The sequence below is a fragment of the Chiloscyllium plagiosum genome, chromosome 16 (genome assembly GCF_004010195.1).
Source record: "Chiloscyllium plagiosum isolate BGI_BamShark_2017 chromosome 16, ASM401019v2, whole genome shotgun sequence".
NCBI classification, from domain to species: Eukaryota; Metazoa; Chordata; class Chondrichthyes; order Orectolobiformes; family Hemiscylliidae; genus Chiloscyllium; species Chiloscyllium plagiosum.
The window spans coordinates 7,971,442-8,232,285 of record NC_057725.1 but is presented as its reverse complement, the minus strand read 5'-3'; the positions used below and the strand labels follow the sequence as shown (position 1 = coordinate 8,232,285).

Sequence of the window (260,844 nt, the reverse complement as noted above, 5' to 3'; positions counted from 1 at the left end):
GAGTGGGTGGGTGTGGTGAGAGAGTGTTAAGGCATGGGAAGGGGTTGAGGAGAAGGAGGAATGTGGATGGGGAGGGAGGGATGTGGGGTTAGAGGTGTGGTTTCCGGTTGAGTTGTGGGGAGATTGGGGAGGGTTGTGGTTTGGGTTGGAGGGTGAGATGAACGGTCAGAGGGGGTACCCAGGAGTGTAGTATGGCAGAGCTGTCACTGGGCCCCAGGTTTTGCACTGAGTGTTGTCTGAACACAAACAATGTTAATAACAAAACACGCATTCCCAAAAGCATTCCTCAGGAAAACACATTCAGTATGGAATAATCATGCTAATATTACCATTGCTGCAGCAATTTTTGGGGTACCCAGGAGTGTAGTATGGCAGAGCTGTCACTGGGCCCCAGGTTTTGCACTGAGTGTTGCACAAACAATGTTAATAACAAAACACGCATTCCCAAAAGCATTCCTCAGGAAAACACATTCAGTATGGAATAATCATGCTAATATTACCATTGCTGCAGCAATTTTTGTTTTACTGTTTATTTTATGTTTATTTTAATTTTATTTATCTATTTATTTAACTTTGTGCCTGTTGGTTTGGTTTGGATTTTTAAAAATTTTAGATTATATTTAACTCAATATTGACCTCGACACACTGCAAACTTCCTGATCCTGTTCTGCAGGTTTATTCCAACGGCTTTGTGCTGATGTTTGTTAGCTTTCAGGTTCGAAACTGCCTCATGTGTTGCTCTTTTGGAATGGCTTCAAATAATTTGAATCATTTTGACAATATGGAAACATAGTTGTTTTTCCCTCACTGCAGCAAATGTATATGTTTTTGGTGACTTCTGTTTGAACATATCAAACATGGCAACGTTATTGTAAAATGCATGTTGCAGCAGTGATTTTTTTTTTAAAAAGCAAGTCAGTCGTCGCATCAGTGGTTCAGGTTGGTGGCCTTTAGTCAGAATTGTTCTGATAATGTGAACTCTCTTTCACTTCAGGCATTCTCTTACCTGCTGTATATTTCCAGCATTTTCTGTTTTTTTAAATTTCAGATTAGGCAATTAGTACCTTTTGTCCTTAATGGTCAGTGCAGTGAGTATAGGAGTTGGGGTGTAATGTTGCAGCTGAACAGGTCATTGATTAGGACACTTTTTGAATACTGCACTCACTTCCAGTCTCCCTGCTGTAGAAAAGATGTTGTTAAGCTTGAAAGGGTTTAGAAAAGATTTACAATGTTGTTGTCGGGTTTGGAGGATTTGAGCTATAGGGAGAAGGTTAATAGCCTGGGGCTATTTTCCCGGAATATCAGAAATGGAGTGGTGACTTTACAGAGGTTTGTAAAATCATGAAAGGCGTGGATAGAGTGAATAGCCAAGGTCTTTTTCCCAGGGTAGGGGAGTCAAGAAGAGGGCATAGGTTTAAGGTAAGAGAGAAAGATTTCAAAGTACCTCAGGGCAACTTTCTTACACAGAAGATGTATAGAATGAGCTGCCAGAGGATATTGGTGGTGGCTGGTATAATTTAAAAGGCATCTGGATGAGTACATGAATGGGAAGGGTTTAGAGGGATATGGACCAAATGCTGGCAAATAGGAATAATTCAGGATATCTGGTTGGCATTCTGTGCTGTACAACTCTGACTCTATGATTCTATTTGCAAAATGCAGTGTATTCTTTGTGTCATTTTTATGGTTTGTAACAAATGATGCAGTAATTTGATGAGTTAGTTTCATGCCATTTAGGTGAATGTTTTTTAAATAGCAAAAAAACGACCAAGAGTTGAGTATACTATTGTTTTATGCCAATGTAAGGTCAATCGTTTTTTTTCTATAGGTCTCAACAATTCAGTCCTGTTACTTGGCTGCTCAAATTTGTTTTGTGATTTAGCGCTCAGTGAAATCATAATTGTCATTCTATCCTTTTACTTACTCCTTGAATCCTACATAGAGAATCTTGAAAGGAAAGTGAGAAAGAAGTTTGGAGTACGTTAGCAGAGCAGTGTTACAAGGGTTAACTACCCATTCACAAGTCATACGTATCGTTCTGCTAATTGTGTTGTGTTCTTTGTAGAATGCCTAATCATAATTCATCTAAGCTGCTTAAACTGCCATTTTAAGTGCAGCGCGCAACTTGCAACTCCTGCAGAACAGCCAAAGTAGACAATAGACAATAGGTGCAGGAGTAGGCCATTCAGCCCTTCGAGCCTGCACCGCCATTCAGTATGATCATGGCTGATCATATATACTGTAGTATATACAGTAGTATATACTGTACTCCTGGCATTCCGTTTTGGGAGATTTGAATGAATTGTCAAAGCAATGTTAACATATCATGTGATCTAAGATTTAATTGCAGTAACTAATTCACTTTTGGAGCAGTGATATTAGGTATTAAACTTACATGATGTAATATGTTTGCCCTGAGTTCAGGCTAGAATAGGAAAAGTAACTAACTGAATATAATTCTCCATGTATATCTTCAAGCTATTTGTCACATCACATGACCATGCCTTGTCTAACTAAATTGTTTGGTGCCAGGGCACTTAGTTAACAAATGCATGCTGTGAACTGTCATACTGTATGATGTAACCTGAACTTTGTTACTAGTATACATGTCAGTAATTTATACATGTGCACTACATTTCCATAATGTGAGCTTCTGTTTTATGAACAACGAATCATGGGGACTTTGGGGAGCTAAATGGTGAACATAGTTGAAATCTCCCAATGTTATTTTGTCCGAGGGAAAGGCGATACAATATATCCACAATGTGAGGATCTTAATGCCATCCTCCCCTGTTATTATTGGCTCTGGTATGGGCAATAATCTGGAACAGATAAAATAAATGAAAGCACAAATAAATAAAAGCAATTATCCAAATAGCATCAAAAACAGGAATTGCTGGGAAAGCTCAGCAGGAGTTGCAGCATCTATGCAGAGAAATGAGAGTTAAAGTTTATGGTCTGGTAACCCTGCCTCAGAACAAAGGCTTCAGTCTTCCCTAATTTTAATTGGTGGATGTTTCTGTTCATACATATCAAATAAGCAGTGAGATCATTTAGCAACAGTTGGGGGTTGAGAGAGGTGCTGGTGAGTTGGAACTGGCTGTTGTCAGCATACATTCAAAACCTAGCATGTACCCAATGAGCAGTGTGCAGATGAAAAGTTGGAGGGGGAATAGTGGGGCTGGGAAGGGACCCAAAGTAATGATGCAATTGCAGGAAGAGAAGCCATTGCATGTGTGGCTATAATGATAAATGAGAATGGACCAGCTTAGAACAATCCCACCAGCGGACAACAGAGAATGGAGTGGGCAACTGGTTCAGAAGCTGCAAACAAGTCAAAGAGGGGAAAGGTTGTCTTTGTTGCAGTTCCTTTGGATGCAACTTGTAGCTTCGATAAGAGCTATGGCAGGAACAGAATGCTGAGTGGAAGGATTTAAACATGGAGTTTAAGAAAGATGGAAGTGGATTGGAGAGGAGAGGCTATGGTATGTTCAGGGACTTTGGAGAGAAAGGGTGATTAGAGATAGAAGCAGTAATTTACAAGAGTTCAAAATGCGTGGATCTAATCTATTTGAACCAAAGGTGGGTATTTAAAATATATTGCATTTATAAACAAATAAAAACTAGTTGGGATTGGAATGGAGCTATCGAAGGGGTGGACAGGATAAAATCACAATGAAATGGCTGAAATCTTAAATAATTGCTTCGAAATGCCGAGGAGACAGATCAGCTTGACATTGAGATGTCAGAAATGGTATAACTGTGCTTAAAATAAACAGATGTAGGAAATAAATTAATTAAAGTGGCTAAGATTCATGGTGCAGGTGTGTTACTTGTGCACATTTTAAAAGTATTAGTGAAAGGATAGCAGACCCATTATTACATGTAGCCTGATATTTATTTCAGAGAAAAGTTTCTGGCAGAGAACTACCAGCTAACATTACACCTATATTTAAGAAGGGGTAGAAAATAGACCTGTCAGGTTAGCATCATTACAAAAAAAGTGTTCCTAGTTGAGGGTATGATCGAAATTAATTTGTACAATGGAAAATTGAATAGTCAATGTGGATTTCAAAGGAGAGTCTCGCTTCACCAATCTCATTGAACTCTCTGCAGAGATAAACAGTAGATAAAACTAACATTCATATTTTATATTGACGATTTAGACTTTGGAATTAAAAATACATTTCTAAATTTATAGGTTAAACTAGGACAGATATGTAATGCTAGGAGAGTTAGAAGGCATTTGTTATGGACAAAAATGTGTACGAAATTGTAGATTTCAGTAAAATTTAATCTGACTCAACTGATTGCAAGAGGCTACAAACAATGGGTGCAGCTGTGAGAACGTTGACTGGTGACTAAATGAATGTTTTAAAAAGCGTGGGGTGTTTTGTCATTTTCACCCTTGAATTTTAAAAATTAATTGTTCGTTTATGCAGAAAAGCAAACCAGTAGATTGTGAATATACAGTAGGAACATAGGACTTAGGAGCAGGAGTAGACCATCCTGCATTTTTTGGTCCTGCTCCACCATTAACAACATAAAGATTGGTCTCATTATAGTCTCAACTCCGCTTTCCTATCTGCACCCCTCAACCCTTGACTTCCTTGATCAAAAAGTTATCTCATTCTGCCTTCACTAAATTCAGTGACCCAGCCTCCACTGATTTCTGGGGAAAAGAATTCTAAACTTTAAGGTCCCTCTGAGAGAAAAAGATTAGGAGCAAATTACTGCAGATGCTGGAATCTGTTCTGAAAACTAAAAATGCTGGAGATCAGAGCAGGTCAGACAGCGTTTGTCATGAGGAGTCATCTAGACTCTAAACATTAGCTTGCTTTCTCTCTATGGATGCTGCCTTTTCAAGAGAAAAAAAATCTCCACATTTCAGTCTTCATTCTTAAACTGCACCCTAGTTCCCGTCTTCTCCCAAATGACCAAACTTGCTCTTGGCATTCACCTTATCTCGAGGAGAAAGTGAGGACTGCAGATGCTGGAGATCAGAGCTGAAAATGTGTTGCTGGAAAAGCGCAGCAGGTCAGGCAGCATCCAAGGAACAGGAGAATCGACGTTTCGGGCATTAGCCTCCTAATGTTCCTCTCCTGTTCCTTGGATGCTGCCTGACCTGCTGCGCTTTTCCAGCAACACATTTTCAGCGCATTCACCTTATCTCGTCCTGTTAGGATCTGAGACAATAACGAAGTGATAATATCATTGCAAAACCCGAAAGAACTATGGATGTTGTAAATTGGAAACAAAAACAGAAGTTGCTGAGAAAGCTCAGCAGGTTTGACAGCATCTGTGCAGAGAAAGTAGAGTTAACATTTTGGGTCTGGTGATCCTTCCTCAGAAGTCCACAACTTCTGAGCTTTTCCAGCAGCTTCTGTTTTTGTTTCTGATAATGTCATCGTACTGGTAATCCAGAATACTCTGGGAAAGTGGGTTCAAATCCCATCACGACTACTGGTGGTATTTGAATTTGTTAGTAAATCTGGAATTGAAAGTTCCTGAGCCACAAATTCAGTTACCCCCAGAGGGTTGTAGAATTGCCAAGCTTGAATAAAGATTTTCTATATCAACTTGGTTCCATTATTGAAATCTTTAGGAAAACATGAATAAACCAAGATTAGTTTTTCAGTGAGATTTGAAATCAAATCAGTGCAATCAGAATGATGAAAAACAACTTCACAATGTTGAACATTTTTTGACTACAAGATGCTGAATTTTGAATTCCTTTTTATCAATGTGTAGGAAACCAGAAGACGACAATTAGCAGAAGCTGCTGAGAAGAGGCAGAAGGAGGTAAGAATGTTAATTAATACCCGAAAGAAGGGTCACTTTCTTACCACAGATACTGACGGGCTGCTGAGTTTCTCCAGGAATTTCTGTTTTTGTTTAGGATTTCCAGAGGCCGTGGTTCTTTGGTTTCTTTGTTCTTTTTAATTAATGTTTTGTTTTCTTGAAATCGAAAGAAGGGTCACTTTCTTACCACAGATACTGACGGGCTGCTGAGTTTCTCCAGGAATTTCTGTTTTTGTTTAGGATTTCCAGAGGCCATGGTTCTTTGGTTTCTTCTTTGTTCTTTTTAATTAATGTTTTGTTTTCTTGAAATCTGTCAGTGGTTTGGAGCACAGGAAGGGCAGCAGTAATTGTAGATGTGGGGGAATATGTCTGAGTTAATTGGTAAATTTGTATTTGTGACAACCCAAAAATCAACTTTTCCTGACTTGTTTCATTGTATTCTGCATCTTCCAGGTTTAATCATCTGAAAAACATTGTTAAACTTATTTTTAAAACGCGTATCCAAAACTTTTTGAAAGTTTTTTCAACATAGACCACTATTTCTGAGCTACGCTTTCCAAATTACCGAGTTTTGATTATTGCCATAACATTCACATGATTTTTAGAGTTTTGTTTCAATGTCCAGTTTAAGTTCTGTTGTAACAATAACGAAACAAAGTAAAATCATTCACAGTCATGTGCTTGATCACTTATCTCTGGAATTTATTCACTAAACCCAGCTCTACATACTTCCCTCTTAAAGCCCAGCTTTCTGAAGTTATTATTTCACTTTTCTGATACGAGTTTGGCTTCGTGCCCATTTGTGTCCAGTTATGTCTCTGTGAAGAGCTTTTAGGATGCTTTCCATGTTCAAGGCACTATATCGTTGCACATTGGTGCAATATTTCAATATGGCCCAATCCTTAGAGTCTTACAGAATGGAAACAGACTCTTCAGTCCATGCTGAACATAATCCTGAACTCAGTTAAAAACTGCAGATGCTGTAAATCAGAAACAAAAACAGAAATTGCTGGAAAAACTCAGCAGGTCTTGCAGCATCCGCGGAGAGAAATCCACAGCTCCATTCCTAGGGAGTGTCACTCAACTGGAAATGTTAACTCTGATTTTTCTCCACAGATGCTGCCTGACCTGAATTTTTCTCACAATTTGTTTCTGATCCCAAACTGAACTAGTCCCACCTGCCTGCTCCTGACTGATATCCCTCCAAATGTTGCCTATTTATTTTTAAAAGATATTTGAGTAAGAACATTGTAATTGTATCCATATCCATCACTTCCTCAGAAAGATCATTCCACATGTGAACCACCCACCATGTAAAAGAAGTTGATCCCCATGTTCTTTTTAAATATTTCTCCTCACACCTTAAAAATGTGGTCCCAGTCTTGAAATCCCCCACGCTAGGGAAAAGACAACTAACATTAACCCCATCTATACCCCTCATGATTTTATAAACTTCTATCAGGTCGCTTTTCAACCCCCTGTGCTCCAGCGGAAAAAGTCTCAGCCTATCCAGCCTTTCTTTATAACTCAAACTTTCCATACTCAGCAGCATCCTGGTAAATCTCTTCTCAGCCCTCTCCAGCTTAATAATATCCCACCTATAATTGGGCAACCAGAACTGGATGCAGTACTCTGTAAGTGGCCTGTACAACCTCAGCATGACGTCCCAACTCCTACACTCAAAGGACTGAGGCACAAAGGCAACGTGCTAAACACCATTTTAACCACCCTGACGAAATGTGACGTAAACTTCAAACTATTTACCTGAATCCCTAAGTCCCTCTGTTCTACAACACTTTGCAAACAACTCTGTGCCTTCTTCCAAACAGTAATGAAGTTGACAACGTGTTGGTGGTTTTGATTTTTATGAAGACTTGATTACACAGTGAGGTTCTTCATTGCTCAACAAGTTTCTCAAGACATTTTGAAAGAAAACAAATGTTTGATGACCAAATCAACCAATATGGGTTTATCTTCTGCAAAAGTGACATTTTCTTTGGAGATTTGTTTTGCAATTGAGTAGCATCTTCAATGGTGTATTTGAAATTTGAAACATTTCTCCCATTTTTCCTGTTAAGAATGTGCACCGAGGCATTAAGAATCCTGAATCGGTGGAGCGAAAGAAGCAAAAGCAGGAGGCATTGGAAAAGCAGCAGATGAATTCTACACCTGCAGGAGGCGGTGGTGGCCTCAGGGTGAGAGAATATTAATGCTATGTAAGGTGAAGTATACCTCACTCACACTGAGTTGTAATTCACCAGTTAGTCATTAGGTAACTGATGAGGGTGAATATGTTTTAATTCTTACAATGGAAGCAAGCCTGGTTTAAAAGGTAATTTTGTTTTAAATCTGTACTACCCAAAGGCTAGCCTATTAAGCCAAATTTTGCTGTCTCAACAGCAGGAAGTTTCATAACATTCATTGTTTTTTTCATTCATTTGGAAATAGAGAGTTTGAATATTGCCAAAATAAAACACTTTGCCAAAGATTTTCATCTTGCACAATTTAGGGCACTTCACAAGAAATAGCAATGTAAAAAGGAAGCAGCATTTTTACTGTTTTTGAGGGGAATGCTCATTGGTTGAGAAGTGGATTTAGATGAGTGGAGGAATTATGAATGCACCAGACGATAACTGATAGTCAACTGCCAAGCTTTGTTAAAATTTTAAGCCAGGCATGTTGACTGGTCAGGACATTTCTCTGGGAAATGGACTAGAGAATGGCTGTCACTTATTTGATTACATTGCAGCAGACAGCATGTATATAAATATTCTTTCTGCAAAGCCTCCTCCAGTCAAGAGACAACTTGCCAACTGATCAGCATTCCACTGTCATAAATTGTCCTGTTGAGTGCAAGACAAAAGGCTTTGGAAAAATATTTCTTCAGCAATGCCTATTGTTATTTGTGTAAAGAATAAGCAACTTTATGTTGTACCATTAAATGCCAGTATTTGAAAGTCAGTGTCAGGTCATGTTATTCATGAAAACAACATCTTGTTCTCTGCCTCAGCATTAAATGGTGTGAAGTTTTTTATTCGCACTTGATGTAAACTAAATTCACTACAGAAGGTTGTCATTTCATGTCTAAATACCTGTTTAACACTGTGAGAAGTGTTAATTACTAGCAATCCAGCTCTAGAAACTGAAAATTACCTAGATAAATGTGCAGTCTCATTCCTTCATGTTTTAATTTTGAAAAACATTGCATTGAAAAGTATTACAAGAAAACTTAATCTTTGTCTCTCTCCCTTTTTCTCTCAATCCAGTCCTTCCTGCTATCTCTGTCTCTGCACTTGTTAACATTAGAGTCACCCATTCTAATTTGCTCTTTTCACTGTCTTTCCTTTACTTATTGGACCAATTGGCTGCCATGTATCCCTTGTCAGCTCCACACTTGCCACAATTTGGCAAAGCAAGGAAATTGGAAACTTAAACATGTCTAATTAATACCAGACACCATTAGATGCCTTGTTTCTGTAAAATCTAGGCCTGTAATTGTATGACAGATGCTTAATTTGAGTGAATGAGACACACATTTTACGTATTAATTTTTTTGAAAAGTTAATTACATGTTACATTCTTCTAAAAGTAATTAGAATAATCATCTGAATGTATCCATTTCTGCTGACTGAAATTGAAGCAAGAAGTAGGGATGCAAAATTGACTGCATAATCTGTGAATAATTATTAAACATGGAGTAGGGGAAAAGGAACAGTCTGGTCTGGATCTAAATGAGGAAAGGCCTCAAATGAAAGGGGCTTTTCCAAAGGAAGAAAATACACTCAAATATCTTACATCCTTACAGAATTCTTCCTGCCCTCTTTCGCAGACCTTAGGGAATTTATTTATCTTTACAGACCAAGATTGGAATTCTCACAATCTCCTTTTAAGTACTGAAATACTGTGAGGAATAATATTGTATGAATTCAGGAACATTTGTATGCCTTTGTTTCAGAAGGTTAACTAATTGTTGAAACTGTATTCTTGGCAGTGAAAGCAGAGTTTTTGTGCAGACGTTAGTGACTAAGAACACGGAATGGAGAGTACCTGAGGCAGTGTTTACTGGTGGAAGAAGAATGGGGAACCAAAAGAATGCAGTGGAAGATAACCACTTTGCACTCATTTAATTGTTTTTGTGAAATGACTGCAAATACCTTCAATTAGAACAGTTCTTCAAAAGTGTTAAGAATCTGCCTTTGAAACATCAACAGCAGATAATTCAACTAACGTCATTAACTTGTTTTACTCAAATTTCACTTTGCTGTAAACATGTCAGTGTGTGTACAGGTCTTCATGTGGGGTAGGGAAGTATTTTGGGTGAACTGAAGTCTGTGGAGATTGGAGAATAGAAAGATGCTCAGGAAATGTTTGAGTCTAGTGATCATATCATGAATGAGGGCTAGATGGAATGTTGTGACTGGAGCGAAGGGTATCCTCACCAGCAAGAATGTGGTTTTATAATTTTAACTTTGGATTGAATATAGCATTGGGAGTTGCAAATGGCTTGGTTCACCTGAACTAGTTATTGGAATAATCAAATGGCAGAGCAGACTTGATGGCTTAATTCTGTTCTGATAAGGTCTTCTGGGACGAAGACGGATATTGGTGGTGAGTTTATGGAATACGTGACAGTGGCTGGAAACTCAGTGTCTTCAGTGTTCCGGTGTCTACATGGAAGAAAACTGAATGTAAGCCCCACTGGCAACACTGGGGCAGTACCACACTTATATGCTGGGTATCATCAGCTCAGTGTGTAAGTTGACCCCATGTCTTTTTATGATTTTCTGAAAGGACACTTCACGGACCGGCTGAGAGACATCAATTATATCTCCACAATTCTTGATTCTTCTGCTTCTCAATGTTATTTATCCACTTAAAATTTCAGTTGACTTAGTCAGTTCTTCATCAGGAAATTTATTTCACAAGTTCATTATCTGTGGCAGTATTTTCTAACCAGTTTGTTCAGAGAAGCAATTACTCCCCTCTGGAGCAGGTGAGACTTGAACTGGGGTTGCCTGGCCTGGAGGTAGGGACACTATCACTGTGCCACAGTTGTATAACTGCAGAACAAAACAGGAGTAATCCAATTGAACTGAATAGTCGAGGGGTGGTTTCAGAGGAAGATATTATGATTAATTCTAATGAAGGCTGCGTAGAGTAGGAGCAATACTGAATACAACATCTAACAGACATGGAGAATACTGTTAGAGCAGTTTCAGTAATGTGGGGATTCAAACACTGGAGAGATTTAAGCATGGAATCAAAGGAAAGATGGAGGGCATTAAGAAGTTTGGAGAGGAAAGGCTGTTTAGACTTTTGAGTATTATGTGAGGCATAGACTCCAGACAAGTTATGGCACAACAGATATTGCAAGTAAAATATTCAAATGTCATCTTCATTGAATTAAACAAAAGAAGATGACAATTGATTGAACTACTTGAGATATGGTATTTAGCATACGTGTGACCCTCTGAAGGCAGAAGAGAGTCATGTGAAGTGTTGTTCATAATATGAAAGTGCAGATTGTATAAAAGCTATCCACTAATCGAGATCACTCCAGCTAGAGTTAAGTAGAATATTATTCTATAATGAGCACTTCCTTGTTCTTGTTTTGAATTCCCAGCTTCCACGTGTTGATCTTTTACTGTAAAAATGCCAAGTCCATTAGGATTGCTCAACTGAAAAACATCACATTATATCGCCAAAGTTCTTAATTCTTCTGCTTCTCAATGTAATTTACCCACTTAAGATTTCATTTAACCTTAGTCAGTTCTTCATCCGGAAATTTATTTCACGCATTCATTATCTGTGGCAATAGTTTCTCACCAGTTTGTTCAGAGAAGTAATTACTCCCCTACGGAGCAGGTGGGACTTGAACTGGGGTGTCCTGGCTTGGAGGTGGGGACACTGCCACTGTGCTGCAAAAACCTTCAAACATTTATGGATGCTGTCTAATTTCTATTACAGCTTGAGGTTTCTGAATTTTTTTGTGCTTTAAATTTTGGATACTTATATGATCCTGTACTGACTATCAGAAGCTAAATTGCTGGTTTATTTCAACCATAACTGTCTGTTTGGGGGGAAAAAAAGCTGAAAATGCTTTAGAAGTTTCGCAAGTTTGTCAGCACTTGTGCTTAGAGAAAGAGTTAGTGTTTGAAGTTAGAAGATGACTCTTCAGAACTGAAGGGAACTGGAAAATTATGGTTTTATGGTGTTGGCAAAACAGGAGGAAGAGTGAGTGGAACAAATGGTGAGGGTGATCAGAACAAAATATGAAAGACATGCTAATGATAGCGAAGGAATTAATTGGGTACAAAGTAGGTGTAAATGATAGGTGTGAAAATGAATATTTTGGCATTTTTCTCCTATTTACAAGTATCATTGTATACCCATTATATATGTAGAAATGAAGCAGATGTTTCTGTTTATTCCCATTCTTTCTAAAATTGTTGAGCAGGGTTTTATCTGTTTCACCCCACTCCAGATTTAACAACTATAGTGAACAAAATTTCCTTCTGTTGTGCAGTTATGAGTGTCCACTTCTGGGTGCTACATTATGGGAAGGATGTGAACAGGAGGTTGAGAGGAGACCGGGTACATCAAAATTGAGTGGGTGAGATAGAATTGAGCAGGAGATACTGTTTCCGCTATAAAGGGAATAAGGGGTGGGCATAGATTTCAAGTGATTTGCAGAATAAGCAAGGATGATGTGAGGATTTTTTTTCACATAGCAAGTAGTTAGGGTCTGGAATGCTCTGCCTGGAAGTATGGTGACGGTAGGTTCAGTTGCGGCATTCAAGAGGGCATTGACCGATTATTTGGGTAAAATAATGTGCAAGTGTAAAGAGGAAAATGCTGGAAATTGGCCCTAGGGCCAGTGATGCTGATTTGAAGAGCTGGTGCAGGCACAATGGGCTAAGTAGCCTCATTCTTTGTCGTAACAATTCTGTGATTCAGAGTTTCCCTGACTTGAAATAATCCCAATGATTTTTCCATCATTATTGCTAAACTGAGGAGATTGGTAACAGGAAAGTACACTCTGAACTTGTTGTTTCCTGTGATTTAAAGAATTTCAGAAATTTCATTTTCCACAAGCCTAATTTGTGATGATTTCCTCCTACCTCCTTTCTTGAATAGAAGATAAAACAAGCTTTCTAAATAAATAATCCTGGTTTCTCAACAGGTTTTAAGCAAATGACCTTATGGTTGTGTCTAAGCTTTCTGCTTCCAATGTAAATCTTCCCTGTTACTTAATCAGCTTTCTTCTTTTTTGCCCACCTTATCTATCTTTGCTTTAGATAGTGTAGTGTTGACTACAGAAAGTAAGGAATTAAATTTAACTGTTTCTCATATTTTTAAAATATACTTGTAATAGTTTGTATTTTAGCACATAAAAATGTAATGAGATCTGAATTGGAACACAGACTCGGATATGGTGTTAAGCAGCCACAATGTTATCTGTTTTGCTGAATTCAGTAAATTGTGTGTTTTATTTTTGTTCCAGTGGCAAGTTGGTTAAAGGAGCTGAAGAACCGATGGAAGATCTTCACTATTGCCAATATAGCGTTGACCTTGCTGGCCCTTGTTACTGAGAGGTTAATGTTCTCTGCGTGGCTTTCGGTGTTTGATTAGAAAGACCCAGAATTGTGCCATCCTTCGCATTGAATGTTCTGTACAAAGGCTTTCTGTATTCCAACAGAAGTGTACAATGTTTCTTCCAGTAATTTAAAGAGCTGTCCATCAATGTTTAAAACATTAAACAAATCCAGTCACTTTTAAGCAACAGTGGAAACTACTCATGGCTTGGATGTTGCTGTCCCAAGGGATCCTTTGTTTTGCTTTTATTTTAGCTGGAGATTGTATTACTAAATGTTTACTTTCTATAAATTATCATTATTTATAAAGCAGTGTAACTACCTTTTGTGGATTTTTGTAGATAATTCAGCTGCAGCTTTACTAGGCAAGGTTTTCTATATTTTATAACCACTTGATTTTCTAAACCTTTGTGCCTTGGAGATAGTGTGGGGAAATGTGTGAAAATATGCTTTCTTTTAATGCTATAGCTTATGTTTATTAAAATATTTAGCATCCTTTTTGGGACTTGTTTTAGTTTATTGAATTAACTTTTAGTTGCTGAAATTTGACTCAACTGGACCAGATTGCTAGATTCAATTACCTCTAAATTCATGGAGGAAAAAATACATTTTTAGGATGAATGAAATTCTTTGTCATATTGATTGCATGTTCCTAACTGACTATAATTTGCTAGTTATATACAACTATTTCATATTCCTTGATTTAGTAAAACAAATCCTGTGTCTTTGTCATCAAGTAATTTAATTATAGGTCTTTAGTGTTTGTCATTAACTCACATGGCCCCTGTTGATAGAATATAGATGGTTCTTACTGCGTTCCTTTTATATTGTAAAAATCAAATAGCTTACAATCTATTCCAAGGTAACTTAAATTTATTGCCAACTTTGTCCTATTAGGTACTTAACTGATGCTGAGGCATACGCCTGTATGAAACAGACTACCTTTTTTTTGTTAAGACCTCAATAGAATATTGCCAGGATATTTTCTTGTATTCTTTGTTATGGATTATGATGCAGTCCATGCATAATACTTATTGTTGGGTCACAGTACCAATGGAAAGTGTACTTTCTAGCAAACTATACTTTTCCTTGCCCAACATTGAATTGATTTTCTTCTCATCCCAGCTAAAAGAGAACTAGAAAACAAAGCTGAACATAAACTTTGTAACTTGCTGTTTTTACCACCTGCATGAAGTGTACATTTTAACTTTAGATGTCCTGATGCTTCTCTGAATGCTTGGCATTAACAAAATATCCATAATTAATGCTTAATATTTTGTTAAAATGTTAGTTGGTAAACCTGTGTCTTTACAATTTTGTCTTTCAGTGAAGCTTTCTCTAATATTCCCATGCATAACTTTTAGATATGGTCCAGAAGCTTTCACTTGTATTTTGCAAATGCAAGAGTGGTGCAAGAGACAAATCAAAGCCCAGTGATCCCAAAGCACCTCAGGCTATGATAGAAAAGCCGCATTTTAAAATAACTTGACCTGTTGTAGCATAGCTGTTGAACTTTATATGAAGTGTTCTCAGAGAAGTCATACGATCACAATAAATAAGTTTATTGTCTTATTGGGGCACCTGTACTGATGGTCCTTTAAGAAAATGTGATAGCACACAGCTTTTTGTAGTGACTTTTTTTCACCCATGGCATATGGGATCCCACTGTTCAGGCTCCAGGTGGTTGAGAGCGCCTCACTTCAAGTAAGGATGTGAAAGCCTTGAAGATGTTGCAGTTAGGGTTTATTAGAATGGTACGAGATACATGGGGGGACTTTTTGTGGAGAGACTAGAGAAATTAGGATCCTTCTCCTTAACACCGAGAAGGCTGAGAGTAAATTAGCTTACATGCTATAATTCAGGCAAGGTGTTTGATCAAGTAAATAGGGGAAAGCTGTTTCTATGGTAGAATGATGAGCAATTGGAGGCCAACGTGGTGAATGTTGAAGGGACCAGAGCTGATCTGAGGCACAACAGCATCACACAGCAAGCTATGATCTGGAATGGACTGTGTTAAAGGGGAATGAATGCAAGTTTTAGATTTCAGAAGAAAATTTGATGAATACTTAGAAGAGAAAATCTTTCAGTGCTATGTGGTAGACTTAGGATTTAAGCTAATTTGTTTGGTCTTTGTGGTAGGCCTAGTGGTATTATTGGTAGGCTCCAGACACCCAGAAAATGTTTGGGTGTTAAATCCCTCCATAGCAGACAGTGAAATTTATATTCAATAATAATCTGGAAATGTTAAAAATAATCACACAACACTAGGTTATAGTCCAACAGGTTCAATTGGAAGCACTAGCTTTTGGAGTGTTGCTCCTTCATCAGACAACCACCTGATGAAGGAGCGTCGCTTCGAAAGCTAGTGCTTCCAATTGAACCTGTTGGACTATAACCTGGTGTTGTGATTTTTAACTTTGTACATCCCAGTCCAATACCGGCATCTCCAAATCAATCTGGAAATGAGAATCTAATGATGCCCACAAGCCATTGCAGATGGTCAGAAATGAAAAATCTGGTTCACTAATGTCTTTTAGGAAAGAACATCTGCCATCCTTACCTGGTCTGGCTGCAGACGCGCAGTAATGTGGTTAACTCTTAGCTAATCTCTTGGCTGACATACACTTGATGGGCTGAACAGCCTTCTGAAGTACCACAGCTTGATTCTGTTAGTCAGGCATCAGAGTAAATCCATTCAATACCATCACCACTATAATGCCCATTGGTTCTCCCAAATGTACCCTTTACTGTCCTTTACATCTAATCCCTTGGAAATTAAGTTTAACTTGGATTGTAATCTTTTTAACAAAAAGTACCAATATGTTAGCACATTGAAAAATGTCCAACTTTCTTAAGTTTGTGATATTGGGTAATGTAACACATTAATGGCTATCTTGATGATTACAACTCAAATTTTAACACCCATAAACTAATTTTGCCATGATATTTTAATGTATTGTTAAACGATGGCATTGTTCAAGAATTATAACAACAAGACCCCACTGAACACTTGCTTATGTGTCTCTTGTAGACTCCGAGCTTTTTGGAGACAAGGCCAATTTGTGTACTGACGTGAAATATATGATGTAGAAAACTGTCAATGTTGAAAGTTATCAATCTATACCTTTGTAGTTCTGCTCTTGTTAAAGAATTAAACTTTTTACAAGTTATCCCTGAGCTGATACTAATGTTTACTGTTGAAGTCTGCAGACTTCCCTCACGATATGAGAGAGAAAGCAGGGTGTCTCCATTCTCTTGGGTTTTGTGGTGAAATCAGTGTCCTAGGCCCGCTTCAGAAGTCAAATGCTTGATTTCTGACTTTTTCATCAGTCAAGTGGCTACATGAATCTCAAATGTTATCACCACAAGTCATCATCCCCTTCCTGGGCACATGTAGAATTAAAGACATGTACTGCTAATCAAACTGCTCAATAACTTCCATTGCTTTCTAATAAATATACATATGTAATTTGTTTTAATTGTTATTTCATTCACACATTAACAATACAATGGACATGTTTAACCATCTATTTTCAATATCTGCAGTTTGTATTTTGCTGTTAAGCAGAAAGGTCTGCTGAAATTCTGGAGATAACTCTTTACAAGCTGAAACACTCTACATCAGTATCATCAATGTAATCCAAAACAAAAATACTTTCTTACTCAAATAACCCCATTCTGTTAGGCTATGAGAACTAAACAGGTAATGTGTGGATGCAGGGAAACCTTAAATTCCCAGCAGAAAATGTTCGAATCACCTTAAAGTTGCCTTTAGAGCAAAGGAAGAAAATTCCAGTAGTTGGATTATCCTTGTCCTACACGGTAATCCTGAAATAGGATTTGGGAGACTGGGGAGAGAGGTGGTACAGAATGTGACAGATAAACAGGACAGGCTGCAGAGCTTCAGGTGTTTGAAAGTAAAAGGACATACTCAAAGTGAAATTCTTCCCCTTTGTAAGTAATGCTGTTTTTTTGTAGAATAAGCAAGTATTATGATTATGTATGGGCAATAATGGTTTTTGAAGCCCAGTACTTACATTATAATGTGCCATCTTCGAACCCCTACTGTGTAGCAAGAGGCTATTCAGCCCTCCAAGTCTACACCAACAGGTTCAAGAACAGCTTGTTCCCCGCTGTTACTAAACTTCTGAATGGACCTCTCAAATTTCAAATCTAATGTTGATCTTGTTTGTCATGCACCTTCCGTGACAGTCGTAAATTTGTATTCCTCATACTGTTCAATTATCCTATGTTCTTTGTATGTTGTTATCTGCCTGTACAGAATGCAAAACAAGATTTTTTACTACTTAGGTGCATGTGACAACAACAAATCAAGACCTTCATCCAAGGCTGAATTCAAACGTGGTCCCTGGTCCTGTGAGGCAGCAGTGCTAACTACTGAACCATCGTGTTTCCATAATTGCTTAAAGAATATTCATTTAATCGCAATTAACATGATGAATTTTGATAAACCATATCAGCTAAGTTGATAGTTGAATTAAATTCAAGATGCTGGTGAAGGTGCAGTTTAATAAATTTGCCTCAGGATGGCAGTATTTGCATTTTGATCTTCATTTTCAGAGCTAGTAATTCACTCGGCTGTTCGTGTACAAACTACGTATGAAACAGTTCGAAGAGAACATTTTATTAGAATTTTAAGATGAAGCATTTTAACAATGTGCTGAGGATAAGTTGTGTCCAGTCATATTGTGTACAGTTGGAGCGTCTAACCTCTGCATTACATGTTACATCACTTGAATTGCAAAATTATAATCCATGTTCAGTCATCATGATTTAAGACACTTAACTGGGAAGCTGAGCAGTGGTTCTCATTTCGAATGTCCTCCACCCACTATTCCAATTATAAGGCTTATGAAAACTGCTAGCATCCCAAGTTCCTTCATTTTGTCCATAACACTAACGCATCTAATAAAGCTCCTAAAATGCCATTGATGAATATTGACAGTCTATGGTAAGCCAGTGATTTGCATGTTCTTTTTAGCGAATGATTGGTGAATAGTGAAGGCAACTCTCATGACGGCCTAGTTTCTTGCTGAATAAAAATGAGGGAACTGGCATACAGATGGAGCACTGTCCATTTATTTTCACTTGATAACTATCTTGTTTTGATATTTGGTATTACACTGGAATTAGCAGGAAAACACTAACTGCAAGATTTTCTTCAAAGTGTTGCCTGTAAAATTGAGGAAAGTCCTCAGGAGCACACAGAATATGTTATCAGGTATTTAGAATTATTTCATGAAAGATAACTCTCTTAAAGACGTAAGGGGTACTCCTCCTGTCCTGAAAGTTAACATGCATGATCATTCAAGATACTTCAGATCAAATCTTACAAAATATAATGCGTTGCTATTGTAAGTTATGAGAACCATAGAAAATGGAAGCACATAAATGAGAGTGGGACTGAATGCTTTCTCTGAGCTATTGATTCGAGCCGCAGTCTCCTAATTACAATATTTTTATATTTCTCTGGTAGCAAGCTGTCTTCCTAAAAAATTATGGATTGTTCAAAGAAGTATTTGTGTTATAGCATAAGCAATCCCAAATAGTCTCCGATCTTTTTTGTCTAACCTCTCCCCCCCCCCCCCCATTCTATTTTTCACCTTAACTTTTTGCTCCTTCATATCTTGTTGACCAGTGAAAATAATCGCTATTTAATCTGTTAACACATTTTGCTTTTATAATCTTCTATAATAGAGTGCCCAAAGTTGTGCACAATTTTCCAAAGAGACATTTCAACAATGTCTTTGGCATTTCCATTTTTATGTCTTCAAATAGAATCTTCATGTTAATTATTTCAGTCAATATTGCAAAAAATTGGAAGATAGGTCTACAGATGCTGGAGATGTCAGAGTCGATAAACTGTGGCTCTGAAAAAAAAGCAGAGTAGGTCAGGCTATATCTGAGGAGCAGGAGAGTCAACGTTTTGGACTTAACCTTTCACGAAGTAAACTTTTTTGCTCAGATGCTGCCTGACCTGCTGTGCTTTTCCAACACTACACTTTATCGATTCAGTCTATATTGCAGACTATTGTAGAATACCAGCAATGACAGTGAGAGTAAATTATCTATTACTCTCTCCCCTTTTTTAAAGAAGGGAGTCAGGTTCTCCATTCTCAAGTCCTCTGGTTCTCCAGTTAGTAAGCTAATGCTTACTTCTAATGCTGGATAATCCTTTCATTATTGAAAAGAGGGCCACATTATGAAATTGTTATAATGCAGTGGTTATAAATATCCAATTCTATCCAACACCAGTAATGTTCATACTTCAGCTCAGAACGACAATATGTTTCCTTGTCACTTGACACGTAAGCCTCTTTGGCATAATAACTAACTATGATTGTCATGGTGTAGTGCATTGCTATTACTTAACTTACTGTTTACATTTCACAGTAATTAAAAACTATTTAGGTAGGTTTGTCTTAAACTGTTACAGATAACTCTTGGCAACTTGTATAAACAGTATTACATTGCAGTCAGCAAAGTTTAAAATTATACACAATATTTGAAATTTGGATTTATAGAAAATAAAGTGGCACAGCTCTGTACAATTTATTGCAAAGCAGAATACTCTGGCTCTTTCAAACAAAGGATGACAGGTGGGGAATTGCAAAAGAACATTATTTACAGTGGATATGTACAGCAAAAAATCGAAGCTTTAAAACAAATCTTCTGAGGGTTACAAGAACCTGCAATAGAAATCGAGATTATCAAGATTTGGATGAGTAAAATAGACCAGAAGGTCATGGTTAGATTCGAACACGTTATAAATTGTTTCCATTCGATTAATCCACAACTAGGATTGTAATGAAGGTATTTACTTTTAAAATCTTTTAAACCAGGGGTGACTATTGTGATGCAGGGAGTGTGATTTACATATATTTTAATATTTATTCTTGAATGCGGACCTTTGAATTTTGAACAAGTGGCGTATGAATTTTCTACACGTCATAGGGGTTTAATAATAATTTTTGAAGTATTTCTGCAGCCATGATCTCTATTAAAGCAATTTGAGAGTGAGAGCCTCCAAAATTGATGGATTCTTGTTTACATTGGGAAAGTTTATGAGTGAATAAAGTACATAGGACAGTACATTAGACTTTTTGATAGGAAATTCTGAACTTTCTTTTTAAGCTTGGGGAAGCACCCATAAACAGTGGGAGAAAAGAAAAGTTTATGTTCCAATTTTAGTTTGGGATAGTTCTGCAAAAGACTTTGTTAAAGGTGGATGTATAAAGCAGTTAGTTCTGAGAAAAAAAAAGTTAGTTTTGATACTTTTGTTAAAAGAAAGTTACCTGAGCATAAGGAATTTAGTAAATTTTTTCAGACAAGAAGTGTTTGGAAAAAACCCTGAAACTATGATTTTAACCTGAGAAAGTTTTCAGTGTATGATAGCTCCAGGAAGAAGCGACAGAGCTTCTTAAAATTGAGAATTGAAGCCACAGTTAAACTAAATTTTATGGAGGTGATGGAAGGCAAATCCTTCTGGTGTGAGTTCCATAAATGAGTGTTTTTGCGATTAATGGGATTATATTTTTATGTGTTTTAAAATATTTAAACTTGTATTCTGAGTAAATAATTTGGTTTATTCTATTTTATCTCCATTTCATTTATGTAAACTTCTGTTTTATTGCGAAAACCAGATCATCATATTGTGTGCTTATGTTTTAGTGTTAAAGTATGTTATTGAAACCAAAAAGAAAACATGATCTATCAAGCAAGATTTCCATTTGGGCTTTGACATATCCAGTAATAACATTGGCTTAGAACTTAACATTATATTTTGTATTAAAAAAATAACATTGGGTAGTTAAACACCTTCAGTATATTGTGTTAACACTGGATGCCTTTCTGCTTTTTCAAATGCATTTGCAGCAGGAGGGAATAGTATATAATATAATTGACTGAATTGTACCCACCACCAGATTCCCTGGCTAAAATGTCAAAGGAAACAGGAATTAAACTGGTAACACGGGGGTCGATGCTAATTAGAAGGTAGAAGCTCTGCAGCACTTTGGATGTATGGTGCTAGATAATGCAGGTAGGCTGAGGGTGGGGGTAGAAGCGGTCTGAGTGCGAAAGAGGCAGGCTGGATAGGAAGGTGACAAGTTAGCTACACCTGTATTTAATATCCACTCCTCGCTGCCTCCCTCCCAGCAGATTTTAAGTGTTAAAGTTTTAATTATTGTTAAATTGCTGAATGTGAAATTGCTTTGGAAACACTGCAACCCTTTTGTGTTGCACATGAACTATTCAAATAGGTTTGCAAAGCTGACTGGCCTATTCTGTTCTTACATACTCCAGCTCAACATCCATTATTAATCCAATTGTTATTGTGAACTACATTTCATAAGAAATTCTTCTCAACCCAAATCTCCTGTATTCATTCAATCTGGATCATTTAATCTGGAATATATTTCTGTCGATGCTGTCAAGATGTAAGCATTGAAGGTATACTACCAAACATTTTAGTGAGCAAAAGATATTTTATGTCTGTCAAATAGCCAGGGATCTGTTATGTACCAAGAACTCCCAGGCCCAGAATGAATTGAATTTAGTTCAAAACTGCATTTCTGTTGTAGTCTTGAGCAGAAAGAATTCACCAGCTTTGTGACTTTGAGGTTCCAGTTTGGGCCAGTTAGAGCCAGTTTTATGTAATGTTGCTGGATTACTGAGATCTGCTATGTGGATGTCTTAATTTGGCATTTTAAAAAAATTACCAGGCAGTACGTTTGTATCAAAAAACTGGTATAAAGGAAGACCAGAGTGAATCTGGCTTTTCTCCATTGTATGTGACTGTCTCAGTGGGAAAAACAATTGTCAAATGCATCAGAATTAATTGATAACTCATGTTCAGCGATTTTAATTTACTTTTTATCCTGTCCTTTGGTTGGACAAAGTGAAAGAAAAGAAAATTAGCATAACTCGTGTCAATAAATAAAATGGTTTTTGTTTTCTCTCTGTATGCCACCAAAATATCAATTTGACCCATGCAAAAATTCCCAAAGAGTTCTTCCTTCCCTGTTACAGCATATTTGTGTTTTAGATAATGACACAGGACAGTCATGAACTGCTGCAAAGTGCACTATAAAAGCAAAGTCCCACTTTTATTAAATTTGGTTTTAATGTAGAATGTTAAATATCTAACATGCAACTAAATTTTAAAGAAGTATGCTTATTTAAAATTTAAATATGCTTTTGTATAGTTCTTGAAACAGCGTGGTGTTTGGGATTAAGCTGTTACAATTCAGAAGTTGAACAATGTGCTCCTTAAATAATTTAGCCAGGATTAAAATAGACCAAACATCTAATTCCTCACTATTTTTCTGCTTCTTAGCTCACTGTAGTCTAGTCAATATTCTCAAATAATGTTTTAGTAGTGCAGTGTTTTGCAGTACCTACCATGTGTTTTTGACATCTTCTAGTCGTGTGTTTTTTGCATATAGTAGTGTAATTGGCAAATCACAGTTGATTACAGATACAGATTTGTAGATATTTCCTATCAAATGCAATCATTGAGTTTTTCAGAGAAAAATATCTTTCGTCTTCCACTTCCATGGCAAAGTCAGATAAATAGCCTACCCCACATATTTCTGTCATTACACTCCTAGTAAACTATTTTGTTTAGCACCAGTTGATTATTGGTAATTTTTTATAATTTTGAGTAAACATAGAAACATTGTAGAGGTAACTTGCTTCATTTTAAAGTAACTTATTTCCACTCATACCTGACCATCAATTGTTTTGTGTTCAGTATTTCTATTAACTTTTCAGCATCTCAGTAATTTAGTTTGCTTTGTTTTGGAATATGGCAACAAATGTGGTCGAGGAAGAAGCATATAAGCCTGTGAAGAAAATCAAATAATTTTAATGTAAATTGCAGTGATCTTTAAGATGTAAAAATACAAATAAACTTTTTGGTTTTATATTTGTTACATTGTTCAATGGGGGCATGAGATGGGACTGTAACCTGTGGAAAGAAAACTTCATAAATTTGAACTAATTACATTCTGCATGGCGCAACTAATTCAAGTGACCGGGAATAAAGAGATAATATGTTAGTAGCTCCTGCTCAGCCAGCAGCGTTGACTGTCTGCGTTATGTTCATGATTCTTGCTTAACTTATTCAGGAATTCTGCTTATTGCCATGGAAAATACAGATAACACTTTATGTTAATGCTCAGAAACTGTAGTGCATCAAACGGATTGCTGCTATTCCTGCACAACAGTTATCTTTTTTGCATATTAGAATCCAGATACGAGTAAGGGAAGTCTCCCTTCTACTTGAACTCAACACATTGTGAATTAGATTAAATGTGCGTGTATGCATGCAGTTGGAGTGAGAGATTTGATGCTCCCAATTATTTTTAAAAATAGCAGCACTTGGCAATGATTATAGGCACATTGTTTTTTTTTCTGATTTGGTGTAGCTGAAGGAAATAAAAGATGGAGGCTCATGAAGCAATAATTCAGCATTTGGGATTCTGTTGCTTTTCTTTCTACTGTACTCAGGCTCTATAGTCTTGGTAATTTTCTGGTAAAAAGTCTTTCTGTAGAAATGCATCTTTGGATTAACAGTTTTTTGATTTGAGAGGATTTGTTTAAATTAATTCTAGTTGGTTGTAACTGGTCTCTTCTACTTTGTTATTATCAAAGCAGAGAAGTAGAAATGATTCTGTACCATACAGAATTTTGCAATTTTACTCTTGAATTGATGGGCTGGAGAAACAAAAAATCCAATCAAAGTACTATGGCAATGTTAAAACTACTAGATAGACTGAGATTATCAAATAGTGCCAAGAAAGAAGCTATTTGACTGGGAATATCTGCTATTGAGAGGTTAGAATGCTCAAAATTTGGAGGCAGACTGAACTCAAATGGTATAATTATATGGATGGCAGAATAGAGGCAATGAAGTTTATTCTCCCTAGCAATGTGGAAACGTTCCAGTCAATATTCACTGATGATTTGCAATGTACTTGGCTCTTCCTGTTTGGTATATTGTCATTGCTTCACTTATACCACTAGTATTGTGTTTAACACAGTCACTGGATAGCATGGATATAAGAGAAGGATATGCAAAAGCTTAGCAAATTGGAGAGCATCTGTCATCATTACTGCACTGTTACCTCCTTCCAGTCAATGAATTTGCCTAAAGTGAAGTTGAAATAATTGAAGCTCTGCATCAATTTATTGTAAGCATTACTATCCTAGAAGTCTACCTTATACCATTCCCTCAGTCTGGCAATAGTCTATAGTTTTCTTTTGTCCCCCACCCTATTTGGGTTCATTAAAAAAAAACCAAAGAGATCTTAGTGATTGAATTAGATTATTGTTGATCTGCTTGAGTTTTGATATATTGGATCACTGGTTCAAAATAAAAGCACATACTGCATGTTCACTTTGTTCCCCAGTTACCACTGTTATTAGTTGTACTCTCTCGTCTGCTTCTGTAATGGGCAGCTACCACAAGGTAGCTATCAGGGCTCAGGTCTTTAATATTCTGGGACTTGTTTGGGACTGGAGAGGTCTTGCCATCCACTCTGGAAATCTGTAGCATCCGGCAGGGATCATGCTTCAGGAGGTAGCCTTCAAATGTTTCCCATCCCCCTCCGACACGAACCATGACATGTTTATTGTGCAGCATCTGCAATGCAAAATAATCGTTTAGTACAATAGAATTCTTAAAAAAAGTTAAGATGCTGTGACTAATTCCCATGTCGATGTGTAAAAAAGGGAAATAAACGTAAGGATCATGAATTAAGAATAAACAGGCAAACATTCTTGCTAATTTTGCCTGAACAATCAACAATATAGTGATTTAACATTTTATAGGCAGCTGCTATGTGTGCACACAGCCATAACCAGTGTTTATTGATCTAATTTTCAATCCCAATAGGTCATGCCAGTGTAGCTATTACAAGAGAGGTTAAAGCAGAATGAGCTGCCAATAGCAAACTGCAAATATAAGATACTTTTAATTTCTTTTGGTAATCTATTGCATTGAGATTGTTCAAACTTGTGACAAAGAAATTTCTGACAGCAAATTAGAAGCTCTTTAAATTCCACAGAATTTGGCACCCTATTATTTAATAAAATTGTAGAATTTTCATATTAGTTAATCCTGTTAAATGATCAACATTCAGTGTTTAGCTGCTTATTTTGTTTCATTGTGTCATAAGCTTTTGGGAACCTCATGGATTTCTTAAAATGTCATCCACTTTAGCTGATTCTACTAAAGAACTAAAAGGAAAGGGCTTGACTATTATCTCATGTTATTATTGAATTTGGACTTGTTAATGCAAATATGTGATGGCTAAACCTAGAAGATAGCACAACATTTTCTTTAAAAAGAAATATTAAAATATTCATGTGCAAGCTAAAATTCCTAATTGAAATATAACTTAAAATTTGGTAAAATTAGAAAATGGTCAGATCATAAGTCTATGCATTCAGAAATGTAGTTTTCAGCAGACTGCAGTGAGGGAGTGATACAAGTATTCCATAAATAATTCATCTGTAACTTGAAAAAAATCAATTGCACATACATTCCAGTTTGCAATGTTTGCCATCATTGACTGGTGAGTCCTGATCCACTTGTACTTTACAAGTTAAACATTCTCTCTTTAATATTTCCTTTTCAAGTTCACCCAATCCACTCAAATGAGAATGAAAACCACTTCAAGAATGACGCGTCAGCCTCCTAAAGTGATTTTAAATGTCTGAGTGAACCAAGTGTTATCGTAGTTGTGGGTACGTTTGCTAAGCTGGGAAGCTGATTTGCAGACCCAAAATTACAACAACCAGCACCTGAGCTACAAATCTTTATGCAAACCTTGAAACAAGTGTTAAATTTGATATTTTCAAACATTTAAGTAATAAGAACATAAAGAATAAATCAAGCCTATGTAAATTAATAGGTGTTTCATATTTTTTTAAAAAAAGAGTACATTGAAATGATATTTTCAAAGTTCAAACCCCAGAATGAATACTTGGTCATAATTTGTAGACGTGAAGCAACTGAAGAAAACCCTTCAAAATTCATGCCACTTCTTATAAACTGGGTTTAGAAAGCATTAGTGAGAAAATTGATGCATGCAGATTTTTCAAATGGTTACTGGATATTCTGTAGGAAGATTTCAGTGTCACAAGGTCACAGGCCCATCCCTCCACACAGCTGGCACTGACCACAAATTATTCTATTTGAATTAATTTTAGAATAAAGTGCTGATATCAGAATTGCAATTATGCAAAAGAATTGTCATCTTCAGGAATATGGAGGTAATGTGTATTTAACTGTCGTGACTTTAAAAACATTTCACTCATTTCCCTGAGCTGATGGACTAATCTCAGTCAGTGAAAGGGTTTCTCTTTGAAGACGGAATGTTAGTTTAGTACTGATAGAAGAATGTAAATTAATTAGGAGTAGTTTGTTTGAACAGATGATGAGTTACTTTGAGGATAAGTTGAGGGCTATCATTTATGGATTTTAAAAAGCAACTGTAAAATTGCTGTGGCTGGTGGCTCAGTGTTTAGCACTGCTGCCTCACAGCGCTAGGGACCTGGGTTCAATCTCACCCTTGGGTAACTGTGTGGAGTTTGCACGTTCTGCCCATGTCTGCATGGTTTTCCTCTGGGTGCTCCAGTTTCCTCCCACAGACCAAACATGTGCAGGTTTGATTGTCCATGCTAAATTGCAATAGTGTCCAGCTGTAAAGGTTAGGTGGCTTAATGATGGGAAATGCAGGGTTACAGGGATAGGATAGGGGAGTGGGTCTGGATGGGATGCTCTTTCAGAGGGCCGAATGGCCTGTTTCCACACTGTAGGAATTTAAAATTCAATCCCTCAAAAATAGCATAATGTCGCAAAAATGCAACTATTGTTATAAAACCCTAATTTTGAAAACAACAGGTATCTTTAAGCAGCTTCCTTCTTGTAAAACATTTCTTGTATCATGTTTAAATTTTGTACAGAACAAGAGCATGCTTGCGATCATAGAATCATATAGTGCAGATGAGGCCCTTCAGCCTCTGGAGCTAGAAAATAATAAGTTCACTTTACCAACCAATTTGTAGAATTTTTATATCTCTAATAAACTTTCTGTTGCTTTTGGTATAACCTTTTAAATACTTAACAATATTTTCTCCACAAATTGTATGCACTCTTTCTGACGCACACACTGATTATCCAGATTGGTGAATTATGCACATTAAGAGCTGATGTTCTGGGGGTATGGATTTGACAATCACACCACAGTAGGTGGGGGTGGGATAAATATCTGGAATTAGAAGTCTAATGTTGACCAAGACACTGTTGGTCATTGTCAGAACAACCCATCTTGTTTCACTCATGTCCTTTATGGGATGAAGCATACAGCCTTTAATTGCCCTCTGAAATGGCCAAGCAAGCCACTCAGTTGTAAAAATCATGGAAAAGTCTTAAAAGAAAGGAAACCAGATGGAGCACTTGGCATCTACTTAGACACTGGCAATGAAAACAGTCAATACAGTTCTCCTCATTAGATCTGGGAGCTTGTGCCAAAATGGGCCAGCTCATAAACTACAGGGACAACAGCCTGACATAGTCATGCTCACTGCAACACACACTACAACATCTCATCATCATTATCCCTGGATATGCCCTGTCCCACCTGGGAGTCTTCAAGATTGATTTTGGACACAATGCAATCTTGTGGCACCAGGTCAAGAAAGGGGCAAGGAGAGGTCCTAGTTTCAGGACCTCTCTGCAGGAGTTCCTCAGGATAGTGTCCTTGGCTCAACCATATTCAGCTACTACAACAATGATCCTTCCTCCGCCCCCCACCAACACCACCATCACCATAAAGTCAGGAGTGGTGTTGTTGGCTGATAATTGTGCAATCTTCAGCATCAGATACTGGAGTAGTGCATGTCCAAATGGAGCAAGATCTGGACAATTTCCAAGATTAGGCTGAAAAGTGGCAAGTCACTTTTGTGACATACAAATGCACTGAGGTTACCAATGACCAAAAACTGTGCTGAACTCGTCATATAAATAGTGGTTACAACAGCAGGTCAGAGGCTATAAATCTTGCAGTGAGTAACTTACTTCCTGACTCCCAAGTGAGTCGATTCTCGATAAGCCACAAACCAGGCGTGTGATGGAATGCTCCCCACTCTACTGACTGGGTGCAGCTCCAACAACCCTGGAGAAACTTGACACCATTCAGTACAAAGCAACCTGCTTGATTGACATCATACCCATAAATGTTTGTTACCCCCCACCATTGATATACACACTACTGGTCCTGAGAAATCTACATGACATACTGCAGAAATTCACAATGGCTGTTAATGCAGCATCTTCCAAATACACTACCATTGAGACGAACAAGATATATCAGGTGCAGCAACAATTGCAAGCTCCTCTCCAAGCCACCCGTTATCCTTAACTTGGCAATATATCAGCATTCCTTCACTGTTGCTGGGTCAGAAACCTGGAACTCCCATGGTTCAAGATGGCAGCTCACTACCACCTTCTCACGGGTACAGAATAACATTCAACATGGCTGGTTTATTGCATGAATTTTTTTAAAAATGACAATTCACAAGAATACCAATTTAAGGGGAACTGCATGAGAGGATATACTGCATGAGAAGGTACATGCATGAGAAAGTTTGCTATGCATGAGAGCAGAATTCTGATTGTTTAACAAGTGGGCACAGCTTGTAGAGGTATTTCCATGGAAAACATGCCAGTCAAAGATTGACAGTTTAGTGCCAGGCATTGTTTAAATTGTAAATCATACAGTTTGACTGGTCAACACAGTGTCCTGAGAAATGAACAAATGAATGGCTGTCACCTATTTTGTCGAGTTGAAAAAAGCACAGTAAATGTACTTGTGAAATGTCTCATTAAAATTACTAATTTTGGTCTTCATTTTTGGCATTATGCCCCATTTACTTTCACTTGTAAATTTTGCTGTTGAGTTACTTATTTCCACAAACAGAATCATTTATGTAAATAAGGAATAAAATAATGTCCCCAACAGTGATCCCTGTGGAGCACCACTTTCTATCTTCCTCCACTGAGTAACTACCTTAACTCCTGCTCAGTGCTTTCTATTTTTAAAGCTAAAAGGCTACCCATTCACCCGTAGTTCTCTGACTATACATGCCCTAACCTTTGTTATGAGCTAACTGTGATACCTTATCTGTGTCTTTGTTTGAGACTATCTACTCTTTGTTACCTCTTCAAAGAACTCTTATCAGATCAGTCAAGCATAATAGCCTTTCAGAATCCATGCTTTTCTGTATTAGTCTATGTCTCAGTGCTTTGCTTTCATATATTTTGACAAAGATTTCATTTTCCCAGTTATTTTTATCACAGACGTTAAGGTAGTCTGTAAGTTCCTGGGTTTTGTTCTATATCCCTTTTTGTACATAGGAACAACATTAGCTGTCCACCCGTGCACTGACATTACCTCGTTTTGTATGGAACTACTTTTGCATGTAAACCTGTACATCCGCTTTATTGTCAGTTTCCTTGACTGTTGCTGTTTACTATCTATCATTGGGGTTTTAACCCGTTCTTCAGTTTTATTAGTTTGTCCATTTTTTCCTTTTCTGTCCCAGCTGTATTTGTGAACTCTTTAATCTCATCAATTACAAAAGTTTCATTATCTTCAGCGAAAGCTGTGACAAAGAAATTATTCAATTTTAGTTTTGCAGTTACTGATTTATGATTGAAAGATACCACAGTGATGATTTCCTTGTTGGCTGCCTCTGGTGGTGGGGGGGGGGGGGGGGGGGGGGGGGGAGTTGAAATCCATAAATTTGTAATTCAGACTGTATGGCAGCTGTATTTTAATACCAGTGACATCTATCTTTTCCCCACTCACAATCTTCTTAATTAATTAATAATATATTTCATCCACTCTTCCCATATGATGATATCCAGCAATATTTAACTACAAATGCTCTGTGTAGGTTTGTTTCAGTCAATGTCTACAGATTATAGATATACATATATATCTGGATATGGATTCCTTCTACCTGTAATTGTTTACAGTTAGCTCAGTTTGCTGATCAGCAGGTTTGTGATGATCAGTGTGGGATCAATTCCTGCACTGGCTGAGGTTACCATTAAAACACTCCTTTTCAACATCTTCCCTATGCCTGAGGCATGGTGACCCACAACCTTCTTTACCAGTTGTCTCTCTGTAGTGAGAGAACAGCTCTGATTGATAAGACTATGGTGACTTTACCATTTTACTTTATCAATTTATCCAGTTGTTTTGAATATTATGTACACTGCCATAGGGATTCTTGCAAATCCCTTCAATTATTATTCCTCCCTCTGTTTTTGGTTATTTCAGATTTATTCTGGGATTTCATGGAATCTTTGGGCATTCATGTTACCCTCATTTCTTTCTGTAATTAGTATTTTATTGTTAGGTTTTGTTAGTTGTAGCATTCCCCTTCCCCCATGCACTTAGTTTAAAGTGTTATGAAGCACTTTCCCACTAGAATCTTGGTCCCAGCTTGTTTCAGGTGCAGTCTGTCCAACCAAACACACCCTTCATGTCTCAGTCAGCGGCAGGGACCAAGATTGTGAACTCCATTGAGTCCCAAGCCCCGTTCTCAGTTGGAGGCAATGCAATACATTTCCTAAATGTGAATGAACCAGCTTTCATGTCAACAATTGTATTTTATCCATGAAAATCGTAGTAACCCAAAATCGTGCTTGATAGTGGGTTTCCCGATTACTAGCTCTATCAATGTTTATTTATGAAATAAATTGCATTTAAAGTAGTCAACAAATCAAAATGTTAATGTTATCTTTTCACACGGTACTCCTCTCCCTGGTGACCATTTTTAATGTTGACCAGCCTCCAATATTATAATTCAATCAACAATTGATTGAATTATAATCAATCCAACTCCAATAATTTCTTTATTCTCTCATGGGGTGTGACAAGGTGTTCCCCATCCCTAATTATCCATGACTTGTATGGCTTGCTAGGCCAGTTAAGAATCAACTACATTCCTGGGGATCTGGAGTCACGTGCAAATCAAACCAAGTAAGGGTGGCAGATTTTAATGAAGGTCAGCAATGACGTGGTGGCTCAATGGTTAGCACTACTGCCTCACAGTGCCAGGGATCCAGGTTCCACCCTCAGGTGACTTGTGGAGTTTAAACATTCTCCCTATGTCTGCGTGGGTTTCCTCTGGGTGCTTTGGTTTCCTCCCAGTGTGCAGATTAGGTGTATTGGCTATGCTAAATTGCCCAGTCTCTAGAGATGTGTAGGTTAGGTGGATTACAGGGAATAGGTTGGGGGGGGGGGGGGAATGGATCTGGATGGGATGCTCTTCAAAGGGTTGATGAAAACTCGATGGACTGAATGGCCTGCTTCCACAGTAGGGATTCTATGATGTTGGTGAACCAGATGGTTTCTTAAGAAAAGTGGTTATAGTGAGAGACCATGAAACTATTCCACCAGCTACCATGATGGGATTTGAGACCAGAGCATTAGCCTGGGCCTCTTCATTACTAGTTCAGTGGTATTGCTGCTATAACAATCATTTCCTGCCATGCTGTGTGTATGAATAAATGCAAACTCGGATTTGCACAGACATTGTTACCCATTATGCTTTTTGTAAATGTTCTTCCATTTTATAACTTTATCTTTTTAGAATTAATTGAAAGGAAGACGAAAGTTGTTTTGTTTTCATGCAGGACTAAAATTTCAAATAAATAAAACGTCAAAAGAAACCTTAATGTATTTGAATACACAACTCATTTCAAATATGAGCATGTGTGCTCCCAATCTCGAGGGATTAACTGTCATGGAAACCAAGCATGGTCTTGTATATCATTATGAAGATTAATATTGGCACAGCCTCTGGGTAACAAATCAAAATTCATTTAGCACTGAACCATATATTTTACAAGAAACTCAACGCTGTGAAAAGTCTTAATAATCATGTATAAACCTGGATCATTTAAAAAACTCTAAGTATTATAAACTGTACAATACTGATAAAAATTCATTAGATCAGGTAAATTTATAATGTTTGTTTTTAGAGCAAAAGAATATTGTTGTGTTGTACTATTCGATGATACTCATTCTGGTGTGTTACCATAGCAATGCCTTAAAATGATGCTTGTACTTTATTCCCTACATTCCCCATAGGCTTTGCGTTCTGAGAGATGGTAGGTGAGTCATCACTTTACTTGACAGCATGTCCTCCAGCTCAGTTTCCCTGCACTATATCATTTATTGTGAGGGCATGAAGCCATTGTGAAAATAAGCTGCTTTATAATACTATTAATGATGATGACCTAGCAAACCTTAGTGCGATAATTTATCACGTGTTTCATTCTTAATGACAGAAAAAGCTACACATTTCTCATTACAGGAGGCTATTGTGTGATAAATAGTATGCCAAAAGCATGTTTCACTCATGATTCTGATTTAAGAACATTTTACATACACATATTTTTCTTCTTGCACACTTGGCTACAGCTGAAAATTTTTGGTGTGAGGTAGTTTTAATCACCAGTTGTCTTAATGTTTCATTCCTGCTGTATGGTAAAGGAATACAATTTCAGCAACCAATTGCATTGATATAGCAATTTAACATAGGAACTGTTCAAGTTATTTTACATGTAGTACAAATGTTTGTTAAACTAAGCAGAAATAAGATTTGTTCAGTTAGTTTTGAGAGTAATGCCGGAGCCTTAATTAGCCACTTGAACCACCAGTGATTGATAGCTTTATAAGAAATCATAGGAAGCCACAATCTTTGTGATAGAAAACTAAATAACCAACTGAGAACAAAGATTATATTTTTAAACCATTGATATTAGGAAGCTTGTATTAGGAGAATTGCTCAGTGTTCTTACACTCAGTAATTATTTTCACTACAATGGCCGCTAAGATATTCTGTTAATTATTTCATAGGTTTACAGTCATATCCTTGGGTGTCAGAAAGCCAGGACTAATATCTGCTTCATGCTGCTTTAAGCATTATATTGCAATAATAATCAGAACCTGCAGTTATAAGAATATAGTGTGACTAGTAAAATATATCATTTCTAACAAAGTAAATTTGAAGCTAAATTCATCAGTATATATAACAACTTCGAAAAACAAAATTTGCTGGTCACTGTTGTGCATATGGAAGCTTGATGCATAACACACACCAGCACATTTTACAGCTATCCTCATCCAGTTTTAACACTTTTGCTTTCTATTCTGTGACTCTATATCTCAAGTTTAAAAGTTATGCATTTTTTAAAACTTATCTTTTCAAATTCTCTTCCAAAAAGCCCTGTAAAAGTACCTGCACAAGATAAAGTGTAACAATTCACGAAGGTAGCTTAAAGAGAACTATAAATGGGAACACACCCACATGAAAATAAAAATGTATGCAGCAAGCTACAATATCATTACACAATGTGAAGGTTTTTTTGTGTGCTTTAGTCCATTCTAATCATTGCAGATATTTTGCATGGGTCAGGAGAGTTGAATAAACTACATATTGTGAAAATCAATTCTGCTTTGGAAAAGTACGCTCTTCAAATTGTAAACAAACCAAGAATCTACCTGCCTGCATAATAATTGCTATTCTATAACAAACATGGCCTAAATACAAGTAGGGCAATCATGAGCTTAGTGAATTTCCAGAGAAGAACAGAGTGAAAATAAGCTGCTTTATAATACTATTAAAGACAATGACCCAGCAAAACTTAGTGCGATAATTTATCACGTGTTTCATTTTTTTTTAATAGATATTTTTATTAGAAATTTTTTAACATTTTACGTGTTTCATTCTTAATGACAGAAAAGGCTACACATTTCTAATTATGCGAAGCTATTGTGTGATAAATGCAGTATGTCTAAATTATGTTCACCCCTGATTCTGACCTAAGAACATTTTACATGCCCCTCTTGCTACCACTGTAACTGAGGAGAAGGAAGTGTAATCACCCACTAATTCAGGCTGAAGAATCTTTGCCGCTGGTTTTGTAGTACCTGGAATATCAGACATACACTTGCAAAATTAAATAAATTGATGTATTATTAAAGAAGGAAGCATTGTGATCTATTGGCAATCCTGATGTTTGGATAGCTTCCAACTATCTCATCAGAAGATCACAGAATGAGGACAATCTAGCTATTTCCAACAGGAGCTGCTCCATTTTGTAATGCTAAAGATCCAATTCAAAACATTGCTAGCCAGTAGGTCAGTCTTCTGTCTTTCTCTGTATCTTGTAATGAAATCTAATGACTTGACTCAACTCATAGTAAAAAGGAATTAACAAAGACTTTCACTTATTCAGTACTTTTCATTAGATCTCAAAGCATTTAACAAGTTCTTTTGACATTTAGTCATTCTTTTTGGGTAATCCTTTTTATGTGCACAGGTGTTTTGATTTTTGTGAGATCTTAGTTTTGTATGGTTGCAAGTCTCCTTTTTCATTCTTACGTGCGATTTCACTTTTTATTTGTGGAGCTTTGAATATTTGAGTAACAAAATTAATTAATTCATAAGATATAGGATCAGAATTGGGCCATTCGGCCCATCGAGTCTGCTCCACCATGTGATCATGGCTGATATGCCCCTCACCCCAATTTTCCTGCTTTCTCCCAATATCCCTTCAACCATTACCAATAAAAAATCTGTCAAACTCCTCCTTAAATTTACTCACTATCCCAGCATCCACCACACTTAGAGGTAATGAATTCCACAGATTCAACCTCAACTCTGTTTTAAATTTGGTAATTCTTTATCCTAAGAATATGACCTCTCATTCCAGAATGCCCCACAAGAGGAAGCATCTGCTCCATGACTATTTTATCCACACCTTTTATCATCTTGAATACCTCAATTTGATCTCCCCTCATTCTTCTAAATTCCAGAGAGCATAGGACTAAATTGTTCAATCTCTCTTCATACGACAAACCCCTCATCTCTAGGATCAATCTAGTGAACCTACTCTGAACTGCCACCAGTGCCACTACATCTTTCCTCAAAAAAAGGGAACAAAAACTGTACACGATATTCCAGATGCGATCTCTCTAATACCTTGTATAATTGCAAAAACACTTCCTTACTTTTATAGTCTATCCCTTTAGCTATAAAAGCCAGCATTCCATTCCCTTTCTTTATTATCTGCTGTACCTGCATGCTCGTTTTCTGTGACTCATGAAAGGATACACCTAGATCCCTCTGCACTGGAGCACCCCTAAGTCTTTCCCCATTAAGATAATTCCCATTTTTTTGACACAAATGCAAGACCTTGTACTTATCCACACTAAACTTCATCTGCCATATTTTGGCCCACTCTCCCAACCTATTTATATCCATTTTTAAGGTTCTTATTTCCTCTTTGCAATTTACTGTCCCACCTATTTTTGTGTAGTTTGCAAATTTGGCAATTAATGTCTACTTCCAGCTACAGGTTTATCCTGTCCTATCTGCACTGATTAGAAACTCAGTTTGGATTTCTGTAAAGAGGCTTCTGACAATTAACATTCCACTCTGTGCCTTGATTTGGACTGGAACAGAATCCTGTCTTCACAGGAGTGCAGGTATATAGTTCCTTGAAAGTAGCATCACAGGTAGACAGGGTGGTGAAGAAGTCATTTGGTATCCTTGCCTTCATCAACCATTTTTAAGCTCTGATCTCCAGCATCTACAGTCCTCACTTTCTCCTACTGAGTACAGGAGTTGGGACATCATTTACAGCTGTAAAAGACATTGGTCAGGCCACATTTGGAGCACTGTGTACAATTCTGTACGCCTTGCTATAGGAAGAATGTTATTAAACTGGAAAGGGGACAAAAATGATTTACAAAGATGTTACTGAGAATGGGAGGTTTGAGTTATTAGGAGAGGCTGGATAGGCTGGGAACTTTTTCCCTGGAGAGCAGAAAGCTGAGGGTTGACCCTATACACGTTTATAAAATCATGAGCGCCATAGAGAGGGTGAATGAGACAAAAAAAAAAACCTGCTGATGCTGGATTCCAGGATAAACAAGCAGGAGGCTGAAATAACACAGCAAACCATGCAGCATCAGGAGGTGGAGAAGTCGACATTTTAGGTGTAACCCTTCTTCAGGACTAGGAATTGGTGTAAGGTAAAGGAGGTGGCAGGGGCACGGTGATGAAGTGGGGATAGGTGAAGACAGGGAGAGGGTAAGACCTACCGCATCTGCTCGGATGAGGAGACATTCCATTCCCAAGCATCCCAGGTGTCCACCTATTTCGAACAAAGTGCTTATCCCCCCCTCTGTCATCCAAACAGCCCTCCAGCGCACCGCCTCGATTCCCAGTTCCACTGCTCTAACCACCCCCCAAACACAATAAAGTCAGAGACCCCTTGTCCTCACCGTTCACCCCACCACTCTCCACATCTATCTCCACAACGCATCATCCTTAAACACTTTCGCCAACTCCAACTAGGCCCTACCACCAAGAACATCTTCCCCTTCCCACCCTTCTCTGCCTTCTGCAAGGACCATTTCCTTCGATAGTCCTTGGTTTGGGGCACTTTCCCAACCAACCTCCACGAATCCCCAAGTTTGTTCCCCTGCAACCGTAAAAGATGCAAAACCGGCCAGTACACCATCACCTCCATCTGGGGCCACAAACCATCCTTCCAGGTGAGACAGAGGTTCACCTGCCTCTCCTCCAACCTAGTTTACTGCATCAGGTGCTCCCGAGGTGGTCTTCTCTACATCATGGAGGTCAAACGTAAACTTAGGGAATGGGTCACTGAGCATCTTAGCCGGGCCCACAGGGGCCAACCAGACCTCTCAGTCATCACACATTTCAATTCCGCTTCCCACTCCCTTTCTGACATGACCATCCTTGGCCTCCTCTATTGCCACAATGAACCAAACCGCAAATTGGAGGAACAACACCTCATTTTCCGCCTGGGCAGCCTACAAACCGGAGGACTCAACATTGAGTTCTCCTATTTGAAATAACCCCCTTCCTGTCCCCCGATCCCCTTCCCAGACCCTCCCCCTCCCTTCCACTCCTCTCAACCACCTACCGGATTCATTCCTCCCATCGACCAATCAGGTGGTACTCTCTACCTGTCTTCACCTATCACCCTGCCCCCTTTCACTCCCTTTATCTGCAGCTCCCTCCACACCCATCCCTAGTCCTGAAGAAGGGTTACATTGACTTCTTCACCTCTTGATGCTGCCTGGCTTGCTGTGTTCTTCCAGCCTCCTGCTTGTCTAAATAAGGTGAATAGCCAAGGTTTATCCCCCCAGGGTAGGAGAGTCAAAACTAGAGGGCATTGGCTTAAACTGAGAGAGGAAAAATTGAAAAGGGACCTGACGGGCAACTCATTCACGCAGAGAGTGCTGTGTATATGGAATGAGCTGCCAGAGGAAGACACAGAGGCGAATACAATTACAACATTTAAAAGACATTTGAACAGCTATGTGGGTAGGAGAAGTTTAGATGAATATGGGCCAAACACAGTTTAGAAAACCTGGTCGGCATGGATGTGATGGGCCAAAAGGCCTGTTTCTATGCTGTAGGACTCTATGAGTCTAAGTGCATGGCATAATGTATCACTCAGTCACCATTTACTCCACATTTTAGCCACTTATTTTCCGTACAGGGAAGAACAGATATTGAAGATTCTGTTTGTTGTCCAACCTGGGGTTGTATTTTGAAGATTTTATTTATGGTGCTCTCAACCTTACATTCTTGATATTCATGTTGTCTAAATTTTAATTTAAAAAGAAATGTGTTCATTGCAGGCTGTGGTTTATACTAAATGAGCAGTTTATTTCAAGCTGACAGTAATGTGTTGTCACATGCAGAAGGGAAAAAGATTAAGCAATAACTCTGTTGCTGAGGTATCATACAACGTAAGACTCATTAGCCCGCTGGAGGAAAATCCATCAAAAGAACCTTACAGGTCACTGTTCTACAGGGGAGCATTCCCTTTGCTTCTGAATGGTGAAATAATTGCAGCTGGTGGCAATACTTTTTTTCAATCAAGTCAGTCAATGCAATCCTGGCAATTTTCAATAACTGCAAAGGAAAGCTGAAGGATAAGTGTCACTTTTCTTTACAAAAGAAAGGTACAAAGAGGTATTGCCTATAGCAAGCAATTTCCTTTTTCAATACATTGATAATTATTAAGCTTTCTGGAATGCAGTGAAATCCTTGGTGGTGACTCGTAGAGGTGACTTTTATTCCCAACTGAGAAACACTCAGTGAGTAGGAAAACAGTAAAAGAAAAATCTGCTTTAAATTATATGTTTAATAAAATGTTAGTTCAGTTCCAGTTAAAATGCCTTAAAACCATTCAAATAAAAAAAGTTGAGAGGAATGTTATGGTCAAAGAAAAAGCAGCCGGATTGCTCATAATTTCCAAAAGCTAGACAGAGCACAGAGCCAAGTGTAGCGGCCAATGAACTTGTACAAGCAGCTGGATCAGATGCAAAGAGCATATATCTCTTCTTGCTCTGTATTGTGGGTTAGCTTTAGCAGTTGGTTTGGAGACTGGAGAGTTGGGTAGTTTTCACCATGAATACGAAGTACAGTCAATCACCAGTTACAACAGTAAGGGGAATCCACTATAATGTGGTGTATTGCTTGGTAAATCCTATACATACGACTGTGTGAATTGTGAAGTAATATGGCCACCAAGAGCTGGTACACATTTGACTAGGAGTCTGTTTTCAGTCAATGCAGAGTCAAGTGTTTGGTACTCAGAGTATTTAGCAAGCATTGTGATTTGTTAGCTTGCACAGAATACAACTAGGGGAAAGTGAAGACTGCAGATGCTGGAGTTCAGAGTTGAATAGTTTGATGCTAGAAAAGCACAGCTGGTCAGGCAGTAGCCGAGGAACAGTAAAGGTAAGCCTCGGCTGCTGCCTGACCAGATTGCACAGAATACACACGTGCAACATTTCAAGATGTCCAGCCCTTGCCAAGTTTTTCAGCCTGGCAAATTGGTCTCGGGATATAGTAACTGAGGTTTATTTTGCTAAAGTCAGATCTAAGGGAATGTCTACTCCCCAAAACAAAACTTGGGATGTAATGGGTGTGTGCTAGTCTTTGATGTTGTTACTGGGATGAGACCAAATCAGGACAATTAGTTAGAAAGGAGAAATTTACCATACTACAAGTGCACGAGGTGCAGATGTGTTTGCATAAAGACCTGGGCAACATTAAGGCTCTGGCCAATAAGGATGAAGTAATATTTGTTGCAGAATGACCATCTCCAACAAGTAGGAATCTAATCTTTTCCCCTTAAAGATCTGTAGCATCAGCATCACTGAGTCAGCCATCCATCAACATCCTGGGAATTATCATTGACCAATAACTTGTCTGGACAAACTACAGAAATACTGTGGCAATATAGCAGATCAGAGGCTTAAAATTCTGCAGTGAGTAATTCACTTCCTCATTCTCCAAAGTCTGTCTATCATTTGCAAGGCACAAGCCAGGAAAGTGATGGATTCCTGGAACACCGTAGCTCCAAAAACACCGAGGAAGCTCAATATTATCCAAGACAAAGCAGCTTGCTTGGTCAGCCATACGTTAAAACATTGACTCCCTTCATCAGCAGTGCTTCATGGCAGCGATATGCACCTTCCACAAAATGCATTGTAGCAACTCACCAAATCTCCTTTGCTTGCACCCACCAAACCTTGGAGTGAGAAGGGCATCAGATGTATGGGAACAACACAGCCTTGAAGATTCCATCCTAGCCACACACCACCTTGATTTGGAACCATATTATTGTATCCTCTACTGTCGCTGGGTCAAACTCCCAGATTTACCTAAATTCAGTGCGGGCGCAATTGAAATTGCAGCATTCACTAGTTGCAGTAAAATACATTAGAGAATCACTCATTTTGTCAGAGTAGTGCTCACTCCTTCCTCTGCAGTTTAACTATTTCAAATGGACCAGCAATTCAAGAAGGGGTTTTAGAGATATGCAACATATGCTAGTTGACACTCAAATCCCACAAATGAATATATATTTTTTAAATTTCAAAACAGCACAGATTATGCATGGATCTGTTCCTTGGTTGAACCATCCATTTAGCCCCATTATCCTATTCATTTTATTCTTCAAGTATTTATCCCATTCCCTGTTGAAAGTTGCTATTGAATGTCACAAGGCAAGTCATTAATTCTGGAGAAAGGATTTATTTTATTCATTCGTGGAATGTGGGTGTTGTTGGCTGGGCCAGCATTTATTATTGGTGCCTAGTTGCCCTTGAGAAGGTGGTGGTGACGTGCCTTGTTGAACCATTGCAGCCTTGTTGAACCATTGCTGTGGATTAACTTCACACAGAGGGAATTCCAGGATTTTGACTCAGTGAAGGAATGGTGATATATTTCCAAGTCAGGATTGTGAGTGGCTTGGAGAGGAACTTGCAGGTGGTGGTTTTGTTCCCATGTATCTCATAGAGTCAGACAGTACGGAAACAGAGTCTTCAGTCAAACTTGTCCATGTCACACAGGTTTCCCAAACTAAATCAGCTCTAAATCCTTCCCGTTCACAGACCTGTCCAAATGTCTTTTAAGTGTTGTAGCAATATCTTCATCTACTATTTCCCCAGCAGTTCATTCCACAAACGAACCACCCTCTGTGTGAAAAAATTGCACCCCATCTTTTAAATCTTTCTCCTCTAACCTTAAAATTATGCCCTCTAATTTTGAATTCCCCTATCCTGTGGAAAAGTCCCTTGCTACTCATCTTATCTATGCTCCTCATGATTTTACAAACTTCTGTAAGATCATCTCTCAACCTCCTACACTCCAGTGAAAGAAGTCCCAAACTATCCAGCCTCTCCTAAATCAAACCCTCCAGCACTGGTAAACATCCTTGTAAATCTTTTCTGTACCCTTTCTAAATTAATAATATCCTTCCCATAGCATGGTGACCAGATCTGTACACAGTACTCCAAAAGTAGCCTCACCAATGTCTTGTATAACCTCAACATGTTCCACTCCTATACCCAGTGGTCTGAACAATGAAGGTAAGCATGCTAAATGCTTTTTTTTTAACTACCCTGCCTACCTGTGATACAAGTTTCAAGAACCTATGAACCTGATCCTCTAGGTCTCTGTTCAACAACACTCCCCAGGGACCTACCATTAAGTCCTGGCCTTGTGTCTGCTTTCAGATGGAAGTGGTCATAGATTTGGAAGGTGCTATATAAGGATCTCTCATGAATTTCTTGTAGAGAGTACACACTGCTGCTACTGAGTATTGGTAGTGGAGGGAGTGGATGTTTGTGAATGTGGTGCAAATCAAACGGGCTGCTTTATCCTGTACAGTGTCAAACGTCTTCAGTCGGACAGAGGTTAAATTAGATAAATAAAAGATACCAAGAAAAACAGATAAACTGCATTAAAAGATGTGAGAATTACCCCGACAAAATGAATGCCTCTCAAGTTCAAGTCAGATGGTATCACTATAAAGTATTCATTTGAAAGTGAGCAATAAAATTGTGAAGGACAAATTAAACAACGTTTGGGCATAACCCTGGACACAGATGACAAGCAAACATTACTTTAGGAAGGTTTGGATGGGAGGGTTTGGAAGGGGGAATGTTATTCTAATTAATGACTAAAGGCAGAGTCTGACAGGAGCCTGAACGATGTTGGCTATGGTGAGAAAGCTGGGAGATTTGTGTCAAGTCACTTGAGGCCTTTTTCGATGATGGGAACAAATTGTTGCATTTGCAAACAGAGTTCCGGATAAGACACTCACCAGGGAGCAGTGAGATGTCTACTCATTGGAATTATTGTTTTCATCAGCCTTATTAGCGGAAATCTTGCCTTATTTACATTCAGCCTCCTAGTTTACCACCAGCCATGAGGAAACCAGATAAATAACAATTTCTGACATGAAAGGAAGAAGGAGTACCTATACCTGACAACTCCTGCTCACTGCTGCTCGTCTGGGCTGCTATCTTGGCCACCGACAACAAGATCTTGGGTCTCATTACCGAGCACATACTAGGCAAACCCTGTGTCCACGAACCCTGGCATCTGACACTCTTGGTCTCTCAGGACCCTCACAGCACCATTCCGATCCACTGACAGGATGTTACTGCATTTTAAAGCTGCGTTGGCATTGTAATGATGCAACAAGGACACAATGAACAATGTTCATGTTTGTCACATTAATGGAATGCTGTCCTGCAGATGATAAACTGAGGGTCTGCTGGTTGTTAAAGATCTCAGGTTGAAGTCTTTTCCTTACGTTATGGCCATCATTTCTCCTGTTGTACTTGTATCTGAAGAGTTAACATTTGATTGAGTGAAATAACCACTGCTCATTGTAATGATATGGGACTTGGTGGGCAAGTAATGTGAGATCTAGTAGAAGACGGTCCTCCGTGGAGGTCCTCGCACAGTCTTTGAAGTAATGTAGTTCCAGAGATATTTAGCTGATAAAACACCTCTCCGGAGGCCAGAAGGTGGTTAACCTCACACACATTACACCATATGTGGGGTCGCACAGTGGCTCATGGTTAGCACTGCTGCCTAACAGCACCAGGAACCTGGGTTTGACTCCAACCTTGGGGGACTGTGTGGAGTTTGCACGTTCTCCCAGTGTCTGTTCTCCAGTTTCCTCCTATAGTCCAAAGATCTGCAGATTAGGTGGATTGGCCATGGGAGATGCAGGGTAACAGGAATAGGGTAGGGGGCTCGGTCTGGGTGGAAAGCTCTTCAGGGAGTCAGTGTGGACTCAATAGATAGAATGGCTTCCTCCCAGACTATAGGGATTCTATATAAGCACCTTAAAGACCCCACATACTTTGAAGATACGGATGGCAGCACAGTACTTTATAAAGACGAACTGCTTATTTATCCCACTCCTGGCTTGATATGCACAAAATTGTAGTTGTGTAACCTAAATGAGAAAACTAGCTACATTTTAATGTAATTATTTGTATATAGAACGCTAAACTATTTCTGATAATAATATCAGAATACGATAAGTCTTCCTTTCCATCGTAAAATAACATTCAAACATGAGTGGCATTAAAAAATGCTGTGTAGGAAGCTAATATGCTAATTAGAATATGTTACTGTGAAACATTTGAATTGCGCTTCTATGAACTGAGATTCATGTGTCCATCAGTTGCAAAATCAATAATAATCTACAGGATCTACGGGTTTAATATTTGGGAGACATTTTCTGCCAGCAGCTTTAGATTTTTAGATCCAGACAATATCATTTCACGCTTTTCTTTTTTTAACAATTTGTTGCACTTTATTATGTTAATATAGGTATAATTTGTCTTTGGGCATCAGCTGGAAGCAGCTTCTTCTAGTGAACTGAAAATATATCGTTGACTGATTTGACTTCAGCTTGGCCCCTATATTAAAAGTTAATGAAAATGCAACATAAACCTCTTTTCCACATTAGTTAAGTATCTTTGTAATTATTCATGTTGCAGGCAATATTAATGCAGTTACCAGGGGACTTTTGTTACTTCACTCCTCCCTTTTGGTTTTATTCATGCTGCTTAATGTGAAACTACAGTATTCCACTATCTTGGATATAATGTTTCTCCTGATGAATTGCATTATAACTTCTAATGCCTTAGTGTTGTAAATCTTATTAATGTGGAAAAATGTCGATGCTATAAAGTTGTGCCATATCTATCGATTTGTTCTTTTTTGTTTATCTAAAAGTAAATCAACTCTCAGGCATAGTCAATATGCAAACCCTGATTTCAACACAATGCACAAATCAGCAAGGTGGGGGACAAAGACAAATCCCAGACTATTATCACGAGGAGACTAGGATAGAAGGAATGGCATTCAATCATGTTTGAAGGAAGGATCTATCTGAGAGGCCTGGCAAACAGGATGGAGACATCTGGGCAAGAAAGGCCTCTATCTCCTCTATAGAGATCACAGGAGTAACTTTGATGTGCCTCTTTGGCTATGAAGCATTTTTGTTTAGTAATGTAAAATAATTTCCTGTTCTGGCCTTGACTCTTCCTCTTGTGTCTTGATTTGTCCACTCTCAGGATACTGACTGAAATAGCAGTTAGCTCCCGATGATACAGTCTGCATTGTTAAAGAAGGCTCACAGTGATTTCCAGAGATTGTCTTGGTCTGTATTTAATTTTATTCCTTCTGCTCCTATTACCATCACCTCCCATGATTGACTATGGAAAAGGATGGTTGACGGGTTGAAATGGCTGTGGCATTCTATTGTGACGTATAATATTATTAATGGATTGGACACTCTGGAGGCAGGAAGCATGTTTCCGCTGATGGGTGAGTCCCGAACCAGAGAATACAGCTTAAAAATAAGGGGTAGGCCATTTAGGACAGAAATGAGGAGAAACTTCTTCACCCAGAGAGTGGTGGGTGTATGGAACGCTCTGCCCCAGAAGGCAGTGGAGGCGTAGTCTCTGGATTCATTTAAGAAAGAGTTGAATAGAGCTCTTAAGGATAGTGGAATCAAGGGTTATGAAGATAAGGCAGGAACAGGATACTGATTGAGGATGATCAGCCATGATCATAATGAATGGTGGCGCAGGCTAGAAGGGCAGAATGGCCTACTCCTGCACCTATTGCCTATTGTCTATTGAATGATGGTGGGCTTGAGCCTGAGAAGAGATTGAAGAGTCAAGATTAGAGTGGTGCTGGAAAAGCACAGCCGGGCAGGCAGCATTCGAGGAACAGGGAAATCGACATTTCAGGCAAAAGCCCTTCATCAGGAATAATGACACACAAAAGCACAAGGAAATATGTAAATTGGGGTCCCATGACACAATGCTACCTGAAAAATCCTAGCAGAGTCAGAAACAACTTGAATAGTCTGGTGACCCCTGGTCTGATTAAAGTGACTGAGTCACCGTTGGATTTTGTTTCGGTCATAGGTGTACTATTCAGATTTAGCTTTTGATACTGTGAGAAAGGACAAATTGATTAGGGCCGCTGATCTAGTAGAAGCTTATTGGAGAGAACAACAGGAAAAACAGAACTAGCAGCAAAGCTGTCTATGGACCCAATTGAGCAAAGGTCTCGTCCATTCCGCCTGCTTTTCTTTTTGTTTCTTCTTTTCTCTTTTTTCCTTTCCTAAGTTGTTTAGTGTCTTTTTACTTACCTTCTGGAGAGAGCGTGGTCATGGAGGCAACAGTGGCGATGAAGCATGGCAGCGCTGAGGTCCAGCGTGAGCTCAGACAGTGGTTGGAGGTGAAGCAGCTGGTGAGCCCGGGCTGGACTTTGTTCAGTGCAGGGGAGAGCAGGTCCTCATGGCGACAGCCCAGTGTGGAGTGACTACAAGCCCATAGTTAAAGAAAGGACTGTAATGTTTAACATCTGACTTGCATTTCTTCATTTTTCTACTTTATACTAAAAAGAACTGTATTGGTGAACTTTTCAACTTATTTCTTGTAGCTTTGTACCTAAGATGGCACCGAGAATGTCGATACTATACACTTTTCAACGTACTCCTGTACTTGATTACATGTGACAATAAAGCCTCAACCTCAGTCATAGAATAGAATCCCTACAGTCTGAAAACAGGCCCACACTGACCCTCCAAAGAGTAACCCACCCAGACCCAGTCCCCTACCCTATATTTACCCCTGACCAATGCACCTCTGAACACTATGGACAATTTAGCATGGCCAATTCACCTAACCTGCACATCTTTGGACTGGGGGAGGAAACCCACTCAGACATGGGGAGAATGTGCAAACTCCACACAGACAGTTGCCCAAGGCAGGAATTGAACCCAGATCCCTGGTGCTGTGAGGCAGCAGTGTTAGCCACTAAGCCACCTTGCTGCCCTAAATCTAAGGAAGGAATTGCATGTGGACAGACGAGAAGCCACCAACAGTGGGGTGTGCTTGCACACTGCTATACCCACCTCACATTGTGCGTGAACAGGTTTCTGGACCCTCTGAGTAGTGTTACTTTAGGAAGCTCCAACTGTCAAAGTCAGTTAGTCATGGACGTTTGCAGCCTCCTTGAGGAAGATATCTACTCCAGCAGCCATGCCAGAAGTGCCAATGAAAGTGGTGAATATTCTCAAATATGATGCCTCTCAATCCTTTCAGATAGTCACAGAATAAGTAACAATGATCTGACAGCCATCCACAAATACAAATATATCTTAGCGAAGAATTAAACAAAAAACAATCAAATACTGTTTCAAAGGACTCTGTTTCTTGATTAACAGGTTCTATCACACAATTGAAACAGCTAGGCATCCTGTTTGTGTAATAGGATGCTGATTTAAATTTATTTAAGAGGGTTTTATGTCAGCCAGTGTTCTCCATTTATCTTAGTTCTGGATTACCTATAGGGACAGAGTTACTAACCGTTGCCAACAATTAACAGGTTAAAGTTACAGGAGAAATGAGGGCATTGCCAAAGGGAAAAGTAAATACACAAAAAGAATGTTACAGTACTAATTGAAATCTTAACATTAAAAAATGGATGGAGTTTTGGTGTCTGAGATACAGCTAATCTCCTGCTGTCATCTTTCAAATGACTGAAAATGTGCCACAAAAATAAATGTACCGATTAGCTGTCAGGAAGTTATACTATCCTGGGATTTGATTTATTCCAAATCCTGTCAAGTCCTGTTTTTATTGTATTCAAGGAATTTATGCTTCAGGCTCTGAATTAAAAAGTTATCCTTGGTTACTAAGCAACATTGAAACAATAGGTGATAGAACAGGTCTATTGTACAGTCTCATCAAAATTTTGAGTTATATACCAAGTGATCCTTTTTAGAAATCTAACTTTGAGAATAGCAGTTCAGTTCTACCTAAAGCCTAGAAGATAATGATTGTAAATATATGCATAAGTAACTCAGGGGTTGAATTCCTGTGGTGTTTTCCTGATCATCAACTTTATTTCACATTTCCCTACCTAAGTTACAGAAGACAATGAGGAAAGTCTCTTTGGAAGTCTATCCATTGATAGTAATCAAGTTGACATATGTTGGTTTAAAATTAATATTGCAAAAAATGTGTTTATTTGGATAGAATTATTACCAACACGGTTGAATATATACATTTGGTTGGAATTTGCTCTGAGGCTAACAGCACATACTGTAGTTTATATCTGCAAAGCATACAGCAAATTAATGAGCATTCATGTGCAATTAATTGCAGAGATTAGGTAGTAGCTGTTTGGTATGCACTGTCCCTCTGTAAGTTTGATTAAAACAGCATCTTAGAAGCCCGATAGTGTGGAAACAGGCTGTTCAGCCCAACAAGTCCACACTGACCCTCTGAAGAGTAACCACCAAAGAGGGTGCAAAGTAGGTTTACCAGGATGTTGCCTGGTCTGGAGGGCTTGTCTTACAAAGAGAGGTTGACTAAGCTTGGACTTTTCTTTCTGGAGAGAAGGAGGAAGGTAGGTGACCTGACTGAGGTGTACAAGGTAATGAGAGGCATGGATACAGTCGATAGCCAGAGACTTTTCCCCAGGGCAGGATTAACTGCCACAAGGGGTCACAGTTTTAAGGTGCTAGAGGAAGGTATAGAGGAGACGTCAGAGGAAGGTTCTTTACACAGAGAGTTGTGAATGCATGGAATACATTGCCAGTGGTGGTGGTGGAAGCAGAGTCATTAGGGACATTCAAGTGACTGCTGAACATGCACATGGATAGCATTGAATTGAGGTGTGCATCGGTTAGGTTATTTTATTTTAGATTAGGATTAATCCTTGACACAACATCGTGGGCCAAAGGGCCTGTTCTGTTCTGTACTTTTCTATGAAATATAATAACCCAAATGCATGCCCATATCCTATATTTACCCCTGACTAATGCAACTAACCTACACATCCCTCAACACTATGGACAATTTAGCATGGTCAATTTACTTAACCTGCACATGTTTGGATTGTGGGAGGTAACCAGAGCACCTGGAGGAAACCCACACAGACACGGGGAGAATGTGCAAACTCCACAGTTGCCTGAGTCTGGAATCGAACCTGGGTCCTTGGCACTGTGAGGCAGCAGTCACCCGACATCTTAATATCTGGCTCCCCACTCAAATCTTATAAATGGTGTGAAGTTTTTTTATTGGCGTCACAGATCAGACAAAAGTTCAAGATTGACTTTTCCAGTCCACGTTCCCTTTAACTTAATTCTTAATTATTTCCATATGTCGCTGGTACTGAAAGCTAACTTTTACAGATGTGAAGTCCTGTTCCACAAAATTCCAAAACAAATTCAGGGTGATCTTGCCAATTGCATACAAAATTGGCTCATCAGCAGAAGTCAGAGAGTGATGCTGGAGGGTTGTTTTTCGGACTGGAGGCCTGTGACCAGTAACGTTCCAAGGGGATCAGTGCTGGGTCCACTTTTGTTTGTCATTTATTTTAATGATTTGGATGATAATAAAGAAGGAATGGTTAGTAAGTTTACAGGTGACACCAAAATTGGTGGGATAATGGACAATGAAGAAGGTGATTCAAGATTACAAAGAGATCTTGATTAATTGGGTCAATGGGTTGAAGAGTGGCAGATGGAGTTTAATTTGAATAATTGTGAGGTATTGCATTTTGGTAAAACAAATAAAGGCAAGACAATTAAAAGTGGGGCCTTGGATAGTGTTGTAAAACTGAGAGACCTAGGAGGTCAGGAACATGATTCTTTGAAGCTCGTGGTTAAGATAATGTTTAGATTGCATTCATTGTTCAGACCTTTGAGTGTAGGAGTTGGGATGTTATATTGAGGTCATACAAGACATTCCTGAGGTGTCTTCATATTACTGTGTCCAGTTCTAACCATCCTATTATAGGAGGGATATTATTAAGCTGGAGAGGTTTCAGAAGAAATTTACCAGGACATTGACAGGAATGGAGGATTTGAGTTATAAGGAGAGGTTGGATATCCGAGGACTTTTTTCACTGGAGCATAGGAGGTTGAGGGGTGACCTTATAGACATTTATAAATCATGGGGAATATGGATAAGGTGAATGGCAGGTGTCTTTTCCTTCGGGTGGGGAATTTCAAGACTGGGGACATATTTTTAAGGTGAGGAGAGAAAGATTTTAAAAAGACATGTTTTTTTTAGACAGGGAGTGGTTCGTATGTGGAATGACTTCCAGAGAAAGTGGTGGATATGGCTAAAGTTACAACATTTAAATGAAATTTCGATAAATGAGAAATGTTTAGAGGGATATGTGCCAAATGCAGGCAGGTGGAACTAGTTTGGCTTGGGATTATGGGCAGCATAGACTGGTTGGACCAAAGGGTCTGTTTCCTTGCTGTATGAGCCTATGCCACTATAATTAGAGTCATAGAGATGTACAGCACGGAAACAGACCATTCGGTCCAACTCATCCATGCCAACCAGATATCCCACCCCAATCTTCCAGCACCTGGTCCATATCCCTCCAAACCCTTCCTATTCATATACCCATCCGGATGCCTTTTAAATGCTCCAATTGTACTAGCCTCTATCACTTCCTCTGGCAGTCCATTCCACCACCACCCTCTGCGTGAAAAGGTTGCTCCTTAGGTCTCTTTTATATCTCTCTCCTCTGCCCTCTTGTTTTGGACTCCCCCAACCCAGGGGAAAGAACTTGCCTATCTACCCTATCCATGCCCCTCATGATTTTATAAACCTCTATAAGGTCACCCCTCAGCCTCCAACGCTCCAGGGAAAACAGCCCCAGCCTGTTCAGCCTCTCCCTATAGCTCAGATCATCCAATCCTGGCAACCTCCTTGTAAATCTTTTCTAAACCCTTTCAAGTTTCACAACATCCTTCCAATAGGAAGGTGAGCAGAATTGCACGCAATATTCCAAAAGTAGCCTAACAAATGTCCTGTACAGCCTCAATATGACCTCCCAATTCCAGTACTCAACACTCTGACCAAGAAAGGAAAGCATACCAAAGGCCGCCTTCACTATCACATCCATCTGAGACTTCACTTTCAAAGAGCTAACAGTTTCTTTTCATTTCTGGCAGTTTATAGCTGTTACACCAACCTTTATTTTCTTTTGCTGCCTGAGTTGACATTGAATTAACTGATTTAACTTATTTTTTTGCAGTTCATGACCTGCTCTGGTCTCTAATGACTCTTCAGTGCAATTCGTTGCGGAGCAACACAGTGCGTCGCCCTTATTCTTGCAGGTACGAGATAGCCATAAAGATCACTACACTGTGAAATGGACTATGCAGAAACCCACACAAAGATTCTGGTCAAGTGCAGGTCTATTCAACTAATGCTCATCTGGCTTATTCAGCTTTGGCCCCAGAGGTACCTACCATTTTCAGCAAATTACTACGTGCAAAAAAGTAGATTTTTCACATTCAATAATAATTGTCTTCAATTTTAAAGTAACACTGAATAAATCTGTGATATTCATGGACATGACCACATATTTAGTAACAACATGTGCAATTTAGTTCATTTCATTAATTTTAACATTAGACCATCTCAATTATTCAGATGGTTCCAAACATGCATCTAAGATGAAAATTATTAATGTTGCTATAACTCCTCTTCTTCCCCCACACTGATCACAGATTGGCCAAGTATTCCCATGCTCCAGCTGGTATTCTGGTTTGACAGGCAAGAGACTGGAAACGTAAAATTATAAAATCCATCTCCTCTTGGTCATCAAGGATACATCTACCACTGACTCATTCAGCTGCACATGTTTAGACATAAGGATCAGTCTATAAAATCTAAAAATAACTTCAAAATTCACTGAGCAAACATAATCTCACTATTTAAGAAAGGCGAGAGGGAGAAAACAGGAAATGTATAGACCTGTTGCCTAATCTGTAAGACAGAGAAAATACCTGAACCTACAACAAAGTAGCAGTAATGGGATGGTTAGATAATAGACAGATGGGACAGAGTCAACATGGATCTTTTGGAAGGGAAATCATATTTGTCAAACCTGTTGGAGCTTTTTGAGGGGTATGATTAGTAGAATATATAAGAAATGAACTGGTGGATGTGGTTTCTTCAGATTTTCAAAAGGTTTTTGATAAAGTCCCACAGACACTGTTATTAAAACAACACACATATGAGATGGGAAGGGATGAATATACTGTCATTGATTCAGAACTGATTAATATGCAGAAAACAAAGATCAAAAATAAATGGGTCATTTTCAGGTTGGCAGGCTGTGAAGTACCTCAGCTATTCATAATCTACGTCAATGATTTGAATGTGAGGTTGCATGTAATATTTTCAAGTTTGCAGATGACACAAAAATAAGTGGGAATGACGGTTGTGAGGGGAATGTAAAGACACTTTCAGGGTATTTGGAGATGGGAAGTGAATGGATAAAAAATTGAAAGATATGGAGGAGTACGAGATTCCCCACTTTGGTAGGAAAAACAGAAATATAGAGTATTCTTTAAATGATGAGAGGCTGGTAACTTTTGAACTTCAAAATGGCATGGGTATCTATGTTCATAAGAACGAGGAACAGGAGTAGGCCATTTAGCCCTTCGACCCTGCTCCGTCATTTAATAACATCATGGCTGATCTTTTTGTGGACTCAGCTCCACTTACCCACCCTCTCACTGTATCCCTTAATTCCTTTATTGCTTTTTAAAAACATCTATCTTAGCTTTAAAAACATTTTCTGAAGTAGCAGCAACTATTTCACTGGGCAGGGAATTCCATAGATTTACAACCCTCTGAGTGAAGAAGTTCCTCTCATGAATCACTGAAAGTTAATTTCCAGATACAGCAAGCAAATCTGAAGACAAATGGTATGTTTGCCTTTATTAGGAGAGGACTTGAGTATAGGAATAGAGAAAGATGTCTTATTGCACTTATACTGAGCCTTGGTGAGACCACATTTAGAGCACTGTTGGCAGTTTTGATCTCCTTATCTAAGGAAAGATATACTTGCCACAGAGCGAGTACGACAAAGGTTCCCTATGCTAATTCCAGGATTGGAGAGATTATCGTATGAAAAAGATTAAACAAGACTGGGCCTATATTATCTAGAGTTTAGAAGAAGTTGTTTCATTGCAGTACAAAACTTCTTACAGGACTTGAAAGGGTAGTTGCAGGAAAAAAGTTTCATCTCTCTTTTGAACCTGGGACGTGGTCTTAGAATAAGGGGCACACCATTTAGGTAGGATAGGAGGAATAATTTATGAAGGTAGTCAGTCTTTGGAACATAGAACATTACAGTGCATTGATGTTGCGCCAACCTGTGGAACCAATCTGAAGCTCATCTAACCTACACTATTCCATTCTTGTCCATATGCCTATCCAATGACCATTTAAATGCCCTAACATAGGCGAATCTACTACTGGTGCAGGCAGTGTGTTCCATGCCCCTACTACTCTGAGTAAAGAAACTACCTCTGACATCTGTCCTATATCTAAACCCCTCAATTTAAAGCTATGTCCCCTTGCGCTAGCCGTTGCCATCCGAGGAAAAAGGATCGCACTGTCCAACCTATCTAACCCTCTGATTACCTTATGTGTCTTAATTAAGTCACCTCTCAACCTTCTTCTTTCTAACGAAAACAGCCTCAAGTCCCTCAGCCTTTCCTCATAAGACCTTCCCTCCATACCAGACAACATCCTAGTAAATCTTCTCTGAGTCCTTTCCAAAGTTTTCACATCCTTTTTATAATGCAGTGACCAGAACTGTACACAATAATCCAAGTGCAACTGCACCAGAGTTTTGTACAGCTGCAGCATGACCTCATGTTTCCAAAACTCAATCTTTCTACCAATAAAAGCTAACAAACCATATGCCTTCTTAACAACCCTATCAACCTGGGTAGCAACTTTCAGGAATCTAGGTACATGGACACCGAGATCTCTCTGTTTATCTACACTACCAAGAATCTTACCATTATCCCAGTACTCTGCATTCCTGTTACTCCTTCCAAAAGGAGTGCTCTTTGGAATTACTTGCATCAGAGGGCTGTGCATGAACACTTGTTGAGTATGTTCAAGAATAAGATTAATAGATTTGTACATTAAAAACATCAAGGAGTATGCAAGAAAAATGTTGAAGTGGAGGATTGATTTGGAGATGCTGGTGTTGGACTGAGGTGTACAAAGTTAAAAATCACACAACACCAGGTTATAATCCAACAGGTTTATTTGGAAGCATTTGCTTACGGAGCGCTGCTCCTTCATCAGGTGGTTGTGGAGTGTAAGATTGTAATACAGAATTTATACCAAAAGCTTACAGTGTGATGTAACTGAAATTATATACAGGTATTGGATTGTTTGTTAAGTCTCTCATCTTTTAGAATGAACATGTTGATTTCAGTTCTTTCATATGTAAATCCCAGAATTTTTTTTTCAAAAGTTACATTCTCAAGTGAGCTTTACATAAAGCATTTAAGGTGTGAGGTTCCCTGTATGAGACAGTCTGTGCCATAATGTTCTGACTGATTCTAATCTATAAAACGGATTTACAGAATCTCACAACTAAGTAGAGGATTAGCTATGATCTCAGTCCCAAAGTGCTGAATGACCTACTCTTGCTGCTATTTATGCTCTTATGAGAAGTCTCTGTTTACCTTTGTGCTTGTTATTCCTTTCCTCTTTTCAAGTCATCACCAGAGTTGCATTTGATACAAAAACTATTTTTAAAAAAATCATATCACATCATATGAACAGACTCGAAAATGTGAATGTATTTATGAAGGAAATAGAACAGTCTACCCTTCAGTTGTTTCTCGATATGATACTGAAGATATATGTCAAATGTGAACTGGGGATGAATGCTGCAAATTGACCAGGTGAACTAAAATAACTTACTTTAATTAGAACAATTAAAACAATTATCAGTTCCCATCTAAAATTCTAGATTATGAATTGCACAGATGACCTTTGCTCAATATTGGATGGATCTGGAAAAGAATTGAGAGAACTCAATCTTCCCTGCTCATAATATTTATGGGCTAGATCCTCTCTACTGTTAAGTGATCAGTGTCTAAGAGTAGAGAAATTTGCAACAGAAATAACTCTAAGCTTATTCCCTTCCTAAAGTATTGTGGATGGCTCAACATCAGTTGGACTGCAGCAGTTCAACGAGTCAGCTAAGCATTGTATTCTCAAGGGCAACTAGGGATGGTCTATAAATGCTGATCCAGCCAATGATGCCCATATCCCAGGAGTGAATTTAAAAAATGTAAAAAGTTAGCAGAAACTGTCACTTCAATGGAATAGGGAGGCCACAGTTTTATGTACAGATTATTAGTTATTTTGGCTGTATTTTCCTATATGCAGTAAACTTCACTTTCATCATTGTGAGACTGACAATATTTTATTGATATGAATCAATCTGTTCAGGCATGCCAGTGACACACCTATGGGGCAAATGGGACTTGAACCTGGACCTTCTGGTCCAGGTGTAATAACACTACCAAGCAATATTGTGAATTGTTACATTTTAAACAGTTTTAAAGGATAATTGACATTTAAAACTGCTCATCAGCTGGGAAGAATTATAATTGGTGCGCTGATCAATGCTATCAGCTAATGCTTAGTACAGACATCATTTTCCTGCAGGAATGAATCCCACATCTAGAGTTAACTGAAGGGTAACTGAAATCAAAGAATAATATAGAAAGAAACCATTCACCTATTGTGAATGTGCTGATTCTTTGAGACAGATCTATCAACATTCTTTGTTATGATTTAATCACAATGAAATTGTTGATGTAAACTTGTCAAAGCATTTTCATATCAGTTTTCAGTTTGTCTTTTAGATGTTATAGCAAAGCAACATCTAATACGAAGGAATAAACTCACCTCTCACCCTCGAGTCTGTGATCTTGGAGTGACCAATCATGTCAATTGAGCATCAAAGAAAATAATAATATTCAACAAAGCAGGTACTGTTGAAACAACCTTGGAGAGTCAGAATCACAGCATACTACAGCACAGAAGGAAGCTCTTTGGTTGATCATGCCTCTGCTGATTCTTTCAAACAGCTAACCAATTAGTCCCACTTAACAGATCCCTCTCCTCCCTCCTTTTCCAAAGCTGCCCTTTCCCTATAGCTCTATTAATTCTTTAGCTTGATTAAACATGTACTGTGCTTTAAATATGGTCACATTGGACACTTTTAAAGATGAACTTGCAAGTTATCTGATCACTTCTTATGGATCTGCAAGGAAATAGACCAGGAACAGAGAGAGGATAGAGTAGGGCTTGGGATCTACACTTAATTAGGAGAGAACAGAACATGAACCTACAAGGAAACATACTGAGGACAGAGAAAGGGTGTAACCAAAGAATGAGGCTTGGGGACACATGAATAAAAGTAGAGAGATTCTGCTATTGCTGCAGCTTTAGAATGCTGCGTTTGAAACAGTGAAATTATAAGCTGATTGATATTTGAGTATTCAGAGAGAGTGTTCATAACAGCTGGATTCATTGGAGCTGATTGTAAAGTAATTTTTATTTCTGTGTTCTAGTCTCCAACTTACATTAAACAATTTGGAAGTGAAGTTAAAATATGATAGGACAGCTCAGTTGCATGGGAAGTTATGTAGGGTTCACATGGCCTAGATGATCACATGGGATGTGTGTCAAGCTGAGGTTCTGAAAGTAGAATTTAGGGAGCTAGGCTAATGGTCAACAAAGCAGGACCTCTAAGGCATTAATCTCAGGATTGCTTCCAGCACCACATGCTGGTTGGTGTAGAAATAGGTAAAATAGGCAAATGAGCATATGACTGAAAAGAAATGGATGGAGGACTTTAGATTTCTGAGGCATTTGGACCTGTTCTGGGACAGGTGAGACATTTTACAAATGGACAAATTACACATTAGCAGGATCAGGATTAATGTACTGATGGAGAGATATGGTAGTGCCAGAGGGATGGGTTAAATTAACTTGGCAGGGGACTTCAGATAGAATACAAACACTGTTGGTTATGAGAAATAGAAAAACTGAAGTAAAAGTACATGCCCACAGCATTCACACCAAGGAAGGTGAATTTCTGGTGGTATAGAAGCAAAATGTATGATTTAATTGCCTTTACACAGATTTGGATGCAGTGTGACCAGGTCTGGGAGCTATTAAAGAGGTTTGAGCAAAATAGAAACTGCTGGAAAAGCTCAGCAGGTCTGGCAGCTGGAGAGAAATCAGAGTTAATGTTTCAGGTTGAATGATCCTTCCTCAAAACTGATGTTCTTCTGAGGAACGGTCACTAGATCAGAAACGTTAACTCTAATTTCTCTCCACAGATGCTACCAGACCTGCTGAGCTTTTCTGGCAATTACTATCTTTTTTGTCTCTGATTTACAGCATCTGCAGTTTTTTTGATTTTTATAAAGGACGTTGACATTCAGGAAGGACAGGCAGAAAGGATGGGGTGCTGCTGATAATAAGGGATAGGATCAGAATAATATTGAGAGGACCTCTGACTGGAAGATCAGGAATCTGTTTGGGGAGCTAGAATATAGTAGGGATAGCAGACATTAATAAGAGTGATCTATCGGCCAAAAAACAGTAATGGTAATGCAGGGGGCATGGTTTAAATCAGGAAATTGGAGGTGCGACCAGCAAAGGGAAAGTAGTATCATGGGTGACTTCCATAGATATATAGACTGGCTCAATGTAATGACTACCAGTGCTCTGCAGGAAGAATTTCTGGAATGTATTCAAGACGGTTTTAGAGAGCAAATTATTGAAGAACCAAGAGGGTGCAGGTTATTTTTTTTAATCTAGTATTACGTAATAAGAAAGGATTAAATAATAATCATGTCAAAGTACCTTTAGATAACAGTGACCATAGCACCATAGGGCTTTCCTTTAACTTTGAAAAATATGAAGTTCAATCCGAACTTAGGACCTTCAATCTAAACAAAGGCAATTGTGAAGGTTTGAGGCGGAAGTGAATTGTGATGCAAAAATGTTTGTCAGTAGATAGTCCATTAGTAGCACTAAAAGTAGTAATAGAAACAAAAATTGCTAAAAAAAAAAAGTCAGCAAGACTGGCAGCATCTGTGGAGAAAAAGCACGGTTAACATTTCAGTTCCAGTGATCTTTCTTCAGAACTGACAGTAGAAAGGTCATTGGATCTGAAATGTTAAGTCTGATTTCCATCCACAGAAATTGCCTGACCCCCAATTTCTGTTTTCTTTTGGATTTCCAACGTCTGCAGTTCTTTGCTTTTCTTTTTGAGAAGTCATATTTGGTTTATCAAAACACATTCCTATGAGGCAGCAATGCCCAGCAGAAAAAGTGACACAACCATTGTTAACAAAATTCAGAGATGCCGGTGTTGGACTGGGGTGTACAAAGTTAAAAATCACACAACACCAGGTTATAGTCCAACAGGTTTAATTGGAAGCACACTAGCTTTCGGAGCGATGCTCCTTCATCAGGTGATTGACAATCATCTGATGAAGGAGCGTCGCTCCGAAAGCTAGTGTGCTTCCAATTAAACCTGTTGGACTATAACCTGGTGTTGTGTGATTTTTAACTTTGTTAACAAGGTACGTTATAGACAGCATTTGATAAAAGGCTTAGAATGTAGCCAAGAAGTTGCAAGCCTGAAGAATGGGAGAATTTTAGAATTCAGCCAACGATGGTGAAGAAATTGATATGGAGGGAATAAAATATGGATGCAAAATAGGAAGAAATATAAAAATGGATTGTAAAAGTTTCTACAGGTATGTAAAAACAAAGAACAGAGACAAATGTGGGTCAAGATTAGAGTGGTGCTGGAAAAGCACAGCAGGTTGGACAGCATCTGAGCAGTAGGAAAAATCAATGTTTTGGGAAAAAGCACATCATCAGGAATGATGTTCCTGATGAAGGGCTTTTGCCTGAAATATTGATTTTTTTTCCTGCTCCTCGGATGCTGCCCGACCTGCTGTGCTTTTCCAGCACCACTCTAATCTTGAATCTAACCTCCAGCATCTGCACTACCCACTGCTGCCTGAGATAAGTGTGGGTCCATTACAGGTAGAGACAGGAAAGAGAAATGGTAGAGAAGCTAATGTAGTACTTTGCATCTGTCTGCACAAAGGAAGATACAAGAATTATCCCTCTGTTTTGTTTTAAGATTCATAAGATTTGTGACCTTTAAGCGGCAACTGGATAGGTACATGGATAGGTGCTTAAGCTAGGACAAATGTTCGGCATAACATCATGGGCCGAAGGGCCTGTTCTGTGCTGTATTGTTCTATGTTCTATGTTCTATAACTCAAGTAACACTGTGGATAAAGTCATAGATTCATACAGCAGGGAAACAGACCCTTCGGTCCAACTAGTCCATGCTGACCATGTTCCCAAACTTAAATAGTCCCACTTGCCTACATTTGGCCTATATCCCTCCAAACCTTTCCTATTCATGTCCTTATTCAAGTGTCTTTTAAATGTTGTAACTGTACCTACATCCACTACTTCCTCTGGCAGTTCACTCTACACACGAATTATTCTCTGTATAAGGTTGCCCCATGTCCTTTTTAAAATCTTTTCCTCTCTCCTTAAAAATGTCCCCTAGTTTTTTACTCCCCCATCCAAGGGAAAATACCCTTGCCATTGACCTTATCTATACCCCTTATAATTTCATAAATCCTTCAACTTGCTATACTCCAATTCACACCCTCCATTCCCGTCAACATCCTGGTAAGTCTTTTCTGAACCCTCTCCAATTTAATAATATCTTTCCTATTGCAGGGTGACCAGAACTGCACACAATACTCCAGATGAGACCTCACCCTGTGGTCCTGGACAACCTCCAACAATGCCTATACTCAAAGGTCTAAGCAATGAAGGCAAGCATGCTAAATTCCTTCTTAACCACCCTGTCAGCCTGTGATGCAAATTTCAAAGTATTATGGACCTGAATCCCTGCTCTACAACACTACCGAGGGCCCTACCATTAATTGCATAAGTCCTGACTTTGTGTGTTTTACCAAAATGCAATACCTTGGATTTCTCCAAATTAAACTCCATCTGCCATTCCTCAGCCTATTGACTCAACTGATCAAGATTTCTTTGTAATCTTAGATAACCTTCTTCACTGTCCATGATACCACCATTTTTAGTGTCATCTGCAAACTTACCAACCATGTTATGAAATAAATTAGTATTCATTAAAAAGAGAATAGCATTATCTAAATTAACAGGACTGAAAGTTGACAAATCACCTGGAACGGACATTCTCCATCTGGCTACAAAGGTACATAGAACATAGAACATAGAAAAATACAGCGCAGTACAGGCCCTTTGGCCCTCGATGTTGCGCCGATCCAAGCCCACCTAACCTACACTAACCCACTATCCTCCATATGCCTATCCAATGCCCGTTTAAATGCCCATAAAGAGGGAGAGTCCACCACTGCTACTGGCAGGGCATTCCATGAACTCACAACTCGCTAAGTAAAAGGTAGTGGATGGATTGGCGATAAACTCTTAAAAATTATTATTATTTGCAATGCTGCATGTAGATGGGGAGGGTACAAATATTACACACTGCTTAAGAAAGAAGGGTGAGAGAAAAATGTTACTGCAGACCTGCTAACCTGACATCAGTAGTATGAAAAATGCCACAATCTATGATAAAGGATGTGATCATTGTATATTTAGAAAATAACCATCTGATTGGACAGTCACCAGGGATTAATGAAAGGAAAATCAAATATGATAAACCTGATTAAGTTTTCTTAGAACGTTACCAGCAGAGACAATGAGGGGTAACCAGTAGATATAGCCTATTTGGATTTTGAAAAGGATTTTGATAAGGTCCCAAAGAGAAGTTTAGTTACCAAAATTATGCCTGAAACGTCGACCCTCTTGCTCCTCGGATGCTGCCTGACCTGCTGTGTTTTTTCCAGTGCCACACTTTTCAACTCTGACTCTCCAATATTTGCAGTCCTCACTTTCTACCCGTTATGTTTGTCAAGAGACTTTGAGGTTACAAGTTTTAATGCCTCCAATTACAACTACAATATTGTTAGAAATAGATCTAAGTCCAGAACATTTTTGTGAATCAATGTGTTTAATAGTTGTACCAATTAGAACAAGTTAAGTTTTAAAATACTCCAGATAAATAGGTTCCTACAAGAATCAGAAAGATTTAGAGGCATATGGGAAAGCAGCAGGCAGATGGGACTAGTTTGGTTTGGGATTCTGTTTGGCATGGACTGGTTGGACCGAAGGGTCTGTTTCCGTGCTGTCTGATTCTCTGACTCTATAAGTTGCTTTACAAATTAGGAATATCCACAGTTATCTTTTAAACCTTTTAAACCTTCAATGGCGGCACGGTGGCACAGTGGTTAGCACTGCTGCCTCACAGCGCTAGGGACCCGGGTTGAATTCCCACCTCAGACTGTGTGGAGTTTGCACATTCTCCCTGTGTCTGCGTGGGTTTCCTCCGGGTGCTCCGGTTTCCTCCCACAGTCCACAGATGTGCAGATCAGGTGAATTGGCTATGCTAAATTGCCCGTAGTGTTAGGTGTAGGGGTATGGGTGGGTTGCGCTTCGGCGGGTCGGTGTGGACTTGTTGGGCCGAAGGGCCTGTTTCCACACTGTAGGGAATCTAATCTAATATGTGCTCGGTGGTTAGTACTGTTGCCTCACAGTACCAGGGACCCAGGTTCAATTCCCGCCTCGGGCAACTGTCTGTATGGAGTTTGCACATTCTCCCCGTGTCCATGTGGGTTTCCTCCGGTTGCTCCAGTTTCCTCCCACAGTCCAAAGATGTGCAGGTTAGGTGAACTGACCATGCTAAATTGCTCTTAGTGTTAGGTCATTAGTCAGGGGTAAATGTAGGGAACTAGGTCTGGGTGGGTTACTCTTCGGAGGGTCGGTGTGGACTTGGGCCAAAGGGCTTGTTTCCATACTATAAGGAATCTAATCTAATCTAATCTATGTGGATTGCTTGCTTTCTTAAGCAGCACAATGGCATGATATACAAAGTCCAAAAATTCCCCATAACTTTGTCCTGGGTATGTACCCACTTCCATCATCCATGCAGCAATATTGTTCAGCTGGAATACTGAATACATCAAAACATATCAGCTACGACATGGAACTGATTAAGTGTTCTTGTTTCTTTATCTGCTACATTGTCTCACATACTGTATCTGCCTGACCTGCCTGAAATAATTCGCTGAATGCAATTTCACAAGTCCCAAGTTATACTGAGTTTTGAATGTTTACGAGTGCAGGCCAGACTTTGCTCGAGATGAATCATATTGGCTTCAATTATTTTATGAAAACTGTAATTCCTAGCCTCTTTGTATCATCCTAGCTAGCTGATCCCAGAATGGGCCTAGGTTTTGTTGCCATGGTAATGATTTTACACCACTTACTCTTGACAATTGTCTTTCACAGGGAATATGACTGGTGCAAAAATTAAATGCTAGGAACATGCTATGCAACGTGTTACCATAATACACAGCTCTGACCTTAACACTGCTATGAAATTCACTGAATTAAGGCTAGGGCTCTTGAAGGTTTTCAGATACAATCACAAAGGGGGCAATTCATATCATTTTTCAACATGTTACTATTTGTCAAAGCTTTTCAGTATCATGATTGGTAACAAAGATTTAAACCCTATATATAGAATACAGAACTTAAATACAAATCTCTCCCTTTTCAGAATGATTAGATTAGATTAGATTCCCTACAGTGTGGAAACAGGCCCTTCAGCCCAACAAGTCCACACCGACCCTCTGAAGAGTAACCCACCCAGAATCATTCCCCTGCATTTACCCTGACTAATGTACTTAACCCTTTGCGCAATTTAGCATGGCCAATTCACGTGACCTACACATCGTTTGGAATGTGGGAGGAAACCGGGAGCAATTCTTTGAATTGTCAAGCAATATCAAGTTACAATATTCATTAACTATCCATTTTATTCACAATTTTTTTTTAAGTATAATATGTGTTTCAGGAATTTCCGTACTGAGATCTAACTGCCTCATCCAAATGTAACCTCTGTGTGCAATCATGTTGCTTAATGAACTAACTTCAGTAACAAGAAACAATCCTCTGTTGGTGACACTGACACATTAGAAAATAAGTAACAAAAATGCAGTTCTTTTAATGACAAAAGGGAAATTAATTAAATTTGTGACAGGGGTCATTTAGCTCAGTTGCTGGACAGTCAGTTTGTGATAGAGAGATACCAACCGCATGAGCTGAATTCCTGCACTGATTAAGGTTACCATGAAGGACTGTCCTTCACAACCTCTTTCCTTGCCTGCGGCATGGTGACCCTCAGGTTAAACCACTACCAGTACCCCTCCAATGAGACAGTAGCTCTATAGACTGGTAGGACAATGGTGACTTTAATATTAAAAGTAGAAACAGTATTCTTGAAAAATTGAGATCCCATAAAATGAATCTTCAAAGTGGAAATTGGCCAAATATTCTAAAGAGGAATTTAGGAAGAATAGAGAACTAATCAAGATACTGATCAGATTTATTTTTGAATGCCTGCAAAGCTGATAAGTGACAGGTTGTAATTTAATAGTTAATTTCTGGCATATTCTAATCATACAGATTAATGATGTGCTTCTGACAATACATATTTTTTCAGTTTTACACATTGTTCTGGAAATAGATGTGAGAATCCGGGCAGCTTCTCAAGGCGAAGGTTGACAGGGTGGAATTGAATAACTTGTATTCTGAACGATTTAAAATTAATTTAATTTAATTTAATTTAAAATTAATCAAATAAATAGAATCATTTATGTTTTTCAATCAACATAATTGGCCATTCCTTTGGTCACAAAGTTTAGTTTTGCTCCCCCCTTCTATGATTTATCATTCTCACAGTTAATGACTAATGTATCAGCACTCCAGAATTAGCTTTTATGTTGAAGATTATATCAGACGCTGCGATTCCTTAGGATAAATTGAAAGTTAATTAGGGTGCTCCCTGGACTTAAAATGTTCACTTTGTTTTCTTTCCACAGATGCTGCCAGATCTGCTGAATTTCTCCAGCAATTTCTGTTTTGCTTCAGATTTCCAGAATCTACAGTTCTTTGTGTCATTTAAATTAATCAGGATGACTGTGTTTCAATCATTATACATATGTCTGTAATGTTTATGTATATATGGGCCCATATGTACAAAATATCTAAGCACTGGGAACAAAATTATATTAAATTATATTAAATGTAGCAACCTTTAGTTTTACTTGACTAGAGAAATAGTTAGTTATTAATGCAATCAGGATTGATATCTGCTCAAATAATAATATGTGAAATCAGCTTGCAGCTGTTCTTGAGTAATCAGTCATTCCAGCTGATTGGATGAGCTCTCACATGTTTTAGTTGGGTCTTTGTGTTGACATCACTGTAACAAAGAAGGAAGTTAATTTATACAAAGGTTTACTCTTGGAATCATGCTGACTTTTCTCTGTTTGTGATCATTGATATAAACATGGAGATGAGTGAAAGAGAATAGCATTGCCAAATAGATAAATAGCAGAGGAATAAATATGGCAAAAAATATCCATTTGGATATTATGGTAAATGACTCTTGTATATTAGTATGCAGGTAAAGCAGATAGTTAAAAGGCCAATGGAATGCTCTCCTTTATTGTGAGGATTTAACATAAAATTGAGGAAGTTTTGCTTTAGTTATGTGGGACATGGGTGAGGCCACTTCTAGAATACACTGTGCAGATTTCCTTTCCTCATTTAAGGAAGGATATAAATGCATTGGTAGCAATTCAGAGAAGCTTTAATAGATTCATTCATTGAAGAGTGGGTTCTGAGGTTAGGTCTGACAGACTGGACTTGTTTCATTTGAGAGTAAGGGCTGACTTGATTGAAGTTATAAGATCTGAATAGTCGTGACAAGATGGAGATGGGAAGGATATTTCCTCAAGTGGAAATTCCAGAAGTATTGGGCACTATTTTTAAAATTAGGGATTGCCCTAATTTGATGAGAATTTATTTCTCTCTCTGGGTTACATGACTTTGGAACTGTCTGTCTCAGAGGGCAGTACAGGCGGGATGATTGAATATTTTTAAGACAGAGGTGGATAGATTTTTGTTAGGCAGGGGAATTGAGGGTTAACAGGGATATGCAGAATCCAAAACACAAAGACATCAGTCATGATCGTATTGAATAGGGGAGCAGACCTGAGGGACTGAACAGACCATTTCTGTTCATTTTGTATGCTCACCTTTTCTTCAGACTTGCAATTTTTCCGATTCTTTGATGGGATGTTAGCAATACCTATCCCTAATTGCCAATGAACTAAGTTGCTTGCTAGGTCATTTCAGATGTTAGTTAAGAGTCAACCACATTTCTGTGGGTGTGGCATCACATCCAAGTCAGACTGGGTAAGGACAGCAAATTTCTCAATGGATATAAGTGGATCAGATGAATTTTAATGGCAGTCGATGATATTTTCATGATGGTCACTATTACTGAGAGTATCTTTAAATTGCAGATTTCATTAGTTGAATTTAAATGCCACCAGCTGCGAGGGTTGAATTTGGACATTGTTCTCAGAAAGATAGCTGGGCTTCTAGATTGCCACTGTGTCACCATACCATGAAATCTTCAATGGAACATACCAACCTGAGGCCTTTGGTTTCCAACAGTGACAAGACACCACCACCCCGCCCCCCCCCCCAACACCCCCAAATGAGGCTTCTGACCCCAAACCTCATGTTGCTATTTCATATCACGAGCTGGAAGCAGCAGATCATGGTAGACAAGTAGTGGCCATTTATAGATGCATGCAAGCTATTGGTGGCAGATATTTGGAAACGTCATTGAATATGATGTAGATTAATCACATTGAACATCAACTAGGCAAGCTCCCTAGAATTCAAAACATTTGGAAAACTGAAAACACTGATTTCTATGAATAATGAACTGTAAATTTAACAGCTAGAAGACAGAGCTATTTCTTTCTCCACAATGTGTAAGTTCTATTAAACTAGGAGTCTGTCTTTATATTTTTTTTAAAAATGAACCGTCAATCTGTTTTCTAATTTACTTGTTAAAAATACAGTCAAATGTTTCTCCTAACACAGATATAGAACTCTCCTGAACAAAATACAGCTTTTAAAAAAAAATAAGTTTCTAAACTAACTAGTCTTATCTGTTCCACCAATTGTCTTTCCCATTCAACAGGAAGCTTCTGCGATTTCATCATTCCTTTTTTGGTGTGATCACCATCTAGTGTTTGAAACCTGCTATTACAGGTTTTTATTTATCTTTTTAACAAATGTCTAGCTGACTAAAACCCAGTAAAGGATCAGCAACAGTAAAAACTCAACAGAAACAGAAAAGGAAAAAAATAAAGTCAAAAGTAAAAAAAAAAATTGGAAAGAACGTATTCAGTTAAGATTTGGGTAACCACTGATATCTTTACTGAATTCCAGCTATTCAAGAAACATGGTAAGGTCCTATAGAGTGTCGCTGAACAAAGAGACCTTGGAATGCAGGTTCATAGCTCCTTGAAATTGGAGTCGCAGGTAGATAGGATAGTGAAGAAGGCATTTGGTATGCTTTCCTTTATTGGTCAGAGTATTGAGTACAGGAGTTGGCAGGTCATGTTGCGGCTATATAGGACATTGGTTAGGCCACTGTTGGAATATTGCGTGCAATTTTGGTCTCCTTCCTATCGGAAAGATGTTGTGAAACTTGAAAGAGTTCAGAAAAGATTTACAAGGATGTTGCCAGAGTTGGAGGGTTTGAGCCATCAAAGAGGCTGAACAAGCTGGGGCTGTTTTCCCTGGAGCGTCGGAGGCTGAGGGGTGACCTTATAGAGGTTTACAAAATTATGAGAGGCATGGATAAGATAAATAGACAAAGTCTTTTCCCTGGGGACAAGGTGTCTAGAACTAGAGGGCATAGGTTTAGGGTGAGAGAGGAAAGATATAAAAGGGACCTAAGGGGCAACTTTTTCATGCAGAGGGTGGTACGTGTATGGAATGAGCTGCCAGAGGAAGTGGTGGAGGCTGGTACAATTGCAACATTTAAGAGGCATTTGGATGGGTATATAAATAGGAAGGGTTTGGAGGGATATGGGCTGGGAGCTGGCAGGTGGGACTAGATTGGGTTGGGATATCTGGTCGGCATGGATGAGTTGGACCGAAGGGTCTGTTTCCATGCTGTACATCTCTATGACTCTATGACTCTATATGCAGCTATATTTTGCAGATCAAGCCCTAGAAGAGATCTCTGAAACTCTTGCTTAGCATCATCAAAAAGGATGTTCACTAAGTAAATACATCCAATCTTTTACTGAAAGATCAGCAAAGTCCAAAAGAGGTCTGGAAGGTCTAAAGTTCACTCAATGTAAGAATTAATTTCAGGACAGAATCACAGAAGTGTACGGTGTAGAGGATCCAATGTGGCCATCATTTCTGCACTGTCTCTGAGCATTTTGACTTAGTGACAATTTCCTGCCTTTTCTTCTATTACTGTACTGTAATACTGAACAATACTGAGAGGTCCACCACAAACTTTCCTCCAGCCTAAAAAATACCCATTAACTATTACTGTCTGTTTCCTATCCCTCAGCCAATTCTGTATCCTTGATGCTACTGTGATTTTATTCTGTGATGTGTAACTTTCCTCTCAAGTCTGTTTTGTGGCACTGTATCCAAGGCTTTTTTTAAAATTAGATTGACAGATTCCATACAGACAGCACCCAAAGGGTCAATTGACCAGTTTGATGGAAAATTTTGCAGTAAAGACCATGACTTTGATTTCTTGGAAGAAGAACTCAGGATCTTTGCTTTAGTAATCGCTTTGACACCAACTGAAGCCTTCAGAAAGGATCTTCAGGGTAAAGAAAAGGGCCATACCATTGATGTATTTCTTGAAGATGGATATAAGCATGAGGCCATAACAATTACACACTGTTTGTACAGTCAACGCTACTGTTACAGTCAGCTGAGTGCATGAAATCAGCAATATCTATGTCAGATGCTGTTTATCCCACCTGCCCAAGTGTCGTTCAGTGTTTCTTCACACCTGTAAACAATATGGCATCAAAAAACATTAGGCATGCAGTTGCAGGTTCCAAAGGCTAAGCCAAACCCAACAATAAAGTACAAGTGAGCATGTAGGAAATGTGCACAAATGAAGACACAACAATGAAATGCATAGATAAGCAAGCGAAAGGTAACTTTTTAAGTTAAACTGTTTTAGATGACCAAAGTTTAGACATCATTAACAGCACACCATGTTGACCACGTAAGAACATAAAACTTAGGGGCAGGAATAGGCAATTCAACCCCACAAGCATGCTTCAAAGGTCAGAAGCTTTTACACCCACTAACATCATATGTCTTGAAAAGACAGGTCAATATACATTAAAAGCAAAAATCAGCATAGAAGCTAGTGCTAACATATTGTCACTACACATCCTGAAAAACGTACCTCAGTAAGTGGCATGTCTGGTACCATCTCTCAGCAAATCACAGATCACAAAGTCTGTGCATTAAGTACAGAAACGTGGTCCATGCTTTATATCAGTTTGGGTCTGAAAAGTGAGTAGTTTGGGGATTATACATATTTCTTTTAAAAATTTATCATTTGTGATGAATCTGGAATAGTGTGACTTGATTTCCAGTATGCGACTCCAGTGAGTCATGATAAGAGCAAGATTCTTTTCTTAAGTTGAATATGAAGCATGGATGGCTACTAGCCTGTTCATTTCACAGAACGATCCTAGGATTTAGAATGCCATTTTGACAGTAGTGTTTCTGATGGTTACCACTAGGGCTATCAGTTCTCCAAGACCTATTCCAGCAGAACATGGGTAACTTTATTGAAAACGTACCTTATTTTGTTTGCAAAGCTGATGATATTGTGGTCAGGGACAAAACAAAGGTAGAGTGTGATCATAACCTTCACTTTCACCTTCACAGTCAGATTAGCATGACTGGTTAGACATCATGCAAACTCCAAAGTTAAACTCCAAAGCATTATATTGAAGTTTGAATTGTTAATCTTGTAGAAACTGTCTTTACTTGTTTATATTATGTCCAAATTGAAAACCTATGGGTCTGTACAACCATGCATTTGTTGTTAGGATTTTTTTTTATCTTTGGAGACGGGTGTTAAGTCTCACAGTTAATATGCAATGTAATTGTAAGAGATATTTTCATGATGTCATTACTATACCATAGCACATGACCTGAGCACAAACAAGGTCTCAGACATTACTTTCTCAGAAACATGACATGCTACTGCTTGTAACTGAACAGCTTAATATTAGTTCCAACACAAAAGCGCCTGTGACTGTAATACGTGCGCATATTAGGAGCTGCAGTAAATGTTGATCAAATCTTTCATTATCACATCTAAGCTTGTATTCTACAGGAGCTAAATTAAACATCGCCACAGCAGGTACAAATACCTTTCTGCAGGCAGAGCCTAGACCAAAGTAGCAGATCAAAACTCTCTACCTCGCAGCAGCATGAAAGTACTTCATGACAGATCCTGCAATGGTTCATGGACGTGGCCCAACACCATCACCTCATGGGAAATTGAGAGTGGAAATAAGTTGTAGCCTGATGAATAATCCTGAGAATTAATGTTAGAAAACAGGGTCCAAAACTGGAAAACCAGATGATTCTCCCTATTTCTATTTGTCTTAAATTTCTTTGAATGCCTCACTTGAGCCAGCAATCTGTGGCTTCTGTGTATCAAGCAGTCAACAATGTATAAGCTACTACTATTGATACAATTAAACAAACTTAGGGAGAATCAAAATGAGACTGAAGCAATTTGAGAAATTCATAAATGACAATTAGACTTTTATTCTGATCCATCCAAATGTTGGCAGCTATCTTAAGAATGACAATGAAACATTATTTGTCTGAACTGGAGTTAGTAACAAGAATAACAGTTTTAGCAAAGTTATGCTATATCAATGAGTGTTACATGCATTAACTTTTGATAGTTTTACCATTCCTTTGAGCACACCGTTGGTCTTTGCACTGCTGACTCATCATGAGTCATGTCTGTTATACCAGATGCAAAATGAATATGGAAACCAAGATTAAGATGTGTTGCTATCTTACAAAAGATGTTGAAAATACTTCAATCCCTTCTGTTATAAATTATGTACAGGGTGTTCAAGTTTGATATTGATACAAACAAGATTGGCTGAACTGTGCTGTTCCCACAGGAAAACCATCTTTTTCTGTACATGGTCGAATCGTAGTTGTTAGCAGATTATTAAATCACCAGGCTCATCTTACTAATAAAATATATGACAAATTCAGCTGTTTCTGAAGGGTCAATATTTGTAAAACTAATTGAAACAATTAAGCTACACTATATAATTCGAATTTATCAGAATAATTATGCAACCTGTCACGTTGTAAAATATGTTCAAAGCTGCAGAATATTTCAGCTGATGATGTACAAATTAGTTTTAACTAAGTTTGGATCAGTTGTGACTGGTGTTACTGAACTTCATATCCATGTCTGATTTAATACTAAAATATATTTCAAAATGTATGCTGTCATGATATTCATAGCTGGTTGCTACAGAAATATTTTGAGTAAGAACTTTAGCTAATACTATATTGCAATTCTTGTCTCTTCATTTTCAAAAAGTGGACAAAATAAATTGAAGAATTAATTGGTCTGTGGTTATTTAAAACAAAACATGTTAATAACTTGCCATTATTTGTTAATGATATTGCATCTCCCGTTTGAAACCAATAAAAGGTTTAACCTAAAACTAAATCTTTGAATAGTAGAAAATATTACAAGTCAAAAACCAGTTAATCACAGAATTGTAGAGGGAGGCCATTTGGCCCAGGGTACCTGTACCAGATCTTCAAATTAATATCATTACAGAGTACAAATCTGCTGCTTTTTCACTATACTGTGCACATTATTTCTATCTGATTTCGACCCAAATAATAATTATTTTCAATACCTATCTCATCAGCTTGTAAGTAAGCAACCAAGTCTCTTCCAGTCTTTTCTCAGTCTTGGGATTGTTTATTCTAGTATTATTTGCTTCCCAGTAGTTAGAAAGGGAGTTAATGGACTTGTTAATGGAAAAAGAAGGGAATGTTTTTACTTTCAAGAAGTTCAGCTTGGTGGGTTTTGGAAAAGGAGTATAAATCAGAGATAGCTGATAAAATGGTTTCAATCCACTTGATGAAGAAATCCATGGATTCATTGTTCTTGTTAGAGGAGAGGGTGGAGGAGATGGCGATGTTTACAGTAGATGGTTGGTAGGATAATGTCTATTTCAGACATCCACAGTTTAGATTAATCACTCTTGTTGTGCATTTATTCATCAGTTGGAAGGTAAAACTCCTTTGAATCATGACAAAATTTTAAAACCTCAACTTAAGAAGACTTACATCATTTACTATTTTATAAATCTAGTGACTTTTATAGTCACTATATGTATTGATTAATGACTTTACATATACAGTACCTTCTTTGAGTTAAATTAAAAAAGTGTGGTATTGTGGGCAACATTTAACATTGCATGATGGGAAAAAAATTGGTCGATTCTCGAGTTATAATTTAGCAAGTTAAAAGACAAAAAGTCAGAAACAACTTTCAGGACCAGGCTGAATATAAACAAATTCCATAAGTTTGATAAACCTTCAGTAATCTTTTTCATGGCTCCTTGTATATTTCGAACTGCAGATTTCAGCCCAAACAAAAGGTCCATATAATAGAAACAGAGTTATGGAATGACGCAAATAATTAATGTGTTTTTTAGATTAAGGTTTAGTGTTATAGATGACACATTTCATGATAATCTGTAATTGTTTAGCATATTTTAATGTATATAATGTGTTCCTTTTCTTTTTAAAGGCGTGAAACTTGGAAGGGAAACAGAGAACAAACTGGATCTCTCCTCTTTCCAAACTGCTGCAGTATTTACAATAAAGGCTGATTATTGTCAGTTTAATTGATTTTTGATTATTGTTAATTTTTTTTTGCTCTCACAGATCCCTGCTAATTAAATTCTGCTACACCATTTGGCACTGCGAGCGAAAACCAAATAACCTGAGTGAATTCTGTCAGGGACTGCAGAAGCGATCTGGCCACAGTCAAGAGATAAGAGACAGAGGGCGCCACAAGGTGAGCTTTTTTAACCTTAGATTAGATTACATTACAGTGTGGAAACAGGCCCTTCGGCCCAACAAGTCCACACCCACTCGCCGAAGCACAACCCACCCATACCCCTACATTTACTCCTTACCTAACAACCTTGGTTCACAACAGAACTGATTTGAGTATGGCAATAATTATTTTACATATAATCCTTGATCTCACACAAATAAGATTTGAATCCTTTAAGGCTGCCTTGAAACAAAATCAATAGACAAGAGATAAAGCGTTAGTATCAACCATACTTTATCAACTAGCCCTACGCATTGGTCTATTTTAGTACATAAATCCTCATGAAACCACAGAATAATTAGTTCATAAAACAAAGTTCATGTTACTATAATATGTTTTCCTGCATGAACAGAGATTATGCAAATTGTCAAATTAGTGTAGGAAATTTTCAGCTCTGAATGCTAGCCATTTATAAAAGAACAATTAACTCTGGCTATCATCCTTTGTAAACTGTGTAGCTTGTAATCCTATATAGCTTTCCTTCATACTGTCTGCCTTTACCTTATTAATATGCACAGGTTAAAAATAACATACAAAAATAAATCATTCAAATATTTTACCCGAATGAATAGGATCTTTTCTCCAACACGATATCGTCCTTGCGAGAGACGTTCCACCGAAAACTTATTTGGACATTTGCAAGGTGGATCTTCTGAAATTTGTTTCACCTAAAATGACACATGGAAAATATCAAAATTCACACCTTAAAGAACAGAAACACTTAATGTGGTAATAATTTCATCGAATTTAAGCTAGGTAGAGGGGGAGAGAGGAAACATAAGCATTTAAATCAAAAAAGTACAGCAACATTGTAGGGCAGCTATTTAGAGAATGCTACCCAGAGTGGGACAGGAAGTCCAGAATGTATAAGCAAATAAAAACAACGGTAAAGAATGTTTTTGATGAATTAGCAGAGAATGAATGAAAGGGAATCAGAAGACATAGTACTTTTGAATTTCCAAAATGTATTTGATAAGGTATAGCACATGAATCTATCAAATGAGATAAGAGCCCATGGTGATAGTCTGTTAGCATGTACATAGGATTGGGTAACTAACAAAAGACAGAGTGTTGGGGCAAAGGGGACAGCATTTTCAGGATGGCAACCTGTAACTCAGAATGCCATAGGGATCAGTGCTGGCGCCACAATTATTTATAATATATTAATGACTTGGATGAGGGATGTGAATGTACTATAGACAAGTTTGCACATAACACAAAAGTACCTATGTGCAGGACATTTTCCTGACACAGGATGTAGACAGGCCAACAAGGGGGCAGGCCACACTGGATTTGGTACTGGGCAATGAACCAGGCCAGGTGTTAGATTTGGAGGTAGGTGAGCACTTTGGTGATAGTGACCACAATTTGGTTACATTTACTTTAGTGATGGAAAGGGATAGGTATATAAATGCAGTGCAAGTGTTATTGCTGGGGGAAAAGCAATTATGATGCGATCAGGCAAGATTTAGGATACATAGGATGGGGAAGGAAACTGCAGGGGATAGGACAATTAAAATGTGGACCTTATTCAAGGAACAGCTACTGTGTGTCCTTGATAAGTGTGTACCTGTCAGGCAGGAAGTGGTTGAGCAAGGGAGCTGTGGGTTTACTAAGGAAGTTGAATCTCTTGTAAAGAGGAAGAAAAAGGCTTATGTTAGGATGAGACGTGAAGGCTCAGTTAGGGCATGTGAGAGTTAAGAGTTAGCCAGGAAAGACATAAAGACAGAGCTAAGAAGAGCCAGGAGGGGACATGAGAAGTCATTGGCAGGTAGGATCAAGGAAAACACTAAAGCTTTCTATAGGTACATCAGAAATAAAAGAATGATTAAAGAAAGATTAGGGCCAATCAAAGATAGTAGTGGGAAGTTGTGCGTGAAGTTTGAGGAGATAGGGGAAGCACTAAATGAATATTTTTTGTCAGTACTTACAATGGAAAAAGACAATGTTGTTGAGGAGAATACTGAGAGACAGGCTACTAGACTAGACAAGACTGAGGTTCACAATTCTGGACAGTGTGAAAATAGATAAGTCCCATGAGCTGGATGGGATTTATCCTAAGATTCTCTGGGAAGCCAGGGAGAAGATTGCAGAGCCTTTGGCTTTGATCTTTGTGTCATCGTTGTCTACAGGAATAGTGTCAGAAGACTGGAGGATAGCAAATGCTGTCCCCTTTTTCAAGAAGGGGAGTAGACACAACCTTGGTGGTTATAGACCAGTGAGCCTTACTTTGGTTGTGGGTAAAGTGTTGGAAAAGGTTATAAGAGATAGGGTTTATAATAATCGAGAAAGGGATAGTCAACACTGCTTTGTGAGGAGCAGGTCATACCTCACAAACCTTTTTGAGTTATTTGAGAAGGTGACCAAGTACTTGAGGGTAAAGTGGTTGATGTGGTTTATATGGATTTCAGTAAGATGTTTGATAAGTTTCCTCATGATAGGCTATTGCACAAAATACAGAGGCATGGGATTGAGGGTGAATTAGCAGTTTGGATCAGAAATTGGCTCGCTGAAAGAAGACAGTGTATGGTTAATGGGAAATGTTCATCCTGGAGTTCTGTTACTAGTGATATACTGCAAGGATCTGTTTTGGGGCCACTGCTGTTTGTTATTTTTGTAATTGACCTAGATGAGGGCATAGAAGGATAGGTTAGAAAATTTGCAGATGACATTAAGGTCAGTGGAGTTGTGAATAGTATTGAAGGATGCTGCAGATTACAGAGGGACATAAATAAGCTGCAGAGCTGGGATGAGAGCTGGCAAATGAAGTTTTATGCGGAAAAGTGCGAGGTGGTTCACTTTGGAAGGAACAACAGGAATAGAGAGTACTGGGCTAATGGTATGAGATGAGCACAGAGATCTTTGTGTCCATGTACATAGATCCATGAAAGTTGCCACCCAGGTTGCTATGGTTGTTAAGGCGGCATACAGTTTGATAGTTTTTATTTGTAGAGGGATTGCGTTTCAGAGCCACGAGGTCATGCTGCAGCTGTCCAAAACTCGGAGTATTGCATACAGTTCTGGTCACCGCATTATAGGAAGGATGTGGAAGCTTTGGAAAGGGCTCAGAGGAGATTTACGAGGATGCTGCCTGGTATGGAGGGAAGGTTCTATGAGGAAAGGCTGAGGGACTCAAGGCTGTTTTTGTTAGAGAGAAGAAGGTTGAGAGATGACTTAATTGAGACATATAAGATAATCAGAAGGTTATGTCGGGTGGACAGTGAGATCCTTCTTCCTCGGATGGTGATGGCTAGCACAAGGGGACATTGTTTTAAATTGAGGGCTGATAGACATAGGACAGATGTCAGAGACGGTTTCTTTACTCAGAGAGTAGTTGGGGCATGGAACACACTGCCTGCAACAGTAGTAGACTCGTCAACTTTAAGAGCATTTAAATGGTCATTGGATAAACATATGGATGAAAATGGAATAGTGTAGGATAGATAGGCTTCAGATTGGTTCCACAGTTCGGCGCAACATTGAGGTCCGAAGGGCCTGTACTGCGCTGTAATGTTCTATGTTCTATGTACCTGTAGAGGCAACCGTTGAGGATAATACTAAAAGTCTGCAGAGAGATATAGAGAGGTTAAGTGGAGTGTCAGAAACTTGGTAGATGGATTACAATATGGGAAGATGTGAAGTTATGCACTTTGGTAAAGGAGCTGAAAATTATTTAAATGGAGAAAGATTGACGAAAGCTGAAGTACAGTGGGTTTTGATTGGTCCTCCTGCGTGAATCACAAAAAGCCAGCATACAAGTTTGATGGGATAATAGTAATGGCAAATGGATGATTGGCCTTTATTTCAAAGGAATGGAGTATAAAATAGGGAGGTCCTACTAAAAGCATACAAGGCACTAATCAGATCACAGCTGGAATACTGTGAACAGTTTTGAATCACACAATCATACATTAGAGAAGAGGCCCATTGGCCCATCGAGTCTGTTCCCTTATCTAAAGAAAAGATATATTGATATTGGAGGCAGTCCAGACAAGGTTCACTGAGCTGATCGTAAGTATGGATTTTCTTATGTGATAGAGATTGATAAATTGGGCTTATTGGGGATTAAAAGAATGAGAAGAGACATTATTAAAATATATATGATTCTTTGGGGGCTTGAGATGGCAGATGCTAAGTGGTTAGTTCCCCTTGTGGGAGGGTCTAGGACCAGAGGGTCTTAATTTTAAAGAAAGAGTTCACCAATTTAAGGAAGAAATTAGGGAATTTCTTATACTATCCAGTCATTAGTTTACAGAATTATTTACCCCAGAGAGCTGTCAAGGCAGGTAAATGGAGTCAAGGGTTGATCTTCTAGGAATGAATCACTGACAAACTCAAATACTTTCTTGTTTGCTACAAATAAATATATTAACAAAATTCCTCTTGAATATTTTATTGGAAGTATCGGCTTAACTATTCTGTAATTAACATACCAATGCTCATTCCTACTGAGAATTTTGCAAACCACATTCAGTCTCTACACCTTCCCAAGTATGTAAAACGCTGATCCTTTTAAATTCGTAAAATGTGAAACAGATCTTGAATGTTGCTTTATTCAACTTCTTGAGAATTCTGAGGTAAATCATATCTGGCCCAAGGACCCTGATTCAAATTATCCATAATTAACACTTGCAAGCAAATCTTTTAAAGATATAACGGCAAGAGAGAAAAAGCAGATTTTTCCAATTTTGTTGGACAGAAATTTTATCGGAAAAAGCTCTGTTTATGCATGCAACGATAAATGTGAGTATCTGCTAGAAAGTCATTCAATGGAAATTAAAAGTAGGAATATTAGCCAGTTCTTTAAAAAAAGTACTCCAGGGATGTTCTGACCAGCTGTAAAGCTTTGACCCATTCCTGCTTGAAATCAGCTAACACAATGCAAACCATATGAAGCATTTAGCCACTGACCACCTGGGGATATTGATTCTGGCCCTTTTGCAAGGAAATACTTGCAAGTTATCTGTGATAGTCGAGTAATTTTCAAGAGGTTGTGAGCATTCTAATCCATTTTTAACGAATTTTAGCATCCAATGTTATTCTTAAAATAACATTTCTACACATGCCATTAATTTTCTGGCTTTTTCTAAACTTTATTGCACCGTGTTGACTGATCCTGAACTATGGACTAATTTTAAACATTCCAAGATCAACATGAAACTCTAGATTTTGACATCCATTTGGCTTTAAACTAAACAATACGGAAGCAAGTGAATTTTGAGTCTTTACGTCGATAAAAGAGGAAACACTGCCTTCCAAAAATCACACAGCTCAGTCATCAATTTCTGGCATTTGATTCTGTCACATAAATAATTGTAAAACAATGTTGAATTACATCATCTAATTTTCCAGTTCTAACAGTAAACGAACAAATTGAACCTAGTAATTTTGTAAGGCACAGACCAAAATCAGTCAATTAGGTGACAATTTAGCACCTAGAGCATTAGTCATCCTCCATTAACTACGTGTACTAGATTTCAAAGGCACTTAGATAATCTGTGGGCCTCTGGCTGAATTTGCTATTTTTGATTTTGCTGATTTTGGCTTTTTTAATTTTCTTACTCGTTCACAGAATGTGGATGTCTCTGGCTTGGCCATCATTTATTGTCTGTTTTTAATTGCTTGGAGAAGGATATGATGAGATGCTGTTTTGAAATGTTGCAGTCCATGTGGTGAAGTTACATACACAGGGCTTTTAGGGAGACAATTCAAAGATTGTGACCCAGTGATACTGAAGGAATGGTTACATGGTTTCAAGTCAAGATGGGGTGTGCCTTGCAGGGTAACTTGTAGGTGGTAATGTTCCCGTGCATTTGTTTCCCATATTCTTCTAGATGGTACGTCTTTGGACAGTGCTGTCTAAAGAACCTTGGTGAGTTGTTGCAGTGCATCTTATGGATGGTACTGAGTGCTGCCACTGTATGTAAATGGTGGATGGAGTGAATATTGAAGTTGTTAGGTGGGGTGTAATCAAGCAGGCTGCTTTATGAATTTAAGTGTTGTTGGATCCGCACTCATCCAGGCAAGTGGGGAATATTTCATGACACTCTTGACTTAAGCACTGTAGATGGTAAATAGGCTTCAGGTGAGTTACTAAATACAGAATTCCCAGCCTCTGACCTGTTTTTATTGCCACGGTATTTATACAGCTAGTCCAGTTCAGTTTCTAGTCACTGGTAATCCCCAGAATATTGATATTAGAGGATTCGTTGATGGTGATGCCCCTGGACATCAAGAGATGATACTTGGATTCTCTCTTGTTCGAGACTCTGGTTCATCCCAGGAATGTAAAAAATAGTGAACCTTACAGTAAGACTTGGATATTAACAGAGGAGGGGTTAGTGGAGAGGGGAGAGTTTGGAATAGGCAACCTGGAATTTCGGATTTCTTCGACCACTGTGAAATTTATTGCATCTGGTTGTGCCTTTCGGTCCTGGTAGGTTTTCTTCCAGAATTCAAGCTGATTGGTTGTCTTGTTTTCTGTATAATGGATAGCAAGCTAGAGAAAGCCACAGATCCAGGCAGATCTGTTTTACTACCCTGGGGGAGAGGATCACATGACCAGTGGGGACATTTGGAAGGTGAGAGGGGAATGGAGGGATTGAATCCTGATAGAACATACAACAATACAGCACAGAACAGGCCTTTCAGCCCACGATGTTGTGCCGACCATTAATCCTCATGTGAGGTAAACCTAATGTAAGAACCCTCAAATTTCTGTGACCAAATGCATGTCCAGCAGTCTCTTAAATATCCCCAATGACCTCGCTTCCACAACTGCTGCTGGCAACTCATTCCATGCTCTCACAACTCTCTGCGTAAAGAACCCACCTCTGACATCCCCTCTATACTTTCCGCCAAACAGTTTAAAAATATGACCCCTCGTGTTAACAATTTCTGCCCTGGGAAAAAGTCTCTGGCTATCAACTCTATCTATACCTCTCATTATCTTGTACACCGCAATTAGGTCCCCTCTCTTCCTTCTTTTTTCCAATGAAAAAAGTCCGAGCTCAGTCAACCTCTCTTCGTAAGATAAGCCCTCCATTCCAGGCAGCATCCTGGTAAACCTCCTCTGAACCCTCTCGAAAGCATCCACATCTTTCCTATAATAGGGCGACCAGAACTGGACACAGTATTCCAAGTGCGGTCTAACCAAAGTTTTACAGAGCTGCAACAAGATCTCACGGCTCTTAAACTCAATCCCTCTGTTAATGAAAGCCAAAATACCATATGCTTTCATAACAACCCTGTCCACTTGGGTGGCAATTTTAAGAGATCTATGTACCTGCACACCAAGATCCCGCTGTTCCTCCACACTGCCAAGAATCCTGTCTTTAATCTTGTACTCAGCTTTCAAGTTCGACCTTCCAAAATGCATCACTTCACACTTATCCAGGTTGAACTCCATCTGCCACCTCTCAGCCCATCTCTGCATCCTGTCAATGTCACGCTGCAGTCTACAACAGTCCTCTATACTGTCAATGACACCTCCAACCTTTGTGTCATCTGCAAACTTGCTAACCCATCCCTCAATCTCCTCATCCAAGTCATTAATAAAAATTACAAACAGTAGAGGCCCAAGAACAGACCCCTATGGAACACCATTCACCACTGACTTCCAGGCAGAATACTTTCCTGCCACTACCACTCACTGTCTTCTGTCGACCAGCCAATTCTGTATCCTGACAGCTAAATTTCCCAGTATCCCATTTCTCCTGACCTTCTGAACGGGCCTACCATGGGGAACCTTATCAAATGCCTTGCTGAAGTCCACATCCACCGCTCAACCCTCATCAACTTGTCTAGTAACATCCTCAAAGAACTCAATAAGATTTGTGAGGCATGACCTGCCCCTCACAAAGCCGTGCTGACTGCATTTAATCAAGCCATGCTTGAGGTGATATTAGTGAGGTGCTCCATCCTGTGAGTATCCAACCTCAGATTGTGAGATGGCTTCAATCCCTAAAACAAGGAGCTTTTTGAAAGGGGTTCTAATGGAGGCAATGGGATGCTTAGAGGGTATGATGGGTCCACTTCTGCTCCTCCTGGCTAACAAGTAAGCCAGAAAAGGCACCTTCACTTCAAAGGTATCCTCACCTCATTTCAGCTGTCAGGTTTTCAAAGGAGCCTCCATGGTTTATTGTAAGATCTGCATATTAGGTTAGGTCAGAGGATGACAGCCTCATCTCAATACTTATAACCCACTTCCTGGAAACAGTTCAGCTGCCAACCTTCCATTATGATATCTGGAAGTGGGCAGATTTTGAAAATCCTAACATCTTATCTGAACCCAACAGCCTATTTGGCATGGCATTACAGTAGAGCCTCCGTATCCACAGATTCAGTTTCTACTGTTTCAGTTATCCATGGTTTACCGCAGCCTGAAAATATTACATGGAGCATTCCATAAATAACTCGGGGGCTGTCGGGGAGGTAAATTTTCCATTTAAATGATAGGTTTTGCGACTATCCGCGGGTTCGGGCATCCACGGTAGGTTTTGGAGCGTATCACCTGCGGATATGGGGGGACACCCGTAGTTTCTCTTTAGCATTTACCTGTGGGACAGAATGAGGGCAAGAAATTGCAACTCAACAGACTGCATAGGTTATACGACACAGCTTAAAGCTCACACAGCTGCCAGAAGCATTGGGTTACTAGTTTAGTGAATACTTTTTTTTAAAATCATGTTACATTGTAAAGGCCATCTGAGCCTATATAATGTGACCTCTGAATTCTTATTTAAATGGACTCCATTCACATTCCCTCTTTGTTCCATCTTTGTGACAATTCACACTAAATTTACTACAATGTCCATCAAAGAAGCCTTTGAATTACTTTAACAGCATGAACATGATGCCTGACATTTCTTCAATCATTCCTGACACTTAAAATCTTTAATGATAATTTCATCCCAAATTTGTGTACTAAACATCTATATAGTAAAATCTGATACAGTAAACATTTTCTCGTGGTGAAATACTGTTTTCTCATTTTTTGTAATACCTTTGTTTAAAAACATATCCAGGTTTGCTGAGGACACTAAATTAAGTAGAAAAGCAAACTGTGCAGGGGATGTGGGGGCTCTGCGGAAAGATTTAGATAGGTTAGTGAATGGGCAAGGGTCTGGCAGGTGAAGTACAGTGTTGGTAAATGTTAAGTATCCACTTTGGAAGTGAAAATAGTAGGTCAGAGTATTATTTAAATGGTGAAAGATTGCAGCATGCTGTTATGCAAAGGGATTTAAGAGTGCTCATACATGAATCCATAAAGTTGATTTGCAGGTGCAACAGGTAACCAGGAAGGCAAATGTAATATTGGTTTTCATTTCTAGATGGATTGAACTTAAAAGCAAGAAGGTTCTGCTGCAATTGCACAAAGTGTTGGTGGGGCCGCACCTGGAATGTTGTGCGCAGTTCTGGTCTCCTTACTTGAGGAAGTTATAAATCACAACACCACGTTATAGTCCAACAGATTTATTTGAAAGTACTAGCTTTTCGAGTTACTTGATGAAGGAGCAGCGCTCTGAAAGCTAGTACTTCCAAATAAACCTGTTGGACTATAACTTGGTGTTGTGCGATTTTTAACTTTGTCCACCCCAGTCCGATAGCAGCACCTCCACATCATGGCTACTTGAGGAAGGACATACAGGCTTTGGAGGCAGTGCAGAGAAGGTTCACCAAGTTGATTCCAGAGATGAGAGTGTTACCTATGAGGAGAGGTTGAGTCACCTGGGACTGTACTCACTAGAATTTGAAAGAATGAGAGAGGACCTGATAACAACACACAAAATTATAGATAGATAAGATAGAGTCAGGAAAGGTGTTTCCATTGGTGGGTGAGGGCTAGCACTAGGGGATGTGCCCTCAAGATTAGGGGGGTAGATATAGGACAGAGATGAGGAGGAATTGCTTTTCCCAGGGAGTAGTGAGTCGGTGGAATTCTCTGCCCAAGGAAGCAGTAGAGGTAGCTTCATTAAATATATTCAAGATACAGTTGGATGTGTTTTGCATGGTAGTGGAGCTAAAGGTTATGGGGAAAATGCAGGTAGGAGGAGCTGAGATAATGGATAGATCCTAATGAACGGCAGAGCAGGCTGGATGGGTCAAATGGCCTACTCCTGCTTCTATTACTATGAAACTATGAAAACATCTAGCTAAGTATTATTTATTCAGTGAACATGAAATATAAGGCATGGATCTGGCTTGTGACAGTTAAACTCATAGCCTTTCATTAATATGCTATCCAGAGAATTCTCGTCGAACTGGCAGCTGTATGGTACCTCACTTAGATCAATGTTTTCAACTTTAGTTTGAAAACAGAAAGATGAAAAAGGATAAAAGTCAGACCAAAACCATTTTGCGAAATATTCATCCAGCAAAATTCCATGTCAGTTAAAAGTTTGAATTCATGTGTCATTCAAATGATTTTATCTTTTTGTCTGGTTCGTAGTTGAATAGAATTTTTCTATTTCATTTAAGCCAATTCAAAGGATGATAAAACTTAAATATTTTGTAAAAGGAGTATGTTGTCAAAGCTACTAGCACACTTAGAATTGTTCAGCAAGTCAATTACAGATACAGTAGATGCTTTGACTTGGGTCTTGAAAATGGGTGTTAATTAAGTACAGTCGATACTTTGCTATGAACACTTGGAGGAACATATACAAAGTCGAAGAGCCCTACAGCATGGAGACAGGCCCTTTGGCCCAAACTGGTCCATACTGACTAAAATGTCTGTCCATACTAACCCCATTTCCTTCTAATCTTTCCTATCCTTGTATTTGGACAAATGTTGTCTTTTAATGTTGTTAATGTAACTGCCTCAACCACTTCTGCTGGCAACTCATTCCATATGCGTACCACCCTCTGTGTAAAAAGGTTCCCTTTTATTCTTTCCCCTCGAACCTTAAACTGATGCCCTCTGGTCCTCAATTCTCCAACCCTACAAAAAAGACTAAGTGCAATCACCCTATCCACCTCTATAAGGAACCCACTCAGTCTCCTATGCTCTAAAGAAAGAAGTCCTAGCTTAGCCAACTCCCCCTATAACTCAGACAATTGAGTCCAGGCAACATCCTGGTAAATTTCTTCTGCACTCTTTTCAGTTTAATAACATCCTTCCTAATTGGTGAGCGGCCTCACCAATACTGTGTATAACTACAACATAACTTCCCAACTTCTATACTCGATGCCCTGACTGATGAAGGCCAGCATGCCAAAAGCCTTCTTCACTGCCCTGTCTACTTGTGACTCCACTTTCATAGAGCTGTGACCCTGAACTCCAAGATCCCTCTGTTCCACAACACTCCTTAAGGGCCCTACCATTCACCATGAAAATCCTACCTTGATTTGACTTTCCAAAATGCAAGACCTCACACTTATTTACGTTAAACTCCATTTGCCATTTCTTGGCCCACTTCCCCAGCTGACCAAGGTCTTGCTGCAATTTCTGGTAAACTTCCTCACTGTCCATGATACCACCTATTTTATTATCATCTGCAAACTTACTAATCATGTCTTGTACATTCTCATCTAAATCATTGATATAGATAACAAACAGTAATGGGCAAAGCACTGACCCCTGAGGCACTTCATTAGTCACAGGCCTCCAGTCTGATAAGCATCCTTCCACTATTACCCTTTGCTTCCAACCATCAAACCAATTTTGTAACAAATTTGCCAGTTCGCCTTGGATTCCATGCAATCTAACCTTCCACAGCAGCCTCCCATGTGGCACCTTACTGAAATCCATGTAGACTACAACTACCGCCCTGCCCTCATCAAGCTTCATGGTCCCTTCATCAAAGAACGCTAACAAATTTGTGAGGCATGATCTCCTACTCATAAAGGTATGCTGATTACCCCTAATCAAACCCTGTCTTTCCAAATGATTTACAAATTATTTGATTTGATTAGCCATTTGTCAGGACATACAGGCTATGTACCTGCATTGTGTTGGTACTGAAACTCAATAACAATGCTGCTTAGTTGTGTGACAGGCAGAGCATCTTTTGAACTGATGGAAACACCCTGTTAGTAAAAAAAAATCAATCTCATTGCCATTGCACAATAGTGTAGCTTGTTTACACCTGCTGTTCAAATGATCAAATACCTTCAGCAACATTAAACTTTTTCTCATCAATATTCAAACAATTATATTGTTTAACTCAATGTTTTCTGTAAAGGCTGCAACTATTACAATTTAATATTGTGTGTTTCCCAGAATTTACTAAAGCATTGTTGGCTGCCAATGAAAAAAGCAAAAGAAAAAGTGCTGAAGATCAGAATTCATTCATTGAGAAAGATAGGTTCATGAAGCAAAAGCGAATAAAGATGCAGCAACTCCTTTTATGTCATGTCCATATCTGTCCTTATCCCAGGACTCAGATATATAGAACCTGACACCCTACAAATGATATTTGAGATTCTTTCACAAGAAAAGATTATCACTGAGATATGTCAGAGCCTGCAGATGGCCCAAATTTTGTCGTCAGTAGCAACAAATGCAAGTCCTTTGATATGATTACAGCTGCCAAAAGACCTTCAGTGTGTCTTTGAATAGAAACTTGCTTAGAGTCGGATATCCAAACCAACGTGTCACCCTTAAAAGGGATCAAGGAATTGTGTGAACTGAGCAAGTAACAATGTGTTGCTTCAACTAATCAGGTTGAATAATCCTTACTGACGTATGCAATGTCTAAATAAGGAAGACTTATTTGTTGTGGTTCTGTTCGCCGAGCCGGGAATTTGTGTTGCAGATGTTTCGTTCCCCTGTCTAGGTGACATCCTCAGTGCTTGGGAGCCTCCTGTGAAGCGCTTCTGTGATCTTTCCTCCGGCATTTGTAGTGGTTTGAATCTGCCGCTTCCGGTTTTCAGTTCCAGCTGGAGGAAAGATCACAGAAGCGCTTCACAGGAGGCTCCCAAGCACTGAGGATGTCACCTCGACAGGGGGCGAAATGTCTGTAACACAAATTCACAGCTCGGCTAACAGAACCACAACAATGAGCACCCGAGCTACAAATCTTCTCACAAACTTTGAAGGAAGACTTACTTTAGAATATTATAATCACGAACTGAAAGTTAAATAAATATCATGAAAAAAGAGATGGAGAGAAAGAGATAAAGAGGCAGACAATAAACAATGTTTGACTTTATTCAAGAAAGGACAGCAGCAATTGGAATTTCTCATTTAAGGAATTTCTCATTCCTTGAAATCCGAAGGAATGAGGCTTCACATTTGTAAAAATCAATTCTCCATGTGAAAAGGGTTACTTAAGAATAACCATGTTGTTAAAAATTCACTTGCATTTGATTGGGGAAGCAGTAGTCTTTTCTACTATATCTGAGTAATTAATGACTGAAGATAGCAATATTTATTGCAATGTCATGTCAGGCAATGGCATGTCAAAGCATGTAGAAGAGCATGACATTCAACAGAAACTTTCAGAAAATTCAGATTTTACTGTGCATGAATGAACATTAAATACTGCTGTCTGATTTAATACTCATATCCTTAGCACAAAATGTGTAGAATATCTCAGATTGCAACAGCTGGTTCTGTAGTTGGGATGATTAGTAGGGCATTATGTTTTAATGCTGTTGGATCCTTCTGACATTCTTTCATTTTAATTGTTTCTTCAGCAAACAAAGACTCCTAAGTCTCAAAAGATCCTCAGTAATAGTCCATTTAGATAAAGTGAGCAATTTGAAGAATTCAGTATGATGGAAGGTAAAGACAGCTCAAAAATGCTCATAAACAATGTATTGTCTTCCCTATCCTTTAGTTTATATGGCTTTAGTCAGAATTACCAGACTTGTGAGACGTTCTATGGATTCGTCTGACATTCAAGAACAATTTTGACATAATGTGTTATTGTTGGAGAAGCTATCCTTATGAAACATTAAACCAAGACCCTATCTGTGTGTATTCAAATAGTTGTGGTGGCTATTAAGCATCCCATGATGAAATTCCAAGAAAAGCATGTTTCCTGAACAAATTTGTTGTTGAATATCATGAGTAGAAATATATTAATTGGATATTTGTTATATTTCTGTCACTGAGTTTTGTGTCATTTAAAACCACTGTCAAATTTGCCTATGAACTTCTAAAGAACATGCTAGTGCAGTAAGAGCTAAAGCTGAAAATGTGTTGCTGGAAAAGCGCAGCAGGTCAGGCAGCATCCAGGGAACAGGAGAATCGATGTTTCGGGCATAAGCCCTTCTTCAGGAGAAGGGCTTATGCCCGAAACGTCGATTCTCCTGTTCCCTGGATGCTGCCTGACCTGCTGCGCTTTTCCAGCAACACATTTTCAGCTCCGATCTCCAGCATCTGCAGACTTCACTTTCTCCAGTAAGAGCTAAAGCCATATCCATGAAATATTAAAGGAAGAACTGCCATTAAAATATATTAACTAGTTAACATATGTTGAGTCAAGTGAGACAGGTGGTGAAGGGCATTTGAATCCAAGCTAATTTTAAACAGCTGACAAACGTGAAAGTGCTTTTGCAGGAGGATTGAAGCAATTATAAATTCAAGATAAATGTTAACCTTGGAAAAATTCATGCAAAACAGCAGATCTAAAAATCAAAAGGGTGTGCATGTCAGGAGTAAGATGAGGAGTACCAGAACTTTGATATGTGAACTTTATTCGTCAGGCGTACCAACCACTTAATCCAACCAATTATGCACTTTACAGAGCTGTAGATCTTGTCAAGCTAATGGCAATGTATAGATGTCCAGAGGACAATGATACTTCATTGGCTTTAAAGTGTTTGCTGTAGGACCCCTAAACACTGAGCCACCATGCCACCCAAGAAATTCCCCCTTTTAAGAGATGTGTGGCTAGCATTGAAATATTTCAACGGTCACACAGATCAGATCTTGCTAGATTTGCTGAGTCCTGAAATATTAATTTTATTATTCAAGCTTTTCTTTTTAGACTTTTTAGTCAACAAAAGTCTAAAAAGAAACTTTTACTTTTTAGTCAACAAATTTCAGAAGGAAATTGCCTTCTCAGGCATTCCAAAGCTCACAGACAATGCAAATTTTACTTTATAGAGCGCATTGACCCCATCAACATTTCGAAGCCCACCACTCCGAACCCTTAGCTAAAAAGTCTTTGTAATTCTGCCATCAACTTACATCTCTAAGCAGTCAGAGAATGTTTCTAACTCAACTTATGCAATAGTTATTTTTGAGTCATTAGAAGTGATATTACTTGTTTATTAATATGTTTTTCTGTGAAGATAAATTCAGATTAGATTCCCCACAGTATGGAAATATGTCCTTTGGCCCAACAAGTCCACACCCACCCTCCGAAGAGTAACCCACCCAGACCCATTCCCCTACCTCACCCTATATTCACCCATGACTAATGCACCTAACACTATGGGCAATTTAGCATGGCTGATTCACTTGACCTGCATATCTTTGGACTGTGGGAGGAAACCGGAGCACCCGGAGGAAACCCACGCAGACACGCGGAGAATGTGCAAACTCCACACAGACAGTTGCCCAAGGTGAGAATCAAACCTGGGTCCCTGGCGCTGTGAGGCAGCAGGGCTAACCACTGAGCTACCATACCGCCGAAAGCCCCAAAAATCCAACTTTCTTGGGGAAGAGAATTTCAGTCTCCTTGGCTGCATAGAAACACAATACAAAATATTTTTCAAATTCAGAAGCATAATAATACCAAAAAGACACTGGGACCTTTTCTAAAAAAAACTTTGTAGCCATAACAAAATATCCCTTACTAATGAAATGGCCAATTGGTTATAGCTGTTAAGCTGTCAACAACTGACAGTTAAAGTGTTACAAATTTAGGTACACACTTCTTTTAAATTTCATTTAAAAAATAATCAAAGACCCAACATCCCAAAGAAGCTACTATATTCTCTGGCCTTAGGCTCCTACCAATCTTCATTGAGAGTACATTTATCAAACTTTCAGACAAAACTGAGTGGCCAATTTTCTCCCTTTCCCCTTCAGAATGTAGTGACTCCTCAGTGCAGCACAATTCTGTGGTTGTTAGCTTTCAAACATGCTTCATCCATTGTCCCTTATTTGTGAATGATCCTTGACAATGAGTGTCATCAGACCATTTAACAGGATCAGAGCAGAGCCTATCCTATTCTCATTGACATTTCAGCATGTCCACTTCGAGCAGAGATTGCTCAATAGCACTATGCAGAATAAACCCAGACTAATTTTGCTTCTAGTTGAATAGAGACACTCAGGCCAACTGTAATTATCTCTAAATTTCACTTTTACTGATAAGAGCTAACAGCACAGAAATGGGACCAAAACAGAGATTTCCAAAGTATGTACCATACAGATGCTCAGTGAATAGACTTCATGAAATGTAAGATGTAGGATCAGAAGTAGGCCATTCAGCCCATCAAGTCTGCTCCATCATTCAATGAGGAGAAAGTGAGGTCTGCAGATGCTGAAGATCAGAGCTGAAAATGTGTTGCTGGAAAAGCGCAGCAGGTCAGGCAGCATCCAGGGAACAGGAGAATCGACGTTTCGGGCATAAGCCCTTCTTCAGGAACTTCAGGAATTCAATGAGCATACTGGCTGGTCTGATAATTCTCAACTTCACTTTCCCACCTTTTCCCCATTGCCCTTGATTCTCTTACTGATCAAAAATCTGTCTATTTCAACCCTGAATGTACTTAATGACCCAGCTCAACATCCTCTATGGTAAAGAATTCCAGATTCACTACCTCTGAGAGAAGAAACCCATCTTCATCTCTGTCTCAAATGTGCAGCCCCTTGTTCTGAGATTATGATCTCTGGCCCTAGACTCTCCCACAAGGGAAAACAACCTCTTTGCATACACCATGTCAAGACTGCTAAGAATCTTGTATCTTCCAATATGGTCATGGATACTGTAATGGGTGCATCAACTCTCTGAAATTGGACTTGGACCTATGATCTATGATCTTCTAACTCTGACACAATAATGTCACTCAGCCATTGTTAAAATCTGAATATTGTCCGATGTGTGAAGCTCATTCAAATAAGAGATATGAGGATCATTCTACAACCATACAAGCGACCAGCCCCAACACCTAATTTTGTCAGTCTGTATGGAGGCACAATCATTTTAGTAAAACACTTATTTGCTGTACTCCATACTGATCAAGTCACTGTGCAGATGCATTGGCATCGCAATGTTTCCTGTTAAACATCTGTGTGCTTTTAAATTGCATGAAAATTTTCCAGAATGTTGCGCACATGTTCTCTGTGGTCACCAAATAACAGTGACAAGTTGATTAAAAGTATAGTAATGCAAGATTCCAGAATTAAGCAAAGCATGAACATATTTACCATAGCAGAATTTCAGACAGTTATGTATTTATTCCACTTATTCTCACAAAGGGTGCACAGATTAAACGGCATTGCCTGAGTCACTCCCATCTATTTTATTATGGTCAAAAAATGTGGTGCTGGAAAAGCACAGCCAGTCAGGCAGCTTCTGAGGAGCAGGAGTCAACGTTTCGGGCATAACATTCCTGATAAAGGGCTTATGTCTGAAACGTCGACTCTCCTGCTCCTCGGATGCTGCCTGACCTGATGTGCTTTTCCAGCACACACCTTTTGAATCAAACCCTGCTCTTCCACTAGCCACACCATTTAGAGTCATCCAGCATGGAAATAGACTCTTCAATTCAACTCATCCATGTTGACCAGGCATCCTAAACTGAACCAGTCCCATTTGCCTGCATCTAAGTCTTTCCTATTATTGTCTAAATGTCTTTTAAAGGTTGTAATTGTTCTAAGGAAATGGGTGACACGATGGCAGAGTGGTTAGCACTGCTGCTTTACAGCGCCAGAGACCCGGGTTCAATTCCCGCCTCAGGCGACTGACTGTGTGGAGTTTGCACATTCTCCCCGTGTCTGCGTGGGTTTCCTCCGGGTGCTCCGGTTTCCTCCCACAGTCTAAAAATGTGCAGGTCAGGTGAATTGGCCATGCTAAATTTCCCGTAGTGTTAGGTGTAGTGGGATGGTTCTGGGTGGGTTGCGCTTCGGCGGGTTGGTGTGGACTTGTTGGGTCGAAGGACCTGTTTCCACACTGTAAGTAATCTATCTAAATCTAATCTATCTAAGAAATGATGCTGGATACTCACCTCATCTATGCCCCTCATGATTTTATTCACATCTGTAAGGTCATCCTTCAGCCTCCTATGCTCCAGGGAAAAAGATCCCAGCTTATCCAGCCTCTCCTTATAACTTAAACCTTCCAGTCTCAGTAACATCCTTGTAAATCATTTTTGCACTCTTTCCAGTTTGAAAACATCCTTCCTACAGCAGGATGATCAGAATTGTATGCAATACTCCAAATGTGGCCCTACCAATCTCTTTTACAGCCATAACATGACGTCCCAACTCATATACTCAGTTCTCTGACTGATGAAAGTATGTCAAGCACATTCTTCACCAGCCTATCTACCTGAGATGCCACTTTCAAGGAACAATGTACCTGCTACTCAGGTCTCTCAGTTCGACAACACTCCCCAGGACTACTGTTAACCGTGAGAGTCCGGCCCTGATTTGTCTTATTAAAATATAACACGTCACATTTATCTAAATTCAATTCCATCTGCCTTTCCTCGGCCCACTGACCGAGTTGATCAAGTTCCCATGATATTCTTAGATATCCTTCTTCACTGTCCACTATCCCACCAATTTTGGTGTCATCCACAAACGTATGAAGCATGCCTTGTACATTCTTATCCAGATCATTTATATAAATGATGAGTAACAGTGGACTCAGAACCAATCCTTGCGGAAAAGTGCTGGTCACAGTCTGAACAACAACCCTCTACCCCCACCTTCTGTCTCCTACCATCAAGCCAATTTTGTATCCAATTGGCTAGCTCTCTCTGGATCCCAAGTGATCTAACCTTATCAACCAGTCAAGAGGGTGGTGCCAAGTTACAGGGTTGGATCTGGAATCAAGTGGGGGGAGGGGAGATCGGAATATTGGTGAAATTGACACTGATGCTGTGTGATTAGAGGGTCCCAAGGCAGAAGATGAGGTATTCTTCTTCCAGGTGTTGGGTGGCTAGAATTTAGCGGTGGAGGAGGCCCAGGAGTTGCATGTCCTTGGTGGAGTGGGAGGGGAGTAGAAGTGTTTGGCCACAGGTCAGTGGGGTTGTTTAGTGTGTGTCGCCTGGAAATGTCCTCTGAAGTGTTCTGCAAGTTGGCGTCCTGTGACCCCAGTGTAGAGAAGACCGCATCAAGAGCAAGGACACAGTAGATGAGGTATTTGGAGGTGCAGGAAAATCTCTGCTGGATGAGGATCCTTTGGAGCCTTGGACGGAGGTGAGGGGGGAGATACCAGTGCAGGTTTTACACCTCTTGCAGTGGCAGGGGAAGGTGCCGGGAGTGGAGGGTGGGTTGGTGAGGGGTGTGGAAATAACGATGGAGTCGTGGAGGGAATGGTCTCTGCGAAATGCTGAAAGGGGTGGATAGGAAAATATATCTCTGGTGGTGGGGTCTGACTGTACTTGGTGGAAATAGGGGAGAATGATGCATTGTATCCAGAGGTTGGTGTGCTCCGCAGTATCTGCTCCCTGGAGGACCAATTCCACTCCAGAATATCTCTGATGGCTCCCTCCTTCAAGGACTGCAATTTCCCCTCCCACATGGTCAATAATGCCCTCCAGCGCATCTCCTCCCCTCAAACTGCAACAAGGACAGAACGCCCGGTCCTCACTTTCCACCCCACTAACCTCCAGATACGCATCATACTCCACCATTTCCACCACCTACAATCAGACCCCACCACCAGAGATATATTTCCTTCACCACCCCTATCTGTGTTCCGGAGAGACCATTCCCTCCGCAGCTCTCTTGGTAGGTCCACGCTCCTCACCAACCAACGCTTCACCCCCAGCACCTTGCTTGCCACTGCAAGGGGTGGAACACCAGTGCCCACACCTCCCACATCATCTCCATCCAAGGCCCCAAATGATCCTTCCAAATCGGGCAGAGATTTTCCTGCAGCTCCAAACACCTTATCTACTGAGGCCATTGCTCTCAATGTGGTCTCCTCTACATTGAGGACACAGGACGCTAACGTGCGGAACATTTCAGAGAACATCTCTGGGACAAGCGTACCAATCAACCCCACCACCCACTTCAACTCCCCAGCCCCCTCTCCGCCAAGTACATGCAAGTCCTGGGCCTCGTCCACCGCCAAGTTCTAGCCACCCGGCGCCTGAGAAAGAATACCTCATCTTCCATCTTGGGACCCTCCAACCACACGGGATCAATGTTGATTTCACCAGTTCCTTGATATCCTCTTCCCCCACCTTATCCCAGATCCAACCGTCCAATACAGCACCGCCCTCTTGAACTGCCCTACCTGTCCATCTTCCTTCGCACGTATCCACTCCACTGTACATTCCGACCTATCACCATCCACCACACCTTCATCTACCTATCATATTCCCAGCTATCTTTCCTCCTCCCATTTATCTCTCAGTCCCCTTTGGCCCTCCCCCACATTCCTGATTAAGAACTTAAGCTTGAAATGTCAACTCTCCTGCTCCTCGGATGCTGCCTGACTGGCTGTGCTTTTTCAGCACCACATTTTTTGACTCTGATCTCCAGTATCTGCAGTCCTCACTTTCTCCTATTTCATTATGGTGCTGACCTCCACAAATCCAAAAAGACCAAGTTCCTCTGCAAGACCTGACTTGTTCTAACCATTTCCCCTCCTCAGTAACAGGAGAGGTTTAAGGCTGACCATAATAGGTTAAAAACTGCTAATTCTTGTTAATTCACTTTGAGACCAGTCTACTCCCAATATGTCATACATTCTACAGTGGGAGTGTTACAATATCAGTAAGCCAGTTGGCTCTGCTTTGTAGTGTAAGTCGTTTACAACCTTTAAGATATGTACAGTCACTGACCACCAGCTATTCAACCACAATGAAGGTAGTTAGTTGTTAGTTGTTCCCATAAGAATGTTCAAAGTTGAAAAAGAAAGCATGTGGATACACTAATGGGCTATTTTATTTATTTCACTTTCTTTATTTCTTCATCTAGCTGCTTTTATATTTCTGTGTTTTGGTTTATTTTTCTGTGTTTTAAGATTACACCTGAGAGTGGCAACACTATACAATACTTCTTACTGTATTTTGTAACAAGATACATGTAACAATAAATACATCAAATCAAATTTTCCACTTGATGCTTGTTGCTGAATCTATGGCGGAGACTTTACCCTAAAGGCAGTCACAGAGTACTTGGTCTTGTTTATTAAAGACATTTTCTATTCCAACTTTACTGGAATAAGATCATAAGACCATAGGACATAGGATTGGAAGTAAGGCCATTCGGCCCATTGAGTCCACTCCGCCATTCAATCATGGCTGATGGGCATTTCAACTCCACTTACCCGCATTCGCCCCGTAGCCCTTAATTCCTTGTGGCATCAAAATTTATCAATCTCTGCCTTGAAGATATTTAGCGTCCCGGCTCCACTGCACTCTGAATTCCACAGGCCCACCACTCTCTGGCTGAACAAATGTCTCCGCATTTCTGTTCTGAATTTACCCCCTCTAATTCTAAGGCTGTGTCCACGGGTCTCCTCGCCTAACGGAAACAATTTCCTAGTGTCCACCCTTTCCAAGTCATGTATTATCTTGTAAGTTTCTATTAGATCTCCCCTTAATCTTCTAAACTCCAATGAATACAATCCCAGGATCCTCAGCCGTTCCTCGTATGTTAGACCTACCATTCCAGGGATCATCCGTGTGAATCTCTGCTGGACACGCTCCAGTGCCAGTATGTCCTTCCTGAGGTGTGGGGACCAAAACCGGACACAGTACTCCAAATGGGGCCTAACCAGAGCTTTATAAAGTCTCAGTAGCACAACAGGCATTTGCTCACATTGAATTCCATCAGCCATTTCCTGGACCACTCTCCCAAACTGTCTAGATCCTTCTGCAGCCTCCCCACTTCCTCAGTACTACCTGCCTGTCCACCTAACTTCGTATCATTGGCAAACTTCGCTAGAATGCCCCCAGTCCCTTCATCCAGATCATTAATATATAACATGAGCAGCTGCGGCCCCAACACTGATGGTTTACTTTCATAAGTAGGAAATCAGAAAAAAAACCATTAAGAGAGCATGTGCCTCTGTTACACTGTGTCAACTAATCCTCACCCAAAACCATTTCACTGAGAAGGCCTCAGTCCAGTCAACAATCAATGACTTGTTTTGAAAACTCTATTAATATAGTAATAGCTGTGACAAATTCTCCCTCAACAGTTGAGAAAATCCTCAGCACACTAAAACATTCAACAATACTAAACAAGAATTCCCTGTATCCCAATGTTAATTAATCATTTAAAAAAATCCAGAACCTGGATTTGGATATGCATCTTTACTAAAAACTGATTGTTTCTTCCTTAAATCACGTCTGATATGTGTATTAGGATTTGTTGAAATCTGTCCATTGTTTTTTGAAATTCTTTACAGAAAATCAAACTTAAAAAACAGGGACAAAGACATGACCTCCTCCCATCTTTAGTGGCAGAGATTAGAACTAAATTGTTTAGCCATGATACATTTATTCTAATGCAAAAATCTACTTTGGAGTATGGCCGTTACTGACAGGAGAATCTATTGTTGGTCTGGGAAAGGTCTTTCCAATAAGAAGATCTTTTTACAACTGCCTCTCACAGAGGATTGACCATACAGGATCATTGCTGAGAACAAATGAGACCAATCAAATTAGTGTGGTTTTTGAATAAGGTACCACCCAAACTAAGTAAAGATGGTAGTTGTCTTGAAAGGATGGGAGTTAGGTTATTATAACAATACCACAGTTTCATGTCTTAGCAAATTAAAAACAGAAAAGTCTAGTAGCACCTGTGAAGGCAGAAAGAGAGTTAACGTTTCTTGACTGCAATATTCTTCTTCAGAACAAACGGGTTTCATTTTATTTAAAATTCTCAAACTGTCATACATAATAATGATGATTAAATAAATAAGGAATTGTTTGGTTAGGTCTGCAGATGACACCAAGTTAGGAGGTATATTGAGCATTCGGAATGGGGAAAGGAGTTGAAGAATGACAGAGGCAGGAGAAGGGAGGAGGAAGAACATGTGGTAAAATGCATTCAGTCTGGAAAAGTGCAATTCTTCAGATTTGTGAGATTAGAAATCAGAATATTTTGTTTAAGCTGAGAGATGAAAAGCTGTAGAGGGACAATGGAATTTGGCATCCAGGTACACACATCAATCAAAGCTAACGAGATAGTATGAAAAATATAAAAATGACTAAGAAGTCACCAAGGCTCCTTAACCAAGCACCTTCCAAGCCCACAACTTCAACCACATAAGAAAAAAGAGCAGCAAATTCATGGGAACACCACCATCTGCAAGTCTGCCACCAAAACACACACCATTCTGACTTGGAAATATATTGTTATTCCTTCACTTTTGCTGGGTCAAAATCTTGGAACTGCTGCCCTATTAGCACTGTACTGTCCTGACAGCACAAGGACTGCAGCAACTTCAAAGAAGGAAGCACATCTCCTAACCAGCAGTACCCAAATTCTGTGAACACATTAAAAAAAAGAGAGGCTGAACAGTAAGAGAGTTCGACTTCAATTGTACAGAATCTGGAGTACTGTGTACAGTTGTTTTACCAAGGATAATCATCATAGATTCACCAGAATTACTTTTTAAAATTCATTCATGGAATGTGGATGTCACTGGCCAGAGCAGTATTGATTGATCATCCCTAATTGACCAAAGTGTAGTTAAGGGTCAACCACTGTAGGTCTGGAGTCACAGACCAGGTGAGGATGGCATACTTCCTTCCCTAAAGTACAATAGTGAACCAGATGGGCTTTTAATGACAATCAACAGTAATTACATGGTTATTATTCAACAAGCTTTTAATTTCAGATTTTAATTGAAATCAAACTTACCCATCTGCTATGGTAGGATTTGAACCAAACCCTCACAACATTAGCTGACATTCTGAATAGTCATGCAGTATTATGCCACCACCTTCACTTAAACCAAGTTTTAAAGGGTTGAATTATGAGGGTGTGTTGTATAATCTTGGTTCAAAATCGCACTGTGTTTAGAAATTTGAGGATGAACTAATCCAGGTGCTTGAAATGATGAAGTTATTTAAAATTATCTGTATTATCTATTGTGGTGGGGAAATCCAGATCAAGGAAACATAATTTTAAAATTAGAGTGAGCTCACTAATAAACAATATCAAGATACTTTTCTTGCATAAAGTTGGAAAATTGGAACTCACTTCTCTAAAAGATTGAAGATGTTTCAATTGAAAGGATCCAGACTGAGCTGAATATATGTTTCCGTAAGGATGGATACGGTGGACAGAGATTTCCTACTCTTCTTAGAAACAGCAATTATGAAGGGATATAGATTTAAGATGATTGGCAAAAGGATCAAAGAGGGCACGATAAAAACTCTATTTCACCCAGAGGGTTGCGAGCACCTGGAATTTGCTGCCCAGTTGGTGGTTGAAGTAGAAACCCTCAACTCATTAAAGAGAAGCTTGAATCTGCACCTGAAGGGCTATAATCCACAAGATTACAGTTTCAGGTGCTGGTAAATGAGATTAGAATGGGCAGATAGTTTATTCAGTCAGTGCAGAAGTGATGGGATGATTGGCTTCTTTCTGCGCTGTTACTTTTCTAAGGTTCTAGTTTTTAAGTCCAAGGATCTGGTTAAAGGTAGTAAGAATATCAGCCATAATTTAATTGAATGACAGACAAGGTTCAAGCGGCTGACTATTTCCATTTCTCTATTCCGGTTCCTAGATTCCATCATGGGATTAGAACTCGTATTCACGTTCTCTGGATTACTAATTCAGTAACAGAGAACACCTCTGGGACACCTGCACCAACCAACGCAACCACCCCGTGGCCGAACACTTTAACTCCCCCTCCCACTCTGCCAAAGACATGCAGGTCCTTGGCCTCCTCCATCGCCAGACCTTGGCAACATGACGCCTGGAGGAAGAGCGCCTCATCTTCCGCCTAGGAACCCTCCAACCACAAGGGATGAATGCAGATTTCTCCAGCTTTCTCATTTCCCGTCCTCCCACCTTTTCTCAGTCCCAACCCTCAGACTCAGCACTGCTTTCTTGACCTGCAATCTTCTTTCCGACGTCTCTGCCCCCATCCCCTCTCCGGCCTATCACCCTCACCTTAACCTCCTTCCACCTATCGTATTCCCAACGCCCCTCCCCCAAGTCCCCCCTCCCTACCTTTTATCTTAGCCTGCTTAGCACACCTCCTCATTCCTGAAGAAGGGCTTATGCCCAAAACATCGATTCTCCTGTTCCTTTGATGCTGCCTGACTGCTGCGCTTTTCCAGCAACACATTTTTAAACTATCTGAGTGCTGTCCAATGTAAAGTGTACATTCCAAGAAAAAACAGTCTGAGCCAAGTGCTGCCTGAGATTCTAACAGTGATCATTTTGTTAGTGTTAATAACTTCCAGGTTTTCGAGATCCATTTTATTCCAGGCATATGTGCAGCACGCTTAATTTTATAAAATATTAGATTTACCTTTCTTTTCTGAGAATATCAGCAAGAATTCAATTATAAATAACAATCTCCAGTACTTATTGCTGATTTATCGGAACCAGACTTTGGTGTAAGTACTTACAGGTAAAACTTATTAACATTCTGAATCCACATGCCAAACTTCAAAAGATTTCAAAATTAATTTCTGGCTTCACTGAGGTCAGAACTTGATACAATTGAAGGATTTAGGTTTGAAATCTGGCGATAACATTAGCAGAATTCTGTCCAGATGACTTATGGGATCAGAGCTGAGAGTGAAGACCTAAAGACAGTTTTCACTGCAGATGCAATTTCCAAACATCTGGATTCGTGCTATTTTTATAATTGAAGGTTACTTTTACATAGAATGGAAGTTAGAGATTAATTCTTCACAGAATATACTGGGGGAAAAAAACACAGCAGTCCAGAAATTGTTTTGCAAGTCCGTTTTTTAGCTAAAGCTAGTACTAAAGGATCCAGTGCAGAGTGCTGTGAATGAGTACTCAGTGTGGGATGGAAGTGCCTTATCTGTGCTATTGGTTAAACTGTCCTGTACTCAATCATGAAGCACACATAAAGTCAGTACAAGTTCCATTTCCAACACAAATCAGTGTGTGAACTTCTTTTTCAGACCACTTACTCAAAATAATTCATGACTAACCAGCAAATAAAATGGAAGCAGAGCTTCAATGGTACACTGCAGCAGGCCAACAACAGAAAGGTGAAAGTGGGAGCAAGGTAGAGGATTAAAATGATAAGCATTAAAGTGCTCAGGAATATGCTTACAGAATGAGTGGAGGTGACCACAAAGTGGTCACCCTGTCTGCATTTGGCTTACTCAATGTACAGGAGACCATATTGTGAGGAGTGAATACAGTAGACTAGATTGAAGGAATCACAAGTATCAGTGCTTTATTTGGAAGAAATCTTTGGTTCTTTGGACTATAAGATGGAAGGGGGTTTACAGGCAGGTCCTCATTTCAAGGGAGGTCAAGTATTAAGGTAATGAAGACTTCTTCCAACTATACAAGAAATTGTGATACTATCCACAGTTTCAGTCTCCTTCCTGAAGGAGGGATGTAGTTGCATTGGAAGCAGTTCAGGGAAAGACCCATGTCAGACCCTGGGCAACAAAGGACGTTTTCTTTTACCCTTTAAATTTTATTTATTCATGGAATATGGCTTTGCTGGCTGAGCCAACATTTGTTGCCTAGCTCTAGTTGGCTTGAGAAGATGACCTGCCTGATTGAACTGGTGCTGCCCATTTATTGCAGATGGACCTATAATTCTTAAAGGAGGGCATGATGAAGGAATGATGATGTAGGGCAGCATAGTGGCTCAGTGGTTAGCACTGCTGCCTCACAGTGTCAGGGACCTGGTTCCATTCCAACCTTGGGTGACTGTCTGTGTGGGGTTTGCACATTCTCCCTGTGTCTGCATGGGTTCCCTCTGGGTATACTGGTTTCATCCCACAGTCCAAAGATGTGCAAGTTAGGTGGATTGGCCCTGCTAAATTGTCCATCACGTAAAGGGTTGTGTAGGTTGTCTGGATTAGCCATGGAAAATGCAGGGTTATAGGGTAGGGGGATCAATCTGGGTGGGATGTTTTTTGGAGGGCCGGCATGGACTTGTTGGACTGAATGGCCCTGCTTCCAGGAATATTCTATGACTGTATGATATTTCAAATCAGGATGCAGACACACTTGCGGTGGTGTGGGGTCTGGGGGTTCTGGGGTGGGGGCTTGAAGATTGTTGTATTCCTATATATCTGCACATCTTATCTTTCCAGATGGAAGTGGTCGCGGGTTTGGAAAGTGCTGTCTCAGGAGCCTTGGTGAATTTCTGTAGTACATCTTGTAGGTAGCACACACTGTTGCTAGTGTATATTGGAGTGGTGGAGGGGGTGAACATTTGTGGATGTAGTGCCAATCTAACAGACTGCTTTGTCCTGGATGGTGTTAAGCTTCTTGAGTACTGTTGAGTTGCACAGCATTATATGAGTTAGTCCAGTTCAATTTCCAGTCAATAGTAACCCCTCAGCGCTGGTTATACCATTGATGTCAAGGGACAATGGATAGATTCTTCCCTTTTGGAGACAGTCATTGCCTGAAACTTATGGCGGCTGTCACTTGTCACTTCTTAGCTCAAGCCTTGCTGCGCTTGGACATAGACTGTTTCAGTACCTGAGGAGTTGTGAAAGGTGCTGAACATTTCATAATCATCTGCACAACATCCCACTTCTAACTTTATGATATAGAATCTGTTGCATCTTATGTTTTGTGTGCATCTGTGTTTTGGATTAAGGGACTACTAATTCTTGATTAGACAGTCTTTTCCACCTCTTTCAAAAGATAATATTTTACAAAGAACAGATTACTTTTGAGTTCATTAAACATGCCTGGTAAAAGTCTATTTTCTTCTAGATCGTAGTACAAAAGGGAATCAATTGGCTATTTTGTTACTGAACAAAGAGTTATACAAATGTGGCAAGCATTGCCCCACTATTTAAAAAAGATTACAGGAAACTACATTCTGGATTAGTGGTGCTGGAAGAGCACAGCAGTTCAGGCAGCATCCAAGGAGCAGCGAAATCGACGTTTCGGGCAAAAGCCCTTCTTCTGATGAAGGGCTTTTGCCCGAAACATCGATTTCGCTGCTCCTTGGATGCTGCCTGAACTGCTGTGCTCTTCCAGTACCACTAATCCAGAATCTGGTTTCCAGCATCTGCAGTCATTGTTTTTACCTACAGGAAACTACAGACTGGTGAACCTGACATCAGTGGTGGGTAAGTTGTTGGAGAGGATTCTGAGAGACGATCTACATGCGTTCGGAAAGGCAAGGGCTGATCAGGGATAGTCAGCATGGCTTTATGTGTGGGGATGTCATGTCTCACAAAGTTGATTGAGTTTTTTGAAAAGGTGAGCAGAAAGATCGATGAAGGCAGAGTGGTAGCGTCTTCAACAAAGTTCAGTATAGTAGACTGGTTAGTAAGGTGAGATCACTTGGGATCCAGAGAGAGCTAGCCAATTGGATACAAAATTGGCTTGATGGTAGGAGACAAAGGGTGGGCGTAGAAGGTTGGTGTTCAGACTGTGACCAGCATTTTTCCGCAAAGATTGGTTCTGGGTCCACTGTTATTCATCATTTATATAAATGATCTGGATAAGAATATAGAAGGCATGGTTCGTACATTGTGGATAACACCAAAATTGGTGGGATAGTGGACAGTGAAGAAGGATATCTAAGAGTATCATGGCATCTTGATCAACTGGGTCAGTGGGCTGAGAAAAGGCAGATGGAACTGAATTTAGATAAATTTGATATGTTGCATTTTAATAAGACAAACCAGAGCAGGGCTGACGTGGTTAACAGTAGTTCTGTTGTCGAACAGAGAGACATAGTTCCTTGAAAGTGGCACCACAGGTAGACAGGATGATGAAGAAGTTGTTTGACACGCTTGCTTTCATCAGTCAGAGCATTGAGTACATGAGTTGGAATGTTACGTTACATCTGTAGAAGAGATTGGTAGAGCCACATTTGGAGTATTGCACACAATTCTAATCATCCAGCTGTAGGAAGGATATTTTCAAACTGGAAAGGGTGCAAAAAAGATTTGGAAGGACAGTACCGAGACTGGAGGGTTTAAGTTAGAAGGAGAGGCTGGATAGGCTGGGACATTTTTCCCTGGAGCGTAGGAGGCTGAAGGGTGACCTTATGGATGCGTATAAAATCAAGAGAGGCATAGATGAGGTGAATAGCCAAAATCATTTCCTCAGGGTAGGGGAGTCCAAAATGAGAAACATAGGTTTAAAGTTAAAAATCACACAACACCAGGTTATAATCCAAAAGGTTTAATTGGAAGCACACTAGTTTAAGGTGAGAGAGTAAAGATTTAAAAGAGACTTAAGGGGCAACTTTTTTACATAGAGGATGGTGCATAAATGGAACGAGTGCCAGAGGAAGTAGTATAGAAGAGTACAATTGCAACCTTTAATAGGCTTGAATAGGAAAGGTTTAGAGGGATATGGGCCAATTGCAGGCAAATGGGACTAGTTCAGTTTAGGATGCCTGGTTGACATGGACGAGTTGGATTGAAGAGTCTGTTTCAATGCTGGATGATTCTAAATGGTGTGGCTAGTAGAACAGCAGGGTTTGATTCAAAAGGTGTAGCGCTGGAAAAGCACAGCCAGTCAGGCAGCATCTGAGGAGCAGGAGAGTCGACGTTTCAGACTTAAGCCCTTCATCAGGAATGTTATGTTCAAAACGTCGACTCTCCTGCTCCTTGGATGCTGCCTGACTGGCTGTGCTTTTCCAGTGCCACACCTTTGACTAATCTCCAGCATGTGCCATCCTCACTTTCTCCCAGTCGGATTTGATGACCACTATACTCCATCTGCCATTTTTTGGACACTCACATAATCTATCTATATCTTTACAGACTCTACCTCTCCACGATAACTTAATTTCCTCCCTATTTTGGTGTCACTGGCAAAATTAGCAATCATACAGTCACTTCATTCATCTAAATCATTGATGGAGATTTTAAATATTGCAGGACGTAATGCTGATTCCTGTGGCACTCTTACTCGTGATCGTTTGGCAATCTGAGAACGAGCTATATATTCCCACTCTCTAGTTTCTGAAAGCTAACCAAACTTTTATCCATGTTAATATGTTACAACTGACTTGATGTTCTCATAACTTGTGGAACAATCTATGATGTGGCACCTTGTATAATGTTTTGGAAATCCATGTAACTATATCTACTAGTTCCCCTCTGTCCAGCATGGTTGCTACTTTATCAAATACTCAAATAGAATAGTTAATCGCAAACAAATAAATTGCTGGCAAATTTCAGTCGGTCTGGCAGTGTCTGTGGAGAGAAATCGAAGTTAATGTTTTGGGTCCAATGATCTTTCCTCAGAACTTTTTCAGTTTTTAGTTACAATACCAGTTCTTTTTACATAGTTTTACAACTTAATGCCCTTGGGTATTTTTCCAGAGAGGGGGTAAGTGGCCAGGTTCCAACTAGGCTGGGTTTGGAAGATTTATTGGGGCTCTTTGTTTATCTCTAATTGATAGTGCTTCAGGCTAAAAGCTTTCATGTCATTAAAAAAATCCAGTATAATCAAAGGGGAGTGGCCAGCTAGCTGCGTAGCTAGCCTTTTAGAGTTTTTTTTTATTCAGAACAGTTGCAGTAGGGGATGTGTGAAACAGGCTGCTGACCTCTCTGTCTCTAACCTCAAGCCTGTAACCCCTAGTTAGTTTCATTTTTATTGTTTGTGCTAAGGGATGCGTGTACTGGGGCTGTTGCAAGTATTTGTGGAACAGCATCATGAAGTCTGGTTTGGATAGGGTAAGTTATCCGTTATTCTGTTTTTGGTTCTTTTCATTCCGTAATTTTGTAAATAAATTTTGTTTGTTTAAAACTTGGCAGTTGAACCAGCTAATTTACTCCAGGAATATCCACTATACACATAGCTAAAATAAAAGGCAAAGTTACGGTCTTGTCTACCTGCTTAAAAATGTTTTGAGAGGTCTGGCCTAGTCCATAACAATAGTTAAACACAAGTTTCCTTTGATAAAGCTACACTGGGTCTGCCTGATAAATCATGATATGCTCAGTATCCTGCAACAGCTTCCTTTTTAATAGATTACAGATGTTAGGCCAATTGGCTTAGAATTTCCTTCTTTCTGTTTCCCTCCTTTCTTGAATACATGTGTTACATTTGCTGTTTTCCTAGCTGTTGGGACCACTGCAAAATCTAAGGAATTTAGTGAGTTTGTAACTGAAATGATTATAATGAGGTCAGCCAGGTGGACCTCATAGAATATGATTCCCTGATTGGGGATGTTAATCCAGTCCAATCAGGGAGCCTTGGCTGATAGATAAGAACAGGAGTGTTGGGCATCCTGTTCCCTCTGAGAGTTGGGTCTGAGGAAGCTGGATCATTATTGACACTCTCCATGTGTCAATAAAGGATGACTTGGTGACAGGATACTGGCCTCTGTGGAGTTATTTCAGTAACTAATGCATCACGATCTGCACCACCATTTCCTTTCTGACCCTAAAATGCAGGCCATTTGGTTCTGGAACTTGGCAGGTTTTAGATTCCTTAGTTTTTCTAATGTATTTGCTTTGATAATGGTGATTGTTCTATGTTTATACCTCTTTATCACATCTTTATCTTCGATTATCTTTAGGGAATTATCCATTTTCCATGATTTCAGTCATAAACACCCTTCAAAACTGCCACCATCTTTTGCTTTTTATTATCAATTCCCCAGATTCAATCTCTAGACAGCAAATTAACTTTAGTTATTTTCTTTCTATTGAAATACTTTTCGAAATTCTTTTTGTCTGTTTTGGTATTATGAGCTAACTTTGTCTCTACTTACCTCCCCTTCTTTATCTCATTGGCTATTCTTTGTTGGTTCTAAAGTATGTCGTGCCAAATTAAAGCACAGGCATACAGGTAAATGTACTGGCTTACATAGACGTTTGGCTGGATGGCAGCAAACAGAGATTGTGCATAAAAGAATCTTTATCTGTTTAGCAGGATGTGACAAGTGGAGTCCAACAGGGACTGTTCTGGGGCCTCAACTTTTTATAATTTACATCAATGACTTGGAAGCTAAATTTACAGATGACACAAAACAGGGTAGAAAGAATGTTGTGAAGAGAACATAGGAAGGTTGTAAATAGGTATAGTTAGGATGTATGAGTGGGCACAAGTCTGGAAGATAAATTACATTGTGAGAAAATATGAAACCTTTCACTTTGACTGGAAGAATAAAAATGCAGAATTCCAAAATGTAGAGGAATCTAAGTATTTGAGAGTGTAAGTCATAAGAAGTTAGTATGCCGGTACAGGATTAATAAGACTAATGGCATGCTACCCATTATTACTGGAAGAGTTGAACATAAAAAGCAATGATAACAGAAATCGCTGAAAAATTCCAGCAGGTTTGGCAGCATCTGAGGAGAGAAATCAGAGTTAACGATTCAGGTCCAGTCCTGCTGGAAAACCTGCTGAGATTTTCCAGCGATTTCTGTTTTTGTTTCAGATATCCAGCATCTGCAGTTCTTTTGGTTTCTATAAAAGCAGCAATGTTATGCTTCAGTTCTGCAAGCCACTGGTGAAACTACATTTTGAATATGGTTTTGGTCTCCTTATTTAAGGAAAGATGTAAATACTTTGGAGGCAGTGTCGAGGTGGTTTACTAGATTGATGTCTATAATTAAATGGGTTATTTTATGAGGAAAGGCTGTGCTTGTTTCTACTTGAGCTTGGAAGAGTGAGGCGTGACCAGATTGATGAATGTATGATCATGAACAGTCTGGACCAGGCGGGAATGGAAATTTCATTTCCCCTTGTGGGTGAGTCCAGAACTAGGGGACTCTGTTTTAAAATTTGTGGTTGTCTTTTTAGGACGGGGTTTCAGAGAGTTGTTTTTTCTCAGAATATTCTGGTACTGAAGACTCTGGAGATGGGTTCATTGAGTATCTTTAAGATGGAGGTAGACAGGTTCTTGTTTGACGGGGAATCAAAGATTATCAGGGATAGATGGGAAGATGGAATTCAAACACAAACAGATCAACCATAATCTGATTGAATGATGGAGCAAACTGAGGGTCCAAATGGTCTACTTCTGCTCCTACTTTTGTCCAATCCTCTGACCCACCACCAGTCTTAGTGCATATGTACAGTGTTTCTTTCAATTTAATACTATCTTTAATCTCCTTAGCCATGTATGATGTATCCCTTCGAAGGAACCTTTCTTTATCTTTTTTGCAAATTTTAAATATCTCCTTTAAAACAAAATCCAGTGCAACTTACTTTCCTCCCTTTTAAGCTAGGTTCCTAGTTCAACCTAGCAGGCTCTGTCTTTATACCCCTAGAGTTACTTTTATAGAACATAGAACAATACAGTACAAAACAGGCCCTTCGGCCCTCGATGTTGCACCGACCTGTGAACTATTCTCAGCTCGTCCCCCTACATTATCCCAAAATCATCCATGTGCTTATCTAAGGATTGTTTAAATCTCCCTAACGTGGCTGAGTTGACTACATTAGCAGGTAGGGCATTCCACGCCCTTACCACTCTCTGCGTAAAGAACCTGCCTCTGACATCTGTCTTAAATCTATCACCCCTCAATTTGTAATTATGTCCCCTCATACAAGCTGATGTCATCATCCTAGGAAAAAGACTTTCACTGTCTACCCTATCTAATCCTTTGATCATCTTGTATGTCTCTATCAAATTCCTTCTTAGCCTTCTTCTTTCCAATGAGAACAGTCCCAAGTCTCTCAGCCTTTCCTCATAAGACCTTCTCTCCAGACCAGGCAACATCCTGGTGAAAACCTAATAGGTTTAAAGAAAAAGTCATAGATTCTCACTTCTTTCTTTCAAACTGAACATGAAATTCTTTCATGCATGGTCACTGAAATCTAGAAGTTCCTTTGTCACAAGGTTATTGATTAATCTTGTCTCATCTTTGCATATGATCAACACAGAGGTTGATAGATTTTCACATATGAAAAACACCAAGGAATATGGGGATAACGCAAGAAAATAGTGTTGAAATAAAAGATCACCCACGATCTCAATGAATGATTGAGGGGTTTGAAGGCCTGAATAGCCTTCTCCTGCTATAATTTCTTATTGTTTTTGGCACATTATCTGATCACAATTGATGCTGTAGTTCTTTTAAAAAACCCTGACCCCATTTGGTGTACAATACGAGTTATGGGTACCACACCTTAGGAAAAACATATTGGCCTTGGAGGGAGTACAACATAGAGTCATAGAGATGTACAGCATGGAAACAGACCCTTAGGTCCAACCCGTCCACGCCGACCAGATATCCCAACCCAATCTAGTCCCACCTGCTAGCACCTGGCACATATCCCTCCAAACCCTTCCTATTCATATACCCATTCAAATGCCTCTTAAATGTTGCAATTGTACCAGCCTCCACTACTTCCTCTGGCAGCTCATTCCATACACGTACCATCCTCTGTGTGAAAAGGTTGCCCCATAGGTCTCTTTTATATCTTTCCCCTCTCACCCTAAACCTATGCCCTCTAGTTCTGGACACTCCCACCCCAGGGAAAAGACTTTGCCTATTTACCCTATCCATGCCCCTCAAAATTTTGTAAACCTCTATAAGGTCACTCCTCAGCCTCCGACCCTCCAGGGAAAACCGCCCCAGCCTGTTCAGCCTCTCCCTATAGCTCAAATCCTACAATCCTGGCAATGTCCTTGTAAATCTTTTCTCAACCCTTTCAAGTTTCAAAACATCTTTCTGATAGGAAGGAATCCAGAATTGCACACAATATCCCAACAGTGGCCTAACCAATGCCCTGTACAGCCGCAACATGACCTCCCAACCCCTGTACTCAATACTCTGACCAATAAAGGAAAGCATACCAAACGCCTTCTTCACTATACTATCTACCTGCGACTCCACTTTCAAGGAGCTATGAACCTGCACTCCAAGGTCTCTTTGTTCAGCAACACTCCCTAGGACCCTACCATTAAGTGTATAAGTCCTGCTAACATTTGCTTTCCCAAAATGCAGCACCTTGCATTCATCTGAATTAAACTCTATCTGCCACTTGTCAGCCCATTGGCACATCTAGTCAAGATCCTGTTGTAATCTGAGGTAACCCTCTTTGTTGTCTCCTACACTTCCAATTTTGATGTCATCTGTAAACTTACTAACTGTACATCTTATGCTTGCATCCAAATCATTTATGTAAATGACAAAAAGTAGAGGACCCAGCACTGGTCACAGGCCTTTCCAGTCTGAAAAAGAACCCTCCACCACCACCCTCTGTCTTCTACCTTTGAGCCAGTTCTGTATCCAAATGGTTAGTTCTCCCTGTATTCCGTGAGACCTAACCTTGCTAATCAGTCTCCCATGGGGAACCTTGTTGAACGCCTTACTGAAGTCCATATAGATCACATCTGCCGCTCAGCTCTCATCAACCTTCTTTGTTACTTCTTCAAAAAAATCAATCAAGTTTGTGAGACATGATTTCCCACGTACAAAGCCATGTTCAATATCCCTAATCTGTCCTTGTCTTTCCAAATACATGTACATCCTGTCCCTCAGGGTTCCCTCCAACCACTTGCCCACCATCAACGTCAGGCTCACCGGTCTGTAGTTCCCTGACTTACAAGAATGATACCTGGACTTCAGGGGTTAGGTTATGATGAGAGATTATACAAATTAGCCCTATTTTTTCTAGAATTTAGATAGATAAAGGGCTATCTCATCAAAGTCTTCAAGATATTAACAGGAAAAGACAGGGTCGATAAAGATAAACTAGTTCCCTTTTGGAGATTCTAGAAATGGGGCAGCACAGTGGCTCAGTGGTTAGCACTGCTGCCTCACGGCACTAGGGACCCAGGTTTGATTCCAGTCTTGGACAACTGTCTGTGTGGAGTTTGCACATTCTACCCATGTCTGAGTGGGTTTCCTCCGGGTTCTCCGGTTTCCTCCCACAGTCCAAAGATGTGCCAGTCAGGTAAATTGGCCATGCTAAATTGCCATAGTGTTATGTGCATTAGTCAGAGGGAAACGGGTCTGGGTGGGTTTCCACACTGTAGGGAATCTAATCGAATCTAATAGAATCTAATCTCATCAAAAAAAAATGTAGGCATAGTCTGAGAATTAGGGCCAGACCATTCAGAAGAGATGCTGGAAGGTACGGTGGCTCTGCGGTTCAAACTGCTGCCTCACAGCGCCAGGGACCCGGGTTCAATTCCTGCCTCGGGCAACTGTCTGTGTAGAGTTTGCACATTCTCCCTGTGTCTGCATGGGTTTCCTCTGGGTGTTCCGGTTTCCTCCCACAGTCCAAAGATGTACGAGTTAGTTGGATTGGCCATGCAAAATTTCCCGTAGTGTTAGGTGGATTAGTCAGGGGTAAATGTCGGGGAATGGGTCTGGGTTGCTCTTCGGAGGGTCAGTATGGACTTGTTGGGCTGAAGGGTCTGTTTCCACACTGTAGGGAATCTAATCTAATCTAAATCAAGGGTGGTAGAGGTTTGGAATTCTCTTACACAAATGACAGTTGATGCTAGGTCAGCTGTTAGTTTTAATTCTGAGGTAGATAAAGATTTTTTTAAGCAAAGGTATTATGGGATATGGGCCAAAAACAAGCATGTGGATTTAGGCCATGGATCAGCCATGATATCATTAAATGATGGTACAGGCTCAAGTGGTTGAATGGCCTACTCTTATTCCTCTGTTCTTATGGTGAACAATAGACTGCTTCCTGGCTGGCTCTGAAAATACCCTAGCACTCATTTTCCATCTCTAAATTTTCCAACCTGATTCTCCTAATCCTCATGTCTATTATCATTATAATACAGTTCTTGCCCCATTTATTTCTTACTGCATACTCTGTCCTACAAAATATCTACTGTTGGAGACCTACAAACCACTCCCACTTCGTTTTACTTTTGCTATTTGTATACTGAACCTAAACTGATTCCACATCTTGATCTTTCTAGTTAAGGTAATCTCCCAAAGCTAAACTAACGTATTCCTTAATTAGCAGAGTTACCCCTGTAATTTCTCCCAGCCTTTAGTCATTTGGATTTGTCAAATACTCTTCTACATTCAGGTTCCAGCTTTGGTCACCTTGAAATGGCTGTAATGCCTGTCAGGACGTACATATTTATCTCTTGTTACAAATGTTGTGTGCACCCAGATAAAACTTTTTAAAACAATTCTTGCAACCTTTGGCCTTATCTGTTTCATTTTTATATGTGTATGTTCAATCCCTTCCTATAATCATTATATAAATTGCTGCCTAATTCTTTCAGCTTGTTGTTCCCCTTTACTTGTTCCCTTTACTTTCCCTCACTTGTTTTGTCCTGAAACTAGATAGTTTAAGCCCTCTCTATCACCATTATAAGTATCACAGCATAATACTGGTGTAGGCCATCCCAACAGCTCCCACCTTCCCACGTTCTGATGCTAGTGTCCCATGAATTGAAATTTATTCTTCTGACATCAATTTTTGAGCAATGCATTCATCTCTCTAATCACTTTTTACCATATACCAATGTGCTTGGCTCAGGTAACAATTCAGAGATAATTGCCTTGGTGATTCTGATTTTTAAGACAGACCATGAATGCTCATACTCCTGCAGCAGGATCTCTCTCTAGTTCTACCTATGTCATTGCTATAAACTTCAGCCATGACCATTGGATCTTTCTCCTCCCACCACAAATTCCTCTCCAGCCTACAGCAGATGTTCCAAATGCAAACCACCATTTGGATTCTCGCTCAGCACCACACAGAACTATATCTATTCCCCTAACTAACTATTTCCTACACCACTCAATTGCTTTTATTTTCCAAGCTCGAATGGCTTTATGTATCGCAGTCCCCCGGTCAGTTAGCTCAGAACCCTATCCAAACAACCTGAACAAACTTCAAACCAGGATTGAAGTTCCTGCACTTCTCCCTTCCAGGTCCCCTTACTTTACTCATTTGCAGTCACCCCTTCTTCTCCCTAATCACTAGCCAAAGGAAAAGACCCTATCGTAAGAGGTGTCATTTAATCAGGATTTGTTAGTTTTCAGCACTTGCACTTTTTAATGTCAAATTTCTAGCATTTGTGCAGGTAGTCTCAGTTTCATCAGGTAAAATGCAGCTTAGCTAAGGTAAAAGAGAGCAGTAGGAGCTGGGTGGAAGTGAGGTCAGAGCACAGAGGCTGTTGGGAAGATTCATGAGTACTATTTAAGTAGGTGTGTTCTAGGCCCCAGGTCTTACACAGTAGGGCCTCCCTCCCAACCTCCTCCTTTAACCTAATTAAGAGTCCACAGACTCACCGCAAAAAAAAGGGGGTCAAGGGAAGTGTTTGGTGAGAAAAGTGCGAGACTTTGGCTCAGGAGTCTTCAGTGAAGAGACTGAGTGAGGAGATTACGCCACAGTTGAAGAGGGTGAAGATATGACTGCCAAGCTGATTCAGTGTGCTGCGTGCATAATGTGGGAGGTCAGGGACACTGATGGCTGTGGAAAGTGTGTACACATTCAGCTTCTGAAGGAGCACGTTGCAGCACTGAAGAAAGAACTAGATTACCTCAGGTTCATCCGAGAGAACGAGAATTTTCTGGACAAGATCTTCAGCGAGGTCATTACACTGAGCATACCAGAAGAGAGAAGAAGGGAGATGACGATGAGGAAGGAAGAGATTATTCAAGTACAAGAGACCCCAGGGGAAGTACCTATCGTGAACAGGTTGAATCTCTTGGAAACTGTCGAGACAGGCGACACTGCTAGTCCAAGAGGTGGACAGGTCTCCCAATAGAAAATTGTCGTGGAGGCAGAGCTGAGGAGTCAGTCATCATGCAGAGCTGTGGTAATAGGGGACTCCATAATAAGAGGGACTGAAAGGGGTTTCTGTGGCAACAGGAGGGACATTCTACAGTGGGACTTCGGAGAACTCGGAAGAAGGCTGAAAGACAGGACTTCCAAGGTGGTTATCTTCGGTTTGCTTCCAGTTCCTCGCGGAGAGGGCAGGAACAGGGGGATAATGGACTTGAATGTGTAGCTGAGGAACTGGTGCAGGAAGCAAGGATTTAAATTCTTGGATCACTGGGGTATGTTTTGCAGTACGGATAAATTATACAAGGTGGGGGACCAGCATTCTGGCAGGCAGGTTTGCCACTGCAACACAGGTGTATTGAAACTAAGTAGTGGGGGGGGGAGGGGGACAAACTGGAAATTTAAGAAGGACGTTAAAGGGCAAGTGAGAATAAGAGAAGTTAAGAAAGGCAACAGAATCAATGGAGCAGAAAACTCAAGAAGGGATCATACAGTATGGTCAAGTGAAATAGGGATTGATAGGAAGGTTGAGGGGAGTAACAAATTTAAAATATTATAAATGAATACACGAAGCATAAGTAATAAGGTGGATGAGTTTGAGGCTCAGTTGGAAATTGGCAGGTACGATGTGGGGATAACTGAGACGTGGCTTTGAGTGGACAGGGCCTGGGAAATGAATATTCAAGGCTATACGTGCTATTGAAAGGACAGACTGACGGGCACAGGGGATGGGTTAGGCCTGTTGGTGAGGAATGATATTAAGTCCCTTGCGAGGGGGACATACAATCAGGAGATGTAGAGTCAGTATGGATAGAGCTGAGAAATTCAAAGGGTAGAAAGACCCTGATGGGAGTCACCTGGATTACATTCAAATAGTAATCTGGATGTAGGGTGTAAGTTGAATAAGGAGTTGAAATTGGCCTGTTGCAAAGGTATTATACTACAGTTGTTATGGGGGATTTCAACATGCAGGTAGACTGGGAGAATCAGGGTGGTACTGGACCCCAAGAAAGGGAGTTTGTGGAGTGTCACCGAGATGGATTCTTAGAACAGCTTGTACTGGAACCTACCAGGGGGAAGGCAATTCTGGATCTGGTGTTGTGCAACGAACCAGATTTGATCAGGGACCTCGAAGTAAAGGAGTCATTTGGAGGTAGTGACCATAATATGATAAGTTTTAATCTGCAATTTGAGAGGGAGAAGGGAGAATCAGAAGTGTCAGCATTGCAGTTGAACAAAGGGAACTATGGAGCTATGAGGGAGGAGCTGGCCAAAGTTGAATGGTTCAATTCCCTAGCAGGGATGGCAGTGGAACAACAATGGCAGGTATTTCTGGGTATAATGCAGAAGGTGCAGGATTGGTTCATTCCAAAAAGGAAGAAAGATCCTAAGGGGAGGCAGGGGCGGGCATGGCTGATGACGGAAGTTAAGGACTGTATAAACATAAAAGAGGAGTATAACATAGCAAAGATGAGCAGGAAGCCGGAGGACTGGGAAACTTTTAAAGAGCAACAGAAGATAACTAAAAAGGCAATACGCTGAGAAAAAATGAGGTACGAAGGCAAACTGGCCAAAAATATGAAGGAGGATAGTAAAAGCTTTTTTAGGTATGTGAAAAGATAAAAAAGGTTAAGACTAAAATTGGGCCCTTGAAGACAGAAATGGATGAATTTATTATGGGGAACAAGAAAATGGCAGAAGAGTTGAATAGGTACTTTGGAACTGTCTTCACTGGGGAAGACACAAGCAATCTCCCAGATGTAATAGTGGCTGAAGGACCTAGGGTAATGGATGAACTGAAGGGAATTTATATCAGGCAGGAAATGATGTTGGATAGGTCTGAAGGCTGATACGTCCCCGGGATCTGATGGTCTGCATCCCAGGGTACTTAAGGGGGTGACTCAAGAAATCATGGATGCATTGCTAATCATTTTCCAATGTTCTATAGATTCGGGATCAATTCCTGTGAATTGGAGAGTGGCTAATGTTGTCCCACTTTTCAAGAAAGGAGGGAGAGAGAAAACAGGGAATTACAGACCGGTTAGCCTGACATCAGTCGTGGGAAAGATGCTGGAGTCAATTATAAAAGATTAAATTACGACTTATTTGGATTGCAGTAACAGGATAAGTCAGAGTCAGCATGGATTTATGAAGGGGAAATCGTGCTTGACTAATCTTCTGGAATTTTTTTGAGGATGTAGCTATGAAGATGGACAAGTGGATGTGGTGTACCTGGACTTTCAGAAAGCCTTTGGTAAAGTCCCACATTGGACATTAGTGAGCAAAATTAGGGCACATGTTTTAGGGGCAAAATACTGACTTGGATTGAAAATTGGCTGGCTGACAGGAAGCAAAGAGTAGTGATAAAGGGGTCCCTTTTGGAATGGCAGGTGGTGACCAGCTGTTTACAATATACATTAATAATATAGATGAAGGCATTAAAAGTTATATTAGCAATTTGCTGATGACAAAAAGCTGGGTGGCAGGATGAAATATGAGGAGAATGTTATGAGAATACAGGGTGACTTGGACAAGCTAGGTGAGTGGATAGATGCATGGCAAATGCACTTTAATGTGGGTAATTGTGTGGTTATCCACTTTGGTGGCAAGAACAGGAAGGCAGATTACTACCTAAATGGAGTCAATTTAGGTATAGGGAAAGTAGAACAAGATCTAGGCGGTCTTGTACATCAGTCAATGAAAGCAATCATGAGGGTACAGCAGAGAATGAAGAAAGCTAATAGCATGCTGGTCTTCATAACAAGAGGAATTGAGTATAGGAGCAAAGATGTCCTTTTGCAGCTGTACAGGGCCCTGGTGAGACCGCACCAGGAGTATTGTGTGCAGTTTTGGTCTCCAAATTTGAGGAAGGACATTCTAGCTATTGAAGGAGTGCAGCGTAGGTTTGTGAGGTCAATTCCTGGAATGGTGGGACTATCCTATATTGAAAGATTGGAGCGACTGGGCTTGTATACACTTGTCTTTAGAAGGATGAGAAGGGATCTTATTGAGACATATAAGATTATTAAAGGATTGGACACTCTGGAGGCAGAAAGCATGTTTTTGCTGATAGGTGAGACCAGAACCAGAAGACACAGTTTAAAAATAAGGGGTAGGCCATTGGATAGAGTTCTTAAAGATAGTGGAATCAAGGGTTACAGGGATAAGGCAGGAACAGGATATTGACTGTGGATGATTAGCCATGATCGTAAAGATTGGTGGTGCTGGCTCGAAGGGCCAAATGACCTACTCCTGCACCTGTTGTCTATTGTCTAAATCATGCTATAGAGAGATCTGGAAAGTCCAACTCTGGAAAACTGGTGTTATATCAAGCTGTAAATCAATATTTTTCTGGTTCTGGATAACACATCAGCTTTCAAAGCCAAATTGAGAGCTCACTACTGGCTGGACTTGTCACTTTTCACAGACAGAAACACAGAATTGTTCTGATACAGAAGGAGGGAAATACGCTCATTGTATGTGTACTTTTAAATGACAGGATGAGCATCCAAACGAGACAGGATGCCAATCATTGTTCGGACTAAGGTAGGAAAGGTGTTTCTACCTACTTGTTACTTTAGTTGAAATTCATGGTTTTACTTACTGCATCATCCAATAACTTTCCTGCACTCTTCTTTCCAGGCGATTTAGTTGGAGTTGGAGATGGGGGAGGTGCCGAATGGGACTCTTCCTGTTCGATTTCTTTTTCCAGTTTGACCAATCCTGATGGCTCTACTCCAAATCTGGATTTCAAAGAAAAACAGTTCAGATATCATGAATTGTTAACTGAATCAACATGCACAAATTCGCAGAAAGCCAGCTGAGTCTTGACTTGATTATGTGGAGTGGTGTAAGTTATCTGTGTTGAAGTGTACAATTTTAATTTAATTGTTTCCATTCATGTATAATGCCTGCCAAAATTAGCTTTACCTTTTGAAACACTAGTGATACTGATATGAAAGACATTACACAGGAATGGAAGCAATTATACAGAAATGTTCAGGCTGGGGAAGGAAAAACTATTTCACATATTTTAATCTTCATTGTCAGATTAGGGATGACTGCTACAAAGTTTTTTCAATGGCAAGGTTAAACTAACTCGTAAGCTCACGATGCATCCCACCCTGCACCATATGCAACAATATAGCAGTATATACATCAAACTGCAGCACAGAAAAAAATTACAAATCGTACTCCAGAGTTTGGGACTGATAATGAGATGTTTACAGCGTCAGCATTATTTGATACATCTGCTGGTATTGCATCTTATTACTAAGTTCCGAGGTGAGATTTTTATTCAGCATCCATTGTGCATTGTGCTTAATACCGCACTTAGAGAAATCTGCTTTACATTTATTAAAAAGATAAAAGAAGCAGTACACTGCTTAATGTAAGCAACATCTACATGAAATATTCGCTCCACAGCTGACAATGGATCTCCGATAGGTCCAGGGCAGGGGATGGGAGTGAATCAGACTGAAGGAAGATGATCTTAACAGAGAGATAGGAAGGAAGGGTGCTATCAGGAGTTAAAGGATTGGGGCAGTGATCAGGAAGAAGAGTCGAGCACAGAGTGCAGCTATAATCTTCAGCTTTACGGTGGGGCTGGGAGAAACACATCTGGCTCTTCATTCAGGTAAACCTTTCTTTTTAAATCAACTTACCTTTTTCATAGTGAACTTCAGCAGGCTCTTTAAGGACTGCTAGTTAAGTAGCACATAAACCATATTTTCCTGTTTGGTGTCTGTAAACTGGGCACCGTGACAATGAATTCCTCAGTGAATCTGGTTTAGCTGACTTTTAAAAATGATGGGAGAAACACCTGCTACCCCCTGTGGTAGGTCACCACAAGTTAAATATTAAGCTTACATTTTCTCAATCATAAGAAAGTCTGAAGTAGAATAAATCTAGTAATTCTTAACCAGTGTGCATGCACTGCCATTAATTGTTGTATTTGTGTACCAGACTTGAAAATAAATAATTTATTGTTAGTACAGTGTAAGGAAAACAATTTATTGCATTCCCTGTTCAACACTTCTCCACTCTGAATAAATGATTATTCAACCCATTTCTGAAATAAACTTTAACATCTGCCTGATGACTCACTCCAATTCAAACTGCAAACAAAAATGGGTATGGACCGGTGGCGCTGACTCAAACATTTCAATGCTTTTGCCAGTTCTGCAGTAGTTGAAATTTAGAATCGAATTGGGGCGGCACGAATTAGAATTTGGGCGGCACGGTGGCACAGTGGTTAGCACTGCTGCCTCACATTGAAATTTAGAATCGATATCTTTTTATCCACGAGAATGGCAGAATCAGGAAGACACAGCTCAAGGGTACTTCATACTTAGCTCTGCAATTTCTTCAGTGAATTTCTAACCTCAGAAATGCCTCTTGGTAGACTTGAGCCAGGGATTTCAGAATGAAAGACAAGAAAACAGAACAATAGATAAGACGTATTCCTTTGAAAATGGCATACCATTTTCGTGTTGCCACTTTCATTATCATTTCCAAGTGAGGAAGAACCAAAGGACATTACCTGGTGATTTATGCATCATTATAATGTATCTAGCTAGTACTTAACAGCTGTCATCATAATTCACATATTCAGTTTTAAGTAACAACCTAGTGCAGAAATTGCTGAAGAAACTCAGCAGCTCTGGCAGCAGCTGTGAAGAGAACACAGCATCAACTTTTTGATTCCAGTGGGCCTTCTTCAAAACACGACATTGTGTTCTGAAGAAGGGTGACTGGATTTGAAACCATAATGCTGTTTTCTCTTCACAGATGCTGTCAGATCTGCTGAGTTTCTCTCACAATTTGTGTATTCAGTTGTTTCTTATCACTGAACGTGTGAATTATGATGACAGCCATATTATTCAAACAGACCTCCAGAGGGAAAATCACAATAAAAAACACAAGAAATGAACATACTGGTCATACTGGACCTCCTTTTAGAGTTAAACAAGATGAGTCAAATCATTATCTGTCATTTGCAAGTCTTACTGTTTTGTTCCCTTCTTGGTTCCACATACATTACTGTATGTCCCTATCTCTTTCCAGGAAAAGATGGCACTCAACCAGAACCAGAAGGAACAAACCAGAGAGGAACAGGTATATCCAAATTTCCATGGCCACAGCTCAGGGCATAAACAGAAGAGTAAGAGAAACAACTGAAGGTGATGGCATCTTCCAACCTAAGCCTCCATCTACCATTCCAGCTCCCCCTCCCTTCACAATCTTTTCAGATGTACAGGCTGCATTAATTATGTACCTCCCTAGAACACAATCTTACCTGTGTGCCTTTTTCTTTTCCAAAACCAAGGGTGCAACTATGGCAGTGGAGGAGGCAGTAATGTTGCAGACACACTACCATCAATTAAAATCACACTCCAAGCCACCCAACTCAATACTGACTCAACATGTCTCTTAGAAGGTAACCAAGAGCAGGACTGCACATGACAAAACCCTGGGCTTGAAAGAGCTACAGTTAGATTGGGGACATGACAGAGCAGGTACCAACTCACCAAAATTGGAGGTGTAGTGGACAGCGAAGAGGGTTACCTCAGATTACAACAGGATCTGGACCAGATGGGCCAATGGGCTGAGAAGCGGCAGATGGAGTTTAATTCAGATAAATGCGAGGTGCTGCATTTTGGGAAAGCAAATCTTAGCAGGACTTATATACTTAATGGTAAAGTCCTAGGGAGTGTTGCTGAACAAAGAGACCTTGGAGTGCAGGTTCATAGCTACTTGAAAGTGGAGTCGCAGGTAAATAGGATAGTGAAGAAGGTATTAGGTATGCTTTCCTTTATTGGTCAGACTATTGAGTACAGGAGCTGGGGGGTCATATTGCACCTGTATAGGACACTGGTTAGGCCACTGTTGGAATATTGTGTTCAATTCTGGTCTCCTTCCTATCGGAAAGATGTTGTGAAACTTGAAAGGGTGCAGAAAAGATCTACAAGGATGTTGTCAGGGTTGGAGGATCTGAGCTACAGGGAGAGGCTGAACAGGCTGGGGCTGTTTTCCCTGCAGCGTCGGAGGCTGAGGGTTGACCTTATAGAGGTTTACAAAATTATGAGTGGTATGGATAGGATAAATAGACAAAGTCTTTTCCCTGGGGTCGGGGAATCCAGAATTAGAGGGCCTAGATTTAGGGTGAGAGCAGAAAGATATAAAAGACATCTAAGGGTCAATTTTTTCATGCAGAGGGTGGTACATGTATGGAATGAGCTGCCAGAGGATGTGGTGGAGGCTAGTACAATTGCAACATTTAAGAGACATTTGGATGGGTATATGAATAGGAAGGGTTGGAGGGATATGGGCCGGGTGCTGGCAGGTGGGACTAGATTGGGTTGGGATATCTGGTCGGCATTGGACTGAAGGGTCTGTTTCCATGCTGTACATCTCTATGACTTGAGGACAAAACCAGCCTGTGATTGGCCGCAATCAAAGTTTGATGAGCCAACCTATAGAAGAAGATTGAAAACAATACACAATTAAATGCTTACTGCCTAGGAGAGTCTGCCAGAAAGCTTGTGGACAGAATTAAGGATCATTTGATTCGAAAGTGTGGTGTTGGAAAGAAACAGCAGGTCAGGCAGCATCCACGGAGCAGGAGAATTGTTGTTTAGGACATAAGCCCTTCATCAGGAAAGGTCTTGATGAAGGGCTTATGCCTGAAACATTGATTCTCCTGCTCCTCAGATGCTGCCTGACCTGCTGTTTCTTCCTAGCACCACACCCTCGACTCTGATCTCCAGCATCTGCAGTCCTCACTTTCTCCTAAGGATCATTTGAATCTAGCTTCAAACTTGATACATAGCTTGGAGCATGGAAGTGGTGGGCAAGCTTGTCACTTAGGAGGGCCAGACATTGATGAAGTATTTATGGTCAATGTTGCACATCCACTGGAACATAAGCAGCAGCTGCCCAATGTCTGTGTACTGCAGTAGAAGCTAAGGTTACAAGCATGCAAACTCAAATGGTTTCTATCATGGCTGTGGATTTCAACATGCAAAGAATGTCACAGCAGGCCAGCAATTTGTCCCCAAATTATTTGAGTTCTGTGGCAACATCCCAAGAGGTGGCACTGTCTTCATGGTGCTCAAACCTTATGTCTTTCAAAACAATATCAATGATTGTTCACTCATCTCTGCTACTCTGCCAGCCTCCTTGCTGTTGCTGGCCAGCTATCTAATTTAGACTTCCACCACCCATGGTGGGATGGTGCAGTCTAGGTCCATGCTATTTAAGATCACTCTGAAAGGCTGTTTCTAATATTTGCTACTGAATTTCAGCATTTTCACAGCAGTCAGTCTCTCGGCCAGGAACAAAAGGGAATGTTCAGCATGTAATGTGACAGCATGGATTTCACAGTTTCTGTTCTTTGTTTCAAAACTATTCATTCATGGGATGTAGGTGTTATTGGCTAGGCCAGCATTTTATTGCCCACAACTATTTGTCCTATGGGCAGTTAAGAATCGATTACATAGCTGTGTGTGTGTGTGCAGTCACATGTAGACCAGACAAAGTAAGGTGAGCAGATTACCTTCCGTAAAGGGCATCATTGAGCAGGTGGATATTTACAATAATTGACAGTAGTTACATGGCGACCAATAGTCCAGCTATTAATTTTAGATTTTTCTTTAATTAAAATTTTACCATCTGCCAAGGTGGGATTTGAACTCATTTCTTTAGAAAGTTAACCTGTGGTCCCAGAACTATACTGTAGTGACATTACTGCTATACTGCCACCTTTCCTGGTTATACATTAGAGTTAGTGACTAGCCATCATTGAACAGCAGCCACCCTGACATTTGTTCTGGTGACTCAAATGTACCTGAGATGCAAGAATAGAGCATAGAATGTTACAGCGCAGTACAGGCCCTTTGTCCCTCAATGTTGTGCCGACCTGTGAAATGAATCTGATGCCCATCTAACCTACACCGTTCCATTATTATCCATATGTCTATCCAATGCTCATTTAAATGGCCTTAACATCGGCGAGTCTACCACTCTTGCAGGCAGGCCGTTCCAAGCCCCTACTACTCTCTGAGTAAAGAAACTACCCCTGATATCTGTCCTAAGTCTATCACCCATCACCATCTGAGGAAAAAGGCTCTCACTGTCCATCCTATCTAACCCTTTGATTATCTTATACGTCTCGATTAAGTCACCTCTCAACCTTTTTCTCTCCAATGAAAACAGCCTTAGTTCGCTCAGCCTTTCCTCATAAGACCTTTCTTCCATAACAGGCAACATCCTCGCATAAGAATGTAGGGAGACTGTGGAGAAGGTAGCACTGACAGGGAATACTTGCGGACACAGAGATGGGTTCAAGTATGCATACTTCAACGCAAGGAGTATCAGAAATAAGGTGGGTGAACTTAAGGTGTGGATTGGTACTTGGGACTACGATGTTGTGGCCATCATGGAAACGTGGATAGAAGAGGGACAGGAATGGTTGTTGGAGGTTCCTGGTTACAGATGTTTCAGTAAGATTAGGGAGGGTGGTAAAAAAGGAGGGGGTGTGGTGTTGCTAATTAGAAATGATATAATGGCTGCAGAAAGGCAGTTCGAGGGGGATCTGCCTTTGGAGGTAGTCCTTGATCTGATAAGGTAGTCCTTGGGCTGAAGTCAGAAATAGGAAAGGAGCAGTCACCTTGTTGGGTGTTTACTATAGGCCCCCCGGGGGTGGGTGGAAATTGGAGTTGGCAGAGGGAGGCAGTCAGACTGGGAAACAGGTGATCAGAAGGCGGAAATGAGTGGGTACGGGGATAATGGGGGTGGAAATGAGTGGGTACGGGGATAATGAGGGTGGAAATGAGTAGGTACGGGGATAATGGGGGTGGGAAATCAAACTGGGAAAGTGGGAAACAGAAGGGGAGGGAGATAGGGAGGGGTACAATAGAGCTGATCAGGGAGAGGAAAATTATTAAGCTAAGAGATTCGGAGAGAGAGTAAAACACAGCGGAGTAAGTGAGGGGAGAAAGAGAGTCACTAATCCAGATCTGGTTTCCAGCATCTGCAGTCATTGTTTTTACCTCGTTGATTTTAACCCTACTGCGAATCCTCTTGCAAGGATGCCTGCCTTGAAGAAGTTTTCCTCCTCACTCTACAAGAATCTCAGGGAGTCCCCCTCCCACTGCAACTCCCAGGCTATGCTACTTTCTCCCCAACCTCCTCTAGCTTATCTCTCCACGCTTCAGGCTCACTGCCTTTATTCCTGATGAAGGGCTTTTGCCCGAAACGTCGATTTTGCCTGTCCTCGGATGCTGCCTGAATTGCTGTGCTCTGCTAACTCAGAAGGACAATGGAACAGATTCAGGAAAACATAAATGGACCGATATCAAAGAACTAGTTTGAAGTAAAAAAGGCAGAGAAGGAAAGAAATAACAGCAATGACGTTACAAGTTCCTCTCTCCCTGTCTGTCTCCAGCTCAGGAACCAGTGTCCAATGAAAAAGCAACTTGGAAAAACAGCCATTCATTGAGATCTCAAGGACGTCTGCAAACTCTGTCACTGTTGAGGAAACAAGACAACAGCAAAACAATTGTGGTGTCAAGTTTCACTCTCATAATTCAAGAACTTTAAAATGCTATTTATTTTACCTTCCTGTCTGTAATAGACACCGTAACCCTTTTAAACATATTATCTGTGTTTTTGTGTGCGTATCACATAATGTTTTTACTATTTTGATTGGAGGGATTGTGAGTAATAGATTTCATTTTCCTTTCACCAAGAAACCTTGCATTTTCGGCTAGTTCATTTTAAACTGATTAGAACATAGAACAGTACAGCAGAGGAACAGGCTCTTTAGTCCACCATTGCTGTGCTGACCATGATGCCATTCTAAACTAATCCCATCTGCCAGGACATGGCCTATATCCCTTTATACCCCGTTTGTTCATGGGTTTGTCTAAATGGCTCCTAAACATTGCTATCATATTTGCTTCTACCATCTCTCCTGATAGTGCGTTCCAAGCATCTACCACCTTCTGTGCAAAATTTTCGCCACACATATCTCCTTTAAACTTTCACCTTTTTACCTTAAAGTTATGCCCCCTAGGATTTGACATTGCCACCCGGGGTAAAATACTCAAACTATCTACTCGATCCATGCCCATCATAATTTTTGTATACTATCAGTTCATCCATGAGCCCCAATGCTCCAGCAAAAACAATGCAAGCTTGTCTAATCTCTCCTTCTAGCTAAGTCATTCTAATCAAAGCAACACCCTGGTAACCTACTTTTGCATTATCTACAAAGTTTCCACATCTTTCCTTTAGGGTAATGACAAAAAATGCATGTAATACTCTAAATGTGGTTTACCTAAAGTCTTATGCAGCTGTGACATGTTGTGCCAACTTTCACATTCATTACCCTAACTGGTGAAGGCAGGCATGCCATATGCCTTCTTTGCCACCTTATCTACTTGTGTTGCCACTTTCAGGATGCTATGGACATTGCACGCCAAGATTCCTCAATATATCAAATGCTCCTCATGGTCCTGCATCATCCCAACTTGTTCAGATTAAACTCCATCTGCCATTTCTCTGTCCAACTTTCCAACTGATTTATATCCTGCTGGATCCTTTGATAACCTTCCTCAATATCCAGAACTTGACCAAACTTTGTGCCAACTGCAAACTTACTAATCAGGCCACCTACATCTACATCAAAATCATTTATATGTTCCAGGCAACAAAGGTCTCAGCACAGGATCCTTGGGTACACCTTGGTCACAGATCTCTGGTCAGAAAAACACCCTTGCACAACTACCCTCCATCTTCTATGAGCAAATAAATTTTGTATCCAACTTACTGTGGATCCCATGTGACTTAATCTTCAGGGCCGGCCTACCATGAAGGACCTTGTTAAATGCAATTGTCAAATGTCAAATGTCTTAGTAATTGCATTTTAATTTAAGCATGATAGCTCAAAAAGAAATAAGATAACTTGTTATGATCAAATAAAAGTGGGTTAATAGAAGGGAACTGATCATGTCTCCTCATCTGATCATAATAATACGTTATGCAGTTTTTCTCTTTGTTAAGCTGTAGAAAACAAAAAGCATACCAAACCTTCTCATGAAGTTATGTTATGATAATGGTCGCGAATAAACTGCATAGTACTGTTGTAATTACAGTTGACAATTACAGATATTATTTTAGCACTGGGATTCTATTGTTCTTTGTTCATGGATTGTGTGTGTTGCTAACATGTATAAAACATTCTGAACCAGGCTTGACAAGGAGGAACCTTCTCACGTTGTTGTGGTCTATGTGGTAGGTAAGCCCTCAGTGTTATTAGGGAGAGAGATCCAGGGTTTTGATTTTACAACAGTGAGATTTTGCAACAGTTTCAACACAAAATCATAAGTCGCTCAGAGGGGAATATGCAAAAGATGGTGTTCTCATAAACCTGCTGTGCTTTTTAATCTTGGTAGCAGAAGTTTCAAGCCTGCATCACTCCGAAAGCTAGTATGCTTCCAATTAAACCTGTTGGACTATAACCTGGTGTTGTGTGATTTTTAACTTTGTCCACCCCAGTCCAACACCGGCATCTCCAAATCATTGTAAACGGTGCACATTGTTGGCATAGTGCATACAATGTGAAGACACTTGCTGAAGAATTTTATAGTAATGGGGAAGGTAGTTAATGCAGCAAATTTGGTAAATTACAGTGAGAAATCTTGTTAGGCCATGTCGCATAACTCCCTCCAGAAAACTCAAAACAACTTAACCTTAGTCAAAAAATGTAAGGTTCAGCTCATAATCTGTAATGACAGACCCTGACCAGTGAAAAGTTTCCCCTCAATCTCAATTTGATGAAGGCTTTTTGATGATACACAGGGTCAAGAGTTGAAAGCAATCTTTCTCACTTGAGCTCATGTTTTCAGCATTTTGACCAGGGCTGCAATAAAATCAAGAACTGAGTTGTCTCGAAAGAGTCCAGATGAACTGTACAGGACTTTGGTTAGGCCACATTTGGAGTACTGTGTGCAGTTCTGGTCGCCTCACTTTAGGAAAGATGTGGAAGCTTTGGAGAGGGTGCAGAGGAGATTTACGAGGATGTTGCCTGGAATGGAGAATAGATCCTATGAGGATAGGTTGAGAGTGCGAGGCCTTTTCTCATTGGAACGGCGAAGGATGAGGGGTGACTTGATAGAGGTTTATAAGATGATCAGGGGAATAGATAGAGTAGACAGTCAGAGACTCTTTCCCCAGATACAACAGAGTGTTACAAGGGGACATAAATTTAAGGTGAAGGGTGGAAGGTATAGGGGGATGTCAGGGGTAGGTTCTTTACCCAGAGAGTGGTGGGGGCATGGAATGCGCTGCCTGTGGGAGTGGCAGAGTCAGAATCATTGATGACCTTTAAGCGGCAATTGGATCGGTACATGGATAGGTGCTTAAGCTAGGACAAATGTTTGGCACAACATCGTGGGCCGAAGGGCCTGTTCTGTGCTGTATTGTTCTATGCTCTATGTTCCTCTGAACCTTTCCAAAGCTTCCATATCCTTCCTATAATGTGGTGACCAGAACTGTACTCAACACTCCAGATGCAGCCTTACCAGTGTCTTGTACAGCTGAAGCATGACCTCGTGACTCCGAAACTCAATCCCTCTATCAATAAATACCAACACACCATATGCCTTCTTAACAACCCTATCAACCTGGGCGGAAACTTTCAGGGATTTATGCACCTGGACACTGAGCTCTCTCTGTTCATCTACACTGCCAAGAATTTTACTATTATCCCAGTAATCTCTATTCCTGTTACTTTTTCCGAAGTGAACTACCTCACACTTTTCCACATTACACTACATTTGCCACTTCTCAGCCCAGTTCTGCATCTTATCAATGTCCCTCTGTAACCCATAATAATCTTCGGCACTGTCTGCAAATCTGCCTACCTTAGTGTTATCCACAAATTTACTAACTCATTCTTCTATGCCCACCTCCAGATCATTTATAAAAATGACAAACAGCAATGACCCACTGCATATTGAAGATATTTTAGACTGGAGGATTTGCTGTCCTGGTAAGACAGCAGCTGAACATTGAGAGAGTGGAACCCTTTTCAGTTTTGGTCCATGACAAAGTTGACATGAGGTGCCCACAAAGCCATGTGCATGTAATTCATGGCACCTATCCATATGGGGAATCATGAAATCCTAGCAAAGTCACATTCTCAATCTGTCTCTGGTAACATAGAATGAAATGTACAGAGCTCTCTTTGAATAGAGAACCTTAGCATCCTCCCTGATGCAAAAGTGAATGGTGAACTGTAAGAGGATGCAACTATCTCCAGCTCCAGAAGCCAGATGCAGAGATTCATTATTACATTGTCACTGCCAATAGTCTTTACCGTGCTCTGAGGTTGCAGCTGTGGCTGAGCAGTTGGAAGGTTTTAATGGGATATCTTTATTCAGCATATATTTCGTACAAAATGTTTCTATGGAGGTTCAGTTGGAGAATTTTTCCATAAATACCCTGGGCTAACATGGCCTTCTGCTGACAGCCTTTCTCCATTGAATCTTCCTCCATCTTTTATCAGCTTCTCCTGCTATGTGTGAGTCTCTATTCATTCTCCTTGTGATTATGTACTCAATGAAGGTTAGTCACTAAGTCTAATGTATAACCAGGAAAGGTGGCAGTATAGCAGTAATGTCACTACAGTATCGTTCTAGGACCACAGGTTAGCATTCGAAAGAGATTGCCTATATCTGGGAGTACTGCATGGAAACTTAGAAATCTGCAAAGCATTTTTCAGTGCTGACCACACACTCCCTGTAGACCTTTGCAATTTAAAACAATGATAAAATTCCAGAAACTCACAGAAAATACAGCAAAACGAAGTTTACCAAAAATCTTGGTATTGCCATAAAATAGTGTTGCCAGGGGTTCCTCCTGCCAATGAGCACTTTCAGCCATGCAAAGTTAACAGAGGTCTTTGGCCAGAACACTGAACCCCAAAATGACATTGCCTGCTGCTTGAAATCATGATCTGCATGTTTCCATTAGTCATTCACTGTGCACAAAAATGTCTACATCAAAACACAGTCTGGCGCAATGTGTTTCCCATCACCAAGTCTGTATGTGAATTGTGGAAACTATTTGAAACTCTAAGGACACTCATAGCACCCACAGAACAGATAAGTCCAATTTCTGACTTTTTCCATTGGTCTGACACAATAGGTCTGAATTACCAGGTTACTCAGCTCTCTTAACAGAGCAGCTCAACATTGTGAGTAGTTTAATTTGTTTTTCATGTTCTTCTGAAATCCTATTCCCAATATCTTTTCCACAATAACTGCAAGCAGCTCATGACCCTCTTTGCCATTATGGTTAAGAAAATCTGATCAGCTATCCTTGCAGCTTCCTTTGTTTCCACTAGCCCACAAGCCAAACTTCCTCTAACCACATCCCTCCCCCAAGCCCGCACCCCCCCCTCCCCTTGCTTTTACATTGGCGTTTTGGTTTTCTGCAATGCCTCTCCTATCAAAGCTGTCTCCAAGTTCATTTTGTCTATGAGACTCACTTCCTGTTCACTTGGCCCTATTTCCACTACACTGCTGGCCAATACAAGTATCCTCTACAACACCCATTTTAGCTGATACTGTCAACAGTGTTATTTCACCACCTGAGCCAGTTGATGAAGTAAGAAATCAGACACTAAAGCTTGGAGACTCAGGGCACCTTCCAAAATGGCAGATGGGACCTGGATCCAGACGTGTTAATCCTATTTCAGACAAACCCTATTTTCATCGGGGTGAAAGAAAGAGGCATAGACCTGACTCCCCCATATTGCATACCTGAACTCAGCAGGGCCAATTGAACCCAGTGTTGAATTCAAATAGATTGAATTTGCATTGGAGAAAGGACCTCATTCCACAGTTTAAAATTAAAAATCTTTACTAATCTCTAGCCATTAATACTCGTGTGCAGGCAGATACAAGAAAATAGAAAATGATATGTACTCATAAGAAACAAAAAAAAGATCAGTAATTGCAAAGAATATACCTGTATTGATTTTCCATTCCACAACCTCTGACCTGACTAAAGCACAAAACTGTATTTAAGAACTGTTTCATTTTTAGTCAGAACTATCTGAAGCACAGGACACACAACTTTAAACTGACAAGCAGGGATTGAATACAAGCAGATGTTTGGAGTTCTTTAACTTCCGACAGTGAATATAAACTGATTATTAGATTTTCTATCAATTTATCTGTGATATGAAAGCTGCACTAACAAGAAAAGACAAAGAAAAAAGAAACAATTCTCAATGCCATTTCACATTTGGACTCAAATACAAAGTAGAATGTTGTAAATTGGAAAAAGCTGGAAATGTGTTAACATACACAGATGATAAAAGGCAGGTTTCAGAGATTCTTGTCATGGCTATTGATTCACACCATAGGTATGTACAGCAGCAGTTAGGAAATAAAAACAGAAGTTTGGCTCATTGTAAATGGTAGCTAAGGTACCCAAGTAAATAGTGATAAAACAGTAACTGATTCAAATTGTATCGATCCAAATGAATTCCATTCTGCATACATGAAACTCTAGCCACTAATTGATTGCTTTTTTTGGCTAATAGCTCATGTGGCCTATTTAGTGAAAAGTCAGCCGCACCACTGTGACTACATACACTGAATATATCCTTTTCCTGTATGTCTGGAGGGGTTGACAAGTTGTAAATCTTCTTACTCTCACTGGGCCTCTTCCTATACCTGGCTTCGCACTCACTCTCAACACAAACAGTCTGCTTCTGTGCAAGTCTCTCCTCAATCTTCCTCTTTATGATTTAATTAATCCAGCAATTTTTCATACTTCCTTGTGCAGAAAATCTCACCAAGTAATTGATGATAAAGGAAGATTTGTGATAAATATTAAATACAATATTGATCTTTCCTCACAGGTCAAGTGAAGATAAATTATGTTGTGGGACTAAAAATTGTCTAAATATACGATGTGATTAACCAGAAAGAACATAACATAAAAACACTTCATTTCTTTTTGGTTGGTTATTCTAAATTCAGTAGTTCTGAAATGCAACAGTAAACACCAAACTAGTAACGTTGTCATTAAAGATGAAATGTATGCATTACTTTGTATGGAATTGCAGCCAATTGTGGAATTCCAACACAAGGAGCATGAGAAGTTCAAAGGGAATGAATACTGTTATGGTCCCAGTTGATGGTAATAGTCAGATCCCAGAATGAAACCTGGCTTGATAGATCATAAGTTTTACTTTTCTTTTTGCTGACTCTGCATTGAACATTTTCACACGAGGTTGCCAATGTACTTGCAAAAGAACATAAGTGTCATAACAGAAAAGAAAAACACAATGTATGTTACATGAGACAAGAACAATTAGAATGGTCTCATTACAAAGAGGAAGTAATATTCCTCATTTTGTCCCCAGCAACATGCAAACCTCTATGAAGAGTCAATCGTATCTTCATGTAAAACCTTGCTCAGCTGGCATGGCTATTCTCAGTTTCATTTGATAAACATTTACACACTAAAATTTTGCTATTGTCTTTATTTAATGTACCTCTCCGTCATCTAACTGAGCTCACTTGTCCTTTAACATGGATCTTTAAGAACAAACAATAAAAAAGAAAGAACAATACTGGATAGGTACAGGTCCTTCACCCCTTCAAGCTTGCGCCGCTACATTTTGCCTTTCCATATTAAAACTGTCTTCACTTACAGGATCTGTGTCTCTCTATTCCCTTCCTATTCATGTGTTCATCCATATGTTTCTTGAGTGCTGCTATTGTGTCTGCTTCCATCATCTCCTCTGGCAGCCTGTTCCAGGCATTCATCTCCTTTTGCATGCAAAACATGCCTCGCACATCTATTTTAAATTTCACCTCTCACACCTTGAACCTATGTCCCCTAGTAATTGACCCTTCTTTCCTGGGAAAAAGCATCATACTTTCTACTCTATCCATGCTATTCACAATCTTATAAACTTCTGTCAAGTCGCCCCACAACCTCCTGTGTTCCAGTGAAAACAAACCCAGTCTATGCAACCTTTCTTTATAGGTAAAATCCCAAATAGCAGGCAACATCCTGGTAACCTTGTCTGTACCCTCCCCGAAGCATCCACATCATTCTGGTAGTGTGGTAATGAGAACTGTTGGCAATATTCCAAGTGTGGCCTAACTAAATTCTATAAAGCTACAGCACAGTTTGTCTATCCTTACACTCAAAGCCCTTTCCAATGAAATCAAGTATGCCATAGGCTTTTTAAAAATTACCTTATCTACCTGTGCTGCCACCTTCAGTGATCTGTGGACTTACACGCCAAGATCTCTCTGCATATCAATACTCCTAAGGATTCTGCTATTCACGGTATAATTTCCATCTGTATTGACCTTCCAAAATGTATCACCTCACTGTTGTCCAGATTAATCTCCATCTGCCACTTTTGTGCTCATGCCTCCAACTGATCTATATCCTGCTGTATCCTCCAACAATCTTCCTCACCATCCATAACTCCACCAATCTTTGTTTCGTCCACAAACTTACTAATTAGACCAGTTACATTTTCCTCCAAATCATTTATGTAGATAATGAACAGCAGAGGTCCCCACGGAACATGACTAGTCACAGGTCTCCTTCCACCACTACCCTCTATCTCCCAAGACTAAGTCAGTTCTGTATACATCTTGCCAGCTCACCCCCATACCATATGATTTCACCGTTTGTATCAGTCTGCCATGAGGGACCTTGTTAAAGGCTTAAATTCATGGCTTCAACAGCTTTGTTGAGGATATGTCGACAGTTTCTTTCCTGAAGCTTTCTTTACACTGACTTTCAAGCAACTCAAGACTTCTTCTCAGCCCTAACTGCTTAGAGACTGCTAATAACAACACCCTAGCTGTTACACCTCTACTCATTGAGTCATAGAGATGTACAGCATGGAAACAGACCCTTCAGTCCAACTCGTCCATGCTTACCAGATATCCTAGCCTAATCTAGTGCCATTTGCCAGCATTTGGCACATATCCCTCGAAACCCTTTCTATTCATACACCCATCCAGATGCCTGTTAAATGCTGTAATTGTATCAATCTCCACCACTTCCTCTGGTAGCTCATTCCATACATGCACCACCCTCTGTGTGAAAAAGTTACCCCTCAGGTCCCTTTTATGTTTTTCCCCTCTCATCCTGAACCTAGTTCTGGACTCCCCCATCCCAGGGAAAAGACCTTGTCTCATTACCCTATCCATACCCCTCATGATTTTATAAACCTTTATAAGGTCACCACTCAGCCTCCGATGCTACTGAAAAAACAACCCCAGCCTATTCAGCCTCTCTGTACCGCTCAAATCCTCCAACACTGGCAACATTCTTGTAAATCTTTTCCAAAAGTGGCCTAACCAATGTCCTGTACAGCCGCAACATGGCATTCTAACTCCAATACTCACAGCTGTGACCAACAAAGGAAAGCATACCAAATGCGTTCTTCATTATCCTATCTACCTGCGACTCTACTTTCAAGAAACACTCCAAGGTCTCTTTGTTCAGCAACACTCCCCAGGTCCTTATAATTAGGTGTATAAGTCCTGCTCTGATTTGCTTTTCCAAAATGTAGCATCTTATATTTATCTAAATTAAACTCCACCTGCAACTCCTCAGCCCATTGGCCCAACTGATCAAGATCCCATTGTAATCTGAGGAAATCTTCTTCGCTGACCAATACCTCTCCAATTTTGGTGTCATCTTCAAACTCACCAACTAAAACTCCTATGTTCATATCCAAATCATTTATGCAAATGACAAAAAGCAGTCAACCCAGTGCTGATCCTTGTGGTACACCAGTAGTCACAGTCCTCCAGTCTGAAAGTAACCCTCCACCACGACCCTCTGTCTTCTATCTTTGAGCAGTTCTGTATCCAAATTTCTCACTGCATAAACCTGTGTATAGCTATTCTCTCCATCCGGGCACCAAAAATCTCAAGTCAGCAAATACCTTCGTAATTATCTCCCCAGACTTCCCAGTAATTTAGCTAATATCACATGACTTATTGGAATTTTTTTAACTCGCTGATCAAAATATCTTTCTGACCATAAAAGTAACAAGTTAGACTTTTACAGTACTGCAAATTAAAATCTATTTTTCTTCCACTTTAGAATTCTAGATCCCAAATAGTAATAATGTATTGACATTATTCTTAATTGATATTGAATTATATCTTAAACATACTCACTTCCTTCTGTGACAATCTCTAGACCTTCACATGTACACCTCAGAACTCCACCACTGAAGGTTTCGGTTTTCTGATATCTTGCAACTTGTCCTTTTTAGGTAGTTTTTTTTGTTTGCAGCTGGTTACTTGAATTCACTTCCTGTAACTTCTTTGGTGCACAATTCTATCAGCAGCATTCATACTCCTTCAAATTTTAAAGCCTATTTACATGCCCCACTTATTTCATGCACCTTTTATTAGACCTGTCAATAGCTATCCCTATTTGGTTTACAGAATGCCTATGAATGAAGGAAGTTGTGTTTGTAACTCAGATGTCTGGCACCAATGCATTGAAGCACAGGGATTACAATATTCAACTAAGGCTTAATTATTGGCTAATGTGGTGCCACCATTTAAGAAAGGTAGTAAGGAAAAGCCAAAGAACTATAGACTAGTGAGCTTGATATCAGTGGTGGGCAAGTTGCTGGATGGAATTCTGAGGGATAGGATTTACATGTCTTTGGAAAGGCAAAGACAGATTAGGGATAGTCAGCATGCTTTGTGCAAGGGAAATCATGTTTCATGAACTTGATTCAATTCTTTGAAGAAGTAATGAAGAGGACTGATGAGGGGAGAGCAGTGCACTTGATCTATATGGACTTCAGTAAGGCATTCGACAAGGTCCCTCGAGGTAGACTGGTTAGCAGGTTAGATCTCATGGAATAATGGGAGAGCTCGGCATTGGGATACAGAACTGGTCAAAGGTAGAAGACAGAGGACGGTTGCTTTTCAGACTGGAGGCCGGTGACCAGTGAGGCGTCACAAGGATCGGTGCTGTGTCCAATGCTTTTCATCATTTATGTAAATGATTTGGAAGTGAACATAGTGGGTGTGGTTAGTATGTTTGTGGATGACACCAAAATTGGAGGTTTAGTGGACAGCGAAGAAGTTTACCTCATTGATCAGATGGGCAAATGTGCAGAGGAGTGGCAAACATAGTGGGTGTGGTTAGTATGTTTGTGGATGACACCAAAATTGGAGGTTTAGTGGACAGCGAAGAAGTTTACCTCAGAATACAACAGGATCTTGATCAGATGGGCAAATGTGCAGAGGAGTGGCAGATGGAGTTTAATTTAGATAAATGTGATGTGCTGCATTTGGGAAAGGCAAATCAGAGCAGGACTTATACGCTTAATTGTAAGGTCATGGGGAGGGTTGCTGAACAAAGAGACCTTGTAGTGCAGGTTCATCATTCCTTGAATGTGGAGTCACATACTGATAGGATAGTGAAGAAGGTGTTTAGTATGCTTTCCTTTCTTGGTCAGCGTATTGAGTATAGACGTTGGGAGGTCATATTGCGGCTGTACAGGACATTGGGTAGGCCACTTTTGGAATATTGTGTGCAATTCTGGTCTCCTTCCTATCGGAAGAATTGGGAAACTTGAAATGGTTCAGAAAAGGTTTACAAGGATGTTGCCAGGGTTGGAAGATTTGAGCTACAGGGAGAGGCTGAATAGGCTGGGGCTGTTTTCACAGGAGCATCAGAGGCTGAAGGTTGACTTTATAGAGTATTATTAAATCATGAGGGCACAAATAGGAGAAATAGACAAGGTCTTTTCCCTGGGGTGGGGAAGTTCAGAACTAGAGGGCATAAGTTTAGGGTGAGAGGGAAAAATTTAAAAGGGACCTAAGGGACAACGTTTGCATACAAAGAGTGGTGCATGTATGGAATGAGCTGCCAGAGGAAGTGGCGGTAGCTGGGACAATTATAACATTTAAAAAGCATCTGGATGAGTATATGATTTAGGAAGGGTTTAGAGGGATATGGGCCAAGTGCTGGCAAATGGGCCTAGATTAGGTTAGGATATATGGTAGGCATGGACAAGTTGGACAGAAGGGTCTGTTTCCATGATTTACATCTCCGTAACTCTAATTGCATCTGCCTTAAGTAAACTATTTAATTATCACTGCTAATGCAGGTGGGCAGAGCTAAGATTTTTGCCTCTGTTAAGTCCTTCTCTGCAAATAATATATCAGAAAACAAATGGATGGATTCAATGAATTCTGGGACATGGGACATGATCCAAGGGAGACATTATTAGTTTTGACAAAGATATTCATCCAAATCAGGAACTTGGAAGTTTTTAAAGGAACATTAGGGGATATAGCAAATTGACATTACTGCAGAATGTTGTATATTGTTTAATTTGAAATATTGTTGATTGCTTTAGAATGTTGTGGGCTGTCTCATCTGCTGTGGGAGGATTTGACACAGCTAGCAAAATGTGATTTGAATTTTCAGAGAATGCTGGTGGATGTGGATTGGCCTGAAGCTTCCTCAGTAATAAAATAAAAGATAAAAACTCTCTTATGAAAATATTTCTTTTTCAGTTTTGCAGATACAGAGTATCAACAAGCAGGGAAAAGACTCAAAGATCTACAGTATATTACACGAATGTTGAGTTGAGCCAAATCTATTTGAATTTCCAAAAGGTCTTTGACAAATGCCACATAGGAGGCTGCTAATTAATAAGAGCCCGTGATGTTAGGGGCAAGGCACTGGCTTGGATGGAGGATAGGCTGATTGGCAGAAGGCAGAGTGTGGGTCTTTTTCAGATGGCAGCCAGTGACTTGTGGAGTTCCGTGGGGGTCAGTGTTAAGACCACAATTATTCATGTTATACGTTAACGCCATGGATGAAGGATCTGAGAGCACTGTTGCTTAGTTTGTAGATGACATAAAGGTAAATGGAGAGACAGATGGTGTTGAGGAAACAAAGAAGCTGCAGCAGGATTTGGACGCGTGAGGAGCTAAAGGCTTCAGAAATCTAAACTCAAAGGTACTTAGGATTCCTAGTTCAGAATTTTCTCATGGTTAACATGCAGGTTCAGTTGGTAGATATGAAAGCAAATGCAATGATAGCGTTCATTTCAAGAGGGCTACAATACAAGAACAGGGATGCACTGTTAAGGCTATATACAGGCTTTGGTCAGACCGGATTTGGAAATTTGAAAGCCGTTTGAACCCTGCATCAAAGGAAGGATGTACTGGTGTTGGATGGGGTACAGAGAAAGTTCACAAGAATGGTCCTGGGGATGAAGTGTTTGCCAACGAAGAGTTTTTGAGGACTCTGTGTCTGTACTCAATGGAGTTTAGAAGGATGAGGGGGGTTGTCATAGAACATAGAACATTACAGCGCAGTACAGGCCCTTCGGCCCTCGATGTTGCGCTGACCTGTCATACCAACCTGAAGCCCACCTAACCTACACTATTCCATGTACGTCCATATGCTTGTCCAATGACAACTTAAATATACTTAAAGTTGGCGAATGCAGGCAAAGCATTCCATACCCTTACTACTCTCTGAGTAAAGAAACTACCTCTGACATCTGTCCTATATCTATCACCCCTCAAAGTCACCTCTCAACCTTCTTCTCTCTAACAAAATCAGCCTCAAGTCCCTCAGCCTTTCCTTGTAAGACCTTCCCTCCATACCAGGCAACATCCTAGTAAATCTCATCTGCACCCTTTTCAAAGCTTCCACATCCTTCTTATAATGCGGTGACCAGAACTGTACACAATTCTCCAAGTGCGGCCGCACTAGAGTTTTGTACAGCTGCAGCATAACCTCATGATTCCGGAACTCAATCCCTCTGTTAATAAAAGGTAAAACACTGTATGCCTTCTTAACAACCCTGACAATCTGGGTGGCAACTTTCAAGGATCTATGTACCTGGACACCGAGATCTCTCTGCTCATCTACACTACCAAGAATCTTACCATTAGCCCAGTACTTTGCATTCCGGTTACACCGACCAAAGTGAATCACCTCACACTTGTCCACATTAAACTCCATTTGTCACCTCTCAGCCCAGCTCTGCAGTTTATCTATGTCTCTCTGTAACCTACTACATCCTTCGTCACTATCCACAACTCCACCGACCTTAGTGTCGTCTGCAAATTTACTAACTCACCCTTCTACACCCTCATCCAGGTCATTTATAATTGTCATTGTAACTTAAAGCACACTGAGAGGCCTGGATAGAGATAACTAGTTTCCACTAGTTGAAGAGACTAGGATCCAAGAGCACAGCCTCAGAGTGAAGGGACGATCCTTTAGAACTGATCCTTCACATTGTTGCCTGAGAGTGCCTGGGACACTGGTTCGATTCCAGCTTTGGTCAACTGCCTGTGTGGAGTTTGCACAGTCTCCCTGCGTCTGTGTGGGTTTGCTCCGGTTTTCTCCCACAGTTCAAAGGTGTCAGGTTAGGTGGATTGACCATGCTGAATTGTCGTATAGTGACTGAGGGTGTGCAGGCTAGGTGGACTAGCCATGCTAAATACAGAGATAGGTTAGGGGCCTGGATGGGATACTCTGTGAAGGGTCGGTAGCCTTTTTCTGCACTGGGGATTCTATGAAATTTCTTCAGTCAGAAGATGACAAATCTGTGAAAATCATTGCTACAGAAGATTGTGGAGGCGAAGTCGTTGGGTGTATTTATGGCGGAGATAGATAGGTTCTTGATTAGTAAGAGAATCAAAGGGTACAGGAAGAAGATAGGAGAATGGGTCTGAGAAACATATCAGCCATGATCAAATTCATAGATTTGTACAGTGCAGAAAAGGCTCTTTGGCCCATCAAGTCTACACTGACATAACATCGACTTTACCACTAAAGTTGCGCTAATCCCAATTTCCTCATTTGTCCCATATCCTTGAATGTTATGATATTTGAAGTGCTCACCCAAATATTTCAGGAGTGCATTCTGGATTCCCACCACTACTGAGTGAAGACGTTTTTGTTCCTAAATCCCCTCTGAACCTCCTGCACCTTACCCTAAAACAATACCCTTTCATGTTTGACCCCTTAATCAAGGGGAACAGCTGCTCTCTATTCACCCTGTCCATGCCCCTCATAATCTTATACACCTTAACTATGTTCCCTCTCAGTCTTCTCTGCCCTAGCAAAAACAATCCAAGCCTACCTTGTCTCTCCTTATAGCTCACTTTATCCAAACCAGAGAAAATCTTAGTGAATTGCCTCTATAGCCCCTCCAGTGCTATCACATCCTTTCTATACTGAGATGATCAGAACTGCACATAATACTCAAGCTGTGGCCTGACCAATGATCTGTATAACATTACCTCCTTGCTCTTATACTCTGTGCCATGACTGATGAAAGCAAATATTCCACATGCCTTCTTTATTATCCTACTCATGTGGTGTACTGACTTCAGGGATCTGTGAATAATTACCCCAAGTTCTCTCTGTTCCTCTAAGCTACCCAGTGAATGCCATTCATTAAATACTCCCTCATTAGATTAGATTACTTACAGTGTGGAAACAGGCCCTTTGACTCAACAAGTCCACACCGACCCGCCGAAGCACAACCCACCCAGACCCATTCCCCCACATTTACCCCTTCACCTAACACTACGGGCAATTTAGCATGGCCAATTCACCTAACCTGCACATTTTTGGACCGTGGGAAGAAACCAGAGCACCCGTGGGAGGAAACCCGTGCAAACCCCACACAGAGAGTCGCCCGAGACGGGAACTGAACCCGGGTCTCTGGCGCCATGAGGCAGCAGTGCTAAACACTCATCTTGAGTCTTCTTCCAAAGTGCATCACCATGCACTTGTGAGGATTAGATACAATCTGCCATATCTATATTTTCCTGTAAACTACAACCATCTTCTTCACTATTAACCACTCTATCAATCTTGGTGTCATCTGCAAATTTGCTTAACGTTCCCCACACATTTTCAACCATATAATTTATGTACTCAACAAACAGTAAGGGTTCCAGTACTGATTCTTGAGGTACACCGCTGGACAACAGCCTCCAATCACTCAAAACTTTTCTGATCCATCTCGCCAAGTTTTCTTGAACTCCATTTGTTTTATCCTTCTCAATCAGTTTCCCATGTGGGACCTTGTCGAAAGCTTTCCTAAAATCCATTAAAACTACATCAACTGAACGTTCCTCATTTACATACTTGATCAAATTTTCAAAAATGCTAACAAATTTATTAGGCATGTTCATTTCTTTGACAAAGACATGCTGACATGCTGACTATTCCTTATTAACCCATGCCTTTCCAAGTGGGTATTAATTTGCACCTTCAGCCTTTTCTCCAATAGTTTCCCTACCACTGACTTGAGATTCATTGGTTTCTGGTTCATCTCTATTACCTTTCTTCAAAAGTGGAACCACATTAGCCATCCTCCAGTCCCTGGCACATCCCCCTAGCCAGAGAGGGATTAAAAATTTGTGTCAGAGCCCCTGTCTTACCTCCTACAGCAGCCTGGGTGCAGTGCATCTGGACCAGGGTATTCATCTGTTTTTAAGCCTGACAGATACTCCAAAATCTCCCATTTCCTTTGTCAAACTGCACAAGTTCCTCACAGTCCCCTTTCCTGAATTTCATACCTATGTTCTCCTTTTCCAGTGTGAAACCCAAAGAGAAGTATTCATTCAACACCTTTTCAATGTCCTGTGGCTTCAAACACAGGTTGCCCCCTTGGTCCCAAATGGGTCCTATTCTTTCTCATGTTAACGTGTTAGTTTTAATGTACTTATAAAACATCTTGGGATTCTCCCTAATCCTATTCACTAGTCCTTTCTCATGTCCCATTTTTACTCTTCTAGTTGCGTTATTAAGTTCCCTCTTGCACTTCCTGTATTCCTCTAGGGCAGCGGCTGAAATGTTGGAGTAGATTTGATGGGCTGACTGGCTTAATTCTGCTCTTGTATCTATGGTCTTACATCCCTTCCATTCTCATTTCTTTTCTCTCTTGCTTGAGTGACCTAAGTCCTAATCCATCAGCAATTCCTTTTCCCTTGCAAATTCCACAAATGTTTTCAGGTTTTTCTCTTGAAGTCCTAAGATTCAATTGATAAGCTTCAGGCACAAGCTTATAAGCATTCAGTATTGCCTCTTTGACAGTTTTATACACCACATATTGTTCTCATGCCAAACTGGCATAAATGGCCATAGCTGTACCTGCCAAAATACTGCAATATTAAGGACCAAACCTCTTCTGGTGATATAATTTGTCTGACTACCTTTTCAAATGATGTAAGATACCAATCAACATTAAATTTAGGCACTGTGTAGATTCTTGGTTAAATCAAACCCCTTATTGGAATTAGAATCATTACATGAGCTACTATCTCTTTCTTCCTTCTTTTTTTCAAAGATTTTCTTTTGCTAAATCATGTTCTTTAATTTCCTTATCACTTCAGAGTTCATGTTTTCTCAACTCCATTTCTCTTTTCTGTTTAAAGTTTTTAAATTATTCTTTCTATCTCAAAGTCTTTTTTTGTCATTTCTAACAGTATTCTATGAATTCCGGTTGTGACATTCCAACTTCAGGTTTCCTATCACCAGCCAATTAGAAAATCCACTGACTACTAACTCAACCCAAATTCACAAAAAATAACATTAGAAATTATCCATATAAATTCAACAGTTTGCATCACACCATAAAACAGACAGGCAGAAAGGACAGGTAGCTGTCATTTCCTGAAACCCATTTAGGAGATCCCTCCATTAAGATCAATTAAATTGATGTGATGAAAGTCAATTGATTGCATCATTTTGCAAATTGAAATAAGGAAAATACAAATACTATTGTCATAAGTACTCATGGGAAGATGGGAATGAAGGCACAGAGAAACTGGACTATAGTATGAATAAACTATGAAAAGGATAATAGGAATATTCTTTATTGGGAAGGGGACGTACTAGACCTTGTATGGGGAATGAACCTGGCTAGGTAATCAAAGTTTCACTGGGGGAGCATTTTGGGATAGTTTTAAGATAGTTATGGATGAAGTTAAGACCGGTCTTTAGGTGGAAATGCTAAATTGGGGGAAGGCTAATTACAACAGTATTAGGCAGGAAATGGAGAAATTGGATTGAATCATAGAATCTCTGCAGCATGGAAGCAGGCAATTTGGCCCAACGAATCCACACCAATCTTCTGAAGGTTATCCCACCCAGATCCAAACCCCTACACTATCTCCGTAACCCTGCATTTCCCATGGTGAATCCATCTAACCTATACATCCCTGAACACTATAGGCAATTTAGTATGGCCAGTTCACCTAACCTGCACATCTCTGGACTCGGGGAGGAAACTGGAGCACCTGGAGGAAACCCACGAAGACATGAGGAGAATGTGCAAAGTCCGCACAGACAGTCACCCAGGAGTGGAATCGAAACTGGATCCCTGAGGCTGTGAGACAGCAGTGCTAACCACTGAGCCACCATGCTACTCTAAAGTACAGAGGTCCTTTGTTCCTGAGTGGTTATGAATCACTCCGATTAATAGCCAAACGTGCTAACAGATTGCGCCACAGAAAGGGTCAGATTGGAGCAGCTGTTTCAAGGTAAATCCACATCTGACATACATGAGTCTTTTAAAAACCAGTTGATCAGAGTTTAGGACGAACATGTTCCTGTGAGAAGGAAAGATAAGGATGGCAAGATAAAGGAATCCTGGATTATAAGTTGTGAGATCCCAGAAGACTAAGAATAGCCAAAGTTGTTCCTTTGTTTAAGGAGGGATAATCGAAGAAATTATAGACTGGTGACCCTTATGGAAATTATTGTAGAAGGTTCTTAGGGATAGGGTTTACTCGCATTTGGAAAAGAATGAACTTATTAGGGATGGTCAGCATAGCTTTGGCGAGGAGGTCTTATCTCAACTTTGAGTTTTTTGAGGAAGTGATGAAGATGATTAAGGATACTATGGCCGATTTAGTCTGCACGGACTTTACTAAAGCATTTGATGAGGGGCGTCATGGTAGGTTGGTCCAGAAGATTAAGTCACATGGGAATTACAGTTAGTTAGTAAATTGGATTCAAAATTGGCTTGGTCATTGAAGACAGAGTTGTTGCAGAAGAGTGTTTTCCTGACTGGAAGTCTGTGACCGGTGGTGTTCTGCAAGAATCAGTATTGGGACCTCTGCTGTTTGTATTTTATATAAGTGATTTGGATGAAAATGTTAGTCATCTGTTTTGTAAGTTTGGAAATAACATGAAAATTGGTGGAGTAGTGTGTAGTGAAGAAGGTGGCCAAAGAATACAGCAGGAAATAGATTAGTTGAAAAGTTGGATCAAGAAATTCATCCGGACTAGCATCGCTACTTGGGGTGATAGCTCCTTGAAGGTAGTAAGACAATTGGAAAAGGTGTTAAAGAAGGTGCACAGCATGCTTGCCTTCATTGGTCAAGGCATTGAGTATAAAAGTTGGCAAATCATGTTGCAGCTGTATAAATCTTTAGTTAGGCCACATTTGGAGTATTGTGTGCAGTTCTAGTTGTCACACTATAGAAAAAATGAGGAGGTTTTGGAGAGGGTGCAGAAAAGGTTTACCCAGATCTTGCCTTGATTAGAGTGTGTTAGCTAGAAGGAGAGGTGGGACAAACCTGGATTATTTTCTGCCAGAGCATCCTGAGGGGCAACCTGATCGAGATATATAAAATTATGAGAGATAGGATAAGACAGGTTGTTGGAGTCTTCTTCTCAGAATTCAAATGCTAAATACTAGGGGATATATGTTCAAAGTGAGAGGGTGAATAAAGTTTAAAGGAGATCTGTGAGACAAGTGTTTTACACAGATGGTGTATGTGCTGGAACAAGTTGCAGGGTGAAATGGCAGAAACTGATCAGTTAATAATGTTTAAGAGGTATTTAGACAAATACATACACAGGCAGGGAATAGAGGAATGCTGCTTAAAAATGTGTTGCTGGAAAAGCGCAGCAGGTCATGCAGCATCAAAGGAGCAGGAGAATCGACGTTTTGGGCATAAGCCCTTCTTCAGGAAGGCTTATGCCCAAAACGTTGATTCTCCTGCTCCTTTGACGCTACCTGACCTGCTGTGCTTTTCCAGCAACACATTTTTAAGCTCTGATCTCCAGCATTTACAGTCCTAATAGAGGAATGCTGACCATGTTCAGGCAGATGGGGTTCATTTAGAAAGGCATCATGGTCAGTGCACACATGGTGAGCTGAATGGCCTGTTTATGTGCTGTATGCTCTATATTGTATGAGGTCCTCTGGAATAGGCAGGTGCATTTTCAACTTGAGAGTTCAAGCCCTAGTTTACCCCACCTTTTGTGGATGGTCAAGGATCTATTCTAAACCATACCCTTTGCCACAACTGAAGCTTGCCATCAAGATGGACTCAGATTCTTGTCAAGGGAGACAAAATTTAAGGTCACAAAATCAGCAGATTGTGTTGGTACAACAAATATCTCAATGCTGCATGTACTGTCAGCATAGGTATTGTTGAACATCATCACTCACACATCAGTCCATCGACACCCCTGAAAGGCAATGCATGGTTACCAAAACTCAACATGGCTTTCATTACCATTAACACCATCAATATAATTCCTGTACCAGTCACCAAGATGTATCTTCCAGTTTGTGTAGCCATTCAGACCTCGACTTTAGAAATGAGCAGATGAAACTAGCAGCACACACTGGATTGAGTAATAAATTGGCTGAAAATGATCCACGTTTATCTTTATGAAGAGAAATGTAAATTTACCTGGAAGCAATTCTTCCCAATTCCAGCAAACACAGACATACTTCTCTGGGTTGTTTATGAAGGACTGTAAACATAAGGCATGAAGAATAATTAGTGCTTTAATGCTAACTATTAAACAGCACTGCTGTGCAAAATATTTTTATAATGTTTATGCTTCAATTAATTATAGTAGTTTTCACTTTATGACTTTGTTTTAATTTGTGTTCATGCCACACATTCCTTTTAACGTTTCACTGCAGGCTGTGTTGTCCTTGGACAAGTTTTCAAACTTTAATTTGCAATTTTACAAGAAGTATTTTAAAAATCATGGATTTAATCCATTTTCTCATGTAAGTCTACTTTTTGTGAAAAAATTAATGCTACACAGCAAAGCAGAATATTTGTAAAACTAAAATACTTTAGTGTCATGCAATTAACTGCTCATTTCAAGGTCACAAACTGAGTTCAGTAAGAACTGAAGTCATGCATTTTCTTAGTTCCAGTCCTCAGTTGTTGGAGTTGTACTCATCTAGACAAAGGGAGAATACTCCATCACACTACTCTTTTTTGTCTTGTAGATGTTGGACATTTGGGACTCCTCAGGTGAATTACACACTAGAGAATACTCAGTTGTAAGTTCTTCTCCAACCACAGCATTTTTATGCCCCTCTGCTTAGATTTCTGGTTGATTGCATCGCCCAGATTTGATCAAGATGAATGCGATTAAATATTTAAGTCAGGCAGCAAGACTCTCCCTTAAATGGACATGATCATCTCCAGGCACTTACATGGCACAAAAGTATACTTGACACATATCAGTCCGAACTTCGTTGAATGTAGATCTTGTATAAGGCACTGTGTTTCAATATCTGAAGAACAGATATTGTTATCTGCAACAACCTCAATTCTGATAACCTATATTTGCCTTTGGAAAAATAATATCTTGATTTTTAAATTATCTTCCTTGTCTTTAAACATGTCCACGGTTTTGTCGTTCCTAACTCTACAATGTCCTCTTGCCCAAGAACACCCTATGCTATCTGCACTCCTCTAATTCTGGGCTCTTGATTATCCACAATTCCAACAATTCCACTATGACGGCCACACATCTCATTGCCTAGGATTTAAGCTCTGTTATTGTGCCCCTCAACCTTTGTATGATCCTACTTTGCTACTGTCCTTTAAGATCCTTTGGATCCGATTGAATATTGACTGAAAAACAATTGTGCAATTCTCATTAGATTGCTAAATGCTCCACATAAAGTGGGATGAGTAAACTTTTATGGCTGGGTTGTGGACTTGCAGCTTAGATTTTGGGCTGACTGGAGGGCTGCCCCTCACTCATTCTGAGTCCAATGAATAGGCAGTCAAGACCAGCTGATTTCAATTCCCACATAACCAGTAAATTAACATAACTCATGGCATTACATTCAAATGAGTTGTGGAGCCAAAGTATGCTATGGCCTGATTGCACCTTGTGCTGGCTCAGGTTTACACAAAATAATAGAGCAAAGGAGATACATTCAGTTCTTAATCTGCATCCTTGGTGTAGGCCAACTCTCACATGAACTACAAACTCCAGCATCCCAGTTGGAAGCTCCTGCCAGACAAGGGAAGAGTAGGGAGGGAAGTAGAAGTGCTAAATGGTTCGACTGTAACCTCCTTAAAAAGGAAGCTGATGATTGTGTGGGGAATTGTGGAAGGTCCACTAACATCCTTTAATTATCCTGGACAATGTGCACTGCCTCATGCACCTGAAACTTTGGTCACAAGGACCTGGCCTCTGAAACCACGTAGCAAGTAGCTTTTTATGGTGCAAACATAAGAGGAAAGAGGCTGGGTGTGCAACATTTCTAAGTATAGAATTTACCAAGAGCATCATGGAGTAGGCTTGCAGGGCATGGATCAAAGTGAACAATGACTGCATGCATTAAATTGTTATCTTCAAAGATGTGCTAAAATTACTGGCCACTCTCCTGGGCATCTTGAAGCACACAAGGAACCAGAGGTGAAAGATACCCCTGCTGCTGTCCAGCCAGCAAAGGTACAACATCAATGGCAACCAGCAGCAAGCTGCCCACTGACACCCAGTTTGTGTTCCACCAGGGCTACTCAACTCTTGACCTCATTACAGCCTTGTTTGAAACACAGACAAAAGAGCTGAATTCCAAAGGTGAGGTGAGAGTGACAGCCCTTGATGTCAAGGTCAAATTTGACTGAGTGGAGCATCAAGGAGCCCTAACCAAACTGGAGTCAGTGGGAATCAGTGGGAAAACTCTTTGCTGGTTGGAGTCATATTGCATATAGGAAGATGACTGTTGCAAATTAGTTATCTCAGCTCCAGAATATCTCTGCAGGACCTCCTCACAGTAGTGTCCTAGCCCAACCATCATGAGTTGCTTCATCAACGATCTTCCCTCTATCTTTAGATCAGAAGTGGGGATGTTCGCCGAAGCTTATACAATGTTAACCATCATTTGTGACTCCTCAGATATTGAAGCAATCTATTTCCAAATGTGGTAAGACCCGAACAATATCCAGGCTTGGACTGAAAAGTGGCAAGAAATGCATGCGCCACACAAGTGCTAGGCAATGACCATCTCCAATAAGAGACCATCTAAACATTACCCCTTGACAATCAGTGGCATTACCATTACTGAATTCCCCACTATCAATAACATATCAATAATTAACTCACCATATAAATACAGTCTCCAAGACCAGTTCAGAGGCTAGGAATACTATAGCAAGTAATTCACCTCCTGACTCCCCAAATTCTGTCAACTATCTACAAAGTACAAGTCAGGAGTGTGATGGAATACTCCTCACTTGCCTGATGAGTGCAGCTCTGACAACACTCAAGAAACTTGACACCATCCAGGATAAAGCAGTCTGCTTGATTGACACCACAATCCACCTGCTCCCCCCTCCCAACTTCTGATGCACAGTAGCAGCAGTATGTACTGTCTATAAGATGCACTGCAGAAATTCATCAAAGATCCTTAGACTGTAGCTTCCAACCCCAAGACCACCACCATCTGGTAGGGCAAAGGCAGCAGATACATTGAAACATCTCCATTTGCAAGTTCTCCTCCAAGCCACTCACCATCCTCACTTAGAGATAAATCAGCATTCCTTCATTGTCACTGATTCACAATCCTGAAATTCCCTCCCTAATGGCATTGTGGGTCTATCTACAATATAGGGACAGCAGTGTTTCAAGAAGGCAGCTTATCACTATCGTTTCAAGGGTAACTTGGGATGGGGTGCAAATGCTGATCCAGTTAATTACATCAATATCTCACGAGGCAATGATGAAGGCAATTCAGGATGGTCTAGGAGGCAATCCCATGTTGGTTCCTTGAACATGATGGTGGCCTTTAATTTTTATTGGTGCATCATTTCAAGGAATAACTGAAGAACAACTCTGCAGAAGTTTGCAAGCATCCGCTCATTAATGTTTCTGGGCAGTGACTGATGTTCTCTTTGCTAAAACAGACTCTTTTATTTCCTTCGCCTTGGATACAGGGAGCTAGGGTTATTAGCTTTATTGCTAGATCAGATTTTCCAAAAGTGTAGCATGGTATCAATCTCTACGATAGAGTGCCCTAACAGCAACCATCAGTATTCATCAATAGAAAAGTTTTTCATTCTATGAATGTGCAGATTATCAGAGGGCACACCACTGTATGCAGTATCCAGGATCTGTCATGGCTCTTAAATTCTGGAGCACTCACATTAGCCTGCATTTTCTTCCAAAATCCCTTGAGTATTTACATGACTGGTTGCTCAGTGACAATGGCTATGTCCTCATGAGCTGGCTAATGACTCCTATTCAGAATCCTCAAACTGATGCTGAGGAGAAGTAAAACACTGCATGCCTCTACAAAGGCCAGGTCATGGACCTTTGAAAATGAGATTCTGAAGCTTCATCCACTCAGGTGGTGCACTACTGTATAACACAGACAGAGCGTCCTTCATCTTTGCACTTTGTTGCATTCTCCACAATCTCCCTCAAATAAAGGTGGGACAGCATCACTTAGCAATGCCCACATCCCATGAATGAATGAAAAAAAAAATGTCATAGGCTAATACCTAACTTTTAACTGTGCCTTTTATCTTAACCAAGAAGAATAATTTGCATGAAAAGAAAATACCAATAAAATTTGCCAAAATATAAGCTACAGATTCAGGTGCCGTATCATCAACAGGACTTTCACAGTTTCAGACCAAGAATTGAGGTCGCAGCCATATTCTTCTGAACTGACATCAAGTAGCTACTGCCACTATTGTTCTGTGAATTGATGATATAAATTGTTGTTATCAATTCTGAAAGCTCTTGTCAGAACAAGATTAATCCAGCCTCCAGCAGAATAGATTTTCAGTTTGGGTGTCAGTGGGTTAGCACTGCTGCCTCACAGTGCTGATTTGGTTCCACCTTCGGGTGACTGTCTGTTTGGAGTTTGCACATTCTCCCTGTGCCTGTGTGGGTTTCCTCCCACAGCCCAAACATGTGTAGGTTAGATGGATTGGCTTAAATGTTCTTTAGACGGTCTGTATTGGATTCGATTGGCCCAATGGCTTGTTTCCACACTGTAGGGATTCTATGATTCTATGATTCTATTTCAGCTGAGGTGCAAAAGGACACAACAAGTTTACTTGTTTGAGCAAATTGTTGCTAAGACAGCCATAACGGAAAATTGAATTACCATCAATGTATTTAATTTAACTACCAGAAGCTTGACAAACTCTGTCACTCTCTTAATAGAAAATATTTAGAACTGCTTTGCTTTGAGTAATAAACTTAACAAAAATAAATATCATACAAAATATACTGAGTACTTTAATGTCCAACTCATTGGCTATGCTCGGCCTATAAACCCCTCTTAGGTAATGTCTGGTAGGACATGTCTGGTATTTGGATTGGTTAAAATTGATGCTAGCTCATTTACTATGCACCTTAAAACAGAATCCAAAGATTGTGAGAATTTATTCACTAAACTGGTAAGCCTGTGCCATAGACTAATGTTTTTGGGACGTGGGTTCATACCACATAGAATGTGGTGAAATTTGAATTTAATTTTAAAAACTGGAATTAAAAGCTAACTTAACGATCAAGCAAATGAGGTTGATTGTCGTTACTGGTCTGGCCACATGCAACCCCCCCCTATAGCAATGTGGTTCGCCTTTAACCCCTGAAGTGGCTTAGAGATCCCATCAATTCAAGGGACAATCACAAATGGACAATACATCTGGTGTGTGTGTGTGTGTGTTTTTCTTTGCAAATGCGACATAGCCCATATCCAAAACTAAGAAAACCTGACAGAAATAGTACTATGACTGCTTCACTCAATTCAACCTAATTTCTCTAAGCAGTTCCAAGGCTACTTATTAACAGTGCCTAATCCTATTTTGGGCAACCATATGAGAAAACACCAAACCAAATTTTAGATCGGACACTTTTCAGATGCTCCTTAAGCAAAGAATGTCAGTCTCCAATACTGGATATTGTGCACTAGGTTCTGAATAGATACAATGGTTTATTAAGCAATTGATCCAGTAGCGTTCATTGTAAAAGAAAAATGACCAAATTTTTGTTGATACAATTTTCCTCAAGTAACAGAATTACAACAAGCTCACTATATTTTGTTTTACTTTAAGAATTTATATGAATAAAGATGTGCAATATGATTTAGTATAGTTTTTATGAATAATAGTACAGAAGTTCTCGGCATAACCTAAACAAACACATTAGTGAAATACCATAATGATCTTTAATCTTCTTAAACCTGAGACTCGAGAAACGAAACAACTAGCCAGTTTTCCTGCTATCCAAAGCTACTGGTATTGCATATTTTAAAATCCTGTACATAGTAAAATCTGAAAATATATTTCGATGTTCAAGGAGTTTAGTACATCTCTATGACTATTTCTAACTGGTTTTGAATTTGAATTTTAAATAAACAAAAAGTGAGGAGTTTAATCTTTTCAGTCATTCTTTAAAGTGCTACTTCAAATAAATGCCTGAAGTTAAAACATAACTGAAAGATATTGAAAAGAATTAGGTGAGGCGGAAGCATAAGTTTACTGTTACTAAAATCTTTCTAATTAATGGTATCTTTTTAGTCAAACTGCAAGTCCTGTTAGGGTACTGTTTGTCAAATATTAGAGGCTCCGCTGACACATAGATTGTTTTCACATGCATAAATGAAAAACAAAGTGGAAATGAATGTGGTTTTTATGCACAGTAACTGGGAAAGGGCTGTGGTTGATGAAAGAAATCATTAGGTAAGGTCAGTCAAAAGACGCAAATTACAACACTGATCATACAAATCATATAATACACAGCATTCCAACACCAACTGAGGTGGAACCTTTGTCAGAATCTCTGCTTCAGCTCTTCTTTGTTTCACAATGAAGAAGGCTCCTTCCATTGGCGGTATGTCCTAAAAAAGCAATATTTGAGCCAACAGTGTCAAAGTGCAGATAGTCACCTTTGAGGCCATTTCTCTTGAGATCACTGACAGTTTCATGTTGCATTACAGTATGTCAGAAAAAAGAAGTGATAAGTATATCAAGCTGTCAGTTGGAAACAATAGTGCAAAATAGTTCCATTAATACATAGAGAAAAGCGTATCAGTTACTCGAACGATAAGCACTGCAGTCAGTTTTTGTCAAGTGAACTTTTATCTTTTTTGAGAAAAGAGGTTTCTCAGATATACAAAGGCTCATTTATTCTCCAGGCAATATAGACAATGCATTCATCAAACTAAATCGGGCTTTTCACATCGAATTCAGTGCACCAGTGCAGATCACAGAAAATATTTGACCTATCACAGTCAAATCTTCAAGATATTCTACATTGCAGTTAATCCTAATATAGCATGTCATGATGTATATATAACTGACTACGTACCTAAACCTTCCGACTCAAAAAGAAAAGTATCATCCACCCCTACTTCTCTACACCAGGCGAGGAAATTCGCAGTATTGTCACGGGCAAAGAAAGAACCCGAAGGGGCATTCGCTTTGCAAGGAATTTTCTTTGGAAGCAGATGCTGTGAATATAAAGAAAAATATTGATTCATTGAAGAAAATATCTCAGGCTAATGAAGTATGTGGCGAACTGTACAGTCATCCAATAAACATATATTAAATGTTTTACATCTGCTCTTACCTCCTATGTGTGCCACTTAAATTCTGTACTTCTGGCATACTTATTCATGTCTTAACCCAGAATTTATGATCAGTTTGTCTTCAAATACACATATTGGTCAATGAATTACTCTAATTTTCTTTCATTTTCGCAAAACATTTTATGAAAAGAATTTTAGTCAAAGATTTCAATCCTTGTTAACTCAAACCCTTACAATGCCCAAAATAAGTGTTGAAACAAAATTTGAGAAAATATGAATTTCACAAAAACATGATTATACACACATTGGAGAGTACTTTGTGTAATCTGATCTTTTCGTTAAAGCTTTCAATTGAGGGCCTCAGCCACTCTAAAAAGCTTAGATTTAGAATTGAGATTTGAGCTCACACCTGTGACTCTGTGAACTGAATTTTGATTACACAATGTAATGTTCCAGAATGTATCAACATTGGTCAGCTGCACTAAACAATATGCTTATTCAGTATCTTCAATTTTATGCTCAGAACATCATTTTCAGATGATTTTGAAAAATAAGAGAGTAAATTTAACTTGTTTATCTCAGTTGTAATTTATACTGAGTATCTTCAGAAAATGTGTCTAGTGACAAAGTGAGACAAATTACAGCAAAATTATTACATACTTAATTGTGTTTTTAACGTTGTATGAACTTCAAAAAATGTAGTAAGATAGGCATCCAATTAGCCCAATGTGTAATTCCTCTTTATCTGAAAAGTGCATTCAGTCTTGAATCTGCTTTTGCATATGAGAGATTACTTGTAGTATTGTAAAAATTACATTTAACGGCATTTCCTGATAATTTCTTCCATTAAACAATGTTTAGTTTGCAATGTAATAGAGATCTATCACATCATGATTACATTTTCCAGCACTAATCAGAGGAGAGTGTAAATACGATGTGATAAGTTGCCATAAGCAATTTCTGTCATAAGAATCATATAATCCGTACAGTGTGAAAACAGGCCATTTGGCCCAACAAGTCCGCATTTATCCTGTGAAGGATAACCCAGCCACACCCATTCTCCTATCCTATTACTCTACATTTCCCATGAGTAATGCACCTACCCTATATATCCCTGAAAACTATGGGTACTTTAGCAAGGCCAATTCACCGAACCTGCACATCTTTGGATTGTGGATGAAACCAGAGCACCCAGAGGAAACCACACAGACACTGGGAGAATCTGCAGATGCCACACAGACAGTCGCCTGAGGCTAGAATCGAACTCGGGTCCCTAGCGCTGTGAGGCAGCAGTACTAACCACTGAGCCACCATGCCATCACAAATGAGGACAAAATTACCTTTGAATATAATAATATGTAGGACCTTAAAATGGTGATTTTTGTGCAATTTGTTTCAAATTCCCAACCCACTTTATCTGAAAATATTATAATCTTATAAAACTATGTCCCAGCTTTTGAGGTTATACTGATAACAACACCATCAGAATTTGGCACCACGACCACTGTGAAACACAGAGCAACTCTGATATCTGAACATCATCATTAAACGAGGAAATGCAAAGATTATTGTCAATGATTCTCACTCCTCAGTAAGATGTATTGTTTAAGTTCTTGTTGGTGGATATCCCAAAAGTCATTTGATTTGACATGGACTTCCACATTTTACTAGTCTTCCTGTAAAATTCCTGTAAAAAAGGGCAAGTCTTGTTGAATGAGTAGGATCTGTGTTAACAGTATACTAAGTTATAATTATTACTGAAGTATTTCTTTGGTCTAGAGAAACTTATATGTGGATATCTTCATCACAAAATAAGCATTAGATGGGTTCCTTGCATTTTCTACAGCAATGCCTGTACCAATCACAGCCCACTTGACAACTATCAGCACTCTCTTCTCACACCGCATGAATGTTGTTTCCTTTAGCATTTCTTGCAATTGTCCGAATGAATGCAAGACAAAAATTTCAGCAACATTCCACAGATTATAGAAAATTAATTTTTAAAATGAGTTATTAAATTCTGATGATCATATTCAAATGCATATGTACTTATCTCTTGTTCTCTGTATGAAATGGTTAAAAAGTGAAGGATAATCAGTATTGTTTTCATTCTTGGTTTGCTATCTATGGAAATTATTTAATGTGATTTGATGACATACCATTGCAAATTACCCATTATTGATGCTGGAATTAAATTAACATTTAAATTGATATTATCATTTTAAAAAATACTGCTAGATCTTGGTGGGAAATTGTCTTCGTGGTCAGCATTGAGCATTCCCACTTCGTAACTGACCACATGATCTGGGAGCATCTGCTTCCCAATACAGGCTCACACAATCAGAGCAGTTTATTCTTAATTACGTGAAGCATGTACAGAGTAGTTTGAGTAGTACCATACACTGGCAGCAAGCTTTCTGTGAAATTTTAAGCATTAAGAAGGGTGAAGTCCTGGAGAGTTTAAGCCACGTTTTCAAATTTCCATGGATATGATGGACTTGTTGGAGAATCTCTGCTGAAATTTACCTCCCACACTTGTGGATAACATTGAATATTGTAATTCTGCTTGAGGCGACATTGCTTAATGTACACACATGTACACAAAAAGTTATCAATTTCTTTCAAAAACACTCATATGCTGAAGCAAGATGTAACCTTATTGGAATGCAGTAGTAATATAACAGAATCCTAACCTTTCACCTAGCATAATCTCACACAGTTTATCTTTTTTATGAAGTGCCAAACCTTTGTAAACTATTTGGAACAAATGATCTGCTGTTTCACATAGCAACTAAAGGATTCTTGTGGCTCGGGGGGGAGTTCACAAATTAATTCTAGCTAGTTTTAAGTGATCAATTACAATGCTGCCACATTGACTTCAGTGTTAGGAGTACAATCTTGAATGATGAAAAATGGAAACACTAAGCATGATTTATTTCTGCACAATAATAAGAGAAAAAGGGTAATAGGTCCATTTAAACCTCCAGGTATTAGCTGACCTTACCCTTTTGTGATTCGCTGCAGGCTCAGGTAAGAGTCACATGCTTAGGCTTATGAGCCATAACCAAAGGCAATAACATAAAATGTGCAATGGCAGAAGAGCCAGAACCTTGAAGGACAATGGCAGCTTGCAGACAAATGATCTTTCAGGCAAATGACTTACATTTCCTTTAAGCACTTCAAGGGGAAGGTAGAAGGAAAACATAGGAGAAACCACCCTGTGCATGTTTTCCTTCATCATAGTGCTTCTTAAAGTTGAAAAGGGGAGGTTGCTTCAGACTACTGAAGAGAAAAGCATGAAATGGAGAAATGAGCAGGTGACCTACTCTCAGGAAGATCATTGCTACTATTGCAGTCCTCCCAAAACTGAAATGTAAATTTAGTGCACCTTGTAGAAAACCATACTCAAAAGGAGTATGACTTCGAGCTAAGCCAGCAATGTTGAGCATTGAATTTACTGTTAAATTTAATTTGTAATAACTCAGGATGCCCAACTGGAAAAGAACATAGAGTCTTGAGGTCTACAGCACGAAAACAGAGCCTTCGGTCCAACATGTCCATGCCAAGCAGATATCCTAAACTAATCTAGCCCCATTTGCTAGCATTTGGTCCACTTTCTTCTAAACCTTTCCTATTCATATATCCTTCCCGATGCCTTTCAAAAGTTGTAATTGTACTAGACCTCACCACTTGCTCTGGCAGCTTATTCCATACATGCATGACCCGCTGCATGAACAAGTTGTCCCTGAGGTCCCTTTTGAATTTTTCTCTTCTCATGTTAAACCAATGCCCTCTAGTTTTGGACTCCATCAACTCGGGGAAAAGGCTTGTCTATTCACTCTGTCCATGTCCCTCATGGTTTTATAAACCTCTATAAGGTCACACCTAGGCCTCTGACGCACCCAGCCTATTCAGCCTCTCCCTATAGCTCAACCCCTCCAACCCTGGCAACATCTTTGTAAATCTTTTCTGCACCCTTTCAAGTTTCACAACATCCTTCCTATAGCAGAAAGACATCATCACTTATTGTTGAGCATGAGTCATTGCTAGTTCCAGCCAGTTCTGCATACCCATCCCTGGTTCTACTTTATTTTTATTGAACCTATTTTGCTGATCAATTTGTTCAGAGATGTAGTTACACACCTCTGGAGCAGGTGAGACTGGAACACAGGCCTCCCAGCTCAGGGGAAGAGACTCTACCACTGTACCACAAGCGAGCCATTAAGCAGTTGTGATACATCTGCATGGCCGTTGGGACTTGAACCTGGATCCACTGACCCAGAGGTAATGAGTCTGCCACTGTGTTGCAATAGAGGGCCCAGTGACGAGTTCCAGTTGGGCAGCCATTGCCTGTTACCAAGGGAACTCATACTTTATCAGCTCCACTAGGAGATTAATTAATGATTTCCACATGGGCCTTGTAGGGGTATCACAAATATATAGTTCAATTCAGTCAGAGGTTCAACATGCAGCTTAAAACAAAGGTTTACCAAAGAATTTAGATAATTTGATACCAAGATCTGGTAACCTAACACAAAATTGTCAGAGTTGGCCTTTTTTTAGTGACATGAAAATTTTCCAAAGGGAATGACAGTTGCAAAATATCTTATAACTTTCAAAGCAGAGCATTTTGCAATATCAGTGGAGATTTTACAACCTCATCCAGTCGTTAATCAGGAATGCTACACCAGGTAAAAGTGAACATCAGCATCAAAGGAAATACTCTGAAAATAGTTATTCTATAAAACATGTTGGATCATCTTTGTAGCAATAGCAAACTTTAGAAATCTCACAAAATACCACAATGCAACGACAGTAACCATAATAATCCATTATTAAGATACTATATTTTATTTTTATCCATATTATCCATTTATAGTCAATGACATGATGTCAATATTAATCAACCTGTTTCTTACCTTCTAGTCTCTCATGCAATCACAACAGACTGAAGGAAGTCATGTTGTGGAATGGATTAAAAATTAAAAATCGCAAAATGGAAAAGTAATCTGCTGTGTTGCAGTGTCGGTATCCCAGTGGAAAGGGAGTTTAATTTATTATAATAATTAAATCAGGTTGACAGAACAGCTGGGAAACCTGATTTAATTGAAAGGTAACTGGTCAGATTTCCCAGGGCTCAGGAAGCACAGTAGCAAAATGGAAATGGAAGCAGATTGATCAAGCAAAATGAGGTTATCCAGCACTGTTTGTAGGGCAGAAGGTGTCGTGCTCCTCAAGTACGTATTATGCTAATTAGTCCACTCCACATTGTTATTTGGAACCCTTCTCCAACTACAATCTGAAGCTTTTAGCCCTACATTTTTTGTAACTCTCACTACCAATTCTGCCCCATGATTTGCCAACATCCCATTTTTTCTGGCTTGCCATCTACTAACACACTTTCTACCTTTTGCAGGGTGGTCTGCCAAAATTGCCAAGGATTATCCCAAGACTCCCTGACAGGGCTCTTCTACAGTCAGCCTCCAATCAAATGCATTGAGTAGCATGAAGTTCACATATTAACATGGTTGAAAATAAGTAATCTTACCACAAGTCATTTCATACCTAACAATGTGGTTTATGTTACAATCTGCAATCAATCTTGTGCACTGAAAATTAACAATCACAAGTGTAGATATCTTACCTTCTTATTTTAGTTTTTGTAGATTTACGGATCCCTTTCCTTGACATCTTAATTGTTGAAGATTTAAAAGTAAAAATAAGGATTTTATTTTACTTCACTTTCATCTTTTTTTCTCCCTCTCTCGTCTTTTAATCCATTTCTTTCTTTGTCTTTGTTTATCTTGTTGTCAAAAGGCAGTTGGACATCTGTTTAATTTTTAGATTTTTGCTACAAAAGTTGGGAACTGGAACTTAACTAGTCAGCTCTTTAAAAGCTAGCAAAGACATAATGGACTGAACAGCCTCTGTGCTGTGTGGTTCTTACACAGTTGCATCCTCTGCTCAGTCAGGTCCGAGATGCCCTGTAGATGACACCATACTATTTGAATCTTGCACTTTCAGAAATTTGCAGGGCAAAATATCAATGACATTAAATGAGTAAGGTCAATTCTAGATAACAAAGAGTGCCATTTGTTGGACTGCTTTGGGAATCTTTGGGACTAGTTTGAAAAGATTCCATTGTTACTGACATACTGAAGAGACTGTTTCAGTAAACCTCCACCACAGACTATAACTACTCACTGCAGTATCCACTGCTGAATTTGGAAAGCTAATATTGAAAAACTAGATTAATGTATTTTCAAACCTTGACAGAACTAAAACTTGTACGCTACATATTTTAGATTTAGACTTCTTGTACAGGAGTTGATAAAATTCAGGGGAAAGATTGATTACTGGAGTTAAAGAAAGATTTTGTCATCAATTCAAAAATAAACTATAGGATCCTTTAATATTTTGAAATGTGAACGATGAGTGCAAATATGTGCCCATTTTGCACATACCGGTAGTTCTTACGTACTGTATTGATGACAATTTTGTCAAGTAAATCTTTGGAAGAACTATCTTCACCTCTACACACTGTTGTGCTGCATGGTAACATGGATCATTTTCAGTTGCCATCCTGATATTGCAGTAAATTGAATCAATTATTGTTGAAATTTGGCTAGCACCCAGGCTAAAACATCACTCCCAGTAATTCCAGTATTCCTGCCTTCCCAAATTCAGGTTATAAGCTAAAAACCAGGTTGATTATTATTTAACCAAGAAATATCCAATGCTAGGAGGAATTATTGTCTGCTCCGTCCTCACTATTCTATTTTTGAGCTGAAATATGGTCAACATAATTCTTCCATGATTGTTAATAAAGTTTTTCTCTCAGATTAATGACATTATTCATAACTACACTACTACTGGGAACCTGGGTTTGAATCCTGCCATGGTAGATGGTGGAATTTGAATTCAATGAAATTTTGGAAATAAGAGTCCAATGATGGCTATGAGACTATTGCTGATTGTTGGAAAAACCTATCCATTTCACTCATGTCCTTCAGGGAAGGAAACTGCCAAACTTACCTGTGCTGGCTTATGTGTGACTCCAGAGCTACAGGAACGTGGTTGTCTCTTAACTGCCCTCTGGGCAATTAGGGATGGGCAATAAATGCTGGTCTAGTCAGAGATGCCCTTGTTTCATGAATGAATTTAAAAAATCACTTATCTATGTCAGTTGTAACAATCTATGTCAAATGCAACACAGGAGAATAAGCATGTTATTTATAAATTGTTAGATGATCTTTCCTTGTGTTCGAGTAAAAAGAGAAAAGCTATTCGAACCTTGATATTTATGTTTAATTATTTTTAAAATCTAACTGTACTAGCAGTTAAGATTGAACTTGTTTATTAATATGCAATTTTAAGTATGTTTTATAGCATAAAAGAGAGGACTGACACTTATCCTATGCCACCCAAGCAGCATTTCCACCCAACTGCAAAGATGCATATTGATCAATACAATTGGGCTCACCAGTAAGTTTAAGTATTAACATTCCAATGTGCCGGAAATATCACACGCCAGGAAAACCAACATACAAATTACATCAGTATCCAACTTCGCACAAATATGTACCTCTTCTGGGAAAAGGCAAATCAATGCTATTATGTTTTCAATTGTCGAGAGATCAGAGTTGAATTTCACTACCCCAGGTAAGAAAACGACATCTCCAGATGGTAAATGCAAATTGAGAAAGTAATGTCTTCACCATATGGAGATTGTTGCCTGACTTAGGAGAGCCGAGTTAAAAGAAGACTGAATGAGCTGGCGGAACACTGGCTACAAAGTTCGTTGGTAGATTATCAACACATTGTGCAATGAAATAGCACTGTGAAGTAATAAGTCAATGCTTTAAGCATCGCCACAGAGTGGTGGAGCATAGATTTTGATCTTTCATTCCTCACTTAGCATGCTTCTAACTTCTACCATGTCACTGGGGAGAAAGACAAAGCAGAGAGAGGGGTATCCCTGCAGAAAGAAAGGAAAGTAAGAGGAAGAATCAACTGCTTTGGCACCTTTCATCGGAGCTAACTGAGGAGATGCAGAATTTTTAAATGGTCACAAAGCAGAAGGAGGTCATTTGGTCCATCATGTCCAATGCCTGCATCTATTGAAATCTCAAAATATATCACTGGCCATCCTCCCTGTATGAAAATGAGAAAGCAAATATAATATGGCTATCCTTTGTCTAGAGCTCCTCCAAAATGGCAATTTTTAAAAAAGCTAAAAATCATTTTCTTAAAATAAATGATGCAATAATTTTGAGTTCTTAATCTGATTTATTTTACATTTACAAACCTACTGACTGCGTTTTTCTGAATTGGCCCCAACATACTATTCTTACTAATTAACCTTCATAATTTACTACTCTTCATTACTTACTACTCTTTCTGCTGGCTTTTGTTCATTGTTTCCCTCTCCATATTCCTCTTTGTTTCCTTCTGCATTCCCACTGCTTGCTGCCTTCTTTAGATCCACTTCTTGATGTCCCTCTCTTGAGTCCTCACTTGGAAGAGCCAGGATGAACAAGGCAGGAGAAAGGAAGTACTAAGAGGGTGAGAGAAGAACTTGGGGAGCGGGAACGAGTGAGGAGTTTGTGAGATAGAAGTGGTGAGTTATATGGTGTGAAGGGGTCAGAAGATGGAAGTGGGAAGTGGTAGGGAGGTAGAGGGGTGGATGGCAGCGAAGGTTTCGACAGATGAAAGCAGGGATCAAGAAGCAATGATGGGATCAGAAACGGGAAGCAACTGAAAACGGGATTAGTGAAAGAGACAGGAACGAAATAGGCAGTTGGGATGGAGTGATGAGGATTGGGAAAGGTCAATGGCATCAGAGGGTCATGAAGGGAAGAGGTCAGAGAAAAAGAACTGAGATGATGTAAATAGCAAGAGGGAACGGGAGGGCGATGAAGGGGTGGGTAAGAGCAAGTAAAGGAGAAAGAGAAGCAACAAGTGAGATCCAGTGGGGGCTGAGGGAGGGAAGTGGCCAGGGAAGTAAGGGGCTGAGGAGCAAGCTGAGCAACAGTGCATTTAATAAAACTTGCTGAATATGCTTTATTCCAAAACAGTTCTTGATATATACAAAATCACATCACAAAGCAAAAGTGGAGACAAGTTGTTCTGTAATTTACAAATCACAGTAAAATTAAGGCATGCTATTAGAAGGCTCTTTAGAAGAGGGACACCTGTGAATGAGATGGATTATTACATTAAATCAAAATGTAAATTAAGTTTTTTCTTTGCCACTGAATAATGAATTAATCTCCTTTTCACTGCATTTGTCTTTTAATGCTATGATGCAAGTTCACAGGCAACAGGACATTTGCCAGAATTTTAAAATGGCAAATGTCAGAATCAATAATGCTCTTCATAACCATCGCAAGCATTGAAAAATGGGTCCTTTTAGTAATGTTAGGAGGGAGTAATTTGGTTGGGAGTAATTAAGTAATTTCTGTGTGTTATTACAGCTGGCATTTTTTTCAATTTGGCCAGGTAGAAATTAAAGAAGACAAGCAGTAGATTTTTGCATTATATCTCAGTATTGGAACATCTAAAAACAACTGTTAAGTTTGTCTTACTAAGAATATTTTATTAGTAGTTTATTATTTTTTAAATTCATATGTTCATTCAGATGGTAAGGGTATTAGCTAGAAATGAAACGCAGTACTGTGAAAATGTATGAGCACAGGTACATAGACTTAAAGTATTCTGCAAAGTGTTCTGTATAGGTACTTTGTGTCAGTCTTCATGGTGGAAGATACCAGCAGCATCTTAGAGCTTCAAGAGAATCGTAGGGCAGAGGTAAGTGCAGTGGGCATTACTAAAGAAAAGTTGCAGGGGAAGCTAAAAGACAGGAGGTGCATAAATCAACCAGATTGCTAAGTTAACTGATGAAACAAAGACAGATGGAGGGACAGATAGTGTTGCGGAGGTGGGAAGGGAGTTTGACCAATCGAATTGCATCCAGAACACAACACCTAACACTACTTTAAAAATAAGAAAAGGTTGAGGTCTAGGCTATCTTTTTAATATATTTTGAGGGGGTTTAGACTGGTTCATAACAAGGGGTCTGGGGACATTTACAAAATTGATCTTGGCTTGTCATGTGAAGAGCAGTTGAGGACATTGGGTCTGTACTCAACGGAGCTTGAAAGGATGTGGGGGTGGGAGGTAACATTGAAACTTACAGAATTTGGAGAAGTCTGGATAGAGTGGACATGGAAAGGATGTTTCCACTAGTAGGAGAGATTAGGACCCAAAGGTACAGTCACAGAGTGAAGGGATGATCCTTTAGATGAGGAGAATTTTCTTCAGCCAGGGGATGGTGAATCTGTGGAATTCAATGCCATAGAACACTGTAGAGGCCAAGTCATTGATTGTATTTAAGACCGAAATAGATACGTTCTTGATCAATGATTACAAGGAGAAGGCAAAAGAATGGGGTTGAAAAACCAAACAGTCATAATTGAATGGTGGAGCAGATTTGATGGACCGAATAGCTTAACTCTGCTCCTATACCTTATTCGTTTCTGGTCTAATGTTGAATTTGATTCAAATTGATTTTGATACTTCTTTGGGCTAAAAAAACTTGATTAAACCTGCCAGCCAGTGCAGCAATTGCAATGTGCGATTATTCCAGATGCAGTGAAGGTTAAGCAGAGAACACAAAATTTGCATTGCCTGGTTATTATCGTGTCAGCATGATGCAACCTAGAAGGAAACATACTACTAAAGCTGGACAATCATTGTGGTCATGGTTTGCACGAGGACCAGCACATCTGCATTTGGCAATGCTAGCTGTGTCTCTTACATGTGAGATTCATTCAGGCTACAGCAGTTCATGGACTTATTTAAGAGAGTCTTTCAGGGAAGGAAATGTAGTATTGTATAATGAGAAAGGGCTAACGATTAACTTTGCCATAAAGGAGCTTTTGGGTAACAGTGGCTACAATATGGATTTTCAGTGGGCTTTTGGTAAGGTCCCACTATCCAAAATTAGAGCACATGGGATTGGGGTTAACATATTACAATGGACTGAGAATTGACTAAATGACAGAGAACAGGCAGTAGGAATAAACTACGAGGTAAAAACAATGACTGCAGATGCTGGAAACCAGATTCTAGATCAGTGGTGCTGGAAGAGCACAGCAATTCAGGCAGCATCCGAGGACAGGCCTGTCCTACTTCCTATAGAGTAGGAATAAACTGGTCATTCTCACATTTCCAAGCTGTTACCAGTGGAGTGTTTAATAGACTGATACCTATATATTGAATTAGGCAGTAAAAGATCATTAGAGATTTGCTAGGGTTTTATGTTAATCTATAACTCAGCACAAACACCAGTTTTCATTGTTTTCCATCCTGGATCCTTTTCCCTTTTCAGAGGCCATGATTCCACTGAGGAAGAACCCTGTTCCTTTTTTTTGTTTTAACGAACCCATCACCAAATTTTCTAATCATTCAGTCAATACTGAACAAATACTGCCAATTATGGGCAATGCAACAATAACAAAAATCAAAAAGATGGGGAAATAAAGCAAATGACTAAATCAAAAAGGAGGATATAATGGACCCCAGCATCCACAGTACCATCTCCTTCTGAACGTTTCAAGGATCTTAGCGGACAATGTTTAGGTCTGGCAATCAGGAATAATGATCCCTCCATGACCTGCTGCTTGGACCTGTCGATGGTTACTTTAGACATACCAAAGCCCAAGGGGAGATTCTCTGACCTGCTTATCTGTCCCTGTACCAAGTGCGCAAACATCAGGAACATGGGGCTGAAGTACACTCAATAGAATAATGACAAATTCTCTAAGTGACTAAATGCCAATAAAACGACATTAAAGAAAGGAAACAGGAGCAGGCCATTTAAACCTTGAGTCTGCTGAGCCATTCAATAGGATCATGGCTGGTCTGACATTCTTTATTGCCCATGATCAAAATACACATGGTGCATGGACTCCACGGCACAATAAACAGTACAGGAGGCTGGCAGTTTGGGAACCATCTCAATCTACAAAAGGATGGAATTGCTGCATGTTGTGCTCTCCACTTCAAATCCTCAATAAGAACATAGCTCTCTTTTTGAAAAACCAATGACTGAATAAACAAATTTATTAATGATAAAAAACAATAATTAACAAGCACCACCCACCAATAACAACAAAAATGACAGAAATGTAGGGAAAGAGAGAGGGTTAAATCAAAACAAAATTGAAGGGGGGACATCAGAGATATCAATTAGTGTTGAGCTGTTCAAAATCTATAAAAATTATTTTGATGATGTGGTGGCTAAATGTAATATTCTCAGATATTGCATAAGTACATAAGAATGTAAATTCTGAGGAGTCTACAAGTGGATTTGGACAGGTTCAGTGAATGAAAAGGAACAATGCAGATGAAATATAATGCAAATCACTGGAAATGAGAAATACTGGTCTGACTTGTCTCGCAATCACCAGTCTGCAAGACGAAGTTCAGAAAAGAAACAGGAGAAAGGAATGCCAATGGTCTCAAGGCCAGGAAATATTTCCATCTCCCAGAAACATCTACCAAATGTGTGGTTGGAGATAAGATGCTAGAACTGGGCTCATCAGCCAAGCAAGAACCCACAGAACCTATGACCAATGAGAAGGAATTTCCTAGGTGGATAATCATACCAGTGAGTGTGTAATGACGATGACTTCAACATGGAGCTCTGTCATGTCCAGTATGTTCAGTTCCAAATATTTGTTCTTTCACCGTTTTTCCCTTGAATAGAAAAGTAGTTTTCTACTGAGAACCCCCTTCCACCTCTCTTTGTGTACATTATGCCCTCTTTGCTCCCTAGCCTCCATTTCTATGCCTTTTCAGATACTGAGGGGAACCAGTTGTATTGAATTAGGATAAGAAAGGAAATTTTGTGGGATATGGATTTGAAATTTGTACCTGTAAAACGTCAGAAATTCCAAATCCAATTCGAAATTGAAGACTATGTTAATGGTTGCTACTATTTATTCTGAATTCTCAAAAATAAGAGAACTTAAAGGGATTTTCAACTACAGTTCCCATTGGTAATTCCAGGTTTCTGGCACAGAAGCCTTCAAGCTTTTCAGAACTCATTGGAAAAGTCAAATATCATTCATTTAGAACAGATAGGTGGCACGGTGGCTCAGTGGTTAGCACTGCTGCCTCACAGTGCTAAGGACCCTGGCTCGATTCCAGCCTCGGGTAACTGCCTGTGTGGAGTTTGCACATTCTACCTGTGCCTGTGTGGGTTTCCTCCAGGTGCTCTGGTTTCCTCCTACAATCCAAAGAGGTGCAAGTTAGGTGAATTTGGTCATACTAAATTGCCCATGGTGTTGAGGGATGTGTAAGTTAAGTGCATTAGTCAGGGGTAAATGTAGAGTATTGGGTAGTGGAATGAATCTGGATGGGTTACTCTTTGGAGGGTCATTGTGGACCTGTTGGGCTGAATGGTCTGGTCTCCACACTGTAGGGATTCTAAAAAAAGACTATATGATCTTAAGAAATAGGAATTGGAGTAGCCAGTCTGCCTTTCCAGCCTCCTGTGCCATTCAACAGGACCATGGCCCATCCAACATTCTTCATGGCCATTTTCCCGCCCTTCCCCCATAACCCTTGATTCTTCTATTGATCAAGAATCTATATATTAAATACACACAGGATTCTGGCTCCACAAGTCTGTGGCCCTTAACTCCACTTCTTTCCTGACAATTAGCTAATTCTCCATTTATGCCAATATACTATCTCCAATACCATGAGTTCTTACCACTTAACCTTGCCAAATGCCTTCAAGATGTCAAAGTACAACAAATCTACTATTTCTCCTCTATTCACTCTGGTTGAGCCCTTCTTGAAAAACAAATTGAACAAAAAGATGTTGGAGTGCAGTTTCATAGTTTCTTGAAAGTGAAGTCTCAGGCAGTTAGGATCATGAAAAAGGGGTTTAGTATGTTTACCTTTATTGGTCAGAGCATTGAATATAGGAGTTAGGAGGCCATGTTGTGGCTATATAGGACATTGGATTCTGGTCTCCTTCCTATCAGGAAGATATTGTGAAACTTAAAAGGGTTCAGAAAAGATTTACAAGGATGTTGCCAGGGTTGGAGGATTTGAGCTATAGGAAGAGGTTGAATAGGCTATGGCTGTTTTCCCTGGAGCATCGGAAGCTGAGGGGTGACCTTATAGAGGTTTATAAAATCAGGAGGGGCATGGATAGGATAAATAGACAAAGTCTTTTCCCTGGGGTGGAGGAGTCCAGAACTAGAGGGCATAGGTATAGGGTGAGAGGGGAAAGATATAAAAGAGACCTAAGGGGCAACTTTTTCACGCAGAGGGTGATTCGTGTATGGAACAAGCTGCCAGAGGAAGTGGTAGAGGATAGTATAATTGCACATTTAAAAGGCATCTGGATCAGTATATGAATACAAAGGGTTTGGAGGAATATGGACCACGTGCTGGCAGGTGGGACTAGATTGGGTTGGGATATCTCCTCAGCATGGACAAGGGGACCGTTTCCATGCTGTACATCTCTATGACTCTAATAAATTAGTCAGACATGATTTCCCTTTCATGAAGCCAACCTGACTCTGCTTAATCAGATTATGATTTTTAAAATGTTCTATTAGTTCCTTAATAATTGTTGCCAATACTTTGATATTAGGCTAATCATTATGCACTTTTTGCCTCCCTCTCTTTTTGAAATCAGGTGCTAGTTTTCCAATCCTCTGGTTCTTCTCCAGAATCCAATGATTTTTGGAAAATTACAACCAATTACAATCACTATTTCTGTAGCTACTTTCTTTTAGTATCTAAGACACCAACAACCCTTCCGAACTCTTCCAACACTTAATACAGTATCTCCAATCACTCTGTGGCAGCCAAAGAAAGGAGAAAGCTCTTCATTTGAAAGTTCTTTGGTGATCATTGAAATGACACTAATGTAACAAGGGGGCCTTCATGCAGCTACAAGCGTCTAAGTGAAGTTCAATATGGCAGTTCAAAAACCACATCTGTATTAGGATCTGAGTGAGTAATCTGTCCATTCCACATGCTCGTATTACATGCATGACATATCTGTGGTGGCATGCTCACAAACATGCTGCTATGGAGGCCATCCTTGGAAATGGCTCAGCCACCATTTTACAATCTCCGGTCTTTCATTGTGCCCACAACTTTCTATTGTAGCAGTTTTCTCTGGATGAAATATGCAATTATATGCAATTGATATAAGAATGCATTTAATGAGCTATTAATTGCCAGCTTAATGGCAATACGTTTTAAAGGCATCATTTGCAGTATCTAATTGTAGTGGAAAATCAGAAAGGAACTCCTGATCTGTGGAAATGAAAGGTGAAGTATCCCTCGGGAGCTCTGAAAATGTACTCTTTAAAATTGAGAATAACCAGTTACAAACTTTAACACAGTTTCTGATACATTGGTTTGGAATTCCTGGCATTTTCTACATTTGAAGGTCTGATGTGTTGTAGATCACAAGCATATATTAAATTTTCTTTATTTTTTTATTATTTACTGATTCAAGTCCTTCACAAACAATCTGCAAATGCTGAAATACAGCAATAGTAGTTTGGCTGTGAATTACCTATTTCAATGTCATATACCTGAAACAACATAGAAATCCAGATATAAACAATCATTTAACTTGATACACAATCCCAGCTGAACATTAATTATCTATAGCACTAAAACAGCCTTTTGCTATGGGTGAAATTTAAACATCTTTTAAAAAGTCACCATCTTAATGTCTTCCAGTATTGATTGAACGATGGTAAATTTCTTACCTTGGCAGCTTTGTTTTCACTGCTGTTTTCTTTGAATTTCTCCTGTAATGTTTGTGCCAGCTGACAGAGAAGTGCTCCATTATCCAGCTTTTCCATAAAACTTTCTGCAGTGATCTCTTTCCCTTAAAGAAAGAAAAGTAAAAATTAAAACTGATGATTGTTATGTTCTGTTACTTCCCAGTAGTCTTGCAAACAGACAGGTACATAAAAGACACAACGAGTTGCTTTTGTCAAGATAATTCTCACATACATCTCACATGACTCTGCCACAATCTTACCATAGTCCATGTCATATAGTCATTGAGCAATGAAGTCATATATCATGGAAACAGACCCTTCAGTCCAAACAGTCCATGCCTACCATAATCAATTAGGCCCCTATTAGATTCTGCTTGGATTGTTCCCTTTGTCACTGGAATAATAACTATGTACTTGCTAAATCTTATTTTAAATTTAAATATCATCAATTTATATATTTTTTATTTGCATAACTGGTTTTGTGGTACTTTTTAAAAATTTGCTCTATGTTATGATGGTAATGCAACAAACTATCAAAATTCTTACGGGAAATGTATCCTTCTAAAATGAGGAACAACATCTCATCTTCAGACGAGGCACTTTACAGTCTTCCAGGCTTAATATTGAGATCAACACCTTCAAATTGTGAATTCCGCCCCCCCATCCCCCCACCCCGATCTATAGTATAAATACTGTCCATCCACACTTCAGATCCGATAAAGAGTAATCAAAACTTGAAACATAAGTTTGCTCTCTCTCCATGGATGCTGCCTGACCCGCTGTGATCTCTAGTATCTGTTGTTTTCAGTTCAAATGACTATCAAACTATCTCCCTTGCTGCAGAGGTTTCATCTTTCTGTGCAGGAGATTTTAATCTAATTTTGCAGCAGGTTGAGGCACAGAGTTAATATTATGTCGGGAACAATCAGATGTAAAAGGAATGCTATTAGGCAGAGAAGACATGGCAGGATAAGACACATGGGAGATTTAGATAGATAAATGCTATCTATTTTAATGCAAGGAGGTTGACTGGCAAGGTGGATGAACTTACAACACTGACCAGCATGTGAGAATATGATATTGTTGCATTCACTGAAACATGTTTAAGGAATGCTAGAATTGGCAACTCAATACTCCAGGGTATAGAGGATTCAGGCATGATGATTGGATATAAGAGAAGTGAAGGCACTGCATTATTAATAAAGGAAACCATTATTGCAATAATGAGGCAATATGGTCTAGAAGAGTTTTCAAATGAGGCCATCTGGGTAGAGTTTAGGAATAAAAAAGGGACAACTACATTAGTGGGATTAGACTATAGGCCTCCCAACAGTCAGTGAGGGATAGAGGAGCAGATATATAATAAAACACAGAAATGTATGAAGACATAAGTTTATAGTTGTAGCGATTTTAACTTTGCTAACATTAACTGGGATCACTTTAGTGTGAAACCAATTCAACTGGGCAATTTTTAAAATCATTCAGAAGAGTGTTTTGTGCCAGTTTACAGACAGTCCTATGAGAGATGAGGCACTCCTAGACCTAATCCTGGAGAATGATAGTGGTCAAGTGGTTAAAGTTTCAGTGGGTGAACATTTTGGGAAGAGTGACCATAACTCAGTAAGGTTGGAAATCATTATGGAAATGGATAATAATGATGCAGACGCTATGTGATCTAAATTAGGGGAAGGACAATTTCAACATCATTAAATAGGACCTGGTATAGACTGGGAGCAGCCACTTGCTGGTAAATCTACATTTGGAAAGTGGGAATCTTTTAAGAGCAGTATAGTGAGAATTCAAGGCCAGCATCTTCTAAGAATGAAGGGCAAGGGCAGCAACTCCAGGGAACACTAGATGTCAAGGAATTTAGAGAGTTTGATAAAGTAAAAGAAGGAAACATCTGTCAGGTACAGTGCATTAAAAACAGGGGGGATACTTCAAGAGTAAAAAGAGTGTAGGGGTTTGCTCAAAAAATAAATTAGGAGAGAAAACAGGGACTACAAAATAACTTTGGCAAATAAGATTATGGAAAACTGTGAGGTATTTTATCAGTTATATTAAGAGGGAAAGATTACCAGGGAAAGAGTGGGGGCCTGTATAGAGACCAAAGGGGCAATTTGGCATGGAGCCAGTGAAAACAAAAAAATGCTAGAGATCATCTAGATTTAAGATGTTAACTTGCTTTCTCTACACGATTGCTGGCTGACCCACTGTGATCTTCAGCATTTTTTGTTTTCACTACAGATTCCAGCATCTGCAGTAATTTGCTCCTACATGGAGCATGGTTGAGGTTATAAATGAATACGTCTCATCTGCATTCACAGAGTTGGGATGGTGAGGTTCTAGAACATATTAAGATTAGTAAGGAGGAGATATTAGATGCTTTAGCAGGCATGAACGTGTATAAATTCCCAGTGCCTGATCCCAGGCTGCTTTGGGAGACAAAGGTAGGAGGTTGTTGGGGCACTGATGGAGTTGCTTAATACTTTGTTGGCCACAAGTGAAGTACCAGATGACTGGAGGATAGCTCATGTGGGTCTTTTGTCAATGAAGGGCTGCAGAAAAAGGCAAGGTAATTACAGACCAGTTAGTCTGACATCAATGGTAGGGAGATTATTGAAAAACATTTCTGAAAGACAGAATTAATCAGCACTTGGAAAGGCAGGGACTAATCGGGTATAGTCAGCATGGAGTCGTTTGAGGGAGATCCTGTCTGACTAGTTTAACTGAGATTTTTGAAAATGTGACTAAATGTATTGATGAGGGTAGTGTTTGCTGTGGTTTAATGGATTTCAATAAGGCCTTTGACGAGGTCACATGGAAGGCTGGTCCAAAAGTTAAGATCCCATGGGATACATGGAAGTTGGCAAACTGATGCGAAAAGTAGCTTATAACTAGAAGGCAAAGGGGTAATTTTCAGTGTTATCTTTGTGATTGAAAGCAATGTACCACAGTGATTAGTGCTGGAAACCTTGTGGAAGACCCCAAACACCTCTCACTCAATCATTTCTCCCTCCTATCATCGTGCAGAAGATAGCGGAGCATTCATTCTCTCACGACTAGACTGTGCAACAGTTTCTTCCCTCAAGCCATCAGGCTTCTTAACACTATCTGATCAGACTTTTTACCATCTGAAATTATTTACACGACTTTGAATCGCTGCTCGAATAATGTCTATTAATTATCATTCTTTTATTACACTGTAATTTGTGTAGTTTGCACTTCTTATGCACTTTATGCTGCCATTTGTATGATCATGTAGTTTGTGCTGTCCATGTAGCACCTTCGGTCCTGGAGGAATGCTGTCTCACTTTTTACTGTACCAGTTGTATATGGTAGAAATTGGAGAGGGTGCAGAGAAGATTCACCAGGATGTTGCCTGGGATGGAATGTCTCAGTTATGAGGATAGGCTGGATAGGCTGGGCAAAGGAGGCTGTGAGGGGTATCTGAATGAGGTGTATAAAATTATTTGATGGGGTAGATCGTGAGAATCTTTTCCCGATGGCAGATGTGTCTAAGACCAGAAGGCACAGGTTTACTAAAAACCAAAAGAACTGCAGAAGCTGTAAATCAGAAACAAAAACACAAGTTGCTGGAAAGCTCAGCATGTCAGGCAGCATCCGTGAAGAGAAATCAAGGATAACTTTTTGTGTCTGATGACCCTTTCTCAGAACTGATGGTAGCTAGGAAAATGTTGGTTTATATCCAGAAAATAGTTTTTTTTTTGGGGGGGGAGCAGGGGTAACATGTAAATGATAGGTAGGCATAGAGCAGAAATAAAAAGAGAAGACAGTTGGACAGAAACATGAATTGATAGCAATTGGGCTGGAGGGTGAATAGAGTCATAGAGACGTACAGCATGGAAACAGACCCTTTTGTTCAACTTGTCAATGCCGACCAGATGTCCCAAATGAATCTAATCCCATTTGCCAGCACTTGGCCCATATCCCTCTAAACCCTTCCTATTCATGTACCGGTCTAGATGCCTTTTAAATGTTGTAATTGTACCAACCTCCACCACGTCCTCTGGCAGCTCTTTCCATATATGCACCACTCTCTGCGTGAAAGAAATGCCCCATAGGTCGTTTTAAATCTTTCCCCTCATCCTAAACTCATGCCCTCTAGTTTTGGACTCCCCCAACCCAGGGAAAAGACTTTGTCTATTTATCCTATCCTTGCCGTTCATGATTTATAAATTTCTATAATGTCACCCCTCAGCTTCCAACACTCCAGGAAAACAACCCTAGCCTATTCAGCCTCTCCCTATAGCTCAGACCTTCCAACTCTGGCAACATCCTTGTAAATGTTTTCTGATCCTTTCAAGTTTCACAACGTCCTTCCGATAGAAGGGAGATGAGAATTACATACAACAGTCTAAAACTGACCTAACCAATATCCTGTATAACCGCAACATGACCTCCCAACTCTTGTACTCAATGCTCTGACCAATAAAGGAAAGTATACTAAACGCCTTTTCATGATCCTATCTACCTGAGACTGTACTTTCAAGAAACTATGATCCTGCACTCCAAGGTCTCTTTGTTCAGCAACACTCCCCAGGATCTTACCGTTAAGTATGTAAGTCCTGTCCTGATTTGCCTTTCCAAAGTACAGCACCTCACATTTATCTAAATTAAACTCTATCTGCCATCTCTCTGTCCATTGGCCCATCTGATGAAGGGCTTATGCCCGAAACTTTGATTCTCCTGTTCCTTGGATGCTGCCTGACCTGCTGTGCTTTACCAGCAACACATTTTCAGCCCATCTGATCAAGATCCTGTTGTACTCTGAGGTAACCTTCTTTGCTGTCCACTACACCTCCAATTTTGGTGTCATCTGCAAACTTACTAAATATACCTCCTATGTTCACATCCAAATCATTTACATAAATGACGAAAAGCAGTGGACCCAACACCGATCCGTGTGGCACACCACTGGACACAGACCTCCAGTCTGAAAAGCAACCCTCCACCATTGCCCTCTATCTTCTACCTTTGAGCCAGTTCTGTATCCAAATTACTAGTTCTCCCTGTATTCAATGTGATCGAATTTTGCTAACCAGTCTACCATGAGGAACCTTGTTGAATGCCTTACTGAATATAGCTCGCGTCCACCGCTCTGCCCTCATCAATCTTCTTCCTTATTTCTTTAAAGTTTGTGAGATATGATTTCCCATGCACAAAGTCATGTTGAGTATCCTTAATCAGTCCTTGCTTTTCCAAATACATGTAAATCCTATGCCTCAGGATTGCTCCCAACAACTTGCCCACCACCGATGTCAGGCTCCCCAGTCTATACGTCTCTGGTTTTTCCTTACTACATTTCTTAAATAGTTCACCACATTAGCCAACCTTCAGTCTTCCGGAACCTCATCAGTGGCAATTGATGATGCAAATATCTCAGTAAAGGGCCCAACAATTACTTCCCTAGCTTCCCACAGAGTTCTAGGGTACACCTGATCAGGTCACAGGGATTTATCCACTTTTATGTGCTTTATGATGTCCAACAATTCCTCCTCTCTAATATGGACATGTTCAAGATATCAATATTTATTTCATCACATTCTCTATCGTCCATATCCTTCTCCATAGTGAACACTATTGCAAAATACTCATTTAGTATCTCCCCCATCTCCTGTGGTTCCACGCACAGGCTGCCTTGCTAATCTTTAGGACATCCTATTCTTTCCCTAGTTACCCTTGTGCCTTTAATGTACTTGTAGAATCATTTCGGATTCTCCTTAACCCTATTTGCCAAAGCCATCTCATGGCCCCTTTTTGCCCTCCTGACTTTCCTCTTAAGTATACTCCTACTGTCTGTATCCTCTTCTGGGGATTCACTAGATCTCTGCTGTCTATACCTGACATATGCTTCCTTCTTATTCTTGACCAAAACCTCAATTTCTCTAGTCATCCAGCATTCCTTACACCTATCAGCCTTGCCCTCCATATCCGCCACAAATTCACCTGCACCTCCACACACATCATTTACTGCATCCGCTGCACCCGATGTGGCCTCCTCTATATTGGAGAGACAGGGCGCCTACTTGCGGAACGTTTCAGAGAACACCTCTGGGACACCCGGACCAACCAACCCAACCACCCCGTGGCTCAACACTTCAACTCCCCCTCCCACTCCACCAAGGACATGCAGGTCCTTGGACTCCTCCATCTCCAGACCATAACAACACGACAGCTGGAGGAAGAGCACCTCATCTTCCACCTAGGAACCCTCTAACCACAAGGGATGAACTCAGATTTCTCTAGTTTCCTCATTTCCCCTTCCCCCACTTTGTCTCAGTCCCAACCCTCGAACTCAGCACCACCTTCCTAACTTGCAATCTTCTTCCTGATCTCTCAGCCCCCACCCCCACTCCAGCCTATCACCCTCACCTTAACCTCCTTCCACCTATCGCATTTCCAACACCCCTTCCCCAAGTCCCTCCTCCCTACCTTTTATCTTAGCCTGCTTGGCACACTCTCCTCATTCCTGAAGAAGGGCTCATGCCCGAAGTGTCGATTCTCCTGCTCCTTGGATGCGCTTTTCCAGCAACACATTTTCAGCTCTTCACCCAATCAGGAACATATTGTCTCCGGATTCTTGTTATCTCATGTTTGAAGGCTTCCCATTTTCCAGCCAACCCTTTACCTGTGATAATCCACCAGCAATCCTTTCTGTTGAATAATACTTCGTTTCATTTTCTAATGATCTTCATGATTACGCAATACATGAATGCCCTTCACATTAATTTTCAATTTTCTGTTTCAGCTCATCACAATTTCCTTACCATTCATTATCTCAGTGCAAAGGAGCATTCAATGCTTAATAAACTCAACAGGTTTGGCAGCACCTGTGAAGAAAACAGAGTCCATGTTTCGAGTTTGGTGACCCTTCTCTAGAAGGTCCATAAACACTATTTTCTCTATTATCTATATCGAGAGATATTAAGATAGATAGATAGCTATCTATATATTTTCTCTATTATCAGAGATGCTGCTAGATTTGTTGAGTTTCTCCAGCAATTCTGTTTTTGCTTCCTTCTGATCTCCAGCATTTACTGCTCTTTATTTTCATCAATATTTGAGGACTTCCTGAGGCTTGGCTTATGTACATTCTATCAGACTCTTCTCCCAAGTATTTGTTGGGGTGGTCTAGCTATCAATACAAGTCCATCTTAGCTTATTTCCCAATTTGTCTGATTCTTTCTCAGCCTTGAATGGCTGTTGCTCATGTTCATTCAGCCTTTACATCTCTTGAATTCCCTTCCCAAAATCTCTTTGCATTGCATCCTCCCTATCAGCCTACAGAAGCTTTCTGAACACTTACTTGTGCTGCTGGTTTAGCCCTGTATAGAAATTCTACTTTTACCAATACTTTTAGTTTTATTAGTGTTCCATTTCATGCTCAGACATATAAAGCATTCTGATACATTTTTCCAACATCAGGAGTTGTGTACAATTGCAAACTGTTATCCTAATTTTTCAATTACTCCGGGGAGAATGTAAAAATATATTTTGAATGCTCTGCATTCAGTTTGAAATGAGGGCATGATATTTTACAATGTCATCACAAGACACTGTAACACAAGCAGGCATTCAGCAAAGGCCTTCTACAGAATTAAAATATTCTGGGTTTTTCTCATCAGAAAGGATTAAGAATGCTTGGCTTGAACTATCCTGCAGCTTTTCAACAATGATATCAAGATAGGCAGTTATATTGAAACAATATAAAGTATACCAGAAAAAAGGCTCAGTTGCAACTTGGCATCAAATCAAATCAAAAATATGCCTAGTCCAATTATCCTTGAAAAGTCCTTCTCACTTCTATCTTGTGTAAGTGTCCATGTAAAGAAATCTGGCCATACTGAGGAATTTTAAGGTTAATGTGGTGCTAATAACAAAGTCAGCCAACTGAACATCAAAGAATACGAGTTCCCTGATTGGGGCTGTTAATGTGGTCCAATCAGAGAGACCTGGTGGATATAAAAGGATGTTTGTCAAGGGGTATTGACTCAGTGAGAGGCAATTGTCAAAGGCTATGCATTTGTAAATGAAAGGTGATGCAAATGATTGGTGATGGGATGTCAGCCTCTGAAGAATTATTTCGGTTAATGTCAGGTCTTTTTCCTGAAAGAAAGAAATCTTAAGCTCTTTAAAAGGCTTAATACTGTCTATACTGCATAGCCATGAGCCCTTGCACGAAAGGATTTGCCTATTCCTACAGCAAAAAGAAACTCCCTAACAAGATGGATCCAAATGCAAATTCACAGAGCAAATCATTTTGCCACCAGGATGGCTACTGCAGTCCAGCAATTAGTAAGATTATTTTGTGCTAATATTATTTTATACTGGCCTAAACCAGAATCAACAGAAACTTTACAAAGTTATTCTAACTCAAAAACTGTATTATAATCTCAAAAGAAAGCCAGCTTTTTTAAAAATTCATTCATGGGATATGAGGATCACTAGCTGGGCCAGCATTTATTGCCCATCCCTGGTGCTTTTGAGAAGGTGGTATTACCAACCAATATAGTGGAGGGTGCTCTCAATGTGAAGATAGGACTTCATGTCCACAGAAACTGTGCAGTGCTCACTCTCAGCAATACTGCCACGAACAAATGCCTCTATGGCAGGCAGATTGGTGGGATGAGGTCAAGTGCATTTTTCCTTCTTGTTGGTTCTCACATCATCTGTCATCTTCCCAGGTGACTAGCAATATTCTTTAGCATTCAGCTACATTGTTTAGTAATGTGCTGCTAAGCCATTCTTGGTGAGTACATTCTGCACTGTTGCCATTTTCAACATTTTCTCTCTGTGGTATTCAACATGGAGGAGTACTGGATCATTGGCTGAGAGACATTGTAACATCGAAGTCAGCAGGTTTCTTTGCCCATGTCTGAACTGATGTTAGGAGAATTCATAGAGTCTAGAGTCTATGTTGAGAATTTCTAGATTTCCCTGCAACTGTATATCGCTGAAATCACCTCTGCTGAGTCTGTGCTGCTGAATAGACAGGAATATCCAGGGATGGTGATGGTGTTATTGAGACTGTGTCAGGCTATTGCTTGGCTAACCTGTGAAACAGTTCTCCCAATTTTGGCTCTCGTCTCCAAATTTTGGCAAGGGGACTTCACAGGGTTGACAGGGCTGAGGTTACTGTCATAGTTTCTGGTGCCCAGGTCCTCACCATCTGGTTAGTGGTTGATATGACTGAATAATTTGTTAGCCCACTACAGAAGACAGTTAGAAGTCAACCACATTGTTGGGAGTCTGGAGTCACGTGTAGGTCAGATCAGTTAAGGATGTCAGCTTTCTTTCCCAATAAGGCATGAGTAGACTTTATGGTAATCAACAATGGTTTCACAGTCATCATTAGACTTTTAATTCAAGATGTTATTGAACTTGAATTCCACTATCTACCACGGTGGGCTTTGAACCTGGGCTTCCAGAACATTACCTGGGTGACTGGACCAGCAAATACCATTTCCCATCATCTCCCAGCTAATTAAGTAAAATTTGGACATCATGAACCCTCGGAGTCTGAACTCTTTAAAATCAATGATGGATAGGTTTTACATGGAAATAAAAGTTTCTTAGAAATCAAAGAAAGACAAATCTATCTGGAAATTAATACTGATATTCACCCTACTTGGTACATAATGAGGCTGAATTTAATTACAGTTAAGTTGCCACCTCTATATGTAAGAAATTAGTGATTCAACCTTAAGAAAGAAAATAAACTTTGAAAGCATCATTGGAATTTTCAATTTGCTGAAACTCAGCAGCTCTCACAGTAAAGTTACAATTATTGGTGTTCAGTGACAATAATTCTCTCCCGATCTGGGTCACTAATTCTATAAGTCTTCACCCAGGAATTAAGGTAAATGCTACTTTAATAATTGGTAGATATCTTATTTAAAACGTTTTGCTGTAACAATAATTGATTTTTAAAACAAGACAGTCTAAGAAAAATAAAAGTGTTTTTTGTAGTATTTTTTCATGTTCTTATTGACTATTTTCATTATATAGTGAATCACATGTTTAGTTCTTTAATAAACAGCTATGAAATTTACAATTTAAATTATCAAAATGGTCTTCTGGATCATTAATCCATGTACATTACTCTTTAGTCTCTTTGGTACAGGGTTAAATTACTGAGGAGTTATTCCCAGGTCCAAGATATTATAATCTGTCTGAACCTTTTTAAGAGAGCTATCTATATGTTGACAATTCTCACAGCCAACTACAAGTATTTAAGGAGTTCAGACTTTCAGTCTTATTTAGTATCTTTGAGATTCTTAATACTCTACCAATTGTTGAGGGAATCATCCTAGAAGTATATCAGATCTAGGATTGTCCCAGAAAGGGGATCCGATTATAATCCATTCATGTTATTTTATTATTTCAGATATTGAAGCATTCCTAGCCTGCATGACTTGGACAACATTCTGGCAATAATTCATAAGTGACAAGTTACACTCTTTGGACATAAGTACCAACCAAAGAAAATCTCCATCACAAGAGAATTTCATGAACTCTCCTCAATATTCCACATCACCATCAACAATATTCTAGGCATCACCAACAATGCAAATACTGTTGCTGCAAACAGTAATTTGTAATTCTGTAGCAATTATCCCATTGTTTGTCATCCCAAAGACTGCCCACCACCTACAAGTCCCAAGTTAAGAAGGTGAACGACTATGCTCTGTTTACCTGGATAAGTGCAATCCCAATAATACTCAAAACGTTCACATCATTCAAACGAAGCAACTTTCTGAACAGTATCATCTGAGTGTTTAATTTTGTACCACTGTCAAAATGTGGCAACATGGTATACCAGCTACAAGATGCACTGCAACAAGTTGCCAAGATTCCTTTGATGATGTCTTCCAAAAGCATGAGCTCTACCATGTTGAGATAAGGTCAGTAGATACATTTAGACACCACAACCTGCAGGTTCTCCTCCAAGTCACACACAATCCTGACACGGAACTAAATTGCCATTCATTCACTGAGTCAAAATACTGGAACCCCCTTCCTTAATTGTGCTATTGAGAATAATTACATCATCATCATCTTCTCAAACACAATTAGGAATGGGAAATAAATGTTGGGCTTGCCAGCAGAGTTTAGATCCTCAAAACAAGATTGAAAAATGGCTAGCCTTTCTAAACATAGCTGATGAATGAGTAGCATTATTCTTAAAGTAGTAAAAGAAAAATAACCGTAGGATTTACCCCTTAGATGATTCCATTCCTCACTTCTAATGATACGCTTTGCGGATATATATTTTGCATATACAACTGAAGTTATATTTAGTTTATTGGTGCAAAACTCAGTGCAAATCCAAATTTTGAACAGTTCAAAATATATTGCAACTAATATGTTGGAAATTCAAGTAAGTATGACACTCATATCAAAATGTCCAACCTGACCAGTGACATTTCTTTGTAACCTAATAATTGTCTTTTGGCAGGAAGTAACTTCACTTGCCTTTTGCAAAGCTATAATTTGTTTATGTTGATACAGAAATCAATAGCACTCAACACAATACTTGTTTTACCATACCAAAGGAACATATTTAGAATATTATCTCTAACTGCTTAGAAATATAAATTCATTGGAGTATCAACAACTAGTTTCAAAGACGGATTTTTGACTTTAACAGGATAATTCTTCCTCAGGAAAAATAATAGAAAACCAGATAATGCAACTTTCTGTTTTTGGGCTTTGCTGAAAATGAATACAATTGATTTCCTATAGTTGTGAAAAATTCACCTTGAGACTGCACAGCAAGAATAAAATTCTCATCCTGAATAATTGCATTCCACATTGCAGATTTTTGGATTCTCTTTCAGGATGAATGCCAGTACAAATACTGCCGAGAACTGGAGGTAATAAATTTTAACATTTTAATCTATTAAAGTGTCATTCATATTAAATGCTATTTAATGCTCCTTGTTTGTTCAACAGTTCAAGAATAATAATAGCACATTTTCTATCTTTGAAGTTATTGTTTCTATTTGTTCCATAATACTCTAAAGTCCTATTTATTTATCTGTGTTTAACTGACCAGTCTTTAGCTGGCTTGCTGCCTATCCCATCTGCAGCCAAAGAAAAATTTATAAAGTGTCAACTTTCAGCTGCCTGCATTTCATTCCTGCAAAAGGTAATATCATCCTTTACCAAAATATATATTATCATCAAATAGAACAGAAGGATAGCCAGTTTGATTAAAAAATAAACAAATGTATATCGGTTCAAGTATTGTTATCTAGAATTCTATTAAAAGCATTCTTAGCAGTGACATTACTGAAAGTGATTTATAATAACCCGTAGTATAATTGGGATAATAAAATTTCCATCTTCCTTCAGCTGATCCCCAGTTAAGAGCCTCTTCCTCCTCTTAAATGAAATCCTTTCACCCAGCTATATTCTGTTTCCTCAGATATTCAATGAATTGCGATCCATTTCCAGGTCCTGAGAACTAGTTTAACACAAGACTTAAATGTTCTCATTCAGTGGACATTGTGGAGTGGTTCTTGGATGCAAAGACAGTCTCTCTTTACACATAAAACTTTTGGTTACAAAAATGTGCCAAATATAAATACTTGTGTTTATCGTATCCAATAAATTCTCTTTAACAGCTTATTTGGAATTATACATTAAAAGGTGTTAACATGAGAGGCATGTTGAAGAATTTTATATGAGTTCTGTGATAATAGGTACTGTAATACCTATCAAATGGAACAGTTAGAGACTGCCACGTTTTACTATATTGAAATGCTGGGCAGTAGGAAATGTGGTGAGAATCCTTCAAAATGTTAAACAGAGTTGAAGTTTCTTTTAATTTGCAGGTGCTTGATATTGAAAATGTGAAAATATACAATGTACCATGTATTTTTCCCTACCTCTGGACTAGGAGGTCTGGGTTCAAGTACTACCTGCTCCAAATGTATGTCATGCATTTCCAAATAGGTTGATTAGGAAATACTGTACATGTACCTTGTGCGAGTGCAAATATCACTCTCTTTGATGAATATAACATTCAGTGAAACAAATCATGTACAAAAATGTGGACTCCAGATTCATGATCTCCGGGGAAAAATGGAAAGTTAAGATTCAATCAGTTTCTTTAAGAGTTTGGAAGAAACCTCCATTAAACCACCATTTCAGAAAGTATTCATCATGAAAAGCAAGTGTTTGGTTATACATCAGTCTATACATCAGTAAAATCATTCTTGAAATTGAATGTTTTGTGAATTTCTTCAAGAGTTTTTCTGTTAATCAAGCACGTAAACAAAATGGCTCCATACTAAGAATTATTTTAAAAACAAATGGATTCAACTTTTTGTAAAGATTGGAAGCTACACAGAATAAGAGATCAATTAACAAAGAAATATGCTAGAAGATAAAAAAATCTCAAATGTATAAGGTCTGATCAACAGAATAAGAATTGAAAGAAATATGTTTAGCTCCTCACAGATAAAAAGAGTGTAAGAGTGCTACTCTTTAATGCATCATTCAAGTTATTACGAAGAGTCACAGAAATATGTTTAATATAGGATTTAGAAATATCCTAATGATATCAAACTATGTTTTCAGGTGACAAAAAGACAAATTTCTGGAAAGTCAGCAGATCTGGCAGCATCTGTGAAGAGAAATCAGAATTAACATAATATAACTCAATAACCCTCAGTTCTGAGGAAAGGTCACTTGATTTGAAATGTTTATTACGTTATATTACGTTAATTCTAATTTCTCTCCACAGATGCTGCCAGACCTGCTGAGTTTTTCTGGCAATTTCTATTTTTGCTTCTGATTTACAGCATCTGCATTTCATTCGGTTTTTATGTTGTCAGGTGAGTTCTCTGCCCAAAGGGAGGTCCGGTTCACAGCATCACAACATCTACCAAGGGTAGGGCAAGGGGACATGTACTGAATCTACACTGGCTGCTACAAGGGTCAAACCCAATACTGTTGGCAGCCATCTGATCCATATTGGCCATCCAATCAACTGAGCCCAATCAGCGTCCAGGGAATCTGGGTTGCTGTGGTAGCATTTAGTTTTGTATGTAAGTTGAAGCCTGGATCTCTGGATAATCATGATGTAGGCTCCAATTCCTTCTCCATTACCTGGCTGATCAAGAGTCTCTCCCACTCTTATTTGGCATTACAAGTTGACACTCAATCTGGCCAGGTTATGAAGTCACTTTCAATTTCTGAAGTGGAACATTAAGAGAATTCAGAGGCAGAAATGCAACTACTGTGCCACAAAACTTCCTTCTGTCACTATGATTGCAAAAAATTATAGCATTTAAATATGATCTCAACAAATTAATTACTGAATGCTGCCATTTAGTGTGATGCTGTTATCAGCAAATCTAATCAATGACTGGAATTTATCTGTATGTTTCGTCACAAGCAGAAACAATTTATTTCAGCCTAATGAGAAGTCTTGTCCTGTTGATTAAACACTTAGCTAATTATACCCTATAATTTGAAGGTGAGATTTGAGCTAAATTCAACCTAAATTCAGAACTTGTAATTGTTAAATGGATTAAAAATTTATATAATCTAAAGTTATTTAGTTGAGATTTTAATGTTTAGAATAGAATATACAGTAACCATCACTTATGCATGACTAAAGATTAAAATATGTTTTCCAAACAGTAGAAATTGATGCAGGTAATAGATTTCTAATAAGAACAGTTAATATGTTGATTTATGCTTGCGTAAAGATATTGAATGAGTATTTGAATTAGAGATCCAGGAAAATATTAGCTAAATAGATATACAGAAATGATCAATTAACACATTGAAATTTCTTCATTGAGTTATAAGGTGCAGAATGTATCTATTATAATATTAACCCATCAAATAAACCATGTAAACATGGGAAATTCACTTGTATATGTCACATATTCAGGGTGAGCTTGCCAATTGGATACAAAGTTGTCTTAATGGGAGGAGACAGAGAGTGATGATGGAGGGTTGTTTCTTGTGCTGGAGTCCTGTGACCAGCGGTGTCCCACAGTGATCGATGTTGGGTCCACTTTTGTTTGTCACTTATATAAATAATTTCAATGAGAATACAGAAGGCATGGTTAATAAATGTGAGGATGACATCAAAATTGGTGGTATAGTGGACAGTGAAAAAGGTTATAGTTGATAAAATGTGGAGCTGGAAATGCACAGCAGGCCAAGCAACATCAGAAGAGCATGAGATGAAGGGTCCTGTCTGAAATTCGACTCTCCTGCTCTTCTGATGCTGCGTGACCTGCTGTGCTTTTTCCAGCTCCACATTTTATCAACTCTACATTCCAGCATCTGCAGTCCTTAATATCTCCAATGAAAAAGGTTATCTAAGATCACAAAGAGATCTTGATCAATTGGGCCATTGGGCTGAAGAATGGCAAACGGAATTTAATTTGTATAAATGCAAAGTAATTGCATTTTGGCAAAACAAACAAGGGTAGGACTTATACAATTAAAAGTAGAGTCTTGAGTAGTGTTATAGAACAGAGAGACCTGGGGTTCAGGTACATAATTCTTTGATGTTTGCACCACATGTAGATAAGGTGGTTAAGAGGACGTTGAATTATAGGAGTTGGAACACTATGTTGAGGTTGTACAGGATGTTGGTGAGGCCATTTCTGGAGTAGTGTGTCCAGTTCTGACCACTGTTATAGGAAGAATATTATTAAGCTGGAGAGGTTTCAGAAGAGATTTATCATGATATTGCTGGGACTGGAGGATTTGTGTTATAAGGACAGCTTGGATAGGCAGGAACGTTTTTCACTAGAGCGTAGGAAGTTGAGGGGTGACCTTATAGAGGTTTGTAAAATCATGACGGGTATATACAAGATAAATTGTTGTTGCCTTTTACCTATGGTGGAGGATTTTAAGTCTAGGGCGCATATTTTTAAGGTGAGAGAAGAAAGATTTTAAAAAGACATGAAGGGCAATTTCTTTGCAGAGAGTGGCAGATAGTGAAGAAGTTTACCTCAAAGTACAACCGGACCTTGATCAAATGGGCTAATGGGCCAAGAAGTGGCAGATGGAATGTAATTTAGATAAATGCGAGGTGCTGCATTTTGTAAAGACAAATCAGGGCAGGACTTAAGCACATAACGGTAAAGTCCTGGGGGGTGTTGATGAACAAAGAGATCTTGGAGTGCAGGTTCATAGTTCCTTGAAAGTGGAGTTGCAGTTAGATAGGATAGTGAAGAAGGTGTTTGATATGCTTGCCTTCATTGGTCAGTGCATTGAGTACAGGAGGTGGAAAGTCATTTGCAGCTGTACAGGACAATGGTTCGGCCACTTTTGGAATACTATGTAATATTCTGTCCTCCCTGCTCTCAGAAGGATGTTGTGAAACTTGAAAGGCTTCAGAAAAGATTTATAAGAATGTTGCAAAAGTTGGAGGGTTTGAGCTATAGAAAGAGGCTGAATATGCTGAGGCTGTTTTCCCTGGAGCGTCGGAGGCTGAGGGATAACCTTATAGAGGTTTATAAAATCATGAGGGGCATGGATAGGGTAAATAGCCAAGGTCTTTCTCCTGGAGTGGGGGAGTCCAAAACTAGAGGGCTTAGGTTTAAGTTATGAGGAAAAAGAATTAAAAGGGGCCAAAGGGGCAACCTTTTCACGCAGAGGATGGTGCGTGTATGGAATGAGCTGCCAGAGGAAATGATGGAGGCTGGTACAACTGCAACATTTAGAGAGCATTGGTTTAAGGTGAAAGGGGTAGGATTTAAGTGGGACCTAAGGGGCAACTTTTTCATGCAGAGGGTGCTGTGTGGATGGAATGAGCTGCCAGAGGAAATGGTGGAGGCTGGTACACTAACAACATTTAAAAGGAATCTTGATTGGTATATGAATAGGAAGGGTTTAGAGTGATGCCAGCCAAATACTGGTAAATGGGACTAGATTAATTTAGGATATCTGGTCGGCATGAAGAAATTGGACTGAAGGGTCTGTTTCCGTGCTATACAACCTTATGACTCTATGTGCGGTCTGAACAGGAGGAGGAAGTGGATGCAGGTACAGGTGAAACATTTAAAAGACATTTGGATGTACACATGAATAAGAAATGTTTGGAGGGATATGGATCAAGCTTAGGCAGGTGGGACTAGTTTAGTTTGGGATTATGGTTGGTGTGCGCTGGTTGGATCAAAGGGTATTTTTCTGTTCTGTATGACTCTATGATTCTGTAACATGATACACAAATTATCCACTTGGTATGCTTTCAAATAGCTCCATTGATTGTTGTTACTCAATAACTAAAGTTTAAATAGATACTTTGTGACTGATACTCCTGTTTTCTGCTAAGACATTCAGGCATTATATACAAGGTCAAAGTTAAATTTATAGAAAGCAGCCACATGTTCTTGGAATCACATTGAGAATTCCATAACTTCATAAGCCACTACCCATGCAGTCAACTTAACATGCCTGCTCAAATAACGCAGTTCAGTTTCAAATCTCAACTCAAAACCCATAACTTTCTGAATCGAAAACAGAAATTACAACGCAACCAGCATTCTGATGTGTTCTTTTTTGGTTTATGCATTTCACATTCGGAGGTACAGAGGTCTTTAATAACACAAAGATTTTACCACGTATTGTATTCACTTGGACTGCCTGTCACAAACAGGAAGAAAGGTAGACTTAGCCTATGGGATATATCAAATGTCCAAACGCCTAGAATACCTGAATCACTGAGCATGAGAAAGAAGAAACACTTGAGAACAATAATGGAAAAGCTGCTGGCCAGGGGGTCAGGCCTTATCTTTCCTCGATTGTAGAGCCTACAGCTGAAGACATCACAGGTCCACCTTATAAAACAAACATTTTTTTTCTAGTGCAGTTGTCTATTGGTATCACTTCAGTCCATTCGCAGCATTCTCCAACATATTACCATGAGTATGCAGGAGTCACTAACCACATCTGGAAAGCAAAGACTTCTTAGCAATGCAATGCACAGTGTAGTGTATACCGTATACATTGACACTTGCATTGGAAACTGTGGGAGCACAATTGCTATCCAACTGAAGTATATCTCACCATTGTTCAAACTGCTGCAATAGAACCCCTGTACCCTAACATGAAACAAGTCCTTATTCAGCTCACTTACAGGATGTCCCTGTCAACATTTATTATCGATCTCAAATTGTGCTTGATGTACAACTGAGTGGTTTGCTGGATAATTTCAGCTACCACATTGTAACTCAGCCAAACCAGGTAAGGACAATCCTAAAGGGTATCCACAAACCACATTGATTTAACAACAATACAGTAGATTGATGATCACTTGTTATTGTTAGTATAGAAATATTTTACTCCAAATATCAGTAGGGTTTCTGGTTGGGATTTTGATTGGTCACTTGGATCTTTTGAAGAGGCAATTGGGGAAATATTATTGTGCGGGAATCTAAAATTCATTTTCATGTTGATGAGTTAAAGTCCTCAGACACTTTCAAGTGTTGGCTTTTCTAACCTTTTTTGCATTCATTAGCATGTTATGAATAATCATTACCACCACAACTGACTGTAATTACATTTACAAATGTAAGCTCATCAAAAATGGGACAACACGTATTCACAAACCTGACTATACATATGAGGCGTCAACCCACTGAGGTAGATGTTTTTCTTCAAGCTCCAGTGACTACAAATTATTTCAATTTCTTAACTATTTCATGAACAAAGCATTTCTTTGCTCAAATGCTTACAATGTAAGCAGTCTCCATGGTAATTGGCTCATAAAAAGTATCAATCTGGTTTAATGTTGTTAAACACATGCAGTGTTATGGCTGAAGCCTGACCAGTTAATGAGCCTGTTCATGCGAGACAGCCACACTGACCAGGGAAGGTATAAGCGGCTGAGCTCAGAGGGCGACTCAACTCAAAAAGCCAGTTTTGAGTTTGTCTTTGTCCCATGCAACCCTTTAATGAAAATCTATCAGATACATTCTCCTAGTTGTGATGAAAGGCCAATGACATGATGGTAGGCAAACTCATAGATTCATTGCCTATTGAAGTATAGAAGGAGGCCATTCAGCACATCATGTCTGCACCAATCCACAAAGACTTGACTACATTAATCCAATTTTCCAGTGTTTGGCCTAAGGCCCTGGAAGCTATGTGCTTAAGTATTATGAGAATTTCTGATTTAACCACCTTTTCAGGCAATGAGTTCAAGACTCCCATCACTCATTTAGTAAAAAAGATTTCTCCTAAACTTTCCATGTAACTTTCTACCTTTTACCTTAAATGTATGCCTTTGCTTAATGATTTCCCTACTAATGGAAGAAGTGCCTTCCTATCCACTATTTAAACTCTTTACAATTTTAAAAACATTTATCAAGCTCCCTCTCAACCTTCACTGCTCCAAGGAAAACAACCCCAGTCTATTCAATCTTTCCTTGAAGTTCAGATCCTCCAGCCCTGGCAGTATCTTGGTAAATCTCCTTTGCACCCTCTTAAGGTTTTATCCGTATATAAAAAAGGTGCCATCTCAGCTCAGACAATGCATTAAAGGTATAAGGTTAGAGTCTATCTGTGTCCCAACCTGGAGGTTGCCTTTTTTTTATATATACTGATAAAACCTTAAGTTATCTCAGGGCAATGACTTGAAAGAAATTCTGGGATTTACATATTAATCAATCAAGACTTGCATCTCCATTCTCAGTGATTAAAGACTTAACAGCCATCTAGGTTTGTCTAATACATCACATCAGTTGTATGATACTTTGATCCTTTACTTATAAATTGTGTCCTATGTATCCTGTCCCACTAGCTACCTGATGAAGCAGCAGCTCTTCAAAAACTTATACTTTCAAATAAACCTGCTGGACTATAACCTGGTGTCACGTCATTTTTAACTTTGTTCACCTAAGTCCAGCACTGACACCTCCACATCATGGGTACATTCCGTGGCAGAGCAAAGCAGATCATTCACCCTCTTACAGCATGAAAGCCAGGTTTTTTTGAGCTGGGCAGTGATCTCTGCAAGCCACCTGCGTCCAGGCTGATTTAATCAGTTAGGTTGATATCTTATTGCAATTCATTGGCAAAAGAATTTCTCCTGCCTCCTGGATAGCTTTGAGAAAAATTAGTGAGACGCCACTAAATCCTGGTGCCAATGTTTGTCGGTCACTGAAATTTCAAGTTTGAATGGAGGTGATGAGCAGGAATTGAGTGATGCTCCTGACTTGCAGAGGGTAAAGTGTTAGCTACGAGAATTTTAAAACATGTCATCTGGATCTTGGAACTTAGAAGGTCCTGGGGGCTTAATATCTCCCTGCCCATAAAATTTGGCATTTTACCATTGCAGCCATATAAGCTGAGAAGAATGAAAACTCAACCCAGGCCCATGCTTGCTTCCTGCATTAGGTCTGCCTTCAAAGTTCATCTCAAGAAAAGAACATTCCAACCTCATATTTCTTCAATGTATTGGTAGACCACTGGGAGAAGATGATGACTCAGGGCTTCACTAACTTTACTGCACACATATCTTCTCCCACACACATGATGAGGGAATATCTAGAAAAAGGTGCATAACTGACGAATACATGGCTGAAACCGTCAGCTCCAAAGGTGATAACCATCTACACCCACACACAAATGGATTTGGAAATAGGCAGGACAAATCGGGCTACTGCAGCAACAGATGTTACATAACTAACACTATGTAATGAAAAAGCATAAGGTGATGTAAAGCTGTCTGAATGTCATATTGTTTGCACTGACACTCAGCAGCCAGCCACCATACTTAAAAGGTCATAGAATGTTAAAGCACATAAGGAAACCATCTGTGCCAGCTCTCTACATCCTCTTAAATAGAAATTTGAACTATTTTTGACAATAAGTGTAACAAAATATGACCCACCAAGACTCTTCCTTCTGAACAGCACACAGTAAAATTATTGATTGCCAAGTTGAACAAAGCAATTAACTTTTTGTTTTGATTACAATTGCAGGGTGACAAGCGCAATTCTTCAATTTCCCAATTTTACCAATTTTCTCAAACTTATTTTATCTGATAGGAAAGAGGTGATAAATAACTAGAGAGTAAAGTCTCTAAAAATAAAAAAAAACCTTTGCAAGATTTATCTATCCCGTAAATACAACCAAATCAAATAGAACCTCACTTGTGACGAGATCACTTTATAGATAGGATTTACACGGTCACACAGATATGAAATTATTCGGCCTTAATTTCTCAGGTTATTATCCCAACCAGGATTATGCTGATGTTGTCCGAAAGTATTCATGCAGCCAGAGTTTGCTGAGCTACAAGTAGGGTATCCCTCAGTTAGCTGCAACAAGTAGATGAAAATGTAATTTCAAATACATCCTTAGAATCCTTTACCTCCCTGGAGGAATGGCAACAAGTGTTTAAATGACTGACTTTCCTGTATGCAAATAGTGAGTAGCCTTGGCATAGTCCTGGATTTAGAAAAATAAGAGGCGATTTCTATGAAAAATATAAAATTCTTCAAGGACTTGACAGGATAGATGCTGAGAAAATGTTTCTTCTGGTTGGGAATCTCAAACACAGGTTCCAACTCAGAATAAGACATCAGCCATTTATGAGTCAGATGAGGAGGAATTTATTCATTTAAAGAGTTGCAAATCTTAGAGATTCTCTACTACCTAGAGATCTGGATGCTGATGTATTGAATATATTCAGGTCAGAAGAAGATAGATTTTTGGGTATTAGGGTATTAAAAAAGGGACGGTGCAGGAAAGTAGAGACAAAAAATCAGCCTTGATCCTGTTGATTGCTACAGCAGATTCAAAGGTCAAAGGCCTACTTCGGTTAACACACTTAGGTCAGTTGAGAACTTCTAACGGACCATCACCTCACTAGGGCAAATTGCCTCATCCTATACTCCACACTCTGCAACTGCCCAAACTCTAACTGTTATATCTTCAGCTCCTGGATGATGTGACCAACCTAGGATTTGGTTGAACGTGTTATTCTGGTGTTCAGGGTTCTGGTTTTTGTATATTCCAGTATACTGCCATTCTCTTGGCCCACTAGCCTCTATTCATGGTGTGGGGACTATTCAGAGCAAGAGGAACTCTTGGTATGGGAGTCTGTTATCCTGAGCATTTCCTTACCTTCACATCTGACTTTCAAGGGACAGTTGAAGGTTTTATTTCTCAGGATGCAACCAGGAAATTACTCCCACCCAAAAAAAGTAAAGGCCTGACACATCTGGAACTCTACCATTATCTAAGAAGGTGTAAGTCTCCCATCAGATTCACAGTGGGAGACAGAGCAAATCTGCAAGGAATTTCCTACCTTAAAAGGTAATTAGCCAATCATAGAAATCTGTAATGCAACATAAAATATAACATTAAAGAATACAATTATACATGTGGAAATGCGAAGCATCTCTGAAGAGAAGGAAAGGCAGGTTGTAATATTTGTACATATGTCTTTCCTTCAGTAGACCCTGGAATTCTGATTTTATCTGGAACCATTTTTCTCAGGACTTTCACTTATGATTTTAAAAGTTATACTGCATGTGGTCAAATCATTTTTACGGGAAATAAGGTTTAAAGTGCATAGTTCTAAGGACGAATTTTCTGAAAAATATATATGAGTGGTAAATGACATGGGAATGCCACCTCAGGAGGATCAACTGCGCTAAATCAACCAATTATTTGAAATGAGAATTTGCAAGTAATAAGCTTGTCCAGAGGCCTGCAGCCTTCATTTTAAGCACCAAAGATTTTGCTTTGGGTTTTCTTATAGGGCGTAGACCATAGATCATAGACTATAAGATATAGGAGCAGAATTAGGCCATTCAGCCCATTGAGTCTGCTCCAAAATTCGATCATGGCTGATATATTTCTCAATCCCCATTCTCCTGCCTTTTTCCTGCAACCTTTGATCCCCTTACTAATCAAGAACCTATCTATCTCTGTCTTAAATACACTCAAAGTCTTAGCCCTCATTGCTTTCTGTGATAATGAGTTTCACAGATTCGCCACCCTCTGATTGAAGAAATTCCTCCTCGTCTCAATTCTAAAGAGTTTTCCCTTCAATCTGAGGGTGTGGCCTCAGTCCTAGTCTCTCCTATTTGTGGAAACATCCTCTCCACATCCACTCTATCCAGACCTCTCAGTATTCTGTAAGTTTCAATGAGATCACTCCTCATCCTTCTAAACTCCCCTGAGTACAGATCCAGAGTCCTCAACCACTCCTAATATATAAAGCCCTTTAGCCTCAGGATCATTCTTGAAAATCTTCTCTGCACATCCTCCAATACCAGCATGTCCTTGCTTAGATTAAGCACCCAGAACTGCTCACAATATTTGAAATGCAGTTTGACCACAGCCTTATACAGCCTCAGTCGTACATTTCTGCTCTTGCATTATAGCTCTCCTGAAATGCAACAATCTGAAACCTTAAATGTAGCACTGGCGAATTGCTCAGAATTTAACTGCATAACCTCCACTATACTGGGGAAATTTGTAATTGGCTTAGGAGTCTATTTCATCAGCTGCCTTCAGGCAGGTCCTATCTGGAGCCAGTAAGTGTCCAATGTTAGGGCACTGTTGTGGATCAGACCGAACCTCCTCAAAACATTCAGAAGATTGTCTAGACCCTAACATTGTCTTCCTTTAAGGTAAATGTAAGGTGTTGCATTCCAGATGCAATTTCTTGGTCACATTACCAGATTTAAAGCAAAATACACTTTGTTCATCCACTATTGTTAAAATGCAACAAATGAAAGAAGGAATTGAAATAATGTAACTCTATTGGAATACTTAACAGAATAGTAGATACAGCAATTATTGCTAATTAACTATTCCCAAAAACACAACTTTGGCAAAAATCAAATTCAGAAAACAGGATGTCTCAAATGCAGCTGTCTCAAACTGCAGAAAGAGAACCCCCAGCTTTTGACTGTAACCAAGAAAGAGAATAAAAATGCTTCCACTTCTTCAAAACTCCAACAGCAGCTGCCAAAAGCTAAAACTGAAAATTCTGGTTCTATGAGAGCTTGATCACATCTATTCAGGCTGCTTCTATTGTTCCAACTTTAAAAAAGAACATGACCTCACAAACTGTTTACTCTAGTGGCTATGGTAGACTGCTCATTACCTCTGCCTTAAAACCTCTTTTTTTAAAAAAGGACAAAATACACCTCTTAAAGCAACAGTACCATCACAGATACCAAACAGATAGTAGGCTGGACTGGACCCTGTATTAATCAATAAGATAGAACGAATTACTAACCACTTGTGCAAATGTCCCGGGGTTACAGTGACCATAACATGAATGAATTTTACATACAGTTTAAAGAAAAGAAATGTGGGAATTAATTTAAACAACAGCAATTATGGGGGCAGTGAATTGGCATTGTAGCTTAAGGGATTGGACAATAGAGATTTAGTGGGAAACATTAAAGGGATCTTTCAGATAGCACAGAACAGAGACATATATATACTCCACCAAATATGAAAAAGTCAAAGATACTTTCAAACTTAAAGAAAAGACATTAATTGTGAAGATATGCTGCAGGTCAGAATGTTAGAGTGAATACAAAATACAACAATGAATTAAAATATAAGTAAGAGAAGAAAAATGAGAATACAAGAGAAATGTTGCCCAAAAAACCAAGAAAACAGCTAAGAGACATTTCTTCCAATATTTAAAAAAGAATTAACAAATTAAGTTTTTGGTCTTATAGAAAATAAATTGAGGGAATTAATAATAGAGGATGAAGAAATGGCAGAGGAATTGAATATATATTTTGCAATAGTATCCTTTCTAAAGGATACAATGATATCCTAGAAATAGATGTCAATCAGGAATTGAAAGCAAGGGAGGAACTCAATAAAATTACAATTTATTCAGGAGTACTGAGTAAGCTGTCAGAAATTTGCTAAGTCCCCAGGTCTTGATGGATTTCATTCGAGGATCTTAAAAGAAATAGCCAGTGAAATAGTTGATGCATTGATCTTAATTTTCTAACACACATTGGTTTTGGAGAAGGTTCCATTAGATTGAAAAATAGCTAATAAACTCCTTTGTTCAAAAAAAGGAGGGAGCCAGAAAGCAGAAAGCTACAGGCCAGTTATGTAAATGTCTGTGATAGGGTAAATGTTGGAAGATATTATTTTTAAATTGTAACAGAATGCTTGAAAAAGTTTTGGTAATTGGACAGCCAATATGGTTATGTCACAGGGAATTAATATTGAGTGAATTTATTGGAGTTATTTGAAAATGGAACTTATGCTGTAAATAAAGGAAAAATCAGTGGATGTATTGTATTTAGATTCTCAGAAGATATTGAATAAGGTGCCACATCAAAGGATACTGCAGAAAATAAATTGTCATGGCTTTAGGGGTGACATGTTGGCAAATATAGAAGGTTAGCTGACAAACAGGAAGCAGAGAATTGAAATAAATGGGTATTTTCTCGGCTGGATGGATGTCACAGTGGTGTATTACAGAGGTTGGTGATGGGACCTCAACTTTACAATTTATACAAATAATGTGGTGATGTGTCCATTGGCATGGTAGCTAAATTTGCTGATAATACAAAGATAGATAGGAGAGTCTGTGAATAGTACATAAGGAGCATGCAAATGGATACTGAAGTTTAAGCAAGTTGGCAAAGATCTGGCAAATGGAGTATAATGAGGGAATGTGAGAAATCCTTAATTTTGGGAGAAGAATAAGAAAAGATCTAGAGTGAGAGATTGCAGGGATCTGAGATGCAGTGAGATCTGAAACACTAACAGAAATTACATAAAAGAAACTGAGAAGGAGTTAACGTTTTTAGTCCGGTGATTCTTCATCAGAAATGAATCTGAAGAAGGGTCACTGGACTCAAAGCATTAATTCAAAACTTTGCTTTCTTTTCACAGATGCTGCCAGACCTGCTAAGTTTCTCCAGCAATTTATGCTTTGTTTCAGATGTCCAGTAGCAGCAGTTCTTTGTTTTATTGCAGAGACATTTGTGTGTCCTAGTGCATGAATTGCAGAGGTTTAGCTTGCAGATGCAGTGAGTACTCAGGAAATGTTAATAGAAAGGTACATTGGAGAATTGACTTCAAGAATGGGGAGGTAATACTTCAGTTAGACGGGGCATTTGTGCAATCACATGTGGAGTACTGAGTACAGTACTGGTCACTACACTTGTGGGAGGATATTAATGCATTGGAAGCAGTTCAGCGAAGGTTTACTAGACTAATGCCTGGAATTAGCAGATTGTCTAATGAGGGGAGGCAAGACAGGCTGGGCCTGTGTCCTCTGGCGTTTAGAAGAGTCAGATGCAATTTAATTTCAATACATAAAATTACATATAATTGAATTATATAAGTTATGGTGGGCGGCACGGTGGCACAGTGGTTAGCACTGCTGCCTCGCAGCGCCAGAGACCCGGGTTCAATTCCCGCCTCAGGCGACTGACTGTGTGGAGTTTGCACATTCTCCCCGTGTCTGCGTGGGTTTCCTCCGGGTGCTCCGGTTTCCTCCCACAGTCCAAAGATGTGCAGGTTAGGTGAATTGGCCATGTTAAATTGTCCGTAGTGTTAGGTAAGGGGTAAATGTAGGGGTATGGGTGGTTTGCGCTTCGGCGGGTTGGTGTGGACTTGTTGGGCCGAAGGGCCTGTTTCCACACTGTAAAGTAATCTAATCTAAAAGTAATCTAATCTAATCTTATTAAGTGACTGACTGGGTAGGGGAGGAAAAGACGTTTCCTTTTCTGGGAGGACCTAGAACTAGGGGTAATTTAAAAATAAAGGGTCACTCTTTTAAGACAGAGATGAAGAAAAAAATTCACTAAGTGTCATGAGTGTTTGGAATTCCCTTCCTCTTAAGGCTGTGGATGCAGAACCTTTACATATTTTTCAGGCAGCGGTAGGTAGGTTCTTGATAACCAAGGGATAAAAGATTATTGAGGCGAATGCAGGAATGTAAAATTGCAGTCAAAATCAGATCAGCCATGATATCATTGAATGGAAAAACAGACACAAACGGCTAAGTGGCCTACTTTTGTTCCCTATTTCTATACTTGTTTAATTCTGTACATGGCAAAACGAAAGAGAAAAGTAAAAGCATCCTTCGTCATATTCCAAAGCCAATGGTCAGTCTGTCATAGAGTCATAGAGATGTACAGCACAGAAACAGACCCTTTGGTCCAACTCAGATATCCTAACTTAATCCAGTCCCATTTGCCAGCACTTGGCCCATATTCCTCTAAACCTTTCCTATTCATACACTCATTGAGGTGCCTTTTAAAATCTGTAATTGTACCAGTCTCCACCACTTCCACTGGCAGCTCATTCCATACATGCACCACCCACTACGTGAAAACATTCCTCTTTACATCCCATTTATATCTTTTATATCTTTTCCTTCGCACCCTAAACCTATGCCCTCTAGTTCTGTATTCCACCACCCCATGGAAAAGACCTTATTAATTTAACCTATCCATGCCCCTCATGATTTTATAAACCTCTATAAGGTCACCCTTCAACCTCCGATGCTCTCGGGAGAACAGCTCCAGCCTATGCATCCCTCTGTAGCTCTCCAATCCTGGCAACATCCTTGTAAATCTTTTCTGCACCCTTTCAAGTTTCACACTATCTTTCTGAAAGGAAGGAGTCCAGAATTGCATGCAATATTCCAAAAGTGGCCTAACCAATGTCCTGTACAGTTGCAACATGATCTCCCACTCCAAGACTCAATGCTCTGACCAATAAATGAAAGCATACCAAATGTCATCTTCACTATCCTATCTACCTGTGCTCTGCTTTCAAGGAACTATGGACCTACTACAGGTGGAGATTAATTTAAGAATACTGTAACAAAAAGCCTGGAGATCCTGGGTATACTGCAGGCAGAAAGCTCACAAAGCAAGTCTTCACTGCTTTCTAATCTTCACCTGTAATGAAGGATGCTAGTGGCCAAATGCAAGGCAGAGAAAAATCTGCTTTCCAGTCTTCCCCACCAACTAAATGGTTGAACTTAGATCTTTAAAAGCACATGCATCGAACTTTAATTAATTAATTCTAGCCAATGCTGAGTCATGCTATCTGGTCGTCATAATGACTTGTGCATGGATGCTTCTTCAAGATGGAAACCATTGTCCAAAACTTCTGAAACTTGCAAGTTAACTACACTGTAAATGTTAATAAAACAAGTAGACTTGCCAATGACATTCCTCACACATAAACAAGAATTTAGAGTGCAAAACTTTACTCAGTTTTTCAAGACAAAAAGACTTGGTGATTTTACTGATAATGTGTAAGACCTATAGATATACAGGAATTGAACTCCATAAAAAATGAATGAGGCACGGGATCTGGTGTAACATAAATCTAAACTACAATATTCAATTTAATGACTCAGGCTTGCTACCAAAATAATTCTACAAAAGTAAGTTAAAAATTCTAACTAATTATGTGATATGTGTATATTTAGAATTAAAAATCAAACTATATATTGGAAATATAGAACAATGTAAAGATTCAACTACCACCAAGACTATTGTAAAAATAGAATCCATTTCTGGAACAAACTAGATGAATGACTAGGATATTTCCTCTGTAATATTTTAGTATGTTTACACTGTACTTCACATAAGCAGATATTATTCTGGGAGAGTTCTGCTCAATGGCTGGACTGTTTTTATCAAGGTTAAAATAGTTCAATCTTCAACAATTATCTGAATTAACATTAAAAGTGTAATCTTACCTAGTAAATTTGTCAACCATAGAGCCAAGTCTTCCTTCATTGGTAATAAACTAGCTTCATGCCTGCTCGCCAGCCACTGACTATATTGATGCACATCAGACAGGCTTGGCCCCGGCTCCTTTGGGCTGAATGTGCTGCACATCTTTTCTTATCCACTTGTTCTTATCTAGCAGGAAAGAAAAATAAAGTGTCCATGATGCTGTAGAAAGGACAACAGGTGATGATGTGCCATGCACAAACTTTATTTTTGTTCAGAAATATTCTACTCCTTATTTCTCAATAATTGAAATGAATGCAAAAACAAAGAAGCAAAAAAAGGCATATTGATTCCAACGTAATATAGCATAAATTACGATTAGACTCACTCATAGTAAAGAATCGAGCATCTGATTTCAGCATTAACTTGACGATCAAAAAAGGTTTACATCATTTTTAAAAAAAGAATCAAACTACTTATTTTAAGTGGATACAATATTTTTAAGTTTTAAATGCAGTATTTTAAGTTTTACCGTGTTCCCAAAAAGCAGAATTTGGCTACATATAACACTAACAATGTCGCTTGCAAAAGAAACTTCCAGTTAGACTGTTTTTCCTGTTCCAGAACAGTCTTTTTTGTACCTGAATGTGAGCTTACATCTCAAGTTCTAAGCAGCATTATCAAAAACAGTGACCTGGTTTAGTACAGTTTACAGCATGCCTAATGGCATGCAGCAGTCTGTTCCTTTTTCAACAGGATTGTAAGGCATAATCACTCCCCTCGAAACGAACAGTGGGGTTTTACATAAGCCTGCACAGTAGAGCATTCATTCCATCTTCTCAGGAAGGAGCAGTGTTACAATGTTTGGTCTCATCAGTAATTTAAGCTATCAAACTGATATTTACAAAAGCGTTGCACATGAAAGAAGCAAGCAATCATAGAGGCATCTGCAATTGCTTCAGCACTTCTTTCAATAATTCGTCTACCTTTGACATTAGAACCGTCTGTATACACAGAATAAGTCCAAGTTAAGCTTCCCCAGTGTAATTAGGTGATGATTAGCAACACAATGCACTGAAATTACTGCTTTATTATAATTGGTATGATGTTGAAATAATAATCTGACATTTTGGAGGATTCATTGGGCAAAATGAATGCAACGTTTTTTTTTAATCTCTCGCTCGACCTTTCCTCATAAGCGCAACAACGTTGCAGCACTTTCAATTTGACGTTTCACGCAAACAAAAAAAATTACAAAACAATTCAGTGTTTAAGAATTAACATCCAAATAAAATACAGTGTAAAGGATTCCCAAAGCGATATCAAAACATCGACTGTAGTTACACAGTAGGATACCTCGTACGTTTTCATTTACTTGGGGCTAAAATTATACATTCTCAATTGTTTCGAATTATAAATTCGCACTGTGATTAGCTTCATGATACGCAAAAATGCCGCCTTTTATCGTGTTTTATTACTGTAGTGTCGTGGAAGCTCATCATTGCAGGCGAAACACTGCAGCGCTCCTCACCCGGTACAAGCGGCTCTGTTCTGGATCTTTCACTCTCTTTCTCCTGCAATGCTACACTCTGCCGTTCGATCTTCTCGTGTGCACGTGTGAATCAAGCAACACTTTTCACAATCGGTCTCCTGCATGACGAATCCTTCAATTCGTTAAGTGTGCGTCTTATTTTGAAGCATCCCAGTCGGGCGGATGAGAATTGGAGCACAAGACATTTCTTATACAATCACATCGTCCTGTCAAACAAGAACGGTCATCAGTGACTAGAAGCACATATGCGCTACCAAACACACTCAAAGGTTTATCCCTGAAACGCGTATAGATTTCAACATCTGGCAAAATCAGGTTATTCGAACATTGCTTTCATATATCGCTTTTCCTTTGTTGACGGTATATATAATATTTTATTCATGTAAGTTGCATGATGCTGGGTTTTATACTAACTGACACTTAATTTGGCCGTGCATAAAACAAAGACATTAACCACGAAATCGCTGTCCTGGTTTCAATTCTTGCGCTAAATTTTATCTTACTTTATTTTGATTTTGTTTCAAAAAAAAGATCTAAAGGTCTGGTACAGAATTTTGATTTAGTTATCTTGGAACAATAGATCAAGTAATTGACAACGTGCCTGTAATTCGTGGTTATGTGTTTAACACTGGTGTCTGGGGTTACATAGCTGCCTGGCACGTCGAGTGATTCATTTGGTCGGGAAAGAGCTTTTGGTAACATTTTGAGAACCAGCAGTGGTGGCCTCAAAACATTCTTCCCTCACCAATTTGTGGTATTTGTGGGCTCATATATTGCACAAAATGGCTGCTACTTCCTGACATAAAAATAATTGACAAATTTTGAAAGCAGTTGCTTGGAATAGAGGGCTTTGAGATAAAGCACAGCTCCAGATCATTCGTTTTTTAAAAGATTTCACTGAAACTACGGTGTTTATTCATATCATAATATTTTAGAAATAAATGCTTCACTGTCATCCAATCAACATTCCATCACACTTTTTCCCATGTGACATTATATTATAGTGACCAATTTAACTGTTGAAAAGTTTCCTGAGCAGTCATAGAGTCTTAGTCACAGGGTCATAGAGTGTGGAAACAGAACCTTCGATCCAACCAGTCCATACCATCAATAATCCCAAACTAAAGTAGTCCCACCTGCATGCCCGTATCCCTCCAAACAGTTCTTGTTCATGTACTTATCCAAAAGTCTTTCAAACGTTGTAACTGTACCTGCATCCACTACTGCCTCTGGAAGTTCACAAATCACGAAGTCTTTTAGAACAGTGGGCACTATTAATGGAGTTGTGGCCATTTAAATAACACGTATCTCTACCAGGGCTGGTAGCCATCATGTTCTGAGTATTTAGAGTCATACAGCCATAGAGTCATACAGATGTAGAGCTTGGAAATAGATCCTTCGGTCCAACTCGTCCATGCTGACCATATATATTAAATTAATGTAGTCCCATTTGTCAGCATTTGGCCCATTTCCCTCTAAACCCTTCCTATTTATATACCCACCCAGATGCCTTTTAACTTGTACCAGCCTCCACCACTTTCTCTGGCAGCTCATTCCATCCTCTGCATGAAAGAGTTGCCCCTTAGGTCCCCTTTAAATCTTTCCCCTCTCACCCTAAATCTATGCCCTCCCCCACCCCAGGGAGAAGACTTTGTCTATTTACCCCATCTACGCCTTTCATGATTTTATAAATCTCTATAAGGTCACCCGTCAGCCTCCAATGCTCCAGGGAAAATAGCTCCAGCCTATTCAGCCTTTCCCTATAGCCCGAACCGTCCAACCCTGGCAACATCCTTATAAATCTTTTCTTTCAAGTTTCACAATATCCTTCCGAAAGCAGGGAAACAAGAATTGCAGGCAGTATTCCAAAAATTGCCTAACCGATATCATATAGAGCAGCAACATGACCTCCCAAATCCTATACTCAATGCACTGACCAATAAAGGAAAGCATACCAAATGCCTTCCTCACTATCTTACGAAAACGGATAGACCAGGTCTAAAAGTTGAAGTTCTAAATTGGAGAAAGGCCAATTTTGACAGTATTAGGCAAGAACTTTTGAAAGCTGATTGAAGGCAGATGTTCACCGGTAAAGGGACAGCTGGAAAATGGGAAGCCTTCAGAAATGAGATAACAAGAATCCAGAGAAAGTATATTCCTGTCAGGGTTAAAGGGAAGGCTTGTAGGTATAGGGAATGCTGGATGACTAAAGAAATTGAGGGTTTGGTTAAGAAAAAGAAGGAAGCATATGTCAGGTATAGACAGGATAGATCAAGTGAATCCTTAGAAGAGTATAAAGGGAGTAGGAGTATACTTAAGAGGGAAATTAGGAGGGCAAAAAGGGGACATGATATAGCTTTGGCAAATAGAATTAAGGAGAATCCACAGGGTTTTTTACAAATATATTAAGGACAAAAGGGTAACTAGGGAGAGAATAGGGCCCCTCAAAGATCAGCAAGGCGGCTTTTGTGTGGAGCCACAGAAAATGGGGGAGATACTAAATGAATATTTTGCATCAATATTTACTGTGCAAAAGGATATGGAAGATATAAACTGCAGGGAAATAGATGGTGACAACTTGCAAAAGGAGGAAGTGCTGGATGTCTTGAAATGGTTAAAGGTGGGCGGCACGATGGCACAGTGGTTAGCACTGCTGCCTCACAGCGCCTGAGACCCGGGTTCAATTTCCGCCTCAGGCGACTGACTGTGTGGAGTTTGCACATTCTCCCCATGTCTGCGTGGGTTTCCTCCGGGTGCTCCGGTTTCCTCCCACAATCCAAAGATGTGCAGGTTAGGTGAATTGACCATGTTAAATTGCCCGTAGAATTAGGTAATGGGTAAATATAGGGGTATGGGTGGGTTGCGCTTTGGCGGGTCGGTGTGGATTTGTTGGACCGAAGGACCTGTTTCCACACTGTAATGTAATCTAATCTAATCTAATCTAAAATCCTGAGGACCTGATCAGGTGTACCCAAGAACTCTGTGGGAAGCTAGAGAAGTGTTTGCTGGGCCTGTTGCTGAGATATTTGTATCATCGATAGTCACAGGTGAGGTGCCGGAAGACTGGAGGTTGGCAAACGTGGTGCCACTGTTTAAGATGGGCAGTAAAGACAAGTCAGGGAACTATAGACCGGTGAGCCTGACCTCAGTGGTTGGCAAGTTGTTGGAGGGAATCCTGAGGGACAGGATGTACATGTATTTTGAAAGGCAAGAACTGATTAGAGATAGTCAACATGGCTTTGTGCATGGGAAATCATGTCTCACAAACTTGATTGAGATTTTTGAAGAAGTAACAAAGAAGATTGATGAAGGCAGAGCAGTAGATGTGATCTATATGGACTTCAGTAAGGCGTTCAAGAAGATTCCCCATGGGAGACTGATTAGCAAGGTTAGATCTCACGGAATACAGGGAGAACTAGCCATTTTGATACAGAACTGGCTCAAAGGTAGAAGACGGAGGGTGGTGGTGGAGGGTTATTTTTCAGACTGGAGGCCTGTGACCAATGGAGTGCCACAAGAATCGGTGCTGGGTCCTCTACTTTTTGTCATTTACATAAATGATTTGGATGCGAGTATAAGAGGTACAGTTAATAAGTTTGCAGATGACACCAAAATTGGAGGTGTAGTGGACAGCGAAGAGGGTTACCTCAGATTACAACAGAATCTTGACCAGATGGGCTAATGGGCTGAGAAGTGGCAGATGGAGTTTAATTCAGATAAATGCGAGGTGCTGCATTTTGGGAAAGCAAATCTTAGCAGGACTTATACACTTAATGGTAAGGTCCTAGGGAGTGTTGCTGAACAAAGAGACCTTGAAGTGCAGGTTTATAGCTCCTTGAAAGTGAAGTTGCAGGTAGATAGGATAATGAAGAAGGCGTTTGGTATGCTTTCCTTTATTGGTCAGAGTACTGAGTACAGGAGTTGGGAGGTCATGTTGCGGCTGTACAGGATATTGGTTAGGACACTGTTTGAATATTGCTTGCAGTTCTGGTCTCCTTCCTATCGGAAAGATGTTGTGAAACTTGAAAGGGTCCAGAAAAGATTTACAAGGATGTTGCCAGGTTTGGAGGATTTGAGCTATAGGGAGAGGCTGAACAGGCTGGGGCTGTTTTCCCTGAACCATCGGAGGCTGAGGGGTGACCTTACAGAGGTTTACAAAATTATGAGGGGCATGGATAGGATAAATAGACAAAGTCTTTTCCCCGCGGTGGGGAAGTCCAGAATTAGAGGGCACAGGTATAGGGTGAGAGGGGAAATATATATAAGAGACCTAAGGGGCGACGTTTTCACGCAGAGGGTGGTACGTGTATGGAATGAGCTGCAGGGGATGTGGTGGAGACTGGTACAATTGTAACATTTAAGAGGCATTTGGATGGGTATATGAATAGGAAGGGTTTGGAGGGATATGGGTTGGGTGCTGGCAGGTGGGACTAGATTGGGTTGGGATATCTGGTCGGCATGGACAGGTTGGACCAAACGGTCTCTTTCCATGCTGTACATCTCTATGACTCTATACCTACAACTCAACTTTCAAGAGCAATGAACGTGCACTGCAAGGTCTCTTTGTTCAGTGACACTCTCCAGGACCTTACCATTAAGTGTATAATTCCTGCCCTGATTTGCTTTCCCAAAATGCATCACCTCACATTTATCAAAATTAAACGCCATCTGTCACTCTTCGGCCCATTGGTCCATCTGATCAAGATCCCATCCTATTCTGAGATAACCTTCTTCGCTGTCCACCAAGTAGTAACTGGTCTATTGTTGGCAGAAAAAAGAGTTCAGCTTTGCTTCAGGGCTTACATGTCTCAAACAATTAGGAAAGTGACAGAAGTAACATGGATCACAGATCTGGTAGACTATAGCCCATCAACCAGGATCACTTATTAATTTTCTTCATGGTATTAGCACCTGGTTAAAATTAGGTTTTAGAGATTTGACTGAACAACTCAGTGAATCCACAACTGGGGGTCATACTTTTAAAATTATTGGCAAAAGAACTAGTCGAGAAATTAGGAGATTGTTTTGCTTGCAATGATTGTTCAAATCTGGAATGCATACCTGCACACGAAAGAGTAGAAAAATCAGATGTCATGTGGACTTTCAAAAGGAGTTGGACATGAACTTGAAGAGATTTAAATTGTAGTGTTATGGAGCAAAATAATTATAAGTTATGGATTGTGCAATTAAATTAGACTGCACTTTGAAGAGCTGGCACATACACAATAGGCTGAATAGACTCTTTCTGTGCTGTAAGATTCTATGATTCTGTCGTTAAAAATTCACAGGATAGATTCAAATGAAGGATAAGGGATGAAGTGAATTCAGATAGTTGAAACTGTGATGATGGCGATGACATTTTGGATTTCCTTGATTGGATGGAAGGGAAGATTTTAAAATAAATCCAGCACTGGTAGTTTAGATAATGTTGGCTAGGATTTTTAGTTTACTTTGTTGTTATTTCATCACTGAGTCTTAGGTTGGAATCTGTACAAACTGCTGAAATGGAAATCCCCTTTTTTTCTCTTTTAGCTCTTAGGATCCTAAATGAAATCAATTTCAATTAGGAATAGTTTCACGAGCTGAAACTGATCAAAATGTGATCAAATGCAGGATCAAATGTAATGACATAGTGGAGGGAACTTTACTCTGTATCTAAGCTGTGGCAGACTTACAACTGACAAGGAACACTCAGTCATTGCGGTTGAAGACAAATGTTTCCGTTACACCTACACTGATGTGTTTCACCAAGAATAGCTTAACATTCAAAAATTAAACACAACTAGGACTACATTGTGGATGGATCCAAAATAATGGTGGTCGAGGCAAGTACAGTTACAAGATTTAAAAGATATTTGGGTGGGTACGTGAATAGGACAGGTTTAGAGGCATATGGGCCAAACACAGGCAAATAGGAAAATTGGTTAGCACTGTTGCCTCATGACACCAGGGACACAGGTTCAATTCAAGCCTAGGGTGACTGGCTGAATGGAGTTTGCACATTATCCCCATGTCTGCATGGGTTTCCTCCGGTTGCTCCAGTTTACTCCTATAGCCGAAAGATGTGCAGATTAAGTGGATTCACCATGTTAAAATTGCCATGTGCAGGCTAGGTGGGCTAACTATCGTAAATATGTGGTACAGGAATAGTATAGGGGGCTCGGTCGAATGCTTTTCAGAGGGAGGGTCGATGTGTACTTGATGGACCAAATGGTCTCTTTAAGCAACGCAGGCATTCTATGATTTAGTTTGGGAAACTGGTGTCACAGGAAGAGGGCAATTGCATCATTGGCAAATGAACCACCATTCTTGCCCACAGAGAGGCAGCTGACTGGGGAGGTAGTGAGTTGAGGCCCTAAGATGCCATTAATTGACTACTTAAGGGCCTCAATTATTGTGTTAAAAAGTACCTCTGAACCAGGAATACTGGGTTCAGATCCCACCCGCTCCAGAGGTGTTTAATAACATTTCTTAACAGGTGAATGTTATATATTTAAAAATAAAAATATGTAAAAATTGTCATCCGTTGAAATAACTGCAAAGACGGCAAGAAACAATGAGTAGCTCTTCTGGGAGAACTCATACCCGATGAGTTATTTATTTCCCGATGTTGCCTCCTCCAAGAATGGATAACTCCACCCTTCATTAAAGAATAATTAGCAGGCATTGTAAGTCTAATGGAGAGTCTCAAATATCCAGCAACGCGTCCCGCATGATTATCCAATAATTTTTCATCCAGCATTAACCGATGTGAACTTCATTAACCATTATGGCATTTATGGAGTTAAAACAGCCTTGCTCACAAAGGAATGTTCCACTCAATTTTGACATGGCAATTTGCAACAATTAGATGGTTTGTTTGAAGGGAAAACAAAGGGAGGGGGTTAAGCTATTTCAATTCAATGGTAGGCATTCCATTTGAGTTGTTGAAATATGTATTTGGCAGTTTCTTCTGGGCAGACAATTATTTAAATTGTCAGTGTTCAATACTGTGTCTAAGGTATTTAACAGCCTGCAGGCTATTCTTTTCTATTCAGTGAGTCTGGCTAAAGCCTGTGCAGAGAGCAAGTGCAAATGAAAAGGGGAAGAATATAATTGGAATCACAAGATGAAACCAGGATTAGGCTACTCAATTCCTGCAGCCTGCTCCACCATTCAATTAGATAATAGCTCCATTCCATTTATACATCTCTGCTTCATTTTCTTGATACCCTTGCATCGCAAATATCTATCCAGCCCAACCTTGAAAGCTCTAGGTACCGAGCATCCACAACCCTTTGGGGAAATTGGTTCTGGATTTCTACCTAGCATGTAGAAAGGTATTCCTGATTTTACTGCTGAATAACATAGCTTTAATTTTGATATGATGTGTTCTCGATTTCTCTATCAGAGGCATGAGTTTCTCTGCATCTACCCCTTTGAATTTATAAATTGAAACAAAAGGCTAAAGTTTTGACTGCGTCAATTTCAGGGAGCTTCATGAGTGTTTCCCTTTGTGAGTACTGGCAACTTTTCTGATGCAATTCTTCACTGTCCACCTTATTAAGGATGCATCCAAGCTCAATGCCACCACCCAAGCGCTGTTTTGTATTCAGCAGAAGTGGAAATATTCTCCAGTGTTAGGTCCTTGCAACGTTCTAAGGGGTATCATAATCAACTATGCAATAGTTCAAAGGCTGCAAGTGTGTTGTTCAGTTGGAAAGGAAATGGCTGAGAGACAAGCTGCACACTGCTTCACAAACAGAACCTGAAGAGCTTCAGATGGATAGGGCGGTGGAGAGAAAGGCCATCCACTTTTCCTCAACTGCTAGGGGAGACCATGGCACCAAACTATGGCAGACTGATTGGTGATGGCTGTGGGGGTCAATGTTGTGTTCATAACCCAGAGGAACGCACAGCAGGACAGGAAGAGAATTAATGATTTCCTGTAATCTGCAAGGGTATGAGCCACTATGTTTTCTTTGCTACCTCACACTCAGGATAACTCTGCTACTCTCCTCCAATCAAGGATAATGGTCTAGCATTCTCAATATTGATAATGTGGAGATGGTGTTGGACCCAGGTAGACAAAGTCATAACTCACATGACACCAGGATATAGTTCAATAGGTTTATTTAAATTCACAAACTTTCAAAGTGCTGCTGCTTCATCAGGTGAAGTCACTTCACCTGACAAAGGAGCAGTGCTCTGAAAGCTTTTGATTTAAAAAAAAACCTGTTGGATTATAACCTGGTGTGGTGTGACTTCCGATATTGCGTATCAATATTGCGTAGAGTATCTTCCATCAACGGCTCTTAACCACTTAAGTCTTCCAAACTACTGTCCCTTCTTATAATAAAACAAAGAACTGCAGATGCCAAAGATCTGAAACAGCAAACAGAAATTGCTGGAGGAATTCAGCAAGTCTGGCAGCATCTGTGGGAAAAAAAAAGCAGAGTTAATGTTTCAAGTCTGGTGACTCTTCATCAGAACTATTCGTTCATGTCTTCTGCACTTCCTACTCACTCACTTGATGTACTTTACAGTTTTTCCAGCACTTGTATCAACACTAACAGCTGTGCCAGCCACTTTCATTACACTCAATTGTTTCCTTTGTCTCATTGCAGAGAAAATGTCTCATAAAAGCACCGAAAGGTCCATGATGGGTGATGAGGTGGCTAACATTCATTTCCTCACCCCCTGAAGAGAGAATCCTTGAGCTTGCAAGCAAGGACCATGACTGCTTATATGGAAATACCAAGAAATCAAGTTGTGGCAACAAACTAAGATTCAGGAGGCTGAATTTTCCCACATTTTGGCTAAGCCTAAGAGTCAATATGAAGACATTTTAACAAAGAATAGTATAGTACAGGAACAGGCCCTTCAGCACATCAAGACTACACTATTTTCTGTGCTCTCTCCAAAGCTTCCACATTCTTCTGTTAGTGTGGTGACCAGAACTGTACACAATAGTCCTAGTGTGGTCTAATTAAAGTTCTATACAGCTGGAACATGACTGATCAATTTTTTGTACTCTATACCCTGACTGATGAAGACAAGCATGCACATGCCTTCTTGACCACCTTATATATTTGTGTTGCAAGTAACAGGGGACCTGCACACCTGGTTCCTCTGTATGCTGGTGCTATTAAGGGTGCTATTAAGGGTATGTATAAAATACCTTGGGACTTTCCTTATCCTGTTTGGCAAAGACATTTCATAGCCCCTTTTAGCCTTCCTACACTTACTCTGTACCTCCCTCTTATATTAGGTCTCCCAAAATACATCATCTTGTATTTGTCTGGATTTAGCTCCATCTGCCATTTCTCTACCAAAGTCTCCAGCTTATCTGTATCCTGCTGTATCCTTGAGCAATCCTGCTCACTATCTGCTGTTCCCCCAATCTTTGTGTCATCCATGAATTTACTAATCAGGCCACCTACATTCTCCTTCAAATCATTTTTATATAGTACAAATAACAAGATTCCCAGCACTGATCCCTATCTAACACCACTGGTCATAGATCTCTAATCTGAAAACAACCTTCCACCGCTATTTTCTGTCCTCTTTTCTAAGCCAGTCCTATATCTTACCAGCTCACCACAGATCCCACATCACTTCATCTTTTGTGTCAGTCTACCATTAGGGACCTTGTCAAAAGCCTTGCTAAAGTCCAGATAGACAGCATCTACTGTCCTACCCTCATCAATCATCTTTGTCACTTTCTCAAAAACTCAATCAAGTTTGTGACAGACAACCATTCCAACACAAAGCCATGCTGTCTAATAAGTCCATATTTTTCCAAATGTGAGTACACCTTATTCCTAAGAATATTCTCCAATAATTTCCTAATACTGACATATCACTGGCCTGTACTTTCCCACATTATCACTGTTGGCCTTCTTAAATAAAGGAATAACATATTCTCTAGACATCTGTGACTAATGAGGATACAAAGATTTTGTACCAGTCCCCAGGAATTTCCCCACCTGCCCCCTGCAGCTTTCTGGGATAGGGCCCATTAGGTCCTGGGGACTAGTTTACCTTAATGCTTTTCAAATCATCCAACACCTTTTTTATATTGCCATGCCTTAGAATATCAAAGTACCCCTCCAGAGACTCACCATCCACTATATCATTAAAGATCTCATCCACTTCCTCTGGCTCAACGCATAAATTCCCTCCTTTGTCCTTGAGTGCACCTACCCTTTCTCTAGCTACCCTCTAGTTCCTTATATATGTATAAAATACCTTGGGACTTTCCTTATCCTGTTTGGCAAAGACATTTCATAGCCCCTTTTAGCCTTCCTAATTCTTTGTTTGAGTTATTTCCTGCTATCTTTGTGTTCTTCGATGGCTCTGTCTTCAGTTTGCTAAAGCTTACGTTTGTCTCCTTTTTCTTTTTGATTAAGCTCTCAATTTCTCTTGTTATCCAAGGTTCCCGAATTTGTGTATGGTGAAGTGTTTGTAGAGGGTTTCCCACTGTGAGCACTGGTTGCTCTGCCCATGCAATTCTCCACTGCTCACCTCATTATTAAAAATCACACAACACCAGATTATAGTCCAACAGGTTTAAAGCACTAGCTTTTGGAGCGCTGCTCCTTCATCAGGTGGTTGTGGAGTAGACGATTGTAAGACACAACAAGTTTACAGTGTGATGTAACTGAAATTATATGTTGAAAAATACCTTGATTGTTTGTTAAGTCTCTCATCTGTTAGAATGATCATGTTAGTTTCACTTCTTTCATATGTAAATCGCAAAACGTTTTTTAAAAGTTACATTCTCAAGTGAACTTTAACAATTGGTGTCAGCCCAGATAATGTATTGAAGGTGTTAGCCCCGTGTGCTGCTGTCTGTGCCATAATGCTTAGACTGATTCTAATCTAAAAAATGAATTAACGGAATCTTACATGGATTCATGCAGTTTTTGAGCAAAGTACAACGTAACTCTGCAAGTACAAGTTCATCCCACAAAAGTATATGTGTGTGTGCATGTGGGTTTTTCTGTGTATGTGTGTGTGTGAGTGTGTGTGAGAGAGAGAGAGTATGTGTGTGTGTAAAGGGGTCTAAGTCTGTTAGAGGATGCATTTGTCAGTGCGGAAGTGTGCGTATAGCAGTGTGTGTGTGTCTGTGTGTGTGTATATAATGCAATGGGGTCACCTGTATTGTGACATGAACCAAAGGTCCCAGTTGAGGCCCTCCCTGTGAGTACCGAACTTAGCTATCAGCCTCTGCTCGGCCAGTTTTTGCTGCTGTCTGTCCTGAATTCTGCCTTGGAGGTTTATCATCCGAACGTCCGAGGTCGAATATCCGGACCGCTGAAGTGTTCTCCATCTGGGAGGGAACACTCCTGTCTGTTGATTGTTGTGTGGTGCCCATTCATCTGTTGCCATAGCCTCTGCTTGGTTTCCCCAATGTACCATGCTTCAGGGAATCCTTGCCTGCAACGTATGAGATAGACAATGTTGACTGAGTCGCACGAGTACCTGCCACGGACATGGTGTTGCTAAAAGCTAGTGCTTCCAATTAAACCTGTTGGACTATAACCTGGTGTTGAGTGATTTTTAACTTTGTACACCCAGTCCAAAACCGGCATCTCCAAATCATCACCTCATTATTGGCATTGTTTGTGCACAATTTTGTGCTGAGCTGTGGAAGTCTTTTCTATTGCTGGGACCTTACAGCATTCATGCCAAGGCACCACTCTTAAACACTAGCTATACACTATTTCAAATTCTGCCAGACAGATCTGAAGTTGCCACCCACATGAATGTGCTGCTGATAGTCTGGAAGAACATTAGAACATAAGAACTAGGAGCAGGAGTAGGCCATCCGACCCTTCCAGCCTGCTCCATCATTCAATAAGATCATGGCTAATCTTTTCATGGACTCAGCTCCACTTACCCGCGCTCTCACATATGCCTTAATTCCTTTATTTTTCAAAATAAAACTACCTTAGCTTTAAAAGCATTTACTGAAGTAGCGTCAACTACTCTCCTGCAACATGTAGCAACGCTGCAAAAAGATTATTGATCTTCTGCACTCTACAAAAGAAAATACCACCATCCTCTCTGTGACCTCACACTCCAACTCGCCACATCCCCCAAAGCTCATGTTCTATCGCTCTCAATAGTTTATAACATACAATCGTACGCAGCATCTTCCCTTAGTGGTTTTCACAAAACTCCAATCCCCTCAAAATACAAATCTTTCCTGCCCTGTATGCTTCCTATTCACTCATTTGTGATACTTCACCATCTTCCTAACTGAGGATAGGTCAACTCTCTGACTGACCAGAGTCATCCATCAGTTTACAGGTTTGGTTGCATGTAATGGAATCAGTTTAGCTCAATTGGCTGGATTGTTGGTTTTTAGAGCAGTGCGATGCCAACAGTGTGGGTTCAAATTCCATTACCAGTTTGAGGTTACCATGAAGCACTCTCCTTCTCAACCTCTTCCCTCACCTGAGGTCTGGTAGCCCTTAGGTTAAATCATCACCAGTTGCTTCTCTCTAATGAAAGAGCAACCCCAACGATCTGATAAGACTATGGTGACATAACACAAGTATGTCAGGTAAGCTGGTGCCACAAGCTGTAGCTGTCAAATTGACATACACAATGATTCCTGATGAAGGGCTTATGCCTGAAACATCGATTCTCCTGCTCCTCAGATGCTGCTTGACCTGCTGTTCTTATCCAGTACCACACTCTCGACTCTGACTCCAGCATCTACAATCATCGGTTTCTCCACAATGCAGTTTACCAACATTTCCAACACCTTGACTATTCAATGCTAGCAAAGTTGCTTGGCTTTCTGTCTGCATAAAAAATGACAAAGCAAAGCAACGCAAAGATACTGTGAGCCTCCAAGTAACAACAAAACAAGTGAATGCTTAAAAAGCAGCCTGACAGCATCATTCCAAAAGAATGTATTGTTGAGCTCCAAAGTACTGTATAGAAATGCAAACTTTTATTATAAGTTTGTCCAAGATATGCCTCGATGATGTGGAGAAGCTGGTGCTTTGAATATGAGGACCAAGGGTGTCGACATAGAGCACTCCCTGACATGTTGGGGAAAGCTGGCCAGGACGAAGGCCTGGAGAAGACACTGGTGACCTTTAGAAAGGTTACCACACTGAATTTCAATTTACAAGTTGGCACCATTTAGTTTCTGAAAATGTGTTGCTGGAAAAGCGCAGCAAGTCAGGCAGCATCCAAGGAACAGGAGAATCGACATTTCGGGCATAAGCCCTTCTTTAGTTTCTCACTGCTTCTTGGGAAAATTGAATATAAGTTGGGTGAGATTAGCTAATAATGAGATGTTAATGCTTACCAGTGAGATTCTCATCCAGCTGTTGAAACCTTAAAATCAGACATTTTCTTCTCAATGGACTGCACTGAGAAAGTGAGGACTGCAGTTGCTGGAGGTCAGAGTCGAGAATGTGGTGCTGGAAAAGCACAACAGGTCAGGCAGCGTCTGAGGAGCAGGAGAATCGATGTTTTGGGCATAAGTCCTTCATCAGGGCTTTTCTTCTCAATGTTAAGAATATCATTTTTATATTTTTCACAATATTCTCTCAACTTTCTCACCATGGTCCACGTTGTTCCAATGCTTTGAAAACTGTACATATTGTGATGTGTTATGCTACTCTCCCATTACCATCTCTGTGGACTCAATGTTAATTTGCTCAAGCGTCCACCCGCTATTGCACAAATCATTCCCTCTCTTGTCTTATACTGTGAATACACTTTTGTTTATTGGACTGTAGTATAAAATATGAGAAAAAAAGAAAACTGAGGAAGAAGATTCTGTGGTTTAAAAACAAGGTTACAGAATTTATTGTGCATTGTATCTAGTGTTGCCTATACAAGCATACTATAACAGCTTAAGATATAGTGGCAGAGATAGGCCACTTGGCCCATTGAATCCAATCTGCTATTCAATAAGATCATAGTTGATCTCCACTTTCAGCTCCAATTTCCTGCCTTATTCCCACAACATTTGAGTTCCTTTTTGATTAAAAAGCCGCAAATAAACTTAACCCAACCTCGAAAGCCCTCTGCAAAAAATCATTCTACAGGTTAACTATCCCCTGCAAGAAGAAACTCTTTCTCATCTCTGTTTGCAATGAGTGACTCCTTCCTTTGCAATTATTCCCTCTGGTTCTAGACTCTCACACAAGGAGAAACAACCCCTCTTCATCTACCCTGTAAAATCCCCTAATAATATTATAAATTTCAATGTGTCTCTAATAATTCTTCTAAACTTTAATAAATAGCAGAGAAGAATACTACTCGTATTGCCAACATGTGTTAGTGCTCAGGTCAGATTTTGATTGGATTTTCGATTGATCAGTGTTATGGGCTCAGGAGAGAATAACATTGTACCAACCACCTAATTGGTTCCTGGGCAGACAGAAAGTACACATGTCTCTCTCTTTCTCTCTCACCCCTCTGTTCAGAAGTAGTTATTCTCATTCAGCATTTCCCTATAAATTGCTCTCTGTAAATTTTATTGTTGAAAGGCAAAGGGGAAAACCACCTTCAGGGACATTGAAAGAGAAAATCCTCAAACAGTGAATGAAATGCTGATAATCAGCATACTCACAACCTCATGTCCAGATCAAGGACTTGAAAGGAGTCTAAAGGATCTGAAAGAAAACAATTCATCGGTGTCTGTGATCCAAACTGGTGCTAAAACTGTGCATCTTCAAGTTTTGTTTCTTTCCCTGTCCATGATATTTGTGTTTTGTCTTATTTCTTTTTGTGTCTGTTTGTATGGGTATGTAACTTTTCAGAAAGGCATAGAGTTTAAGTTATAGAATGGTAAGTTAATAATATATTTCTTTCTTGTCATTGGTCAAGAAATGTTTAATTACAATAAATAGTTATTTTCCTGTTAATGAAAAATTAGGGTGCATATTCTTTTATCCTGAATTAGACAGTAAGGTAAATTTGCATAAATCTTTGGTTTCATCAAATTTTCACATTTTTGACAATTCTGGGAATATTTGGGCTTGATTTCCAGTGCACACCCCCAATGGATCTTGTCATTATGCAGGTACCAGCAGTCGGAGCATCCTTCATGGCTTCCGCCCATAAGAGACTAGCACCTCTAGATATATAAGCTCCTTCTCTGTTTCTGAAAAAGAAGACACTGATCCCTCAGAGGATGCATGAGCAAGACCGTCTCCTGCACCCTCCACTGGCTCAGAAACTTTGAACTTTGAGGATTATAAAGACTGTGCCTTTTTTTTTGAAATGTGGAATCTGAAATGAGTAAAAGCTCTTTTAAAAAACAGTATTTGAAAGAGTCCCGGAAACTTTGAAGGACAAGTAACTTAACACCTCTGCCAGGTATCATGGAAACAACTGCTTGAACAAGCAATAATTGTAGAATTGCAGATGATTTGGAGCTGAAGATGTGTACAGATGCAGCTTTTGCTTGCAACAAAAAGTTGATTGGTCTATGGACTAGTGACAAGTTACCAATGGCAATTACCTTGTTGTCTGCCAACAACTGTGCAATTAGTTCTCAGGTAAATTGGAAAGCTTGAAGTTGGGAATGAGCTACAGAGAGAGTGAAGTGCACAGTTCTTCCCAGTTTAGGAGTGGTCTCTCAGTTGTCTGCAGTCAAAGCTCACAGTAAACTTTCCTGCAACGGTTGTAAGCTATGACTTTTAACTAATAAGTCAGAGATGTTTTATAAATATCCAAGCCACACTGTGTCTCTCACCAACCAAAGTAAGATAACTGAAGCAATGTGCTAGCTAACAGAAGAATCATAAAGATCATCTCAACCAAAGATGACTGAACTGTCTTTCCCATTTTTCTGCTCAGTCCACAACCTATTTCACTCTATCTGTTTGTCTATGCATATATGTACATGTAATAGGAGTTTATAAGGGGATCACAGTTTTAATTAGCAGAATTGTATGCCCACAGTTTGTAACTGCTTACCTGTATCTAGAATCTAATTACTTGTAATAAATAGTAATTTTTATTCAATATAGAAAACCTGGTCTGTGCTATTTATCAATCTGGGTAAATCGGGAACTTTACATACTTCTTAAAATCTTTAACTTTTGTGATGACCCTGCCAGACACTGCCCATGGAGCATACACTGAGGTATTAGGGAAGGCTGGCCAAGCTGAATGCTTAGAGAGAATGCCAAGAAGATGCAGCTGCCTGGTTTCAGACTGACTTTCAGTTTGTGAATTGGTGCCATCTAATTTCTTAGCAATAACTTGGAGAATAGCAGTCTGCATTTAAATGAGGCAAGATAAGCTAATAATTAGATTTTCTTAAAAATTCATTTATGGATTCAGGGATCACTGGCAAGGTCAGCATTTATTCCAATTCCTAATTACCCAAAGAGCAGCTAAGAGTCCATAAAATATAGGAGCAGAAGTAGGCTATTCATTGTGCTCCATCATTCAATGAGGTCATGGCTGATCTTATACTCCTCAAGTCCACTTCCCTACCTTTCCCCGCAAAATCACATTAAGACCATAAGACATAGGAGCGGAAGTAAGGCCATCCGGCCCATCGAGTCCACTCCGCCATTCAATCATGGCTGATGGGCATTTCAACTCCACTTACCCGCATTCTCCCCGTAGTCCTTAATTCCTTGTGACATCAAGAATTTATCAATTTCTGCCTTGAAGACATTTAGTGTCCCAGCCTCCACTCCACTCTGTGGCAATGAATTCCTAAGTTTCTATTAGTTCTCCCCTTAATCTTCTAAACTCCAACGAATACAATCCCAGTATCCTTAGCCGTTCCTCATATGTTGGACCTGTCATTCCAGGGATCATCCGTGTGAATTTCCGCTGGACACGCTCCAGTGCCAGTATGTCCTTCCTGAGGTGTGGGGACCAAAACTGGACACAGTACTCCAAGTGGTGCCTAACCAGAGCTTTATAAAGTCTCAGTAGAACAACGGTGTTTTTATATTCCAACCCTCTTGAGATAATTGACAACATTGCATTCGCTTTCTTAATCACGGACTCTACCTGCATGTTTACCTTTAGAGAATCCACGACTAGCACTCCCAGATCCCTCTGTACTTTGGCTTTACGAATTTTCTCACCGTTTAGAAAGTAACCCATGCTTGTATTCTTTTTCCAAAGTGCAAGACCTCGCATTTGCTCACATTGAATTCCATCCGCCATTTCCTGGACCCACTCTCCCAAACTGTCTAGATCCTTCTGGATCCTCCCCACTTCCTCAGTACTACCTGCTTGTCCACCTAACTTTGTATCATCGGCAAACTTTGCTAGAATGCCCCCAGTCCCTTCATCCAGATCATTAATATATAATGTGAATAGCTGCGGCCCCAACACTGAACCCTACGGGACACCGATTGTCACCCGCTGCCATTCCGAAAAAGAACCTTTTATCCCAACTCTCTGCCTTCTGTCAGACAGCCAATCCTCAATCCATACCAGTAGCTCACCTCGAACACCATGGGCCCTCACCTTGCTCAGCAGCCTCCTATGTGGGACCTTATCAAAGGCCTTTTGGAAGTCGAGGTAGACCACATCCACTGGGTTTCCCCGGTCTAACCTACTTGTCACCTCTTCAAAGAACTCCAACCGGTTTGTCAGGCACGACCTCCCCTTACTAAATCCATGTTGACTTGTTCTAATCCGACCCTGCTCTTCCAAGAATTTAGAAACCTCATCCTTAATGATGGATTCTAGAATTTTACCAACAACCGAGATTAGGCTAATTGGCCTATAATTTTCCATCTTCTGCCTTGATCCTTTCTTGAACAAGGGGGTTACAACAGTGATCTTCCGATCATCCGGGACTTTCCCTGACTCCAGTGACTTTTGAAAGATCTCAACCAACGCCTCCGCTATTTCCTCAGCCACCTCCACATTGATGTGGATCTGCAATTCACATAGGCCAGATCAGGTAAGAACAACAGATTTCTTTCTGTAATGAATATTAGTGACCCAGATGTCATCAATCAACAGTACTTAATGGCCACTAGCTCTTCATCAAATTTCAACATTTACTATGGTGGGATTCAAATCTATATCCCCAGGACACTGGCCTGGGGTCATGCATTGCTATTCAGTGACATGACCCTTACACTATCACGTTCATGAGATGGTAATGCATGCAAACAGGCTCCTCGTTACTCACCAGTGAGATTCTCAAGATGTTGAACCTTAAGGGGAAAACAAGACCCTCAGAGAATCTCATTTAAACTGTATTCTCCCAACTTTTGCACATTGTTCATGTTGTTCAAACACTGGGAAAATTCTGCTGACAATGATTCAATCACACTTCAACCTTACAAATGCAAATATAAGACAAGTTTATGCAACCTCAAAATTTAACACATTAAACTCTGGTATCAATCCAGAAATGTGCTCTGTACTTCTGAACATTTTCTTCCTTTGGTTCATGCTGAAATTGCAGCCCTCAAATGGGACACAAACAGGGTTCTTTACTGCTGTGACTATCTTACTTTTGAACTCTAACTTATTGAGATAAAGGTCAACATTCTATTCACATTCATGATCAATTTTTTCACTTGTGCACTAGCTTCCAGCTAGTGTGTACCAGTATTCATAAATCATTTGGCACCTCCACAGTTGTTTATTCCTTACAATTAAGAAAATACAGTGACTCGTCTTTCTTGAATCCAAAGTACATGACCTCATAACTGACTACATCAAGATCTAAATACCATCTGAACCATTCAATTGTGTCCACTTTCTCTGTCCCTTTCAAACATTTTGTTCCCTTCCGTACTGAGCCTCCAAAATTAATATCATCAGCAAATGTGGATATGTAACTTTCTATTATTTCTTCCTAGTCATTAATAGATGTCTATGGTGAAAAGTTGGCAGCTAAACAAATGCGAGAAGAACATGACTTCTTACATTGTGCCAATGTTACTGTATTTACTGTATGTTACTGATCTTTGGGCTGAAGATCACAATCAGATAGAGAACTGAATTTTACCAATAATAAGTTAAGTATCAATTTCACAAAGTTTCATAAAGGACTTCCAGTCATGTACCCTAGTAAGTTTCATAAAGGACTTCCAGTCATCCCCTCCCCCACTCACCTATTGTACTCTATGCTACTTTCTCCCCACCCCCACCCTCCTCTAGCTTATCTCTCCATGCTACAGACTCTCTACTTTTATTCCCAATGAAAAGCTTTTGCCCGAAACGTCGATCTTACTGCTCCAGGATGCTGCCTGAACTGCTGTGCTCGTCCAGCACTACTAATCCAAAATTGCACTCATGCTAGCGTGTTCTCACCAGTGTCAAAACCATTCAGGATTTCCCCATTATTTTTAAAGCGTACAGTACCTTGGTTAACTTTGGCAACTGAGAATACCCCTTTTTCAGTACACGTAGTGGGAGAGTAAAACATAAAAACATAGAAAATTGTGACAGTAGACCATTTGGCCCTTTGAGCCTGCTTCATCATTTAATACGATCATTGCTGATCATGCAACTCAGTATCTTGATCCACTTTCTTCCAATACCTTATGACCCCTTTAGCCTGAAGAATTATATTTGAGTCAGTCTTGAAAATATTCCATGTTTTGGCATCAACTACTTTCTGTGGCAGAGAATTCCACAAGCTCACCTCTCTCTGGGTGAAGAAATTTCTCCTTATTTCATTGTGAATGGTCAGGCCTTAAGAAGTATAGGGGAACATAGGGACCTTGGAGTTCAGGTTCACAGTTCCCCGAAAGTGGAGTCACACGTAGACAGGGCAGTGAAGGCGGGTTTTGGCACACTGGCCTTCATCAGTCAGAGCATTGAGTACAGAAGTTGGGAAGTTATATTGCAGTTGTACAGGACATTGGTGAGGCCACACTTGGAGTATTGTGTTCAGTTTTGGTCATCTTGTTATCGGAAGGATATTATTCAACTGGAAAGATGCAGAAAAAATTTACAAGGATGTTGCCCAGACTCAATAGTCTGAGTTATAGGGAGAGGTTGGACAAGCGAGGACATTTTTCTTTAGAGCATAGGAGACTGAGGGGGGACCATTTAGAAGTGTATAAGATCATGAGAGGCATGGATAGAGTGAATGCACTCGGGCTTTTTCATAGGGTTGGGGAATCAAGGTCTAGAGGGTATCAGTTTAAGGTTAGAGGGGAAAGAATAAAAGGGAACCTGAGGGGCAACGTTTTTACACAGAGGGTGGTACGCATATGGAATGAGCTACCACCATTTGTAGTTGTTGTGGGTGATTTCAACTTTCCCAATATCAACTGGAACCTCCTAAGTGCAGATGGTTTGGATGGAGTCGTTTTTGTAAGGGTTTCCTTACTCAGTATGTAGGCAGACCGACGAGGGGAGAGGCCATTTTGGATTTGGTGCTCTGCAACGAGCCAGGACAGGTGTCAGATCTCCTGGTGGGACAGCACTTTGGCAAAAGTGATCACAACTGCCTCACATTTAGCATAGCTTTGGAGAGTGAAAGGAGCAGTTACCGAGGGAAGATATTTAATTGGGGATAAGGAAATTATGATGCTATCAGACAAGAGTTAGGAAGTACAGATTGGGAGCAATTGTTCCACAGAAAGGGCACAGCAGACATGTGGAGACTATTTAAGGAGCAGTTGTTGCGAGTGATGCACAAATTTGTTCCTCTGAGACAGGTAAGAAGGGGTAAGATCAAGGAACCTTGGATGATGAGAACGGAGGAACTTCTCGTCAAAAGGAAGAAGGCAGCTTACGTAAGGTGGAGGAAGCAAGGATCTAGCACAGCTTTAGAGGCTTACTAGAAAGGAGCTCAGAATTAGATTAGATTACTTACAGTGTGGAAACAGGCCCTTCGGCCCAACAAGTCCACACCGAACCGCCGAAGCGCAACCCACCCAGACCCATTCCCCTACATTTGCCCCTTCACCTAACACTATGGGCAATTTAGCATAGCCAATTCCACCTAACCTGCACATTTTTGGATTGTGGGAGGAAACCGGAACACCCGGAGGAAATCCACACAGTCACGGGGAGAATGTGCAAACTCCACACAGCGAGTCGCCTGAGACGGGAATTGAACCCGGGTCTCTGGCGCTGTGAGGCAGCAGTGCTAAGCACTGTGCCACCATGCCGCCCATTGGACTGAGAAGAGCCAGGAGGGGGCACAAAAAAGGCTTGGCAATAAGGATTAGGGAGAACCCAAAGGCATTTTACTCATACGTGAGGAATAAGAGAATGATCAGGGAGAAGGTAGGGCCGATCAGGATAACATAGGGAAATTGTGCGTGGCGTCTGAGCAGATAGGAGAAGCCCTAAATGAGTTTTTTTGCTTCGGTTTTCACTAAGGAAAGGGAACTTGTTGTAAATGAAAACTTAGAGGAGCTGGGATACAGTCTTGACCAGATCAAGATTGATGAAGTTGATGTGCTAGAAATTTTGGAAAACATTAAGATTGATAAGTCTCCAGGGCCAGACCAGATTTATACCAGGCTGCTCCGGGAAGCAAGAAAGGAGGTTGCTAAGCTGCTGGCGAGAATATTTGCCTTCTCACTCTCCACAGGAGTCGTACCAGATGATTGGAAGGAGGCAAATATTGTTCCTCTTTTCAAGAAGGGTAATAGGGAAATCCCTGGCAATTACTGTGGTCAGCAAAGTTTTGGAAAGAATTTTGAGGGATAGGATTTATGACTATTTGGCAAAGCATGGTGTGATTAAAAGCAGTCAGCATGGCTTTGTGTGAGGCAGGTCATGCCTCACAAATCTTATTGAGTTCTTTGAAGAGATGTCAAGACAGGTCAATGATGGTTGAGCCGTGGATGTGGTGTATATAGACTTCAGAAAGGCATTTGATAGGGTTCCCCATGGTAGGCTCATTCATAAACTCAGGAAGTATGGGATACAGGGAGATTTGGCTATCTGGATTCAGAATTGGTTGGCTGACAGAAGGCAGAGAGTGGTTGTAGATGGAAAGTATTCTGCATGGAGGTCAGTGTTGAGTGGGGTTCCTTGGGCCTCTGATCTTTGTAGTTTTTATCAATGATTTGGATGAGGAGTTTGAGGGGTGGGTTAGTAAATTTGCAGATGACACAAAGGTTGAAAGTGTCATCGATAGTATAGAGGCCTACTGCAGGCTGCAGAGTGACATAGACAGGATGCAAAGCTGGACTGAGAAATGGCAGATGGAGTTCAACCTGGATAAATGTGAAGTGATGCATTTTGGAAGGTCAAACTTGAATGCTGAATATAAGATTAAAGACAGGATTCTTGGCAGTGTGAGGGATCTGGGTGTGCAAGTACATAGATCCCTCAAAGTTGCCCCCCAAGTGGATAGGGTTGTTCAGAAAGCAAATGGTGTTTTGACTTTCATTAACAGGGGGATCAAGTTTAAGAGCCGCGAGGTTTTGCTGCAGCTCTACAAGTCCCTGGTGAGACCATACTTGGAATATTGTGTCCAGTTCTGGTCGCCCTACTATAGGAAAGATACAGAGGTTTTGGAGAGGGTGCAAATAAGGTTTACCAGGATCTGCCTGTACTGGAGGGCTTGCCTTATGAAGAAAGGTTGAATAAGCTCAGACTTATCTCTCTGGAGAGAAGGAGGAAGAGGGCAGACCTGATCGAGGTGTACAAAATGATGAGAGGAATAGATAGAATCAATAGCCAGAGACTTTTCCCTAGGGCAGGGTTGACTTGTACGAGAAGTCATAGTTTGAAGATATTAGGAGGAAGGTATAAAGGAGATGTCAGAGGTAGGTTCTTTACACAAAGAGTTGTGAAAGCATGGAATGCGTTGCCAGCTGTGGTGGTGGAAGCAGAGTCATTGGGGACATTTAAGCGACTGCTGGACATGCACATGGATAGCAGTGAGTTGAGGGGTGTGTAGGTTAAGTTACTATATTTGACATTAGGGTTAAATCTCGGCACAACATCGTGGGCCAAAGGGTCTGTTCTGTGCTGTGCTTTTCTATGTTCTATGTTCTAAAAGTGATTGAGGCAGGTACATTAACAACATTTAAAAGACATTTGGATAAATGATTGAATAGGAAAGGATTAGAAGGAAATGGTTGAGGAGAAAGTGAGGTCTGCAGATGCTGGAGATCAGAGCTGAAAATGTGTTGCTGGAGAAGCGCAGCAGGTCAGGCAGCATCCAGGGAACAGGAGAATCGACGTTTCGGGCATAAGCCCTTCTTCAGGAATGAGGAAAGTTTGTCCAGCAGGCTAAGATAAAAGGTAGGGAGGAGGGACTTGGGGGAGGGGCGTCGGAAATGTGATAGGTGGAAAGAGGTCAAGGTGAGGGTGATAGGTCAGACTGGGGTGGGGGCGGAGAGGTCGGGAAGAAGATTGCAGGTTAGGAAGGCGGTGCTGAGTTCGATGGATTTGACTGAGACAAGGTATTTCCCCTCCCCCCACCTTGTCTCAGTCAAATCCATCGAATTCAGCACCGCCTTCCTAACCTGCAATCTTCTTCCCGACCTCTCCGCCCCCACCCCCGTCTGGCCTATCACCCTCACCTTGACCTCTTTCCACCTATCACATTTCCGACGCCCCTCCCCCAAGTCCCTCCTCCCTACCTTTTATCTTAGCCTGCTGGACAAACTTTCCTCATTCCTGAAGAAGGGCTTATGCCCGAAACATCGATTCTCCTGTTCCCTGGATGCTGCCAGACCTGCTGCGCTTCTCCAGCAACACATTTTCAGCTTAGAAGGAAATGGGCCAAATGCAGGGAAATGAAGTTAGTGTGGATGGACATCTTGGTCGGCATGGAACAGTTTGGGCCAAAGGGCCTGTTTCTACTGTAGGACTCTATGGCTCTATAACTCAGTCTTAAATGGTCTACCCTTCATCCTTAAACTGTGAACCCAGGTTCTGGACTCCTCAGTCAGCAGAAACAAGCCTTTTGCCTTTATTCTGTTTAGTCCTGTTGGAATTTTGAAGGTTTCTATGAGATCCTCCCTCATTCTTCTAAATGTCCTAACTGATCTAGTTCCTCTTATATGGGAGTCCTGCCATTGCAAGAATCAATTTGGCTAATCTTGATGGGACTCCATCCACAGCCAGAATATCCTTCCTCAGTTAAGAAGACCAAAACTTCATGCAATCCTCCAGGTATGGTCTCACTATAGTCTGATACAATTGCAGCAAGACATCCCTGCTTCTGTACTCAATCCTTTCACCATAAAAGTCAATATACCATTTGCCTTCTTCAAAGACTACTGTAATTGCAATGACTGGTTACAAGATCGTATTGCATCTACCCTTTTGCCATTCAGATATTAATCAGCCTTCCTGTTTTTGCTGCCAAAGTGGATAATCTCACATCTATCTACATTTGTACTCAACATTGAATTCGAACACAATGAAGTCTCATTGAAAGAAACAAAGAATTGCAAATGCTGGAAATCAGAAACAAAAGCAAGTTGGTTTATATGTTGAAGATGGGGTAAGGGTGGGGGAAGAGTAAATGACAGGTGGAGATGGAGTCAAGAGAGAGAGAGAAAATCAGTTGGGCAATCAAAGGAATAAGTAAAGATCAGCCTGGGGGAATCAATAGCTTCTACTGGAAACAATGACTGACAATGTGGTAGCAGCCCATGTGATGGAAGAATTGCGGGGGCCCTCACTTGACACTGCATCAACATCCAAATCCGAAGGATCATTAGCCACCATTTCCACCACCTCCAGCCAACCTTTTCCTCATGAGAATCAGTTTACAGAAGTGTCGCTGGATTCTTTGTTTTCACTCCACAGTCACTGTCAGACCTGCTGGTGGGAATATCAATGTCGACCACCAAGATAGCTTGGTAGCCGCACTCCAAATCAAGATCTTCAAGTCCTAAAGTGCTCAGCTACTAAGCTGGGTCTTTAGCAGGTGTGAGGGAACCAACAAGAGGGAAAAGCATTCTTCACCTCATCCTCACCATTCTGCCTGCCCCACAAACGCCAAGCAATGACCACCTCCAATAAGAGACAATTTAACCACAGAACTTGACATTCACTGGTGGTGTTACCATCAGTAGATCTCTCACTAACAAGATCCTGGGAGTTATCATTGACAGAAACTGAATGGGACAAGCCATATACATAAAATGGCTACAAGATCAGGTCAGAGGCTCAGAACAACATCTCACCAACAGCTTCAGAGCAACCAAGTGTAAGCAATAAATGTTGGCCCAGCCAGTGATTTCCACTTCCCATGAGTGAATTAAAAAAAACTTCATCTGCCTTGCATTTGTCTCCTTCTTCAACTTGTCCTGAAACATCTCTGCATCTTTCTCACAACTCAAAGAGGTGACCATTATATCTCTGCAATGATCAATAACATGGACAAGGTTGCTTGTGACCAGGATTTGTAACCCATAATGTGGGACGCTGCATGCATTTTCAATGCCGATTACTATGATTATAGATGTCTTCAACCTATATTGATAGGTGCCTGATTAATTCAATTCGCCATTGAAGGTCCTCACATCACTTACAAGCACAGCCTGTTCCCTCAGATAGGAAAAAAATATATCCTACTCACTCCTGGTGAATTTACAGCCATCTTTCACTTGCATTGTGCATTGATGATTCACACAAATATGGAAGGCAACAAAGATCACACTTGGCAGAATGATCCACAGGCCTCTCCTTCAGTTACCTTTCTTCCATGCACTCTCTGCAAACCCCATCAGTTCTGAGTTTCCCCAAGTTCTCACCCAATTCTTTAATATATGTTTTGATCTCCCAACATTAAAAATGAGCTTCTTATAGATTATTCATGCTAACCATTCTACTGCACCCTGCCCCTGTCAAAGAAAGGCTGGTGTTGATCATCCTATCCCCTCCAATGTACTATTACATGTTTGGTTGTCTCCCTTCATGTATATTGTCTTCACTGTATCCCAGCATGATTCCTCCAATCCTCACAATTGACTTTCCAGACTTCCATATCACAGTACTGGCCCTTGATTACCCTTCTTGGTTTTCAGTGAGTAGACCACCATGACTGATCGTAATACAGATTGACTTGGAAGGACACAGGACTGATGAATGAACAGATCCCTGACTGATCGCCATGCAGCTCCCTGACTGACTTATTGCAAATCTTCAGATTGGTTGCACTACACCCTTGACTGACTGTGGTAGGATTTTCTGATTGACATTTCCTCTTGAACTGACTGAGGAATACTCCCCTTGAGCATTAAGTCATAGAGTCATGGAGTCATAGAGATGTACAGCATGGAAACAGGCCTTCGGTCTGACTCGTCCATGCCAACGAAATATCCTAACCTAATCTAGTCCCGTTTGCCAAAACTTCCTATTCACATACCCATCCAGATGCTTTTAAAATGCTATAATTGTACCAACCTCCATCATTTCCTCTGGCAGCTCATTTTATACATGCACCACCCTCTGCGTGAAAAAGTTGTCCCTTAGGTCCCTTCTATATCTTTCCTCTCTCACCCTAAACCTATGCTCTCTAGTTCTGGACTATCCACCCCAGGGAAAAGACCTTATCTATTTATCCTATCCATGCCCCTCATGATTTTATAAATCTCTATAGGGTCATCCCTCAGCCTCCAATGTTCCAGGGAAAAAGCCACAGCCTATTCAGCCTCTCCCTATTGCTCAAACCATCAAACCCTGGCAACATCCTTGTAAATCTTTTCTGAACCGTTTCAAGTTTCACAACATCTTTCCGATAGGAAGGAGACCAGAATTGCACACAATATTCCAAAAGTAGCCTAAACAATATCCTGCACAGCTGCAATATGACCTCCCAACTCCTATACTCAATGCTCTGCCCAATAAAGGAAAGCATACCAATCACCTTCTTCACTATCCTATCTTCCTGTGACTCTTCTTTCAAGGAGCCATGAACCTGCACTCCAAGGTCTCTTTGTTCAGCACATTCCCCAGGACCTTACCATTAAGTGGATAAGTCCTGCTCTGATGTGCTTTTCCAAAATGCAGCACCTCACATTTATCTAAATTAAACTCCATATGCTACTCCTCAGCCCATTGGCCCATCTGATCAAGATCCCATTGTACTGTGAGGTAATGTTCTTCGCTGTCCACTGCACCTCCAATTTTGTTGTCATCTGCAAACTTACTAACTATACCTCCTATGTCCTCTTCCAAATCATTTACATAACTAATGAAAAGTAGTGGACCCAGCACCAATCCTTGTGGCACAGGACTAGTCACAGGCCTCCAGTCTGAAAAGCAACCCCCCCACCACCACCCTCTGTCTTCTACCTGTCATGCCAGTTAGCTGAAGGACAGGCAGTGTGCTTACTGAGCAAGGCATATGCTGTGGATGTGACAATAATGTAGCAGGGTGCAACACAGCAACACATCTGCCCTGATGACCATGTCAAGCTGCCTGCCTTTGTGTCACAATAAAAGGCAAGGCAGGACAGAAATTCTGTGAGCATCCAAGTTGGCATGAAATGATTAAATGTTAAGAAAGAAAGACAAGAATTTCATGGTTTTCCCCTGTTCCAATGAATGAACTGGGTGCCAGTCACTTCAGGGAAAGTGGTCTGGCAGTGGCATTACAATGAAAGGTGTTGGTGTGCTCCAAAGAACAGCACTGAAGTGAAAAACTGTACTCTAAATGTGTTTGAGTTGTTTATATCTGATGCCAACCTCCACAAATGGGGTTGCAGGCAGTTCCTGCCCAAGGGTTATACCGTAGATGTTGGGCACTGCTGTTCAACATGGAGGCCAACTGGAGCAAGTGGTGAGCTAGCACCTCCAGGTACCTAATCTGACTTTCATATCAGTAATTGTGCAAATCTAGTTTCGCTCCACCACGTGGGAGAATAGGAAACTGTGTACAAATGAGGTAAGATCCAGTACTAACCAGATGTAATGCAACAAAAATAGGTCTCTTACTATTTACGAATGAGATTCTCATCTCAAACTTTGGATAGAAAATTGGACTTTCTTTCCTTGACATCAAGTATCTCATTTTTCCAATCTCGCCTTTTTTTTCTCAAATGACTCACCATTGTCCATATTATTCAGGGACTGATAAAATACAGCTCAGTACTTTTTTTTAAAGGTGTGAAATAATAGTTAAAGGGTTTACTTTCATTTGTCTGTATGAGTCTATCCTAAATGATTTGGGGTTAGCTCAACCAGCTTGAAAGGTTAAGTTTGAAAAACACTAAATATTTGAGTCCAGCTTTACATGCATACTTGTTAATAGCATTTCGGGTAGGTTCATATGGGTTTATAAAGTCAACAAGTGCTGAGATAAAATTACATAAAAGTGATATTTAAAGGCACACAGTTGAATAATGTGTCACAATAGAAGCAGAGATTTCAGAAAGCCTTCAAAAAATTCAAAAAGAATCTCAGTCTCAATCTAATCTGAATCTCAATCACTTTGGCAGAAGAAACTGAGATTTAGCAAGTAGTTTATTTAAGGAAAGAAAATAAAACAAGCCGGCATGAGTTTGCAGGTGTTGGTGCTGCTGGCACATAATTCCTAGTTTGATTGAGATTGAAGAGTTGCTGTGTGAGTTACAATGAGAGTTTCCTCTGGCAATTATACCTATCACAAGACGATTTTCTTAGCAGATATTCAATAGGATCAGCCATGATCCTATTGAATGGCTGAGCTGGCTGGAAGGGCTGAATGATATAGAGTCATAACTATTTCTTATGATCTTAAAATAATTTCAATTTTCTTGTGGAAGGTAACTCAATAAGTTATCCCAATTTTTGACAACTTTCTCATTGTGCAATTTGATTTGAGGAATGTCCAATTCAGAATCCTCTGAACTTGTTTCTTCCTTCTGTGCTCTAACCATTAACACCTTCTCCTCTTGCTTTCCTTCCCTATCAAAATACATTTTGAGCATATTCACATGACACACTCTGTGAGATTTCTTCCTGTCCCGAGTCCTTATCAAGTAGTTCACCTCACTCAATTTCCTCTCGATTTTATAAGGTCCACTAAACCCTGCTTTTAAAGGCTCACTTGTTACTGGAAGTATCCCCAGTTGCAAAATTGCGAATTTGAGATTTCTTATCCGGTTCCTGTTTCATTGTAGCTGTGATACTTTTAAAAGCTGTCGCGCCAACTCTCCAGCTCTATTTAATTGCTCTCTAAAATTTGACACATAGTCCAATTGGGTGGTCTCTGAATTCTGACTTACTAATTTCGCCTTAATCAATTTTAATGGTCCTCTTACTTCTTGCCCAAAGATTAATTCAAATGGACAGAATTTGGTTGATTCATTCAGTGCATCACTGATTGGAAAAAGTACAAATGGAACTCCCTTATCCCAAGCATCTGGATAATCCTGACCATAAGCCCTGAACATGATCTTTAGTGTTTGATGTCATCTCTCTGGTGCTCCCTGTGATTCTGGATGGTACACAAGAGATTTGAATTGCTTTATTCCCAAGTCATCCATAACATCCTTGAATAGTTTAGATGTGAAGTTTGATCCTTGATCTGACTGGATCTCTATTGGTAGCCTGTATCTAGTAAAAAAAATAAGTAATTCTTCTACAACCCTTTTTTGCTGTGATGTTACATAATGGGGTTGCCTCTGGAAATCTAGTTGACACATCCATTATTGTTAATAAACAGTTATTCCAACTTTTTGTTTGAGGTAGAGGACCTATGCAATTAATCAAGATGCTTGTAAAAGGTTCCTCAAATGCTGGAAGAGGTATTAAAGGTGCAGGTTTTATTACTGCCTGTGATTTTCCGATTAGCTGACATGTATGACACGTCTGGTAAAATTCAACTCCATCCTTGTGTAGTCCAGGCCAGTAAAAATGTCTTTGTATTTTAGCCTGTGTTTTCCTCACCCCTAAATGACCTCCAAGTGGTAGCTCATGCGCCACTTGCAGCACCTCCTTTCTATACCATACTGGCAAAAAATTTGATGAATCTCTGCCCATTTATCATCTGCTTAAATGTGTGATTGTCTCCATTTCCTCATTAAGACATCATTTATTATGTAATAACACACAGCGATGCATTCACTCTCCTTCTCTGCATACGCCTTTTGATACAACTGTTTTATCTTCTCATCTTTCTGCAGTAACTCAATAAGTATAGCAGAGCTAAAGATATTTGCATGTTTACCTCGCTGCTCCTGCTCTGTCCCACTTATCTGGTCAAAAAAAGTCCCTGATAAAGTTATGTCAACTTCCTTATCTGTGCCTTTTGATCTCTCCTGCTTCAGCTTGTGCCTCTGTGATCTTGTGATCACACAATCTGGGAAAATTCCTAAATAAACATCCTCCATTTCTTCAGTTGTCTGCTTCTCCACTGGCTTTTCAACTTGCAGCATGCCTACTGATGAATCAGCTATATCATTTTCAAGGACAAATTGTATTTCTGGAGCTGAGAGTTTGTCCAGTACTCTTACCACGTATACTCCACTCTTCTCTGGTCTCTCTAGCCTCACTTTACATAATTGAGCATTTTTGTCTCACGATAAATTCCTGTTACTAGCATGTTTTTTTGGCAATAGTCCCTCAGGAATACATATCTCCTCATCCTTCAGCAATACAGACTGAGACGATCCTGTATCCCTTAATATTGTAACCTCTTCACCTGCGACTCCTGGTTTATGTGGGTAAACTTTACCCTTGCATGTATATTTTTAAGCAGATCTGGCACTTCCTCCTTAATCAACATCTGATCATCTTGTACACTCTGAGGCAGTTATCTAATTCCCTTGTGCTTTTAGTTACTAGTCCAACAAAACTCCCAGGCTTGTCCAGTTTTCCTACATCTGGCTTTCTTCTAGCCCACTAACACTGTGATTTTGTGTGGCCCACTTTATTAAAATGAAAACATCGAAGCTTTTTAGCTTCTTTGTCCCCCTCAAAGGTTTCCTTTTGACCCTGTGGTAAGTTATCCTTGTGATCTTCACTGAAATCTACCTTTCCCTTTCCATGTGAGGATTTCTCTTTGCCCCAGTTTCTATCCCTCATGGACTGAAATTGATTCTGGAAGCCAAACTATGTTTTATGGACCAGCTCATAATCATCAGCCACTCCAGCTGCTAACCATGTTGTTTTATCGCTCTACTCTTCCACATGAATTCATACTGCTTTCTCGCTAAGGTTACCTTCAGCCTTTACCACCAGCCTTTTAAGCTGACTTTCCATTTAAGTGTCAGTTTTTGATGTTCAAATGCTCTCTCTTTTTTCTTTCTGTTCTGCTGCTCTCTCTTTTTCCCTCTCTTCTGCTTTTAATCATAACTGAAACTGTTTCATTTCTGCTGCCCTTTTCGTCTTTGTCATCTCTAACTCAAGCTGCTTCATTTGCAATTGAATTCTTGCCATCTCTATACATTCTGCTGGTTTCTCCAGCAAGTTTAAATGCTGAGCTACTGTTGTAATTATCTCTCCTTTCCTCACAGAAGCAGGCAGGCCCAATCACAGCTTGTCTGCTAATTCCTGCAGCTTGGTCTTATTCACCTTTTGTAAAACTTCCAGAGTCACCACATCCATTTCCAGAAAATGTTTGGCAAGTGAAAGAGACATTACTATCTCAAGCTTTGCCTACCCAACCAAACCAAAACCCAAAATAAAGACACTAGCACCTACCACTCACTGTTTAAAATCCCGCAAAGAGCCCCCAGTCCATTATGGACTAGGCCGGACCACTCAAAACATTCTTAAGCAGGCAGCCCAGACCATAACTTGCAATTTGTTTCAGTAAGTGTACAGTGAAAATTACCTGGAGTAAGTTAGCTAGGTTGACTACCAGGTTTTAAAACAGACAAAAATTTATTCACAAAATTACACAATGAAACACAAAGAACAGAACAAAAAACTCCTACAGAACTCAGTCTATCCAAACTAGACTTAATTATGCTGTTCCAAATATGCACAACAGTTCCAATAAGCAAACCCTCTTAAAAACAGTAAAAATGGAACAAATGCTTACAGGCTGAAGTTAGAATGGCAGAAGGAGAGACAGCGTTTAGCAGCCTGTTTCGACATAGCTGAACTCCACACTAGTTCTGGACTGAACTGCTCAGCTAGAGAGCTGACCACTCCCCTTTCATTATACAGGTCACTTCTACAACATGACCACTTTGGCCTGAACTCTCATCTGCTTATGTATAAACAAAAGGCCTCTCAAAATCTCTTTTCATCTCTGTACCAAACTAGCCACCTCAGAGCCGGGAGGGTTTTATGACCTCTCTGAAAAAAAACCAAGGACACAGTGTCCTTGAGAAAAGGAACAACCTTTAGAAAAAAGGGACGACCTTTGTGACAACACCCATGTAATGAAATGCTCCAAAGTCTACCACAAAGTAATTTCTTTCAGCAGTCTGCTTGGCAGTTGTGGGAAATTAACTGTATTTTAAGAAGTGATTTGTTTTTATCAGTGTGGTTGAAGTTACTTAATGCCAACCCTGCTCCCATTCACATGTATATCGCAAGCAAAATAGGTTAATTTCAAGCCTATGTGGTACTAATCAGTATTGTATTGCACATTTCTCTGGGTGGTATCCTCCTATCCCCTGAATAACATGGAAATTGATGAGTCAGTTTGAAAAATAGTGTGAGACTGGGAGAAATTAGATTCTCTATATCGAGCCTGGATCGCACAAGCGACAAACCAATTTTCATCAGTGATTTCAATGCCAGAATTAGGAAAGACACAAATTTATGGAAGGATGGGATAAGTAGTAAATAAAGCAAACTTTTTATGATGAAATGTCTACAATGGGATGGCATACCACACTCAGTTTCTTCAGTGAGACAAGCATAAGGCTTCTTGACAACACCGAGAGTTAAAACACTGGCTGCACCACTGATGTTTATTCACCATATACAACCAGCAGCTCAGCCTAACATTACAACTGAGCAAATGAGCGGAGGTAACAAATATGTGTGCTATATACCTCCAAGTCAGCTTCAGTAACAATACCTGTGCCTCAAAACGTCATAGACTAATGTTTAGCTGCACATACTCCATGCAGTCTGAAGTTCAGTCAGGCAGTTTTGAGGTATGTTGATTTCTTAATATACACTACCAAACTATAAAGGCTACTCAGAATTCTCTTAAATGCTTGGAAAACTGTTTATGTTAAATCATCACAATTGTATTTCCATGTTGGCCTTGTTACGTCTGATGCACTGCGATTGGCAGCCCTCAAGAATATTCTCTCGTCATCATAATGTATGTCCTCTAATTTGATTCAGTAGTAAGGTGCTTTCTGTAATAAGCTCAACTAGTAGCTACAACTTTATGGTATGATTCTGCCTTCCAAAAAAAGGGTCACGAGTGCACAGTAGACAGCTGCTAATATTTTGTATGCCAAAAATGAATTGTTAACTGAGTGCAAATTAAGTGCAGTTACTTCACACAAGGTTATGTATCAGTTCACAGGAGTAGTGGGTCTGATTTCACGGTTAACTTCTCTATGTTTCAACGCAATGGAGAGAAATACCTGTCACCTCTTCAGGAGTCCATAGAGTCAGAGAGTCATAGAGCTGCACACCACGGAAACAGACCCTTTGGTCCAACCTGTCTATGCCGACCTGATATCCCAACCTAATCTAGTCCCACCTGCCAGCACCCGGCCCATATCCCTCCAAACCCATCCTATTCATAGATCCATCCAGATGTCTTTTAAATGTTGTAATTGTACCAGTCTCCACCACTTCCTCTGGCAGCCCATTCCATACACGCACCACCCTCTGTGTGAAAACGTTTCCCCTCAGGTCTTTTTTATATCTTACCCCGCTCAGCCTAAACCTATGCCCTCTTGTTCTGGACTCCCCCACCCCAGGGAAAAGATTTTGTTTATTTATCCTATCCAAGACCCTCATGATTTCAGCCTCCAATGCTCCAGGGAAAACAGCCCCAACCTATTCAATCTCTGCCTCTAACGCAAATTCTCCAACCCTGACAACATGCTTGTAAATCTTTCAAGTTTCACAACATCTTTCCGATAGGAAGGAGACCAAAATTGCATGCAATGTTCCAAACATGGTCTAACTAATGTTCTGTACAGCTGCAACATGATATCCTAATTCCTGTACTCAATACTCTGACCAATAAAGGAAAGCATACCAAGCGCCTTTTGCACTACCCTATCTACCTGCAATTCTACTTTCAAGGAGGTATGAACCTGCACTCCAAGGTCTCTTTGTTCAGCAACACTTCCCAGGACCTGACCATTAAGTGTATAAGTCCTGCTAAGATTTGCTTTCCCAAAATGCAGCACCTCGCATTTATCCAAATTAAACTCCGTCTGCCGCTTCTCAGCCCATTGGCTCATCTGATCAAGATCCCATTGTAAACTGAGGTAACCTTCTTTGCTGTCCACTACACCTCCAATTTTTGTATCATCTGCAAACGTATTAACTATACCTCTTTTGCTCACATCCCAAGCATTTCTATAAATGACGAAAAGTAGTGAATCCAGCACCGATCCTTGTGGCACTCCACTGGTCAAAGGCCTCCAGTCTGAAAACCAACCCTCCACCACCACCCTCTGTCTCCTACCTTCAAGCCAGTTTCATATCCAAATGGCTTGTTCTCCCTGTATTCCATGAGATCAAACCTTGCACACCAGTCTCCCATTGGGAAATTGGTCGAACAATTTACTGAAGTCCATATAGATCACGTCTACCACTCTGCCCTCATCAATCCTCTTTGTTACTTCTTCAAAAAACTCAATCAAGTTTGTGAGACATGTTTTCCCACAACAAAGCCATGTTGACTATCCCTAATCAGTCCTTGCCTTTCCAAATACATGTACATCCTGTTCCTCAGGATTCCCTCCAACAATTTGCCCACCCCTGATGTCAGGCTCGCAAGTCTATCGTTCCCTGGCTTGTCCTTACCACCTTTCTGAAATAGTGTCACCACGTTAGCCAACCTCCAGTCTTCGAGCACCTCACCTGTGACTATTGATGATACACAGACCTCAGCAAGAGGCCCAGCAATCACTTCCCTAGCTTCCCACAGAGTTCTAGGATACACCCAATCAGGTCCTGAGGATTTATCCACTTTTATGCATTTTAAAACATCCAGCACTTCCTCCTCTGTAATTTGGACATTTTTTCAGAGATGTCACCATCTATTTCCCTACATTCTATATCATTCATGTTCTTTTCCACAGTAAATACTGATGCAAAATACTCATTTAGTATCTCCCCCATCTCCTGCGGCTTCACATAAAGGCCCACTTACCGATCTTTGAGGGGCCCTATTCTCCCCAGTTACTCTTTTGTCCTTAATGTATTTGTAAAAACCCATTGGATTCTCCTTAACTCTATTTGCCAAAGCTATCTCATGTCCCCTTTTTGCCTTCCTGATTTCCCTCTTTAAGTATAATCCTACTGCCTTTATACTCTTCTAAGGATTCACTCGATCTATCCTGTCTATACCTAACATATGCTTCCTTTTTTTTTAGACAAACGCTCAATTTCTTTAGTCAACCAACATTACCTATACCTACCAGCCTTTCCTTTCACCCAAACAGGAATATACTTTCTCTGGACTCTTGTTATCTCATTTCTGAAGGCTTCCCATTTTCCAGCCATCGCTTTACCTGCGAACATCTGCTCCCAATCAGCTTTTGAAAGTTCTTGCCTAAGGACAAAAGAGTAACTGGGGAGAATAGGGCCCCTCAAAGATCTTGGCCTTTCTCAAATTTAGAACTTCAACGTTAGATCTGGTCTATCTTTTTCCATCACTATTTTAAAACTAATAGAATTATGGTCACTGGCCACAAAGTGCTCCCCCACTGACACCTCAGTCACCTGCCCTGTCTTATTTCCCAAGAGTAGGTCAAGTTTTGCACCTTCTCTAGTAGGTACATCCACATTCTGAATCAGAAAATTTTCTTGTACACACTTAACAAATTCCTCTTCATCTAACGCTTAACACTATGGCAGTCCCAGTCTATGTTTGGAAAGTTAAAATCCCCTACCATAACCACCCTATTATTGTTCCAGATAACTGAGATCTCCTTACAAATTTCTTATGCATCAGTCATTAATTTTCTCAGATTAATCCCGCTGGTCACCAGCCAGGGCCCACGTCTTTCCTCTGAATAATTGAAGAAAGAAATTACTTCGTACATAATAGGTTATAGTTGTAATGTCTTTTTGTATCTTTTTATTCTATTTCTCACATTATATCCTTTAAATGTAAAATACTGGAATTCTTTATTACTACTGTATTTTGTGCTTTTTCTCATATCTCTGTCTTTCTAAGCAGCTGTGCAATGTAATTCTGCATGACTAGCTACCTTGTGTCATAGTCATACAGTCATAAAGTCCTATATCACAGACAGGTCCTGTGGCCCAAACTGGTCCATGCCATCTAAAATGTCTGTCCACGCTAACCCCATTTCCCTGCTTTAGGTCCATATCCTTCTAATCCTTTCAAATCGATGTATTTGCCCAAATGCCTTTTAAATGTTGTTAATGTACCCGCCTCAACCACTTCTGCTGGCAGCTCATTCTACATACAGGCAGCATGGTAGCTCAATGGTTAGCACTGCTGCCTCATAGCACCAGTGACCTGGGTTCGATTCCAGCCTTGGGTGACTGTCTGTGTAGAGTTTGCACATTCTCCCTGCGTTTCCTCCCGCAACCCAAAGATGTGCTGGTTAGGTGAATTGGCTATAGTGTTCAGGGATGTGTAGGTTAGGTGCATTAATCAGGGGTAAATGTGGAGTAATAGTTTTGGGTGGGATACTCATTGGAGGGTTGATGTGGAGTTGTTGGACTGAAGGGTCTGTTCCACACTGTAGGCATTCTATGTCCCTACGACTGTTGTGTACCTTCCTGTGTGTAAGAAAGTTGCCTGTCAGGTTCCCTCTTATTCTTTCCACTCTAACCTTGAACTGTTGCCCTCTGGTCCTCAATTCCCCAACCCTGGGAAAAAGAATGAGTCCATTCACCCTATCCATGCCTCTCATGATCTTATACACCTCTGTAAAGCCCCCCCTCAGTCTCCGACGCTCTATGGAAAAAGTCCTAGCTTGTCCAACCTCTCACTATAACTCAGACCATTGAGTCCAGGCAACATCTTGTAAATTTCTTCTGCACTCTTTCCAGTTTAATAACATCCTTCCTATAACAAGGTGACCAAAACTGAACACAATACTCCAGTGCAGCCTCACCAATATCCTGTATATTTGCAACATAACTTCCTAACTTCTATAATCAATGCCCTGACTTATGAAGGCCAGTGTGCCAAAAGCCTTCTTCACTGCCCTGTCTACCTGTGACTCCAAGATCCCTCTGTTCCACTACACTCCTTAAGGCCCTACCATTCACCGTGAAACTCCTACTTTGATTTGACTTTCCAAAATGCAAGAACTCACACTTATCTATATTAAACTCCATTTGCCATTTCTCGGCCCACTTCCCCAGCTGATCAAGGCCCTGCTACAATTTCTGATAACCTTCTTCACTATCCACGATACCACCTATTTGTGTGTCATCAGCAAACTTACTCATATACATAACAAACAGTAATGGGCCCAGCACCAATCCCAAAGGCATTCCACTAGTTACAGGCCTCCAGTCCGACAAGCATCCTTCCACTATTACCCTCTACTTCTGAATTTGGGTCCAATTTGCCAACTCACCCGAGATTCCATGTGATCTAACCTTCCAGAGCAGCCTACTATGTGGAACCTTATCAAAGGCCTTACTGAAATCCATATAGACTACGTCGACCATCCTGCCCTTGTCAACCTTCCTGGTCACTTCATCAAATAACTGTAACAAATTTGTGAGGCATGGTCCCAATTAAACCCTGCCCTGCCAAATGCATGTATATCTTCAAAGTTTGTGAGAAGATTTGTAGCTCGGGTGCTCGTTGTTGTGGTTCTGTTCGCCAAGCTGGGAAGTTGTGTTGCAGACGTTTCATCCCCTGTCTAGGTGACATCCTCAGTGCTTGGCAGCTTCCTGTGAAGCGCTTCTGTGATGTTTCCTCCGGCATTTATAGTGGTTTGTCTCTGCCGCTTCCGGTTGTCAGTTCCAGCTGTCCGCTGCTGTGGCCGGTATATTGGGTCCAGGTTGATGTGTTTGGCCAATATACTGGCCACTGCAGCGGACCGCTGGAACTGACAACCGGAAGCGGCAGAGACAAACCACTATAAATGCCGGAGGAAACAACACAGAGTAAATAAATCAGAAATCTCTGACTTGCTCACTGATACACCAGTGCATTTTTTCCACCTCTTCTTTGCGATCAGCCATCAGCTAAACCAAATTACAGATTCATTTTCTAGAAGTACAAATAATTTTTAAAAGATACCTACATGTCTTATCTAGTAAGTGATTCAAAATCTCTGATCTAAATATATACTTAATAAAAAGGTAGTAAGAGATTGTGTTTGCTTCAGGATAAGAAATAGGATCTATGCATGGGCATTGAGATTGAGCTTTTGAGACAGCAATTGATTACTTTGCAAAGAATAAGGATGCTGCAAAGGTCATGCTGTAAATGGAGGCAGTTGAAACGCTGAATGCTCTGAAATTGATAAAGAAGTATTAGAAAAGTTCACTAGCTGTACATAAGGTTGATAACCCACCAGTATAGGATGAAACAAAGGGAAGTATGGGAGAAAATTGTGGCTCTACTGGCTGCAGTCTTCCAATCATATCATCCACCTGAGAAGGTGCCAGAGGACTAAACAATTGAAAATGCTTTAAAGTAAGGTTTAAGGATAAAACTGGCATTACAGGCCAGTCGACTGGATCTCAGCAGTGAGAAAGCTTTAAAAGACAATACTCAGGACAAATGTAATAGACAAGTTTGAATTAATTGGAAAAGCAGCACAGATTTGTTAAAGGAAAATTGTGTTTAACTTACTTCAGTTTTTTTTTGGCGAGGTAACAAACTGTTGGTGAGATTAATACAGTTGATGTGGGTTATTTGATTTCCAAGGGATTTGAGAATGTACCATGCAACTGACATTTAGTCCAACTGAATGGAAGATACAATGTCAGAAGAGATACACAGCTGGTAGAGTGGCAGAGAACAAACAGTAATGCTGAGTGTTTTTATTCTGACAAGAGAACAATGCGGTCAGGTTTTCCAGGGGTTGAAACTAGGACTACTGTTTTTCTGATATATATTAGCATCCAAGAATACATAGCACAATTTTAAAATTGCAGGTGAAGCAACTTTTGGAAGTATTGTGAATTCGGAATAAGATCTTGGTATGTTGCAGGTGGAAACAAATAAGATGATTGAATGGGAGGCCATATGACAGATGAAATTTAGAGCAAAGAAGTATAAAATGGTAAACTTTGGTAGAATGAAGAAAGGCAACACAAAATAAGGGCACAGTTGTAAAGGAATGCAGGAACATTTAAACAAATGTTTACAAACTGTTGACCAGTGGTACAGCAGGCCGAGAACGTTGTTACAATGCTCTGGATCCCGAATACTTTTTTAAGCAGAAGCATACAGCACAAAAGCAAATAAGTTATGATGTACACCTATAACATTCTACAATGGGAGTATTGTATCTGATTCTGGCTATCAAAAAAGTGATCAAAAGTGATGTGTAGTCTTTAGAAAGGGTGCAGAAAGGATTTAAAACACTGATTCTTACATTGGAGAAACTGAGCTGTTTTCCTCGGAGAACTGAAAACCAGGGGACGTGATAGCGTTGTAACTTCGGATCCCTTTAAAACTGATTTTATTCTAGTGTTTTCTGTGCAGCAGGGCTCTGATAGATTGTACTACAAATGCAGTAACGTGTGTCCCCCAAACATAAACAAATTTCTAGTAAATAAAAAGGAAAGTAAAGGAGAAATCAGAAGATTAAAAAGGCTTACCAAGGCCACAATGTTCCATTTCATTTAAATATCTGGTACTACATGTACCCTATTATCAAGGCAGTATTTGGGAAAATAAAGAAGTTTTTTTTAGATAGAGATAGGCAAATTGGAAATTAAAAGTACCAGTCTCATACCTATTGTTTGGAAGGATTGAAATGAGAATTAATACAGCATAAAATACCAGCTCCTAGAAATATGGTGTATCAACCATTGCTTAGAATCAGAGACTAATCCTCATCAGGTTGTCCTTGGGGGTCTTAGAGAGCTGACTTCTTTAGATGACTTCACAAGAGATTGAGAGAATACCCAGGGAAAAGTTCCCCAATACTTTGACTGGAAAGCAGGGTGCTGTCCTCACATTAATGAGAACAACACACTTCATACCAACTCCCTACTCACCCTCTGTGATCAGTGAACCATCCTCAATTGTCGTGAGTTGTATTCTCTTCTTTGTCTAATTCACTAATGAACTGCTTCTTAACAAACTATCTGAAAATTCCTTACAAATGGTCAACTGCCTATATTAGGTAACTGTGATCATGAACCTGCAAAATCTAACAACATAGATGTTCAAAATCACAAAGGTAAAGATTAACTCTTCCCATTGGTTAAATGGATGATATATAAAGGGACATCTTTCATGGTGGTGGCAAAGTATAACTATGTCATGTTCAAAGAATATTTTATATCCTCACAAATTGGAGACTTTTCCCCAAATTAAGTGATGAACTTTGCTGACTTTCTCAAACTTTATGATTCTTCTGGAGATTATACAGTGCTACAACCCATCAGGGTGCATTGATTCTCCAGGACCATCACAAAAGTTAATAGAATTAGAATCCCTACAGTGTGGAAATAGGACCTTCGGCCCAACAAGTCCACACCGACCCTCTAAAGAGTAACCCGCCCAGACCCATTTCCCTATTTTATATTTGCCCCTGACTAATAACATAGACTATGAGCAAATTAGCATGGCCAATTCATTTAACCTGCACATCATTGGATTGTGCGAGGAAACCCATGCAGACACCTGGAGAATGTGCAAATTCCACACAAACAGTCGCCCGAGGCTAGGGTCGAACCTGGGTTACTAGCACTGTGGGGCAGCAATGCTAACAACTGAGCCACCATGCCACCCAATATGTTAATGAAAGTACTCAGTTTACCTGTTTCATGGACTCAGGGTAACAGAGAACACTGTTGAAGTTCCTGAACTTAGATAGAATTCCTACAATGTGGAAACAGGCCATTCAGCCCAGCAAGTCCACAATAACCCTCCGAAGAGCATTCCATCAGACCCACCCCAGTCCTGTAACCTTGTACTTCCTATAGCTGGTCCACCTAGCCTGCACATCCCTGGGCACTATTGGCAATTTAGCAGGGCCAATCCACCTAACCTGCACATCTTTGGACTGTTCAAGAAAACAAGAGCACCTGGTGAAAGCACACACAGACACAGAAAGAATGTGCAACTTCACACAGACAGTTGCCCAAGGCTGGAATTGAACCTGGCTGGCATTGTGAGGCAGTAGTGCAAACCACTGAGCCACTTTGCTGCCCCAATAACACTAACTACATTTAACTATATTTTATGTATACAACAAATAGGTTCTGGATATAGGTAAATAAAACAATTATCTAACAACATATAATTGTACTATTTAAACTTTGACCAGCTATAGACAAGCAAACAAACATTGGCGTTATGGATAGAGGACAAACTGTCACTGAAGTACAGTTCAATAGCACTAGTACACAGCATTTGATAAGATGTTGCTTTTTTCCATCCCAAGGTTTTTGCTTTCTGATTTCTTTTATGGATTCTTTGACTTCTTCACAGGATGCACAGCCTGAGTGGTATGCAAATTGTAAAGTATTTTAGATATGAGTGAAAGGCAACAGCTTCTCACAACTGACGGGCTGGATGTATTTTGCTGAGAGGTAGAGACACAGCCTGCTTTTTCCAGTCTGGTGACCTTCTGCCTCTATATCATTGACACACATCAGGAACTGTGCAGCTACCCAGAAACCAATGAAAGAATTGTTGTCAGGTTGATGACCTTTGGCATCCATGACTGGTCAGAATGGCACAAACTATCAGCACCCTGTTGCTAGTCAAATTCTACTCTGCACACACATCTAGTATACTGTCTCTTACCTCAATTCTGTCACTAATTGTAAAGTAACAATGTAAACGCAACTTACAATGAATTCCAGTGAATCGTTTTTAAATGTTCAGCTATGTCTTCGCTAGTTCTTGGTTTTAAAAGAGTCCGTTTTTCCATTTTAGGCCACAATCAAGAATAAAGGAAAATAAAAAGATGCAGTCATTACATCCTTATAAGAGATTACACAAAATTTCAAACATCCCACCCAATACAGCCTGCATCAGTATCTAATATTGTCTTTTTTTAACAGCACCATTTAAGCCTATAAACATGTTCTCTTGCTGCCTCTTCCCTTTTCAATTCTAATTCTGATCACCTAAACTTTTTTTGTTTCTCTTCCTTCCATTTCCCTTAAAAGTTGTTTTTTTCTTCTTTCTATTCAAGGTGCTTTAACTGGAACTCAACACTACCAGAGTCTGATGTTTCACTGTCCAGAATACCTGGCTTTCTTGCATTTCTACTTTGACTACAAGAAATAGGGACAAAAATAGGCTATTTAGCCCCTTGAGCCCGTTCCACAATTCAATAGGATCATAGCTGATCTGACATTCCTCATGTCCATTTTCCTGCAGTTTCCCTGAAATCTTTGACACCCTAACTGATCAGGAATCTACCTACCTCAGCCTGAAATATATACAAATCCTTGAGAAGACAAAGCCACTCTCACCTCACTTTCCAACTCAAGGAACTTGGCCTTTGTAGTTTCAGTTTGTCAGAGACAACCATACCAGGTGTACGAATTTTTCTGCAATTTCTGGTGTTCTTTGAGGCAAGCAATTCCAAAGACTCACAACCCTCTGAGAGGTGAAATTCCTCCTTATCTCAGCCTTAAACTAGCACCCCATTTTTCTGAGACTATGCCCACTGGTCCAGACTCTCCCATGGCAGGAAATATTCTCTCAGCATTTATTCTCACGTGCCTTGAGAATCCGATATATTTCAATGAGATTGTCTCTGATTCTTCTAAATTTTAACTAGAGTCCCAACCTGTTTAGCTTTTATTTATAAGACAATCTCCATAGCAGGGATCACCTAGTGAACATTCTCTGTACTGCCTCCAGTGAAACAGTATCTTTCCATAACACTCACAACACTCCAGACATGGTCTCACTAGCCCTTCAATTATGTATTCCCCCTTAGCTTATGCAGGCAAAGCCACCCCCACTGCACTTGCCAACTCAAGTAACTTGGCCTTTGTATTTTCACTTAAGACTGTCAGAAACAACTCTATCAGGTGCAGGAATCTTTCTGCAATTTCATGTGTTATTTCATGTTTGCAGTATAAAGCCTTGTGTTACTTTTACCTTTCTCATTCACTAATACCATGCCCATTGTCTTTGTTTCAAAATAATCCCAACAACAGCTTCCAATTTCTGGTTCTAACCCACTTGGGGAAGAGCTTGGATTTCTGAACGTACTTCTCCCAGGTTTGCCACAAAAGTTAAAGACTTAAGTCCCCAATATACCTGTCTTATGGACTGAATGGATCAGGTTCCTGCACTTAACAATAACTATTGTTTACTGGAATCAAATAAGTTCTGGACATAGGTAAATTAAACTATTAGCTGTCAAAATATGACCCAATTAGTTGAAACTCTAACAATATCGCCACACCACTCCCCTCCCCCCCATCCATCCAAACCCGGCTAACATGCTCTTTTAAAAACTCCAAACACACAATCAAGATAATCTTGATGTTCTGGATGGAGGAGAAAAATGGCTGGGATACAAAGTTCAATACCACTAATCCACAGGATTGGATGAGATATTCATTTTCCTTCCCAAGATTTCCTGTTCCCTGATTTCCTTTCAGAATTCTTCAGGTACATATTTCATTGAAAGTTGTGTCACAGGTAGATAGAATGGTAAAGAAAACACTTGGCTTGCTTGCCTTCATTGCTCAAACGATTGAGTATAGGAATTGGGACATCATGTTGTGGTTGTACACAACATTGGTGAGGCTACTTTTGCAGTACTTTGTGCAGTTCTGGTGGCCTTGCTATAAGAAGAATATTATGAAATTGAAAAGGGTGCAGAAAAGATTTACAAGGGCAACACCGGGACTGAAGAGCTTGAGTTATGAGGAGAGGCTGGACACATTGGTGCTTTTTTGACTACCAAGTACAAACTTGAGGGGTGACCTTGTAGAAATTTATAAAATCATGAGAAGTAAATAGCAAAGGTCTTTTCCTTAAGGTGAGGGAATTCAAAACTAAAGGCATAATTTTAAGGTTCGTGGAGAAGATTTAAAAGGAACCTGATGGGCAGAGGGTGGTTTGTATATGGAATGAACATCCAGAGGAAGTGGTAGATGCAGATATAGTTACAACATTTAAAGGATATTCGAATAGGTACCATGAATAGGAAAGGTTTAGAGGGACATGGACCAAACGCAGGCAGGTGGGACTAGTTTAGTTTGGGAAACTTGGTCAACGTGGACGAGTGGGACCTCAGGGTCTGTTCCCATGCTGTATGACTCTATGACTTCTTATAAGGAGGTATAATGTGACTGGTATACTAATTGAAAAGCCTTTCAGTTACTGATCAAAGGCAACAATTTATAGCAACTGGTGGGAGAAAATAACTATCTCCAGGCTTGAGTTACTTTTTTGCAGACAGATAGAAACAAAGCCTTTTTCTTCCAGTCTGGTGACCGGAATAACTGTATATTGACACTCAGAAGGAACTGTGCAGCTGCAAGGAACCAGCCAGAGTTGTTGTCAGGCTGATGACCTCTGGCATCCATGATCAGTCAATCTAATTAGCCCTGTGCTGCTGGCCAAATCCCACTCTGCACACACTTTTCAATACCGTGTCGTCTGACCTCAAATCTCCCACTGCAAAGCAACAATGTCAATATAACTCCCAATGAATTCCAGTAACTTGTGTTCAAATATGGAACAATTCTTTCCAGTCCTTAGTTCTAAAATTTTTCTTTTCCATTTTAATCCACAATCAAGAATAAAGGAAAATATAAACATGCAATTTTTACAAAAGAGGTAGATTTTAAAATTGATCAACTATGACTAACACATCCTTCATTTTGTTAAAATAAGACCAAATTATTGCAATGCTGGAAATCTGAACGCAGGAAATCCTGGAGGAACTCAGAAGTTCTGGCAGCATTTATAGAGAGAGAGAGAGAGAGAGAGAGTTAATGGTTCAAATCTGATATGACTCTCCTCCATAATAGAAGCTCCATGCTCTGGTTTTTGACATAGCCTGGTTCTAAACTCCTGATCTGGCCTCACTCCACACTGACTACCACTTGTTCTGGCCTCCCCAATAATCAATGGCTCGGACTTCAAACTTACTCCACTCAAATCACAGCCATCTCAATTTTCTCCACAATTTAACTGTGATACTTCCTCTCTGCTTTCTCTACTCTCCCTGGCTCTCGATTCTGACCTTCCTCCCTGACATTCTTAAACCCTTACCTCTGACTCTTCCCTGCTCCAGTTTCCAGTTGTGATACAATTCCAAAGGCCGACCTGCTCAAAAATTAAAAGCCTATCAATTAGGCTAGCTGCAACTCTGAAATGGATGCAAAACATTGGTAAGTGATTCCTGATATCAAATCCATCTTTGCCTCAAAGTTGATATCGCATCTGTTGTTTTTGATTCTTTTTTGACTAGACAAGTCAAAGCAAAAGGCATGATAGCCAAAGAATTTATTATGATGGTCTGTTTATGTAATTTATATAAACTTTGGAAAAAAATTGTCTGAATTTCCTTCGTTGCGAGACTGAATAATCAAAGTGCATTGACTGCTGTTTTGTCTCGGGTCAGCTAACTCAAAGGGATTGTTGGATCCTTCTTGTTCTGCTTAGTCCAGCTATTTGCTAACTATCCACCATTGGCTAGATTTCCAAAATTGTTTATATCCATCTGACAATCTTTCAATGTTGAAGAACCAAGAAACTAACTTGTGGGAAACAATGAGCTGAACATTTAAATATTCCCTGAACCCCTCTTAATCAACCTCCTGCTTGCTCATTTCCTTCCTCCTACACATCCACCAGCTGTGTTTTATAATCCTATTCAATTGCTATACTTCATTTGAAACAAATTGGGTTTTATTTTCACTGCAGAGGTTGATAGCTCTAAAGATCTGTGCTTGCAATATAGTTGTAGCAATTCTGTTGCACCTTATGTTCCCTCAATGGGATTCATACAAACTAATGAAGAGCATGGCAGCCTTTACTTTACTCCCTCTGCTGGATATTGGAATAGATACAAGCCAATTAAATGGACAATTTCAAACTTTGGCTTATGCTCTTTCAGAAAATAAAATCAAAATCTGACACATGGGTAGGATATCATCTCAGGTCCTAAACAATGTGAGCAATGGTGAGACTGTTGGGAAAATGAGATATGAATGGAAAAAATGAGATTTTCGGCATCTGGGGAAAAAGTCAGATTTTCTGCATAAAGCTTCCACAGCTAGATGAGAATCTCGCTGGTAAGTGGTGAGAGGCTGATTTGCATGTATTAACATCTCCTCATTACCTAATCTTGCTTTATTTTATGCTGCTATCGCCTCAGGCAGCGGAGAAAAATTAGATGACACCAATTTTTTATTTCAAAAAATATACTTTATTAATAAAAAAAACTTTGTATATATACATTGTCACAATTATTAGTGCCCATTTGGTTCTGTACAGTTGTATATCAGGCAAGCAAACAAAACATTGGACTCTGACTCTATCCAAGAAAACCAAAGACCACTCTTATATATACCCTGCTAATATTTACACATATTTGAGACACTGGGATGGTCTGATAACTGAATGGAGCCCCATTTACTTTCAGCAGGAAGATCTCAGGCAATGGACTTTCACCAGTGCACCTTGATAACAGCTGCCCCAAGTTTTAGTGCATCCCTTAGCACATAGTCTGAAACAGTCGAAGTCAACTCCTTGTTCTGGAAGACCAAGCTTTGGGCAGACTAAATAGCATCTTCCATTGAATTGATTGTCATCCAGGTGCCAATTCCTAACATGAAAGTTGGGGCTGTTTTGTGGCATCTACTCCTCACCAGAATCTTCCTCTATCTGGGCCAGCATATCCTTACACGTCAGAGCACCCACATTTGGGCAATGACAACCCGTACCCTCAATCCACAGAGTTTGGCATGGGCAAAGTATCAGCCTCAAAATCTCATCATGACACATCTTAGACTAATTTGTAATACAGCGTATCACTTCATACTACACAGAGAAGCTCATAAATACTTCAACTTCCTGTGCTGCTGCCATGCAGAGACATGCACCTATTTCATGCATTGTAACAGGTGTATCTCAGAGGTATTAGCTTGCTTTCTTAGCAGTCAGTAATTTTGTGCCCACTTGATTGCACGCTGCAACTCTGTCTTGCCTTTGTGTGAGTTGCCACTTCATTCAGAATCTAGAGGCTCACAGTACTTCTGTCTTGTCTTAACATTTAATACAGACACAGCTAGGCAGCTTGTTATGTTTGCCTGCAAAGATCAGTGAAGGAGACAGACAGCAAATGGACTAGTAAGCCACTCAGTTTCAGGACAATCTGTATGTCAAGCTCATGTAGCAATCAACTATGCTGACTAAAAATCTAGGCAATTTTGAGCTTATCATTGATCATTACAAATTAATCCTGGAAACTGCTGTACAGGAGGAGAAAGTGAGGACTGCAGATGCTGGAGAACAGAGCTGAAAAATGTGTTGCTGGAAAAGCGCAGCAGGTCAGGTAGCATCAAAGGAGCAGGAGAATCGACGTTTCGGGCATAAGCCCTTCAGGAATTGCTGTAAAGCACAAGTAATGTCAGGCAAGCTGTAACGTTTCACACTATTATCTGACGTGCTATGTGCCTTTCTTGGGGAATGAGAGGGTGGACAGAGGGGGTCTCATTCTACTTATCACACTTATAATCTCAGGATATGTGCCATGTGGCTTGTGCAGCATATACCTGAATCAGGTCCAATATGTAAATGATCCATCCCATTGCCCACCTTGTCAGAGACCTCTATGTCTCAATGGATAGAGAATGGTGGTTAAATGCCATTTAAATATGCTGACTGATTACATTAGTGAGGAGCTGCTTTACTTCTGATATTGCCCACAGAGGCTCTTTGGAACAATCCCATGGAGCCATCTGTCCGTGACCAAGGATATGGCCTAGGAACTTGACTTGGGCTTTTGCAAACTCACTCTCAGGCAGGTTTGTACCAAGTCCACCTCCTAAAATGATTGAACAATTCAGCTAGATGCTCTAAATGTTCCTCCCATGTGTGACTAATAAAATACCAGATCGTCTACATACGCCACACAATTGGATAATCCCAAAATGACATTATTGGTTATCTTTGAAATGTAGTTGAGGCATTTTTTATACCAAATGGTATAATTTTAAACTGATAAAGTCCATTCAGTGTCACCAAAGCTGAAATTTCCTTCACTCTCTCAGATAACGGTACTTGCCAGTACCTTTGAGTAAGTCCAGCTTAGAAATATTAGTTGTTGTTCCACCTACTCAATACAGTCATTCAATCATGGAATGGGATATGAGTCAGATTTTGAAACTGCATTGAATCTTCTGTAATCAACACATAAACATCGGGTATCAATTGTTTTGGCACAACTACTCTGGGTGAGCTCTATGTGCTGCAACACACTTCAGTTATAGCTTTTGAGCATGTTTTCAACCCGTTTTTAAACCTGTCCCACATTAGGAGGGGCAAGTCTATAAGGATGTTGCTTAAGTGGAGCAGCATTTCCTATATCTAAATCATGCATAATCATGTTAGTACTTCCCAGCTTATTGGAGAAAGTGAGGACTGCAGATGCTGGAGATCAGAGCTGAAAATGTGTTGCTGGAAAAGCGCAGATCAGGCAGCATCCAAGGAGCAGGAGATCAGAGCTGAAAATGTGTTTCTGGAAAAGCGCAGCAGGTCAGACAGCATCCAAGGAGCTGAAAATGTGTTGCTGGAAAAGCGCAGCAGGTCAGGCAGCATCCAAGGAAGCTGAAAATGTGTTGCTGGAAAAGCACAGCAGGTCAGGCAGCATCCAAGGAAGCTGAAAATGTGTTGCTGGAAAAGTGCAGCAGGTCAGGCAGCATCCAAGGAGCTGAAAATGTGTTGCTGGGAAAGCGCAGCAGTTCCTTGGATGCTGCCTGACCTGCTGCGCTTTTCCAGCAACACATTTTCAGCTCTGATCTCCAGTTCCTTGGATTATGCCTGACCTGCTGCGCTTTTCCAGCAACACATTTTCAGCTTCCCAGCTTATTCCCATATCTCTTTGTGTGATTGTAGTATCTCTTTCAGGTCATTTCAATTTTCCTCTGGAAGGCAAGGCAATAATGTATCCCACTTTTAAGAACTTCCCCATTATTCAATTTAATTTGAAGAATATTAAATTCAAATTTATCTGAAGTTAGTTCTTCACTCCAAGTTGTAAGAAGTATCACATTCTCCTTTTGCTTTATTTCCCTATCTAAGTACCGTTTGAGCATATTTACATGACATACTCCGAATTTTACTTCCATCTGGTGTTCTTATCAAACAAATCACCTCAGTCAACTTTCTTTCGATTTTATAAGGCCCACTAAATCTTGTTTTTCAAAGTTTACCTACCACTGATAGTAGTACTAACATTTTATCTCCACTAGCAAAACAATGTTTTTTATTTCTTGTCTGCTTCCTGTTTCAGAATATGCTGTGCTACTTTCAAATGTCTCACCAACTCATGCACTCTAATTAATCTTTCCTTAAAATTTGACACATAGTCCAAATATGACGTCTCTGAACTCTGGCTTACCAATTTCTCCTTAATTCAGTGGTCCTCTTTCCTCATGTCCAAAAACTAAGTCAAACGGACTGAATTTTGTTGATTCATTCGTACATCTTTAATTATAAAAAGTTCAAATGGAATTCCTTTATCCCAATCCTCTAGATAGCCCTGACTATAAGCCCTCAGCATGGTCTTTAAAGTTTCATGTCATATTCTATTACTCCTTGCAATTCTGAATGGTATGTAGTTGATTTGAATTTATTCCTAAGCTATCCATAACTTCCTTGAACAATTTTGATGTAACATTTAACCTTTGATATGATTGTATTTCAAGGGGTCCATATCTCATAAAAAATTGAGTAACTTTTCAAAAATCCTTTTAGCTGTGATACTGTATAATGGAATGGCATCCAGAAATTTAGTAAACACATCCATTAGGTCAACAAATATTGATTCACACTTTTTGTTTTAGGTAGGAGTCCTACACAATCAATTAGGAGACTTGTAAAAAGTTGCTGTAATAGATATTAAAAGTATTTTTTTGAATCACTACCTGAAGTTTTCCAATTGTGTGACATATTCGGTAAAATTTAACAACATGCCTATGCAGTCCAGGCTGATAAAAGGGTTTTTGTATTTTGGCTTGAGTGTTCTTTATTCCCCAGGCGAAAGTGGGTACTGCAGATGCTAGAGATTAGACTCAAGATTAGAGTACAGCTGGAAAATCACAGCAGGCCAGGCAGCATCCAGGGAGCAGAAAAAAATCGATGTTTCAGGCCAAAGCCCTTCATCAGGAATGAGGCTGAAAGCCTCGAGGATGGAGAAATAAATGAGAGGGGGGTGGGGCTGGGGAGAAGGTAGGTAAGAATGCAGTAGGCGGATGGAGGTGGAGGTAAAGGTGGATAGGTTGGAGAGGAGGGTGGAGCAGATAGGTGGGAAGGAAGATTGACAGGTGGAACAGGTCATGATGACGGTGCTCAGCTGGAAAGTTGGAACTGGGGTATGGTGGGGGAAGGGGAAATGAGTAAACTGGTGAAGTTTACATTGATGCCATGGGGTTGAAGGGTTCAGAGGCAGAAGATGAGGCATTCTTCCTCAAGGCTTCAGGTGGTAAGGGAGTGGCGATTGAGGAGGCCCAGGACCTGCATGTCCTTGGCAGAGTGAGAGAGGGCATTGAAAAGTTCAGCCACGGGGCGGTAGGGCTGATTGGTGCAGGTGTCCCAGAGATGTTCCCTGAAGCGCTCTGCGAGTAGGTGTCCAGTCTCCCCACGGACAGGAGACCATATCAGCAGCAACGGACAAGGTAAACAACATATGTGGAAGTGCAGGTAAAGCTTTGATGGACGTGGAAGGCTCCTTTGGGGTCTTGAATGGAGGCGAAGGGGGGAGGAGCAGGTGCAGGCCTTGCAATTCCTGCCGTGGCAAGGGAAAGTGCCAGGAGGGGAAGGTGGGCCGCTAGCGGGCATGGACCCAACCAGGTACTTGCGGAGAGAAGTCTTTATGGAAAACGGATAGAGGTAGGGAGGGAAACTTATCTCTGATGGTGTAGTCTGTTGTAGGTGATGGAAATGTCGGCGGATGATATCTTGCATACAAAGGTTGGCAGGGTGGAAGGTGAGGACAAGGGGGGGGGCCCTGTCCCCGTGTAGTCGGAGGGGAGGGGCTCAAGGGCAGAGGTGTGGGACATGAATGAGATGTGTAGGAGGCCATCTTCAACCACGTGGGAGGGGAAATTGTAGCCTCCTTTTTTGAGGACTATCTGGTAGTCTTCCTGGGAGCAGATGCGGTGGAGGCAGAGAAACTGGGAATAGGGGATAGCAGCCCTGCAGGAGGCAGGGTGGGAGGTGGTGCAATCCAGGCAGCTGTGGGAGTCAGTGGGTTTGTACAAAATGTCAGTGTTGAGTCAGTCACTGTTGATTGAGATGGAGAGGTCCAGGAAGGGGAGGGAGGTGTCAGAGATGGTCCAAGTGAATTTAGGTTCGGGGTGGAATGTGATGGTGAAGTTGATGAACTGTTCAACCTCCTTGTGGGAGTACGAGATAGCGCCGATACAGTCATCAATGTAACGGAGGAAAATGTGGAGAGTGGTGCCGGTGTAACTCCAGAAGATAGACTGTTCTACGTAGCCGACAAAGAGACAGGCATAACTGGGGCCCATGTGGGTGCTCATGGCTACTCCTTTCGTCTGGAGGAAGTGGGAGGATTCGAAGGAGAAATTGTTGAGGGTGAGGACTAGATCAGCCAAATGAATAAGAGTGTCAGTGGAATCAGTGGAAGAGTCCGGGTGGGGGACATCAGGAGAGAAAGAAGCGGAGAGCTTGGAGGCACCAGGTTATGGTGGATGGAGGTGCAGAGGGACTGGATGTCTATGGTGAAGATGAGGCATTGGGGGCTGGGGAAACAGAAGTCTTGGAGAAGGTGGATGGCGTAGGTGGTGTCCCGAACGTATGTGGGGAGCTCCTGGACTAGGGGGGAAATAGGGCAGTATCGAAGTAGGAAGAGATAAATTTGGTTGAGCAGGAGCAGGCTGAGATGATGGGTCGGCCGGGGTAGATAGGCTTGTGGATCTTGGGTAGGAGGTAGAATCGGACGGTGCAGGGTTCCAGAACTATGAGGTTGGAAGGTGTGGATATGAGTTCCCTGAGGTGATGAGGTTGTGTATGATCTGGGAGATGATGGTTTAGTGATGGGAGGGGTGAGGTCATAGTCAAGAGAGTGGTAGGAGGAGGTGTCTTCAAGTTCACGCCTGGCTTCAGCGGTGTAGAGGCCAGTGCGCCAAACTACCACTGCACCCCCTTGTCCACAGGTTTGATTGTGAGGTTGTATTTGGAGGAGAGGGAGTGGAGGGCTGCGCATTTTGAGGGTTAGAAGTTGGAGCGGGGGAGGGGGGTTGGACAGGTTGAGGTGGTTAATGTCTCGGCGGCAGTTGGAAATAAAGAGGTCGAGGGCAGACCGGCACGGGGTGTCCAGGTGGATGGGGTGTGTTGGAGGCGGGTGAAGGGGTCCTCGGAAGATGGGCAAGAGTCTTGATTCAAAAACTAAGCTCAGACGCAGAGGCGGCGAAAGAAGTGTTCAATGTCACAATGTGTATTGAATCTGTTGATGTGTGGATGGAGGGAAATGAAGGTAAGGCCTTTGTAGAGGACTGATTGTTCATCCTCAGTGAGGGGGTAGTCTGGGAGGATAGTGAAAACTCAGCAGGGCTGGGAGCCAGGACCAGGTATAGGGCTGGAGCTGGGGGGGGGGGGCGTGTCAGCAGTGTGCATGGGAGTGGCATCAGTGGGGGAGGAAGTGATTGTGATGATGGCAACTGTGGGGGCGGAAGTGGCGGAACGCGTGACGTCAGTGATGACATAGGGGGCGGTTCTTTATTCTCTCTGTTCTTTATTCCCAAATGACCTATTGGTACCACATGTGCTATCTGTAACACCTCCTTTCTATAACCTACTGGTAATATAACTTGATGCAACTCTGCCCATAATGGTCTTCATTTCCTCATTGAGACTTCTTTTTAAGATAGTAGCATTCTGAGATACACTCAGATTCTTCTTCTGTGTATCCTTTTTGATTCAATTGCTTTAGTTTTTCATCGTCTTGTTGTAACTCAACTAATTTCTTAACTAAAAATATCCACTTTGTTCTCCCAATTGTCCTTGTTTTTTTTCTCAACCATTTGATCAAGTATAGTTTCTGAAAACTGAACTGCAACTTTCTTATCATTATTCATTGATTAATCCTCCTGTTTCAAATTATGGCTTTGTGTCTTTGTTATCACATGGTCAGAAAAAAAATCCCAGGATATACTTCCTGTAACATCTCAGCTGCCTGATTTTCCATTGGTTTTTGAACCACTGTCGGATCACTCCCCTCTGTGATCCAGCTGTATCTTCCAAAGGATAAACTGTATCTTCAGAACACTGAATCTTTATATTACTCCTACTGCCACTCCAGCACTTTTCACTGCATTTTCTAACCTCATCTATACAAAGGAATACTACTCTCCTCATCAAGAATTCCATATATTACCACATTTTCTGGCAATAGTCCTTCCAAATTACATTCCTCCTCATCTCTCACCAAAGACTGACTTGCTCCCATGTCTCTTAAAATGTTAATTCTTTACCTACTCCTTCTAGTACACGAGTAAACCTTACCCACACAGGTAAGTTATTTAAAAACATTTGGCACTTCCTTATTCTTTTGCAGCTCCATAGTTTCCATTGGGATTTCCTATTCTACTTCAATAAACCCCACTGGCTTATCCTATTTTACCACATCTTCCCAGTGCTTTGCTTAAACACCAACGCTGCAACTTCATGTGTTCTAATTTATTACAGTGAAAACACCTGAAGTTATTTTACTTCTCCTTCCCCCTCATGGGTTTCTTTTTTAACCTGAGGTAAACTGTCTTTACTATCTTCAATGAGATCGACTTTTCCTTTACTACCTGAGGACTTTTACTGAATTTTTACCCCTTATAGATTGAAATTGGTGTTGGAAGCCAAACTATGATTTATGAACGAACACATAATCATTTGCCAATTCAGCTGCCAGTCTTGCAGTTTTAGCTCTCTGCTCTTCCACGAGTTATCACTGTTTCAGTAAATGAATTTTTGAACTCCTCCAAAATAGCAGCCTTTTTAAGCGCATCTTATGTCTGATCTATTTTCAATGCCCTTATCCACCTACCAAATTCACTTTGTATGATCCTTTTAAACACTGTCGAAAGTGTGGCACTGGAAAAGTACAGCAGGTCAAGCAGCATCTGAGGAGCAGGAGAGTCGACATTTCGGGCATAAGCCCTTCATCATGAATGACTATGTATTTGACCAGGTTCCCTTCTTAGATTCATAAAACATTATCTGTCTCTTGTGGCACTAGTTCAAGATGGCTTTTTTCACACATGTACTCCCCCGATACCTCAACTGATAATAATGCAAATACCTCACCAGCTCTATCTACCAATTTTGTTTGAATCATCAATGGTTACTAGCCATTTGATTTGTTCAGCCTCTTTCTGAAATGAAATAAAAAAGGCTTCTACATCCTTCTCATCTAACTTTGGTGACACTTGGACATATTTAAATAGATCCCACCAGCCTTTTGGCTACAATGGCTTTGTTCTATATCACCATCTCCATTTCTACTTCTACCTTCGCCTCTGCCATTTTAAATCAGCTTTCACCTTTTATTCCTGATGAAGGACTTGTGCACGAAATGTCGATTCACCTGCTCCTCAGATGCTGCTTGATCTGCTGTGTTTTCCAGCACCACCCTCTCGACTTTGAATTCCTGATGAAGGGCTTATGTCTGAAATATCGATTCTCCTGCTCCTCGGATGCTGCCTGACCTGTTTTGCTTTTCCAGCACCATACTCTCGGCTCCTGTTCTTCTTTCATCATCAACTTCTGAAGTTCAAAAACTCTTGCTTTATCCTTTTCCTCTTTCACCTTTCTCTGCTAAGGCCATCCTTTCTTTTTCTTTTAGTTCTGCCAGAGCTATTCTTTCTTTTTCTTATTTCTCTGTTTTTAATCGTAATTCAAACTGTTTCATTTTCATTTTTCTTTCTTAATGCCTCACCATTGCCTCAAATTCAAACCGTTTAATTTGCAACTGAATTTTAACAATTTCCAGTGATTCTAAATGCATCCCTGGCAATTGTAAATGTTGAGCTATTTCTGCAATTATCTCCTCTTTCCTCAGTGACACAGGCAACTCCAACTTCAGTTTGCTCGCCAGTTATGAAAGTTTTGCTTTTCTCATTTTCCGTAAACTATCTGAAGTGACTTCTTCCAACTCCTAGGAAACTCTTAGCAACTGAAAGAACCATTTTGTGCAAGACACCCCTAAATATACTAAGTGAATGCAACACCCCAAAAAAAGCCAACCCTCACTGTCTCTTGAGTCCAATGATTCTAAACCCAATCTGTTCTTTGTGATTTTGACCAGAGAAGAGCCGACAATTTTTTATATACCAGACCAAAGCCCAAACAAACATATCAGGGAGATAGCCTAGATGCTAACTTTTATCTTAGTTAAATACAAGTATAAGGTACTGTGTTCCAGATGTAATTTGATTGTTCACAATAATCAGCTTTAAGCAAAACACACTTTATTCTTACATTTAGTTAAAATGCAAACAAAAAAAATGATAACTTTAATTCTATTATAAAACTTGACAAAAAAGTTATTTACTACTAAACAGCAACTGTTCCAAATTAGTAACATTCATAAACATATCCACGGTGGCACAGTGGTTAGCACTGCTGCCTCACAGCGCTAGAGACCCGGGTTCAATTCCCGCCTCAGGCGACTGACTGTGTGGAGTTTGCACATTCTCCCCGTGTCTGCGTGGGTTTCCTCCGGGTGCTCCGGTTTCCTCCCACAGTCCAAAGATGTGCAGGTCAGGTGAATTGGCCATGGCCATGCTAAATTGCCCATAGTGTTAGGTAAGGGGTAAATGTAGGGGTATGGGTGGGTTGCGCTTCGGCGGGGCGGTGTGGACTTGTTGGGCCGAAGGGCCTGTTTCCACACTGTAAGTAATCTAATCTAATCTAATCTAATAAATCCCTTGGCAAAGGCAAATTCAGTAAAATTGATTATCTTACATGTTCCCTTGTGAGGTGGGGCACTTAAAGTGGTATTTCCAACCACTAAAACCACCCGGCCTTTGTCAGTAAAGCAAGGTGCCAACTAGGTTCTATTGGCCATCTCCTTATCAATTCTTCACACAGCGGAACTGTGAATTCCAATTCCTGACTTGCAGAATTTGAACTGATGCACAGCTAGGCTTTAAATAAGGCACTGGTGGTGGGAAACATGGACTGTCCCCTTTACAGCAAATACTTTTGCTGCTGGTAAGTACAAGATTGTGGAGAGAGGTGTCATGGAAGGTGTGGTGCGTACTGTTATGGACCAGACCAAACCCCCTCAAAATATATCAAGGAGATAGCCTAGACCTTTTTTTTTCTTATTTTAAAGCATTGCATTCCAGATGAATTTGATTGGTGAAACGATCAACTTTTAGCAAAACACACTTTATTCTTACACTGTAGTTAAAATACAGACAAAATAAAAATAAAAGAATTGGCTTAACTCTGATTCTATCGAAATGCTTAACAAAATAATATATATATATATATATATATATATATATATAAAACTACTACTAATTAGCTGTTCCAATATAGTAACATCCCATAAATACACCTTTGGTAAAGGCAAATTCAGTAAAATAGATTTGCCCCACATTCAGTTCTAGCAGGAGGAAGAGAAATTCAGATTTTAGTTGTCACAGAGAGAGAAAAAACAGCTTTCACACCCAGTTTCAAGATCCAAGCAACCGCAGAAAGCTAAAATGAAAAACCCTGGGTCTGTGGGAGCTTTACCCCACACATTCAGGCTGCTTCTATTGTTTCAATTTTAAAGATAACCCCAAGGTCTCACAAACTGTTTACTTTATTGGCTTTGAGCATACCACTTATCATCTCTTAAAGTCATAGTATCTCCACAATACTTAATGGTGTTAGCATCATAAAATTCCATGAGAAAACCTGCTACAGTTCATAGAGAGAAACCTTCCATGAAACACCTAGAAATTAATACTGCCAAGTTTTGGAAAATTTCGTCTTGGGTTTCTGTTCTGGCACCTGAAGAATTCACAACAGTTTAGAATAGATTAGATTCCACAGTCGGCCCAACAAGTCCACACCGATCTGCCGAAGCACAACCCACCCAGACCCATTCCCCTACATTTACCCCTTCACCTAACACTACGGGCAATTTAACATAGCCAATTCACCTAACCTGCACATTTTTAGACTGTGGGAGGAAATCGGAGCACTTGGAGGAAACCCACGCAGACACGGGGAGAATGTGCAAACTCCACACAGTCAGTCGCCTGAGGTGGGAATTGAACACAGGTCTCTGGCGCTGTGAGGCAGCGGTGCTAACCACTGTGCCACCGTGCCACCCACAAAGTTCAACAAATAAAAATCATATCTACAACAAGATATTTTTAATGCATATCATTTTCTAGAGACATCAACTGTTTTAGAATTTTCAAATAGGATGATATAAGCTTATGTTCTATTTTTATGGCAACAGAGAATTATACCCTTCCAGCATTATTTTGCAAATAGGAAAGACAACAATTGGGAAAATAGATATTTCCATCTATGCTCCAAATCCATTTTGAGAAAAAAACACAACTACCTATTGCAACAGATTGGAATAACTCATATTTGCTCAATCTACAGAGCATGTCAAATCAAATCACATCACATGGGTGAGCACTAAAGTTCAAAAGCCACACATTGGATACATTAAAAATAACTATCAACTGAAAAAGTTGAACCGTGTAGTGAACTTACATTTTCATTTTCGACAGTGTTATATGAAATGTGTGCAGAACTCTTACTTCAGCCTTATCATATCTTACTATAAACTCATCATTGCTTCTTTATATTGTAATCTTTGTTCCTAATTATAAAACTTATCCTCTATTGGATTTTTATGGCTTTACTTTCTTTATCTTGCTTTTCTGGAGATTCTCCAGAATTCATCTGTACAACACTCCTCAGACCAGCACTCTGCAGTTCTATTCATTCCCCTCTCAAGACATTCTCAACTAAATAACTAATACTGTCATTTACCTTCATTTTGTTTCCATCTCATAACAATCAGAATGGTTACAACATAAGAGATCACTTAGCCTGGTATGTCAGTGCTGATCATCTGCATGAGCAATTCAACCTCTATCTTTTCCCCGTAACTCTGAACATTTATCTTTTGGATAATTTCCTTTGGAAAGCGTCAACTTAATCTGGCTCCATCACACTCTCAGACAGTGCATTTCTAAACCTAATGACTTTAATTTTAAAAATGTTTTTCCTCATGTCAATATTTTTTTTTGCCAAATATCTTGATATTGTGCCTCCTGATTCTTGATTCTTCCAATATTAGGAGCAATTTTTCCCTTTCTATTTTGTCCGCTCTGTTTACGATTTGAAATCTTCATGAAATCTCCTCACAACATTCTCTCTTCCAAGAAGAGTAGTCATAGTTTCTCTAATCTATCCATGTAACTGAAGTTAATCATCCCTAAAACCACTCACGAATCTTTTCTGCACTCTTTCTAATGCCTTCACACCCTTCCTAAAGTGTAGTGCCCAGAAGTAGATGCAAAACTCCAGTTCTGGGTTATACAAATTCAACATAAATGGTTTTGCATTCTCTCCATAAAAATCTTTAGTCCATCCTCTCCGTACACTCGATTTCTTCTATTCTTGTTTTACTCCCAGGATGGACGAGTCCAGTACTCCTTCCAAGTTATTCGAATTGTTCAATCTTCTTGGGCAACTAGGTGAGCACTACAAGGCTCAAGACCATATTAGGTTCCACTTCAGTCTGCTCCTCAAGAATACAGACTGGTCATTGTTTTCTTCCTCCTGCAGCTCCATTCCTCTCTGCAGTGGGTATATTGTGCAACATATAGCAAACTATACCAGTCTGAATACCAGTAACAATTTCTGATTACGACATACTGTTGGGCATTCCCAAATACATTCACGCATTTGTACTACATTCTCCAGCAACATATTGGCTGGCCTATGTCCATTGCATATAATAATTAAACATCATAGACTTAAACTTGCATGGGATTTAGAGGGAGATGAAAATATATAGATTTCAATGAGACAGTTGTCAAGATTCAGATTACTTCATCTGAAAAGGTGCTGGAAGCTAATTCCACAAATAATTTTTTAAAAGATTTGGGCAGTCACAAGAGAATGAGAAACTTAAGAGGCTAATAGTCAAAATGCAAGTGTGGAACCAAGCATGATTGCTTACTCAAAAAGACAGTTCAAGCTAATTGAGCCAAATGGCCTTCAGCTAAACTATAATTAAACTTGATTCCATTTTCTTCTAAAACTTCTTAATCAATCTACTTTTCTACATCTCTCTCTAAATGCCTTCCAATCATACTTTAAGCTGTCTCCCTTATTTATTTTCTAACTTCCAATTCATATCCTTTAATGACCTTGTAAGTCACATCTTGGATTTTTCCTTTTCAGAAAATGCAAACTGTTGTAAGAAACAATGCATCACATCATTTGTACCCACAATGTTTCAATCTGTACCAGCTGGTTGTACCTTCCATCACTGTGCCATCAAGTTGAAACAGATGCTGGCTGCTTAATGACAAGAACGAAGTACCTATCATATGATTCATATTCCCCATCCAACCATGAATGGATAATATGTTCTAATGAGAGCCTAGTTACTGCCAGGAACTTAGTGGAGCAAACTATCAGTGCTCCAAAACATTTTTTTTAACCTGTACCACTCACAGGAAGCTTTCCATTACTTGCTGGATCAATTTCTCCAAATCTGTGGTGGTCTCCTGCGCATTCCAGAATCTACCCCCATAACGGCACCATAAAGCCCTTTCTCGAGACCTTTACCAGAGGAGGAACAAGCGCAAGGATCATGTAAAAAGTGGAATCAAGGTAGAACTGTGATCTCTTCAGTTTGGATGCGCTATCCATGACCACCACATAGATTGCAGTTCTTCTACAATTTAAGCTCCATGTCATCACTCTTCATAATTCTCCACCTTACCATCTTCCATTGGGGACAAGCACTGCATTTTCTTGACCATAATCCTGAAATTAAAAGGCACAACTAATGTACAATTCAACATAACTTCATTAAATAATACTTCCAATGATACCCTTGAGTAGCTTTGCACCTTGAAGGTCTGAATTCAGACTGCATCACCGGCAACAGTTTGGTCTGACTAGCTGAAAGGCTGCAGCCAAAAAAGTGACAGAACCACTGTAAACAAAGGTTTAAAAAAATTGTTTCACAGAATGACATCATCACTGGCAAAGTCAGTATTTGTTGCTGTCCCTAATTGACACTGAGAGGGTGTATTTGACTGCATTTTGAAACCACTAAAGTCCATCAGATATGAGTACACACATACAACTGTTAGAGAGTTCCACAATTTTAATCCTGCAACAATGGTGGTGGCTCCAAATTAGGATGGTGTGCACCTTGGAAAATCTGTCAGCCATCTGAGAACGCTTGTAGCCTACATGTTACATATTTGCTAAGGAAATGTGGGAAAGCGCTTGACCACGGGGGTGGGGGGGGCACTTGTTCAGAAGAATTGGGGACATCTGTTCTTGTGTCAATGGATGAGTGTAAATAAGATGATAACATTTGTTCACTTGTGGAATGTGTGACAGTACTTCCTTCTCATGCTGGGGTCTAGAGGATTGCATATATTTCACAGTGAGATGTTGCATAACTAAAAATTTTGTTTATATCGAAGACTCTTAATAAAATTCATACTCAGTAGGAAAACGACTTGTAATTTAATAAGCAGAGAGGAATGTGCACGGAATACAACTATTCTGATATGTTTTCATGTATACCACACTGAGCAGATTTGAATTTATGAAGCTCTGCTCCCTCATCTTGACTGTTCTGAAATGTGAATGTCTCATTACCCTTACAGTCTGGGAAAATACAAACACTGAAACTGACATAGTAAGAAAGTTTGAAGATGGTCATGTGTGAATGAGAGACAAAAAACATTCCTCTATAAATTACATTCACTGACTGAAGGGTTCAAGGGACACTGAGAGAGAGAGAGAGAGAGAGAGACACACACACAGACAGACAGGATGGAAGCTGGTGGAAAGATTAATTCTTTGTGATCTGAGTAAACACTGGCTTGTCGTGGATTGAATGTTTGTATGTTGCTCCCTGGAGCTCGAGATCTGGGAAGGTTATGAATTTAATTTGCATTCTGGGAATCTCAGATGATTTTAAAAGAAAAAAATCATTTTGTAGGACAATGATACTAAACATGTTATGTGAGCAAGATTACCTCATGACCTTTCCCACATAGTTTAGACTAGTCCCTTGTTATGATGGACTGTTAAAAGGGAAGGTTATCGGCCATTTGGGCCTGGCTGGATCAGGGTTTCCCACTTTGATGTACATGTTGTTTAATTAGTCATTGAGTTGCTCTTCCTCTGTAAACTTTTGCCATTTTATTGCTGCTTATCTGATTCAGGACATGTGACGTTTTTGTAATTTTAATACCAAATTCTGTATAAAGACAGTTTGTTTGTAGCAATAAAGAGAGTAGCCTGTGAAAGCTCTTAGGGGTAAGAGCTGGCACCGCTACTCTGCTAATGATTTTAGAACCTGAGCTCAAGCCTGGCTTGTAGGTATCTATGCTGTAGTGTAACATTGATGCCATTGGTAAATAAAGGTAATAATTTAAACTAAACTGGCTGTAACAGAGTTTTATATTCCAGACTACCACAGAGTATGATCTCCAGGACGAACCAAGAGAGGCTTACAGGTCAAGTCCATTAGGGATTTTCTGAGCCGTCTCGAATAAGTACTCAAATAAGTTGGCACTGTGAGCAAGGTTCCAACAAAGGATATGTGTGAGTGAAACTGGAAAAAAGGAGCCTCATCTAAAGGTCAGACTCAAAACAAGTGGGCCCACAAGGTAAGGTTATACCTTGGTTGCTCTCTATCTGCATTTTTGTGTGCTGCTTCCCCCATTTCACTCACACGTACCCTGATGGAACTCCAAATGAGATTGTTTAAATAGGCACTAAAAATAAATACCTTGCAAAGGTAAGAGACAACGGTAAGAATTTTATGAAGGTGTACAATAAATAGGATAAATATGGGTGCTGCACTAGATAAAGTAGAGGGCAAATGTCCCTTAACAGAGACAGTAAGTACGCATCCTAATTATGAGAAACAATTCAGAGGAATATTGGTGCAGCTGCCCAACAGAATATGGACTGGCCTCTGGGAGGCACACATGATCTAAATCTACTTATGCAAGTTGAACAAGAGATATGGAAAAAAGGTTGTGGGAGTAAAATGAAAGAAACCATATTAGTGTGGAAAAACGTAGCAAAAGAAAAATGGAAAAAACTCATGCAATCATCATGGAGACAAAACCGTATTAAAAGGGGTATCAGTCCATTAACTGAGGAAGGATTTGTATTAGATTGGACAAAACTAAAAAGCAAGTGTGAAGCACGATTTAAAAACTGAATTGATGTTGGCTAGAGAAAAAAAAAGAAGGCAGAAAACCATAACATAATCTGAAATTTCAGGGGCTCCAAAGAAAAGGGAAACCGGTAAATAAAAAGCAGACAGAAGCTGGAGCCATGCAGGACCAGACGGACAACAAGGACAACTTCTTACATCCAACCTATCCCAAAGACCAATTATTAAAGGACATTGATTCACCTGAAAGCGAAGAGTTTGAATAAGATTCAGAGGAGGAGATCTTTTTTAGATTAGATTAGATTAGATTAGATTAGATTAGATTAGATTACTTACAGTGTGGAAACAGGCCCTTCGGCCCAACAAGTCCACACCGACCCGCCGAAGCGTAACCCACCCATACCCCTACATTTACCCCTTTACCTAATACTACAGGCAATTTAGCATGGCCAATTCACCTGACTTGCACATCTTTGGACTGTGGGAGGAAACCGGAGCCCCCGGAGGAAACCCACGCAGACACGGGGAGAACGTGCAAACTCCACACAGTCAGTCGCCTGAGTCGGGAATTGAACCCGGGTCTCTGGCGCTTTTATTATGGCCCCTCTCCAACCGACCTTTTCCGGTTCCCCAAAAGGGACTTCCTCGAAACCCCACCCATAGTATAACCAAAGCGAGCACGTGCTACGAAACGAAAGCACCTGAAACCCCCCCCTTCCTATTCTGAGAATGAACGTGCCAAGGCCCATACCGCTTTTTCCTCATTTACTTCTCCTGTCCAGCATAATGAGAATTCGGATGATCAAGGTTACCATAATCTCATTGCCACCTGCACTAGGAATCAACTAAGACATGAAGGGAACACTCAGAAGGCACCTTTGAGTGTCACTGCCCCACCACAAATGACTCCTGACGACATTGATGAATTATAATCAATGTTTAGGAACCTTAATGTTAATCCTCGCACTCACCCTGATGTAAAATGGCCAAGGGCAAATTTCCCAGCCAGAAGAGACCCTAACCCACTTGCCTAGAATCAAGGACAAAATCCATTTGTTAATCTTTAGGAACCTTGGACGCCTCATGAACTCTCTAGCATTATCAATAAGGCTCCAGACTATGGAAAGAATCCTGTAGGATTTATTAATTTTATATTAATAGGACTAGGACCATTTACAATGCGGCCTCCCAAGACTTATTTAACCTCATATAATATGCTCTTTCCCCTGAAAAATTAACTAAGTTCTTGTAAATTTTACAATGTAATAATCATACCCAACTCATGATTATGCATCCAGGTGAACCTAATAGGTCAGATTGGATTATGACCTGCCTCTGTCAAGCAGTGCACCGTGCAATTGACTTGAGAATGCAAACATCACTCAAGCGAAGGAGCTAAGGATTTCTTTATCTAGCTTAAGGACTGCTATGGACCTTACTCTGGTGACGCTCAGTACCCACAAGGACACTCACCCCAAATTAATGCCTTATGTATGCCATCCTTTCTGACCAGGTACAGAAAGCTACTAAAACCCATAATATGCACCGGCAAGATGCCAATGTTGAATAATTTAGCCGGGAAGTATGTTACTTCTGGGAACGAAAGGATCCTGACAGTTATGCCTCAACAGTTAAGGTCAAGACCAAATTTGCCCAAACTGCAGGGGCGAGACCTAAAACCAGAATTCCAAATAGATCTTCACATCCGCAACGCCAGCTAGGCTATCGAATAGAACCCTCATACTGTCATTCAGTATGGCAAGATAACAGAACTAGTACCGTATATCAACAACATCCCAATGGACCTTGGGGTCCTCCTACGTACCCTCCCCCATAGTTCATGATGCCTCTGACTCCCTATTCATCCTCTTACTATTCTTCTCCACCTCTCCTCTCCCCAGAGCCCCCAAACGACCAGACATTTGCTTCAACCATAATCAATCAGGACATTGGTCCAAGAACTGCCCTTTCCGAAGGCAGCCCCCTATTGATCATCGGAATGGAAGAAGCCAGCAACCTTCTGATCCCCCTCCCCAGGGACCCAAGCACGTTGCCCCTTTTACGGAACGCTTTCTGAACCTTACTCCCTGATATAGATTATCATCCTCCCTTGAATCTTCCCATGGTTACTGCTAGCCCTGAGGGTGAACTTATGCTAACCCTTAACGTTAATGGTCATGATATTGAATTCATGGTCGACATGGGAGCCACTGTGTCACCGCTTCCCACTAATCTTGTAAATACCTTTGACTTCCAAATCTCAGACGATGTTGAAGCCCTACAAGGGTTTTGATGGTTCCTCTAATTGTTACACATACACTGTCCCTCTCAGAATGGTTTAGAAAAATTGTATCTTGCTCTGTTTTCACTTTGTTGTTACTGATAGGTTACGTATCCCTCTACCCGCTGGAGATCTCCTCTATCCTCTACATATTACTACTGAATGTCACGACGAAGGTATCCTAATTCAGGATCCACCTCATTTTGTTCAATGCGTCAACATCAAACCAAAGCCACCTCAATGGTGTTCTCTTGATTTGGATCCTCACACTTTTAATCCTACTTTAGATAATGTCCCTCACCTCCCATGTTACTTTTGCTTATGACCCCTCAGGGACTGACCACAGCATTGAACAATACTTTGTTCGCTTGCTGCACACATTTCAACATGCTTGGGTGATTGGTGAGATCACTTCACCTGCTGGCGGTGCCCTCTTTGTGTCAGTTCCTCCTCATATTTGGAAAGCTGGCCCTTTCATTTCCCTCATGTCACCACTCACATGAATCCAGAACACCAAGCCAAAGAACTAGGCTTTGTAGCTAAGATTCTTTTTGAACAGACTGATCAAACCTCCCATAATATTCAGACACTTGCTCAGGATTCGATCTTACTTTATGATCAGCCTTATTCAATTCATTGCAACATTCATCATCATCACACCCACCCCCACCCGCAGGGCAGAGTATATCCTGAAGTCTGGGTGGCTTCTAAAACAGAAGTGGGCCTTGCTAGAATCCCACCCATCTCTATTCCTGTTAAACCTAGTTCCACTCTTCTCTCGATACCCCAAATACCCACTGAAGCCAGAAGCTGAAGCTGGCGTTCAACCTATTATTGTCTCTTTCTTACAGCAAGGCATCCTAGTCCCATGCCATTCTCCCGTCAATATAACCATTTTTCTGATTCCTAAATCTGGGCGTCCTGAATGGTGACCTGTTCAAGATCTTCAAGAAGTAAATAAAATCGTTGAGCCCCTTCACCCTCTCGTTGCCAATTCTGCTACTATCCTCAGCCAAGTCCCAGCAATTGCCAATAATTTTACTATTGTTGATCTCCAACATGTATTTTTTTTGCATTCCGTCGCATCAAGATAGCCAGTACCTATTTGCATTCACTTTTAAGGGCCATCAATACATGTGGACCTGCCTACCTCAAGGGTTTGTTCAGTTTTTTCAGAGACCCTTCACACCCAATTTAAATCACTTGAATTTCCTGTAGGCTTTACCCTAATTCAATACGTTGATAACCTCCTCGCTAGCCCTGACAAATCTTCCAATCACACTAACTCCACTACCTTACTGAACCATCTTCATCAATGTGGCTGTGTTGTACCCCCAGTAAGGTTAAGACGAGTCAGAAAGAAGTCAAATTCCTAGGTACTCTCATCTCTGAATCTGATCA

General features: G+C 40.0%; 2 protein-coding genes across 9 annotated transcripts in view; one reads left to right on the top strand and one right to left on the bottom strand.

Annotated features, from left to right (window-relative positions):
• The window catches only part of LOC122557635 (small VCP interacting protein), a 17,808-nt gene extending 3,911 nt beyond the window's left edge, over window positions 1–13,897 (top strand). The window contains exons 2-4 of the mRNA XM_043705423.1: window positions 5,752–5,802; window positions 7,881–7,997; window positions 13,307–13,897. Coding sequence (XP_043561358.1) covers window positions 5,752–5,802; window positions 7,881–7,997; window positions 13,307–13,321 — 183 coding nt within the window. The 3' untranslated portion in view covers window positions 13,322–13,897. The remainder of the gene's footprint in view (window positions 1–5,751; window positions 5,803–7,880; window positions 7,998–13,306) is intronic.
• Window positions 13,898–23,266: 9,369 nt separating this feature from the next.
• LOC122557634 (growth arrest-specific protein 2) lies at window positions 23,267–194,477 on the bottom strand. 8 transcript variants are annotated; one of them, XM_043705416.1, is made up of 8 exons: window positions 194,401–194,477; window positions 192,893–193,058; window positions 164,137–164,258; window positions 148,102–148,243; window positions 141,207–141,270; window positions 114,017–114,155; window positions 72,041–72,148; window positions 23,267–25,065 (listed from the first exon to the last, which is right to left on the bottom strand). In XM_043705416.1, exons 2-8 carry the CDS (start codon window positions 193,032–193,034, stop codon window positions 24,817–24,819), a joined length of 966 nt encoding a protein of 321 aa, XP_043561351.1. In that variant the 5' UTR covers window positions 193,035–193,058; window positions 194,401–194,477; the 3' UTR covers window positions 23,267–24,816. The 8 variants fall into 8 exon arrangements, with proteins under 8 accessions (XP_043561351.1, XP_043561350.1, XP_043561352.1 ...); XM_043705415.1 differs by having other exon boundaries at window positions 194,348–194,431; XM_043705417.1 differs by lacking the exon at window positions 194,401–194,477 and adding an exon at window positions 194,226–194,309.
• Window positions 194,478–260,844: the final 66,367 nt, after the last annotated feature.

What these genes read in the sequence shown, in the direction of transcription:
- LOC122557634 (XM_043705416.1), bottom strand. Translation starts at nt 193,034, where the DNA reads ATGTGCAGCACATTCAGCCCAAAGGAGCCGGGGCCAAGCCTGTCTGAT. An exon ending in GTGAAAACAAAGCTGCCAAG is followed by an intron (nt 148,244 to 164,136) that starts GTAAGAAATTTA and finishes TTATATTCACAG; the next exon opens with CATCTGCTTCCAAAGAAAAT. An exon ending in AAAAGATCCTATTCATTCGG is followed by an intron (nt 25,066 to 72,040) that starts GTAAAATATTTG and finishes TTTGCATTGCAG; the next exon opens with ATGCTGCACAATAAACATGT.